This window comes from Delphinus delphis, chromosome 17 (genome assembly GCF_949987515.2).
Source record: "Delphinus delphis chromosome 17, mDelDel1.2, whole genome shotgun sequence".
Taxonomy (NCBI): Eukaryota; Metazoa; Chordata; class Mammalia; order Artiodactyla; family Delphinidae; genus Delphinus; species Delphinus delphis.
Window position 1 is genome coordinate 75,814,791 of NC_082699.1, and position 288,358 is coordinate 76,103,148.

The 288,358-nt window shown below is 45.8% G+C and overlaps 1 protein-coding gene, 2 non-coding genes and 1 pseudogene across 3 annotated transcripts; 2 read left to right on the forward strand and 2 right to left on the reverse strand.

The window, feature by feature from the left end:
* Positions 1–10,804: 10,804 nt before the first annotated feature.
* FAM135B (family with sequence similarity 135 member B) lies at positions 10,805–171,685 on the reverse strand. Its single transcript, XM_060035314.1, has 19 exons — positions 171,609–171,685; positions 134,575–134,654; positions 99,510–99,649; positions 91,895–91,965; positions 86,221–86,394; positions 82,844–82,970; positions 45,719–45,872; positions 43,599–43,648; positions 37,050–37,205; positions 36,027–36,100; positions 31,686–31,840; positions 23,639–25,637; positions 21,565–21,731; positions 17,834–17,925; positions 16,713–16,810; positions 15,284–15,435; positions 13,191–13,301; positions 11,477–11,590; positions 10,805–11,241 (listed from the first exon to the last, which is right to left on the reverse strand). Exons 1-19 carry the CDS (start codon positions 171,683–171,685, stop codon positions 11,036–11,038), a joined length of 4,197 nt encoding a protein of 1,398 aa, XP_059891297.1. The 3' UTR covers positions 10,805–11,035.
* Positions 108,295–108,392, reverse strand: LOC132413434 (U6 spliceosomal RNA; annotated as a pseudogene).
* LOC132413431 (U6 spliceosomal RNA) lies at positions 166,026–166,131 on the forward strand. Its single transcript, XR_009516729.1, has one exon. It is a non-coding gene; the product is annotated as a U6 spliceosomal RNA (small nuclear RNA).
* A 115,496-nt stretch (positions 171,686–287,181) lies between the features above and the next one.
* On the forward strand, positions 287,182–287,254 carry TRNAA-CGC (transfer RNA alanine (anticodon CGC)). Its single transcript has one exon. It is a non-coding gene; the product is annotated as a tRNA-Ala (tRNA).
* Positions 287,255–288,358: the final 1,104 nt, after the last annotated feature.

Below are 288,358 nucleotides of genomic sequence, written 5' to 3' on the forward strand. Positions count from 1 at the left end.
ACTTGTCAATAAATACTTGAGAAATGAAAGAATGAGTGGTCTCCCAATCTCCAAAGGGCTCCCTTTGCCCTACGGCCAGCCAGGGAGCTCCTTTTGAATGAAACTAGTAAATGCCATCTTTCAGAGGGGAATCTGAGCACCCCTTTCTGAGAAGGCAACTTGCAAGCTGATCACTGAATGATAAAGCCAGAGTCCGCTATAAGGAGAGTAGTCTATTCTCCCACGGATTTCCCTAGCACCATGGCAGCAGAGGGGCCACCACTGTCAGGGCTTGTGGATGGAACTGGGATAAATTCACTCATCAGGTTAATATTAGCTAAAAGTCCTAAAAAGTCATGCTGCCGTAATCCCAGCTTCTTGACGTCCACGCTCCTCTCTTGTTTCAAATTCCATCTTTCTTTTTCTTGCTCAGATTCCAAGCAACTTGTGGAAGCAGGAACGTCCAGGCTTCAGCGGACTCTCTGCTGTTTGCCAGGCACTGGGTGCCCTCTGCAGGCTGCATGAATCTGTCTCTGCCACCTGCTCTGATGTGCCCAGATGTGCAACCCAGGGAGGGCTCCCTCCACAGCTGTATTCTTGCAGCCAAGGGCTGCATTGCCTGTTTCCCCCATGAGCGAGATGGTAATAGGACACTTGAGAGTTTCCATGTGGCTGGACAGAGCCAGTGATGTCCCCCAGGGAGACAGCCTCCTCTAGCAGGAAGGGCTCCAGCCTAGGAATTTGTTAGTCAATATTCATTTAGCGCCTACTGTGAGTAGGTGCTTAATGAATACCATTCATTCATTCATCCACTCACTCATCAAATGTTTATTAAAGACCTACCACGTGCTAGGAAACTAGAATGCGAAAGTGGAAAGCAAGGCAAAAAACAAAAAATTCCTGTTTTCATGAAGCTGATATTCTAGTGAGAAAAGACACCAGATAAGATAAATAAGCAAAACAGGTAGTGGGTTAGTTGCTGATGTAAGTGCTGAGGAGAAAAATAGGCAGGAGGAGGGCTTTGAAGCTTCTGAGGAGTGGGGAGCGGGGAGAGCAGGGAGGTTTTACACCAGGTGTCCAGGGAGAGCCTCGTTAAGAGGGCGACTTTGCAGGGATGACCAAAAGGAAGGAACATAGCAGGAGGAGGCTCGCAGCACCGGAGGAAGGGCATCGGGAAGAGGAACAGCCAATGCAAAGGCCTCGGGGCAGTGATGGGCCGTATGTTTAAGGAACAGCAAAGAAGCCCATGTGTCTGGGCGGGAGACAGCAAGGAGGGAAACGGGAGAGAAGCAGATTAGGCAGAAGTGACAAGAGGCCAGATGAAGCAAGGTCTTAGAAGTTCTTATAAGGAGGAGAAGAAGAGCCTCCGAGACCAGTGCAAGCTGCAGTGTGAACTCAAGCACACTGTCTTGTGAGCCATAAGATAGGGATAATAATGCTGGCTCACGGGATTAAGAAAGTGCCTGGTCCGGTGTCTGACACTGCGGGGGGATCCAATGAACACCGCTGTCCATCAGCACCCATGCACATTCCTCATTTGCTCAGTGACTTAGGATCTCTGAGAAGCCCGAGGTGAATGGTGAAATCGTTTCAAATCATCCTGCCTCCGTTCATTCTGTGCCTGGGTGACCTTCTGCTTCCCCGTCAAGGTTACCGTCTCTCCCTGGGGTGCTGTTCCCAGACATCAGCCATCGTAAGAGTATCTTCATCTGCAGCTCCACTAACATTTTAGCAGAAAGTACAACCAAACCCGGAAGGAGAAATTGGGGATGGAATGCTTTTTTTTTTTCATTTATTGGAGACATAATTTTGGTCAAACACTTAAACTCTCTGCACCTTGGATTCCTCACCCATCAGATCGTCCTGTCTTATAGAGCTTGGCAAGGGTCCAATATGATAACGGGCTTGAGCACCATTTGTAATCCGTGATAACTGCCAGGTGTCTTTACCCGGTACTTCATACAACAATTTCCATTTTCAGAGACTCTTAAAATGTTTGCATAAAATTAGAGCTGGACTTAAGTCTTGACTTTGTCATGAGTTATCTTGGAAATATATGGTTAATTTCTTTAGCGTCTTAGAGTCTCAGTTTCTTTCCATCTAAGTTGGGGGTAATAATATTTCCTGCTTTTCCTATTTCACAGACTTGACTGGGACAATGAATGTTAAGGATCTTTCAAAAAAAAACCATAGAATATAAAACTGGGAAGAATGTGTTTAAACTGGCAGTTTAAGCTAACACTTTTTACTCCAATTTGTATAATGTAGAGTTCCCTGTGCTATACAGTAGGTTCTCATTAGTTACCTATTTTATACATAGTAGCGTGTATATGTCAATCCCAATTTCCCAGTTCATCCCACCCTCCCTTCCCCCCTGGTATCCATATGTCCGTTCTCTACATCTGTGTCTCTATGTCTGCTCTGCAAATAAGTTCATCTGTACCATTTTTCTAGCTTCCACATATAAGTGATATTATATGATATTTGTTTTTCTCTTTCTGAATTACTCCAGTTTAGATTCTAAAGATACAGTGATATCCTTACTGGTTTGGCTGACTTTCTCCACCCCTGTTCTGCCTGTCTATTACAGGTCACTGGCCGCTCTACAGAAGCTCTGTTCTTGGCTCAGAGGTTCACCCCTGGTCCAACGAGCTGTGGTCGGTGGAAATAGGATCAGGTGGTGTAGACATCACACCACACAGACTGCGGAACTGCCGGGGGCGCCTTTTCCCAGCAGGAGCTATACTTACAGGCAGTTTCCACCGGAAGTGGGCAGTGGGCATGGACTCATCGTGAAGGACCTTTCGGTATAGCAGAAAACAACGGGCTCTTTCTCCCACGGCGTGCTGCTTCTGATTCTCCAGACACAGTCAGCCCAGCCACCATCCAGACACCAAGAACTCACCCTTCCAGAGGCATTTTGAATGAGCGACTCTGATTGTTAAAACGTCCACGTAATCAAGGTATGCTGAACATAGCAATGAGGACTTGGGTGTCTCCTGTTCATTGAAACACAGCCCGTTCCTGACCTGAGCCTCCTAAGGTCCAGTCTGGACTTTCCTCACTGCCCTGTTCCACCACCTCAAGGTACCGTGGACCCTTCCTCTGGTGTGCATTCCAGAAACAACCATCATATGCCAGATGTCCTCTGACCAAATGTAGAAATAACCTCTTCAGCCTTAGGTGCATTTCTAAAGAGTGGCTACTGTACATGTCATAAACACAAAGTCCTGGCAAGAGAAAGTCAAAGGATTTTTTTTATTATTGTTGTTGTTTATCGTTGATACACATCACGAGCTACACAAAACGCCGACCAAAAAAGCAAATGTAGAAAAATAGTAGAATTATATCGGTTCTGATGACTTTGTTATTCCCATCATCATAATTTTACAGACAATTTCCAAGGGTGTGTGGGAGATTGTAATTATTGTACACAGACATTGTCACCAGAATAAATATGCATTAGGAATTCACAGTGGCATCAAGCTATACATTCAGGTTCTTTTTCAGAGAAAGGGACCATGTTGAAGACACTGCCTCTCTTTACCTTCTACAAGGTAGGAGGTCACATTTGAAAACTGAACTAAAACAGAATAGAACAAAATAAATTCCAGAGCCCTACATTGTGTGATTGATAGACAAAAGCCACAGGTTAGTTCTCCTGGTCGAGCCTGAATGTGATAATGTTTATGGACACCATTAGTGGACCATTTATTTGCTTGATCATTATTTTTATCTGTTAATTTGAAAATAAGTAGAAAGATTAAAACCACAGAGCATCCGAAGAGTCTGTATTGCAGACAGATAATATGCCAGTCAGGAGGCGGCATTTCTTGACACATTGAGCTGTAATATGTACCACGGAGCTTCTCCTTTTGCAAATTTCCTGACTTGACACTGACCTGGGGATGGCGTCAGTGTCACCAAGGAAGCTTTGAGGTCCTGCTTGAGTGGCACAGCTGAGATCACTGCAGCATCTCATCTGGGCTGGTTTCCTCCTTCCAGACCCTGATGGGATGCTGGAACCCCAATATCAGGAGTTTGACTTGTTCTAAGAGGCGCCAGGACAATAATATTCTCAATGTTTCCCATCTGCTCTCTTGCCTTATTTTATCTATATGGACATTCTTCTATTTATGTGGATGTCCACTCCCCGCCCGGCCCCCCAGATTATACATTTTTGTATGGCAGGGTCTCGTCTGACGAACTTCTGTAGCCGCCAGTGCTTAGCACAGAACTCGGCACAGAATAAATAGACACTGTTTAAAAAGAAATGCATTCAGGTGTAAGTTATAGGAAGATCATGAATGAAGGTAAAAATCACAGACTTTGATTTTGTTACACACAAGCAAGAGAGTATGTGGGACAGAGTGGGGTGCTCTCTTTTAAGAAAAAAAATTGTTTAAAAACAAGCAAAAGATATATGCATAGGTTATCGGATGTACCTGGCTTATTATTAAAATTCCTTGGAGCAAGAAGGATGAAGCAGGGTATTTCGCCATATGCAATAAGTTTAACCTTGGACTAAAAGACATTTCAGCCCAAGTGCTAAAAGTCTTTTCAGTTTGATGCAATAAAAAGATTCTGAATGACATTTACAGAACTAACACTTCCGAACACCTTAAATTGGATGTAATATTGTTCTCAGTTGGGTGTCAGGTTTCAGCCCTTCCTCTCAACTTAACAATGACTTACATTATACCCTGAGCAGGAAAATAGTTTTACTACATAGATCATCCAATCATGCACAGAACTGAGCTGGAAAACTCCAGTTTGGAGGCTCCTGGAATCACAAAAAAATGTTCTGATTTCTGGAAGGTTAAGCCTGAAGTTTCAAACACAGTGGATCTCCCTCAAACCGTTGTATATGAATGTAAAAATGTATTGAGTTATTATAACGAAAATTCCTTAGAGCTAACTTTTGCTATAAAATATTTCTGAGCTATTCCCCCAATTTTAAAATGCTTACTCGACACCGGTACTGGTCCAGACACTCTGCTTACCTCTTTCTAATCCAGACCCCCCCGCGCCAACTACCTTTCAAAGGAGACATTTTAAAGCCTGTTTTATAGATGAGGAAACTTGACCCCAGCCCCTGGCTTGAAGGCATGCCCCAGAGACACAGTAGTTCTTCCCATTACGGAACACTGCCATGATGACGTCTCCTCTCATGAAACTACTTTCCTCCTGCAAATTCAGAAGCTTAGAGGGTAAACGTGAGCGAACGTCAAACCCTTTCTTTACGGGAATCAGTTACCGTGTATTGGATGAGGCGCTAGAGAAGAAAACACAAGCTTCCAAAGAACCAGCCCTCTTTGGTACTTACTTACTGAACCCTAACTCTGTGCCAGGCCATGGGATGCACTGATAAATTAGACATGGTTCCTGCTCTAAGGAGTACATGTGTGGGGGACCCCCCCCCCAGAACACAGGAATGAGATAGGAGTGGGTTCATGGAACCACGAGACAACTGAGCTCTGAGGGCAAGACACGGAGCTCAGATTCATCCTGAAGCGGGAATCTACAATCCATGAACCACTGAGCAGGTTCACAACCGAGAGTACAAGGAATTGATTCCCAGATGAGTATGACCAGCCATTCCAACGTGGGAAGAGCAGAAAGAGACAGGAGGTGTAGATGGAAGGCATGGTCTGGGGCAGCTTTGGAAGGAAAGGCATTGTGGTCTAGGGAAAAGTGGTTTCGGGCTAGTAGGAGAAAGAAGAACTCGAGACATAGGGACTGAGAAACACAGATGATTAACCAAGAGCCAACAGGCCAGCCCACCCCAATCACCCCATTACGCTGATGGACAGTGCTTTACAAAACCACCTTTGTCACTGAATGATGGCTTCCTTTGCCGTCTCATTTATAGGTTTTGTAGGTGCCTTGTACAGGAATATGTTATGAGAGAAAGCTCATAAGATTACAGTTTAGGAGATGAAGACTTGAACCCTGGCGTCGATCTTAACAGACCTGTGACTTTCGCAATTTATTAACTTCTCTGGGTTGGAGGAATTGTAGCAGGAAGGATAAAATGGAGGCCCAGGGCTCAAATCTTGACTCCACTATTGCTAAGTTGTGTGACCTTCGTCAGGTTACTTGACTTCAACCAACATCATCTGTATATTGTGAGTTTTAGAGATTAAATGAAATCACACACGCACAAGACTTAGCAAACCAAAGTTGAGCATTGTATGTTATTTCCATTCCTTTGCTCCTTCACCTGTTAAAAATAAGATCAATGAGAGCCCAGGTTTGTGTTACCTCTAAAAATCTCTGAATCTGTGTTGAGTCATGAAGTTTGGGGTTTGAGGATTATGTCTTACAGCCATATAATCCTAACCACATCTATGAAATGAAGACACACACATTCTCCACTGTATAATTTAGTTGTGAAAAGATCAACTGTAGGGAAATAACCTGGTTTAGATATAAACAGAGCAGGACCATCCACAGTTTACATCTGTTCTAGAAGCCCAGTTCTGTATAGTAAGGACATTCCTTTGTGCTACAGAAGGCACTGGGGTCCTTTTCCCTAAAATTAAAACCGGTTTTTAGAATTTGACACACTGAATAGTAAGGTGCATTGTTACCATTCAACATGAAAAGCAGCACACTGGGAGGATTTCAGCTTTTCTTTTCTAGATTTTCCATAGAGCTGTCTATTGAGACATCTCTAGCATTATGTGTAATAGGAAAGAGGTACCATGGAAAATAAAGCTTTAAAAAACAAAGGCAAAAGAGGAAAGACTCAGGAAGGCACCTTGAAGGCTTAGAAAAATCTTCATGGGGGCAGCTCTTTATCTAAAAGAAGAAAGGATGCATGTCTGTGTGTCCTATTGCCTGTAACGTCACTACAGCACTCCCTTACTTTGTCATACGTAGATGAAGACCCACATGGTTGTTGTTGGTTGTGTAGGTTGGAAGAACATAGCTCAGGATGCTAAATGTCAGATAGAGTCCGAATGAAACAACCTATTGTTCCTCTTCCAATTCTGAGATTTCATGGTTTTAATTTAAAAACAGCTAAAAATAAAACACTAAGTTTTATGGTTGTCCCAGATCCTTTCAGTGTTTCGAAATATATGATGTATCTTAATATCTCAATATCTCTACAGTCTAGTACAATACCCAGCACAAAAGAGATTTTCATTAAAACATGGAAAGAAAAAGTGAATGAAAAAAATTGGAGAAAAAAAACTGATCCAGATGTTAGCACATGGTGCTTGGTTCTATAAATTAAAGAATGACATCATCCTTCCTAAGGATATTGGGATGGACACCTTGTAAGAATGGGGTAAGAAAGCACCATTCCTCTATGTGTTCACTGCCATGACCACTCTTCTTCTGATACAACCTGTGCAGCTGTACATGGCAGCCCTGGTTATTGCCAATGCTTAGAAGTAAACCCTGTGAAATCAAAGCAAACAGCATGGCAAAAAAAAAAAAAAAAAGACCAAAATTGTCAATTACATTTGGGGGCTTATAAATTCCTAAGAGCATGCTTTCAATTCAATAACCCTGAAGAGAGACGTGATGACAGGGGTGAACCTTGGTCTCCCACGGGACCCTCATTACCGAGTAGAAATTTTCCGACTAGTGTTAACAATGGAAGTTTCCTCCTGATAGGAGAAGAAAATCCCCGCATGGTGGCTGACTTCTCACACCTCTTTTCTGTCACTCTTGTAAATGCCCAAATTGATTCTCCATCTGCCTGTCCAGTGCACAAAAGGCTCCCAGCTCCCTCTCATCTTCAACCTTTCACACATTCTGTTCCCTCCCTGAGAGTCCCCACAACCCACCTTTTACCCAGCCAACTCTTCTTCAGCCTTGTGTCTGGGTTTAGATATCAAGTCTTCCACGAGGCCCTTCCGGACCACACACCACGCCACATCTGCAGCGTAGGTTGGATGTCCCTCCTCTGGGCCCCCATCAGATCCCTGCCACCTCCACGGTGCCCACCTGCTCTAACTTCCCGTTTGACTGGCTGTGTTCCTTGCTAAACTATGAACTACTGGATCTTACCAATGCATTTCCAGCACACAGTAAGCCCTCGATATGTATCTGTTGAATGAATGAATGAATTGATGAACGTGCATTTGGTGGCAACAGGCTGTGCAAGGTAAGCATCTCATTTTCCAGGTCTCCCTTTCAAAGACTCATTCCCAGATTTCTCTAGGGAGTGAAGACTGGACTTCTAGAATCACCTTCATCCTGCCTGTGCCTCAACAAAGCCCTCATTGTATCATGTTGTAATAACAAGACCAGATCTTCCTCGGGCTCTTTGAGAGCAGGGACTCTGCATCTTACCCTGTGCTCTCACCTGGCACGGATGCAAGTTGCTCAGTCAATACCCGTGGACTCCAGAAACTAACAGGAATCGAATTCTGTCCACCTTCTCCCCAGGTGCACAACACCCCAGCTGATTTCAACCTGCCGTGGAGGTATTTATTTTGCCCCAAGGTCCCTTTAGATTTACATCTGCTTCTCTGGGTGTATCTGGCGCATGAACTACAAATTCCAGCTCATCTCGATATTACGCATGTTTACTTCTAACTAGTTCTGAGAAACTTAACAAGTCATAGAAACAAAACAACAGAAAGTCTGCTGAGGATGAAGACCTATTACTATGTTGGCAGGCATTCTGTTATAATTTTATAGTCGATAATAGAATGTCCCTGTTTTACATTTCATGTATATATTTTTATGTGTATATATATATATATATACATTATATATCTATACTTCAATAGAAAGAGACATAAAAAAGCCTTTTCAAATGAGGCGTGACACGCAACACTGGACACCCTTATTTACAATATAGAGATGTACTTTCTACACAGTTACAATAGATGCTCAGAGGCCAGAGAGGGTTTACAAAGACAGCGGAGCACCCCTATAAAAAAGAGGTGCACCACGCAGCTGGACGTTTATTGCCATTAGTTCTATGTCCAGACAGCATATACTGAAGTTAAAAATGGCATCTGGTTATTGGAAAAGACGATGATCATTGATTCGCCCTGGCTCCGTAACCGCTGGCTGCACGGTCTTTCAAATGACCAGGGAATGACAAACTTTGCTGATGGGCATTGGGAACACAAAAATGAAACGCTCACCGGAGGGGCAGGGCTCCTCATTTGGCCAAAAAGGAGAAGCTGCTACAAACGTATGGTCCTGCACTGCGCTTGGGCACTTATCTGGACCAAGAAACACAACATCACAGGCTGCATTGCAGGAAGCACATTCCCTCTGGGTTATATAGCAGACTGGTCTGTTCATAAGTAACCAGAGTCTATGCTCATCGGGAACCTGGAAAAGTACCGAGTGGGAGAGTGGCCAGAGGACTTACTGATCCCATATGTGTTAAGACCAAGATACAATGAAAGTTTGAAGAAGACCCACAGAAACCCTACATCTGTTGTGTGGGAGTCTGTCTTTCAACTCCCTCCCCACCTTTGCCCTTCTTAAGGAATGCATAAGTCTGCTCTCCTGCAAAGCTGTCCACCTGGACTTGATCTCCATGGTCTACTTTGTTTTCCAAAGTCACATTGCTAATATGCAAGGAACTAAAATTCTCAGATGAGTCTAGAATCACTTGGCTTATTACCATGGCATTGGTGGTCATCACCAAGGTTCTGGTCCAGGGGCTGGGACCACGCATCTGGTCCTAGATGAGTTTCTACATTTTTAGAAGCAAATTTTGCAGCAGCAGGAGTTTTTGCCTCTGGAAGATGGGTCTCCCGTGTTAGTCACCCCTATGGTCCTGGGTCATGCATCCCTTCGGTACAACTGATTCTCTAGTCTTCCTTTAACTCATAGAGTGTACACAGTCTTTGGGACCATATTAAACACCCTGGTAATTTTCCAAACTTCCCCTTAAGTCACTTACAAGTAACAATTTAAGGTGAGTCCTCGACCTGGCTGTTGTTCTCATCTCTGATCTCACGTTTGTCCCTGTTGTCTCTTGGTTTGTATCAGTGGTGACCTTTCCTAGCCCTTTATTTTCCTAAGGCAAGAAGACATTTCTAGTGAAAGATAACCAGCACCCTTCTTAGAGCTCCCCTGAGGTTTTAAATCCAGCACTCCTCCAGTTAGATGTCTTTCCCCTTCCACGGAGAGGAGAAGCAGCTGGCCATATGAATGGTTTTGATTTTTTGCAAGTGCATCAAATGCTAACATAGCATTTCTTTGGAAGTGTATCAGCAGGAGCTTCACACATGTGCATTCATCTCAGTGCCCCCTTCTGCTAGGTTTAGTCTCAGTCAATCCTCCCTACCACAGACAGAGATTTCAGCAATCGCGAAAGTAATGTGCGGACCAAGGCTACGCACAGAAAAAATCTGGAGAAGTAGCTGGAGCAGCCAGTTCACCAGTTATTTTTTCTCTGCAACAAACTTGCATGTACCGGTAGCATCACCTGCCTCTCCCCATACCTCAAATCACCCCACCCACTGCTGTTATGAAATAAAATTGGAGTTTACAAAGCATTCCTTTGTCCCTTGTTGAGAAAACATGAGGAGAGAATGAGAATATGGGCGTCACATGGTCTTCAACAAGTGGCACATTTGAATCTATTAAGGACTGTATTTACACAGATATGTTCCACTTCTGCACAGAGGTTAACCTGAGTTCTGAAATGCTTGTGTGCATCAAAAATGATAAAGCTATGAACTAGTTACACACCGAACAAATCTAGTTAAGTTGGAGTGATCTCTCTGTGAGCCAGTGGTAGTTAAGAAGGTGGGCTCACCAACTCCAAGTATTGTTTCTTTATTTTCTCAGAATTTTCCTAGAAAGCATCTTGAACGAGACGCCAGATGGCTAGACAGGTTCGGGCAAAGTCTGTTGTCTTTTACACTATGGGTTCAGCTTTCCCAAATCTCCAAAGTGGAAGCACCTCGAATGTCTGGTCCTACCCCACCCTCCATCCCTCAGCGCCTTCCTCTCTGAGCTCCAGCCTGGAATGACAGAGGTCTGTAAAAGGATGTCTCAGCCAGGGCTCTTACGGATCTTCAACGTTTCTGGTGAGCTCCCCAAGGCCGTTCCCTCAAAGCCGCTACTTGAAGTAGTTGAGTCCTGCCACCAAGAAGAACTTCTCCAGGAAGAGCTCGGAGTCCAGTACAGCGATGTGAGCTGCTCGGCCAATCAGGGTGTTGGCAGTGCTGGGCAAGGCATGGAACACGTTGTGTCGAATCAAAGTGCAGTCCTTGGCGTCCACCAGAGGACGGAGAAGGTTGTTGATCATCTCCGCGAAGACGGGTCCTGCAAGGAGGGAAGACGGACAGCAGATGGGGGCAGAGCTCAGCAGCAGAATCTAGAGAAAAGGGCTGGGTGTGTGTCGGGCGGCTAGTCCCGAGCAGAACGGCTGATGCGCCCTAATGGGTACAGCACCTTCATGATTTCCTTCTGCTTTTAAAGCAGAAAGTCACTGAAACGCAGGAGGAGAAGGAGAATAGGAAAGGAAAGAGAGGGAAAAAGGAAAAGGAATGTGGCTCACCTGTGTGTCTGTCTTTGAGGGCCGTTTTACACATCTCGATCCTGGCTGAGTGAAATGGCACATAGCGGTCTTGGGGAGAAGCAACCAGCACAACATTTTTAAAATACTGCAGACCTGCAACAAGCCAGACGGTGCTTTAACCCAGGTAGTTTCACCTTAGCCTCTGCTTTGCATACATTTTACAAACTTGCCCCAGAGAGAGGAGAAGGGAGAAGACGCCAGACACACTGGTTGAGTCACTGCATAAGGACCTTCTGGGTTGGGAGGTTGAAAGAGGGAAGGTGGCGGCTTTGCCCTCATCAGTCACGGAAGCTAAGGAGACACGTAGCTCACTACTCTGAACAGTAAGAGATAAACAACACGGAAGTAACAGATGTGCCCTTCTGGCTGGGAATACTGGGGAGTCCATGAGGAAGTAAATCTAGTACTTTGCTCCTTGCCAACCCCACGGCTCCCTTCGTTCCGGCCTCGGTCATGTCACCTGCTTGAGGAAATCAACCTCTGACCTCATCTCCCTGCAGGGAGCTTCACCTCCCTGGAATCAGTCTCACACTGAGGCAGAGGGATCTTTTAAATTAAGCATCACAGCCTATTCTTTCAGTCCCCAGAGCCCCTCAGGGATCTCCAGGTGCTGCAGTGCTCTGCCCAGGTCCTCCACCGGCCTGCTCTCAGCTCAGGGACCCTGCGGGGGACGCCTGCACTGACGTGAGTCTTCTCATCCAAGATCACAGCCCAAGACCATAATACACTGGGGACTGGCTGGACTCAGTGACCGGCAGATACGTGGCAGGGGGTATAAAGACCAGCCCTTTGCCCTCCGTCAGGATACCTCTGTAGGGCCACCCCAGCTCCCAAGCTCCCAGAGGGTGGGGCCCGCTGAGATGTCTGGGGCGACCACGTTGTGGTCCAACTGCCCTGCTGCCCGAGCCTCCTTCCTCACTTCCCCATGGGGGATAACCCTCAACATAGCACACAGAGACACACGTGGGTAAGGAACTTGACCAAGGTTATCGTCAGCCCAGGGCTATGCCGGACTCACATTTGAGGAGACAGGGATATCATCAGAGTCAGTGTTTATAAATGAATGCAAGATTGTGGACCATAGGCAGACCCTGGGCCAGGCCGGCTTGCTCAGCAGGTCTGAGCGGGACGGTCGGGCAGCCTGTCTGCTCTCTCCGGGGACACGAGGCCACAGCTGTGCTCTGTTCACTCCCGGCAGGTAGGGTCTTCGACATCTACGTGTGCTTCCTTATTACGGGGTGCGGGTGAAGGTGTGATCTCAGGCCTGCGAGAGGGACCCCCATCTCCCCTTGCGCTGCCAACAGAAATGGACAGTGTCCACCTGCCCTTTTTGTAGGTGGATCTGCACCTGGCTGAAAGAGCTGGGAGTTGGCACATAGACCTTGGGGCCTGTGCAGTTAGGACATTAAAGGCTCGGTGGGCAGTGGCTCTGCTGTAGAGATGACACTGCACGCACTTGCCTCTCATCATGATACCATCCCCAGGCCATGGAGGGAGGCGGTCCAGGGGCAGCTGAGTTCTTGGGTAGCTGTTGGCCTCTCCATGAGTTGAGGAGACTGTGTAACAGTGCAGCTCATGGTGACATCCTTCCGTGAGTGAGTCAGCGTAGCCCTGACTCTAATTTGGGGCTCAGGAGTTGGCTCTCCGTCTCTCACTCATCGCGGCCTCGGGGTGCTGCGGGGGATCCACTCACCTGTTTTCTGGCTTAGCTGGTAAAGGAAACATTTGCGCAGATCAGCATTATCCCTGAAGGTCAGCTGCAAAAGGGACCCGGATTTCTTCAATTTCTGCATGAGCCACAAGCCTAGAAAGACAAAAACAAAGCCAAACCCACATCAAACGCATCAAACAAAAAGAAAGCAAGAAAGAATGGGGGAAAGATGACATTAAACTGATTTGTTAGCTAACTTAGGAATGAGAGCGTGCTAGGCAAGTTAACAAATCCTTGGGAAGTCAGAGGGACATCTGTGTTCTTATGTACTGGTAGCGGGGATAGAAGATCTTATGAGACAGGCTTCAGGAGTCATGAAACTATCCAAACCCTTTGACTTTTCAGTCCCCTTCTATGAATCGAGCCTAAGGAAACTGTCCTAAGTACCGAAAATATATAAGAGTGCTCCTTACAGATCCAGTTAGGATACCAAGAAGCTAAACTCAACCTATTTCGAAGTCTCTCCATTTGCTGCGGTTATGCTGACACTAACACGGGTGAGTATGAGCATTATGTCACAAGCACAAAGCAATGAATTGGATAAAAATGCAAGGAAGATGGCGGTGTGGGAAGACGCGGAGTTAGCGTCTCCCCACAACTAGGGCGCCTGTCGGCTGCTGGGGGGGGCCTCTGACCCCCAAGGAGACGGGAGGAACCCCAGTGTGAACCAGTAGGACGTGGGGGGACCTAGGTGGGGAGGAGAAGTGGAGGCCAGACAAGATCAGCGCCGCCGAGGCCGGGGAGATGAGGAGAGGCAGGCGGGAGGGACTCTCCGGGAAGAGCGGGAGAGCAGCAGAGGGCGGTCGCCTGGGCCCACTGGGGCCGGGGAGCCTGCTGAGCTCCCAGGCTGCTCCCCTGCCCTCCAACGCCCACCCCCCAAGCCACACTGGTCCTGGGAGGATAGGAGGGAGGCTGCGGAGATCAGGAGAGGCAGGTGGGAGGGGCCCTCCCTACCCACGACCCGAGAAGCAGGAGAGGAAAGGAGGGCGTTTGCCGCACCCACTCGAGCCCAGGAAGCCTGCTAGGCTCCCAGGTGAGGTCCCCTGTCCTCTGACACCAGGGTGGGGGGCACGCCTGGACCCCTTCTGTTCCTTGAGCCTAAGCCCCACCCCCCAAGGCCCCCCATCCACATTCACACCCACATGCACACCCCCATATGTGTATATATATATAATGTACATGTTTATAGACATATATAAACACATACACACACATACACACACATATAAAATATATATGTTTACAGATAGGCACATGTATATATATACACACATCATGCATGTATCCATACTTATACACAAACATATACGCATTAGCTTCATTTTACCAATAAGGAAACTAAGTAGCACAGAGATGAAACGTCTTGGTCAGAGTCTTCCTCGAGCGCCTGGGTTAGAGCTTAACCATAAGCTTGTCATGGAAGTGACATGATTCAAAGCCCATTGCTATAGACTGAAGGTTTGTTTCCCCAAAATCCATATGCTGAAACTAACCCCCTCCACGTGGTGGTATTTGAAGGTGTGGTCTTTGGAAGGTGATTAGGTCATGAGGGTTGGACCCTCATGAATGGGATTAGTGACCTTAGAAAAGAGGCCCCAGGGGCTCCCTTGGCCTTTCTACCATGTGAGCACACAGTGTGAAGACGGCCGTCTGTGAACCAGGAAGCGGGACCTCATCCGATACCAAATCTGCCAGTGCTTTGATCTTGGGCTTTCCGGCCTCCAGAAGCGTGAGAAATAAATGTCTGTTACTTGTAAACCCCCCCTTACCCAGTCTACGGCAACCTGTTACAGCAGCTTGCATGCACGGACACCCATGCTCTCTCTTCCCCACCACTATTTATCTTTATTCACAGAAAACTGAAGCAGAAGAGACCTTGCGGAACCTCTTGTCTCATCTCATTCAGCTCACAAACGAAATAACATCTTTCTGAGCCCAGGTCTCCTTCCACCATCTCACGTTTTGAAGAGGTTCCAAAGCCACAGGTTCCATCAAGAAGAGCATGTGTCTCTGGTTCCCCCTCCCCTGGGTCCTGAATGAACTCTGAGGAATGATGAGGCTGGAGAGAGTCTTACCTGTACTGACCAGGGTGCTGTTGTTGTACAGGGTCCCCAGGTGCGGCCCGGACAGCGACAGGAAGGTGTGGAGTTTGTTGAGGTAATACCGGAACCGGGGCCGCGTTAGGACCGATCGGATGATGATGTTGCCCAGAGAATGGCCGATGAAACTGTTGAGAGACAGAAGGGGTCCACGTGAGTGACAGCAGGAGGCTGGCTGCCTGGGAAGTGCTGCACCAGGAGCGCCAAGGGGTGAGCCACCCTCCACCTCCCATGGGATTTAGGGGAACCAGCAGGGAGAAGGGGGGCCGCTAACTCATCCCCATAGGGTTTCTAAACGCTGGCCACGTGAAGCCCGAGGTGGGGCCTTTGCGAATGGAAGCTCTGAGCCCAGTGTGGTCAGAAGAGAAGTGTGGGCATCTTGGTGTTATTAGAGCACCCTCCTCCCCCCAGTTCTGGTCTCTGTGCCTCCCTCAGTGCACCTGGGGGTTCTTTCTGAAATTCACATTGGAGCATTGAACCCTCCTGGTCATTCACAGGGTGAAACCCCAGCTCCTTAGCCTGGCTTACGAGGCCATTCATGTCCCGGCTTCTGCCTGCCTCTCCAAGTTTACTCATCCCTCGTTCACTCAGTACAGTTAGTGAGTTGCCTGCTCTCAGCCCACAGCACATGCTCTGCTCCAGCTGCACTGCTGCTCAAAGATCTCTGGATTCGACACATCATCACTTTCAAATTAAATGATTATCTATCAAAACCCTATCATATTATATATTATAGTAGCTCCCTAGCTCTTCTCGTGTGCGGCCTTTTATTTTTACCTAACTCTGTAGGCCTCTGAAACCTCATCTGTTGAATAAAGAAGTGGTATCTTAGAGGCCTAAATGGGGTCACGGACATTGAGGACTCACCACTATGTCCACATCTGCAAGTGCCTGAGAAACACAAGCTACTGACTATCACCTTAACCATCTCAATATTTACGCCAAGTTGCCTGTTACAGTGGAAGGACACACTTAGCACACTGATTCAAACCCTTTTACGGGGCAGGCGACGCATCCCCTCAGGGCTGGTCCCACTTAACAGATGGGGAAACCGAGGCTCAGAGATGTAGAAAGCTTGTAAAAGGTTATATGGTAGAATCGGGACACAGACTTGTGAGTGTTAGAAGAATGAGAATTTAAAACCTAGGATATTTGTTTAAGTCCAATTCTCTTTCTACTGAGCCACACGGTGTTTATTCTCCTGCACACCTGCTATGACAGATATGGGCGTGTCAAGCAGCCCTGGTCCCCACTTCTGTTCTGAAAGTAATCTACCCCCTTAAAGGTCCCAAGTTAACTTAGCCCAGACCGGTATACAGGCGGCGTCACGCTGAACTTGTACACAGCAAACACGTAAAAGTGGCACCCCTCCCCCCAGCATTAACTACCTGTGGTTTCCTTTTACCTAATTCGCGATATGGAGAGGTTGTACAGCTGGATGTGCTGAATGATTTCATCCAGTAACCGATCGGTCATGGTATCAAAATCTGCAAACGTGTCCATCTGGAAGGAGAGAGAGGGAACGGCTACTGGGGAGGGCGTGGGGCCAGGCCGGGCCCCGTGCACAAGCCCATCTTCCTCCACTAAACACCACCGTGCGTCCTGGGGGCATGCCCACGCCTGACATTGGGGTACAAATCAGTATTCGACAACCTGAGAAGGACTCCCCGATTGGGGCTCTCCAGGTCAGACCATGGGTTCCCTCTTTGTGAGGCGACAATGGTGCCAACGCTTCACAGAACGGTTGGGAAAAGTAAATGAAGAAAGACGCCAACTGCTCAGCGCGTCGCAGATGCTCAAAGCGATCCTCTTTCCTCCTGCTCACGTTTATACCCCACGCACCCAAGGGCATGCCTTGTATAGAGCAGGTGTCAAAGAAAAGGCAACAGGACGGACCACTAAGAGAGGAGGAATGAGACTGTACCTCCCAGCGTTTGCCTGTTGATTATTCTCTGTACGATTCCCATTGTCAGTGGTCATGGGACCCTTTAGTTATAAGTAGTGCTATGCCTCCAAAGAACACTTAGCTCATCCCTCTCCAGTCCCATGGAATGGGACTCAATGACGACATTCCACCCAGCCCCACCTCTTGGCCATGGCATCTCTCAGCTCTCATCTACCTTGACATCCCATTAAGGCTCCGGACCTGAAATGGCAAAGGCCCCATAGTCTACCTCTGACTATGAAAAGGTCATAATCCAGCTCCCTTGGTTACAAAGATGCCAGTGACAAACTCCTTCCCCAGTACAGACCCACGGATGCCCAATCATTTATGCTCTGAGCTGTCACTCAACCTATGACCTGTGAGGTCAAAAGGCCCAGTCACCTGACTCACATGTTCCCCCTTCTTACTATTTCCTCCTCCCAAAAGAAAACGAGCTCTCCAGACCTTCCAAGTGCCTGGGAGTGTTCCTTGGTAAAGTCCCCTCCCATCTGTGTGGCCATAAACCACCACGGTGACCTTAGGAGGCTCAGGTAAGACACGAATCAGGGATCCTTTCGGTTCTGATGCTTTTGTTGTCATACCTGATTCTTTTCAGACATTAGGAAGTCCAGTTTTCCTCCAGGGAGCCCCAGTTCTATGAAAGTCTTTACCAGACGGAGGTCTGCACTGTTCCCTAAAAACGACAGATAACCCCACCACGGACCCACAATTAATCAGATAACAGCTGACACGCAAGGGATTTATTTCTCACTCCTTTCCGGTCCCCCTCCCATTTCCCGCTTTCTCAATAAGTTGATAATAAAAACAACTAAACGTGTCCAATCCACTGGTCCCCGTGCTGCCCCCTCCTCCTGTCCGCACGGGGTCAGGGCCTTTCTGGTATTCCTCCCTCAGGGGGATTATTCCCTGATCTATAAATATGTGGCTTGTGAACGTTCTGTACACAGGAACGGTGGAAGGCACGCCGCCTCTCCCTTCTTTGACAGGCAATTCTGTTTACTCAGGACATTCTGCAAGTGGTGTCACTTAATGATGACACACGGACGTGGCACAATGTGATATCTACAAGTCCCCTCTCAAGTCGCTTCCTTAATGCAGGACTAGTTCTGCCATTTACAGGTTGTCAGCAAGGAAGTCCCTCAAACAGGGGCACAGTTATGTGCAAGAGAGTACGGATCACCCCTGGGAACCAGAGGCAGCAAGGGCAAGCTCCATCAGGGCAGAGGAAGAAGAGCTCAAGGACTTGAGGCTCTGCTGCCAGTAGCAAAGCCACAAAGAACACACAGACCGCATCCCTGAAGCGAAAATCACGTGGAAAATAGTTGATATAACAGCATAAGCTTCTTGTTCAAGTATGGTTAGGGGTAAATTTCATGCAGGCCATGGGGTTCAGTGGTAGCTTAATGAATGTTTTAATCTATTCCTCAAAGGGATCCCTACCGAGTTGAAAGTCCGAAGCTGCTTATGTGGCTATATAGGTGACCTACTTTACCATGTAACCGTCCTTTCAAAGCAGCTGGGAAACTAGGAGTGATATCGTTGACTACCAATTTTATACCCTTCTTTATGAAACCACCAAGGGATTCAAAAGAGGATGAAGACGCCATACAGAATATGGGAGAACTAAAGATGTTTGACAGACCCCTCCTAATTTTCAAGGATGACCCAATAGAAGGGTGACCCACGACGATGGCCCGTCAGAGCACGTGCTCATACACGCAGGGCTACAGTTACTCCCTTTCTTTTAGAAAATGTTTCTATTTTGTACTAAGTTAAATTTTGTTCATTCCTTTCATTTCTGACAGTAAAAGTCTGCTCTTTGGTCCTGTTCTTGTTTAAAGCTACCTAATGGCATTCTAGGTTGTGGCCTTAATAAATATGTATCAGGTGTTTCTGTTTAGCACAAGGAGTCTAAGGAAGGGATGACAGTGGGCCCCCCTCCTTCAGCTGCTGAGCAACAGAGAACTTTCTGCAACTTAAAACTTTCTCAAAAAATATGATTTGAGGGCTTCCCTGGTGGCGCAGTGGTTGAGAGTCCGCCTGCCGATGCAGGGGACACGGGTTCGTGCCCCGGTCCAGGAGGATCCCACATGCCGCGGAGTGGCTGGGCCCGTGAGCCATGGCCGCTGAGCCTGCGCGTCCGGAGCCTGTGCTCCGCAACGGGAGAGGCCACAATAGTGAGAGGCCCGCGTACCGCAAAAAAAAAAATATGATTTGATAACGTGTTCCACTGAGGACACTTACAAGAATATAAATCTTGGGCTTTGGTCACAATATGAAGAGTTGGGCAGATACCCATAACCATTACCAATTTCTTCAGTTCTCTGTTAACATCAATATAGCCTTGTAAGTGGAATGTAACCAATGGATCCTGTAAAACTCGGCAAAGTTTAAACATATGGACGTGGAACTAGAGAAATCACCTTCAGAAGCAACGTGTGCTCTGTTATTGGATGTCTCTTTGATGATTTTATGCCCAAGTGACAGTGCTGTGATTGGCGGCTCCGTTTTCTGACACAGCACAAAGACTGCAGAAGCTGGCCTATCTTTATAGCATCCCTCTTCTCCCACTTGCAGGATGGAGTCTGACCAGATTTCTTATTTTCACAAAGAGATTGAGAGGCTTATCTCATTTTAATTTAATATCAGATAAGTAAGAGATGCACACTGGTCATGCAAGGCCATAGGTCCTGTGTTAAAAATACACAGGATGAGTGAGGACGTTATTCTTTGTCTTTCTGGAGGTCCTTCTGATTGGAAGCCCCAGTTAAAAACAAGCATGTTTTCAACAGCTTAATACTTCTGCAAAGAGAAAGTGAGTGTCAAGCTCAAAAAAGTCTTCCGACATTGGCACACATCAAACTTTAGCAAACTTATTTTGTTTATATTAATTATTTTTAGTCTGGCTCTTTGTGTGTAGCGCGTGAGTCTAGTATTTAATTTGTGGTGTGATTTGAAGTTTATTTTTTTCCATAAATACACTCAAAAAGTATGCCCATTTCAGTACAAATTTTGAAATTATAGTACAAGGTACATGGGTAGAGTAAATAAGGGGAAGGCAAATGTGTGAACAGCTGAAATTTGTGAAGCACTGAAGTCAGTGCAGAGAGAGGAAAGCTCATCGGAAAGAAAACCCAGTGTTGAGAAAGACACAGTGGTGTGAAAGGGTCCCTGTCCGTGGAGATGGGAGTGAATTGGTGCAGCTGGAAGAGGGGAGAGCAGAAAGGGCAGGAGATGAGAATGACAAGGATCAGATATAAAGAATATTTTATGCTGGGAATTTTCGAAGCTTCTTAAAATAGGAGTTCATTTTATCTTATTTTCTGAGAGCTACAAAGAGCTTCCATCCCAGTGATGGAATGACCGGACCTAGTAAGATTTTAAGAAGACGACTCAGGGATGTGGAGGGAGGTTCGGGTTGGGGGAGAGATGAGCTTGTTGGTAAAAGGCAAAATGAAACCGTGGGCTCTGGAGCCTGACAGATGGGTTTTAATCCTGACTCAACCGCGTTAGCTGTGGGACCTTATACAAGTTACTCAGCTGCCCTCTTAATCAGTGTCCCCACTTATAAATGGGGGTGATAATAGCAGCTACTCTGCAGGGCTATTGTCAGGATCAACCACGTTAATAAATGTTAAGTATCTAGAGTGGTCCCTGGCCCCTGGTGAGTGATGTATAAATGCTGGCCATCATCAAAGTCATCACCACCATCACCATCATCATCATCATCATTATCATCATCTGGAATGATGATCTACCACTGGATTCTCTGCCACTTCACTAAATAGACCTGTTGACTTAGCGTCCCGGCATGCAATGCATATAGCCAGGTGTTGATGTGGACAATTAAATGCATTAGCCCCAAGAGTGAGGAAAATTAAGGATATTAACAAGAGCATGTCACAGAAGTGAAGCCCATCACCATTCCCTATTTGATCATCATAAGAAGAATGTGACCCCCGGTTTTGCTACTCATCACCACTGAAGCCCCAGAGGAGCCCTTTCACTCCTCTGACCCTTAGTTATACATTAGAATCCATAAAAGTGGAAGTGATTTATTCATTCCATTCATTCCTTCATCGCATTAATTCATTCATTTGTGTATTTCATTAACTCAACATATTTTTTTGCCAGAGAGATCTTTTCTTTGAGAGCAAAGCCATGCCATTTTCCTAGATCCAGCCTACTTACTAATGTTCCACAGTCGCCAATTGAACATTTGTTGAACAAGTCCCTAAACTAGATTAATTCATGAATATGGTAATTCGTCTATAGCACAAAACTTTGAGGAGGAAACCCTTGTAGAACTCACCATCCAGGCCATGGACACAGACTACCAGGTGAATCCCATCTTCCAAATTTTCTTCCTCTTCCTCTGGTGGGAAATATGGTATGTCAGAAGCTAGTACAGATGAGTCACTGTACAGAAATCCATCAATCTTCAGTTCTTTTTTAAATTTTTCTTTGGCCTGATAAAAACTGGAGAATACACTAATTAATCACGAGCCGAGCTGTGTGTTCCATGTTGAACAGGAGATGCATTGAGCTGGGATGCAGGAGTGATGGACAACTACAAGGAAGTATCGGCCAAGCAACCAAGGCTGAATGTGGGACCTCATGGGAGATGCTAGTGAAAGAAGGCTTGTTCTGAACAACGAGGCAGAAGAGTGACCCAGGAAAACCAAGGGCTGTATTGATCTGGGTTCTGCAGATGTGGTTCCTGCATTGAATAGAACCTCTGAGGTTCCCTCCAGCTCCAAGGATCCACAAAATCTTGAAGCGATCTTCCGGGAGTGAGAGTTTATTAACCTGCTTCCACGTACTTCTCCAGCGTCATCCACTAGCCTCCAAAAAGAACACATTTCTCATAAAGTCCCTGCATGAATTATGCCTCTTGTCTTTACTTCCATGCCTTTGTGCATTTGGGTCTATCTGTCTGAAATTCCCTTCCCACCTGGTTATCCTGTTCTTTGCCTGGTTACCTGACAAGGTGGTTAAGACTACGGACTCAGGAATCAGACTGCCAAAGCCAGAATCCCGGCTTAGACACTTACTAGCTGTGCACCAACTGCTTTATAACCTCTCTGCATTCACTTTCCTCATTTGTAAAAGGGGAATAACACCTGTATCGAATTCATAAAGTTGTCTTTGCCTTGTTGTATTAAGTGATATAATCTATTCAAAATGCTTAGAACAGTACTTGTAACAGATTAAATGTGAAAAAGGAGATGTGATCGATTACCAGCCATATCACCATCATTATCATCAACATGGTGTCTCATATTTTCTCCTTAGCTTAGGTATCATCTCTAAAAAGCTTCTCATGGCCACCATCTCTGTTCACACTCACTGCCCCACAGCCAAATGAGGTCCTTCTCTTTCTGGTTCAGCTGTGCACACATGAACCATCCCAGTTACTCAACTGCCCTCATTTGCTTCTGTCATCTCCCTGTCTCCTTATTAGACTGAGAGCACAGTTACAACCAGGACAGCACTGGCCAGGCACTGGCCAGTGCCTGCTATGCACTGGTTAAACTGACGACGTGGGCGTATAATAGGCACTTAATGGTCTTTATAAAACATGGGATCCAAAATTTACCTGCCTGAGCAATTTCTTTGGGGGATAACTTTAATGTGTAACTGTTTAGCATTTTTTGAACAAGTGAATGAGATGGGATGTTTTGATTAAGTGATTCCATACTATACTTAATCAAATACATAGTTTATAGGTGAGGGAGTAATAGGAATACAAACCCAAGACAAGGATAAAGGGATGGATTCTGGCATTTCAAAAGGAGCGATAAACTTAAGAACCACACAAAAGGGGCTTAGGAAGAAAATCTGAATTAGTCCTATTCCCAAAAGGTTCTCAAAGAAATGTGCCAAGACAGAGGTACAATGACACTCATAAGATAGTTGTTCATCATAAGAAAAACTGAAGAAAAAACATTTATGGTTTATCTCTAAAGGATCTTGTTAACAAAATCATGGTACATTTATACAATGGAATATTACACTAAAATGGTAATGCAAAAATAGATTTATAAATATATAAAGACGTTTCCAATATATTAAGTTGGAAAAAACTTAGAGTTTGTCAAGAATTGTCTTACTTTTGCAAATTAATAGTATATACGTAGAGGTGCACATAGGAAGATGTATAGATGAACTTACACAGGGGCTATATTTGAGATGGGCTTATTGATGATAGTTTTTACTTCTTTACACTACTCTACATTCCTGACGTGTATGATAAGAATGGAACACTTTATTTAAGCCAGAAAATAACTGATATCACAATTTTGAAATAGTATGCCTGAAATTGAGAAATATGTGGAAGAATCTAAAAGATGGTGCTGGTGTAGGTAAGCCACCAGCAAACCTACCTGAACATCCTTTCACTGACTTCCTCTTCCAACTTGCTGGAATGGTTCGGAACACCTCCAAAGGAACCCAAAGGTTGATGAGTGATGGGAAATGGGGTCTGTTTGGAAGAGAATCCAGCCCTGGCAGGGGTCTCCTTGGGCACAGACGAGAAAGGGAGACAGGTGGCAGTGCACGACATGGATAAGTTGACGACCTCGACGGCTTTCAGGCTGTCCAGAGAGAAGGTCTCTGTAGAGGTCACGTGGGACAGCATGACGGAGGGGCCTGCCCTCGGCTCCTGGTTTCCTGTAGCTTGGGAGTGAATGGAGTGAGTCCCAGTGGAGCACACAGCGCCTGCTTCACGTCCATCCTCCGGGAAGGTGTCAGGTCCTCTACTAAGTGCTGTATCATCAATGACGCCAGGTGAGCTGCTTCGCTCACCTGCTGAATCCAGGTTGATGATTTCGGCAGCTGACGTACAACTCACTTCAGGTACCTCACGGAGGGTGAAATGCTCAACGTCCAAGATGCTGCTGTTGGAAAGAGCTCTTTTCCCCACATTAGAGTCTTTAGGCATGCGCTCTGGGGTCTCCATGAGTTGTCTAGGAAAAGCTCTGTACCTAGGGGTTTCAAGTGCTGGGATGCGTGGTATTTTTAAACTCAGACCTTTGGTTTCAAGCCCTGGAGGGTTATCGGTCCTGCCATCAAGACAACAGGGTCCTTGAGGATCAAGCGGATCCTCTTTACCTTTGGGGATATCTATGTAACCAGGGCCCTGCTGGCCGTCAGCATCTGAAACTACCTCCACGAGGGAATGGTGAACCCCAGCATTACTCAGTTGAAGGCGGTGTCCGGAGGGATCCGTGCTCCTGGCGTGCACAGCTGAAGTCTCAGGAAGACCTCGCCCTTGCTGCAGGGAGTCCCCACCTTCAGCAGACTCCTCGGGGCTACTGATTTGGGGCGCAGAGACAGACTTGGTCAGTTTGGTGAGCGCCAGTTCCCTTTCCTCTTCCTCAAAAGGCAAAGAGCTAATGGAGGTGAGAGAGGCCTGGATCCCGCTCGGCAAACTTGTATTGCTCTCTGTGTGTCCGCCCTCTAAGGAGTTCCTGTGTAGGGCATGTCTTCGAACCAGCTGGTGCAAGACATCCCGGTCACTAGGTAACTCCTGGGCTCTACTCCGAGCCTCGGACCAGGCAACGGAGCTTGGTTCACTCTCGATGCCTGAATCAGAGATGATGGACGAGGATCTCTTGATGACCCCAGAGAGTACGGACACTCCCTCCCGCTCCTCTGAGTGAGGGTCCTCTGGGGAAGCCTTGACGTCCAAGGGATCCCTCAAAGAAGAGCTGAGTGGATCACAGGGCTCCGAGGGGATGAGCTTCAGACTTAGCACCATCTTGCTCCCCTGGTCTGCTCCCTTTCCAAGAGTACTTAACTCATGGAGTGTGGTTTTCTCTGAAGAGCTGGCATCGTGATGACCTCCACCTGCTACCCCTTTGCTTAGCTCAGTTCTGTCTAATTCATAGTTATCTCGAGAGCACCCGCTCTCGTGCTGGGTACTGGTGACCGCTATGGGGTCAGCTCTGCAGGGGTTCTTATTGCTAGAATTCACATCCATGTAGGTCAGTGCTGGGGCCTGGTCATCCTCTGGACCAGGACTCCTCCTGGGCAGGTCCTCATCTGTCGGCGGCTGCGTTCCAACATCAGACCTTTGGCCAGTCCGACGTTCATCTTCAGGCAAACCTGGTTTGTTCTGGAATTCACCAATTGTCAGATACACCTGAGATTCCGAGCACACGTCCGTATGACTCGGTGTGGTGACATTCTCATTTGGCCCTGGACACCTAATAACCTCTTCATTAGAGTCCATTTGGGGTGGTTTCATGGTGGGCAAGACAAGGTCTTCCCTCAAAGATGATTTTCTATTTACAATATGGTTCTCCTCTCTGTCGTTTAGATTCAGTATTGCGGGACTTGTTGCTGCAACATCAAAACCAGGGTACACACTCAAATTATGCCCTACAAAAAGAAAAAAAGAAAGAAAAATGTGTTATACTTTAAGAATCTACATTCATGGGGCTTCCCTGGTGGCGCAATGGTTGAGAATCCGCCTGCCAACACAGGGGACACGGGTTCGATCCCTGGTCCGGGAAGATCCCACATGCCGCGGAGCAACTAAGCCCGTGCGCCACAACTACTGAGTCTGCACGCCGCAACTACTGAAGCCCGCGTGCCTAGAGCCCCTGCTCTGCAACAAGAGAGGCCACCGCAATGAGAAGCCCGCACACCGCAACTAGAGAAAGCCTGCGCGCAGCAACGGAGACTCAACTCAGCCAAAAAGAAAGAAATAAAATAAATACATTTATTAAAAAAAAATCTACACTCACGAATTACCCAAATGCCTGACTGTATAATAAAGAGTTTGTCTGCACTTTGTTCCTGCTTCCTGGGAGATATCCTCTAAATTCTTGGAATTTCCCAAGCGATAGGAATGTCAGCTATGCATGGTGGATCCTGAGCTAGTGATAACGAGGTGACTCATGGTGAGTCCTCTGATAGTCTGCGTTGAGGAGGTGACTCAGGAGGGGGGCTGGCCATGCCAGAAAGACCAACCACGTGACTAGTTGACTGAGGATTTGAACGAGGTGACATCGGTACAACCTCTGGGGAGGAGAGATGGGCTGGGGATCGAGTTCCTTCACGCGGCCCACGATTCAATCAGTCATGCCTACATTATGAAACGCGGTATGAACTCTAGACATGGAGGATTGACTAAGCTTCCCCGGTAGGCAATGTACATTCACATACCAGGAACAGCCGTCCTGGGGGCATAAAAGTTTCACGTTTGGGACCCTTCCAGACCTCGCCCTATGATTGGCTGGTCTTTATTTGTATCCTTTCTAATAATATTGAAATCATAAGTATATCCCTTTCCTGAGTTCTATGAATTGTTCCAGCAAATTACCAAACCTGAGGGGGTCATGGGAATCCCTGGATTGGTAGCCAGTTGGTCAGAAGTCTGGGAGGCCTGAGAACCCCCGAGCTTGTGGCTGAGTTGTGAAGGAAGGACAGTCGTATCAGAGACTGTGCCCTTAACCTGTGAGGTTTGACCTAATACCGGATTATCAGTGTCAGAAATGCGTCACACTAATGCAAAAGCTGCCACCGATTATAATTCTTGATTTACCTTTTACTTAGTAAAAAACCATTTTGAATAATTACCACTTACAAATAGTAAAACATTTACCCATCTTGTGTACAGTATTTACAGAGTATAGAGAATCCTTTGGAGCCAGGAGCCCCTGGTCTCCAATCCTGACACTGACACTTGCCAGCTGTGAGACCTCGGACAGTTAGAAAAAAACAATAAGCCTTTTTCCTAGTTGAATACATTTTCTTTCTCGGGTGGGCAGGTTCATAGTAACCAGTGGGCCTCACAGCCATAGCTCAGAGCAGACTTCTGATATGAAATGGACACATGGGGAAGACAGATTTCTGCTTTCTGACGGGAAACACTGCCAAGCTTGAGCTCCGTAACCAGGGCAATTATCGTACATGGCACTCAGACCACAAGAGGCTCCCAGGTTCCCTTTGGTCTTTATAGCAGGGTGGAGGCGCGCCAAAGTGTGACCTTCTTTTTCTTACTTTTCTTGAGGGTAAACTATTATGTCTCTCATTCTCTCCCTTGGTCTCTTTTCTCTTCTATTACATTCCCCTCCTCCTTCTTTTATTTTCTTTCTCTCTCTCCCTCTCCCCCTCCCAATATGCATAATTGGAATAAGTGCCTGTAACACAGCTCTTTTGAGAAAGCTATATGATAGATTATTCAATTTTCATATACACCAAACACACAAAAAAGGGGACTGGCCTTTTATTTTCTTTAAACAGTTTAAATCTTCCATGCAATTTTAACGAAGTTAAATGAATATAATCATTATTAACATTACCATGGAGTAAACCATTGAGACACTTACTTAAAAACTATATGGAGCTTTTAGACATCATCATCTCATCCTCTGAGTGAAATTTAAGGTTGGGTCAAGGATTAGAACAAAGATTGTGAAGAATGAATCTCTTCCTTCCCTGGACATGTTCTTTGCATCTTGAGACACTGAGCAAATTTCCCTTCCTCTGGGGAACTGTCTCACACCCTACAGCAAGTCAGACATTCTCTGTTGCAAATTCCTAGTGTCTCCTCTACACACGTGTAGTGTAACACATCTACCACCAAACCATGATCCATGTGGGCATGGCTTGTTCCCCCTGGAGAGAAGAGTTTGTGTTTTATAAGTATCTATATCCCCAAGGCTAGCATCCTGGCTACTTCACAGCCAATGAATTGTGTTCATAGAATGAATTGAGAATAGCTCAGAAATGCAGCAGAACAATGACTATTACTCTCACCGACTGTGCTGGTGTGAAAAACACAATTTCAATATTATTTAGTCCTACAAATGGTAGATTGACATATCCTATGTGCAAAGCCCTATACTGGGCCAAGGTTTAGAGAGAGGGAAAGTGGGAATCAGTTATAATAGTGAACCACTCTTTGTCTTTATGGGATTTTCAAAATATTGGGAAACAAACATGGTACAGGACAACTGGGTCTCCTACCAAAACATGTGGGTTGTATGCTGGAAAATACGAATTGAGCTTCTTCATAAAAGGAGACAATGGGTCAACCTAAGTAGGGAGGATAGTGTGCGCAAAGGCCCAGGAGTCTGGGCGGCATAGTCTGCAGGTGTTGGTTGGATCCCACGTGGATGCAGCAAGAGTGAACAGAGGAAGTGGGGGAAGGGCATGAGGTTAGACAGGAAGAAAGAGCCCACAATATGGATGAACTTGAGTGCCTCGCAGGAGTAAGGAGTCTGGTCCTTATATTACAAGTAACAGGTGGATTAGTGGGTTCTTGAAACAAAAAGGAAAGATTTATCATAGACAGTTAAGACAGGACATAGGAAGCCCAGTGAGGAAGTAGACTGTCAAAACAGCTATTTTAATTTCACTACTACAACTACGGGAAAAATGAGAGTAGCAAAGGATTTGATTCACAGAGGATGGATTTAGACTCAGATACTAACGGTATTAGTTGACGTGCATTCGTAACTTCCTCTGTGCCAGTGGACGAAACTATCCACTGCTCCCAGTAGCCTATGGAGTAGAAACCACAACCCCTGTTGCCCAATTTCATATAGTTACTAGATGTTGGCAAAAGAAAATTCAAATCCAGGCAATCTGGCCAACTTAAGACCTTAGGAAAACAGCCGAATTGCCTTGGGACAGGAGAGCGAGGGGGTGGGTGAGAGAAGGGATTACAGATCATATAGACAGAATTTGCAAGTTCCTGGTACAGGTTAAGTATTCCAGCCACAGTCCTACAGCAGACCACGAAGAAACATTACAATTTTAGTATGAAAACGAAATTCTTTTCTTTCCCTTTTTCCACTACACTAAAAGAATGGAATACAAACCCAAAAACTTCATTGCAAATTATAAAAATTAAGGCCACCAAGCCCTTGAGGAATAAGAAAATAATTCTTTATTCGCTAATACTTTTGCTCCAGGATTAAAGCATCACCAAAGGAAAGTGTAAAACAGCAAGAACCTCAAGAATAGCTTTGGGAAACAGACTCACAGACATAGAAAACAAACTTAGGGTCACCAGAGGGGAGGAGGAGAGAGATAAATTAGGAGTTTGGGATTCAAATATGCACACTACTATATATAAAATAGATAACCAACAAGGACCTACTGTGTAGCGCTGGGAACTATACTCGATATCTTGTAAAAACCTATAATGGAAGAAAATGTAAAAAAAGACTATATATATTTACATAGATATGTGTATATATAACTGAATCACTTTGCTGTACACCTGGAACTAACACAACATTGTAAATCAACTACTTCAATAAAATTTTCAAAAATAAGAATATCTTTGGGGTTTGAGCATGGACATAGGTGACTCTGTAAAAGTAGTTTTGGGGATGGGGATGGATCAGGTGAGAGGTGTGTGAGGGAAGCCTTGGGGGAGTATCCAGGCCTCTGAGAGCAACTGCCTCGGGGTTCTTCCAGGGAGATGTGACCGTAAATGCTGGGGTCCTAGCCTCGGCCGAGTCCCATGTCCAAAGCACATAACAGAAGTTGTAAAGCAATGCCGGTCCTAAAATGCTCTGTAGATGTGGACGGTGCATGGCTTCCAGGGACCTGCGTGGGCAGATGGCCCTAGAAAGACCTCCCCTAACAATGTCTTGCCGCTGTGGAACACTAGGGCAGTGACGTGATGGGCAGTAAAGAGGGTGGTCAGGGAGCCCCAGAAAGGCTGAGATTGACTTTCCAGCTAAAGCTGCAGGAGGGATGGGGCTCAGCTGAAATGAGGTTGGTTTATAAAACATAAAGCTATGTGATGGTACATAGAGCACATGTGAGCTGGGGGACTGAGATGTATACCCACTAGAGCACCTATGAACATGCATGTAAAAGGAAGACTGGAAGGTGAGCTGAAGTCTAATAATGATAGTATTGGGGGTCTGAGAGTGGGTGCTTATTTTAAATATCTTCTCTAACTGTTCAAATTTTCTGTAGTTCAATCATATAACTACAATGAAGATCAACGTGTGTACATATGTACACACACACACACACACAGTCTCAATCCAATGTTCTGAGCTTTTTTTTTTTCTATATATATATGCCAAATTTTATTTATTTATTTGTTTATTTATTTTTTACCTTTATTGGAGTATAGGTCATTTACAACATTGTGTTAGTTTCAGGTGTACAGCACAGTGACTCAGTTATACATATACATATATCCACTGTTTTATTTTTTTGTTTAGATTCTTTTCCTATATAGGCCACTAGGGAGTATTGAGATCGTTGTGAGCAGCTGGTTGGCTGCCATCTCTGGAGCTCACAGCAGTCAAGCCGTCATACAGAGCGTAGACACTAGATGTCAGGGTACAACCGAAAACCGAATAACATCCTTGGTTTGCAACGTTGCAGCCCTTGGAAGTCACCTAGACTTTTTTAAACATCCTACAAATCTCAGATTGCGGAAACTCTGAAATTTAAGGGGCCCCTCCTTTAATGATGGGCACCCCAATAGAAGGGTTTAAAAAATATTTTGCCCAGAGATGACAAGCCGACACGGGCTTTGGCACTGCAGTGACTCGGCTTTGAATGCTGGCTTTTACAAGCTGGGTCATCTTGGATTAACATTTACCCTCTTTGTGCCTCAGTTTTTCTCTGTTAAATAGACTTCTGAGGTTGTTTATAGGGTTAAAGAGAGAAAGCTCATAAAACCTCCAGCATAGGGGCTGGTATAGTTTGGTCCTTTAAGGGATCATGGGTCTCTTTCAGCTCTGTCATTTGTACGAGCTTGTTGTGTTTCCATGAGCAGGGCTGTGCAGGGGACAGGGAACGGACATTCTCTCTGCAGTTTGCACTAGGCTCCTTCCAGTTGATGGGTCAGTTCATTAACAAACTCCGTGCAGCCCCAGCAAAACAGATTGCAATCTGCACACACAGACACACACACACACACACGTTACCTCTTCCCCCTGAAGTGAGCTGTTCATCCATTAATCCATATATTTATGTGCCCACTTTCTCAAATACTTTACCTGGCTCGTTCCATAAAGCAAGCACCGCATAGGAATGTCAATCGAATGCCATTTAGGTTCAACCAGAAATGAATTTATATTTGAATTGTACATTTGAGATAAGAAAAGATCTCCATCTGACTCTCAGGGGACTCTGGTGAGGGGGAGAATTTGGTTCCCATCTTACAGGTGAAAACACTGAAGCACTAAATACAATTCCACCCCAGGAGTCCAAAAGGGAGTCTTTGCTATAAGTGTCCTTGGCTTCCATTGCTTTGTCCATTCACGGCAACAAAGTCATTTCCAATAACAAGCTTAACCTTAGCTCTTGCTTCTCCTCTAGGAACTGACAAATACTTCATTGATTTGTTCCCATGGCTGCTGGGATGTAAACAGAGCAACTGATGGGAACCCAGTGGCAAGCCCTACCCTTGAGGTTTCCAAAGCAAAAGAGAAGACACACCTGTGGCAGGGCAGTCCACATATCTGTCCTCGAAGATAACGGGCAGAGTGTTCCAGTCGCCGTCAATGTCCAGACACTCTGCGGGGAGCGGGGGCATGGTGGCGAGGTACTCCGAATTCCGGACATCCAGAGACAGCTGGCTGTGGGTCTGGATCCTGGGGAACACAGACCCGATGAGCATTCAAGGAAGATTTAAAGGTTTTAAACTTACTGTTCCATCCCTCTTATCCCAAGACAGCATTCAGAAGATGTTCAGTAGACTCTAACAATTGTCGTCTGTCTGTCTCCCCTCCCTTTCTTCCCAGCTACCTACCCAGCCCCCAAAGCCCTAGTCTGCTTTGAATCAGAACTGCTCTGGGTGCTGACACGGATTGTGTGTTTAGGCAAAACCCCAGGGCATTTAGCGCATACCAATTAGTAGAATGTAATAAATACCATTCTAGTGGAATGGACGCTGAGTTTCTAAATGGCTAGGAATCGTAAATTCGTGTTTTGGAGGAAACACCTAAATCTATATATACTTTACTCCTATTTCTCTAACTACCTATAGCACTTAGGGTCTTAATCATATTTGGTGGCATCTGAATTCAGAACCATCTAAAATTGCCTTTTTACTGCTTGCTGTGTGGACAACAGGATCCTTGATTAGGGTATCAATTCCCCTAGTTCAGGAGCCATATTTCTGGTTTCCTGCCTATAGGATTTTAAAAGGCCCCTTGTTCCTCCTCCATGACCCAGATATCACTCCACGAGTAGCGATATGATTCCAGAATTTGAAATAAATAGTATTCCTAGTTCAAAGGCTGGGCTGGTGGAAAATGTTTACTCCCTTCTCTCAAGTCCCTGCAAAATGGCAAGAGTTTATTTTTCCCCCATGAAGGGAAAATTATTAACACCCCATCATTTTTCTCCATGCCAGCTCACTCACTCTTGCCCAAGCAAAGATGATGCTCTTATCGGGTTGGTGAGTTTGGGAGAAGAATTGAGCACGCATAGCTACTTTCTGTCTGTCTGTCTTTCTGTCTCTTTGTCCAACTGCAGACGTTTTTAGAGCAGCCTGACTCTGGAAGTCCCAAACTCACTCTCCAGCCCTTTAGATTATCTGCCCGCAGAGAACAGTGCTGTAGCTGTGGAACGTTGCACAGGCCAGAGCAACTTCTGTAATCCAGCATCCTCAGTAAGAAATATGATGAAGAAGGACATGTACGCACATATGCTATTTTATATACGTATATTTAACATAAATATTAAATGTGTATTTCATTTGCCTCTTATTTCTCAATGGGATTTTAACCTATGAAAGAAAAAGAGAAGCAATTTATTCTCTCCCTCAAAGCCATGAAGGCCGTTGCAAATTCATCATTCTTTGGACCTCTGTCTGAATATTTAAATGGAATTTTGTTGCAATCAGTTCTGCACTTCTCAGCTATCATCAATTTTTGGTCCAGTTTTCAGCTTATTAACAAAGTATATTGATTGAACACCAACGTGCATAGGATGGTGTGCACAGGGTAGGGAGTAAACCTAGAGGATTGAAACTTGATTCTGGACCTTAGGAACTTATAGAGTCATGAATAAGTTAGGTGGTTAATCAGGTAATTATAATACAACAGGATAGGTGCTGGAGAGTCAGAACTAAGTTATTTCAGGCAGGGAGTTCTCTCTTGCTGGAACGTAGCATACAGACATTGTGAATGTGACGACACACCTCAAACAATGCTTCTCACGTGTTAACAAATAACTAAAAATTCCAGGGCATGTCCGCTATGAGCTACCACCTCACACCTGTTAGGATGGCTGTTACTGGAACAGACAAGCGTTGGTGAGTACGTGGAGAGGCTGAAACCCTTGTGCCCTGTTGAGGGGAAGGCAAAATGGTGCAGCTGCCGTAGAAAACAGTATGGCAGTTCCTCAAAAACTTCTAAATAGAGATACCATATGAGCTGGCAATCCCACTTCTGAGTATTTATCCCAAATAATTGAGATCAGTATATTTAAGAGATATTAGCACGCCTATGCACATAACAGCACTATTCGTAACAGCCAAGGTATGAAAACACGCTCACTGCCCATGGACAGATGAATGGATAGAGAAAATGTGGGACAATGGAATATTATTCAGCCTCGAAAAAGGAGATTCTGCAATCTGTGACAACAGGGATGGATTTTGAGAATATTATGCTAATAATGCCAGTCACAGAGGGACAAACATTGCATGACTCCGCTATACATGAGGCGTCTACGCTAGTCAGATTCCTAGAATCAAAGAGGGGAGGGGTGGTTGCCACGGGTTGGGAGAGGGGAAAATGGAGAACTGCTCATCACGGGGCATAAGGTTCCAATGAAGTAAGATGAAGTGCTGGAGCCAGTTCATATTGGCTTGCGAGAGCCAGCTGCTTACATCTCTTCCTGAATCCACATTCAGTGCTAACACATCCCTGGCTTGAAATTGACTATGGTGGGAGCATGACACATGGCAATTGGCAAACACTACAGACTGGAGGTTTTTTTGTTTGTTTTTGCTTTCCTGAGAGCTAGTTGTGAAACATTTATGAGGACCCTGGCCATACCTCTTCTCATAATTTTCTAGGTCCTTACCTTGATGTGTTTTTCTTTACTGATCACTATCTGAAATGATATCATGTACTTCTTGCCTGTCTCTCCACTAGAATGAGTGACCCATGGGGAGAACATCTTTATTCTGTTCCCCAGTGTCTATGTGAAGAGCAAACATTTGTGCAAGTCATCAGGCATCACCTAACTCTTTCTGAGCATAGTCTGCAGCTGCCCCAGGTCGGGTCCTGTGCATGGATGTTCTCATGTGACCCTCACAACTATTATCCTACCCATTTTAAGGAAACAAGACTAGGTGAGCTTCAGGGAAAAAACAAACAAACAAACAAGCAGAAAATTAATTCTCTCAAGGATCTGCTGTGAGTAGAGGAGCAGGATTTTGAACCCAGGTCTCCCGGATACCATATCATCTGTACTTTGTACAAGTGGTTGTCATTCCAACAAAACTCTTCCAGGACGCTAGCTGCCTATGTGTCTGTCACCTCCTTGTGTGTTCACACTCCTTGGGAACGCAGCCAGGGCCTGGCGGTCTGAGGTTTACATATCGTTGTGGTGATTTGGAACCAGATGTCCTGCAGTAGTCTTGAATTGCAGTGCTTTGCTCAGTGGTCCTCAAAGTGATGCTTATATTTGCCAAATTAACTCTCCCAATTTTCATTTTAAAAAATACAGTTGGTTCTAGCAGGGGGCTGGACTGAATGAATGAATGCATGAGCGAGTGACTCTAGATATTTCTAGAAAAGCCATTTTAACATGAGATATGTTTTCTTTGGTGCCCCTCTCAATTTCAGAATCCATGAGGCAAACTTCAACATTGCTGTAACTTTCCAACTAGAATTAAGTGTGGGGAGAAAATAAGGTTATAAAGATGAAGGTGAAAAGATCGTCGCGTCTGTCCTAAGTGATGGATGGATTTCAAGTGTTTCTCCTGCTTTTACTGTAGCATCTCAAACACTATTCCATCCACATTTAGTTCGGAGGCAAACGTACTATTCAGAAACCCAAAGAAATGCTTGGACTTGTGTAGCCACGGCCAGACATCTTGGAGGAAGCACTGATTGTGCCCACAAGTGAAATCTACAATGAGAGACAATGACCTCATCTTATGTCAACCCTTTGACTTTTATGATTTTTTTTTTTTTCAGTATGCGGGCTTCTCACCGCTGGGGCCCCTCCCATTATGGAGCACAGGCTCCGGACGCACAGGCTCAGCGGCCATGGCTCACGGTCCCAGCCGCTCCGCGGCATGTGGGATCTTCCCGGACCGGGGCACGAACCCACGTCCCCTGCATCGGCAGGCGGACTCCCAACCACTGCGCCACCAGGGAAGCCCCTTTCTGAATATTTTTAAAATTTTTCTGGAGGAAGTCAAACTTAGATATTCATCTGTCCTCCTAATTAGGTAGTTCAGCCTTAATTCTTATGCTAAATGCATTTCATAGCTGCTGCAAAGTCTCAGGTGAATTTTGCAAAGAGGACTCAGCACAGATGTCTTCAGGGACCTAGGAAGTCTTGATTCTGTCTACAAAACCATAAGGATACTCAACAACAACAAAATACTTTGTCTACTGATCTTCTCTGACACCTGCCAGCTCCTGCCTCTGCAACTTGTCTGACTCTTTTGCCTTCAGAGAAAATGCACCTGAATGTGCAGAGGTGGGCAGACTTCTCTCCTTCATGATTGGAGATGAAGGGAAGAAATAACTTTGAACAAGAACGTCCTTGGCGCTCAGGGTTCACGATGTGGGCATGCAACTGGTTACTTACAGATTTTCCTGAAAGGTCAAGACTGCAAGTTTTTGGTGCTCCATATAAAAGAAGGCCTCAGAAAACCTTCGGACCTGAGGAATAAAATAGTATAAACAATGTAACTCACTGGGTGGGTTTGGCCTTCACTTTTTTTTTTAAATTAATTATTTATTTATTTTTGGCCACATCATGCAGCACGTGGGATCTTAGTTCCCGACCAGGGATCGAACCCGTGCTGCCTACAGTGGAAGCGCAGAGTCTTAACCACTGGACCACCAGGGAAGTCCCTAGCCTTGACTTTTTAAAAAGAAATTAAGGCTCAACGAGGGAAGTAACATATATTAATATCAGGGAGAGCTTAGCCCACAGCCCAGAGGTTCTGAAACACTAGTATTTCTACGCACCCCCAGCTGCCCTCTCTCTTTCTGGTTCTGAGCACAAACCTGATTTATGGACACAATTGAATGCATGTTTATGAATCTGCTCTTGGCTTGCGTCCTGTCGTTTGTACATTTAGGCCTTATTTCTTCTACTAGAATATGCGACCCTTGAACACAGAGGCCATAGATAAATGCAGATGAAATAGACCGTGCAAGGCTAGTCACGCAAGTGTGTCCGCTAAGCACTTTGCAGACTTAGCTATTTGGTCCTCTTGCTGGAAATGAGAAGACCAACGTCTTTTACTATGCGTTAGTACCCACCACTGTGCACTCAAGCTGGTGGCAAAAAATGCGCTGGGAACAATGGAGTAGATGTGAAGACACTTCTGTGAAACACTAGCAAAGCACTTCGTCATATCCCTGAGATGGGCTTTCTATCGCTTAGTAGCCAAGGAAGGTATTTTTTGAATAGTAGAGCAAAGATGGGAGAGCCGAAGGAAGTTCATAAAGTTTCACTGCTAGTTCAGGGTGGAGAAGGGCTAGTATTGGGTCTACAGAAGTCCATCCCGACTTTTATTCTGCCCAATGAGCCAACTGTTGTAAAGCTTCCTTGAGGATCACTGGTGCATGATTTGAGAACTGATACCATTTAACCCCTTACCCGCAAGGTGTGATGCTCCTGGGTGAGATAAGCGGTCACTTGGGAGTGTAATGTCACCGTGTCCAGGAATTGGGTCCACAGAGCCATCAGGTGGGAGGCCAGCTGGGCAAGATCCTTACTTATCTGCTCAGCTATCTTCTCTGGATTATTCAACATCTGGGGAGGCAAAAGGGTGGCAGTAAAGGACCTCTGCTCCATGAAGCTACTGCCTCCTGAAGTCTTCACTGGCTTCTCAGCTTTTAACGAATCCCTCTCCTTTCTCTGGACTCTCCTCTGCATCCTATTACGTTCTGAACTCATTACTCGACAATCATGATAGCTTCCACTTATTAATATTTACTAGTTGGCAGGTAGAACACTAGGTGTTTTTATATGCCCTTTCCTATTTAATCCCCACAATGAACCTTTGGTAAAGTTGCCGTAGCCATCATTTTATACAAAAATTAAATGAGAGAGGATGAAATAGCACACCCAAGGTCACACAAAGCTGAGATTCAACTGTAAGACCATCTCACCACAAAGCCCCGGCGCTACGCTGCCTTTACAGAGTAGGCGTCGTAAAACATCTCCCGAGAAACAATACAGTCTTTATAACCTCACGGCATCTGACTTGCTAGGTGATTTCCACATGGCCGTGCTCAACAGACCCGCCACCATCTTCCCCCCAACACTCCAAATTTCTTAAGAAGGATCCCAGGTTGTCTTAACGAAAGCTTGAAGGACCCAGCCTACAGAGGTCCGGAGCCCTTGCGGGGACTTTTGGCTAGCTTCAGTTTAGAACTACGAGAGCCGTCTGCCTGGGGGTAACTTTCATTGTGGAGAGGTGAGAAGACAGATCACATCTCTGAGGACAGCCAGAGAACCAGTGGTCCAAGCCTAACTGAATCTACGCTTCATCACCTACCCACCAAGAATTTAATGTGCATCTCCCATATCCCAGGCACACGTTTAGAATACATGGGAGCACAAAGATGAATTAGAGAGCGTCTCTGGGGACTTCCTTGGCGGTCCAGTGGTTAAGACTCGGCACTCCCAATGCAGGGGGCCCGGGTTCGATCCTTGGTCGGGGAACTAAGATTCTGCATGCCACAGGGTGTGGCAAATAAATAAAGTGAAGTTCAGTAAATGTATTCAAAAGAAAAGGAGTGTCTCTGCCTGCAGAGAGCCTCTTTCACCAGAGGAGGTAGGAACGTGGGTTAACCCTGAGGAGTAGAGCCAATATTTCATAACTTTAAATTTAGTATAATCTGTAAAAATATCAAATACTATGCTGTATATCTGAAACTAATATATTGTAAATCAACTGTATTTCAATAAAAATAGGTTTATACCATCCTTATCCTTAATATGCTTAAAAAGTCAACTTAAGAACACTGAAAAAAAGAAGAGTGGTGGGCATGTGTCTGTCTTAGAGGACGCAGCAGGACACACAACCATTGCTGTTTCAAACCCATCTCTGAGCTCCTTCTTTGCCATGTGCCTCAGTTTCTTCATCTGCAAAATGAGTGTGCAAAGCAAATAACCCTTTATTGGGTGTAACAATGTATGGGGAGACTAAGTTCAAAGCCGCGCTTGAAACGCTGAAAGTTCCCTTCACTCTTCTTTGACTAAAGGCTGATGCTAGTGTAAGGCATGCTGGGTGGAGCAAAGCATCTGAGAGTAAGAAAAACAGAGAAGGGCTTCCCTGGTGGCACAGTGGTTGAGAGTCCCCCTGCCGATGCAGGGGACACGGGTTCGTGCCCCGGTCCGGGGGGATCCCACATGCCGCAGAGCGGCTGGGCCCGTGAGCCATGGCCGCTGAGCCTGCGCATCTGGAGCCTGTGCTCCGCAACGGGAGAGGCCACAGCAGTGAGGCCTGCGTACCGCAAGAAAAAAAAAAAAGAAAAACAGAGAAGAAGGAATTTGACACTCTGTAGGGCTCTTTAATTGTTGGGTATTGCAGCTTTGTAATTAATGACTAGCTTCCGGGTACAAGGCATCATTCACCTGCAGCGTCTCTAAGCTGCTTCTTCCAAGAGGAAAGATCAGTCTTTGGCGACAGCACAAGCTACAAAACTCCAAAACGAGAGAATGGCCCTGTCTTCTGATAGAAGCACTGTTTCCATCACTGGCTCTGCTGGGAGACAGGGACCAAACATGGAACGTCCACTCTTGGTTCAGTCCCATAATGCATGGCCCAAAGTCTTAAGAGGCAGAGAAGGAAGGATTGGGTTGGGGAGAGTAGGGGATGTGACTGGCCACTGGAAAACCTCGAGGCTGGAGAGTAAGGCTTTTAGATGGTCTATTAGTGGCTTATCTTGACATTCTCCAACACGTTACCCTCACTGCCAAGCTCCTGCATCAGCACCGGACACCTTTCTGCCCCTGATGACGTTCCCAGCCTTCCCTCTGGCGCAGTGCCGCCCATGGCTCCGGCCACAGCAACCTGAACATACAGCTCTTTCCAAGCACCAGGGCCTTGATCGGGCTGCACGTTCTCCTTGGAAGGCCTCCTGCCTCTTCCAATCTCCTTTCTCCCTCTCTTCACCACTTCGGACTTGTCTGTTCTCCACCAGGTAACTGTTTCAGAAGCCCGTGCAGTCACTCTTGCTCCTGATGGTTCTTTCAGAACTTCTATTGTGTGCCACGTGTAGGCCTAGCCTCCCTTCTCCTTGCGGTCTACTTGACCTTGCACAGACTACTCTCATGGTACACTTGCCATATGGTGCTTCGGTACCCTCCTTTGCCTGCACCCCAAGCTTTAGCTTTCTCAGTATTCTCGGTACCTACGCCGTGGCCGATGGATGATGGAAACTCGGTAACTCTTTATTGAGTCAGCTGGTGACTTTGCATCAGTGAGAGGCACCCGTGCCTTAGGAACTGGACTTCCTTTACTGGCCTTCTCGCCCTGACACCCACGGCTCTCCCCACTGTCCACTCCAGCAATTCTGGCAAACACAGCATGAATTCTGAGCTCAGCCCCCAGAGAGGAAAGGAAAAGCCATTCATTAAATGTGTCTGCGGGAGCACTATTTTCTTCCCCGAGCTGATGACAGCAATGGTTCCAGGTAAGATTGAGGAAGCTTCTAATGAAGCCACAAGAGGACCTTCCTGCTCTCACAGAGGCCTGGGCCTGTTCAGGTACAGATGATGGGTGTGGAAGGGTCTCTCTGGCAAGAAAAAGAGAAGCCCTTCACGCCGACAAGGAGGCAGTCTGGACCCAGTGCCATTTCAGGTGAAGCTCCTGAAAAATATACAGCCCCCCCTGCCGTGCTTTTCATCTGGGTCTAGCCACGCTCCTTTGCTCATTGACTCACCACCTCCGCCCCTTGCTCTGTTTACTGAAGTCTGAGCTTGGAGTATGCTGAGCTCTGGGAAGCCAAAGATAAGTATGTCCAGTCCTGGAAGGGGCACATGGTCCAGTTACAGCTATTTATTTCGATAGTTAGACCTACAAAGTACTGTGAAAGAGATACGTCCTGAGTGCTGTGAAAGGGTCATGGAAGGCTTCCCGGAGGAGGTGATGCCTGCGTTGCATCTTCAAGGTAAGCAGGTGTCAGGTGGAGAAAAGTCTGCTTTATACGCCCTGAGCTAGCCGCGTTCTCTCACCATGGGCCTCACTCCTGGCTGCATGCTGAATCACTGGGAGACGGTAAAGCGTTTGGGCCCATCTCTGAGGGTAGGACTCAGACACCAGGATTTTTCCATTGCTGTCTGGTAGACACTCAACATGATTTGAACCTGTTTGCTGAGTTTCATTAGAACCTTTCCACCCGTTATGGAGAGCACAAGCCATCCCTTTTCTAATCAGGCTGCACAGCGGGGATCCCGATCGTGGGCTCCAATCACCTTTCCAGCCCAGACCCCCAAAACTGGCTTCAAAGGCTCCCTCTGCAGCCGTCCTGGGCCCCGAGCACCCACGGTGCTTCCGTCAGGTCGAGTCTCGCCCTGGCTTTGCATGGTTGTTCCCTCCCCGCCTCACTCCTAATGCCACCTAGAGCCTCCGGTGCTCACACAGGCCCCTCGTCTTACACTTCCTGGTCCAGCACTGATGCTATGGAGAGCTCGCGCCTCCTGCGTGAACAAATCTGTTTCACCCCAGGCTGTTAGTCCTGGGAAGCTCTCTGCCATCTCGGTTGTATTCCCAACAAATAGTAGAGTAGCTGGCACACCGTAGGTGCTTAAGAAATGTGTATAAGGTTCACACAGAGTAAAGGTGCAGGTGAACTACTCCATGAGTGTAGAGCTCTATGTTTTCAAATTGTCTTAAATCACCTGAAACAGTTTCCACTGTCCAATCCGTCCTTGAGATGGATGCTTTTGTGACCATGTGCTTGGTTGACCACTAGGTGGCGATGTCCTGCCTCTAAAAGTTCTGTGGGCTGTGAATGTGCCTTTTGGGGAGGCGGGGGGCAGGGAGGAAGCTTTGTTTCTTTCACTCCCAGCACCAGGCCAGCCCTTTAAAAAACCGCAGACCAGGCTGTGCTCCTCCCAGACTCCCCCTCTCCCTCCGTGTCACCCAGCTGCATCCCTGCAGCAGTCAGCTAATTTGGTTGCTTTGTACCGAATAAAGCCTGAGGCAACACCGTCACTCAAAACCAGGGGCCTTTTCCCTGCAGTCTGGGGGCCGGTACCAAAGGAAGCAGGCAACCCGCTGGGTTTTCATGAAATATATCTAAGAACTCATTGGTAGCCCGAGCTGTGGCCTGAACCACTGCAGGGACCAGATGCATCAGTATTGCAGTGGCTCGCAGATGGCCTTGGGTTCAGGCCCCCGGCCCATCCCTTAGTGGTTCAGGGACCATGATGCTCCTCTGTGTCTGCTTGTGGCCAAACGCATGGGGGCATATCCATGTCTCCCCCTGCACTCGCAGGCTGCAGTGGGGGAACCCCTGGTGCATTTGTACGTTTCAGGGCTACAGCATAATGATACGTGTACATACTGCGACATGACGGCCACGATAAGGTTACTTAATACACCCATCGCCTCACATAGTTACAATTTTCTTTTTCTTGTGATGAGAACTTTTAGGATCTACTCTCTTGGTAAATTTAAAATATATAATCCAGTATTGTTAAGTATAATCACCATGCTGTATCCCCAGAACTTACTTATAACTGGAGGCTTATACCTTTTGACCACCTTCACCCATTTCCCTCACCTCCCCCCATCGCCCCTGGCAACCACCAATATGGTCTCTGTTTCTGTGAGCTTTTTTTTTGTTTTTAGATTCCACATATAAGTGAGATCATACAGTATTTGTCTTTCTCTGAATGACTTAGTTCACTTAGCATCATGCCCTCAAGGTTCATCCATGTTGTCACAAATGGCAAGATTCCGTTCTTTTTGATGGCTGTATACTATTCCACTGCAGACAGACACACTGCATTTTCTTTACGCCTTTGGGTGGACACTCAGGTTTCTTCCATGTCTTGGCTATTGTATATAATGCTACAATGGACATGGGGGTGCAGATACCTCTTCAAGATAGAGATTTCATTTCCTTAAAATAAATACCCAGAACTGGGATTGCTAGATCGTATGGTAGTTCTGTTTTTTAGTTTTTTGAGGAACCTCCATACTGTCCTCCCCAGTAGCTGCACGGATTTTCATTCCCACCAACAGCGCACGAGGGTCCCCTTTTCTCCACACCCTCGCCAGCACTTACCCCTTGTCTTTTTGATGAGAGCTGTTCTAACAGGTGTGAGATGCTATCTCACTGTGGTTTTGATTCATCTGGGGAACTTGTAATGAAAATGCAAATCCCTGAGCTCTACTCCCATCTACTCTGTTTCAACCTGTTTAGATGGGACCCAGGCCAGGGTGCGTCTAAAGTCCAAATGTGTTTCTAAGAGGCCAGGGATGAGAAACAGTGGTTTAAAGGACAGAAACGCCAGGTTTGCAATGAGACAGTCTCGTGAGTCCTGCTCTGAGCATGGATCAGCTGTGTCACCGACCCTGAGCTACACACTCCTTTCCACCTCATCTGACTCTCGTTACAGGAGGATAGCCGTGCTCACCCAGACCGTCCAACGCAATGGGATGTGAAAGCGTTCCAGAGACTGTAAATAACAGAACAGCGTGCGTTTGCCAAGTGCTCACTAAGCACGTACTCTTAATACGTGATTGATGAACTTTGGGCAAATGCAAAGCACTGTTTTCAAAATCATCATCTTCATGGAAGCTGGCCTCCTGCCACGTGTGAGCCATCTGAGCACGGGTGCAAGGTTTCTGTCACCCTCCGTGAGAAGCACACAGCCCGTAGTCAGTAAACGTTTGTTAGATGCATGGTTAATAGACAAATAAAAAGTGTGAATGTCAGGGAAACCAAGACCTGTTAACCTGTTTGGTGTTTTTCAAAATATCTAGCACATGGCCAGGCACACGACAGGTGTCTAAGAGACACAATGATTTAGGGCAGTGGATGGAAGAGTATTTCTTCAGTTTAAGATCTAACGTGAGGTAACCAGTCGTGTCTTTTCATCTCCGATTTCTACACCAAGCAAGCAACTATGTTTGCCCCACATAACTACTGCCATTCAGAACTAAGGAGTCAGTTTCCTAATTACCTGTAGCTCTGAGCACAGCTGAGAGAGTGTTTCTTCAACAGCAAGTGACTCTAGGAAAGAAAAAAAAAACCCACACAATTAAATGGACACACACTGAAACGCAGAATTTGTTAACGGAATGAACGGAGCACAGATTTCAAGTCGGCATTGACGTCACAGAAAAAAATACAGCTTCTGTGGACTTTCCTTCTCTATTCTGTCTAAAGGGTCCTGTTTATAAAGAGGGTGATTTGGAGCCATGTGGCTTCACACCAGATAAAGGTCAACATTGTTCCATGGATGCATTTCTGAGAAACAGGAGAGCCCCACGTTCACTTTGCGTGGTCCAAGGCGATTCCACATTCTGTTGTGCTTTTGCGGGTATGTAGCACGTGCGGGCACGCGCACGTACACACACGTCTGTGTGACACATCTAGGACCTGGATCTGTAGGTCCTTCATACAGGTGGATGTTCAGAAGTCCAGGGAAACGGGGTAGCAGAGCTAAGACTACTGCTCAGCGCCACCAACTCGTCCCAGCCTTCCACACCAGCAACAGAGAAGCCCGCAGCCCCGCCGTCTTACAGCTTGAACGGGGTGGACTCTGGCCACTTGTGGTTTCCTGGTCGCAGCTTTGCCTGGGTTTGAACTTTCCCCTAGTTCCGTGAGGCTGTGGTCAGACCTTGCCTGTGGCCAACGCTCACAGATGAGCACATGCTGCCCGCCCAGCAGCTGTCCTCAGCTCTGTGAGCCCCACGAGGCATAATGCACCTTTATCACTGATCATGGCTGTGCGCTTGGGGCCTGGCACGGTATACCCATGCACACAGTAAACATTCAACAAAATATGGTGAGTGAGTGAATGAACAAATAAATTCAGTTCCTTTGGGTTAAAAAAAAAAAAAAAGTCGAAGGAAGAAGCCAACTGCTAAGACACTGTTTTCATTCTACCCCTGAGCTAAACTGGCTCTGAACTGTGTGGGTCTCCTGTGAGTGCATCTGACCTGAAAAATTTCAACTCCAAGATCACGTGCTTCAAAGAGGGCATTAGAGCTGACAAAGCCAGATGGTAAGACGGCACCAGAAATCCATGCAACAACAACAACGTTGCCCCTACTCCTTCATCCTGCGCGCTAGGCACTGTGTGTGAGGGATCTGGGGGTCTTCTGCCCTCCAAGACCCCCAGTCTAGCGGGGAAAAGAAACATGCAAATAAATGATTGCTGTGTGGTGTGTTCAGTGTAATAACGGATCATGCACAAGGCCATCAATACTGCCAGAGCATGATTTTCTCCGCAAGGAAGGTCTCAGGGTGCAGGGAGGGAAGTTGAGGTTCCTTCCCGGCAGGATTGTTATTACCCTTGAATACCAGGCTAAGGACCTGGCTTTTGTTCTAGGGGCAAAGGGCCTCATTAGAAGACTTTGAGGAAAACCACAACCCACCACCTGCTGTAAATGAGTGTGACCCGATATAAAGACTCTGCCCCGGGCATCACTGAAGAATCTCTGTGCTCCTGCCTTGTTGTGCCACACACTGTGACCCTGAGCAGTCATTTCACCTCTCTGAGCTTCAGTTCCACCGTCTGTCAATTAAGAGGGATGAGGCCCAATGACCATGATGTCTGATGATGGACAAGAAGCGATTCACCCCCAGAAAACCAAAACCAAATATGGTGACTACTGAGAGCTTGCTAATGTCATCCAGATGAAATATATATATATGTAGAAATACCTACATATATAAATGTAGGACTGTTTTATACTCTTGTAAGTTGCAATACAGTAACTACAGCCTAATGAAGAAAAAGGCTGTCAACAGGCATTTTCCCTTAGAAAGCAACTCCACATCATGTGCCCACAGCACCAGGTGGGTAGTAGGTGTTTAATAAATGCTTCGTGGATGAATGAATGAGTAAATGAATGTGACTCGAGGTGCTTGCGTCCTTCCTCCCTGCATTGGCACGTCCAAGATTTTCTCCGGCTAGAATGATGTCGAATACAAAAAAAAAAAAAAAAAAAATCTGAAACGGTGCTTGCTACTGTGACATTTACAAGAGCATGCTGACTTTTCTCGAGCCCCAGTCCAAAAGAGGAAGTTCGGTCAGCTGCTGGGGTGAGGTTTCCCCTGTGCCCAGCCCCTTACCCAGCTCCATGCGTGGCAGCTCAGGGATGTCCCTCATGATGGTCAGGAAGTAGGCACGGAGTCCCCGGTAGGCGTGTAAGAGCAGGAAGCACACGTCCCGGTGCCACTTGTAAGCATGCTGCATGCAGTTGTCAGAGGGCACGTAGAAGCTCCCCTGCAGGGGGAAACAGAAACGCAAGCTGATGGCTACCCACGTGGCCAGGTCCTGAGCAAAACGGGGAAGCGCTTCAAGATGCCAACAGAAGAGCTGGAAGAGCTTCCCTCTCCCTCTGCATGGGGAAACTGGTGAACCTGGCCAAGCCTCTATCTTACTGGGTTCAAATTAAAATAATAATAGTAATAATAATATTAGATGATGGTGATGATGAGGACACAGACCTCGCAGGTTTGGGGCAACTGAATGTCACCCACTTACAAGCCTCTTTCTCTTGCCACTGTAAGAAGAAGCCATGGGACAGACTGAGGTGGGCTCCTTTTCACAGGGAGATGAGGCATTTAGAAAGACCTTTGTATTGATGGATGAAGAGCACACGGTGCTGAGAAGGAGAAAAATGCTTTGCTGTAAAATAGGAAGCAGTTGTGAGTTGCAGTTCTCAGTGTTGGAAGTGTAAGAGACTGTGGATGTGCCCACGCAGTGTGAGAATGCTCTGTACATTCTACTGTGTTGGTAGCTGTAGGACGCATTACAGCAGCAGAATTCCACACGTGTCGTTTGTCTGATAAGGAAAAGATGCTTAAGTCTACAGTTTACTTGGAGGCCCAGACATGATGAAAAAGAAGGACCAGGACAGTTCTGACTTCCCTGCAACCCCACTAGAGAAGGATGGCTTGGGGTGAATTTCAGGAAGGATTTGTTTTAAGAACAGAAGAAGGAAATCTCACCAGGATGGGTTTGGGCAGAAAAAGGGAGGCACTGAGTAGTAAGCTTGAGAATTCCATGGACGTAGGAATCTACTGCTCACGTGGATGAGAGGAGCGCAAGCAAATGTCTGTTCATGACCCATCCAGGGCTTCCTAGCCTGTCCTGCTGGGAGAAGCGCCAGGGGCAGTGTTGGTGGAATTGCATCCTCTTGGTTTCTGTGAGTTGACTCGCATAGTTGCCGATGTGGCAGCCTCTTGCTTCCTTTGTTTCCTTTTTTCTTTGCTGCCATCTGAGAGGGTTGAGTTGGTCCCGTGGGGGCAGGACAGGTCTGATAAGGGTCAGGAGCCCCCTGAACTCCATCTGTAGCCCCAGTGGTTCCATGAAGGCAGACAGTGCTGGGTATAATTACATTCGCTCTCATCACCGCATCACGATAGTTGGGTCACGGCATGCAAGGTGGTACAAATTAGGAAACCCGGATGGAAGTCTCAGGTCTGCCGTCACCTCACTCTGAGACGGTCTTAGATTCGTTCCCTGGGAGAAAGACTGCAAGACAGAGATTGGCCTGCAGGAAGGTCATGGCGTGTGCTCTTGGGAGCAACGACCATGGGAGAGTAGGGTGGGGCAGAGGGAGGAGGTGCACTGCGCCGTCGTGCAGGCACAGGGACCTCAGTCGATCCCAGGGGGAGCTCTGCACCTGCAGCTGTCTGGCCTTGAGACAGGGGCCAGGTCTTTGTACCCATGCACTGACCGTCACTGGGCATGGGTTACCTCGGGGAAGAGGTGTGACCTTGGTCGGCAGCTCTCCCAGACAGGGCAATTCCCAGAGAGGGACTTGGCCATATGCAGTTGGCCACCATCACCCTTGGTAGAATGAGGAAGGAGTGATTCAGGCCTGAAGATAGAAACTGGGCACCACAGAACTCCCCAGAGAAAGTCTCAACAGTACCCTTCACTCCCCAGTGCCTCAAATTAAACCTGGCTTTACGTTATGAGGTCCTTTCTGATTTGAACGTAACAGAGACATTCAACAAGCTTTGTCATAAAAAGACTTTTCCGTTTCATAAGCAGAAAATTCAGTCAGGACATCTGTGGTTGCCAGACACTCAGGGTAACTTGCATATTCCCATTTCTCATCTTTCCTATTAAGATCAGAAGCCAGTACAGTTGTAGGAAGACCAGCAAAGCTTGTGCCTAGCAGGGTGTGTGTGTTGGACTCCCCAGGTCTATAGAGCAAGAAAGAATGCGCTATTCATGAAACATCTAGATATTCCCATCATACTGTATCTCAGTGGATACTTAACAATCACCTTATAAGGCAGATATTCTAATATGTGTTCAAAATAGAATACAGATATGGTAAAAATCTCAGTATTACCAAAGGAAATACAATATAAAGTTTCCTATTCCCTAGAGTCCAATAATTTTCTCGTACATCCTTCTACAAAGCTTTTACGTGCGTACGTACCTATGTGTATATATGTGTGCTTATATACATGTATGTCCTAAAAGCACAGAGAGATCCTCATGTTGAAAAATGCTCTTGATATTTCTTGGCTACTCATTTTTATCACTTATGCCTTGAAGTGACCAAAGAAGTGATAGCAACTCCAATGCCCGTTTCATAGATTGAAGACCGTGGCTCAGAGAATCTAGAGAGCTATACGAGTCACTGTGCTTTGCCCGCAGCAGAAAGGATTCTCAAGTTCAGGTGCTCAGTGAAGGCAGGCCTCTGTCATCTGCCATGTGTGCCTTTGAAAAGCATGGCTGGCAGAGGACAGCAGCTCCGCTAGGTCTGCTTACTTTGACATAGGCATTAATACAAGTCCTGCAGTGACTCCATTATCTGTGACTAAGCAGAAATGAAAGCAGACAGAGGATTAACAAAGGCATCAGATCTCGCAGCTCTGAGTCCACAGCCTGTTTACCTCAAACACCCCTGAACCCTCCAATTTCTGGTCCTGCTACCTGCTCCCAACTGCATTTTCTTATCACCAATGCCTCCTTTTGACGGTGCTCCGAGACCCATGGAAGAGGGCAAGGGATCTCCAAAGTATGTTATTTACTAAGTTTCACTTTTAAGACTAGACACCAATAGCATATGGATTTTTCGAGAGAGACATAAAGAAAATGTTGGAGAATCGTCATAAGGCTGATTTGATATGATTATTGAAATAATATGAAGTCAAAGTGTTAATCCAAAGAGAAATCCTAAAAACATATGGCTGGAGATTATCATAAACAAAGCCAGTGCCATTTTCCATAAACACTCAACAGCACGACTTTTAGAAAGTGAATGATTTGCCACAGAAAATCCCATTAGCCGGCCCTCCAGGCCTCCAGAGCCAGCACTGAGCAGCCAGTGCCCCCCCCCATTAGAATTGCATGAAGTGGATTGAAAAGCCCTGCCCAATCTCCCCAGCACAAAGAAAGAACACTTTAGCATCCCTCCTTTTCAACGGTCTGGAAAGGAAACCCTAAATAATACGACAGATGCATGCAGGGTAAGCAGAACATAGGCTGTGCGTAAACTCACAACGGAAGGCTCCTGACCAGGGCCCACCCCGCGGCATCATCTGTGCGACATCTGTAAGAAGGGGATGATAGTAATCCGGCTGTTAGGGTTGCTGTGAAGGCTTAAACAACACCACTCAGGTAAAACACAGACCTATGTGATGCCTCAGTGTAATGTCAGGGTGCGCTAAAAGGAAAATCTTTTTCAGTTAGGACCCACCGTTGATGGCCTCTGGAAATGGGTCTATGGATTATACAGCTCAAACCTCAATGGTCATCCACATAGAAACCTGCAAATGGATTTTCACCGAATGGAAGTCTTCTGGGAGCTGTGCAGGGATAAAGCTTGGTTAGAACACAGAGTCTGGAGTCAAATAGGGTCTATTCCTTGCTTGTGGACTATCACCGTGACTCAGTTGGTCCTCAACACCTGAAATGCCAGTTTCCTAACATGAAAAGTGGGGATAATAATAAAGTTAAAGTGTTTAGTATAGTGCCTGTACTATATTATATAGTGCCAAGTACTTATATTAAGTACTTGTTAAATGTTAGAAGTTTTGCTTTCTCATTCGTTTATTACCTAACAGAGGTACCTTGCCATCACATCAGACCTTTGCATACATGCCTCTCGAATGAGTCTGCATCTCTACATCTAATTACTGCCCTGGGCTCTAGAGCTCTATTCCAAACTGCTGATTGGATAGCTTGCCTGTTGTCACACACGCACCTTGAAAGGAGTTTATTACTGCCCCCCCTTACCTGGTCCTTCTCTTCCTTCTGGTCTTGGTTAATGGACCCACCTTGCCCGACATCCAAGAAAGCCAGCAAGTTCCTCTAGTCTCCAGACTTCCTTCTCACCCCAAGAACCAGTTATGAAGTCTTGAAAGTTCTAAAATGCTCTTGCCCCTGCCCTTGTCTGAGTCTTCTCTATTGCTCACTTTAATTATTAACACATCCTTCTCCTGGGTCTCACTGCCCAGGTCTTTCCCTTTCATCTGCAGCACCAGTGTGTTCCCACTGTCTACAAGATCAAATTCATATTCCTTAGCATGGCATTCAAGGCCTTGAGCCCCGATCACATCTCCTGGCTCAGCGGCTGCCTCTTGTTTCACTCCAGAGTCCACTAGCTGTTTTTCTTTCTTTTCAAGGCCTGTCCCCTTGCTGCCTAAAAGTCACCACCAAGAATCAGGTCAATGTCCTGTTCTTTGTGAACCTTCTTCAACTGCTCCCTCCTCTTGGGTCCCTTGCACATACCTCATTAGACCACCATTATTTCTGTAAATTTCTCTCTCTAACCCTCCCTGCACACTTTGAGGTTAGACAGTATGCTATTTGTCTTTGAACCTGACACACCTAGGACACAGAATGCAATGACTACATGGACAGTGAATGAATGAATGAATGGATTGTAGCATCCTCTAGAGGTCTTGGCAGCATCACGACAAAATGGGCTTGGTGAGCACAGCCCCCGATTGAAGGTCCAAACTACCTTCACGTCCCCCTGCTTAAGAACTGCGGAGCTTTCACGCAATTTTGGAATTTGGATTTGCTAGACCCGCACGATAATCATGCTATAGATATTTATGTCCTATAGAAATATACTCATTTATACTTTATATGAAATACGTATACAACCTGATTTTTACTAAGCATGCGGTAAACACCGATAACTTTTCATTTAATTCAGACACACCCATAAAGGCAAAACACATTTTTGTATAGAGATATCAGCCATCTTCTGCGTTACAGTTACGGGAGGATATGCACAGATGGAATTGGTTTGTACTATTCTGGATGTGGCTTTGAAAAGGGAATGGAAGCTCAATCAGACCTCAAAATCTAGAATGCTATTCATAGTAGCTACTGTTCATTGTATATGCCTGCTGTGTGCCTGGTACTATTTTTTTGGCCCCTGAATTCCTCTTCCTGGTGATGCGGTGAGCTTTTCATTATGATCTTTGTTTTTAACCAATAAGAAAATAATAATACAACAGCTTCAATAAACAGCTAACAACATTTATTATTTGACGCTGTTAAATACCAGGCGTTGTTGAAGTGTTTTATATGTACTAATTATTTAATTCTTCTGCCAACCTGATGAGCTAAGCACAATTATTTATCCCCATTTTATAGACTGGGAGACTGAACCCCAGAGTGTAAACAACTTGCTTGCAGGGCTCATGGCAGGCGGGAGGTGGAACAGCAATGCAGACACAGTCTGACACTGGAAACCACACAGTCCTAGTCTTTTTTTTTTTTTTTTTTTTTTTTTGCGGTACGCGGGCCTCTCACTGCTGTGGCCTCTCCCGTTGCGGAGCACAGGCTCCGGATGCGCAGGCTCAGCGGCCATGGCTCACGGTCCCAGCCGCTCCGCGGCATGTGGGATCTTCCCGGACCGGGGCACGAACCCGCGTCCCCTGCATCGGCAGGCGGACCCTCAACCACTGCGCCACGAGGGAAGCCCTGCTTCTCCACTCTTGATGTGTTTGCAACGTGGAGGGGCATATCCACTAGCATCATACTCCCAGCTCCGCTCTGCCCACTTATTGAGCAAAAGGTGAGTTTGGGATAAGAACCTAGGTTCTTCCCTGGAGTTTTCCTCTCTTAGTAGCAAGTCCTCCCTCAGAGGCATTTATCTCCATCACCTTCAGCCCTGGCGGAAGCCTGGTAGATGAGGTGTTCTTCAAGGGAGGCCTACATTTGTCTAGCACGGCTGTATCTGATTAAGTAAGTAGTCAATTCTAGAGTTCAATGTCCGGGAACCCCCTTGATCAAAGATGTAAGCCAAATCTCACATCTTAGTTTGAATTCTAGTTTGTCTTATTTTGTCTTATTTTCCAATTGGGTCAGCACTCAGTTGAGGGGAAGAGGGTATTGTGTATCAGTTCCCCTTCGCACCCAGGAGATTTGATCTCTTTGACGATGAAGTCACTAACGTTAACACTTCCCTGTGTCATACTACCTGGGGTACTCAGGAACAGAGGGAGCAAACAAGAAGAGTTGGCCAGTGCTGGGTTAGAACAGACCAGTGGATTTCAGTCACTATTTGGAGGAATCCTGGGGGTACCTTAAGCAGTAAGAAAGGGGCAGCGTGGGCGAGGACCCCACTTCATCAGAGCTTTTCTGGTCACAGCAGATTTATGATGGGTTCTGCAGAGCATTCATTTGAAAAAGAAGTCCTTAGTTAAAAAAAAATAAAGAAACTTTGAAAATCACTGGACTCATCTAATGCCCCTGCGTGCTCAGCGGCTCTATTGTAGTCCAGAAGACAAGCACAAATTGTGGAGCTGAAAATCAGACCTCAAAGTCCTTGTTGTTCATTGTTTTCCTTCCTGATTCCTAATCATTGTTTTCTTTCCTCTCTGTTTATAAGCCTGTTTTAAACGACAGTTTTTAAAAGGATACTTTTTGACTCGAATTGCTCCAAAATGACAGTGAGGTATTTTTTTTACTTCTACTTTGTGGGAAAAAGCAACAGAGTTCCATAAAGATTCAGTGGACTTGGAATTACAGGAATGACCTGGGCTCAAGGGGTTAAGTCCTGCTTTTGCTGTTCCTCAGCTTCAGCGCTTCTGACAGTGGCTTAATTGTCCTCCGGGCAAGAATGAGGATAAAGGGGAAATGTTCTTTGCCTTCCATAAAGTACAACGAACACACAGTCCATCAGTCTTATTATCAGTAAGAACTCCGTGTGAATCTTCCAGTGGTGTGCTTAAGTGATGGTATTTTCTTTAGTAATTTGTTCAATTCCTAGCTAACTAAGAGATTTTGACCTATTTAAAACTTTAAAAAGTATAACTCGTTAGTAATTAGATAAGTTGACATATTGAATCTGCATAATTCATAACCATCTTGTAAGTGACTTTGATGCTTGTGATGTAATCTGGGTGAATGCCTGTATTGCTGCCCTTGACCCATTTGACTTTAGAGAACTGTGTATTTATATTAGAAGTATTACGACTGGGAGCCCCACTGGGTGTCTTCAGCTCATCAGTGGGGTCAGTCCAATTCCGTTCATCTTCATGATCCTAATTACTCTATACCTGGTGCTTCCCGTGTACCTGTCATGGTGCTAAACACTTGCTCTCCAAACATTAACGCACCCTGCCCCCACCTGGAAGAACATATTCTCAAGTTAGAGGAAATGGGGACACAAATGCAGACGTGTAGTGCAGTGTGGTAGGCATCATACTAGAGGAAACCTCAGGATGCTATGAGCGTGTGGAAAGGCGTAGGTAGGGAAGGTTTCCTAGAACAGGTGGCGCTGCGGTGGAATCTTGAAAGACTAGGCACGTAGAGCAGGGATGAGGGAAGGCACTGAGACGGTCATAAACAAAGACAGAGAAGGAACAAATTAATAAAGTGCAGAAAAATAGAATCAGTAGCATGTGGCTAAGGTAAATGAATCCAGGCGAGAAAAGCAGGAGATGATGCTAGACAGACAACCTGGGCTCTGGGCATGGAGGGTCGGGCATATCGTGTTGATCAAAAATCAATTCCCAGGCACCCAGAGACACAGAGGAAATGGACAACGTGTGCCAGTGTGCCTGTCAGTGGGGGATGGGAAGACACGTGTCGAGCCCTCTTCCATGACTCTGGCTTCTCACTAGTCATTGCATCTGGCCCTCCAAACATGTAGGGAAGTTGAAATCATGATGTAAATTTGCAAACGTCGAATGGTCCAGAGACATTAAGTAAATGGCCTGTGGTCCCATAAGGACTAAAAGACAAGTCCAGGATCCCAAAACAGCACGGCCTTGGTCTGTTATCCCACGGGGTACTATTCTGAATGCCCCAGAATGAACATCTTCTCAACTGAAGACAAGACAGCAAGAATAGGGATAAGAAAAACAGCAGGAGTAGGGTGAAATGGCCATCAGATACACTGGATCAATTATGGAGCACGTGAAGGGTCAAGCGATTAATACTTCCATCCCCAAGAGGCCAGTTCCAAGATCATAAACTCAGACGTATCTGCAGAATAAGTGAGCTGTCAGTCTCAGTGCCTTGGGATGTGGCGACCGCTGTAAATGTTTCTACTTCGGATTCCGGATTCCGTAGGGGTTCACTATGGTCTCTTAAAAATGTAAAATTCTATGCTTTTGTGATTTTAATTATGAAAGGTATTAAATTCCTTTAGCTGCCACTGGGACAGGCCCAGAGTCAGCATGTATAATTACTCTCCTATTTCGAGTTCTGAAGTCTCTTGTGTGAATGTGGTCCTTATCTTTCCCCCTCGTACTTCTGGTGGGCTTTCTATATAGCTCATTCTGTAGGCAACCTGGAAAGCAGACCAGAGCAGAGCATCATTGAAAACAGATCCTATGTTCTGATAGCAAACATACAAACACCCATGTGGCTCCTAATAAATCTTCTTATCTGAGACACACAGAGCACCCGGAGTCATTTCTAAGTGAGGTGAGGGATGACTGTCTCAATGTCAGAGGGCGGGTACGGGCATGGGTGTGACCTGCATGAGGTGCGTCTGATCCCAGAGCCCACACTCCTGCACCACCAACAATTAATTCCGGCCTTCCCGGAGCGAACGTTGGCTCTCTCTTAGCCTCTGCAGAAAACAGGCTGTTCTGAGAAATTATTAAGGCACATGGGAGGCCACTGCACCAATATTGTCATATTAGAATGTTTAATTCTATGAGAAACCAGCTCAGAATACTTCCGGCTTTTATTGGAATGACCATAGCAATCGTAGAAACCAAAATGAGTATTTGCATAATAAGTCATAGTATTCCTAGAGCTTTTAAATCAACTCTGTAAAGTCTGTGTCATTATTGTCCTCCTTTTATAGACAAAGAGACAAAGTGGTGGATCTCTCGAAGTGTCAGGAATTGAGAGCTTTCTATAAAATATTATCCAAATGTATAGACCAATAATAATCGGAATGCATTTTAAGTAAAATTTGGATTGTGTCCATGACCACGTTGCAATCAAATACTGCTGTGCGTTAGCAGCTGCATTTTCCTCAGGGTTCAAGATCCAGCTGTTATATGTAAAAGGCCACTAGAGCGACAGCGTTAACACTGCCGCACCGCTGAACCGCGGTTAGACACTGGAGCTGTTTTTAACGCTGGTCTGAAGTTAAAGCGACAGCGTTAACACTGCCGCACCGCTGAACCGCGGTTAGACACTGGAGCTGTTCTTAATGCTGGTCTGAAGTTAAAGCGACAGCGTTAACACTGCCGCACCGCTGAACCGCGGTTAGACACTGGAGCTGTTTTTAACGCTGGTCTGAAGTTAAAGCGACAGCGTTAACACTGCCGCACCGCTGAACCGCGGTTAGACACTGGAGCTGTTTTTAATGCTGGTCTGAAGTTAAAGCGACAGCGTTAACACTGCCGCACCGCTGAACCGCGGTTAGACACTGGAGCTGTTTTTAATGCTGGTCTGAAGTTAAAGCGACAGCGTTAACACTGCCGCACCGCTGAACCGCGGTTAGACACTGGAGCTGTTTTTAATGCTGGTCTGAAGTTAAAGCGACAGCGTTAACACTGCCGCACCGCTGAACCGCGGTTAGACACTGGAGCTGTTTTTAATGCTGGTCTGAAGTTAAAGCGACAGCGTTAACACTGCCGCACCGCTGAACCGCGGTTAGACACTGGAGCTGTTTTTAATGCTGGTCTGAAGTTAACCGGCTGCTCATTATTTGCTAGTACGCTCCTGAATGCGGTGAGCACCTTCGATATGACATGTAGCCCAATCTGAATTTGTGATTGTCACCTCACCGATAAAATAAGAATAATAAGGGCAATTCCCTCCAAGAAGTATAATGAGGAGCAACTAAGACAGCAAGTGGAAGCAGGGTACTTAGAAGAGTATCTGGCAGAGAACGGACATCTGACAAAGAATGGGTATTTGTATTACAGGAACACAGAAGAGGGGAGTGCAAGCCACTTTACAGGTACGGGAGGAGAGATGACAGAGTTCTAACATGCAAAGAAAGGACAGGTCAGAGGGCCCAGCAGGTAGAGTGGTGTTGTTGGCCATCATATCTGCAACCACACTATACAGACACTCCCTCCCTTTTCTCTGAGCTAAAGAGATCGAGGCACAGAAACAGGGGGTAAGGGGGAACCAGAATCCCATTTCCCTGCAGTCTTCCAAATACAGGTGATTTTGACTTTCAGTATTACAGACAGAGCCTTCAGATGATATCAACAGGCCATTTGAAAATTGTGTCTACCAACGAGGACTCTACAGACAATAGATTCTTTAATTAAGGTGACTGGAGTCACTACATCCCTATGATGTAGACAATACTGCAACGTCCCACATTCGAAAATGCCTAATCTCTCCAATAAAACATTTACAGCTTGTGACACTTTGATTTTCTAGTATTTTACTTCCAGCTCTTCTTCATTAAAAGCATTTCCCCAAACTGTGCTCAACGTTCAGCAATTTCGTTAGCAGTTGGCAAACTGGATGCTTAATATTTAGTCTAATTGAGAACATTACACAACTCAAACTGAACAAGCAATTTAGTTGTCAGATGATCATAAAATCCCAAACACCTTTCTGATGAATGTCTTCATTTTTAAAGTCTAGTTTGAAGAAGGCTCTGACTTAACTAAATACTATCCATCAACTCAATCGGATGTATGGAATCGGATGCCTTGAAAAATTCCCGAACAGTCGCTAAGCGCGATATTTTAAAAACACGAGCGATCACGTGCTGAGTGAAAGCAGCGTGCCCTCCACTGTCAGGGTCAACCTGAATTAAAATGCTGGCTTTGCAGACTGTAACCTCTTCAGGGCTCTACTCCACATGGGTAATCGCTGAATCTATCTATTAAAAATAATTTTGGAATGAGATACCATCTATAATACAAGATTGATGACATGCTTTAGTTATATAATAAATCAAAAGCCTGGTTGATATTAAGTGTACCATACGGCCACTCCATAAATAGCAGATGCAATGAGTAAAATAATAATGATGGTTGTCATTATTATAATCCTATTATTTTTATGAATAAAATTTTAGTGTTAATAAAACATCATCTCATTTTTCCTCCTAATCAGATCACATTCGAGAGTTACAGGAGGCAGGCAGAGGGGGCAAGGGGAGAGATCAGTTAATTCTGGGCGTTATTTTCAGTTGGATGTCTTCCTCTTTGTTTCACTTGGTGGCTTTGATTCGTTAAGACTTGGCTCTGCTCTGGCAGAAACACCTTTTGGGAACAGGATTTGAGCTTGTTCAGGATCAAATACGGAGGAGGTTCATCCCCCTTGCACACTGCTGTTTGTGGATACAAGCAAGAGAAGGGTAGATGCAAGAGGTGAAAAGAAACAGGAGTACAAAGGAGGGAAGATTCGATGAGCTCAAGGAGGAGCAGAGAGGAAGGAACAAGCTCCACTGGGCTGGAAACCACATAGAGGTGGGCACCAAGCAGTCACCACACAGAACAGGAGGGCTTGATGGATGTGAACTTCTCATCAGCCCTGGAGACTTGTGGCCGGAAGTCTGCTCTCAACCCAGCTCACAATAACTCAACATGTGGGCCCCGTGGGTTTGTTATGAAAAGCTTCTCTAATCCAGAGGCCAAAGCCTGGCCCCTCTCCCCATGGTTTCTCCTTGTCCTGACTTTAATTGCCCGGATATCAGCCTGTTCTGACCCTGAAACCAGTCTCCCATCCCAACCTACCAGTATCTGTATGCCTTCACCTTACCAAACCCATGTCACAGATGCCCTGGGGATAGACCCTTGCTGATTCTCAAGAGAGATCATAGTAAATGCAAGTTTTTCTCTCCTTGGGGACTCTACTCTGTCATTTCCTTTACACAAATGTTACTTTTAGTAATACTTCTACACCGAGGCAAGAGAAGCTTCTTTCAAGAAGAGTTTTGGGTGGTTTTGACCCTAATTATGGTTGATATTATTACAAACAGCCACATTTTAGAATGGAGTAGAATATACATACATAAAATGTTTAGCATGGCGCCCACGTCAATCCTGTATACTCTTCTTCAAGAATCATTGATCGGGTGTTGTTTCTGGGCTAGGCACTAAGCAAAATGCTCTTAGGAAATGTAAAAAGATTACTGGTACAGGATTTCTGGGTTCAAGCCCCTCGTAGTTCAGTGTGTGAGGCAGCACACAGGGATAAATGGTTTTGCTGCAGCTTGGGAAGTGCTGTGATAAATTTATACACAAATGCTACTACAGAACACACACACACACACACTCACTCACTCACTCACTCACAAAGTGTCTGTATCATTCTTGGGCCAGTCAAGAAAAGCGCCATTAAGAAGTGACCCAATAATTTAAAAGACACAGATTTTTTTTTTTTTTTAAAAAAAGGAGGATGAAAATTCCAGGCACATATGTGAAGGCTCATGTAAAGGACAACCTTTTGCAGAAGTGAAAAAAGAAAATGAGTATGGTGGTAGCACAGCATACATGTGGGGACAAGGCTGAAGACGAGTTTAGATTTAGGGGTATAAAACAAGGCAGTATGAAGGTCCCTCTTGCTTGTCATGGTGATAAATGTAAGGTTCATCATCTCAAATTAGCCTAGGTGAGAATCAGCAGAGGGAGGAGCGTCAGAAGACCAAAGACAAATTGGGAAGCTGTGCATTTTCCAGGTAAAAGGGTATCTGCTTAGGCAGTAGAAGAGGGCTAAGGCAGGGGTTACAAACTCAAAAGCCACTTAGAGTTTGAAGGAATCAGTCACTGGCGTGGATATAAGAGACAAGGGATCAAAGATGATCCTGAGGTTGCCGGTGACTCACTCAAATAAGCAACACAGAAAAACTGTTCGGGTCCCAAGAGGATGATGTCAGCTGAATAGATACGCTGGTTAAGATTAAATCTCTAGTCCACCGGCTTGGGATGAAAACCCAGGGCCATCATTCACAGTCTACCTGGTCCTGGGTATGCCTCAGTTTCCTTGTCTGTAAAACGAGGGAAATAGAAATAGCTTCTTCCTAGGGTGCTAGCAAAGAGTGCATCCGCTGATGTGTGCAAAGGCTTAAGACGGGCTGGAAAAGAGTAAGGACTCAATGTAGTTTAGCTAAGATTAGTCTAGTAATTCACTGAAAATATGGAGTCTGATCTGAATCTTAGCCACAGAACCTTATATCTCTATGAATTCACTGCCATGATCACCAGGACAATTTACGTAGCAAACACAACACTGACCTCAGAGCCTTAAATCCAGCAACTAAAGTTTACTATATGGACAATCCCAGGTAAGTCACTTCCACTCTCAGGGCCTCATCTATGAAAGGGGTTCACACATCGTAGGGGTGTTATGGCTGTTAAAGGAACCAAGGTGAAAGGGCTTTGGGACAGAGAGCACACTGGAACTCAGGGATCACGACACCATTACTCGAGGCATCAATGTTAAGTCTCAAAGAGTGCAACTTAGGCATCTTGGGAAGTTTTCAGGGGCTCTCCACTCCACTCTCCGACCCTCCCCACTCCCACGAATGGCTCAGAGCCAACAGGCAAGGCTGGGCCAAGGTTACAGTGCTCCCTGAAGCCCCCAGCAGACACTCTGGCAGCCACAAGGAGGCAGCATTTTCGTTGGAAGTTCTCTTGGGAAAGAGAATGAGGTCAACATGGAACAGAACTCCCTACCAGAGAAAGCAGCCAATGAGGCAGGGAGAACGGCAAAAGCCAGCAAGGAATGAGAGTCAGTTCCAACAATTACTAGTGGAGCAGACTCTGCTGAAGCGAGAGGGTCAGTCAACACAGTACAGGCCTGCAGACCAGGAGCCGGTCTACCCCTGGATCGGTCTGAAGATGTAATTCATTCTGAGAGGGTTTCACTGACAGGTCTACTCCTGGAATGGGAGGTCCAGGGTGAGTACCAATAAAAATATAAAGGACTGTAATAGAACTTTCTACGAAATCATAAGCAAAGCTTCACAACTATTTACAACTATTGGGGGGTCACTTAAATAAAAGAGGGGTTATCTAATCAACTCAGGGGTAGGATTTTTCAGAATAACTTCTAATAACATTCATGCACGTGATATTTATTGAGTGCCACACGCTCACACAGATGCTGGGGGTTACAGGGTAAAGGAAGATGCGGTCTGTCCCCATAGGGCTTTCCATCTAGCAGGGAAGATTCAACTGTTTCCAGTGAGATGAGCATTGCACAAAGGGGAAAAGAGGGATCACTGAGGGTTCACACCAGTCTAGGTTCTCAGACAAACCTTCCTTGGGCAAGTAACGTTCATTCTGGATCCTGAAAGATGCGTGGGGGAAACTAAAAAAAAAAAAAAATCTGATGTACTGCCTTTCTCACTCCTTTGGGGGAAAAAAAAAATCAGTTCCCTGTTATGTTTGCAAACAGATTCCACTTGAAGAATAGCTGTCTCAATACTAACCATTTTCTAAAGGGGAGGAAACTGAGGCATGAGACCCCGTGACCAGTAGGCTGCAGAGCCTACACAGGCCCTCAGCTATAGAGACTGCAGCTTCTTTCCTTCCCAGCTCTGTGAACTTGGGCAAATAACACAACCTCTTGGTGTCTGAGTTTCCTGATGCATAGCATAGTTATAATAACAGTAGCCTCAGAGTTGTAAGGGTTACATGAGATGATCTATGTAAGTGTTGACTGTCAACATCGTCATCAAAATCATCAACGTTGCACAGCACTGGGCAAAGATGCCCACTTAAGTTGTGAGTCTGGAAAATGTATCCATGATCTACGTGCACGTAAAGGATAACTAAATCTAAACATGTGCCTTATGGCTAGAATTATCTGTATATCTCCAGAGACTCCTATCTAGACAACCAAATGAGAGATTTGAAAGAGCTTGTAGCTTCAGTGCTGGAAGAACCTATTTTGGAATTCCAATATCCTCCTCTATAAAAGGTGAAAAACAAACCTGACTCTGGACTTCCTCATGAGTTATTCATTGTTCACTCATCATTCGTTTACACGACAATAGTTAACAAGGCCCTGGATCCAGCAGAGTTCAAGAAAGACATGGTTCCTTCCTCAGAGCTTTTGTGGCGATGGGGAGACAATGGGAATAAAACATAGGAAGTAGATGGTTACTACGAAATAACCATCAGGTAAAGACATGAAACTCACGGGCTCCTTCTAGGCAGGATTTCAAGTTCAGGGAATTCTCGTTTCTGTGATAAAAATGATCTCTCTCTTCCAGATAATAGCAAGACTATTAATGGAAAACATACTTAACCTCCACCCCTTCATACGACGTATAACTGATAAACTCTAATGGGTGCAAATGTATTGTTGATGGAAACATGATAACTCAGATTACTTCCAAATATCTGAGCAATGAGACTGGGGAATAAGAAAAACTGAATCCATGTAAGTGTAGCTCTTGAGCTAAAATTCTTTTGTGCACATGAGCAAAAATAGCAATAACTCAACTTCTATTCCTTCTAATTGTAGCTCTACTAAAAATAATGAGAAAATTACAAACAGCAGAATGAAAATAGGAGAAGAGATCTAGCATTTATTCAATACTGGCCATGTGCCAATCACTTTAAATACGTTAACCATGAGAACAACCCATGGGTTGTTCTAGCATTATGTTCTGCTCAGAACCGCAATTTAGTCGAGTGCCATATACAAAAGAGAGCAATCGCTTCCGAATTGTATAGAAGTGGGTTAGAATTTTGGTTCAGGTAAGTGCTCTTAGGAAAAATGTTTGGCCTCTCAGATCCTTAGTTTCTTCATCTATAGAGTGGGTTTCATAATAAGAAATGTTCACGGATGTTAAAAAGCTCAGAAGAGATCCTGTTTGCAAAAACTGAACATTGTGTATATCACATAGTCCTTGCTCAATAAATATCCCTCTCTAGTTCTCCTGGGTACTGGATTTCTTGCCTCCTAAAGTGTGCTACAGCTGTTGAGTCTACACTACAGAAATCCTGTTCAATGACCTGCTTCCCCCAAAGACACACACACACACACACACACACACACACACACACACAAATAAAGTGTTTCCCATCAGACAAGCAACACAGCCGAGAAATTTCTTACCAGACACTGGCGATATGCCCTTCAAAAAATTAAACTGAACCAAACTAGAAAATAAAACCATTTATAAAATCCCAACAGCAAACATAAGTTGAAATGAGTTGAAAATACTGCAGGCGATGATAAATACCACGTGCTTCCTTACCAAGCTAACTCAGCGTGCGTGATTTGGGAAGATGCCATTAATAATCACACAGCTGAACACTAGTGATTTGGTCTCCATGGGAACAGAAGGTACTATCACACCACTGTTCTTTGATGAATCTTTTATTATTTCAATATTTGAAAAGTGATTTTTCAAGATGATAGAAACTATCAAACATATTCAATTATGCATAACAGTGGAGATAGAAAGTGTGGAGCTTTGGAATATTCCATTGGTCCTGTTCATTTTTCAGCAAGGAAGAAAAGGACCCTGATTAGGAGAACTGGTTGATCTTTTGGGGGAAAAGATCACAATATCCAATTTTCCTGTAATTTCTAGAAATGCTAAGCCTGGAACCTGCCCCTGGTGGCTTTCATCGTGGGGTGGACTTCCTGCCTTTAGTCATGTTCCAAAGCCCACCAGGTACCAGCAAATGCTCAGAGCCCTGTAGACTCGGGGAGAACACTCAGCGCTCATATAGTAAAGAGTATCAAATCTGTTTAAACGTTTGAGTTGGAGATTGAGAAAATATCAAAAGAACGGTTTAAGGCAATAAATGATGAAGACCGTACCACTCCCAATTAGCCAAAAACAAACTAAAAAAACCAGAGTTGTCCTTGAAGTTTCTCTCCCTCACCCAGACCGATTTATTCTCCCTCCAAAATGCCTCTCACTCTTAACACTACTCATTTCCTGGGATCACTACCTGGGGGCAGGTTCGTTCCTGGATTACTGCAAGGGCCACCCATACCACCGCCTGTTTCCCTGTTTCACTCCTTCCCTCTAGGAGCTATCGGGTGACAGAGACACAGGTATGCCTGTGTATGCAGGTGTTGTGATAAGCTGTTAACAGGAGCTAGTACACGGACAGCAACTTATGCAAGGTTGACCTTGTACCTTGCACTAAGTCACATGCTTGAATATATTAACACATTGACTTCTCATCCCCAAACTATGAATTTCCCACATTAATATATTTTACAGATGTGTTTAACTCAGGTATAGAGAGAGTAAGAGACTTGCCTAAAATTACACACACACACACACACACACACACACACACACACACACACACACACGTGCGCACACACTCTCACTCACTCACAGGGTCGAGAACAGAAAATTAGCAACCTAGATCCAGAGTCCAGGGTTCATGGAAGATATTGTAGACACCCAAGCAGGTATAGGATTTGAAATGCTTGGGTTTCCCAAAGATGACAGTATTATCACAAGAGCCCTCTGGCACCCGGTTGGGTCATCCTCTTAGCCTGGCATCTGGAGAAGACCTGCTGGTTCATTCATACCTGCATTCTTACGAATGTCGTTCAAATATCACTCCAACCAGCAACTGAAGCGCTATTCGGGGACACTGTGGAAAGGCCCTACTGTGTTCAGCTGCCAGTGAGAAACACACAGCCAGTTGTTGAGCCTGGAGACGCTGGAACACTGCCTGGGTTTGTATTCTAACCACTGCTCACTAGCTGCTTCCTTGAGCTTTCTCTGCTTTAGTTTCCTCAAAATGACTCTAAGAATAACCTGGTTCACAGGCTGTCATTATAATTCAATGAGTAAATAAAAATAAAGAACTTAGAAGCGTGTTTGGCACATCCGTTATGTTGATGGTGGTGATGGTGGTGATGGTGGTGGCGATGATGGGGATTAAAATAAGTTATGTGTTTACCCCACAAAAGACTTCTTCGGAAACTCATTTTCAAGCCTTTTATTCAAACACCTGGTGTAGATTTCAGTTCATGGTTTACAAGAAAATAGAACAGTAACAACAACAAGTACCTGCACATATATCATTGTTTAAAGTTTCCACTAAAGACTGGGGGGACGGGGATAACTGCTTCGGTCAACATTGAGTAACAGAGACCAAGTTTACCCTCCCATTTGAAATGACTAAAAATCCACATAAAATAGATGAAACAACAGTTTTCAGATAGCGGGCATCAGGCTGCCTAGACTAAAAGTGAGCCCTACAACTGTCCAGACATACCGCCTGCAGGGAGTTTCCATGGCATGATGCAGGCATGTGGAATGTAAGTAAATCCTGGTAGACTCTCTGAGTTGAGGAGATTGAGCTGAGAGCACAAGGAAGTCAAGGGGCCCAGAGCCACAGGACAAAATACTGGAGAGGAGAACAGAGCAAACAAGCCCCAGAGCTCCTCCATAGCTGAGAATAACTGGTGTAGCAACAGATCGACGTGGAAAACCTCACTAGTTACCAGACAGGCAGAGAGCTCAGAAGGGCATCGTCCTAGTAGTTGCGTAAAATTGCCCTAAAGACTTCAGACTTCTCTGGTCCTTCCTAACAAGCCTTAAAAGCAAGTCTTGGCGGGGGGAGGGGGTGGGTCAAACTGACTCCAAATAACTTAAGTACATCTCATAACAAAGTTCTAAATATGTAAAATATATATAGTATTTTATATATATATATATAAATCTATATCTATATAAAGATACAAATATCTCTATAAAGATATATCTCTATAAAGATATATAAATAGCACTGAACATGAAAAAGGTAAATTCACTATGCCTGACATTGAATTACCAGGCATGCAAAGAATCAAGAAAATACAACACACAATGAGGAGAAAAATCAAGCAATAGAAACAAATCCAAAATGGCACAGATGATTTAAAAAAAAAAGGAGCTTCCCTGGTGGTGCAGTGGTTGGGAGTCCGCCTGCCGATGTAGGGGACGCAGGTTCGTGCCCCGGTCCGGGTAGATCCCACATGCCGCGGAGCGGCTGGGCTCGTGAGCCATGGCCGCTGAGCCTGCACGTCCGGAGCCTGTGCTCTGCAGCGGGAGAGGCCACAACAGTGAGAGGCCCGCGTACCGCAAAAAAAAAAAAAAAAAGAATGAGCAAGAAGATATTTGGTGTCCCAAGAAGGGCATCCTGACCCAATCTGGGGTCAGAGGAGAGGGTGGGAATTGGAGGAAAAAATGCTACAATCAACAAAGCCTAATTAGAATATGCGAAGCACACATGTTAAAGCTTGGATAGCCTTCTTCATAGACGTGAAACCAATCCCCACCGAGCCAGGGATCCTACTGAGCTTTCTTCCGAGTTGAGCACCTCTACGTGTGCATTATCCCAAGCTCAGAGAGGGGATGAGCTCAAGGACTAGAGTGACAGCCTGGGTCTGTACCCAAGTGAGTCCAACTCCGAAGCCTGTACCTTTCGGGTCATTCCAGGAGACCTCGACTCAAGGATGCTTCAGAACCACCTGGGGAGACTTTTTAACTACTGCTCTCTAAACCTCACGCTAGCTGGGCTGAATTGGAATCTCTGGAAATAGGGCTCAGATATGCATCATGTTTAAAAAGAAAGCTTCCCGGGAGACTCTCATGTGCACTCCTGGTTAATAATTATCTCCAACTGCAGGGGCAACCCCAGGGAAAGGCTCTCTCTGCCTGAGACCTGGTGTCGTGTTCAAGATTGTTTACTGCCAATAAGCTACTAAGAAGTGCAAAGTGTTGGACATCTGCTGTCTACGCCTATGGTAACAAATATACTGAGGGCTAAGAAGCCACCGAGCTTGTTGACAGGCACACGTTGGCAGTGGGTAGAGCTGCCTCTGACAAGGTAGGTTTGACAGGCTGAGCTGAACGACAGACTCTCTTGAGCCAGTTTACTGGGGGTGAATGGCATATAGGTCAGCTTTTAGGTTGGCTATCTGAATTTCCCTTTCTTCCTTTTTAATACAAGTGTACCTTTAGTCCAGAATGAGACTTGGGAAAAGGAGGAAGGAGGGGAGAGGGTAGCTAGGCTTGCAAGTGCTGCCTGCAAGTGGTCAAGAGGACCTTGATCCCCCTCTGGCTCCCAGGATGCTCTCCAGCCACTTGCTTGTGGCATCTGCCCTTCCTGGGCCAGCTAACACCTTAGACCGAAGAGAGAAGCAGGGGCCTCACAGAAGAAGTGTGCACTGCCCTGCTAGTGCGCTGATTGGGTTCAAACCAGAACATAGCTACTTTGTGGGGACTGCTTCATCTTTCCTGCAAAAACCACATCTGCCTATGTATGCGCTCACCTGTGTGTGTGTGTGTGTGCGCACGCACATCACACTCACATGGACAACAGTGTCACCAAAAAGTCAATCAGCCAGCTGCTATGTGTTTCCATTATTGGAGGAAGGCATTTAAAGGAGTGTCACTGGGTTCACATCCCTAAGTGCTCTCTCCCAGCATTCCATCTGTTATGTCTTCCTTGTCGGTACCCTCGGCATGGGGCCTGCGAGAAACTGAGTCCAAAATTGTCACCACCAAGGATGCCTGGTCCTAGTACTGGAGACCTTTCATGGTCTGGCCCATCTTCCACTAAACCCTACCATGCATCCTAGATCTCAAGACCACACCACAGCCTCTAAACAGGTTTTGCATGTCAGACTTCCAGTCTTTGATAAATATAGATTCCTTCCTCCAGAGATCCACAGTTATAGTCAGGGTAGGTCAGACTGTGCTGCAGTAACAAACAACCCTGAACTCTCAGTGTGTAACACTACCGAAGCTGAGTTATCACTTATGCAAAAGTTACTGTGGGTAAGCAGTTTTTTGTGAGCAGGTGTCCCAAAAGCAGGGACTCAGGATCCAGGGTCCTTCCATCCTCCTATGCTCCCACCTTTAACAGGCATTCTCCAACATTTCCACAGAATGAATGGAAAGCATAGAGCACCACGCAAAATATTTTTAAGGTACATGCCTCATGTATTCCACTGGCTGGAATCCAGGCATATGTCCCCAAACTAACTGCAAGCAAGGCTTGGAAAGAGATCTTCAAACGTGTGCATTAAGGGGAAAGGAGACTGGTGAGAATACAGCCCAGCTCTACCACCACTGTCATCCTGATCACCAACCATCTGTTTCACTCTTCTTCCCACACCTGCAATACCTTCATACCAGCAAACAACCCGAATCTTATGGACCCACTACATCATATTCCAACTGTAGGGTTTCCTGAGTGACGGGAGGTGGTCATGACAATAGGTCTGAATTGGGCTCTTCTTGGTTCAACAACTAAACATCTAAAAGTATAAATTAACTGTCCTTCACGGTGCACAATAGGAGAGTGTAACTGCCATGGGCACTCCCACTAGGAATGAAGAAGAACAGGAGACAGACATAGGTCTACAGCAATCTTGAAATCCTGCTGGGCCAACAAAGGGTAGGTAGGCCCTCTGGTTGGGTGTGGGAAAGCCTTGATGACGCACATGTTCTGCTACTATTTGGAACTCCTTGGTCCATTCCCCTGGATCCATATAGTCAGTGCCCCCTGGCTATGCCTTCTGGGGCACTGAGGGGGCAGTGGAGGAAATGATCCCTTGGGGGGATACAGCATTCAAAGTCTATCTCTTGCTCTATAGTATCGGAGGCCCAAGGGTTAAGATTATCTCTGAATAAAGATCGTCTTGTAGACTAAGATGGTGGTTTCTTCAACAATATAATTTTCTTAAAAACCTAGGCTGTCCAAAATTCAACACCCATTTATGATACTCCAGAAAGTAGGCATAGAGGGAACTTACCTCAACATAATAAAGGCCATATATGACAAACCCACAGCCAACATCATCCTCAATGGTGAAAAACTGAAACCATTTCCACTAAGATCAGGAACAAGACAAGGTTGCCCACTCTCACCACTATTATTCAACACAGTTTTGGAAGTTTTTGCCACAGCAATCAGAGAAGAAAAAGAAATAAAAGGAATCCAAATCGGAAAAGAAGAAGTAAAGCTGTCACTGTTTGCAGATAACATGATACTATACATAGAGAATCCTAAGATGTTACCAGAAAACTACTAGAGCTAATCAATGAATTTGGTAAAGTAGCAGGATACAAAATCAATGCACAGAAATCTCTTGCATTCCTACACACTAATGATGAAAAATCTGAAAGTGAAATTAAGAAAACACTCCCATTTACCACTGCAACAAAAAGAATAAAATACCTAGGAATAAACCTACCTAAGGAGACAAAAGACCTGTATGCAGAAAATTATAAGACACTGATGAAAGAAATTAAAGATGATACAAGTAGATGGAGAGATATACCATGTTCTTGGATTGGAAGAATCAACAATGTGAAAATGACTATACTACCCAAAGTGATCTACAGATTCAATGCAATTCCTATCAAACTACCACTGGCATTTTTCACAGAACTAGAACAAAAAAATTCACAATTTGTTTGGAAACACAAAAGACCCCGAATAGCCAAAGCAATCTTGAGAAAGAAAAACGGAGCTGGAGGAATCAAGCTCCCTGACTTCAGACTATACTACAAAGCTACAGTAATCAAGACAGTATGGTACTGGCACAAAAACAGAAATATAGATCAATGGAACAGGATAGAAAGCCCAGAGATAAACCCACACACATATGGTCACCTTATCTTTGATAAAGGAAGCAAGAATATACAATGGAGAAAAGACAGCCTCTTCAATAAGTGGTGCTGGGAAAACTGGACAGCTACATGTAAAAGAATGGAATTAGAACACTCCCTAACACCACACACCAAAATAAACTCAAAATGGATTAAAGACCTAAATGTAAGGCCAGACTCTATCAGACTCTTAGAAGAAAACATAGGCAGAACACTCTATGACATAAATCACAGCAAGATCCTTTTTGACCCACCTCCTAGAGAAATGGAAATAAAAACAAAAATAAATAAATGGGACCTAACGAAACTTAAAAGCTTTTGCATAGCAAAGGAAACCATAAACAAGACGAAAAGACAACCCTCAGAAAGGGAGAAAATATTTGAAAATGCAGCAACTGACAAAGGATTAATCTCCAAAATTTACAAGCGGCTCATGTAGCTCAATATTAAAAAAACAAACAACCCAATCCAAAAATGGGCAGAAGACCTAAATAGACATTTCTCCAAAGAAGATATACAGATCGCCACCAAACACATGAAAGAATGCTCAACATCATTAATCATTAGGAAATGCAAATCAAAACTACAATGCGATATCATCTCACACTGGTCAGAATGGCCATCATTAAAAAATCTACAAACAATAAATGCTGGAGAGGGTGTGGAGAAAAGGGAACTCTCATACACTGTCGGTGGGAATATAAATTGATTCAGCCACTATGGAGAACAGTATGGAGGTTCCTTAAAAAGCTAAAAATAAAATTACCATACGACCCAGCAATCCCACTACTGGGCATATACCCTGAGAAAACCATAATTCAAAAAGAGTCATGTACCAAAATGTTCATTGCAGCTCTATTTACAATAGCCAGGACATGGAAGCAACCTAAGTGTCCACCAACAGATGAATGGATAAAGAAGATGTGGCACATATATACAGTGGAATATTACTGAGCCATAAAACGAAATGAAATTGAGTTATTTGTAGCGAGGTGGATGGACCTAGAGTGTGTCATACAGAGTGAAGTAAGTCAGAAAGAGAAAAACAAATGCCGTATGCTAACACATATATATGGAATCTAAAAAAAAAAATTAAAGGTCATGTAGAACCTAGAGACAAGATGGGAATAAAGACACAGACCTACTAGAGAATGGACTTGAGGACACGGAGAGGGGGACAGTAAGCTGTGACAAAGTGAGATAGTGGCATGGACATATACACACTACCAAATGTAAAACAGACAGCTAGTGGGAAGCAGCTGCATAGCACAGGGAGATCAGCTCGGTGTTTTGTGACCAGCTAGAAGGGTGGGATACGGAGGGTGGGAGGGAGGGAGACGCAAGAGGGAAGAGATTTGGGGATATATGTATATGTACAACTGATTCACTTTGTTATAAAGCAGAAACTAACACAGCACTGTAAAGTAATTATACTCCAATAAAAACGTTAAAAAAAAAACAAAAACCTAGGTTGTCAATGCATTTGTTTCTAGTCTCTTCTATGAGCTCTTAAATCTGCTTCATTTCTTTGATTTTGTCTTCAGGTTTCTCTAGAAACTGAATGGAAGCTGACTTAAAGCTTTCTGGGTCAGTATATAGGAGATTTGGGGCATTAATCTAATTTTTGCCCCAAGTCTCTGTCTTTTCTATTTTCCCAAAGTCTGATACAGGTCAGTGGCTCTCCAGTGTGGCTCTCCTCCAAACAGTGTCTTCTGTTTTGTGCCACTGACATCTTAAACACATGACCCCTGGGGTCACCACTGAAAGGAAAGAAAGGCCAGAGAATCAAGCAAGATGTTTTAAGAGTGGGGAAAGAGGCCTATATCGCTTCTCCTCCCATTTAAATGGCCAGAACCTAGTCCCAAAGCCTAAACCTAATTGCAAGGAAAACAGTCCTTAGGGACACCTAAAAGAATGAAGGGGGGGGTGCTTCCCTGGTGGTGCAGTGGTCGAGAGTCCGCCTGCCGATGCAGCGGATGCGGGTTCGTGCCCCGGTCCGGGAAGATCCCACGTGCTGCGGAGCAGCTGGGCCCGTGAGCCATGGCCGCTAAGCCTGCGCGTCCAGAGCCTGTGCTCCGCAACGGGAGAGGCCACAGCAGTGAGAGGCCCATGTACCGCAAAGAAAAAAAAAAAAAAAAAAAAGAATGAAGGGGGTTTGGGACCATCTCCACAGTCTCGTCCACACCCACCCGAACACCAAGGTTCCACGTGTCCTAATTTAGCGCATCTGCAGGGGGTGGTCTCTGCTGGGGTCACACGGCACTGTCATTGGGGCAAATCCCTTCTAGAATCTCCAGATTCTGGCTCCTATAGCAGTGACCCTTACACTAAGACACAGTGAAGAGAAATGGCCTTCTCTTTGACGTCAAGACTTCCACTGGGGGATATGCGCCCAGCTAGACGTCAAGAAAGAACCAAATGAATAACCACTATTCTGGGCAAAGTCAATTACAGGCCCTCGCCATCTATCAAGAACGGGCTGAGAGATTTGCGTCCAACAAATCCATTCACAGTGAAATGCTTTAGGTTCAGTCCTTGTTTCCACATTAACACAACACTAAACGTATCTTGGCAGAGTTAGAGTCAACCCCCGGCCAACTGTCTTTCTGGCTGTAACTGTGCCCCCCCTCTCTAACTTGGTCATCAGTATTTGCAGTGGTCAAAGCATCTGGGACACCACCTCCCGGATTCCCTCCTTTCCCTCCATGTATGCTTAGGACACGTGGTGGACCCTCCCACAGTGCAGATCAATGCCACAGTCGATCCTACACTCTAGCCTCAAATCACCCCCAAACACCCAGCTCCGGTGAAGAACCACTGTCTTCTCAGGAAGCCTCATTCTCCTACATCTAGTCACCCACAGTTGACTTTCCTTATGAAGCCATTTTTCTGAAATAACCAATCACCTTTCTAGAAAGACTGAATGTGGGATGGAGACTGGAGACCAGCAGAGCTGCATGGAGACGTGGGTGCTAGAGGTGGGCTGTCAGGCTGCTGTGATTACAGCAACACCGGCTTTGGTTCAAGGAGCCCAGCCTCCCTGCCAGACACTGTCTGGGTGTTTCAGATTCATTCCACGCTCGACCAGCAGTCACCCTGTGCGGTCAGCCCTGTTATCCTTCGAACAGGATAACAGGATCCCAACTACCCGAGCAGCCTCACTCGTACCCCTTGCCCTCTTGGTCACTGGGTCCCAGCCGCACTGGCCAGACCATCCTTTATCATGCCACTTTTTCTCACCTCTGGGCCTTTGCCACAGCAACACTTTTTTTTTTTTTTTTTTTTTTTTTTTTAGCCCCACTGTGCATCTTGTGGGATCTCAGCTCCCTGACTAGGGATTGAACCTGGGCCATGGCAGTGAAAGCGCCAAATCCTAACCACTGGCCCACCAGGGAACTCCCCTGCCATGGCAAGCCTTTAGCTCAAACATTCTTCCTCCTCCAGGGCCACTGTCAGCTCATTGGATGCCTCTGTGCTACCAGAAAGAAATTTCCCTCCTAGGTGGATGAATTAGGAGGGAAAAAGGTCCCTTGTCTGGGTGGGCACAACCCTATCGATGCACAGCTTGGCAAGTGGAAAGTGGGTGGGATTTCAGCCCCAACTCACCTGCTCCACCGGGCATCTATGTACAGTGTACAACTTACACAACTGTACACGGCAGCCCTATTTCCCCCCTCACTTCTCCTGGCTATGTCTCATCCTTCACATCCCAGCCTACATTCCCTTTGCTCAGGGAAGCTGCCCTGTCCCTCAGACCAGGTCAGATCCCCCCATGCAGCTTCTTTGCATTCATGACAATATTATTAAGAATTTATATGTTTTCTCTCCTTTCTTCCCTGACAACAGGAAACATATACCACTTGCTTCTATCTTAATTCCCAGACTTAAGCATGAAGTGCATGTTGGATATGCAATGAATGCTTATAAAATAAAGTACCAAACACAAAGTTTGCACATCCCGCCTCAGAGCAGGTGTCTGGAACTAAAGCTTATGCCCTTCCTCCCCTGCCACCCTCCTTCTCTTGGCAATATTACCCCACTGCTGGTTCTTGGGCAAGTGAGTGACAGAGAAGATTCTCTCAACTAGTAGCCTGGCAGGCTGGTGGTGTGTTAGACATCATGTAATGGGAACCTGCCCAAGGTCCCAACTCCCTCTTTCCTGACCAGGCAATGTACAAAGCCTCGATCTCTTTCAGCCCCTAATTTCCTTGAGGTAGACTCCGCATGACCTGTCACGACACCCACAAAGAGGGCAAAGGCAGGCACATGGCAAAGCCCTCTGGACACTGTCAGCTCACTCCTGGGTTCCTTAATTCCTTTTTGCTTAAAACTCCGGTTACTGATCAAGTCTATCATTTGTCTGCATCCTCAAGGGCATGACCTGGGTTTACCCTGGGAAAGGGGGGTAAAATGTGCTTGGAGTGATTTAACTGTGAGTGTTGAGATGAACGACTATGCCCTCACAGAATGCTTTCAAGTGGAACAAAGAGATTCATTAGACAATCATTACATTTAAGCAAAATAAGAGAAGTATGCCCAAAGTGCAAATGTAGGACAGACAGATTAGTGGCTTAGTCTGGGGTGGTCAAAGAAGGCTTCACAAAAAAGGCAATGACTGAATTGGGTTTTGAAGGCTAAATAGGAGTTCTTTGGGTGGGAAGACTGACGGGAGAGGGTCAGAGAAGGATATTCTGGGCAGAGAGGATCACATATATTCCCTTCTGTGTGTTAAACATTCATTTATTCAATGTAAAAGCCTAAATTAGGGTCGTCCGTTAGGACCCTTGACAGACAACTAGTACATCTACTTAATTTGCAATCTCTCCATCCTACTTCAGTTGCAGCTCTGACATCCGTTTATCTTTCCACTCTGCTCAACTCACCTCTGCGTTGCCCAGGCAACTATTCTACGCCTTCCTGGACCACTGCAACAGCCTCCAACCTTGCCTCTCTGGCCTCAGCCCTCTCCTTCAATCAGTCCTCTGTACAGCAGCAAGAAAGATAACCCATCCTTTTGTGTCAATCCCCTGCTTGTAATATTTTTGTGGCTAACCTATTCACAGGGTTCCTAATGATCAGATCACTGGTGACCTTCCTGGCCCCATGTCTGTTCACAATGACCTCCCTTAAGTCCCCAGATGTGCCACGCCCCTTCACTCCCTGCCCTTGGCCCTGCTGTAACCCTTCCTCACCCCTCCTCTCCCCTCAACCACTGACAATCCATTTATTAGACTCAGATTAGAGATCCTTCACTCTGAGAAGTGTTTCCTGACTACATCCGACTTCATTAGTGAAAAACTGCCTTTATCCCACATTGCCTACTTTCAGATATCTTGTCCCTCTCCAAAGAGTCTAGGCAGGATGGGGGATGCCAGGTAGCAAAGATGAGGTAGGTGCATCCCTTCCCAGACTGCCCTGCGACCTTCCTTTATGCTTCACTAGCAGACCCCTATCCAAAGACCAACCCCCTGCAGTGTGATGTCCTCCTCTCTCTCTAGGCTGTGCTTGTCTAATTCATCACGAGGTCAATGAAAATAGGTGCTCTATAGAAACATGTTAAATAAAGTAATAAATCAAAGCTTCAAGCTAAGGACATTCTCTCTAAAACAAGAAAGATGGGCCAAATGACTTCAAAGGTCCTACAGGTACTGATGTCTAGCCTTGGAAGATGGAGGGCTTGGGAAGCCACTAGTCCATGGCAAGAGATGGATCTAAACCCAGTCCTGCACGCTGTTACCTACTAGCTGAAAAATCGACTTAAATTTCCTCCTGCAGAGAAGCCTGCCCTCAATCACCCTGACAGTCTTGAGACCACCCCGTTACAGGTTCCAGCAGTGCTACAGCACTGTAGATGATTCTTTCTTAATGTGTATCTTCCATGAAATTACTTTTTCAATATTTTTTTTCTGGCAACATTGTAAATTCCAGGAAACTAGGGATGGGGCTAATTCGTTCACGATGACTTCACGCATCCTCCCGCTTGAGCGTTAGCTGTAAGCATTGTCTGAAAAAGCGCAGGAGGAAAGGTTTACACTCAGGCTCCTCAAAAACAATTATTATTATCTGCAGAAAGGAGCACACTTTAATATAATTATTGATTCAAGAGCTACCTGGATTAGATATGGTGCGGAGTGCGGCAGACACAGCCCCAACGCTTACAGGAGGATTGAAGGAGACGAGCAGGTGAGAAATGATTCCAAGTGGACAGAAAGCAGGGGTCAGACTCAGCATCCCTGGGCTCACGCCCCAGCCCTGCCAGGGACCGGCTATCTGACGCTGAGCAATTTGCTGAAGTTATTAGAGCTTCAGTTTCCTCAACTGTATCGTGTGAATCTATGCAGGGAGCTGAAAGGGAGCATAATGAAAACACCCAGAGCAGAGCCTAACACAAAGAAGTGTTCAATATATTTAGCTGATATAATTATGCCAGAAGGTAACTGTGATTTGCGGCGTCACCATCACACCATCCCTGGGAGAGAGGAGACGGCCAGGAGACAGGGATGCTCAAAGGGGGAACCACCTTTCTCATCTTGGATCCCAGGCAAAATTCACAAAGTGAGTGGGTTTCTTCCTCTCCATTAAGACAACAAGAAGAAACAGGCTCAGAGTGGTGAAATGACTTGTCCAAGCTCTCATAGCTCATCCATGGAAGAACCTGGCCTTAGCCCTACCAGGTCTTCTTCCTCCAAATCTGGTGATCTTGCCTGTACACCCTGCTGTGTCTGCATCTTGTATTCACTTGGTACGTGTTCACTGAGCGTCTGCCGCACTGGAACCTGAAGATGCAGTGGGGAAACGCAGGGCAGTCTGGGAAGGGAGGCACCTACCTCATCTTTGCTACCTGACATCCCCCATCCTGCCTAGACACTTTGGAGCGGGACAAGACACCTGAAAGCAGGCAATGTGGAATAAAGGCAATTTTTCACTAATGAAAAGGGTGGTGCATAAATAAGCAATACTATAGGCTTTTGCACGAAAAGCCCATTTCCACTGAGTTATAGCCTCTTTTAGAAACGACCTGTGCAATCGTCTTGGATCCATATGCAGATGGGTGCCACACACCACACAGAGAAAGCCCGTCATAGCCTGTGCACCACTTAGCAACCCGCTATCTATTCCACAGGATCTTAGTAAAGGAGAAAATCAGTTAAATGAGAAATTTAGAACCATTTAATTTTAATGGAGTGGCAGAACACAACAGTGTTTGCCATCGTACTTCCCAAAGTAACAGAAGGCATTAAATGTAGTTTTTGTGAGAACTATAACCCATGCTTTCCTTTAAGTAACTACTGTTTTCCTGGTAACTTCTGGTCCTTCCTCGGGTACTTATTAACCTTGGAGCACAGCGTTCACACACTTCAAACAGCTGTTCTCTGCACCCTCTGAAATCTCTTCGATTTCATTCACACACAAATATCTGCGTAGCACACTCCACGCGTAGGTATCACACCGGTGAAATGAGTTTTGACAAAGCACAGGGCCAGAGAGCTGAACTGCAGGTTTGCACTTGTCCACTTGGGGAAGTTACCTGAGTTCACCAGACTCTGCTTTCTTATGCCCATAATCAGGAAACCAAAACCAAGGAACAATCGTTGTTCTCGGGGCCAAATGATGACTTTTGTGGGCCCCAGGCACTTTCATCCACTAAAAAATAGATTTAAAATTACGCTTGTATGATTGCACTGATACGAAGATTAATATAATCCATATTGGATTATCTCCATCTTCTGGTTCTGATTTTAAATGAAATTAAAACATTTCTGTCGGCCCCTGAAAGTACTCTGGGCCCTCAGCACTGAGCCTACTGTGTCTGATGGCTAAGTCATCTGTGGTCACATCTTATATAAGATCAAGAATCTAATGAGATCTCAACTCACCTCATCTGTCCCTCCAACATTAACTGAGCACCTACGACGTGCCAACAACTCAGATGGGCACCAAGAGCAACAGAAATGACAACATCCCACCAGGCGGGTCAGGCAGCCAGTTTCCTTAGTGCTACGTCACAAATTCCTCGTACAGAGCCTGAGACATGGTAGGCGCTTGATAATTATCTGATTAGCCACCAAACCAATGGCAGTGTCTCTACCTACGGAGATGTCACCACCCAGAGTCAACCTAATGATGCGTTAACAGTAATAATGAATGTCTGTGTCTTATCCTCATGACTCCAGATCCTCAAGAAAGGAAGATGTCGACAATAACAAGCAAGCATATATTTAAAGCAAAGGGCAAAGAACCCAATAAAAATGGAGCAGAAGGAAAACGAGGAAGCGCATGCCTGGGAGAGGGGAGATTTCTGCTTGGAAGTCAGGTCCACGCCTCACTTTCCCTCCCACCTCCATGCTCACCAGACCCGTGCCTCCCATCAGTGAGGGCAGGGCCGTCACGCCACAAGGCTCAGCACAGAAGGACTTGCAAAGCCAGGTCCTGTGTGCGCATGCGCTGTGTGAGCATTATTCCCTTCAAGGAAGATGCCGTTCTTCAGTTCTCGGCAATCTGACTTAAAAGGAAGCTGGCATTTCCTCTCAATGACACATGTTCCTCTGTCTGGGGAACCACCTTCTAAGGGAAGCAGAGGATGGAGGGATTTCGCTTTGGTGGCCAAGGTGTTCATCTCAGGCACAGTCACCTGCTCTGGCAGCACGGTTTCTGTGATCTCCACAGGTGAGCACAGGACTCGGGAGGCTCAGAGCACCGGCGGGAAACACATCTGTTGGAGAGTTAAATGCCTAACCATCTGCATACAAGGGCTTTCGTTCCCTCGCATATTCTGATGTTCTCAGAGTCCACGATCTCAGACATTCGTTCACTGAACAAAGGCTTCCTGAGCACGTGCACTGAGCCAGGCACACGCAGGGGAACGAAGCAGAAAAGCACCTGCCCTCGCAGAGCGGACGAACCAAAGCCCCATTCTTTGGTTGACCATCAACCTAGTGGCTGATGACGGGTGGTGGGCTGGCATCGGGCTGACTGAGTTAAAACGCCAGCTTGGTCCCTGCCCAGCTGTGTGACTTTACAGATGTGGCTTAACCTCTCTCTGTCTCAGTTTCTTCAGCTGTCAATGAAAATAGGAAACTCTTTTGTGGACACTGACACAGTCCACGCGCAGCAGTGGCTTAACAGAGTCCCTCGGTGCAGAGCAGGTGTTCAAAAATGTGATTTCAAACGATCAGCATCAAACTTTTCACACGATCGTGGAATTCAAAACTTTTCATTTCTCCTTTGCCGCACACACTGGATCTCATGACCCATTGAGGGTAAGGACTGAGTTTTATTTGTTTCAGCCCCTGCAGCACAGAGTAGGAGCTAAGTAAAGGACTGGCAGACAGATAAACAGACAGACACACTGATGCTCCTGCCTGAAGAAGCAGAGCTCTGAGGATGAGGAGAGTTCTAAAGGCTGCATCTCTCCACCACGTGGCCATTCCTCCCCCGGGGAATTGGAACAACCCCACTTATTTCATTCAGTGAGAAGGACGTGGGTGTGCAGCTTCCCTGGACCGAGAAAGGGATTCTCCTAATTTTGAGTCACTGGATTCCTGTTCTTCAAGAAGAGTCTGTCAGACTCTGAGCATTGATTAAATGTGATGGTTAATTTCTCATGTCAGTTGGGCCCATCTATGGCACCCAGATAGGCGGTCCAGCGTTATTCTAGATGTCTCTGTGAAGGTATGTTTCAGAGGAGATTAACCTTTAAATCATCAGACTCTGAGTAAAGCAGATTACCCTCCACAATATGGGTGGGCCTCGTCCAATCAGTTGAAGACGTTAAAAGAAAACAACTGATGAACGCAAGACCTGCCCTCCCCACCCTAAAGAAGAAGGAAGTTGGCCATTTGGTCAGCAGAAGGCCTTTGGACTTAAACTGTAACTCTTCCCTGGGTCTCCAGCCAGTTGTCCTGACCTGCAGGTTTGGACTTGCTGGCCTCCACATTTGCATGAAACAATTCCTTACAATAAACCTGTCTGTCTCTCTGTCTCTGTCTCTCTCTCTTTATATATATTAATATATGCACAGGCATATTATCCTACTGATTCTGTTTCTCTGTAGAATCTGAATGAATACATCAAGCATACGTCGTGTCCCCAGTTGTACCAGGCAGGGTCAGGGATATCACAGTAAAAACAGCATAGCAAAGACTGAAGGAGGCCTCCAGCACGATCTCATCCAATCCTCTTTCTAGACATTGAGAAACTGGGGCCCAGAGAGGGCAAGTATCTGGCTCAGGGTCACACAGCAGGGTACAGCCAAGAACAGGAAACATCTAAGATCCTTCGTTCCATGTCCTATCCACAAGATAACGCTGAGGTTCTTGTAGCAATGTTTGATTTCATTACGTGGATAAATTCAAAGAAAAATAAGACCAGCAGAGGATTTTATTGTGCCAAGCTCTCCGCTCCAGGCTTTTATATGCTTATTTCATTTAATCTTCTCAGCAACCCTGCAAGGCAGGCATTAGTATCCTCTTTGACAGATAAGCCATGAGTCGGAGAGGGAAAATAATTCCCCCGGGGCAGAGCTGCTGGCTTTCGGGGGGAAGGGGACTGTAAGCTCTGGCTCCAACCCTGACTGTGAAGCTCTCCCTGCCTAAGATGCTGCAGGAAAGAGCAGGGCTGCAGGACCAGAGGGACCTGGGCTTATGGGAAAAGGGGCGTGACACGTCACAGCAAGCCTCACCTCCCCATGATTTTCCATGACAATGAGCTCATTTTGCTGTGAATCTCTAGTTTCTGCACATGTCTCTGCACAGAAGGGCTTATTTTGAAGGGAACACCTGTTCTCTGATTGCTCCAGCGGACGCCGCAATCTGCGCGGACTTCGATGTTATTTGCTGCTGCGCTGGGCTTCTTGGGGATCTGGGAGGCACAGCCCCCCAGGGAGGCGGGGGAGTGGATTTTATTCTTTGCTTGGCAGCCCTTGCCAGGTGGGAAGGCACAGGATGGGCACGAGGCTCTGAGCCTGCATAACTGGATGGGACCCAAATGGAAAAGGCACAGGGAAAGAATCAGGTCCTGAAAATACCCCACTGAGCTGCGAGCAAGTTCACCGCTGCGCATCCCCAAATAAGCTATTTTATCTGACTCTGGTAGAAGTCAGGTATATCTTCTTTGACACACATCCCCAAAAACAGCTCAGAAAAGAATGGGGAAAAAAATTCTACTGTACCGTGTGCCCGCTATGGGTCTATTTCTCTACTGTTTTTACACAGACTAAGGCCTAAAATCCCTTCTAAAATATAGGTATTATCCCATTTTAGAGTTGAGCAGCCTGAGTTTTTACAGGGCGAATAGTGGAGGCACAAAGCACTGAGCAGAGCAGGTATTCGAAACCAGAAGCTTCTCTCTGCCACATCACTGCCGTATCTCTTCAGATGTCACCGAATCAGGCTGAATTGGTCTACAATGTTCCCTACCCCACCCCATGCCAGGTCTAGGGTTTCTGCCAAGGGCAGTCCCGCTTGGTGCCCACATGTCCATGGAGGTGTCTCACTCTCCTGCTCTCCCGCTGCCGTCTGTCTGCTGCCAGGTAAGGCAAGGAACACCTTGCGGCTCAGCCCTCTCGCCACTCAGAGCTCTATATAAACACGACCGTGCACTTGGATCAATCGTTCGTCCAACACACATTTCCCGAGCACCCACTACGTGTGCCAGGCGCGGCGCTGGGCCCTGAAGGTGTGGAGCTAAAGGCAATGGCCTCTGTCCCCAACCACTCGGAGTCCAGTGGAGGAAAGACAGAGAGACTAGAGTTGACTGTGGTGAAAACATTTGGGAGAGGGAATTTCTTGCTAGGAAATCAGGGAGTGCTTCACGGAGGTGGTGGCAACTGAATGAGGCATGAGAGGCTGTGCAGACAGGAAGGAACAGAGAGTCCCTTCAGGGCAGACACCAGATCACCATCATCCCCATATGCTCCTGTGGCCCCAGCAAAGGCCCTTGTCTTGGGATGTAAGTGTCAAAAGATGCTTTGAACTGATCTATGACCCCTGATGTTCCAAACCATGTTCCCTGGAAAACGGAGTCTGAACTGGAGATTCTCACGTGGCTCTACTGGGGAGGTTCTTGGAGCCAGAGGCATGAGAAGTAGGACTGTACAGACGGAGAAGCTGGGCTGTGATCTGGTCCCAGCAAAGCCTTCAGTCAAGCTCCGGCAGGTCTGGAGCAGGGACTGACCTGCGGCAGGGGTCGGGGGTGACCTGGGGGGGCACACAGCAGTCCCTGATGAGGAAGGGTCTGCGCCTGGCCTTGGGGATACAGAGGGAGCAGGAAGTCCCTGGATTCCACCCCTCCCCATCCCATCCTGGAGCCCTGAAGCCGTCCATGCGCACAAGGTAATAAGGAAATGCCCACCCCTGCTGGCTGGGTCTCTGCTTTCCTCTCCCTTGCTACTGTCCCCAGGTCTTTTGCCGATGCTCAGGACACTGGTTCCTACGGCTCGGTGGTTGCCGGGGGTCCTGCATCGACAGGAGTCCACCTGCACAGCAGTTGTCTTTGGCTCTAAAGTCTGTGCCCTCCTGGGCACAGAGCCCAGTCCTGGGTTCAGGTCCCCTGTCCCTCAGGAGGGTCTTGGCAATTTTCTTCTAAGCTCCACTCTTGAGAACATGTGACACAGCCGCCAGGACAAGATGGAAACTTGACGGGGCAGCTTTTGCGGCCAGACTTCCTGGTTGGGCTCAGAGCTGGGAAAGGTGATGGCACAGGAGAGCCAGCTGAGTGTAGGACCGGATGTGCTGGAACGTCTGCGGACAGGGCTTGGCTGCACAGGGAGATGCAGCATCTCTTTTGAGGGCTGGTCGAGTGGGCAAATTTTCCCACTTACGACACGGGTTGTATGACGGTTAACTGTGTGTGTCAACCTGACTAGGACACAGGGTACCCAGATATTTGGTTAAAAATCGTTCTGGGTGTGTCTGTGAGGCTGTTTCTGGATGAGATGAACGTTTCAAAGAGCAGCATGAGTAAAGCAGATTGCCCTCCCCAGCGTGGGTGGGCAACATGCGCTCCATCAACGGTCTGAGCAGAACAAAAAGGCTGAGTGAGAGAGGGTTTCTCTCTCTTCCTGTCTTTGCACTGGGACACAGGTTTTCTCCTGCCTTAAAACTCAGACTCAGGGACTTCCCTGGTGGTCCAGTGGTTCAGAATCCGCCTTCCAAAACAGGGGACGCAGGTTCGATCTCTGGTCGGGGAAGTAAGCTCCCACATGCCACGGGGCAACTAAGCCCACGGGCCCCAACTAGAGAGCCCGTGTGCCGCAACGAGGATCCCGCATGCCGCAACTGAGACCCGATGCAGCCAAAATAAATAAATAAATAAATGTTTAAAAACAAAACAAACAAACAAAAAACCTCAGACTCAGATAGGAGTTTACACCATTGACTCTCCCACGTCTCTAGGACGCAGATGTCACATCGTGGGACCTTTCATCCTCCAAGATAGCATGAGACAATTTCTTATAATATAGAAGGGAGATGCATAAATGTCTCGTCTCTATCTATCACCTCTTATTGATTCTACTTCTCTGGTGAGCCCAGACAAATACAATCTGGTTATTTCTGAGCAGGCCCCTAATAATAGCAATCGTGTATTGGCTCAAAAGAAATATAGAGTAATGCTGTAGATGCCTAAAGCCCTGTGTGTCACAGAAGTGTAACAACAGGTGTTTCTTAGGAAGAAGGACCAAGGGGAAGGACAGGGTACGCATATTTACTGAGCACCTACTGAGTACCAACTACTGGTCCAAGCACTTTTTATCCATTACAGCAACGAATACACATATTATCCTGTGAGGTTATTAACTATTAGCAACCCCACTCTACAGGTGGGAAAACTGAGGCTCAGAGAAGTAAGCAGATGAAGGATCGAGCCAGGTTTTGAAATGAGCTTAATGTGAATGGGCTTTTGAGGTTCCACACGGTCCGGGGGAAGCCCTTCACAGCACATCCCATGACCTCCATGGAACCATATCCTTTGAGTTACCTATGGAAGAGGCGCCACGTGAAGACGCTCCTCCCTGCATCAACCCTGGGGCCTGGCACTGGGAACACGTTTGATGAATGCAGCAGACATCAGAGAAGGGATGGACGCATCGACGAGAGGAAGGGACGCAGGGAGCAAGGAGCCTCTACCAGAGACATTGGAAAGGAGCCGAGATCTCATAGAACAGACGCAGCCTGCAAAGTGAAGTCTGCAAGGCTTGGGGCCTCTGCCCCCAGGCAGACATTACCTCTGAGGAAGTCGGCTTGCAGTATCCAGCTCCAAAGACCAGGTTTTCCAGGGAAAGGCTAGACTGTTCTGGTCCTGTATCTGGGCCGCCTTTCCCAAGCCAGGAGCCTCTTCCTGGACGAGTAAAACTGAAAAGAAGGGAACAGAAAGAATTGCAAATTTATATAATTTTTTCTAAAAGGATGTGAAGAAAGTGATGGGGCCATTAATTCAGGCCCTTGATGCTGTTATCGGGAGCCCATGAGATAAGCCATTTCGAAGAAGTAGCTCACCCTCGAGGGATGCTTGGGTGGGACTTTCTGATGCTGCCGTGACAAGTGGGTGCAACTGGCACGTGAGCCTGGGGGCCAAGGATGACACACATCCCACTATGTGTACAGAGAAACGCCCCCTAAATGCCCACAACCTGCCTGCTGAGACTCACTGGGGCAGAAGTTACTTATCCACCTGGGCAGGTGGGATGGGCTTCTGGCCAGAGGCCAAGGGGAGTCTCCACCTGCCCTGGTCTGAGCCCCTCCCCTCTCCTTTCACTGGCATAACCCGAGCGCGATCCCTCAACCCCCATCCCCTCCCCGAACCTCTGTTCTTCTGTGGAAGAGCGTAAAACGATACCCACCTCCACGACCCCCGCGGGAGTCTCATAGGATCGTGGATGTCAAAGATTCTCACCGCATCGATGCTACTTAGAAACACTGTACCTGTTCCCAGACAAAAACACAGACCCTGCCCAGCTCTGCAAGTCATCACAAGATCAACCGGCAGAGTGTGCCTGCAATCGTCAACTTTAGGATCAGAGGAGATTAGAAAAGTCTGTGTGAGCTGAATTCATCTTATTTGGGTTTATGATCATTTCTCTCTCCCTCAACCTTTTCGAGTTTCACCAATGGATCTATCGGTAAAGTCTACTTCAACCTCTTTTCCCTTTCTTTCAGATCCCTTCTATTAAACACCCTAATGGTTAATTGTCATGTCATATTGTGAACATTTTTTTATGGGCATGTCTAATTCCCCCAGGAAGAGTAAAAGTCTCCAATGGCCAAGAGGGTCTTGATAATACAAGGCCCCAGATGGCATTATCTCCAGCCTAGGTGCTCAAGAAATATTTGTGGAAGGATTGAACTTACACCTTCCAGAGTAAAAGCTTGATGGGGAAATAAAGCTAACGTTATATTTGGGTTTAACTCATTTATTCAAATACTTATCGGGCTAATGCTATATGCCAGGCAGTGTGCGAGGTACACTGCCTCAGTGTGTGGGTGGCAAGATGGTTAAGGCATGGTCCTCAGTGTAAAGACATTTGGGTCTAGAGAGGGAGGCAGATGTAATATATACAATGCGGGTAAACTCAGGCCAGTGAGAACAGAAGGGAAGTTTACAAACCAAGCTGGGTGAAAGGGATGAACAGTTAGAGATGATACTTAAGCAGAGTGTGTATCGCCAAGTGGTTAAGAGGCAACCGGTAGAGCTGGGCTGCCAGGGTTGAAATCCCAGAAGCAGCATCTGTCAGCTCCGTGGGGAAAGTTTTAAACTTCCCAGTGCCTCTGTTTCCTCGTAAGTCAGAAGAATTGATACCAGCACCTTAACAGTGGGGTTGTTTGAGGATTCCATGAGCTTAGCCACATACGCCTTTAAATACCATGTCTGGCAAATAGTAATGATTCAATAAATGCTAGAAGTTATTGTCAATAATACTACAAAAATAATAAAATCTAATATAACCATTATATTTATATAGCTATTTTGAAAATACCACAAATACAATCAACTCTAATAAAATCATTTCTCCCATTTGTTTAGAACTGAGATTCGAAGCAAGTCTACAGTTTAGCTAGAAAATGGGTAAAAGGAACATTGCAGACGAAATGCAGAACATGCGTAAGAGCAGCAATGCTCGTGGCGCGTTCAGGGGACCGACTGTAAATCAGTCACTAGAATAACTCGCTAGTTGTCTTCGGTGTGGCCTTGAGTAGCTGACACTCTCACGTGAAATCAAACTGCACCCATCTGAGAGTTAAACACTGAGGGTTAAACAGACCTCAGTCTGTTTCAGGGAAGGTGAAGGATCTTTTGCGGTTAAATTTTCATTTCACACCTGCTTCTTCCCGGCTGGATTTAACAGTTGCTGCTGAAACTGCTTTTCTGGAAAAACTGGAGCTTGCCCTACTTGACAGGTATTTCCCATAACCTTAAAGTGTTCCCAGCCACTGTGAACGAACTCACAGAAATGCTTCCTGCAAAATCCAGAGAACAGAAGGCAGTTCTATTTTTACCCCCATCCCTGGAGAAGCCTAATCTCTCGTGGTGAATTTCTATCTGCACTGCTCTCCAGCAGGGTGGCTGCAGACAAACCTGTAACGCACTGTTTCTGTCAGGAGGTTAAACTTTCTATGCAGAGTGTCTAAAATTGCCCCATTAGCGAGCACAGCCCGGGACGGAGCTCAGCGAGCAGATAGGCACAGCGACTGGCAGAAGCACATCTGGTCACATAGCCCGGCCAAGGTCTCATTTCCTACTCTTTGACCCCAGCAGGGGATCGGGACCCCTACCCAACAGTGAGTGGGGACCGGAGTCTCCACCACATGCATTTCAATCCCCAGCACTGAAAAGGGACATTGGGAAAGTTCCCTTCCAGAAACTCCACGCTGCAAGATTGCATCCCCGAATATCCCTTTGCCCACGTGTGCAACCCGTGCCCCCATGCATGTGGGAGGTTTGAAGTGAGCTGATGTCCACATCTGGTGATTCCAGGTGCTTGGAGGAAGACACCCGGGCACAGTACAATGTGCTCATTGCTGTCGGCTCTGTCCCTCTGCTTAAGTCATTCAGAGAACCTCAGTGCTTCATGGCACCACGGAGATGCTCTGGGACAATTCACTGAAGGGCGAGCACAGGGCCACTCAGGTGGTCCTATCGTTGAACAAATAGTTACTGGAGGAAGGGGCAGAAAATCGTGTGCCTGGCACTGTCCTCGTGTGAGAGTCACTAAAACCTTAAATGGACAGGACCCACAAGCGTCCCTGGTTTAGGGATGAAGACTATGTGTCTCAGGGATGTTAGGTGACTTTTCAAATAAGACAGGGTTAGAAAAAAGCCAGTTCAGGTGAAGGCAGCAGCTCTCACCCATTCAGCACCAAGGTTCCCTGCCGGTGTCCTGCTGACTCCAGGGGCACCCACTCCAACATCCCTGCCCATCTCTCCCCTGCCCTGCAGTGAGGGCTCAGAGCCTAAACCTGCAGCCTGGGGGAAGCTCCTCTGGCCTGGGCTGATCTCTCCTGGCCAGCTCTCAGCATCTCAGCCACACGGGAGACTCAAGTGTAACAAGAAACCCAAAGCGCGCCCCTCCGCCTCCCCCTAACAGCAGGGCTCGCAACCTCATACCTGATCAGGGGCTGTTGCAGGGCCACCAGGGCAGCGTGGATGGTCACCGAGATCACCGACAGGTGGAAATAGTCGAACATGACGGGGACCTGGTGATGCAGGCCTCTCCGGGGGTGGAAGTGCAGGCCCAGAGCACGGCTGCTGATCACGGGGACCCCGGCCATGTCCCGCAGCCTGGAAGGCAAGCGAGTGACTCACGTGAGTGGTGGCAGGTGGTCCCTGCTGCCAGCCAGGTGGGTCCACAAGGCAACCTCGCCCACGCACAAGCACTGTGCCTGCCTCGGCTTATCCAATTCCTGCAAATACTCCGCTAGGCAGAAATTGTTTTCCCCGTGATGGGCAAATGAAGCAACCGAGGCTCAGAGAGGGAAGAGAACTCGTGGGACATCACGCAGCTACTGTGCGGCAGAGCTGGGGCTCACACTCTGCTATTACCGACACGGAGCTCACCTGTCAGTGATGGAAAGATGCCCAGACACTTTTCCAGGCTCAACGGGGAAGCCCTCCCAGACCCCCATTCCCTGCTTGCTCTTGTATTTCCCCCACAGATGCCCAGCACAGCACTTCCTTTGTACCTCTGCGTTTTCTACTAGACTCCTACCTCTTAAGGGCAAGAACTGTGACGACTTCATTTTTGTATCCCTAACACCAAGCTTAGAATCTGGCATATTGGAGAAGTCGGTCAAATATCTCCTTATTAAAAGGGATATGTGACTGAATGAACAAATGAATGACCCCCAAAGAATAATAAAGAGTCTGATCAACTTCATCAAGGACTCCCCTACCTTCTCTCTAGCGTTTTGTAACTGGTATGTGTCTGATTCCCAAGAGATAAGCCAGCTGGTAAGCAGAGCCTAACAGAGTCTTTGGTTGTAAAAATGGGGCTGATCTTCCTCTAAATGAAAGCCATCCAGGGCTCATCTCCTCCTCTGCACACCAGTCACTCAGGCTCTCTGGGCGTCTCTGAACCAGACCCCTTGGGAAACCTGGATGGAGCGTCTTCTGTGAGCAGAGCAGAGAGCTCAGAGGATGTCCAGATGAGAAACTTCTTCTTCCTCCACAGAGGAGGAAAAGAGACACAGAGAGAAAACAGTGAGGGGAGCAAACTCCCAAGACCCCACCCAATGGGCTTCGCTTTCTGGAAATCCTTGTCGCTTAGAGCTTGGGTGCAAATGAATGCCAGGTAGAAGAGTTAAGTAAATCAGCGGAGCCCAGCGTGACTCCGAAGTAGCCCACAAATGACGACCTCCTCTCTTACCAGGAAGAAGCCTGATGGCAGGGGGCACAGAGTGTCCTCTCCTGAGTCTCAGGAAGTCATTAACATTCATATTCACTATCATTCTGACAACTGTTTATTGCGGCCTTACTGTGAACTGAGCATGGCGTTTTTTCCCTTAATGCACATGACAATCATGTGAGGTATCCACTGACGTTATTCCGTTTATTGATGAGGAGGTAAAGCCAACGTGAGTTAACTGATTTGTTCAAAGTCACAAGGCCAAACCTAAAAGCTGGGCCCAGCTCTGTCTGACTCCACAGTCTGTTCTACACTACTGCACATAATTACTTTGAATCCATTCAGACACAGGCTGCTGCAAATCATAGGACTGTCCTTAGGGCTTGAACAACAGGGGGTGAAATACATGTCAGGGTAGCAAAGATGTCAAAAACGTTAACAAGAATTTAAGCCACTTTAATAGGAGTAAAGAATTCAGAGTGAGGGAGGTGATAGCTCTTTTGTGCCCTGAAAGGAATAGAGCTAATTAATGGAGATAAAATACCAAATGTAAACTAGAGAGCTAGTGGGAAGCAGCCGCATAGCACAGGGAGATCAGCTCGGTGCTTTGTGACCACCTAGAGGGGTGGGATAGGGAGGGTGGGAGGGAGATGCAGGAGGGAGGGGATATGGGGATATGTGTATATGTATAGCTGATTCACTCTGTCATACAGTAGAAACTAACACACTATTGTAAAGCAATTATACTCCAATAAAGATGTTTAAAAAAAAAACAAAACTCAGTTCTGGGGGAGGGGGAGGTCTCAATTTAGAAAAAAAAAACATAGAGGTAAACTGGATAGCACTGAGAGGAAAATGCCTGGGTTCTTATACAGGAACTAAAACCAGCAAAAAAATCAAACAAACAAAAAATGCAAAACACAGAGAAAGAGCCCTGGTGTTCAACTGAAGGGGAAGAGATGAATTAAAGAGATGACTTGTGTACCTGAACTGCGATCCAGACTGAGAATTTTTTTTTTTTTTTTCAGTACGCGGGCCTCTCACTGTTGTGGCCTCTCCCGTTGCAGAGCACAGGCTCCGGACATACAGGCTCAGCGGCCATGGCTCACGGGCCCAGCCGCTCCGTGGCATGTGGGATCTTCCCGGACCGGGGCACGAACCCGTGTCCCCTGCATCAGCAGGCAGACTCTCAAGCACTGCGCCACCAGGGATGCCCCCAGACTGAGAATTTTGATGCGTGGTTACAAGGACTGAACTTGAGGGCAACTGAAGGAAGGCACAGAAGGATGACTTGTCCCTTGAAGTAAAGAGGAATTTCCTGATAAGCAGAAGTGTCCAGGGACAGAATGGGATATAATGGGGAGACGTGAGCTCCTGTCTCTGCACAAGCACATGTTCATGGGTCTTTGCAGAGTAGCAGGTTCAAATGTGAGGTTACACTAGAGCACTGTTTCTCACCCTCAGTGATATTGACATTGGGGACTGAATAATGCTTTGCTGGGGAGCCGGGATGCAGTCCTGTGCATTGTGGGATGTTCAGCAGCGTCCCTGGACTCTACTCACTAGAAGCCAGGAGCACCCACCCACCCACCGTGTAACAATTTAAAGTGTCCCCAGAAATGGCCAAAATTCCCTGGGGGACAGGACTGTCCCACCCACATTGAGAACCACTGGACGAGATGGACATCAAGGGCCCTTCTGCCCCTGACATTAGATGCCATGCTTCTCTATTTTGATCCCGTTCAAGCCTAAATGGTTACAAAGAAGCTGACTGCCTGGGTCATGTTTCAAAGCCAAAAGTCTATCCCCAGGATGTGCTACAGATGTCTCGTCACCCTTAAACCCAACTTATGAAAATGAAAAAATATGGCATTTTCAATTCTTCCCCAGCCTCTGGCTTCCTGTTCCTGTTAGCTAAGCGCACACTCCATGAAAACGCTCTGCTCTGATTGTTGTTAAGTGCTTTGTACTATAGGGAGGAAGTGACACATGGAAACCGGCCCCACCTGCATCTAGGAAGCCACGAAGAGGAAGAAGACATTGATCTGTGCCCTTGGCCTGGCTTAGGTATCACCCCTCTTAATCTTCATAACAGACCCATGAAGTACAGAATCTATAATGATGCCCATTTTATAAATGAGGCTACTGAGATTTGGAAAAGGGCGGGGATGCACCCAGTGTCTCACAGTCAATGAGCACAGAGCCTGTTGCTGAAACTCCACACACTTTGTTTGGGCCAATCTCCTGTACACAGCCTCTCCATTAACTACTGTTTTGATGGTAAGAAGGTCACATCTATTGCGTCCACCATAACTTATCATTGAGGCTGCCTGGCGAGCTGGGTAGGGAATGACTTCCAGGCTGGGTTTGGGATCAATGGCAGGGTTCTGTGATCAAATGGAAATGTCTACCAGGGAGCTATGGATGAATACTTCTGAATGAAGGGGCACAGGAAGATAGGGAAGGGGGTGTTAATAAAATTAATAAAATGAGTGAATGACAGAAACCCTAAATAGTTGAGAGGGAATATGAGAGCAATAGAGACGAGGACTTCATTTCTGAGTTTATAGCTTAGAAAGAAGGTCAGCCTCTTATGGGGCTTCTGAGTTCAATATGGTGCTAGAACAATAAGTCCTGGAGATGGTGTGAGGGAGATAAGATTTCTCAAGCATCCATCATCCCACCACAAGGTAAGCAGAAGTGATGAGAGAAGCAGGTGTCCAGAGGGGCTTGGGGTCCAGATAAAGACCCCAAGAGTGAGGGATCTGTGATGTTGAGCCCAGACGCAGCGGCAGGACCTTGGACAGATCCTCCGGCCAGCCCAGAGATGAGGCGTGACCATCTACAGTACATACACATCAGATGTCTATTCTCAAAGCACAGACACAGTCAGGTTTCTGACATTTTAGTAGTGGTCCATCTGTGGTTCAGATCCCCTCTGATTCAATGCCCCGTGTTATGAAAACTCCCATAACAATCAGACACATCTCGGGGATGGGACAATCCTTGGGAAGGGAGCCAAAGCGCTAACAGTGCCTCTGAAATTTGAAGGGGTCGGGCAACCATTCCGCCAGCACTAGCCCCTTCTCCACTGGAGAAGGTGAAGCATTTGCTGAAGAGGCTGTAGAGATCAGAAGTGAGGATTAATTTCCCCGAAGTGGTCAGACTGTGCTGAGATTCTGCTAATAGAACAGATGGAAAAGAAGGACCTCCATTTTCACCTCAAGCTTAATGAGGGGAGTCTTCACGTGAGCATGCTCTGTGTCCCCTGGGGGAGCACAGGCCCTGGTGCCTGACTTATCCTGCAAAGGCCCTCAGGAGAGAAGCTGAGGGTGGCTGGATTGGCCAAAGAAGAGTCAGCAGCACTGGGGCGGGGGTCCCCACCAGTGTGAGATGAGGATGAAAGTGCTTGTGTCCATTATCCAAGAGCCAGATGTGCATTCCTCGGAGAAAAATCTGCCAAAAGAGCTTCCTGCAAGGAGCGAGTGACGCAACCATAGGAGGCATCATTATAACAAAGAACAGCAGAGGCTGGGGGAGAGGGAGACCGCCTAACGGGTATAGCTCCACGGAAGACACAAGAACACCCCAGGAGCGGAGAAAGCGGTGATCGAGCATCTACCCCGTTAAGAGCCCTGCTTGCAACTGAACCCATCACGTTTGACTCCCTGCCCCACCTGCAATCTCCTCCCTCCTCCTTGTGCCTGGCCCTGCAAGACCCACACACCCCAGGGGGAAGACAGGAGGCTGTATCAAGCTGCTCACCACACCCAGCTGCTGCAGCGGGAGTTTCCTACCCCGAGAACGCCTGGAGCAGGGGTGCAGTGGAGCGAAGGCGCAGTGTCAGTGAAAAGAAGTTATAAATTGGATGAGAGTTTGGAGTTTTGGTAATACATTCGACTGGACTTTTTCATACCTGAAAAAAGGACTATCTATTCATGACATGAAAAAACAGAATTATTGAATCCGATAAGCAGGAAGCTGATGGACTTTCAATGTACGTCAATGGATTTTCAATTTTCAGAAAGTTGAAGCGTCATAGCAGACATTCAGTGTAAAGATGAGGGTCCCGGCAGGATCTCCTTTGATTCAGAAGGGGGCCTTGAGATCCGCAGCCTCATATGGACATTAATCTAAAGAGCTAATTAATACTGCATTGCAAGTGTACGGAGGCGGGTTCGGATATAAGAAGGTGCCGGTCCATAGAGCAGGAAGTCAGGAGTTCTCTGTGCCTGCAGCCTCTGAGCTACTTGCCTAAAATACATGCAGCTCTAAATGACCACATAGATATTCCTTGCCCTCGTTTCTGTAGCTGATCAAGAAGCGGGTTTCTAAGGGATGTCCTGAGGTCATGGCCATCAGGATACCTCAGGGCTGGAAAAGCGTTGGGCAAAGGAAACTCTATTATCACGATTCAAGGGTCCCAAGGACACTCACTGTTGTTCACTGTCTGTAAAGTGCAAATCCACCTTGAGTTGGAAATCGACTTCACTTAGTGCCTCTTCCACCTAGAAGAGAAACAAAGTTTAAGGACCGGTCCAAATGAAACATGTAGCCGGCGGGTTTCCCAAAGTTTAGAAGAAGGAGCTCACAGCAAAATGAACGTCACTTATGTGTAAAGCAGAATTTCCATGCATGTTCTGTGGAATTCTAGTTGAATGCGGCACCTGTATTACATGGACAGTAGAAGGAAGGGATTTATGTCAAATGTGGGGAAAAGCCAATTTGCAGGAAAAAAATGTGAAGTGAGTTTTCTAGATTGCAGGACTTTTGAGCACCTTATTTCCAGAACAGATGTGATCTGGAATCCTCTGAAGCAGGAGTGAAGTGTTCTGTGGCCCCTGCTTTGGAAAGGTTGGAGCAGTGAATTTGCAGAGAGGAAACCCCACTTGGCTAGAGATGGGGAAATGTTGGAGGGGGTGTTACTGCCGGCACCTTCGAGGGGCTGACGCTATTCTCCAGGTTCATAGAGGAGGAAGCTGATGCTCAGAAAAGTCGTCAGTTCCCAAGGTGGCCCAGCTTTACACGAAAGCGTATCCTTCACTTTTGTCTTGAGATCCATTACATCTAACCATTTATGCTTTCAGACACTTTAGCATTTCATGTCCTATCCATGACTGTTTCCATTCTTAGCTTTTAAAAAAAAAATCAGTTTTCATTCATTAGCACGGGAATCTATTTGTTCTACCTGCCAGCTTCTCAGGTACATCTAAAAGATGGTAACCCACGGCTCTTCTTTTCCCAAACGTAACACCTCATCATCCCCAACTCCAGGAGAGTCACTTGCTAAGTACTGGGTCTAGCTGATGTCCCTAGTCAGGAAACCCAGATAAGTACTACACGCCTGTGACAGGGCGTAATCTCCTCCCCACAGCCACGCGGGATGGACCCCTTCTCCTCTGTGACCCACAAAACCCTGTTTTTCTTCCTATCTCAGCATTCAACACTTCCTATAAAATTGTCTCAGCTTTACGACTTTTGCGTTCTAAGCCCAAGAGACAAATATTAGCTGCAGACACCTTTTGCTTAGTCCTGATCGTATTTTTTACAATGTTTTGAACAAGTAGAAAACATTTAAAAATCAGGCAATTTCACATTTCCATTGCAGGTTTCCAGCTTCTGAAAAAACAATCCATGGATCTGGCCGTGCTGGGCTGGCATTCAGAAGCTCCACTTGGGTCGGGCTCAGGGGACTCTCTGACAAAATCCATCTGACTGTGGCTAAATCCCCCCGGGCCCTTTTCTTTTCCCAACATCCCCTGTAATCTGGTATCGTTATGGGAGAGACTAGTCTTAATCCATTCTGGATCCCCAGCTCCAGGGACAAGGTCCCGCCCACGGAAAGTATTTGTGTATCTTAAAGGATAAATAAAGCTCTTCTCCACCCCCCCGCCCTTGGTTTTTATTTCTTTGCAAGAATATCCTCATTCTGTAGGGATGGAAATCTCTTACCCAAAGGCCTCTTTGGAAACGTGCTCCTGGTGAAGCATAGCTCAGGCAGAGACATATGGATGGAATTTATCTTTAGCTCCCCAGGGTTTTAAAATTTGTTTAAAAAAATTTTTTTAAGCATTTAAAAGTTAACATTTTGCTCAATCCAAGCGCTATGAATAACTTCCTCTCCTAGCTTTGTTTTGCATAATCACTTACCCGGCTTCATACACACAACCCAAGCAACACAGCCTCTTGTCACCAGTTCCTGGGAAATAAGACTGGCAGAGCAAGTCCTCCTAACCACCTCCAAGCATGCATTTGCCTACTTAACAAAAATTCGCTGTAAGCTCCAGTTTTAAACTTGCTGCAATTTCTTTGGAACAAGGAGAGAAATCCAGGCCCAAGATCAGCTGTGGCTGGATGGAGCCTGGCTATGACTTCACTGATGTCTCAGTAAATCTTTAATTGCAACATGCCCCAGAATGCAGTCACTGGTTTCTCTAGCCACTCATTTTTCTTCATTGGCTGTTGGCTACCTGCCCCTTCCTCCAAACACACACATTCACACGTGCACGCACACACACGCACACACTCACGCACGCACGCCCTTCCATCGCCCTACCTTATTTTCGTTAAAAGGATTGCTTCCTTTCAAGGGCGATTTTTAAAAATTGGAGTATAGTTGACTTACTGTGTTGTGTTAATTTCTGCTGTACAGCAAAGTGATTCAGTTATACATATATATACATTCTTTTTTCATCTTTTTTTCCATCATGGTTTATCACGGGTTATCGAATAGAGTTCCCTGTGCTCTTTATCCATCCTCTATATAATAGCTTACATCAGCTAACCTCAGCCTCCCAGGTAGATGACTTTTTTAGCATCGGGCAACAGTTTCACATAGTAGTGGAAATAAGAACAGCAGCTAGGATTACAGAGGAGTTACCGTGTAGCAGATACTACACAGGACAGCTACCACTGTCATATACTATCTTATTTAATGTGGATAAAACTGTGAATTAAGACATATTGGCCTCACTTATAAATGAAAAAATTGAGACTTGCTGTAGGAAAGACACTTCCAAGGCTTAATCTGGGCTCCAAAGCCCAGATTCAGTCAAGGGTTCCTCACTTCTTCCGCCTTTTCCCAGGGTCTCATCTGTGTTGTGGGTTGTACAATCTCACGCTAGCTGATTTCAACTCTGCTCATAACAGTAGTAACCCTTGTATCTTCTCCTCCTTTATGAACTTCTCTCCTGAGCTGCATCATAGCTGGGGAGATAAGAAAGCAGTTTTGGAAGTCAAGCTACATGGGTACAAAGCTTGGCTCTCCATTTATTAAGTATCTGTGTGACCTTGGGCCAATCGACCTCTCTAGGTTTGTTTGTTTTTCATCTGTAAAATGGGGGTGAAATGATTACACTTACCCCTTAGATCACTGCTATTGTGCGACTATGTAAGAAAATGCACATAAAGGGCTTAACACAGTGTGTGAACAAAGCCCATTCTCAACAAATATTAGTTATTATAGTTATTTCCAACTTACTATGGGCCTGACCACCTAAAGGACCCCTTCGTCCAATAACTCCACCCCCAGGCCTGCATACTGGTCACAAACACAGGCTTTGCGGTCAGACTGCCTGGGCTAGGTCTGGGCTGGGCTTAAGAATCTGCGTTTTAAAAAAGTACTGCCAGGGGACTAGGACATGGTGCATCTAGGAATCATACTTTGAGAAATGCTTTTCTTTTTGGAGCCCATAAAAATGCAACCATCCCACTCCTTGGCACATATCCGGAGAAAACTCTTATTCGAAAAGATACGTGCACCCCAATGTTCATAGCAGCACTATTCACAATAGCCAAGACATGGAAGCAACCTAAATGTCCATCGACAGGTGAATGGCTAAAGAAGATGTGGTACATCTATACAATGGAATATTACTCTGCCATAAAAAAGAATGAAATATTGCCATTTGCAGCAACATGGGTGCACCTAGGGATCATCATACTAAGTGAAGTAAGTCAGACAGAGAAAGACAAATACCATAAGATATCACTTACATGTGGAATCTAAAATATGACTCAAGGGAATTTATTTATAAAACAGAAACAGACTCACAGACATAGAAAACAAACTTACGGTTACCAAAAGGGAAGGGGGTGGAGGAGGGATAAACTGAGAGCTTGGGATTAGCAGATGCAAACTACTATATATAAAATAGATAAACAACAAGGTCCTACTGTATAGTCCAGGGAACTATATTCAATCTCCTGTAATAAATCATAATGGGAAGGAGTATGAAAAAGAATATATATATATATATAACTGAATCACTTTGCTGTACACTAGAAATTAACACAACATTGTAAATCAATTATACTTCAATTAAAAAATGCAACCTTGGGCTTCCCTGGTGGCGCAGTGGTTGAGAGTCTGCCTGCCGATGCAGGGGACGCGGGTTCGTGCCCCGGTCCGGGAGGATCCCACATGCCGCAGAGCGGCTAGGCCCGTGAGCCACGGCCACTGAGCCTGCGCGTCCGGAGCCTGTGCTCCGCAATGGGAGAGGCCACAGCAGTGAGAGGCCCGCGTACCGCAAAAAAAAAAAAAAAAAAAATGCAACCTTGTCCACAAAGATTATTTTCTGTAACATGTTCCTCTTCCTCTTCAGGACATTAAGCATCTCGCTGCTAATAACTGTATCTTCTCTGCCTTGTCTGCTGGGAAGCTCAGCACTGAACGTATGGGCCAACGTCTGCAAAGGTCCAGAACTATGCGTGTGCATTCTGGTCTGTTACATTTAACTCAGGCTTTAGCTCCCTGTTGTGTTTTTCCTGTACTTTGGCTCACTCTATTGCTATTTTTACCCTTTTACTATTCTGTGTATTTTGTCAGCCTTCCCAAATCTTCTGGGGGGGTGTTACACAACGTGTATATAAATAATATACCTATCCTACTCCACACTCCCTGCTTCTTTGCAACTTTTATGAAAACATTTGTGCCTTCAGCTGTGATTAGTTCTGTCCATGGTCATCTCGTACATTTACTTGGGCACTAACTGTGTGGGCTGAATCTTCTCCGTGTCTGCACTTCCCATAGCCCAGGAAACGGTACGCTCGACGTGTTGGCATCATATATGCCTGCCACTCACATTGATGGCTACGTACATGCAAGACCGTGAGCTCTGGCCAGCTGGCGATACGGCGTTTTGGCTGCCATAAACAGGTATTCACTGGAGCTGATGCATGCATTCCAGAGATACGCCTTTTATGAACTTACCCAATTAACTTTAATTGATTTGGATGTAATGATTAATGATAACGTTGTTTGCTGCCATGTGGATTACCCCCAAAACAATAATAAGTTATTAGCTTGTAGAGATACGTGATTTTCTATGCAGAAGAAAACAATATGTACCGTATGAACAAAGTCTTGTACAAAATATGTACAAGACTACAACCCAGGCTGGCAAACACACTGCCTGTTCAACCTCTGAACTATGGCTTGTCGCAAAGTCGCGTGAGGCTAAACTTGAGTGCTGGGAAACATTAACCTTGAAAAGCTTTAAGCTGTTAGGGGCAGGAGGAAGAGTCTGATGGAATTAAGACGGAATAACGACCAAGAGACCTGAGTAATGTCCAAACCCAGCCTCCAGTCACAACCATTCTCCCCAGGAAGGTCTTTGAGATCAACGTGCCAAAGGACAACGGCCCGTGAGAAATCAAGTGACTTCCTCTTAGTAGAATTCGGGGAAGCTGAGCTTGTGCAGGAAGCCCAACTGGGAGTCCCTTAACCCTCAAAACCAGCTCCAGTATCTTCTCCTAAACTACCTGTGTCCACCAGAGTCCGGGAAAGAAGCAGATGATGCGCTCAGTTCATTAAAAAGAGTTGACTTGTGAAGGTGTGGGGGGAACTCAGGGAAAGCAAGCAATGCTGATGGCTGGGTACCTCGGGGTCAGTCCCTGCGGGACTCCGCAGCACGTCCTCATTCCCGCCTCACAGCCTTTGTCCTAGCTGTGCCCTCCTCCCGGGATGCCTGGCCCCTCCTCAGCGTGTGGTCTCAGCTCAGTGCTGGCTGTGCAGGGAGCCCTCCCTTCTGCCACTTCCCCTCCAGGAAGCAGTCGCCATCTCGTGTGAAGCTTGTGTTGAAGCTGAGCTCTTGGAAATCTGAGTATCCATCAGGAGGCAGCATCAGGTCTCGCACAGCGAGCCTGCCATGAGTTCTCTTCCACTCTGGGCCCAGCTGTGGTTTCACAGGACCTCCAACAGGGGTGAAAATTCCTGCTCTTCTTACCTTTGTGAGTGTACCTCATGGATGAGTGAGCTGAGCGAGAAGCAGTGGGAAGGCTCAGCGATAGAATATACAGGAGGTATACAGGAGGTATTTATTTGATTGGTGATGTACTGATCTCATGTTAAAACGTAAGCTCTCAGACACCAGGGGTATCTTCTTGTTCATGATTTTCATCTCTAGCCCACAGCAGGTGCTCAACAGATCTTTGATGAATGGATGGATTCATAAATGAAGAATCAGTGACAGCTTTTCACATGTAGCCAAACAGGGGAACTCGTCACTACCTCAAGCATAAAAGATGTGGACAAAAAGCCATGGGAGGGACTTCCCTGGTGGTCCAGTGGTTAAGACTCCGTGCTCCCAATGCAGGGGGCCTGGGTTCGATCCCTGGTCAGGGAACTAGATCTCGCATGCCGCAACTAAAAGATCCTGCATGCCGCAACTAAAGATCCCGTGCGTGGCAACAAAGATCCCGGATGCTGCAGCTAAGACCTGGCTCAGCCAATAAATATATTTTTTTTAAAAGTCAACTGAATACAAAACTTTAAAAAAAACAAAAAGCCATAGGACATGAGAGGAGTATTAGATGGCCAGGAGAAGTCGTTATGCGTGCTATAACGCCTGTAGGGGATGCCTGTAGGGGACACGTGTCTGACTAGGCTCTCCTAAAGTAGGAGTATACTTCCACATCTTTAAAGATGCTCTAGCAGGGAATGACCAGCTGGCATGCGGTAACGGGTATTCGAGGTGGGGCTGGGGGAGTGAGAAAAACGGTTTAGACTTCAGATATTCTTTTGAAACATCTGATTTTTTTTAAAGGTACAAGTGATTTTTTTATTTTTTGAATACTTTTGGAGGATAGTTGATTTACAATGTTGTGTTAGTTTCAGGTGTACAGCAAAGTGAATCAGTTATACATATACATTTAGCCACTCTTTTTTAGATTCTTTTCCCATATAGGTCATTACAGAGTATTGACTAGAGTTCCCTGTGCTATACAGTAGGTCCTTATTAGTTATCTAACTAATATATAGTAATGTGTATATGTCAATCCCAACATGCCAATCTGTCCCTCCCTTTCCCCCCAGTAACCATAAATTTTGAAACATTTGATGTTAATATCAGGTTACTATCAGATGTTAATCTCATAAATAGGAAATGTTCAATCAACTTGCTCCAAGGCCTCTGGGCCTTGACTCATGCTGTTTCCCCCTGTACGGGATGCCCTTCTTCTTTCTTAGTCTGAGGGACTCTCAGTCCCAGCATCTCAAAGCCAGCTCCTTTGTTAAGCCGTTGATGTCCTCCCACAGAGCTCATCTCCAACCTTGGTGCCCCCTGTTCTTCTGCACATGCAGCCGGCACAGTGCATTTCAGCTACCAGGGCCTGTCTGTATATCTGTTTCTCTGATGGAGCACCCAGCGTCTGAGGGATCGGCCCTGCTGCCTTCTTCAGCTTTGCCCATCATCCGAGGGCCCGCCCCAAGCGCTGCACAAAGCAGATGCTCAGCAAACACCTGCCGATTGACCTGTTGACGGAGGCCCAGAAAGACGAGCAAATGGGCGAAGGAGGAATGAGTAAGACAGTCAGCAAGTCAGTCAATGGGACCCGCTTGGAACATGAAACAAGCAAGTATACAAACGAAAGCATGAGTACAAAAAGGAATAAATCAGGAGGTGCAGGAATGCTCTGAAATCCCCAGTCCCAATCTGTCAGATTTCAGAGCAAATGTACAACGTCTCCTTCACGTCCCATTCTCCTAGCACTGGATACAAAAGGCACAGGAGGGAAAAGCCATTCGTGGCTGGTGGAAGATTCCGGGACTTACCCTTTCACCATCTAAGAGCAAATGAGCTCGGAAGATCACGGCATCGTTGATGGGCACCTCTTCGTTCCTGTATAAGATCTGAAAGACTCGGCTGTGCACAGTGCTCTCGTGGACACAGGCTGAGTGCAGGCTGCCGCTGTCTGCAAAACAAGAACCGGTAGCAGCTCATGACTCCCATCCTGCCCTGGATCTGCGGCCTCCTTGGGGGTCAGGCCAGCTCAAGGAAAACAATGGCCCCAAACTGCATTCCAATTCCCAAAGACCAAAAGCCACAGATGAATGTGATTCCATCACACAAGATCTAAGGTCACTGAATCGGGACGGCATCTCAGCAAGAACCTTCTTCAGTCCTTTATAAGTCATAGGATCTTGGCTAAATCACCTGTCGTGCAGTGGGCAGTGTTCCTTGGCTGGAAATTAGTACCTGCTGAATTCTTTACCTGCTCACATAACCCCTCCTTCATAAAGCCTTCCATAATCCCCCTCTCCTGGAAATACTGAGGAGAAAAGCAGAGAGAGAGAAACAGAAATTGGTCTTCTACAAGGATATCCTAGCGTCCACAGAATCCTCCCTCCTGAAAGTGTTGTTCGCACAGCACATAGGATATGAAGGATGCTCTGTCTTGAGTTTTTGATAAATGTGCTAATTCTAATTACATGAGATATCCAGTTTTTTAAGGAACTTGCTCAATCCCATGTCTTCCAGTGCATTCTAAATGTACCTTAATCCCTAAACATTGTCTCAAAGTGAAGTTGAATTTCAAGAAGATAAACCTACTCAAGGAGGTTAAGAGATCTTCCTGCATCCACTGACCAGGGTTACTATGAAGAGAAAATGGGTGAATTCTTCCAAATCACTTAACACACAAACTGCAGAGTTGGAAAAATATAGAAATCTTCTAAAATAAATAATGGTACTATTTATATAATATAAAGCAAAGACAACTCATTCATAATAATGGCCAAGTGGTACTTCACAGCTTCCAAAGTGCTTTGCAAATGTGTTTCTTTCCTTAATCCTCACAGGAAATTGCAAGGGTAAGTTTTCACCACAGATGAAGAGACCAAGCCTCAAAGAAGGGGAGGGAGGTGTCACGACAGTCGCTATACGAGGAGGCGTTGTGTGGATTCATCCTCACATCCGCCTACTTAACAACTGAGAAAAGACGTCTTGGGTGAATGAATAAAATGCACCCATTTCCTAGCAAACGACAGGTATGCTATGAAGCTCCACTGAGACACGGAAATCGTGTGATTGCAAAGGGAAGCAAGAAATTTTTTTAAAAAGCCCAACCAGCAAAGGAAAACGGCTTGAGTGCCTTGTGCAGTGTCCCCAGCTGGCTGGAACAGTCCCTTGGAAACAGGGACAAAGGGTTACTGTCACCTCCCCATGCACAGTGACGCTTGACACCTGCATTGTAGCTTCAGAGTAGGGAAAAAGAAATGCAAAATCCCAGGTCTTTCCAAGGTCGTGCAGACGTTCACGCTCCAATTTGCACTTCATCGTGAAGGAAATAAAATTTCTGGCCTGACACAGCCCTACTGAGACCTGTTGGATTCAAACTGATGTGGCTTTTCAACAGAAGGGATCCTTGCGCGCAAATGTCCTTCTGTTTTTATTTGCTGCGCCAGCCCTTTTTCTATCACTGTCAAGGCCTGGTTGATCTATAAGCCAGACCGACAACGTGGCAGAGGATGGATGGGGTAAATACTCTTGAAGGTCAGAGCAACACTGAGCCATCTAGGACCTGCAGGGACAGCCAGAAAAACAGTTCAATCACTTGCCTTCTTGGGCAAGTGACATCATTCCTCGTAACAGCAGCCTTTCCACGTGAAAAACGGGCATCTCCACACACTGACCTTCTGGGATCAGCGTAGACAGAAGAGGATAAAATAAATCAAGATCTGAAGAGCAAGCATGTCCTAGGCATGCAAAATGCAGTAGGATGACTTTTTCATTGTGTTTCGAGAAAGGTCATAGCACTCTCTGTTGAATACATTTCTACCGGCTACATATCTACGGGAGACTGAGCTCCTCTGGTTTTGAGCAGATTGACGAACTAGATCACAGGACTCAGCAGTATTTACAGAAGATCGCGGCATCCCAAGGGGCCTCATTAGGCCCAGGATACAGAGGGCGCTCGTTCACACCTTGTTTTCCTCACCCTCTTATGCACCAGGTTCTGGACACCTAGAACCTGCTCTCTCTACTCTGAAAGACCTTGCTCATACCTTGGGAGGCTGCCACTTCCTAGCAGTGGGGTAAAAAGCCACTTTCTCTTTAGACTGTTTTGTTGTTGTTGTTGTTGAAATCACAAACTCATCTGTTTGGTTTTTTTTTATCCTTTTGTAATGTTACATTGGTAAAAAGAACATGTCTTGGTATATCCCAAGTGTTATTTCAAACATTCTGACACTTTTTTTTATTAATATTATTGGAGTATGGTTGATTGACAGTGTTGTGTTAGCTTCAGGTGTATAGCAAAGTGATTCAGTCACATATATACATACATTCCTTCTTTTTCAGATTCTTTTCCCATATAGGTTATTACAGAACCTTGAGTTCCTTGTGCTGTACTGCAGGTTCCCACTGGCTATCCACTCTCTATATAGTAGTGTGTGTAAATTAATCCCAAGCTCCTAATTTATCCCCCGCTTTGTTTCCCCTTTGGTAAAGCCATAAGTTTTTGAAATCTGTGAGTCTGTTTCTGTTTTGTAAATAAGTTCATTTATATCATTTTTAATTAGATTCCACATATGAGTGATATTATATATTTGTGTTTCCCTGTCTGACTTACTTCACTATTTACAATAGCCAAGTCACAGAAACAACCTAAATGTCCACTGACAGAGGAATGGATAAAGAAGATGTGGGTGTGTGTGTGTGTGTGTGTGTGTGTGTGTGTGTGTAATGAAATATTACTCAGCCATTAAAAAAGAATGAAATGATGCCATTTGCAGCAACATGGATAAGCCTCGAGATTATCTTTAGACTGTTTTCACTTATTGTTTGGAGACCAGACCAGTGGTCCAATGAGAAGGTATAGATTAGTCTTCCTAAGTATCTGTCTTCTTTTGTATGCATCAGGGTTGATACCATGGATGAGTATCTGAAAGGAGAGTTAGAACTTTGAGGGAAAACAAGTCTGATGGAAAGAAGGTGGGAGGGGCAAGAGAAGGGGATAGAAGGAAGAGGAGGGCAGTAGAAAAAAGGGAGCAGAGCAGATGCGAGAGACACCTCTTCAGTGGCTCCCATTGTCCAAACAGTTCAATCTGGAACTTCAAACCAGAAAGCAAGAGTAAAAAATGTTTAGGTTCTGCTGCTTCTTTCCCCCCAGATGACCGATACCAATACTTTGCATATCTTATGTGCCTCTAAGTGCTTACAACTCAAGTTACCCTCCCTCTGCTGAGAGCCCCCTCCAGCCCCAGAGGGCTCTGTGAGCGCAGATTACAAAGCACAGGTGTGCTTATCTGACAGGGACCCTCTACCCCAGAGTCCAAGCCGGGGAGCTCTCATGGGCATTGACTTGTAGACTGAATCTCACTCCCACTCTGGGAACATGGTCATGGCTCTGCCAGTACACAGGAGCTCCCCCAGAGAATCAGGTTTGCACTAAGCACTCAAAACCCTGGGGGACCCCTTCCAGCCCTCCAGGCCTGAGGACGGCTGGGTGAGGTCTGGGCTATTTGAAAACGAAGATTCTAAGAAGCTATCACGGCATTTCTTCGAACCCAGGCCACATGGATATGGGAGAACCTTCCAAAACATTAGAGTTCATGGAAGTTGAAAAAGCCAGGTCAGATGATGAGCAACTCAAGGTCAGAACCTTGGAGTTTATACAGTTTAGAACAGGATCTCCTTCAGCAAAGCAAAAATAGGTGTCCTAGACTTGCCCCACTGCTTTCTGGCTATGCGGCCTCGGGCAGGACAGTAAACAGGAGCTTAAGTGAAGCAAGAGTCAAGTCCAGCTTATTTACGTGATCAACGTCAGGCTCAGATGAGATGAGAACTAAAGAGGTGTGTGTCTAACTGTGAAATTCTCACAACCCAAGCAGAGTTGCTGGTGAGATAAGGAGGATGATGACTCTTTACACTAGACGACTGTCTGGCTATTTCCAGGAACAGTAAGGACAGAAAGTCACCTTGAGGCCAAGGTTTATTATTGTTTCTAACTGTTCCAAAGAGTAGGCAGAAGAAAAAAGCCACCTGAAGTAGACGTTCACTGTTTTTCCAGAGAAGGGGCAGAATGACCTTCAGTATCACATAAGCTTTGTCGGATTGGTAAGGCCGCTGCACACTCACTGCCAGGGCAGAGAGCTGTGGCGTGACCTTCTGTGATTCCATCAAGGCGGCTACCTTTCCTGGAGACCCTATCACAGGAGTACAAGTGGAACGGTCTGCTTCGAGAGAGGAGGAAATTCTGGGAGCAAAGAGACCAGGATCTTGATGACCTTTTCTGGAGTTTGGAAGTTGGGGAGGTCTGTTACACTGGGACAGACTTTTCCTGATGTAGGAGGTATTAACATACTGTGTGGATCAGGCATGGAAAGCTTGTTCCTGGAAGTAGAAGGACTTTGAAGAAAGCTGGGGCCTGAAATGATGACTCTGGACGTTGCCCACGGGCAACGGGTTTGTAAGCAGAAGGCTGATTTTGTTACATGGTGACCTGAACAGCTCTGTGGACTCATCTATCCTGGCACAAAGGCTGTGCTTTGTAGAGTAATGGCATTGGGGTTCCGAGGCCTGTGCCCACGAGGTCCGTAGGGATGCTTGTGGAAGCAAGGTCACCATTGAGAGGACGAGCCTTCTCGGAACTCTAGAGAGTCACCTTCAACGGAGCAGCGGCATGGCCACGAGAAGCCCAGAGCAAGGGACCAAGCAACCCAGTCTTCTCCTAGCCTGGCATTCAGAAAAGGACCCTGGTCCACTGTGGAATCTCAGAGCTTCTTGGACAATACGAGACGGGGGAGGCACGCTGGCACGTCTGCCAACAGGGCATTTAGAGACACAAGCCCGTCTGTGGAATAGCCAAAGAGTTGTGAACATACTGGTACCTTCAGTACTTGAAGCGTATCAGACGGACGATACATCAAAAAAGGGCTGCATTTTAGTTGTCATTTTTATTTTGCCATTTGAAAGAAAGCAAATGTTTTTCTTACTTTCTACTTGACCCTCTGTACATGGAATATTAAATATTTCGTTTCAGTGTCCATAGAGGTGAGTGTAAGCCTTAACCATATCTCCAGATTAATATGTTTCTATGGGTTTTGCTATAAAACATATTAATTCATTAAATTCTTATGAATCACCTGCTATGCATCAAGTCATAGGTTAAAACAAAACAAAACAGATTCAGTCATCAACAATCACAGGGTTCCTTCACAGAGAACAGACCTGTGGTTGCTAAGGGGGAGGGGGAGTGGGGAAGGGATGGAGTGGGGGTTTGCGACTGGCAGACGCAAACTACTGTATATAGAATGGATAACCAGCAAGATGGATAAACAACAAGATGGATAAACAACAAGGTCCTACTGTATGGCACAGGGAACTATACTCAATATCCTGTGATAAACCGTAATGGAAAAGAATACGAAAAAGAATGTATGTGTGTATGTATATATAGATAGACACACACACACACATAAACTGAATCACTTTGCTGTACAGCAGAAATTAACACAACGTTGTAAATCAACTCTACTTCAATAAAACAAAGTAAACGAAAATGAAACAAAACAAAACAAAAACAATCATAGGGTTCCTTGCGGGGTGTTCCTGTCTGGAACATCTATCCATGGAGTAGGGATGAGAAGTCCCTTAATTGTTCACCTCCACAGACTTCTCCTTGTCTGAACGAATTTCTCAGCTTTCCAGATACACTGCATTATTTAAAACATCTTATATAGGCTACTTTAGCAGTTTTAATGGAGGGAGCAAATTCTGTACAACAAACTGGGTTTGGGCACAGATGTTGTTACTTATAACTCTATGGTTTGAAAAAGTCACTTCTGCGCTTCCCTGGTGGCGCAGTGGTTGAGAGTCCGCCTGCCGACTGCAGGGGACATGGGTTTGTGCCCTGGTCCGGGAGGATGCCGCGGAGCGGCTGGGCCCGTGAGCCATGGCCGCTGAGCCTGCGCGTCCGGAGCCTCTGCTCCAGCAACAGGAGAGGCCACAGCGGTGAGAGGCCTGCGTACCGCAAAAAAAAAAAAAAAAAGAAAAAGAAAAAGTCACTTCTCTGTAAAGATACAACAGACTCGAAACCGTCTGGTTCATTTCACGTTGCTCTACAAAAGTTAGCCCGTGACTGGTTCGTCTGAGTTCCAGGCACTTTATGTTCCTCATCTCACTTGACCTTGGGTATGACAGTCTTCACTTCCCTCATGAGGGAACGCAGGATCATTGGGTTAAGTTACATCCTCAGCAGCAAATGTATCAACGGTAGATGGTGACTCCAAACCATGTGCTTCTTTTCATTCTTTCATCTCTGAGTTTGTTTACTCATTTATTATTTAACTAAACGACCCCGTAGACAATGTTAGACATAATACCAGTCACTGGTGACGGTACAGCAACAAGAAGGGCTAGCCTGCAGTGTTTAACGCAAGACTTCCCAACTTCTTTCTCTCCTCACCGCACTCACGATACTCCATCACTTCTGTTTCACAGAAAAAGAACTGAAGTCCTAGCATGACGGAACAGCAGGCCTTGTGTATTATACTCACTCAAATACGCACTGAATCAATCAATTAATTAGTTATGAATGAAGGCAGGGATACAAAGGGATGATTTTTGGAAGGTTCCCTATGTTGGGGGGAAGCTCCAGTTCCCAGGACGTCTGACTCCTATCTTGGTCTGCAAGAAAACTCGAGTTACAAAGCGGAGACCGTGGCCTGGCAGAAAATCATGCTTGCAGAAGGAGGGCAACTAAACCAAAGAACACAGGAAAGAAAAAAGTACCCTTTAAATTCCTGAAAATGAACAAGGGCTGCTGATGTAATTTAGCCGTGAGCATCCTCCCATCAACACTGAGTGGCCTTAATTACTTAATTATAAACCCTTTTCACCTACCTATGAGAATGAGCCCAGTCAGGCTAGCACTTGATAACACTTTATTAGCCAATAATGTGCACTGCTATGTAATTTCAAAAGTAAAAGGCCAGAGGGCCGCCTCTAACACACTCCAGTCGCCCAAGACTTCCCCTGCTGGGCTTCCTTCCGGTCGGTCCTAACCCCTGTGCAGTCTCAGGTATTTCCATTTGTATTCTAATTATAGAGTCCAGTCCATGGCCTTGCCCCTCACGCTTTTGTAACGACAAGAAATGGATTGGAGTTCAAAGACATGGATTTCCTCAGGGCTCTGCCATTTGTACACCGCGCACCTGTGAACAAGGAACTTACCTGGTCTGAACCTGGGTTTCCGCCCCTGTGACCTGGGGATGGGAGTTCAAGGGTTGGGAGGGTTGAATGAGATGACCTAGGAGTGTACCGGGCACAGAGTCTAACGTTTAACAGGTGGTCTCGGAGCAATGGTGGTCTCGGAGAAATGGCAGTGAATATACTGCTGGATGGAGAGAAGCGTGCAGCTGATGTGACGATGAAACGTTATCCACGGTGGAATTCTAGCAGCTGCTAGCAGAACTCTCGAGGGAAGCGGAAAGGGAATCCTCAATTGTTTCTTGATCCTGGGAAGGCAGCAGGCTTGGCACAGGGCAGTGGGCACTGCCTGGAAAGACAGTGTTTCAGGAATCTCCCTGTTTATAGCTGGGAGTCTTTCAGTGAGATGTTAACTCTCCCAGCCTTAGTTCGTTCACAGACGAAAATGGCAATAATGATTTGACTCACCAGGGTGGCAAGAAGAAGATTCCTTATTTTTTTGTTTGTTTGTTTTTCTTTTTTACACTGTATATCTTAATTTTATTTTTTTTAACATCTTTATTGGAGTATAATTGCTTTACAGTGGTGTGTTAGTTTCTGCTCTATAACAAAGTGAATCAGCTATACATATACATACATCCTCATATCTCTTCCCTCTTGCGTCTCCCTCCCTCCCACCCTCCCTATCCCACCCCTCTAGGTGGTCACAAAGCACCGAGCTGATCTCCCTGTGCTATGCGGCTGCTTCCCACTAGCTAGCTATTTTACATTTGGTAGTGTATATATGTCCATGCCACTCTCTCACTTCGTCCCAGCTTCCCCTTCCCGCTCCCCACCTGCCTGCTGATGGCAAGTAGCTATGTTCATGGTTTCCCTCTCCTCCCTGCTCCCCCTGGGATGGCTCCTCCTGCTCTTCCCACCTCTGTGTTGGAGACCTCCATCTACGTCTTGCTGTTTCCAAGGCTTTATACGCCGCTCACAAGCTGAGAACCCTCAAATGCCTGACTCCAGCTGCACCTTTGTCCTGAGTGGACCTGATCCCTCGCCCACTCGACATTACTCCTTGGATGTCAAATCCACACCATAAACTTACATACCCAATACAGAACCTCCGGTTGTGTCCCTCCCCCAATTTCTCTCTTTTTTTTTTTAATCAAGTACTTCTTGTTATTTGATTATTGGTAAATAATGGAAGAAAAAATGGTCCTCATTTTTATATCATTTTTTTTTTACATTATCATTCTTACAGCACTCTTTCTTTTTTGGCTAATTTTGTTGTTCAGTCTCCTGTTGCTTTTAGGTATTATAAATTTTTTTTTAAACATCCTTATTGGGGTATAATTGCTCTACAATGGTGTGTTAGTTTCTGCTTTACAACATAGTTTCTGCTTTATAACAAAGTGAATAAAAAACATGGAACGCTTCCCGAATTTGCGTGTCATCCTGGCACAAGGGCCATGCTAATGTCACTCCAATTTTAGCATATGTGCTGCGGAAGCGAGCACCCTCCCCCAGTCTCTCAACCACACAGAGTAAAATACTTCCTGGTCATCTCTGATTGCTCTTTCTCCCTTACCCTCTCACCCAATCCATAAATCCTGTGGTTTAACATTCAAAATGCAGTTCTGATGAATCCCTTCTGGGTCACTTCATAATCTTCTCTCAATAGAGAATATGGACAACTTTATTTCTCCTTCTACTATGACTACTCTTTAGTCTATTCATATAAAATATCAAGCAGACTTCATCACCGCCCTCCCCCCACTGCATTTAGAATAAAATCTACATTACCTACTATGGTTGAACTGGCCCTAAATGACCAGTTTGGAAGCTGTAGTCCAGGTGACGGTTTAGCACAGAGCCAGGTCTTTTCCTGAAGTCTAGGTCAGGCAAATATTTATCAAATGCATGACTGACCAAGGCTCCAAGGGGTCCGATCACTGAGAATCTGGCAACAATGTCTAATAAACATTTGTGGAAGTGAACTGAATCTGGGCTCAGGCAGCCTGCCGCTCAGGGCTCTGTTTGCTGCTATGTCCTCAAGATGACCCAGAATCCACACCTATCCTGTTCCCTTACACACAGCCAGTGCTAAGTATGCCTGAAATATACAGCCTGGGGTTTTCTGAGAGGGGCATAACCAAGGCTCCACCTTCTAATTCTGAAACCCATTCTGTTCAAAAGTCATCAGACCCAGCAAATGGGAGGCAAAGAGCCCTGTTTATGTGATTCAGACTTTCCCGAGCCATCTGCCTCGGCCATGTGCTTCCCAAGGAGAACTAAGTATAGCACAATTGCAGCTAATCAAATCTTTGTAAGAGCTGCAGCATCCCCGCCCAGTCGTGGGCCTGGCATGTTCCAAGGAGCACAGAGCCCTCCTCCAGCCCAAGGTGACCTTGGCCTTAATGGCAGACCACAGAATGTAGGGGGCAGTTGTGACTTGCTAGGAAAATATCAGGGAGTGCCGAGAGTAGGTAAGAACAGGTGGTCACTCTGTCTTTCTCTTCCACGGAGACGGAAGTCCCCTCCAGTAGATCAGTCCCATGGCTATGGCCAAGACTGACCAGTCCAGAGAGAGAGCTGCGCCCCAGGCCCCAACTCTCTCCAAGAGCTGAACCCACCACTGTCCCCTCCCCAAGCCGTGAATGAGTGGAGCTCCCCCCAGTCAAGGCCATTCTCACCTGGACTCTCCTCCAATGCCTCACCTTCCTCTATTACACCCCTGTCTGTTAGGACACATACCCCAAATGGTTAGCACAGGTACCCACCAATCAGAATGCGTGCCGGGCACAGTGACGGGCAGTGTCCTGGAGGCCATCTGCTGTGCCGGCACAAATCCTTTATTTATGGACTACAGGGAATGCGAGGGTTTGGGCAAGGGACCAGGCTAACTGGCCAGTGGCATCTGAGGGCAGTGGCTACCCTGACAACTGCCCCTACCAGATGCATGGGCTGAACATCGCCCCTCGTTCAAATGAACATGGTTTCTCCAAAGCACGTGCAGGGCAGCCCAGCCTCTCTGCTGAGATCTGTCCCTGCAGCTAGAGGGGTTATTTTTTTTGCCCCTCAGAAGTCCCATGCTTTCATCTCACTCCTTCTCCCTCTAAACTCAGTGTCAGCCCAGAGGAACCTGAGCGCCTGTCCTCCAGGACATGGGTGGCCTTGCAGCCGCTACTTCCCCCTTCCCTGCATCAGCATCTCGTCCTTCTGCTGTGCATCTGTGCGTGGACCTGGCAACTACCCCAGGGCAGCTCTCCTCTCTCCAACACAAACCGTCTCCATCGCTAGATACCCCCAGGCTCTCAGAGCTGGTCTGCATGCCTTAGAGCCCTGGACTCTGATGGGTCATCCTGACTCAGACCTGGCAGTGGCTGAACCTAGTAACTGACCTTCAACTTCCCACACAGCAAATGCAGGACACAAGGGTGTCTACCCCATGCCCTGACCCAACTGAGCTACTCCTTGATCTGAACTTCTTAGCTCCAGCCTACAACTGGACCAGTCTCAGCACAGCTGGAGTGTCTGGCAACCACCCACTCACGTGGTGCTGACACTGCAGGGAGTAGGACCCTGAGGAATTGAGCTAGGATCTGCTCCCTCCCCATCCTCCTGGCCAACTTCACTCTCCCCTTCAGCAGCTTTCTCTGACAGTCGCAGCCTAGAGGGAATGTGGATCCCACACGTTCACTCAGCATTCGGAAGATGCTCCATTTCTGACTGTACCCCCTCAACACACGTACACCCCATTCATCAAAAATATTGAGAATTCCAGAGTCCGCGATGGATCTGGGGACATGAGACAGTCGCTGTTCTTGAAGAAGGCCGTTATCATTCTTTTCCCATGAATAAATGTCATGATTTCCCCCAACAGTTTCACCTTTCGAATCGTGCACTTATAACCCATCACAGGTGATCAATGGGTGTTTGGTCAATTACAGAGATACGGCAAGATGGCGTGAGGAATGTCAGAGAACTTTCTAGACCACAGGGACTGGGGGGGGAGGGGCACTGCTAAGAGGTCTGGGTTAGTGTCTCGATTTTTCCCTATTACAAGGACGTGATGTTCCTTTCATCACTTTGCTTTCTGTAAAATGCAGCTATAATCTCTAATTATGGTATTGTCATGAGTACTAAACTAGATCACAGGAAGCAATGTCTATGGTTCGCTAAAATGAACACTACTTTTCAATGTTCTAATTACTTTCTTAATTATTTGGGGGGGAGGGAGTTACTGGCCAATAGTGACTTCTACCATGTCAAATACAAGTTCATTTCTGATCAGAAATAAAAGCTAATAAAACTAATACAAATTATGTTATTGATAATTTTCAGAGGTCCTAGCATAGTGCTTGCTCAAAGTCAGTAATCTATGAATATTCTTTGAATATTCTTTTTCCTATGAGCTTTTTCCCACTAAGCTTTCTTCTTCTCATTCATCATAGACCCTGCTTGTTTTGCCCCTTCTTCAGACACCCTCTCAATGGCCCAGGCAGATCATTGCTCCCTCTTCTGACCCCAGAGCAGTCTGCAGCAGCTGACTTAGAGCACCTGTCGTGTGCAATTGCAGTTCTGTATGACTCTCCTCTGAGCCTGCAGAACACATCACTCACCACTGCATTCTTAGCTTCTAGCAAGGAGCCTGGCGTCAAAGAACACAATTAATATTTTTTTTAATGAATTGATAGCCTCATCCTCATCTCAAAAACCTGTGTCTCCTTGCAAATGTCACCCCTTCATGGAGATTTTCCCATTCATTGTAGTTACAAGTAGCCCAGGCTCTGAATCAGCTCTGCATTCAAGTTCAGACTCTCCATTCACGTGTAATTTGTTTCTACATTTTTCCATTTAGTCTTCTTAAAAAAAATGATTGACGTATAGTAGATAGTATATACTCCATTACAGGTTATTACAAGATAATGGGTATAATTCCTTTGTTTTATACAGCATAGTTTTGTTACTTATCTATTTATATAAAATAGCTTGTTAATCCCATACCCCTATCTTGCCCCTTCCCCTTCCCTCTCGCCTCTGGTAACTACCAGTTTATTTTCTATACCTGTGAATCTGTTTCTGTTTTGCTGTATACATTTGTTTGTATTATTTTTTTTTAGAGTCCACATATAAGTGATATAGTACAGTATTTGCCTCTAATTTCACTAAGCATAGTATTTTCTAGGTTCATGGACATTGCTGCAAATGGCAGAATTTCATTTTTTATGGCAGAATAATATTCCATTTTATATATATATATATATATATATATATATATATATATATGTATCTCACATTTTCTTCATCCATTCGTCTGTCCATGGACACTTGGGTTGTTGCCATATCTTGGCTATTGTAAATAGTGTTGCTATGAACATTAGGGTGCGTGCATCTTTTCAAATTAGTGTTTTTGATTTTTCCACTTGCAAATTACTTATACTTTTTGAGCCTAATGTCCTTCATGTGTAAACTAACCATAAAAACCTCTTCTTCTAAAGCGCTATCGTGAAAGTTAGATAAGACAGTGATTGGTGTCATTATTTTTATTAACAGTGCGCTTTATCCATGTTCACACCTTTGTTGTGTGTATTCCACCTTCTACTTTATTCAGCTCGGAATCACCTTATCCTCACCCACATGCCCACCCCCTCCCCCATCGTTCTACAAGCTACTTGAAAGCACAGACAATAGGATGGTCATTGGAGTGTCTTTCCTGTGACCTAGGTGAGTGCTTTGAATAAACCAGGTGCTCAATGAGACTCTGGCAAAGTAATAGGTAGAGCATTAGCCTGGTTATCTCCAAAGGTAGACTGAGTCCTCACTGAGGAAGACAAATTGTCCTTTTTCATCTGAGCCACTATTCTAAGTCTGAGAATCCACACATCCATGTGGGGACTACTAGCTAAAAGGAAATCACATAGTTCTGTAAACCCATTTCACAGATAGGAACTGGGAGGCTCAAGAAGATGGAGACTCCAGCCTAAGGGCAGAACAAGCAGTGGAACCCAGAATCCAGCCTCCAAGCCCAGGGCTCTTCCTCCTGCCCCTCAACAGCCTCCCTTGGTGCTCACTGGGGCACGGAAGGACTGTTTGCAAGGCTGTTTCAATGCCTTTGTGTCGGAGCAAATTCTATAAACAGCATCTGAAAGTTGCAGCAGCACCTGCCTGGGTGTCAACCAAGGCTTGGCCAGTGGCCTCCAAGATCAATGCACACCTGGGCCTGTGTCCTCAGAATCAATTATTGCAGATTTAGATTCAATTACCAGATGGCCTCTGCTCTCAGGCTAATTCTTCTGCACGTCTCCACTTTGGCGCAGAGGTGATCGTGCAAAACTGCTGATGTGCACCACAGCCGCCATCACCCACCTGGCATGAGCTGGGGGCAGGAGATGGGGGCAGCTCTCCTTTCCGACATCCCGGCAGAGTCGGCCTCCCCCACTGCATGCTGGGCTGCCACGGTATCACATGCCTCGTGATCACACCTCATCTCCTCATTTTTTTTTTTTTTTTTTGTGGTACGCGGGCCTCTCACTGCTGTGGCCTCTCCCGTTGCTGAGCACAGGCTCCGGACGCACAGGCTCAGCAGCCATGGCTCACGGGCCCAGCCGCTCCACGGCATGTGGGACCTTCCCGGACCAGTGCACAAACCCGCGTCTCCTGCATCAGCAGGCGGACTCTCAACCACTGCGCCACCAGGGAAGCCCCTCCTCATTATTTAATGTCTGTTTGAGTTTCCTGGGGTTCAGTCATGTAGTTCATCTCAGCAGCCATATGACTGGGGCTGAGAAAAAGTAAACTTTTAATGACTGTAATGATTTTCCCTTCTTTATTTTACGTAGTTAACTTCTCCTAAACTAGATCCTTCCCAACGGCTTTTTTTTTTAACATATTTATTGGAGTATAATTGCTTTACAATGGTGTGTTAGTTTCTGCTTTATAACAAAGTGAATCAGCTATACATATACACATATCCCCATATCCCCTCCCTCTTGCGTCTCCCTCCCACCCTCCCTATCCCACCCCTCTAGGTGGTCACAAAGCACCGAGCTGATCTCCCTGTGCTATACGGCTACTTCCCACTACCTATCTATTTTACATTTGGTAGTGTATAGATGTCCATGCCACTCCCTCACTTCATCCCAGCTTCCACTTCTGCTTCCCCTCCCCGCTCCCCATGTCCTCAAGTCCATTCTCTACATCTGCATCTTTATTCCTGTCCTGCCCCTAGGTTCTTCAGAACCTTTTTTTTTTAGATTCCATATATATCCAATGGCTTTTAAGTGAAGTCAATTTTCTCTCCTTAGAACTAAAATACATACAAAAGCCAAAACTCTCAGCCCTCCCGGCTATCACTCTCTCTCTCTCCCTCCTTGCCCGAGCAGTGACGCTTACCCAAAGAATGCCTCTACTGGCTGTCTCCATTTCTTCATCATTTTACTCACACTTCAGTGCCCCCCAAATCTAGTTTCTGGACGCTTATCACCACCCAAAGAGCTCCTATCAAGGTGATGAATGCGCTAGCTGTCACTAAGATGTCCAGGAAAGTTTTAATGCACGTTGTACCTGAATTCTCAGAAACTTTCTGCAATGTCGGTCAATGCTTCCTCCTTGAACTATCCCCTTCCCGTGGCCTCTGTGAAATCAAGTTCCACTAGTTTCCTCTTGACTCTAGGGTAGCTTTCGTCTGCGTCCTTATCAAAGTCACCTCCCTGTTGCCCTCAGTGTCACTCCCCACCTCCCTTACAGCGGTTTGTTTTACTTAAGTTACTGCTGGAGTCATACTGACTGTATTCTCTTCCAACCAGAATGTAAGCCCTATGAGAGCACTAAATTGGTCTGTTTTATGCATTCTCCAAGTCTTGTACATAAAACGGAATGCAGTACATAGCCAGTCAATGAATCCATGCGTCTAACCCAGACTTCTCCTCTACGTTCAAGACCTTGAAGTCCAGTCGCCTACTTGAAATCTTCTGTTTGGATTTTCAAAGGCAGCACACACTTAGCATGTTTCAAACCACCACTAGAGGGGGAAAAAAAAGCTAAGGTGCTGGTTTCTCTTCCAACATTCCTTATCTGACTAAATGGCTCTATGAGCCACCTTGTCGTGTAAACCAGAAATCTGAGAGTCTCCGTCTCCCTCCGCCTTCTGAGTGTGATCCCTCATCTCTCCATCTCAACCACCAACCAACCTGCCCGTGCTCACATGGCTTCTCACCTGGACGGCTCAATGGCCTTCGTTCTGCTCAACCTTGCTTCTGGTCTGTCTCTCTACAATATTTCCAAGGAAGCACAGTTTCAGTACACAAATAGAATCAAGTTGCTACCCTGCTCAAAATCTTTCAGTATCTTTCCATTCCTTTTAGGATACAGGAGACACTTTTTTGCCCTAATACAGTCCTCAAAGCCAATTTGCCCCTGTTTATCCTCATCTCGTTCCAGGCTCCCTTGTTCACTCTTCTGCAGCCACAGTGGCCTGTTGTCCCCCTTTTGTCACTGCATCACCTTTGCCCATGCCGCTCCTTCTGCCTGGAGTGGCCCTTCCTTTCCCTGTGGATCACGCCAACTTCTGCTCACCCATCTCTTTCCCCAGAGAATGTTCTCTCATCGCCCTAAACCTTGTCAAATCCATGATTACAAGCCCTCAGAACACAAGGCATCTCTCTGAGTACTCTGATATTAGTTGGTGTAAAAATGACCTTGACTGTTTGAATAATCTCCTACGTTAGACCAAGTCTTCTGTGAAAGACAGGCTCCTTTGGCTCAAACAGAACTATCTGCTTGATAGATATTTGTTGAATGTGAAATTTTAAAATATATTTTTAGGTTTGAAAAAATGGATAAAGACTCTAACCTACTGACTTTTTAATATCTTTAAAAAAATCGTTTCCTTCTCATTTGATCATTACAAAAAATCATCAAACGAGTTATCCACTTGAAACAAAACTAGCACTGTAACTGTGGCAATGATTCAAAAACACCCAACTCCTTGACTCCACTGACTTATAAACTCCCTCAGATGGTTTCCTCCTTTGAAGATGGAAACTGAGATACTTTCCTCCAAGGACTGCTAGGAGAATTGATACAATAGTATTTACAAAATACATAGCACAGTGCCTGGCGTATCAGTTGCAATATCAATAGAAACGTATTAGTGCCATTGCTACCGGTCCATGAAAATATGGGTCATCCACGGGTACATATTTCAGAAGGCTGAGGCAAAGTGCACTGACTTCAATGAAGATAAACAAGAACGTTCATTTTCAGGAGTCATGACTTTTATCGCGCTTTAAACTTTAACAATATTGACCCAAACTGCTCTAAACCAAGGCAATCAATACTGGAGAGCGTGTGCTCAGCTGAAGCTTTCAAACAGAATTTAGATGAAAGGGAAAGCATCTTTCAGTGAGGTCTGGAAGTGATGTGAAATTCTTGTCATCCACCTACTCATTCTTTCATCCATCCATCAGTCCATGGACTCCGCACCTCAGCACTGAGTGACAAAGCTGCGATAGCAGGGGTGTGAGTCATGGCAGTAAGCAAGTTTCTGTCCTCCTAGGACTTACACTGTGGTAAGGGGGGGAAAGAAATGCTCGAGCAATCATTCAGTTATAGTGTCACACATGCTACAGAAAGAGAAACGGAAGGGATATGGCACACTCAATTTGGGGTGCGGGAAGCGCATGACCTAAAGGTGAGAAGAGGCATCTTATGGGCTATGAAAACTGAAGTTTGACAGTGGCCACAACAGACCCTACAAACCAATGTGAAGGGCTAGACTCAAAAGCAAGGCTCACAAAGGGAGTGGATGAGAACCACGACTCTAAATTCCTCAGTTAGATTAGAGGAGTGACATGGCATCAGGTAGAGAGGGAAGAAAGAAGTTTAGAGAGAACAAACACACAGATGTTTGGAGAAAGCCGTTGCTATGAAGTCAGTCTCTATTTACACCACCTGCAATGGAGGAGAGAAAAGAGGTGTCACCTCCTCTCTTCCAAGCACGGAGGGCCTACCCAAACAGCTTAATACAGATCCCTCCAGTTCGGGGACCGGAGGACCAGTGCATGTTTGACTCCTCAGAAAGTTAAGGCCACTCCATGCAGCAGGAGAGAGGTTAATGCATTGGGATAAGCTTAGACATTCAGAATTCGTTGAGGCAAAGGAGACGTTATTTATGGACCAGACACGAGATCTGTAGGGAGAGCTGACCTGGTGCCGTTTTAAGGCCAGCTCAGGGGAACCACGTGAGTGACAAGAAGATCCCGGCAGGGGAAGTCTATGTGAGTGAAAGACATCCAATCACAAGATGGAGATCCAGGGCAGGCTGAGCCAGCAGGGAGGCGTGTGGAGTTGCTGATACGGGACCCCTGAGGTTACACCCCATTAGCAGCATGGAACACCAGCTCACATGAAAATGATGGTGAAGCCAAACAGACCCAGATACAAATCCCAACCCCACCATGTTCCTCCCTAAGCCTCAGTTTCCCCAGCTATAACTGGGAATACTGTTGACTATAACCATAGATTGTTGGGAAGAATACATCCCCATTTGTAGGACTGACAGGAAAGCTCAACTTCAGCTGAGAAGCAAAAGCGTTGAAACATCAGACTCCAAAGGTTAGCATGACTTTGTCTAAAACAAAGATAAAGGACAAGCTACAGACTAGGAGAAGATATTTTCTACACGATACATCAAGGCATCGTGAGCGAAGCTGTGTTTGGCAGGAGGTAGGAGACAAAATGACATCAATAAGGAGCAAATTATCCAAAAACAGCAGCAAAGGTTGTAAATGGGAAACTCAGAAAAGGGAAAATAAGAATAGCTCATAAACACATGAAAGGAAAGTGATTAGGGAAAGGCAGACAAAACAAGATACTAGATTTGTGCAGGGAAATATCCTCATGAGCTGCTGGTGGAAGTTTGAACTGGAACTTTGAAACGCCTTCTGGCACTTTTCTTTCATTTAAGTCTGCACGCCCGATGGATGCTTCAGCAACAGGGCTTTCTGTCGTCTAGCGCAGGTCCTCACACATTCGCACAAGGAGGCGTGCACAGCGATGTTGTCTGAGTTGTCATTGTGTACAAATGCCCCCCGAACAGTGGCGTGCCAGCACAAGTCTAAAAACTGTCTTCCAAACGGAACTGATTTGCTGATTTCCTGGTGCAAACAGTCCTCCACCCCCTCCATGGCCAGTTTCAAGCTACCCACATGAAGTCACCAAACCGGAGAAGAGATGCACACAATCAACTCTCAGGCGCAGGTGTGAGATGACCACAGCGCACCTCGGTCTCCATCTGCATATGTGAACAGACTTTGTCAAAGCACGAAAAAAACAAAATCTACCCATTATCTCTTGGTGAGTAGAACATGAAATGAAATGCAGAGAACGTAGACACGCAAGTTAGCCGTGGTTTCTTTGGGGATGGGTGGGGTCTCGCATTTGGATAGTGGGCAAAAATATTTGTAGCCCGATTTGTAATGTGCTCAAGGAGAATTTAGTCATAGATCACTTATGTGATCCAATTCATAAAATACTGAAATTGTTAAAATGACAGAATGGTGTTACTTATGCAGCAAATTAATGAGATGGCCAATTAATGTTGATTCCTTTATTATTCTCTCTTCTACCATTAGCTCCCGTGAACCCTGTGGGAAACAAATTAAGTTTGTTCATTCATCCATTAAATGCACTGTTACTGGGTGCCCACTTGTGCCAAGTGCTGCAGGGGAATATGGACGCGACCAAGACTTACATCAAATTCCCCAACCTGGGGGGGGTCATAATCTTATTGGTGGAGAAACCTGTGTCTGGCAGGTCCTTACGGAATGAAATCAGTGATTCTTAAAGTAAGAATGAGACATCAGACTGTCTACTCTAGTCTTCAAAGACATTTACTTTAAATTAAGAGGAATTAAGGAAATTCTTATTAAACATCTGTATTCATGAGACAGCTGTTCCAAGGGCCAGAAAGTTCAAACTGTCTTCAACAAGAAAGAAAACTTCTCAATCCAGTAGTAGCGCTAGCTTCAAGTATGGCTTGATTCCTTGGCCAAGGGATGAAACTCAAAACCCTGAATGCCTCTCTGCTTTCTCTTTCTCCACATCCCTTTGACTGTTCAGTGGACATCCCAAGGCTCTTCATACAATGGGACCACGGGCACATCAGTCTCAGAATTGTCATCCTAGCACCCCAATAACCAGGAGGCTAGAGAGAGAAGACAGGTCCCTCCTTGGAGGTCCTTGTCCAGGACCCAGGCATATATTGATTGCTTGAGCCCATCAAAGCCAGGCCTAGAGCTGGGCATCAATAGGCCACACCGCTGAGAAGATGGAAGAGGGACACTTCCCAAGGAAACTTAGGTCACTGTCGATAGAAAAAGGGAGTATAGAATCCAAAAAGTCAACTGCTTCAAGACTCCCACTTACCATGCTAGAAGCTTCATGCTGTTTGAGCCATTTGGTTGAACAACAAAAAACAGGCCTCTTCTTCCCCAGGGGAAATTAAAACTCAGGAATTTTAAATGAATTTCTGACTCTTCAAACTGCAAATGGAGGGCCTTTTTCATAATGGAGCAAAAACAATCATGTATCGTGAAAATGTTCATTAGATTTCAAGTTCTTGAATTAAAATAGCAGCTTTTCCATTGACTAGCGACCTCGGTCAATTCATTTAATGACTCTGGGTCTGTAAGGTTTCCACTTAATCTTTCTTTTTTTTTTTTAATTTATTTTTTGCATGTTGCCTAGTGGTACATTCTTTTTTTTTTTAACATCTTTATTGGAGTATAATTGCTTTACAATGTTGCGTTAGTTTCTGCTGTATAACAAAGTGAATCAGCTATATGTACACATATATCCCCATATCCCCTCCCTCTTGCATCTCCCTCCCACCCTCCCTATCCCACCCCTCTAGAGTGAAGTAAGTCGGAAAGAGAAAAACAAATACTGTTATGCTAACACGTATATATGGAATCTAAAAAAAAAAAATGGTTATGAAGAACCTAGAGGCAAGACAGGAATAAAGATGCAGACGTAGAGAATGGACTTGAGGACACAGGGAGGGGGAAGGGTAAGCTGAGATGAAGTGAGAGAGTGGCATAGACATATATACACTAAATAGCTAGCTAGTGGGAAGCAGCCACACAGCACAGGGAGATCAGCTCGGTGCTCTGTGTCACTTAACCTTTAAAGTTCCTTTTGGCCCTAAAACTCTGATGTATTTTGCACTTAAGTCTATTTTCTCTGGTTCCTATTTCAATGCCTTCAAGGCAATGATCTTTGGAGTCTTTTCTCAATGAAAGTGAACTAACCAGAAAGATTTAGATCACAATAGTTCCTCACAACTCCTGATGCAACTCTAAAATCCCAGGACGGCTGGTTCATCCCTTTGGTTAGAAGCCCTTTGCCCAGACTCCTCAAATGCACAAGCCCAAGTAAGACTGACACCCAAAAACAGTAAAGGCTCCCAGGGGATGGGTTTCTCAGACTGTGCTCCAAGGTAAGAAAAGTCTAGTCTAGTAGGAAGGGCACTGGTCTAGGAACCTGGCATGCAGGTTCCCACGCTGGCTTTGACACTGAACCTTCAGGGCTACAATTTTATAGAGGCAATGTCTCCTTATCTATAGCACATGAGTGCTGTCCCTGATGGATACCCGGCATTGGGTACTGGGCCACACGCTGAGAATAGAAAGGAGTCCTAACAGCACGATCCCCACCTTCACTGAGTTCTAGGCTGCAGGGACCAAGAGAGGAGTCAAGTGGTTTTCACAGGAATACATGCACACCATGATGACTGCCACAACGCAAAGGCACCAGCACTCAGCCAGTTCAGGGGAGGCTTCCTGGGGGAAACGGACTTCAAGAAAAGTCCTTGGAAACAACCTAAGTGCCCGTCATCGGATGAATGGATAAAGAAGATGTGGCACATATATGCAATGGAATATTACTCAGCCATAAAAAGAAACGAAATGGAGCTATTTGTAATGAGGTGGATAGACCTAGAGTCTGTCATACAGAGTGAAGTAAGTCAGAAAGAAAAAGACAAATACCGTATGCTAACACATATATATGGAATTTAAGGAAAAAAAAATGTCATGAAGAGCCTAGGGGTAAGGCAGGAATAAAGACGCAGACCTCCTAGAGAACGGACTTGAGTATATGGGGAGGGGGAGGGGTGAGCTGTGACGGGGCGGGAGAGAGTCATGGACATATACACACTAACAAACGTAAGGTAGATAGCTAGTGGGAAGCAGCCACATGGCACAGGGATATTGGCTTGGTGCTTTGTGACAGCCTGGAGGGGTGGGATAGGGAGGGTGGGAGGGAGGGAGACGCAAGAGGGAAGAGATATGGGAACATATGTATATGTATAACTGATTCACTTTGTTATAAAGTAGAAACTAACACACCATTGTAAAGCAATTATACCCCAATAAAGATGTGGAAAAAAAAAAAAGAAAAGTCCTAAAGGAGAAGTAGGAGCAAGGAAGCAAAGGGGAGGACAGACAAAGGGAGACGCATAAAGTGTCCTACCTCTGGGTGCCTGCACACTAGTGGGAACGCTGGTGCACATGCAACATGAATCCACGGTAACAAGCAGTAAGAATTACAAAGAACATTCAGATAAAATATGGGAAGATTCTGAGAAGCAAGGTCACTCTTACGTGGAAGATAAAAAGCTTGTGTAAATAGGAAAAGGAATGTGATGATCTGGTAATATAGTAGGACATAAGCAAGGAAAAACAGAGGGGGTGGGCTAAGCACGTCTGGTAGGTATCACAGAACAGGCAAGGGCAACTACTTCCTGAGGGAAACGGGAAATAGCCCAGGCTGAGCCAGGGCGTGTGTCAGGGGAAAACTTGAAAGGTTTTATTTCAAAGACCTTGAAGATAAAGCTTAGAAATGTCCAGCTACTGGATGCTTCCTACTCTGTATCAAAAAACCTGTCTCTAATTATCATACTAAGCGAGGTTAGAAAGCGAAAGGCAAACACCATATGATACCACTTATATGTGGAATCTAAAATGTGACACAGATGAACTTACCTACTCAACAGAAACAGACTCACAGACATAGAGGACAGACTTGTGGTTGTCAAGGGGGTGGGGGAGGGATGGAGTGGGAGTCTGCGGTTAGCAAATGCAAACTAGTATATACAGAATGGATAAACAACAAGGTCCTACTGTATGGTACAGGGAACTATATTCAGAATCCTGTGATAAACCACAATGGAAAAGAATATGAAAAAGAATATGTATGTGTATACGTATATATATACTGAATCACCATGCTGTACAGCAGAAATGAACATAACATTGTAAATCAACTATACTTCAATTAAGAAAAAAAAAATACTCTCTCTAAACATTTGGTACTGTGGACTGAGACTCCCTCTTTCAAATACAGTCCCATCCTTGTTTCTTCTCTCAGTTCTCTGGCTTCCCTCCTCAGGCACCTTCAGGAGCTTCTGTTCATCTGCTCAGCCCAGGTGTTCATGGGGCCCCAGCCATCCTTGGCTGCCTTCTCTTCAAAACCCACAGAACCTCCACGTGTAAACGTATCCCCAGAGCTGACATGAATCTCTGGGTCATTGCTGGTGACTCTGCATGAATGAACCTCAGCTTAAATCTTCCCTGGAAGCAGCCCTGAGTTTCCTGTGTGGAAGAAATGGAGGCACTGGGCACTTGTTTCAGTTTCAAAGACGTGGAACCAGGGGTTGAACCCAGATAGACGGTAGATGCCGTTTTTGTGCTGTTCGATGGGTCTTCCATGTGTAAACACTCATTGAAACAATGGCATGAACATGTGGTTCACTGCCTCTTCTAAAAAAGGTTGAAAATATTTAAATAGTAAAATTGGGATGACGTGCAGTATCCTAAAAGCACATCCACGGGACACCGGCGGGGCAGCCCCTGAAGGTCTGATTTTGCTACTACGGTGTCCACGGGAGGGATGAGGGCTGCAGTGTGAAGCGAGTGAGGCTGGGGAGGAGGCCGAGCCCAGGAGAGAAGACTGAGCCTGAGCAGAGTGATGGCAGTGGGCTTGGAGAGGACCCGGAAGACCCGAGAAGGAGGAGAAAGTCCCGACTGATAGGACTTGAAATCTGACGCAGTGTGGAGGGGGTGCTGGTGGAGGGGCTCAAGGAGTAATTCTGGCCCAGCTTGCAGGACCCGGTGGGGAGCAGGGCCATGTGTCAACACTGCTGATTTATTCCTCCAGCTGGCGCTCAGCACAGGTCCTGTCCTTAGCACTGCGGGGGGAGTAGGGACCTGCCAGACCCTGGAGCCCGACTCACTGGGCTTGAATCCTCACTCCGAGACTCACTACCTGGGAGGCCTTGAGCCAGTCCATGAGCTCTGCATGCCTGAATTTCCTCTTCTGTACAATGGGACCTATTCCTGTAACTTATCACTTAGGGAAGGTGTGATGATAAAGTAAATCCAAACACATAAATACGTAACATATTTGAAATATTCTATTTCGTGGCACATAGAAAACAGTGACGGTTTACTGAAAGTAGCGTTATTATCAAATTTTAGAGGAGACACAGACAACAAATCCATATGGAATAAAACTAGCTGAAGTGGTGCGAAGAAAAATAAAGCAGAATCAGAAATTGAGTTATAACAAGAAATTTATTTTTTTTAAATAACTGGGCAAGAAGCCTCTCTGAGGAGGTGACATGTGAGCAGAGACCTGACCTGGATTCACTGAGAAAGCAAGCTAGGTGAAGATTGCAGAGGAACGACCAACTTCACAGTGGAAGGACCCCCTAAGTTCAGAAGCTCTGAGTTGGGAATGAGCTTGGTGATTCAAGGAAGAGTAAGAGTGATGGGGAAGAAGGGAGAAGATGAGTTTAAGGGGAAAGTCAAGGATCAGACCATACAGGGGCCAATCAGGACCTGCTAAGGACTCTGTACTTTGTTCGAAGGTCTCCATGAAGCAATATGATGCAGTAGTTAAGAGCCAGACCGCCTGAATGGGACCTTACCCCAGCCTCTTCCCAGATGTGCACATCAGCACCTTTATCTGTAAAGTGGGGATAATAATAGCACCTACCCTATGGAGTTGTGAGAAGTGAGAAAATTTAATATATGCAAAGAATATAGAACGGTGCCTGGTGTATATTAAGCATTCTGTGTCATCACCATCATCATTAGAAGACTTTCAGTAGCGGTCCAACATAATCCAAATCATCTGTAAAAGGTACTACCCTGGCTTTTGTGTGAAGGTGATGCAGGTCAGCCTTTGGCAGTGGTGAACTAAAATGAGTTGAGTCCTGAGAGTGATGGAGAATGATCATTGCATTGGATATGGACTGAAAACCTCTCAGGCTGATGTGCAGCAACATGGATGGACCTAGAGACGATCATGCTAAGTGGAGTAAGTCAGACAGAGAAAGACAAATACCATATGATATCGCTTATATGTGGAATCTAAAATACGACACGAGTGAACTTATCTACGAAATAGATTCACAGACATGGAGAACAGACTAGTGGTTGCCAAGGGGGAGGTGAGGTGGGGAAGGGATGGACTTGGAGTGTGGGATTAGCAGATGCAAACTATTATATACAGGATGGATAAACAACAAGGTCCTACTGCACAGCACAGGGAACTATAGTCAATATCCCGGCATAAACCATAATGGAAAAGAATCTGAAAAAGAATGTATATATATGTATAACTGAATCACTTTGCAGAACAGCAGGAATTAACAACAGTGTAAATCAACTACACTGCAGTAAAATAAATTTTTTTAAAAAATTCTCAGGCTGGATGGCTCTGTGCATCTATATTACCTAAGGTTTCCCTGAGAATATGTGCGTGCTGGGTCATGCCAAGTAAAGTCTTTAAAAAAATCACTGTCTTGGGCTTCCCTGGTGGCGCAGTGGTTGAGAGTCCGCCTGCCAATGCAGGGGACACGGGTTCGTGCCCCGGTCCGGGAAGATCCCACATGCCGTGGAGCGGCTGGGCCCGTGAGCCATGGCCGCTGAGCCTGCGCGTCCGGAGCCTGTGCTCCGCAACGGGAGAGGCCACAACAGTGAGAGGCCCGCGTACCGCAAAAAAAAAAAAAAAAAATCACTGTCTACTTAAAGTGGATGTATTATTACAAAAAAAAAATTAATGGAATAAAAAGAAACAAAACTCTCATGCTTTTCTTTCAAGAACATTCTGAGTAAAAGCCATGCTCTTCAGAGAGTATGTGTTCCTCATAGCCTCTCCTTGGGATCTTCAGAATTAGCTACCAAGACAAAGTGGGAAATCCTGTTTCTGAAACTGTCCAAATACGCTACGGATATGTAAAGGTAAGATAGGAATTTTCTGTTAATTTTCCAGCATGAGCAGTTTTCACATAAATCCATCCTCTTATCTTGGGCTGTCCTTAGAAAGAAAGGGTTATTTGATAGATGCATGGAAAGCCAATCTGTGAGAAAGCCTGCTCCAGTAACGACACTCTCCAGGACAACCCTACTCTGCTTTAAAATGGCTCGTGTTCAAATCACTGGGCAGCTGTCGGGGAATTTTGCTCTGAGTGAAGCCTCAAGTAATATTTTCCTCATTTTTTACTGGGCGCACGTAAATAGCACCATGAATCGAAGACACTCTATAAAAAGGCAAGAGCGAGACCTGATAGCGGTTTTGAAATGGCTCTGGCGCCCAGTGTGGGGAGTACAGAATCTCCGTTAGCAGGACTTTTACCCTGAAATATGTTCCTCCTCCCTCCCAGAACCTCCCCAGAACCAGAGGTTCTGATACACCTGCCTCTTCCTCTGTGTGCTCCCTTGAATTAAAAAAAAATCCACATGTAAATGGGGACGCAGACTCCCTCATTTTCCATGTGGGAATACTGGACAAGATAGACTTTATCATTCCTCACAGTGAAAAAAGAGCTTATGCCCAAGACAGGGTAAATACCCAGCAATCAGCTTCAGCCAGCTCAGAGGAAAATATTTCTTTTCATTTCATGACTGCACTGTTTTCCAGAGGCACTGGATAAAAACGCACCTGTCAGCAGATCAGGAATAAAGACCCTCTGCCACATAGGACCGTCCTCAGGGACCTGTCTTTTACATGACGGTGTTAAGACTTCAGAATCTCTTCCTGTAAGTCACTGAGGGGAGAAGACCAAATCATCCAATTATCCATCGTTAACACCAGCTTATTAGCTGCAATTACAGAATTCCAAGGTTCTGCTCTTGTGCGTCCCCATGTGAATCTCCTCTTTGGTATTTTATCCAGGTATATCTCGTCTCGCTCTTAGAGTCTGACTTAGGAGGCATGGGAGGAGGGATCAAGAAACTGGCTGCTTGCTAGTCCCTAGGGTGTCCTGGGAGGGGAGGTCCTTGCACCACATTGGGAGAAACTCTGCTGTGGTTTGAGGGGGTCCTGAACATCTCCCTGCCACATCCTGGACACCTTCCGTGTCGTTACTCCAAATTCCACACAGCATGGGCCATTCTTAGATTCTCTGTGACCACTTGGCCAGATCAGGAAGAAGTTAGCCTGCCTATTTGGGATACTTTGCTTTTTTCTAAATAAGCATCAGCTTTTTTTCTTAACAACTGTTTGACTGTTGAGAAGTCGAAGCAGCATCCTTTCCCACTGAAATGCTTCCCCCCAAAACAACCTGTTCGCTGAGCCTTCAGAAGCTTGCTCTTCTTTTAATGGTATGGGATTGAGTCTCCCTCCTCCTTTCATTCTGGCCCGAGCTCTGCCCTCTGGTCTCGTATTCACTAAGGCAGTAAACAAGCCTGTGAAGCCAGCTGTGCCCCAGGCGCTCTGGCGGCACCAGGGAGACAGAACTGAAGAAATCAACACGACCAGCACTTTGGTGTGTAAATGGAAGCATCAACTTCCACACTGAGGATTAATTTATATCCCTAAGTATATAATAATGATAACGATAATAATAATAACTATGATAATGTCTCTTCATTTTAAAAAAAACTAGAATGACGCTGCCTATATGTACACTCTCATACAATGCTCTTTTCATTGGCCACTGTCTCGTACCATGCGAAAACCTCTGCTTGAAACCTCCAGCGATGGGAAGTTCACTGCTTCTGAAGACAACATCTGTAGCTGGGCATCTGGGGGCTCAAGAGCTCCAGAAACAGTGCCTGACACACGGGAGGCACCCGAGAAACATATTCCTGAATGAGCAAAACCCATCAGGACTAACATTTCAGTTCATGTAAATTTCACCCAAGTCTGCTGACTCTGGCTTTTGTAATAAAACTTAAAAATAGCCGGGATTTATTGAGGGTTTAGGATGTCAGGCTCCCCTCTGCGTGCTTATGTGCATTAATATTTTAAATTCTTACAACCCTATTATTATTATTATTATTACTATTATTGTTGTTATTGTTATCACTATTCCCATGTTACAGAGAAGGAAAATGAGGCACAGCGAGGTTAGAAACAAGCCCAAGGTCACCCAGAATGACTGGGACTCAGCCACCTGGTTCTGGAGCCTGTGTGTAGTGCTCTAGAGATAAAGATTGTTCTCTCCCATCCGCAAGGGAAGCGGCTCTGATGTGCGTGTATCTTCTCTGGCCTATGCTTCAGGGAGCCTGTGCTCTCCCTCGCCTTTTTCTCTAGGTGTGTTTCCCTGAAATGCGGTTCCCCAGGTGCAGCTTTGCCGTGCAGGTGCGCGCTGGTGGTGCTGCTGTCTGAGTGGAGAGCAGGCAGGGGGCCCAGGAGCCTTGCTCAGCGTGGAGGGAAGCACCAGGGCAGGTGTGCCGATGGCAGGGCAGCTGAGGCTGTGAAGACCCGATGGCGGGACTCTGCTCACTTTCCGAGCACAGAGAGATTTGCACTGACGACCTGGACCTACAGTCGGGACACCCGGAGGTCAGGTGTGCTCACAGAAGACAGACTCAGGAAGACAGCAGTCGGGCCTTCCAGGGAAGGCTGTCCTGAGCCCTGGGCCCCCAGGGCCTCCGTCCTCCTGAGCCCTTGTCACTCACCCCGTGGTTCCCCACCCCAGTCCTTGAGCTCCAGGAGAGCAGGGTCAGACATCAAGCTCTGTGTCAACTGTGCCTCGTACACAGCTGGCTTTAGCATCTGGGATTTGCTGCTGTGTACGTATCCCCACAGAAAATGCATTAAATGCGGGACAGATTAGGGGACCATCCCTGAAAAATGTGGCAGGAGGGTGATCAAGGAGGTCACGCTTTGATGCGTAGGTGTACATGCAGGCTCCCAATGCGACAGGAAGTCCATTCCCTACCCACATACAGTACATCAACTGATCCCCAAAACAGCCCTTCAGGGTCATTTCTATAGGGGACTAAACCCAAAGGCTACTGGCTCAGGGTCACAAGGAACCCAGGTGAACGCAGGTCTGGTTAACTTCACACCACACCTCCTATGTGATAATGAACGAACTGCAGTACCTCTTCTAGTGGTTTCTGGACACAGATGATAAACAGCACATCCAGAGAAGAGGACCTGTGTGCAGGTGATTTAGCACAGGTGTGCCCAGTGAGACCACCTGGGACGTGGGGACACAGGGCAGGAAAAGGAAGGAAGACAGGCAAGGGTGCATTTCAGCAAAGGTCCCCAAGAAGGCAGCGCCAGCCTGATCCTGCAGGGGACTCTGCAGGCTGAGCTACATCTCAGTCTGTCCCATCATGAGACGGGAGACGGGCTTCTGTATCCCTGCACTAATACTCACTGGTTCATGGCAGGGGTTGGGTGGGGAGGGGATGGGGGACGGTGGGCTTCAAACTCCCAGGCACGTTCAGATCTTGGGCAGAGTGCTTCTGGGAGCCTGGGGTGGTCCTCCAAGCAAAGTCCCAGGTGCAGGTACTGAGAGCAAAGGGGCAGGAGAAGCCCACAAATGGGGGAGGGGCACGTGCTGTGTGTGTACAGGTAGTGAAGAGGACGTGCTCAGACAGGGAATGAGTAATTCTGCCAGGGGCAAGGGATCGCCCTTGGAGAACCGGCATAAATCCTTTCTGCCAGCCTAGTGGGACTAGCAGGGTGAAAGGGTGAGGAAAGGAGGGACAGGCATGGAAAGCAAAAGCAGAGGCAGAGAGGCGTGAACCGTGGTACAAGAGACTGGAGAAAGCTTCCCAAAGAAGAACCTTGGAGGTCAAGCAGACTTTAAGACTTGATCTCAAGGACAAAGGATAGGCAACAATTCTGACTTGGACCCCCAGGGAGCTGGGTCACCGCACCAGCTGGCAGAGCAGATTCCCAGCTTGCACTGGGAGTCCAAGGTGAGGGGCCCTGGCTTCGGCGTTTCTCAGTTGACTGCTGCGAGGACCAGAGGGGAGAGCATCCTTCAAGCCTGGGCTCACCCAGGCACATCCTTCCTGACAGCCCTGAGCATCACTCTCCTCCAGCCCCAGGTGGGCACTCAGAGCCTGGGAGCTGGAGTGTTTTACCTGCTTAATATTCTCCATGAAAACAAGCATATTTGATATGTAGGGGTACGTTAATGGACCTTGAAAAGAAGTTAGTTTGATTCATTTGAAGAATAAATGTCCCTCCCCACCCCTTAACACGGTGAAACTCACAAAAGCTTCTGCTAATGGAAAGGGAAATTACCTCTCAAAACACGACTAAAACTAATCATGGCCGTTTTTACACGTTCACAATTTCCTGCTCATCCTTTCTCCTGCTTTGATGAGCGGCGACTAGCAGATGCCTGTGCCGAACCGCCTAGCACAGCCTCAACCGGCTTAGGCAGCATCCCTCCCCCTCCCCCTATTTTCCCTTCCGTGATCATCCCTCTAAGGGAAAATAATATATTTTTAACATCTCCAGGTCGGAAGGACTGCACAATCTGTTAAATAGCGTCATTTTGGTGGAAGGAAATCGCCAAGGCTACGTATCCGTAACATTCATTCACAGATGCAGACATGCCTGTAACCCTGAACTCAGAAGAGAGAACAAAGCTGTGAGACCCATAAAATGTAAACCTTTGAAGCAAACAGAATCACATTTTTTAAAAAATTTCTTACTTCTGGTTTCTCTTCCTGGAATCCCTTAACCCTTATATTTTCATTGACCATCATTCATCTCTGTACCTCTTGGCACCCAGGACTTCGGCTTATAGGAGGAACCTGAAAAGGTTTGGAACAGCCCAGGGATAGCCTGGTGTCAGTGAACCATTAGGGGATCACCTACAATTCATACTTTTCTATTTTAGGTGATGACCAAGACCCAGTGGCCTTCAGAGTCGTACTGACCACTGGCCCGAATCACCCACCCTTCCACATCTACAGAGAAGTAGCTCCCTTTATGCCTGGCACCAAGTGCCAGGAGCAGATGTGATGCACTGTTCCAGTTGGGGTACAGTCACCTGTTCACACGCATGTCCCTTCTGTCATGTGGTCATCTTTCTAGAATGCCCAGGGGAGGACTGCTTACCTGGTACAAGTTCAGAGCCTGTCCTAGTCTATTTTACAAGATATGTCGCTACCTCAGACCAGAAGGAACTATCCATTTACCACAGAAACCTGTCCCAAGTCACCTTTTTTAAAAGTACAGAAGAAAAGAAAACACCGTAGTATACAGGTTATGGCTACATTTCACATGGGGAGTTACTATTTTTTCTTATTCACAGAATCACATCATAAACACCTACCTTGGAAAACCCAGTGACAAAGTATTTCCCATCTAGAGAAGCAGAATCCAAATCACCTACGTAGTTGAAACACATTTCCATATCATATGGCTACCAGAGAACAGATATATCCAAAAAGAGAGAAAGACTGTCTAATTCTGCCCCTTAATTTGTGCAGCAACGTCTTGTGCTTGAACAGCACTGGATTTATGTCTTCCTAGTGCTTTCATTTCATCTGGCTGTGCCTCTGAGACGAAATCAATCTGCTCCACATGGCATATCGTGGCCTCCAAACCCGCCGCCAAGGTTTCTCTTCTCATTTTGTCTCCGTCCTTATCACCTGCCACGCCAGGTCTCTCATCATCCCAGGAACACCCTTGCTCAGGTCCCAGGGATATCGGGGCCTGGTACCTCTGCCGAGAACATCCTTCCCTTCCTTTGCCTGCACGGCCAACTTCTGCTCACCCTTCCAGCTCTCATTGTCTCAGATGAGCTGTGTCAGCTTCCACCTCTACTGTATTTGTTAGTGTGACACTTCTGTCTCCCCAGGAAGACTGTGGGTGCCTCCAGAGCAGGAAGGAATCTTCTCATCCCCAGGGATGTGTTCCATGAGACCAGCCTGGGGCAGATGCTACTAAGTAAACAACTATTGAACGCATAATAGCATCACTTACTCTTGCTAGTGCTTATTGTGGGCTTACTGTGTGCCAGGACCATTCTAGTCATTTCCTTGCATAACTCATTCAAACCTTAACATAAACCTATGAGGTAGGGATCTCCTACCAGCCCCACTTTATAGGTGAGGAACCCAAAAAACCAAATTGGCTAAAATAACTTTCCTAAATCCACATGGCTAAGAGTCGGAAGCAGGATTTGAACCCAGAAATTTCTGAGTGTGTGTCCTGCACCACTCCTGAATTCTGCCTCTTTAGACAGAGAAACCTTTTCCTATTTCTGTTTTAGAGATAAATGCAACCAAAAAAACAAATTAAATGACTTGTCCCCATAAGATCACTCAACTGATAAGTGTCAATGACATCAAGTGTTTTGACTCCTTCTGGTGATTTCTCAATATATCAGTACTCGACTAAACATACATATATTTTTTCTCTTTTACTGAGAACTACATGCAGGTAACAGGAAATATGTCTGGGTGACTGGATGTAAATATGACTGCTGAAACGTTCTCCCTTTGCTGTACGTACAGAAGTTGCTCCACGAAGGGCTGGAGAATATTCCACTCCTGCCTTGAAGCTGGACTGGCCTTGCAATTGGCCTTGACCAATGGAATGTGGAGGACAGACCCTGTGCCATTTCCCAGCCTAGCCCTTAAGAGACCTGGAATCTTCCACTTTCTTTCCCTTGGTGACCTGAGCTACCACAGAAGAAGTTGGACACCCAACTGGAGACAGCCGGACCATTCCCTTAGGCAGTTCAGCCACCTCAGTTGAGAGATCAGATGTGTGTGAAGACACGTCTGATGTTATGATCGTGGGTAATCTGTCCTCCACTGAGATCCCAGCTGAAAGCAGTGCACAAAAGACCTGGCTGAGCCCAGCCAACTCAAAACATCAAGAATAAACTGTTGTTTTGAACCACTAAGCTTCAGAGTGCTTTGTAATGAGGCAATGTCTAACTGAAAACACTAAAATTGGAAAATTCACCTTGAGGAAGAAATCGCCAACACTATCTATTCCTCACCCACGGAGCCATCCCTATTGTAATTATTGCTGACCTCCATATGGGCCTTCTGTTCTAAATATCATACTCATGTAAACTCAAGGGCCTACCAAGTGGACCACAATTATCCCCATGTCAAACTAGACCAAAGAAGAAAATAGCCTTTTTTTCCCCAAACTGCATTTTTCTTTCTTTCGTCTCTGTGCAGCACCAGCAGGAGTCCTCCCTCCCCCAAGCTGCTTGCTGGGCTCTGCCAGCTGTTGGACGCCCAGCAGTCCTCTGATCCTCACAGCTGGGTCTCTCAGCTCCAAGAGACAGCTCAGCCAGAGACAGGGACTGAGCTCTTGAGCTTCACAGTCACGAGAAGAAGCAGAGCCCTTTGTCGGGGACCTGGGGATGGCATCCATCAAGTCAGCTAGGCATTAGTCCCACCTGACTTCCAGGCCCAGCCTTGTCCCTGAGACCAGAACCCAGCTTCAAACCCCTGATCAGGTGACCACTCACATGTCAGACTGATTGGACACTTACTTTGTGCCAGTTCCTAATCTGGGACATTTACCTTAATAATCTCTGTAAAATATAAAACGCCCTTTTCATTTATAATCTCCAAGACGCACAACCATATAAAATCTATGGGATGCAGCAAAAGCAGTTCTTAGAGGAAAGTTCATAGCAATACAAGCCTTCTTTAAGAAACAAGAAGAATCTCAAATAAATAACCTAACCCTCCACCTGAAAGAATTAGAAAAAGAAGAACAAACAAAACCTAAAGTCAGCAGAAGGAAGGAGATAATAAAGATCAGAGAGGAAATAAATAGAGATTCAAAAAACAGCAGAAAAAGCATCGGTAAAACCAAGAATTGGTTCTTTGAGAGGGTAAACAAAATTGACAAACCGCTGGCCAGGCTCACCAAGAAGAAAAGAGAAGGACCCAAATAAACAAAATTAGAGCTATAATGTCTAAGACAAAGCCCTACAGAGGATGGATATTTACCCTCATGTTTCAGGTGAGGAAATGAAGCTCAAGTTGTTAACGCCTGGGATCACATGACTAGTTCCTGCAAGATTTGGGTTCAAATCTTCTACTTTCTCATTCACCTCCATGAACCTTCTTCTGGCAGAAGCTGGGTTGGGGAAGGGGCACGACACAGGTGGTAGCACAGTGGGGAACTACAGGCGTCCTGAATGCACATAGGAGAGGGAGTGACCACCAGTCTTAGATGCCTGATTTATTTCCTGGAGAGAGGAGGAGAGTGAAGGGTGGAAGAGAAGGACCTCCCTGGAAATGTGGAGCCTTGACTACTACTTAATGCTTAACTCTTTCCAGAGTAAGGGGAGGAGCCGGTCATCTCCAGTATCTTTCTTTTTCTGTATCACAGGCTTGAGTCAAACTGTTGCCCATAAACCATCAGCCTCCCCTGATTGTCCCTTGCATGGTCCAAGTAGCCTACTCTGCCCCGAATCTCCCACTCCTCCTCCCAGGTGGAGCTAAACAGGTCACCACATCTACACTCCCACTTTGTGGTTATTCAACTGCATGCAGTTTTACTCACCATAATATCACTGTCAACAATGGGGTGGTCTAATTGCCAGGGCAACTCCAGATGAATTTTTGGAAGTGTAGCTATGACTGGAACTCTTACTCTGCTGGATATGATTTCTATAATATTCTTGGCTACCTTGTACAGTGAAAGTTAAGCAGGTTTCACCTAGTTCTGTCTTTTTATCTCCATACTTCTGCTTCCATCCCGAAGTGTTTCTTCTTCTTCTTCAGGTCTGGCTGATCTATACATTCTCCCAAATTTACTAATGAAAATATTTCTGTTAGAATATAATCTTGACGCCTAGCCTTACTTTTTATGTAATAAGTTCTATATTTCGGACTCAACACTATTACACTGAAACTGCTGGGAGCTCTGGATACCTACTAATACTCCAGCTTCTCCAAGGTTAGAACCTGGATTGTTCTTGGCAATCCTTCTTCCCTAGGAGTGTTGCATTGACTCCTTGCTGTGCACAGAAAGTGCTACCACACCTGCCTGCTGACTCAGTCCCCTATACCTAGATGATTATCGAATTCTCTTCAACAACAGGTTTCTTCTTACCTATCTGCTGGATGCCATTTCCCTTCCTCTTCCTCCCTGACTTGACTTTCGCCAACCTCCACAGTCAGGTTTATCCTCAGATGCCAGCTGCTCCTGGGCGAGTGCTTGTTTGTTTTTTTTTTTTCCTTCAGCCAGGTCCCCCTTGCAATAACGTACACACATGGCCAAAGCAACAGTGGGTCTCCATTTCCAAAACCCACTCATTCAGCATTCAACAATGACTTACTGAGTACATTTATGTATCCAGCACTCTGCTAAGCCCTGGCTTACAGTGATAAATGAAGGCTTACCAGCGGGGAACAAGTGCCCCACTGCCATCCTCCTGCTTACCTGTCTGCCCAAGGATGGAGGCACTCAGTCTGTGGGGGATCCTTGAGGACACCTTCAAGGTCACTCGGATCTGATAATACCTAAGAAAAGAACAGAGGACAGGCTGCTGAATATCAGATTTCTTACGGTTGGCTGCTGTTAAAAATACCTAGACTTAATCCTAAAGATTGTAGGGAACCAGGAAAGTTTCTGAACGACATGCATGATCATCTAGCATCAAAGAGAGATTTATTTTGTTAGCATAGTGGGAAAGGGATGGGATAGGCCAAGCTGAAGACACCTGAGATCGTAGGAAACACATAAGAGGTTGGTAGTGATGGAAATAGGAAAAAGGAAAAGATAGGTCATATAGCACAGGTACATTAGGGGTGTGATTTTTCTTCACTCGAAAAAGTCCATTTTACAGAAAAATAGGAAGTTTAATGCATGGTGAACACAAATTGAATTGCTATCATGTTGCAACACAGACAAACATTTCCTTTAGAAACACTGGCAGCTGAACTGCTAATCCTGGGGATATTGACAAACATTTTTACCAGTGTATTTCTGTGCCTTTGTTTCTATTACGTCACCCGCATTGCCAGATTCGGTCGTTTCAGAATGTCGTGCAGGTTCTCACACTGTCAGCAAACTCTCTCAACTGTCTTCTTTTGCCACATGTGCAGAAGCACTTTTTGAAGTTCTGTGCTTTGCAATCAATGATCCTTTTGTTTGCAAGCACTTGGGAACATTTCTGGCCTCATAATTGTTCTCCCCTTCCACTGATTTCAAAACCATTGTGTAACAGAACGTGAATAAAACCAAGTGAAATAGAAGTAAAATAGACCATGAACACATCAGTCTCTCACGGCTCATTGAACTCACAGCTGGGAGCTATTTTGCTATGGACTCTGTTGCACTGTGAATACACTTGGAGAATGTTTCTGTTGACATGTCTATATGTATATAGTGATCCAAGGAGATGCAGAGCAAAGAGCACTGGCACTGCACTTATGTAGCTTGGGTGACATCATTTGAGAGCTGTGTGACTTTGAGTACATCACACAACTTCTCTGAACTTGTTCTTGTATCTGTAGAATGAGGATTTAAAAAAAGAAAAGAAAAGAAAAAAAGGGACTTGTCATGACTTCTGCTTCCAGGAAAAATGGAGTAGACATACTTTTTTTCTATCCCCACTAAGTACAGCTAAAAACTCTAGACAGTATACAGAAAACAAACAAAAGAAGATTCTTAAAGGTGAAAAAGAAAGCAAACAGTCTAGGGACCTCGAGGTCCAAGGAAAGACATGATGGTGAGTTTTCTGCATTTTCTCTTTTGCCTCGTATACCACATATACCCCTCCCTGTAGCTCACCTTTAATCCCCTCTGTAACACATTTTACAGAACAGAAGTTTTTAATCTTGACGAAGTTGAATTTATCCATTTTTTTAATGGATCACACTTTTAAGTGTCCAGTTTTAAAAAACTCTCTGCTTAGCTCTGGATCCCAAAGCTTGCCTCTAGTTTTTTTCCCTAAAAGTTTTATATTTTGCATTTACGTCTGTGATTGACTTGGAGTGAATTTTTATATGAGGACTGAGATTTAAGTTGAATTTTTGTTTTGTTTTCTTTTGGCCTGTGGATGTCGAGTTGCTTCAGGACCGTTTATTGGAAAGGCTTTATAGAATTGCTTTTGAAACTTTGTCAAAGATCTCTTGGGGATATCTGTGCCTTTGTGACTGCTATGTCAGGGTAGAGATCCAGGCTCCCCAGAGGGTGTCCACGTAAACCAGGCTAGGTGGAGTTCTCGTCACCACCCACTAGTAGTGAAAATCTAGCTCCCTACTGGAGACCTGCTCTTGCCAGGTGGGGGGAAGGTGTGGCTTGTTACAGCTTGGCAGTGGTGGACATCTAGGCTCGCACTTGGCCTTTGCTGGTGTGGGTGGAGGTGAAGCCACTGTTTTTCCTGTGTTGCTTGGCTAGGGTAGAACTACTATTGTCAAAATGTTTCTGTCTTGCTAGGCTGCTTCTTTCCTGGTCCTTTCCCTACAGAAAGCAGGCTTTTCGGTTGGAGCTTATTTTTGATATTTAAAATGGCCTCTGAGTGCAGAGGTAAAGTCCTGTCTAATGTGTTCCGAAAAGCAAGAAGGCTGTGATGTGCCTCACACAGAAAACAGTGTGTTAGACAGGCTTTGTTCTGGTATGAGTTACACTGCTGTCAGTCATGAGTTCAATGTCAATGAACCAGAGCCAGATGAATATATATATCTCTCTATCTATCTATCTATCTATATATATATATATATGCCTTTAAACAGAAACACACCTAAAACAGGCTTATGTATTGATCAATGGATGAAAATGTGACCGGAGGTTCCCAGGAACATAACATATTTGTGCCCTTGTGACTGCTGTGTGGAGGGTAGAGATCCAGGCTCCCCATAGGGTCTCCACATAAGGGAACAATTCACATAAGCTGAACGTTTACTACCATCATGAAATTTATAGGGGAAACACAATAACAAATAACCACGGACACCGTCATCCGTGAGAGGGAGGCTGAGGCAGAGTAGAAGGTCCCTGCACTGCCTATCGGAGACAGCTGCCACTTAGCAGTAGCTAACTACCACTGTGCAGAAATGTTAGCTATGCAATGCTAGATCTTTCCGTGTTTCAAGGGAAGACAGAAATTTGGATTTTCAATAAAACATCTTTAAATTTTTAAACGTTGGTTCATAAATCAATGATAATGACAAGAGTAACAGCAAAAACAATTAGCAGCAGCAACTATGGCCACGGCGTTGACAATAAGGCACCGTGTTGACAAGATAAAACACATTTTCAGGCTAAGTCTCCATGGGCCAATAACTGGCCAACTCTAATTTATATAAATACAAGATGTCGCTTTTAGTGTTTCCATAATAAAAGACCAGCGCATTTCAATAATCTCATCATCAAAGGAAGAGGCGCAAATTGCACCACCAGCAGTTGTAATATTCTAATGGCTTCCTCTCCGAACATAAAATAGGTCATTCATTGCCAGAGGCTATGCATCACTTTCCTATCAGACTGTGCTGGAAGCAGTTGCAGGTGCAGGTATGCTCAAGATTTATTAAGCATCTCTGAGCTAGGATCTGATCTAGGAACTTCCATGTATGCAATCTTGTTTGACCCTCCATAAAGCCTTTGTAAAAGAAAGCATCATCTCAAGTGTCAACCAAAGAAGACGTTGAGTCATTGGAGGTATCTAACTACTTAGCTAAAGTAGTTAAGCTAGCAAAGGGCAATGAGGTTCAACATCCAGAAATAATACTAATTCGATTTTGCCTGTTACATCTCATAGGAACCACATTTCATTGCATAATTATAACACTTTTATAACCAACTCCAAGCACTGTCTGAATTCTTCCTCTTTAAAAGCACTGGTGCTACTGAACCTTATTTCAAAGAACTAGTCATCTTGCACTTCAGATGCTTTACAGGCATATGTTGAAAGAAATAAGTTTCAATTAGGTTGGTCCATTTGGCTTCTGGCTTGATTACACAGAATGTTTAAACCCCTTTAGCAATTCTCTTTTGTCTGACATGAAGGTGCTGCCAGGTCATAAATTCATAAACCATGTCATATATGATATACATGATACTGTTTGATCCCTTCAGAAAATCTGTGATGCACTTAACCATGACTTCCATCTTTAAATTAGAAAACTAACCCTAGAGATGAAGGAATTTGTCCGAGTTCACATATTTGGTAAAGAATGTTAGCGCATCTCCTAGAATAACCTTATTGCTTCAAATAGATATACTTTAACCATCTTAAAGCCACCTTTTTCCAGCTGTGGTGACTCAAGGAAGACACCATGAAGAAGGGAGCAGTTGGCTCAAATCCTTGGAGAACGAACAAGTGGTAGGAGAATATGGGGGATGAGTACCAGTCAGAAGGAACTGAGAAGTTAAGACCAGGAAGTGGAAAACTTCAGACAACGTGCTGGTATGCTTGAAGAGCCTAGATTTCCACAGAACCCCTTTTGGGAAGTGATAATAAAATAGTCAACCTCTATTGGCTTCCATCCACTGAACTATGCCCTTTACCTAATGCGGCAGCAGAATAATGTCCCTTCCAAAGATATCCACATCCTAATCTTCAGAACCTGTGGAACAAGAATTAAGGTTGCAGATGGAATTACAGTTGCTAATCAACAAAAAAAAGTATTTTAAGTACAATGAGAGCTGTACTTTTCTACACTGTTGGTAGAAATGAAAAATCACGACAGCCTTTCCGGAAAGCAATTTGGCAAGAATCTCAAATGTTTATTTTCCTTGACCCAATAGTTCTATCCTAGGAATCTAACTTTAAAGTGTGTGTGTGTGATTTTATAATAATGAAAAATCAGAAAAACAAAGAAAGATTAAATAAATGTTGTACACTCATATGATGGCAAAGCCTGCTGCTTCAACCTTCATAAGCTCACCTCAATTTCCCCATCACCTTTTTATCCCCAGAAGCCCAACCCCACTCATTCTGATCACTAATGTATTTCCCCCTGTTTTCTCAAAAACACAGTGAGAACAAGAATGATACTTTTCACTTCTGTGTCCCTTAGAGCTCTTACTAAGAGCACTGCACTAAGGAGAGAAAAGCATCTCATAAACATTAGTTCTCAGTTGACTATAGAGAAATCCATCACCACCAGCTGCTGAAGGAGAAGCCACACCCTATTCATCTTTGTATTTCCAGCAACTAACATGGTGCTGACACACAGCTGACATTCATTTAGTGCCAGAGGAATGTATGAATGAATGAAAATTCCAATGAGAGGAATTCCCTCAAACCACGGGTATATACAATCCAATCCCAACATCTAAAACTGTGTGACTCAGAATCCACAAGCAATTCTTTTAATACTAATAAAACTAGAAATCCTATTCTATAATGGGAATACGGAGATCTATGGCATTTTGTCATAACCACTTTTATATCAGACATATTATGAATCCACCACTCTGGGACCCAGGGACATTTGACGTGACCTAAAATACAAATCACTGTGTTTGTGGAAAGGTCAACAGAGTCTGGAGTCAAAACGCCTAGGATCCAGAGCCCAGCAGGCAAATGGAGACAATAACTTTCCTTCTCTGAGCCCCTTTCCTCATGGGTGATGACACCTGTAATGACCTCACAGACCTGTCATGAGGTATGTACAGGGCAGTGCATGGAAAGCCCTGGGTATGATTCTCAACCCCCATATTCCATTAAAGATAAAATACTGGTGTATGATGTGTGTGAAATAGACATCCTCCCCCAAACACCATCCCTATCTATCCTCCAACCTCACAGCTGGGGTGAAACTGGGGTAAGGTGAGGGTCTGGGTGGGACAAGCTTCAGAGATGCCTGGGGCACATACTGCATGATAATACAAAGTGGCGGACACAAGATGTAGTGCTCTACTATGATATGGCTTTGCCCATGTGGCTGGAAAACATCATCTTTCTTTGAGTCTTCAGGGGCAATATAGCATAGTGGTTAAGAATGTGAGTTCTTAAACTCCGCCTGTTAATGGCTGTGTAACCCAACCTGAAAGTGGAAGACCCACTGATTTGGGGGTGAAACTCTCTGGCCCAGCAGGGAAACAAAGGAAGTGTTGCCACTAAGAGAGGCTTCATGTTCCAAAAAATTAACAACAGTAAAAAAAAAAAGACCCAGGAAATGACCAATATATTTTCACTACACACTCATAGACTGATTCATCTGTTCTCACGGTATCCACCCACCACGACAGGACTACGATCCATTTGCTGGAATTTACTGGCTTCGGTAGCAAATAATGAGATACTTTTTCAAGAAAAGTCCACTTTAATATTTTAGCAAAATTTGTCTGGATACTTCAACAGCATCAAAACAACGATTATAACAATTGAGTCAGATTCCACTGACGTTGACTCTGAGCACGCTCCTCGTTCCTGTATCCCCAGCTCCCTGCTGATCCAGAAGGGTCTGTGTGGTCATCATATTGTGAACTGTCTGCTACGCATCCATAATTCCCTCCTTCCTTACAAAAAATAAATAAATAAATAACAGGCTTTGTCAGGGAAAGCAGTGTGCACTCAAGAACACTCTCCCAGGGGCTTCCCTGGTGGCGCGGCGGTTGAGAGTCCGCCTGCCGATGCAGGGGACGCGGGTTCATGCCCCGGTCCAGGAGGATCCCACATGCCGCGGAGCGGCTGGGCCCGTGAGCCATGGCCGCTGAGCCTGCGCGTCCGGAGCCTGTGCTCCGCAACGGGAGAGGCCACAACAGTGAGAGGCCCGCGTACCGCAAAAAAAAATACTCTCCCTCTGGAGTCCCTTGCAGCCAGGAGAGATCTTAAGATCCTCTCCTGGTTATGGCGAGAAAAGCATACATTGTCAGATGGAGCAAAGCAGAAAGCTTTGGAAGAAGCAGCCTCAGGTGTATGACCTTCGGGTTGTGTGTCCCTTCTCTGACTTGGCACAGACAGAAAACAGGAGTGGATGTTAAAGCAGCCACCTTTCAGCTGTGGGGACGAAAGCCGTGTGGAAAGGATGGTTGATCAGAAACATAGAAGTCTGCATCCCTGGTGTCATCAGGGGCACAGTGATGCTGTCTGCGTCTGGATTTCTCGTGACACCCTGTGGTATTTAAGTCAGGGTTGGTCACACGTCTGAAGCCAAACACAATCTTTCCTGATGGAATCTGATTCCAGACCGTCCTGGGGCCATATTTTCTATGGGGAAAAACTCAGAAGACGTGACAGAGGCAATCTGACTTCTCTCCCTGACTTTCTCTTGGCAGTGGAGAGCTTAGCTTTACCACGCATTAAGCCATTAAAATCTAAGATTCCAGGTTGGACTTTTTAGTAGAAACAAAGCGACAGTTTTGGTCCACCAGAGTTTAAAGCTACTTCCTGGAGGAAGAGGGATCTCTTTGTGTAGCTGAACCTAACTCACTGTCATTCTCCAACAGGGTGTGTGGACAACACAGCAGACACACACACACACACACACACACACACACACACACACCCCACTAACGGCAAAACTGAGTTGTGGTTATTTAATAAACGTGTTCAATCAAACTGGTTTTTTTTAAAATATAATAGTGTTTATTTATTTTTACTTGTTGACAGTTTGCTTTATTTATTTATTTTTGGCTGTGTTGGCTCTTCGTTTCCGGGCGAGGGCTTTCTCTAGTTGTGGCAAGCGGGGGCCACTCTTCATCGCGGTGCGCGGGCCTCTCACTATCGCGGCCTCTCTTGTTGCGGAGCACAGGCTCCAGACGCGCAGGCTCAGTAATTGTGGCTCACGGGCCCAGTTGCTCCGCGGCATGTGGGGTCTTCCCAGACCAGGGCTCGAACCCGTGTCCCCTGCATCGGCAGGCGGACTCTCAACCACTGCGCCACCAGGGAAGCCCGCAAACTGTTTTTAAATCAAATGTCTACAGAAACCCATTTACAGAGTTATTGCATGTTGAAGCGGCACATCCCCTACCAGGCGGTGGTGTGTCAATACTGCAAAACTTCAGGTTCTTTGCCTTCAAGTTGGTAGCTTGAAATTGGCCATGATGGGTATATATGCATCAGGGAAATTGACCAGTGTTTCGACTCTTTTTTTCCTTTGGAGCCAGTTTTAAACATTCATCAGCACACCACTGCTGCCCCCTCCTCTTGGTACCATCACCACTCCATTCTTTTAAAGAAAGGGAATCTGAAACCTGAACAGAGTAAAGAAGCGGGCACTTTGGAAAAATTCCAAGAAAGTCACCGTTGGGTGGGACTCAAACTGCCGAGGCTTCTGGAAAAATCTATCTTACTGCTCAGAGACACCTCAGTGAATAAAGCTATACCAGTTAGGTTCCTGGGATAATTCTCCTACGAGCTGGAAGAAGAATGACCTTCACAAGATGGGTGCCCTTTGAATACAGACTTGCAAGTCAGAACGAAATATCTATAATTCCTCCCTTATTTTCACCTCTTCTTATTCACATTAAAAACCAAAACCAAACTACAGCCGCGATAACGATGTTTTTGTGTGACTGAAGACAATTTAAACTCTCTGAACTTCAGTTTTCTCATTTGCAAAGGGGCTGTCAGTTCCCTTTCCCTTCCAGAGTTGATATCGAAAGAAATAAAAGCCACGGTGCAGAGCAACAGTGGACTGCAGGAAATCACGGGTATTATTTTTGCTATTGTTATTTTTACATATCACCCCAAATAGGCTCACAAACAAATGCTCCTGTTCATAAAAGCAGGCCACTTTAGGAACTCGAAGCCGCAACACAAGTAGCCTAGTTGGAAATGCTATCTATCAAAAACGAGGTTGCAGAGCCGCTGGAACACTGAAACAAACGTGCTTCCCCATCCTGGCATCTCCCGCTGCCGTTTTCATTCACACTGGCCGCTGGACCTGTTGTTCCTACCTAACGAGTCAACCCACATGGGGGTTCTAATGTGCATGAGTGGCCATGTGTCAGTGTTGCCAGCGCCAGTCTCTATGTCACCCACAAAAGCACCATCTGCAGGTAAAATGAAGGTTCCCTCTCGAGAGCCAATGTGGGACAGGATGTCATCAGAGATGCCCGGCACCAGTGCATACTCGACGGGTATAGGTTCTCTTTTTGACGGCAGGCAGCATTTTATTTTCTTCACATTTGTGTCGCGTGGATTAAATGACGTTGGGTGGAAGCAGGCTTTCAAGCTTCTCACACAGCTTTAAATGACATGGGTGATTTAAAACCGCAGACCAGAAAATGTGCTGTGCAATACCACACTGGGCCGAGGGTATCTGCAGAGAGAATTTTTCTAATGGGCAAGACCTGATCCAGCAACGAGGTCCAAGATGTCAGAGGCTGGGGGCAGGGTTGGGGAGCAAACACAACTCACAGGTCTTTTGTGTACAGGGACCAGAGGCACGGAATGAAAACACGTGGTGGAACCTCAGAGCTCTGGCTTGTACCTCACACAGACCAGGTGTTAAATACCGACTCACCTCTTACGAGGTGCGTGATCTTGAGCAATTCATTTGACCTCTCTGGGCTTTGGTTTCCTCATCTTAAAAATCAATGGTCGTGAGGAACAAAGGGGACCCTACAGGGAGAGCGCCTGGCACAGTGCATGAGACGTGGGAAGCACCAATTCCTTTTCAAACTATAATTGTAATTATTAAAATAGTGGCTTATCTAGATGTTGCCATTGGGAAGTAGACTCAGCAAATCGGAAGGTGATCGCCAAGCCCACCAAGCTAGTTTGCAGAGTCCGCACTAGAACACAAGACTGCTCACTTTGGTGCATTTTCCAACCCATCGTACCGATATATTTGGACATAATTGAATTCTAGGATATATGTTGGTATTAAGTGATAATATCTTGTATACATAGAGGAGCAAATTATCTTATCGTTGCTTTAGATACTCCATAAATATTAACAGTAACAACCACAATATCACAGCGAGAATAAAGGAAGCCACCCGTTCTTACAAGCCAAGCTGAGTCAGGCACCGTACCAGGCGTTTTCCATACAATGTCACGTTCTACCTGGACAGTACTCATAAATGATCATTATCTCCTCCACTATTCCTTTGAGGAAACTGAAGCTCAAAAAAATGAAACTATATGCTCATAGACTTACAGCTTATAACTAGTACTAGGATGCAAGCTCACAGCTATATAACTCCAAAAATTTTATATATATATATATATATATATATACATATATATATATATATATATATATTCTTCCAGTTAAGGTCAACTCATATATACACTGGTCACCAGCAAATGTAAGTCGGGTCCAATGATGACTCATAATAGCGTGAAGAGCCCAAACAAGAAGTCATGCCAGTGATGATAATGGAAAAATGCGTTGCAAGTTTTCTGTACACTTTATTCATATTCTTCCTACTCACTTATGGTCAATTGACCAAAGCCAGGTACAAGGCGTCAAGATAGGGGCTGAGGACCCAGAGATGGATGATAGAACAGCCCCTGTCCTCGAGGAGCTTACAGTCTAGCAGAGATGAAAGCCGACGTCGCAAACAATAATTCTCTTCATAAGGAGGCTCTCAGTTTTCGAGAGGATGAGGTAAAGGGCAAGGTTAGCTCAGATTGGGAGATGTCGCTTTCAGTAGGATGCAGGGGTCTATCCAAGGCAGAAGTGAATTAAAACTGGTCCTTAAAAGGAGCACAGCACACAGGAGAGACCTCACACGTCAAGAAACAGAAGTGGGAGCTAAGAGTCAAGGCCAGTGAAGACAGCACAGTGGCTAGAGCCCAAGGCAGTATCTTGAATGCCACCCATCTTCAGCAGGTCCTCCTTATAATGCTGGTCTCCGGGTAACAAGGCTGGACCCATGTTCCGCAGAATCACAGTGTGCTTCTTTGGTATTAGAGCGCAGGCTTTGACCCAGAGCATGATTGAGATCCGGGCAGACCGGGGTGCTCTATAATGGAATTGTGTTCACGTTGCATATGGCCGCACGTGAGTTCACCTGACCTCTTTAGGTTTTGACCCATTTCACAAGTGTAGGTTAGTACTGATGAAGCTTAGCGCCATCTCGGCTCACCCTTGAAGAATGGGTAGGTCTTGGCCATGCTGGGAAGATGCAATGAAATTTTAAGGTGGAAGAGCGGCTTGGAGACCTGCAGAGGGGTGGTTCCTGGAGAGCGCGTATGGGAATAGTGGGGAGCTAAGTCTGGCTAGAATGCAGGATAGGGAATGAGGAACTACAAACAGATATTTCCGAAATAATTTACTCTAATATCTGCTACTATATAAACAGATGGCCCAAGATAGCCCTCCTCCAACACCCAGAGTGTGTAAGTGGCGTGGTTAAAGGTACCGACTGTGAAATCAAACAGAGCTTGGTTTAAGTCCCACATTCATCACCTCCCAGCTGTGTGACCTTAGGAAAGTTATTTAACATTCCTGAGCTACCATTTCCTCTCTTGTAATGTGTAGATAAACAATTAGACCCAACTCATAGTGTCACCTGAGGGTGACATAAAAAAAGTTTAGCACAGCACAAAAGAAGTCTTTAATAATTACCAGCTGAATTAATGTAATTATTACCATTATTATTTTAATAAAGACAGTTTTGTGGAAGGCATTGTGCTACACTGGGAATGAACAATCTTTGGAGTCCAACCTGGGTGTGAATCCTGGCGCTGCCACCTGCCAAGGCTGTGACATTAGGAAAATTATTTCACCTCTCTGAGCCTCAGTTTCTTCATTGGTCAAAGATGCATAGCGACACCCCTCTGGTAGGTCTGTTGTAAGAATAAATGTGATAATGTATGAAAGGTGCCTGCACACCGTGTGTACTCAGAAAATACAAGATGCTTCAAACATCGTTTTGGACGATGTCACCTGCTACCCTGCTTCCGTTCTGAAAAAACACAAGTAATCTGGTGTGAGTCATATTTCATGCATGGGCTATGACGAAGGGTAAGTGGGTACTAAACTTGCATTAAAAACAGCTTGACAGATGATGGATGTATAGACAGAGATAGACAAATAAACACACTTGCCAACTGTTCTCGGAGAAAGAATCCCTGACCAGTTTCCAGCCCTTTCCATCAGAACGTGTCTCTTTTGAAAAGACACCATTGGGCTTCCCTGGTGGCACAGTGGTTAAGAATCCACCTGACAATGCAGGGGACAAGGGTTCGAGCCCTGGTCCCGGAAGATCCCACATGCTGCGGATCAACTAAGCCCATGCACCACAACTACTGAGCCTGCACTCTAGAGCCCGCAAGCCACAACTACTGAACCCGCGTGCCACAACTACTGAAGCCCATGCGCCTAGAGCCTGTGCTCCGAAACAAGAGAAGCCACCGCAATGAGAAGCCCACGCACCGCAACGAAGAATAGCCCCTGCTCGCCGCAGCTGGAGAAAGCCCGCGCGCGGCAACGAACACCCAACGCAACTAAAAATAAAAAATAAAATTTTTTTAAAAAAAGAAAATACATCATCACCACCTTGGTTAATTGTCTTCCCTCAGCTGCTCTGCCTCTTAATTGCCTTTTGATATAAAAACTCACAGGAGCTTGAAGGCATTCTGGAGATTTCAAGGGATTTCCCTGTCTGCGTAGAGATGTCCATTTCCTCATCCATCAAATCCTTACTTCTGCAAAACTGTTCAGACGGAACCACAATAAAGAAGTCCCTTAGCTCCATTTGGCTAAGAGATGTGCTCTGTAATTACAATGGGGGAGGCGTTTGAAACCAAAAGATCATTCTGTGAGGCCAACTGTCACTGGAGAACTCCCCGCCAGCTGGCAGTGAGGAGTGGGGCAGAAAGCAAGGACTCAGGGTCGGAAAGACTTGGAAAAGCGGGAGGTTTGCCTCTAGGGTTGGCTGTGAGGCTCAGAAGAGGCAGTGGGTGTGAAGAAGACAGTGCCACGCCCAGCCAAGGCTCTGCACTCTGGCCATAGTTGTGACTGTTAATACAAACATGATTAGCAGGTCTGGACAAGCCCTGGGCTCAGTGTAAGGAAGAAGACCTGGGTCAGGAAGGTTAACAGACAGATGACACTATCTAAATGTTAAGTGAATTGAACAAATAGACAAAAGGGAAAAGAATGTCAGATGTTTAAGAGCAGAATTCAGAGGCGGCTTAATAAAGCTGTGACGAACTGAACCCAGGAAGGCTAGCTTGAACCGGAGATGCCCCTCACCCTGGTGGGTAAATAGACTGCTCTTTGATGGGCTGTGTTTGCTCAATCTCTCCCTAAGCAAACTCTCCAACCTCTCTCTCTCTCTCTCTCTCTCTCTCTCTCTGTCTCTCTCTGTCTCTCCCTCCCTACCACCAATCACCCTCAACCCCGCCACTTCTCTGACTATAAAGCCAAGGCATCTGCTCTTATTTCCGCAGCCAGCACCAGCTGCTCAATTTTACTATCAGTTGCCTTTTCTTACGTTTTTCCCTTAATCTATAATCAAGGTTCCTTGAGTTCAAAGCTCCGGCTGCTGGTGTATGCAGTTCAGGGCAATGTCAACCGTCTTGGGATAGCAATCCACCACTTCCAGTGTCCCCCTTGCCCTTGAAGACTGGGCAAGGCAAACACCCAACCAACATCTGCAAGGGCAGGGCCTACAGGGAAGAAGCAGGGAAGCTCCAGGCATCTCTGAATCTGCAGATGACACAGGAGAGAACCTACTGCACGGTCGCAATCCTCAACACTGTCCTGCTGGAAGGTGCTGCCCTGTCCAAAGGCAACGAGCACAACTTCTAGCTACCAAGCACTGACCCTGCCGTGTGCCACTGCTCAGTCCAAGAGGACACCTTCCCTCTAGGCGTCAGTGAACCACCTAGCTGCGGTCAGCTTCATTTTATTAATAAAGGAAACAGGTTCACAGAGGCTAAGTGGCGTTCCCAAGGCTCCGCTGCTCATGACGAGCTGAGCAGGGATTGAGAACCGCTCCGCCCATCCTCAAAGCCCATGTTCTCTCCCCACCCCACTTTTTCTTAGCAAGACTTGTATCCTGGAAGTTTCAGGCAATCAATCATCTCCAGAGTGAGCTGTCAGCCCTTCTCAATAAATCTGTCATTTTTTCTCCTGTGTCCTTGGCATGTCACGCACAGTGGGTGCTAAGTAATGTTTGCTGACTTCACACAGAGTCACTAAAACATAAAGAGCTGAGAAATGAATGACATAAATCATAAACACGCTGTGTATATATATATATATATATATATATTGCATGCCTCGTTGGTATGCATTTTGCCATTTGACTCAGGCGTACAGGGTACTAATTAAGGATCTTTGCGTGATTTTCATCTAAAATGTGCAAACCCCAAATAGTTTACTTTATGATTTAAGTTCTCAAGAAATAAAATGGTCCTACTATCTTCAGGATGACAGAAAACAGTTTCACTTCCTTTTAAAAGCAGGTCTAAAAGTATTCGTTATCTGAGATTACAGATGAGGAAAGAGGTTCAGACAGGTTGACTGACTTCCCCAAGGCCACACAGCAAAGAAGCAGCAGAGCTGGGATTTAAAATCAAGGTTTGTCAGGGACTTCCCTGGTGGCGCAGTGGTTAAGAATCCGCCTGCCAGTGCAGGCGACACGGGTTCAAGCCCTGGTCCGGGAAGATCCCACATGCCGCGGAGCAGCTAAGCCCGTGTGCCACAACTACTGAGCCTGCACTCCAGAGCCTGCGTGCAGCAACTACTGAGCCCGCGTGCCACAACTACTGAAGCCCACGCGCCTAGAGCCCGTGCAAGAGAAGCCACCGCAATGAGAAGCCCGTGCACAGCACCAAAGAGTAGCCCACGCTCGCCGCAGCAACAAAGACCCAACACAGCCAAAAATAAATAAATAAATTTTAAAATAAAGAAAGAAAGAAAATCAAGGTTTGTCAGATTCTTTGAACCACATAACCCCACACTACAGAAAGGTCTTCCAATGTTGAGCATAGCACAGTCAATCCTTAATCACCTCACACTGATGACAAATGAGTGAAAACTTGAAAAAAAGACTTTACACTTGAGTGACCTGCTGTGTTCCCAAAGCCCTGGATTTTGTTCGCTTGGTTCCACTTCTTTTATAGCAGGCTGAGTTGAAGTTGGGGTAAAGAAAAACAACAGAACTGCAGCGAGCCCCATGAGAACTCTGAGATGGACACCAGCACGCAGAGCCCCCTGGTAGGCTGGGATGGGATATTCCTTGGTGAAAGGATAGTCCCATGTCATGTGGTCAAAAGGTCCTAGAGCCCTTGCTGCCAGCGAGTCACATGTGACCTTAGGCAAGTCACCTAATGTCTCCAGGTCTTTCTGTCCAGGTGTTCAGTGAGGAGACTGACCTGAAGTCTGAAAGCCAAAACTAAATTCCTGCTCCAATCTGCTGGAGAATCCTTTTGCAGTGCTCTACACAACCCTGCAATTTCCAGCTGGGGCTGTGAGCCATGTTTCTGCTTATTGGTAAGAAAAAGAGCAAAGGACAGGTGCAACTAACGACAGTCATCTTGGTCTTCTGATTGATGAGATCCTCAGCGGGAGGGATCTAAGCTTGGATTTGCACTTGGGCTGCCTGGCTCTAGGTCCAAGGCTGGGGTGCCACATCCCGGCAGCCCAGATGACCCCCTACTTTAGTCCAAGAGTGACCCCTTTGGTCTGCAAGAATAAGGGACATTCGTATTTCTGCAGAGCCTGGGTGGGAAGATCCATGAGGACACCTGCTTCTCTGTGAGCCAAACTTGATGGCCCAGAATTCTCTCTGCTTCCAGCATTAGAATGATGCCGACACTCTCAGGGCTGCAAGAAAAATATGTTAACATCTGCTGCAATCTGTTTCTTTAACCTGCCTCTCAAGGAATCAGGGATATTTGAACTCAGTTTTAAAGGAAAGAAGGAGTTCAGAAAGAAACCAGCAGATGACAAAAAGAAGGGTGATCTACCTCTCGTCCCAGCTAAAGAGACCAGCAAAGGTATGGAGAGTAAATGAGCCTGGCCACTTCAGATTATGTTGTCACATGTGCTGCAGAGGAGGGCTGAGGGGGTGTGCTGCAGTAGCAAGGGTTGATGGAGACGTGTCAGAGAGCACTTACAGGCGCCGGGCGCCGGGATGGATGCTGTCACATAAATTACACCATTCAACCCTGGCAGTCATACTGCTGAGGTACCCAATTTACAGGAGATGAACCTGAAAGTCAAGGTAAAACCAGCCCACCTGGTGACATGGTAGAACTGGGATTTGGACCCAGATCTGGTTGCAGAGAGCACGCTCATCCTCTCTACCACTCTGTCCCGCCTGAGTTCAGGCAACAGCTGGACTGTGATGCCATTAACCCTGACATGTGAAGACCTGGGGTGAAGGTGTGTGTGGTCTTCTATTACGGGGGCAGGGAGGAGACAAAAGTGAACACTGAGTACAGTCCACCCATGCAGGAGTTAGGAGCCCACTGAACTCCAAGCCAATTTAACTGGACTCCTAATACAGCAGAGGAGAAATGAGAAGCCTTAAAAGTCGTTGAGCTACACCCAAAGCAACAGGGCTGGTAGTGCTCTCTGGATATCTGTGTGATGTTTCTTTAGGAAGATGGTGGAAGGGAGATGACCTCGAATAAAACAGGGTGAGTGGTGACACTCTTACCTCCCAATCCTCCGTAAGAGATAACTCTACAGTTGGGATTTGGAAAGAAATTATATATATATATATATATTTTAAAATAATACATATATTGTGTGTGTGTGTGTGTATATATATATATATATATATATATATATATATATATATATTAGAATGACAGTCCTTCAACAAACCTTAAAAACACTTTGAGAAAAAAATAACATTGCAGAATGTTACTGAATCACAGGATATCTCAAAGGGCTCAGTGACCCATGGAAAGATAAGGGAACATCCCATAGTCAGGGACCTTCTGGAATTAGCCTCCAAACCAGTTCGTGGAAGAAAGACAATTCCAACCCCTGCCTGGGACAGCTAAACCTGAGACCAGATTCCTCTGCACAGGATCTGCCTTTTCTCAAGTTCTGACTCCTTATTCTGCATCAGATGTCTCTTCTTCTCTCCTATCATCTTTTTTTAAAATTTATCTTATTGAAGTATAGTTGATCTACCATGTTGTGTTAATTTCTGCTATACATCAAAGTGATTCAGTTATCCGTCCATATACATATTTTTTCATATTCTTTTCCACTATGGTTTATCCCAGGATATTGAATATAGTTCCTTGTGTTCTACAGTAGGACCTTGTTGTTTAGCCATCCTACAGATAATAGTTTGCGTCTGCTCATCCCAAACTCCCAACCCATCCCTCCCCCACCCCTCCCCTCTGGCAACCACAAGTCTGCTCTCTATCCTGACATCATCGGCCTCTGCTTCTGGTATAAAATGTGCTGTTGTGAATGCCTCCTACTCTTCCGCACATCAACACCTTTGCAGGTGTCACTCCCCTTCCTTGCGATGACAGCCTGAAACACCTCCAACTGTCCTCATTTGTCAGGACTCAACTCAAAGGTTCCCCATCCCTGGCCCCCGACACCTGCAGAGTAAGGTACCGTCCATCACCCATCCCCTGTTCTCTATGTGCCCGGGGCTCCAGAGGGTCGGCTGGTGACACTGCATCTCCAATGCTTGCTCTCCAGGTGGACCTTCCCTGGTGAGGCCATGCCCTGTGAGGGGCAAGGATATCCTGCTCCTTCCTGTTCAGGCCAAAACCCCAGCACAACACCTGGCACCCAGCAGTCCCTCAAAGAACCGATGAGGAAAGGATGAATACTTGGATTGCTCCTGCTTAAGCCAGGCCCCAGACCGTGAGCTCCTTGCTAGAACATGTGCCGTATTGATTTCTACGGCCTACTTCTCTGACTTCTTCACCTGGGGGGATGAGTGAGTGACTCAGTTCTGAACCCGCCGAGCTCTGGATCCTGGCCTCCAGCTCATTCTGGCGATATTCCTCTGGCAATACTTTTGCATTTTCTTGTCCCTCAGCCTTTGACTGTAGAGCCCCTCAGAAAATATTCATCCATTCAACTGCGCGTAAACAGTTGGAAAAAAAAATGTGTTCACTGTGTACAATATAATCTTATTCTTCTTTAAAATGCTTGCATCAGTGTGTGTGCATGTATGTGTACATATATCTGTATACAAACATAGATATATGCAGATAATACATAGAAGATGAGATCGCTCTGGAGATGGGTGGTGGTGACGGGCACACAACAACGTGAATGTACGGACAGCCACAGAACCGTATACTTCAAAAATGGTTAAAAGGTACATTTTTGTAATGTGTGCTTACCACGATTTTTTTAAATGGGAGAAAACGGTGTCTGATAAATTGAATGAGTGAATGAAGATTTGGCCACTTCAATAACCTCCTGAAGATGTCTGCCCTCAGACATAATTGGGCCCACGTCCCCTGCCATCGCCCCCTTCCTGCCCCTAAAGCATAAACGTAAATGTCTTAGTCCGTCATTCAAGCCCTCCCTCAGCAGGGAGGGCGTTAACCTCCCCAAGGGAGAAAAGGGGAAGGTGCTAATTCTGCACCGTTTCATTATGTTTTATAGCAAACCTTTAACAAATCCCTACCGTGCACTAGATGCTGTTTAACATGCAGGGGCTGCAAAGTTATTTAAGACGTTCTTGGTGTTCTCAAGCCAGCAGATGTGAAAAGCACTTTGCCTGTCACTTAACTCTGTCATTGATTACCACTGGGAAGGCCTGCAATGTGCCGAGCACGGTGCTAAGACCTCCACGTGTCTTCACCTATCTGATTCTACAAGAACACCACGAGATGCCTCTTCTTACGATACACAGAATACAGACTGAGCTCAGAGAGATGACACCAGCTCTCTCTCCAGCTGGGGAGAGGCAGAGCCAGGATGCAATTCCAGACCCACAGTGTGCGGGTCCAGACGTGAGTGACAGACGAGGAAACGGAGAGCCAGAGGCTTGAAGTGTCTCCTCTGCAGCCACCGAGGGATGAAGGACCCGTCCCCGGAGCTCCTCCTCTCCCGGGCAGCAGGTCCGTTCAACCCTGCTTTGACCTCTGAGTGAGCGCCGCCAGCCGCAAGGTCCCAAAAGGCACCGCCTCCTTCCAGATCTGAGAGGAAGATGCTTTAAACTGTGTTTGTGCCAAAGAGTCCTCCAGGCGACTCTAAAGGGCCGCTGGTGATCACACTGTTCTTAGAACTCAGCCACGCAAACCCCTGGGAGAGGAGAAGACGTCTGAGAGCGCAGCTGAGCAGAAGACCAGGACACTCAGCAGACACTTCACTTTCAGCACATTGAGGTGGATAATTAAAGAACGACTCAGGGGAAGGACATGAGAAACGACAGAAGCAGGGTCCCTCCCCCAAAGTCCAGAGTCCCTGGTTCTGCATGACAGCGTTCAGGCATGTCTGCTAATCCATTTGTTTAAACAAGTGCGCACATGTGCCCACAGACATGCACACACGCAACCATGCATGCCCACAGCGATGCATGCCACAGACGTGTGTGTGCCCATGCATGCCCACTACTGTAAGCACACATGACCACAGGCATGTGCACCTGGAAACATGCATGACTAAAACCATACATGCTCACAAACATGGGTGCACACACCACAAATTCTCGCAAACATGCAGGCAAGAGATTCAGAAGCAACTGCAATGACGTCTTTATGTTCAGAGACCAGTAACCTTTTCTTCCTTAAGTTCCACGCTACAATGACCTGCACTGATTCTTGTAAGGTGTGCCTGCATTTTTTTTCTCCCTTAAAAGTTTGCACCATGAAGAATAGTTGAAGAAGGTACTCACTGTTGGGGAGTATCCTGAGCACTGAGATTCATCAGTGAAAGGAACAGATAAAGATCTCTGCATCTGTACAGCTTACATTTCAGCGGGAGGATCAAATAAATAAAAACACGGCAAACGAGTTACATCCATGGTACGTTGAAAGATGATGAGGGAAAAGAGGGTCCCATTGGCAGAAGCTGCAGACTTCAAGTGTGATGAGAGAAGGTGACAAGAACAAAGACTTAATGGAGGTGAGAGGTTGTGCTTTGCGGACGTACTAGGGAAGAACGTTCCAGATGGAGGAAGATGCCCCAAAGGCCCCAGGCTGGGGGGGGAGGATGTTGGAGGAACAGGCAGGTGGCCAGAGTGTCAGGAAGGGCCTCATAGGCCATCATGAGGACTTGGGCTGCTGCCCTGAGGGAAATGGGGCGTTAAGTCACTAGTTTTAGGCAGAGAAGTGACACTCCCTGGCTTAGGTCTTTTTTTTTTTTCGTAAGCAGATGATCACCATCTTTATTTATTTTTTAACATCTTTATTGGAGTATAATTGCTTTACAATGGCATGTTAGTTTCTGCTTTATAACAAAGTGAATTAGCTATACATATACACATATCCCCACATCTCCTCCCTCTTGCGTCTCCCTCCCACCCTCCCTATCCCATCCCTCTAGGTGGTCACAAAGCACCGAGCTGGTCTCCCTGTGCTATGCTAACACATATATATGGAATCTTAGAAAGAAAAAAATGGTTCTGAAGAACCTAGGGGTAGGACAGGAATAAAGACACAGACATAGAGAATGGACTTGAGGACACGGGGAGGGGGAAGGGTAGGCTGGGACGAAGTGAGAGAGTGGCATGGCTTCGGTCTTTAAAGGACCCTCGGGCTGCTGTGTGAACCACAGAGGGAAGAGTGGGAACAGGGAGGAAGCGGAGACTAGGCAGAGGCAGTGAAAGGCATCTGCACAGAGATGACAGAGGCTTGGGTTGGGTCTGGGGTATCTCATGAAGGAAAGTCAAAAGCATTGCCTGAGGCATAAGTAGTGTCAAGAATGACTCTGAGGTTCGATTGTGTGTGGCTGCCTCCCTTCTCAAAGGGAGGTGCCCAATGGGATACAATGGAAGATCCTCAATGGCGCAACGAGGCCGTGCAGAATCTGGTACTTTTAAAAAATATATAATTCATATATATATTCATATATAAAACTACAATTCATATATATATTCATATATAAAAGTATAATTTTTAAAAATATAATTTAAAATCAAACACAGAGAGAATATGGTTTAAGCACTGATACATGAATACCTGCTTTAGAAGAACAACAGAGGTGGTACATAGTAACAAAAACTTATGCACAGCCCTTTAGCTTCTTCTGTTGATGAAACAGTGTTGCCGCTACACAATCTGATACTGCAGTGGAATAAATTCTCTGTTCATTCAAGACTTTATCAAGGACAGAGATGATTAATAATTAATATACACATATATTTATTTTGGGGAAAGTCTGAGCAAAAGCAGTAACACCTAAGAGACTCTGGTTCGAGTTCACCTTCCAGCAGCCGCAGTGGCCTTACTTCATTCCCTGGACTAAGCTGTCCCTTCCTGGGGCCTCATGCCTGCCCTTTGTTCAGACTCTTTCCTCCCACTCAAACTTAGCTATTTTTTAACTAACTTTCAAGTCTCCTTTTAAACGTTCCTTCCTCCAAGACATCTCTCCTGAGCCCTCATTCTAAATGAGGCATCTCCTGTCATATTTCCTATGGCCACCTGCACTTTACATCATAGCACGTATTTCATGCCGAACTGGCTACTTAGAAAAGGGAGTTTAGATGTAATGACTGTCTCGCCCACTGGACCAGTGCTCTGTGAGAGCAGGGACTGTTTTGCTCAGGTCATAACCATGAACATGGCATCCAGAACTGTGTCGACTACACAGTCGGCCCTCAATAAATACTGTTTTATTGTTCAATACATAGATGGGGAGTGTCCAAATATCTCAACCCAAATCGTCTATTTCTCAATAAGCTTTCATTGAGCTCCACTCTGTGCCAGCCCTGAGAGGCAAGCCTGGGAACCAGGAATGGATGGAACCCGGATGTCAGGCCCCTGGAGGTAATGGAGAGGTGGTCAGCGCTAGCGGTAGGACAAAGGAAAGCCTGGAGGAGCCTCCTGACCAGGATAAGCCATAAGAAAGTCTCCTGAGATAGGTGATATCTTAGAAGAGACAAAAAACCCGAGCAGGAGTGAGCAGGGAGAGCACTGCAGACAAAAAGGATGTTCCTAGCAGTCGTAGGGGCAAATGCAAAGCTTGGAGGCAACAGAACATACAAAACCCTGGCTAATCCCTAATGCACAGGGTGGCTGGGAGGCAAGTTAGCAGCCAGAATCACAAGAGGATTCTTGGTCGAACAATGTGGTGGTCCCTGTATACTGACGCAAACCCCTTTGGAGAACTTGGCGATATTAACCCAGCTTCCTGTCCAGCTCTATCTCAAGCCCCTCCCTGCCCCAAACTACCCAATGATCGACTAAAACATCTGACACCTCAAAAGGATCAGGGACCCCAATCCTTGACTCTCAGTCTTTCCCGAATTCTCCAAGGGCAAACCAGATTCTGCCACAGAAGACTTCCCATATTGCTTGGCACAACTTCTACGGCCTCAGTTTCCCCATTTTAGAAGGTGGGTGCGGATTGGACTTGCCTCAGTTTCTGTGCAGATTAAGTAAGATCATGCAAAGTGCTCAGCAGAGGGCCTGGCATGGAGCAGGAGCTCGCAAATGCTCATCACAGTCACACTGCCCAATAATGTGTGTCTGTTTCTACCGCAAGGAGTTGGCAGCTCAATGGAAAGGTCTCGTGTTCATCACTTCTGGGTCCCTAGTATCTAGCACCATGACTGGCGCATAGGTGTTGACGAGTGAATACATAAATGAGCAAAAGAAAGAATAAATGAAGGGTGGTGATGACAGGTCTGCAGTAGGAAGACATCTTCTCCAAGAGGAGCTGGCTGCTCGTGGGGGAGATGGAAGTTTTCAGAGCAGGACCCTGCTAATGCCATGTCCTTGTCCTCCCAGGTGCTTTCTAGACAAAAGAGTGGAAGTAGACCTCAGCTCTTCAAAACACAAAGCATCACTTCCTGTGGCATCAACGAACCACAAGCCCACGATTCGCTGTCAAAGTCAGAGGACAAAAGGGGTGACAATGCTTACAGGAAGTCTTGAATCCTTTGAACTATCACACTGAGGCTTAAAAGTCCTACAGGTCATCTCTGCTGGTGCATCGTGCATGGAAACCCAGGCTTCAGAAAGATCCCAGGAAAGAAGAGCCAACACGGAACGGTGCCCAGTTAGCGCTGCGCCCGCAGAAAGGGACAACCTGCTGCTTCCCCAGCGAACAGCCGTCTTGCGGTCTCCTGAGATTTTTAAATTGCTTTTTAGATAATCCGGGTAGCAGCCCTCAACCCACCATCTGCTCTGCTTACATGTCTCCAGGGGTTGGCTAGTTGGGACCTGACGCAGACACACCAGTCCTGGGAGAATCAGAGACTCGTAAGAATTGGCATGACCTTAGAGACCCTCCAATCTATGTCGTAACATACAGCCCGGCTCTGCCTGAGCCCGGCAGTGTCAACTCAAATGAGGCCCATCACCTGTGTGACTCTCCGTTCTTTCACCTACATGACAGTGACAGAATCCTAGCCCCGACTTCATGGGATTGTTTGAAGACCTGAATGAGGTAATAAATACAAAGCCTAGAAGAGTTCCAGGTTCAGTGTTTAATAAACGTTAGCCAGTACAGTGGTTACTACCTTTACTGTTGTTTTTCCAAAGGTTTTCAAGTAGATGCAGTGATGCCCCCATGATATGACGCGCAGCCTCGGAGGTTGCACCCCGTGAAACGTCAACCAAACCAGTTCCACTTTTTCCTTTTATATATCAGGCTTTCCTTTAAGATTCACTCTGAGGAAAGGAAGTCAAAGGTTTTTAAAAACGTTCGAAGATTTCTGATCGAATACATCGTCACCTTGTTCTCACCAAATACATAGCTTCCCAAGACTCTCAACCATCTTGACCCCACTTCAGGGGGAGGGGCACCCATGATGCTCAAAGCAGCCCTGCCCTTTGAAGACCTTTCCATTAGAAAACGGTTCCTGACATCAAGTACTTAAATTATTTCTTCCTTTCACTCCCAGGGTCTTAGTTCTGACCTTTGAAGAAACTAATGGTGCATCTAATTCCTTTTCCTGGGAGGCCATTAGTGATCTCTAAATGGTGAACACACAATTCTGAATCCTTTCTAATTCGTTCAATTACTCCTTGTTGGGTAGAGACGGGGCTTCATTTGCAGGCTTAGGGTACTCAGGTTTGTCAACACGCTTCCAGATGTCCTGGATCTGATACATGGAGTGGAATTCAAAGTCCCTGAGGTCTGACCAGAGCAGAGAGGAGACAGCAACACCCAGCTTCCCTCTGGCACCAGGACTGGACAATGCAAGTCAAGATGAGTGAGCTGGGCAGGTCCTTCTCAAGGTCTGGACTAACGAAACTTGTGAAATTACTGCAAACAGAATGAGTGGTGCATCTCTGAGTTTTCTTATTTCTTGAGTCCCCAGGAAGACCTTTGGAGGTAGGGGTCCGGATGTGGGTTTTGGAAGGGAAGCAGAGTGGCTTCAGAGAAAGAACATGGGATTGGAAGTGAGACAGACTTGGAATGGAACCATTAGCAGCCTACACGGCTTCAGTGATTTTATTTTAGTGTTTGTCAAAGGCTGTTTGCCCATGTGTAAAATGGGAAATACAATATCTGCTTCTCCAGGATAATTAGATGACATGATGGAGATAAAAGGCCTAGTTCAGTCCCTAGGATACCTCAAGGACTAAGCTTAGGTTGATTCATTTTTTGTTTCTTTTTCTGTTCGTTTGTTTAATTCCCCAGTATTTACATAGGTTGGGCCACCTTTTACCTATTTGATATATGCATGATGAGAGGAAGAATGAATGGGGGAATGAACGGACGGTTATGTTGATAGACAAATGGACAAATTCTCAAGAGAGGTAGTTTTGTGGCCCCTTCTTCAGGCTGAGATAAGCAACGTGGAGCCAGCAATGCAGAGCACGTACAAGACTGTATCAGCTTCGCAGTGGGCCAGAGGCAGGCTTAAATCCCGTACTGACACTCACCAGCAGTAGGGCTCCCTCAGGCAAACTGTGTAGTAACCATAATGATGATGATGATCAATAATAATTAGATAGCTCAAAATCATCGAGAACAATACACACACATGTAATTTTTCGTTCCCAAAAACCATAGGAGGCAGATACTATCATTATCTGTTTTTCAGATGTGGAGAGAAGAAGTCATTTGTCCAGGACCATATTGCTCTGAGGGCTTGGGACCGGGAACCACACTCAGACACTCTGACACCAGAGCCCACATCCCAGCCACTGAGCAAAGCCCTCTGAATGTCCCTGTGGCCTCATCTAAGAAGTTTACTCATTCACATGATATCTCAAAGACATAAACGAGAAATCCCACAGGAAGTTCTTATTACAAACAGATGGTAATAAATGTTACCTGTTTCCTTCACCTACATCAACATTCATATTTCTGTATTATTCAGAAGAAGGCTTCCAGACAAAACAGGACACAAAGCAATGCACCATACCCCGCACTAATCAACTCCAACTTCGGACAATTTTGCAAGTCTACCCTTTTGATGAATGGATGACAGCATGGGAGAAAGAGCAATCTCAAAGGGATGCTATTTAGAACACGAGCATCACACAGCCCACTCCACGTGTGTGCACACCTGCACACACACACATACTTGTGCATGCACGTGTGCACACATCTGTGACATGATGAGTAAAGAATATTGTTGCAAGGAAAATCCCAAGAGACGACTATGGCAGGCTGCCACTAGAGACTAAGATTCCATGGAACACACTTCGGGATTTTTTTTTTTTTTGATTGTGAGAAAAAAGGTCTTGATTAGGAATCAGGAAATCTGAGATCCTCAGCAGATTCTTCCACTGCCCAGCTGCCTAACTACTGCAAGGCAAAGTACCCTTTCTCTGCACCCAGTATCCTTATTTATATAGTAAGTAAACTTGAAAGAGTTGATGGGAGAGCATTCCATGAAATGGGAACAGCCAGTGCAAAGGTTCCATGCCCGACATTATCAAGAAACTACAAAGAGACTATCATGAGGGCTTCCCTGGTGGTGCAGTGGTGCCAATGCAGGGGACACGGGTTCGAGTCCTGGTCCCGGAAGATCCCACATGCCGCAGAACAACTAAGCCCATGCGCCACAACTACTGAGCCTGTGCTCTACAGCCCGCGAGCCACAACTACTGAGTCCACGTGCCGCAACTACTGAAGCCCGCGCACCTAGAGCCGGTGCTCCGCAACAAGAGAAGCCACCGCAATGAGAAGCCCGCGCACCGCAACAAAGAGTAGCCCCCGCTCGCCACAACTAGAGAAAGCCCACATGCAGCAACGAAGACCCAATGCAGCCAAAACTAAATAAATAATTACTTAATTAAAAAAAAATGAGACAGACTCTTATGGCAGGAGGTGAGCCAATGAGGGAAAGAGTTAAGTCATTCTGGCTTTACTCATAGTAAATTGGAGAACAGAGAGTTAGAACAGAGGAGCATCACAGTCTGACTTACGCTTTGCAAGGACCATCTGGCTTCTGTGTTGTAAGGGGGCTAGAGATGAGCAAGGGTAGCATCAGGGGGATCAGATGGGGAAGATTATTGTGCAAATCCAGATGGGACAGACGTGACGATGGCTAAAACCAACATATTAGCAATAGAGGTGAGAAATGTCATATTCTGCATAAATTTGGAAGATAGAGTCAATACTATTTCTGGATGAAGTGGACAAGAGGTATGAGAGAGAAGGAAGTCAGGAATTGCTCTAAGATGTTGGCTTCAACACCTAGAAGGATGGAGTTGACTGAGATGGGGCTGTTTGATGGAAGAGGTTTGGGAGGGCAGGAGATCAGGTTTTTGGTTCGGATAGGTCAAGTTTAAGACGCCTTTTAGACAGCAAGATGACAATGGATGGAGAACACCTACAGGACAAATCTGAAGTATGGAAGAGAGCAGAAATTGGTGACATAAACTGGGAAGCCAGTGGCTCACAGGTAGTATTTAAATCCATGGGACCGGGTGACCCAGGAAGTGAGTGTAGGAAAGCACTGCCAAATTGATGGGTTAAATACTGAAAGGAATGTATTTTAATAATAGACAATAAGTATCAAGGGCCATGCACAGTCTTCTATCTGCCATTTATTCTTCGTATTCAGTTAAGTACAGCTCAGCCTATAAATCCTGGGCCCCTCCTGGACCCAAGGTATCCATTCATCTTCTCTCCTTCCCTCTCCCTCCTCTGTCTCTGAACACTTGAGTGTAAAGATTTATCTCAGCTGGGGCAGACAGAGGCCGGAAGAAATCCCATTTGGGCATCTATGCCTAATCCTTATTTGCTCCCTCTGCTGTGTCAATACCCTGCCCTGTGAGAGTATTAGGAGCTCTCCCAGCTACAAAGGACATTGGCTCCATTTCATTACTGTTTCTTATGGGTCTGGAGCTCACTAAGTCATCTGAAGAGAGAAATCAGTGGTGGGATGTGAGCTTTATACAAACCTCAGAAACTACCAACCGATAGGATTTGGAGTGTGATGAGAAACGTCTTTGTCACACGGCTCAGTAAACGTCTCCTTCATCAGGGCCCGGTTCAGATAAGTAACCTCAACCAACGACTAGGAATTCAAATGTGTGAGTGCCAACTACCTGTCAGGCAGTGCCTGCGTTCTCCACGCTTAAGCCAAAGGGTGTTCTAACCCAAACCTGATCCTCCCCTGCTTCAAACATTTCATACTCACCCCTCCTGTAACATCCTTAGAGGAGAAAGTTCAAACGCCTTAGTCTGCATTTCCACCCAATTGTGCTTACATCGTGATTTTTCTCTTGGAGTCTGGTCGCGCCAACAGAATAAAAAAACAGTGTTGATAATACCGGCTTTGGAGGCAAAGAGCCATGAATTCAAACCTTGACTCTGCCCTGGGATAGCCAGGCGTCCTGGAGCTTCCGTTTACCCATCTGTAAAATGAACGTAATGATACCTAGCTCATAGAGCTATCAATAGCATCAAGTGAGTTGACAGAGTAAAGGTCCTGGCACACAGTCTGAGCTCACAAAGTGTCACAAGTTACTGAATGATTTCACGCGGGCTCAGTTATGCCCATGAGCAGACAAATCCCAGCCCTGATTCCTACCTGGTCTCTGGACTCAGATACCCCACTGCCTCCGGACCTCTAGACTCACGTCACCTCTGGCTGCCTGGTCCTACCCCTCCTCGACTTTATGTACCAATTCACCCAAGGGCGCAACTGACTATCACTATGACTTCTCTCCCCCGTAACATGACATTAAAGCACCAATTCTTCCCATTCCACTGCTTCAAGATTTTTCAACTATTCTCCGTCTGAGCTGTCCTCACCACTGTCATTATTTTTCCCCACCCCACCTGCCATCCTCTTTGCTTCCAAAGCATCATTTTTACAACACAAATCATCAAGAAATTCCCTTACTTATATGGTTTCTTCACCCTCCTTGATCAACAGAGTGCAATTCCGCCTCTCCCACTCCATCAAAAACACCACCTCTAGGGAGCCCTCTTCAGCAGTGTGGCATTTCCCAGGGATGCCATGACCTTTATCATCCCCAGGCCTTTGCACATGCTGTCCTCACTGACTGAGATTCCCCTCCAGCCTTCGCCTGACCAGTAGAACCCCCATCTTCTGCGTAACCTGTCGTGATGCCTCCCGAGAGAGGAGATGGTATCCCTGTCCTCCCTCAGCACCTTAGGACCTTGTCCGTGCTTTTTTGTTCCATTTCTGACATCACTTTATTAACTCACATCTCCTTCTCCCATAGCACGTTGGAAACAACTTGAGTTCACGGCTCTTTCTCAATGTTCTGCCCAGAATTCCTAGGACAGAGCCAACAGGAGCAAGCGCTCAAAGTCTCCAGAATGGGTAAATTAATGAGGAAATAAATAAAAGAACAAGAGGCGACCTTGGGTCTGTTTTACAAGGGGCAATTTGTGCAAGAGCTGCGTGGGAGGGATGCTACATACTCCTTCTTGAGAAAGATGACGGTAGAGAAAGCGTTAATGGGTAGAAAAAGGGGGGCGGGCAAGAGATCTTCTCCGAGGATTCTATTTACGGAAGGATCTTTTGTCAAAGAAGTGTGAATAGATTTGGTTAAGCAAATGCCTCTGGGGTCTGTCAGTCTTTGGCTGGAAGGATTCAATTCCCAGTACATCATCCCCTGATTATTCAAGGAAAACATCCAGATAGATGCCAGGCGGCCAGGAAAGGAAGTCTGAGCAGAAGGGAAAGTCGTGCTCTGTAGTTGTGCTGTTTGCAGAAGTGCAAGCGGTTAAAGAAGCTGGAGGTAGGGGCAGTCATCGCAACATCGGAACACCCTCGTCTGCCCAAGCCAAACAAGACATGCCTCATGAAGTAGAAAGCAAATGCAAGGACTCTGGGGTGCAGGCATCCCTGCAAGAAACCCTCCACCTGGCCACCTGCACAATGTGCAAAACTGAGCCAGACTTGGAACCCATGTCAGGCTCTGCTTCCTCTATGATTTAGGGATAATACTACATCCCTTGTAGAATTGTGGGGTTACGTGAAGCTATTTGTAATAATAGAGAATTTTATAATTTTCTACTCCAAATAAATTCTGGTTGATTCTAGTGGGTTGAAACATAAAAGTTTCATGCAATGACACTAAAGAGATTTTTTCAGAGACAGCATAGAATTTCACCCTTTCTGGGAGCACAGCATGCCGATGAAAGCAAAGTTCTGCCTACTTTTAGGAGGAGCAGCAAAGAACCAACTTTCCAGGCATGTCTTTTCTTTTCCCAAACAGTAACTGCAGTGACCTGAGTGCCAATTCCTGGGATCTGTGAGGCCATGGAGACCCAGACATCAGTGACGTGGGAGATTTTTAGATTCCCACGGTTCACAAATGTTCCTCTACTCAAAAGGTGGAGATTCCCTGCCTGATGCCCTGAAGATTCTTAATCAGTGTTTAATTCCTCTGAGCTTTGTAAAATGCTTTCTGCGGAAGTCTAAGACGAGATGGAACAGAGATTTGAGATTAAACGAGGACTGTTAGGGTGACGATCATTTCCTCCCTCACTCTGTTGGATGATTATATATATATATATATATATAGAGAGAGAGAGAGAGAGAGAGAGAGAGGGAGAGGGTTCTGATTACAAAAGTGATATGTATATTGTGAAAAATAAGGAAAAGTACAAGGATGAAAATGTCACCATAATTCTTTCACTAGGCAAAACTATATGTGTGTGCTATTGAAAGTTTATTTTTTTAATTTTTATTGGCGTATAGTTGCTTTACAATGCTGTGTTAGTTTCTATTGTACAGCAAAGTGAATCAGCTATACATATACATATATTCCCTCTTTTGTGGATTTCCTTCCCATTTAGGTCACCACAGAGCACTGAGTAGAGTTCCCTGTGCTATACTGTAGGTTTTCATTAGTTACCTATTTTATACCTAGCATCAATAGTGTATATATGTCAATCCCAATCTCCCAGTTCATACGTTTGTTCTCTACGTCTGTGTCTCTATTTCTGCTTTGTAAATAAGATCGACTATATCAATGTTCTCAGATTCCACATATATGCATTAATATATGATATTTGTTTTTCTCTTTCTGACTTCACTCTGTATGACGGCTATTGAAAGTTTAAAATGAGAAAACGATGAAATGCATTTAAAATTGCTTTTGAGCGACATTTGACAACAGTTGGGAATGAAACCAGAGCAGTTAAGGACTTCACTCTCTTATATCTTCTACTCTGACCCGAGATCCACTCAAAGACCCTTCTAGAAAAGAAACATCCTATAGTTCAGTATAACTCTATTGACTATAGTATCTCACGAGTTTCCCTAAAGCTATTATTTCTTTAGATATGTACTGTGTATTGGAAAGCTAGTAAGAGAGTAGATCTTAAATGATCTCACACAAACACACACACACACACACAATGGTAACTATCTGAGCTGAGGGATGTCTGAACTAACCGTATTGTAATCCTTTCACGATATATACATACATGAAATCATCACACATACACCTTAAACTTACACAATATTATACGTCAATTACATCTCAATAAAGGCAGAAGAAAAGAACTGTGGCATTTTCACTTTATAGATTCCAAAAATGAGATAAAGAAGAGAAAGCAGAATTTCCCCCATTGAGGCCAATACAAATCCGCATGGAGTCCATTAGGTTTCCGACTGGCAAGGAGACCTCTTCCTGGGAGATTAGTAGCGATGAATTTAAATAACTGCTTAAAATATAAAAAGGATCACCCAGTCCAGAGTCCGACCAGGCCAGTGGTCTGCTCCAGCCCTGGCACTGACCAGCTGAGGACCGTCTGGTGCAGAGTTTGCACTGTAATCAATGGGACAGAAAGGCCAGAGAGGGCTTAGCCCACTTTGGCAGCACTGCCAGGCCTGGCTCTCTAACTAGCTGCTTTACAAATATCACCTCATGACTTCCAATAGAGATCCTGCAAAACAAGTAAGGAAACCGAGAAAGTAACTCGCCCACGGGTACCCTGCTAGTTGCAGAAGACGTGCAGATAGATCCAAGGTCTCTGTGTCTTAGACCAGATCTGGGTCTCTGCTCTGCCCTCTACACCACGTCCATGACCACGTGCCCTGTCGTTCTCCTTGAGAGGCCTGAGCGAGGACCTGTGAGCACAAAACTAGAAAGGACCACACTATCCATTGGCTTTCTGTTCCGCCTTTATTCCTCCCCCAGGTTATTAGGCCCTGTGGGTGGTTCTGAGCTCACCAGAGACATTTTAATCTCGGCAGGCCAGCTCTCAGCCCCCTGGAAGGAGCTTTTCTTTACAGATCTGCTGAGCATGTCCCCAGCCAGGGGTTAAGAGGATAAAAGGCTTAAAGCAGCAGGCTTATGAAGTCACAGATTCAAAGGGAAAAAAACAGGAAAAAAAAAATGGGACAGGGTAATTGTTAACAGGAATGTGGATTTGCTAGAAAAATAATCCAGGAGGTCCATCTACATAAGCCCTTGGGCAACTGACGTCTGTTCACCCTCCACAGGAATAATTATTTAAAATGTTGTTTTAGTGCTCGCTTCGGCCGCACACATACTAAAACTGGAACTATACAGAGAAGACAGCAGGGCCCCTGCACAAGGATGACGCGCAAATTCGCGAAGCGTTCCGTATGTCTGAGGTCTGATGATACACACACACACACACACACACACACACACACACACACACACACACACACACACACACACACACACACACACACACACCCCACCCCACACCTTGAGTACTGATGTTTCCCAGAGCGGCCTATATGCCTGAATATGTAGCCAAGGAGTAAAACCTAGCAAAGTAAAGATATTTGAATGGAGACTTCTAAAGATGGTGAGCGTTAAATTGCTTCAAAGAACGACATTGAGACAAATATCTGAGGGACAGAAATCCCTTTATTACTGTCAGTATATCACTGGTTCTTAAATAGCAGTTTTACTAAACAAGCCCCATTTATCATAATTATATCCTTGTTTATCCTCAGTATTACTTAAACAGATATTTAAAATAAAAAACTTATCGCGGGGAGATAAAATGCCATTTTATGGGGAAAGAGAGATCAAATTTTTATGAAAATAATCATCATGGAATTTCACAGAAAGACTCTTAAAGATCATCGAGCCTATCTACCCTCCTTGTGCTAGATGGAACACTTGGCTGTAAGTGATAAAAATCCCAAATCAGACCATGTATAATCCCCACTCCCTTCCAAAAGGGTAGGAATGAATGAGAAGGATCCCAACATATTTTAATAAGAGAAGTAAAGGAAAGGATTGTTTCTGACAGAACCAGACAAATCAATGAATTGCTCTCTGGCAAGCAAAGGTAATCGTATTTCTGAGTCTATTAAGGCACATCAGGGCTGGTTAGCTAATTTCCCAGGGAGCTTAGCTGTTGCTGGGCATCAGGCCACAGTGGGGATGTCAAGGCATAAACACAAGATGGGATTTTCTTTCAGGAATCACTTAACTTGGGAGCCAACCGTTTTCACTCCGGTAGAGACAAGGCAGGTGAGTTTGTTCTGGGGGGATTTCAATCCTAACATTTCTACGAGCATTGGACCTTCCACGTAAGATCTGATCATACTGATTACAGTTCTTTTTTGCGCAACTACTCTGTGGGCAGTAAAAGCATCTAAAACCTCTGAGTAGGGAAAATCTTCTAAATGACCTTGTAGAGAAGGGGTGGAGGAAAGGAGGAGGTGAATCTGCACAGCAAACAATGAAAACCTTCACTCAGGAAGAAAATCGCTTTGATTCAGAGCCTTGTTTGAATTAAGACTGAAAATGAAATCTGAATTCATTTTCAAGGACAAATGTTAGCTCCCTTTCAGCTAACACTGTTAGAAATGAAGGTTCATGCTCTCATAAGCAGGTATGAATTATTAATATATTAATGACTTACACGTATCCAGGCAATGGGTTTTATAATTAATTGTTCACTTAAGCATCTCCTTATTAGAAAATTATTGTAAATGAAATAATAGCTTCCCTTTTGCTTTCTGGCTCCCAGAACCCATGCTAGAAGGCTAGGGTGGCATCTCCACAGGTTCCTGAGCAGAAGGCATGTGCAAAGGCATGTGTTAAGATCCAGTCTCCTATTGGGGAAGAGGAGACGTCACAACCATATAATGAAAGAAGGGACTGTTTTATCTTTATGACTATCATTTAATGAAGAGCCACGTGACCCCACACCTAAGCTGCTCTTGATCTGTCAGGGTGCACCAGGCTCTATGCTGGGCACTGGCCATATGAAGTCACGTAAGAGGGAGTCCTTAGCCTGAAGGAGCTTGGATCCAGCTGAGAAGAAGTTAAAGCCACACATGACATCACTATCATTCCCTTTTTCAGCCCAGCCCTCCGCCCATGGCAATCTAAGAAAGTGTGTGGCAGTTGACATGAATATCTCTATAATCACACGTCCAGTAAAAGATAGGCTGTAACCCTCTTACCCCATCCACTTTTCCATTCCTACTCTTCACTGCACTTTGGTCTTTCAGGCTGGCTCTGCTTCCTGGCACCGCTGAGCCCTTCCTGTCCCGCCCTTCCAGGTCCTCTGCTAGGCCAACGCCCGCCCAGCTTTCAAATGATAGCTTATCTCCTACCAAGACATCTTCTCTGACTCTGCCCACAGACTGGCTTCCTGCTTCTGTTTCACAGCACAGCACCCGAATCTGTCTTTGTTATAGACCGTATCACACACCAAGGTCATTTTCTATGTATGTATCCATCTCCCTCATTAGCTGGTAAACACCTTGAAGGCAGAATATCTTTCATCTTCATCCTTATGGAGCCTAAGCCAATAACGTACGCTTACTAGTGTTTGCGGTCATGCGTGTGTGAGTGGAGGACAGAATAAAACACGTGAGGTGCGCTTTAGAAACAGGGAGAAGGGGGATTCATAAAAACTGGGCTGACTACAGTAGGTGAATGTCAATCAATATACAGAAGTGGTTTGGAGAGGAGGTGATATTGGAGCGGGAACTTGCAGAGGGTAGAATTTTCAAGGCAGATATTGGGGGGGAGGGTCAAGAATGGTCTGAGTACAGACAGTAAAGATAGAAGAAGTTTAAGTTCAAACCGTTCAGTCTCTGAGCACTGGGCTGAGGAGTGAGAAAACAAGATGGTCTCAACAACCCTTTGGGGTAATAACTCTGCTAATAGTGTTAAGGACGGATTGGAAGCCAGGATTTACTAGTAGAAGTGACAATTTAGATAGCATCTACTAGATACCAGGTTCCACGCTAGCTGCTCTGCATATATTAATTAATGCAACTAGTGCCATAACCATTCAGATTACCCCACGAGATAGACTTTGTCATCACCATTTTAGAGTGATAACTGGTTTTAAAGGGACATGTTCTCAGAGCTTATAAGTGGCAGAGTTTAGCTTCAAAGTCAGGTCTGACCCCAAAGCCAGGCTCCCAAGTGCCTCCCTGCCCCTGGCTTTTTATCAGGATGAGTCTCACTGCCAAGTACAGGGGTGGCAATTCATGATGCTTTTGACTGGTTTCAGATATGCTTTTCCTTTGAGAATTCACCTCAGTCAACACAGACCTTGCATAAATGCAAGTTGACTGTTCAAAGCAAACATCACCAAAGAGCAGTATGCATTCTGGGACTAGAAAAACTATTGACAAATATAAATGTGCTATAAGCAAGTAACTCCCTGCTCAGGGCAAATCCTCGCTCAATATTCTCAGTTCTGTATCCACGCGGTTCCAACACAACATCTCACAACGAATCACGAAGGGGTGTCTATCTGGGCAGATGGGGTAAATGAGTTAGCACATTTGTAACACAGGCCCACAGGCACTACTCGTCAACTGGAGAAGCCAGGTGGAACTTGGATGACCACAGCCAAACGCAATCCAAAGAAGGGCGCTCTCCTCCCTTTGCAAGCCCCAGCTCTGATTTCTACCATCCCAAGGACAGTATGGAGCACACGTTTAATCATACATCCTCACACCCCCCCAAAAGGACCAGCTTCCCCAAATCCCACCTTCCTTCTCTTTAATGACATCAGGAGATCATCCACTTTCTTTCACCCAGGCCCCCACCTTGCCTACTAGGTCTGGACTGCAGCTATCACATCCCCACGGAGTGCTTGCTAGGAAAGCAATTACATTTCACCATCCTCATGGCCCCTGTAGGATTCAGAGTGGAAAATTCCTTGGCCCTTGAGCATCAGGGACCACGGCCGTCAGATACTCCCCTGGCAGATGCAGAATCCTGGCTGGCATCATGCCCAGCCTGTCCACAGCTCCCTGTAGGTAGAATCCAGGGGGCTGGGGACCATTCACGTCAAGGTCTTATTGCAGATGGGACCTTAGAGATCCTAGCACTCCCTCCACCCCGGAGAGGTCTAATCGCCTTCATCCAAAAGATGCCCTAGCCTGTTCGTGGAGGTAGCTGAAATGAAACCCACCCTCAAGCAAGTTTGATCATACCGTTATGCCCTCATCCACATCGACGTGTGTGCCTAGAGTTCCACACTCCTTGACACCATGAAATAGTAGCAAGAGCTAGAAGAAAGTTGTGAGAGTTCCCCTTGCTCTGCTAGAGGGACCAGTGGTCTCCAACGGTTGATTTGCATGTTTACCAGTAAAAACATTTTTGGGCATGCAACCCCAATATATGTATATTTATTTATAAATCATATACATGTACAGTTCTACTTGTATATAGTATGCATTATAAACACAAGAAAAGGTATTTTAAAAGATGAGATAAGAAATGTGATAATTCATGTTTTAAAAATAGTTATTTTATGTATTGATGGAACACATAACTTTTGTAATATATACATACACAGTAATAAAATTATACACATAACATATATAATATATTATATATATACGCTGGTAATTTATACAGTAATATACAACAATTAAAATTATATATAATATATTATGCATGTTAAAACACATACACACACACACATATATATATATATACACACACAGAACAGTGATTCAATAGTCTGGTTTTAATTCAGACTAATTCAACATTAGACTTTAGCAGTGAATGCAGTTAAACGAGATGCTTCCCCAAACCACACAGACCTGGAAAGGAGAGAAGAGCACCGCAGGCTTAGCGAGTAATTCACGATTTCCATATTCACCTTCAACCTCCCCTTCCGCCTGCACAGGGCTCTCTTTGTGCTCTGGGTGTGCCATTTTGAAATGTCTTGTTAACGATGACGATTTCATACGAGCTTTAGTCAATATCTGATGGTCAATATACAGTGCAGAAGAGGTACACTATTAATAATTATGGTTACAAATCCATATGTAAGTTCACGTATCTCAAACTACTTAGTGTTGGGCTCGGATGAACTGGTGATTCCATCTCAGTGTGGGACTTAGTGAGATCGTGCACGTAAAATGCCAAATTCAGAGTACATCGTGAAAAAGTAGGAGCAGCTATATTTTAATTGTGTATTTAAAAAAGACATTTTTTTTAATGTGGGGCTTCCCTGGTGGCGCAGTGGTTGAGGGTCCGCCTGCCGATGCAGGGGACACGGGTTCATGCCCCGGTCCGGGGGGATCCCACATGCCGCGGAGCAGCTGGGACCGTGGGCCATGGCCGCTGAGCCTGCGCGTCCGAAGCCTGTGCTTCGCAACGGGAGAGGCCACAACAGTGAGAGGCCCGCGTACCGCAAAAATAAATTAATTAATTAATAAGACATTGTAAATTCTCAGTTTTTGAGAGATCTGGGTACAGGTTTTATGATATGTGGTTTGGGGAGATGGCCCCTAGAAATATTGATCCTACAGACACCTTTTTTATCAGAGCTACCCAGGCAAGCTTCACTTCCAATAAATTCACTTTCCTTTAACACTGACTGACAGATTTCATGGAAAGAGCAAGTAGGAAGACGTGCAGGAGGATGAGAGAAATTAGCATTTTTCTGGTCTTTGTCAATTTATGGCTGATTTTCAAATGCACTAAAAGTTTGGATTTTCCACTTGGCAGGAAAAATAATACAAATTCTTTCCTCATGAACCCAAAATTTCCTATGACCCGTCCTCACCACCAAGATCTGCCAGAGGAAAAACAAAACAAATGTGTAAATAAATACAAATAGCGAAAGCATACTCACCCTCTCTGAAAGAGATCCACGTTATAAAATGTATGTAGCTCTACAGAAAACTCCACCGTTCCTTGTACCTCAGACATGATCTTTTCGGTTCATTACCTAAAAAACAAGAGGGAAATGAACAGCTTGAGATCACATCAGCCAAACACAGAGAGCCTGGGCTTCTGCAACTGGAACTCAAACAGCACTGACGTAGAGGGACAAGGGTATCTGGCCAACGGGACCATGACGTGTCCATTGGACACCATCACCCAGGGGTTCCTATTATAGGACAGACACAGAGAGATGAAGTAACTGACAGGATGTCACACAGCTCACACCTCCAAGAACTGGGACTCAGACCCAGATACACTAATTCTAAAGCTGGGCTAGTTCCCTGCCCTTCCTTACCTGTCAGCACCTGGAGGCACGAGCATCCCAGCTACGAGCACATGCTTCATGGCCAACAGAGCAAGAATCCCCACTCCTCCACTCTCTACTGTGTGACCTTGAGCAAGTCAACGGAACCTATCCCATCCTCAGTTTCCTCATCTGTAACAGGAGGACTGGTAATGGCATATAACTCTGATAGACAATGGGGAGATTAAATAAATCTGCCACATAGAGCACTTTGCACAGTTCCCAACATGTAGCAAAAAGTTCATAAATGTAAGAGACAATTAATAATGATTAATAATAATGAATGAAGATGGTTCTATCATTGTTAGTATAAACGTAGTCTCTAAAGATGTAAGCTGCCTGGAGTGCAAGGACAAATGTGTTTTCTACCGAGCAGGGGAAGCAGAGGCAGTGGGCGCTATCGCCAAGCAGATGCTGAACCCAGCGTGACAGGTTGTTGATTTGCCAAGCCAGGACACCCTGGGCCAATAATAAGAAGGTTGGATAGGAAAGATGAAAGGGTACAAAATTAAAATATTCCCAGTCTAGGATGAGAAACAAATTGACAGGGAGACTCAAGGCAGGATGGATTTTCTGAGGATATGAAATCACCTAGATATCAGAGATTTGGAGAAGGAAAAGCAACTGACTTTTACTGAGCATTTAGTGTATTCCTGGTGCTGCATTTTTTTTGCGGTACGCGGGCCTCTCACTGTTGTGGCCTCTCCCGTTGCGCAGCACAGGCTCCGGACGCGCAGGCGCAGCAGCTCATGGCTCACGGGACCAGCCGCTCCGCGGCATGTGGGATCTTCACGGACCGGGGCACGAACCCGTGTCCCCTGCATCGGCAGGCGGACTCTCAACCACTGCGCCACCAGGGAAGCCCAGTGCTGCATATTTTATGTGAGTCGTCTGATTCTGTCCAAGAAGAATGTTGTGATAAAAGTTCTTGCCCCATAGGGCAGACAAGGAAAAGGATCAGAAAGTCTCTAACCTGGAGCCCCTTTGTGACTCCAGAATATTCTAGTGGTGTGTGCTTTGGGTAAGCAGCCTCAGTTTACTACCATGTGTAATGGGACAGTACAAGCTACCTAGGAGGAGGAAAGGAGATAATTACTCGCAATTCCTTGCAATTGAGCAGGTTCTGGGGGAACTAGAAGGTTCTAAATAGGTAGCAGCTGGCATGATCTTGGGGCGGGGAGAGAATAAGAGGGGGGCAGGGGGAGTAAGAGGACATGTGGTCTCTCCTAGCTGGCAAGCAGTGATTGGTACCTAAGTCTCCTTTCAAAGCCCCTCTTCTTTCTGCCCCCAAGACGCCTTGAGGACCAGACCACCATGGCTGGGGTTCAGAGCACAACTTCACTGCAGCTAATGGGGCCACGCTCGGCCAGCTCCCAAGAATAAGAAGAGCACAAGGGATTAACGAGGCCTTAGCTGCATCTCAGCCCTGGCAAGGGTGCTATCCGGGGCAACATTTCTAAAGACGCAGGACCCCGCACACCACGTTACACACCACGTTAAAGTGCTTCAGATCCTAGGGCCCAACCGCCATAAATTCTGCAGGATGGAATCTCAAGCCGATGAGCCTGGAAAAGCCAGACTCAGAAAAAGTACCGAAAACCTGTTTCCCTGATGCGTGACCCGTCGAGGCGCTCCCCGGTCCCGCCGAATGCATCGGAGCCGGTCAAGGTCAGGACCCGCCACTCAATTTCAATTTCAAGGCATTTCTAGTAAAAGGCCAGTGGAGGGGCCAGCAAACAGAGCCACTCTGGGCTTCATTTCGTTTTCACGTTCAACGGCAACCACTGCATCTCCCCTCTTTCTCACCACCCCACTCAGTCTCAATCCTTAAAACACTGCAGAGCTGGCAAAGACATCTGACACCCTTGCTTGCGGTTGTCTGTCCCGGTAATGCCTGAACCTCCCATGATCTCTGCTCCTGGGGGGAGCTTATGGAGGATCAAAGGGAGCACAGGAACAGGACACCCCTACACCCACAGGCGAAGCACTGTTCGGGGATTTCCATTCATCACTTCACACGCCCCTCAAACCTCTCTGAGGCAGGCAGTATTGACCCTGATTCACACAGGGGAGCATCATGCCACACGAGGCAAGAACACTGACCCGGGAGCCCATCGCTTTGGTTTTCTGGTGCCAGTCCTTACTTGCAGAAGGGCTGAGACAGTGGTTTTTTTTTGGGGGGGGGGGTTGAGGGTGGAATTAATGTTTAGAAGAAAAAAATACGTAATACATAGAGAATACCGTACAGAATATTTCCTCCTGGGAAGATGCACCCTACCCTCCTACTGTTCAGGGACTAACAGGATGCAATCCTGGAACGTGGAGATGCGAACACAGCTTCTCGGTGGGGAAGCTGCCTTTTCCTTTTTAATACCATGTGATTCATTACAGCCAAACGCCAACTCAATGAGGACGATGAGCTCACATTTAAAATGTCAGTTCTAAAAGTCCACATTGATTTTGCTGGTAACTGTACTAGGTCCACTTTGCAGGAGGTGCAGGAATCTGCAGGAATCCAGAACCACGGGTTTTAGAGCACAGGGAACTCTGCTCAATGTTGTGTGGCAGCCTGGATGGCAGGGGAGTCTGGGGGAGAATGGATACACGTATATGCATGGCTGAGTCGCTCTGCTGTGCGCCTGAAACTATCACAACATTGTTAACCGGCTATACGCCAATATAAAATTAAAAGTTTTAAAAGAATCACTGGCTTCGGTCCCAACGCTCTCCTTGATCTTTCTGAGGACTACAGAGCGCACAGCGACAGGGCTGATTTACAGGTGTGGTCCCCAGGCCGGCAGCACCAGCTTCACTTGGTTATGAAAGCAAATTCCTGGGTCCCACCAGGACCGGCTAAATCAGAAGCTGCAGGAGGGAGGCTCAGGAATCTGTGCTTTCACAAGTCCTCCAGGGAATTCTGACGCAAACACTCGTGGCAGAATGGCACCAAGGATAGGCGCCGGTGCAGAGACGGGAGGCGTGGACTTAGGCAGACCCGAGTGGACTCGGCTCCTCGCGAGCTGCGTGCCTTCGGGCCCATCGCTTTGTTCATCTCTCTGTCCCTCTGTTTCCTCCTGTCCAGTTGGGAATAATAAGAGTACCCGCCCCGTAAAGTTGTTTTCACGGTCAGTAGAGATCACGTGTTAGAGCATACAGACAATACACACATGACATATGCACTGAACGACACACGGCTCACACTCAACACGTCCGACACACATACATATCACACTCACACACCTGGTACAGACCCAGACACACACACACACACACACACACACACAAAACACATGACATACCCACACACAGTACCCAACAAACACACAAGATGCCCACAGCACATACACAACACACCCCGCCCACAAAACACACAACCCCACACACACCCCAGGCATCTCTGCACTAACTGCTTACTACAGAAGAGCCCCCCATGTTCTAGTGGCTTCAATGCTTCTGTTCCATGTGATGTGATCCTGATGTGCTCAACGTCAAACTAGCATTTCCTGAGGTTGTGCCTGGGTTCAAGGTCACCCATGCCAACCTCCCTCTGCTCAGAAAAGTGAGTAGTTTCTCCCCACCTGGAGCGGGTCTTCCCAGCCTCAGCCTGGACCATTCCCACCTCCGGGCACAAAGCTTTCCTCCCCGCTCCACGTCAGAGCTGAGCTTGAATCCACCCCCTTTAGTTCTTGTACCACAGGATCTCCCAAGGCCCCATCTCTCCACAGGCACCGCAGGCGGAATGTCAGGCATTACAGCGGCTCTGAGGCCTGAAGATGACCATGTACGTAAAAAGCTTCAGTCATCTCCCGGCGAATCGTCAACCACTCATCAGCGGAAGCAGTTAGTATTTTTATTTCTGCCTTCAACACTGTTGGCAGAAATTCAAAAGGCCCCTATGCCATCCAGCCCCAAAGCACTATCCCTCTCTCCTTTATGTTAGAGGCTCTGGGGTCCCTGGAGGCCTGGCCTCCGTGTCAACTAAGGTAGAAAAACGGTTTGTACTTTTTACTGCAATGTTTCTCAAATGTTTCATTAGTTACTTACATTTTCAAAAATGTTTCGGAACATTCACAGTAGCCTCTGAGGAAATTTGTTAGAAATATTAAGGCTATTTTGGAGAAATACCACCGCGCCAATACCTCATTAGATACAGCTTGGAAACAAATCCCTTTACAAACACGTCTTCCTTTAAAATGTAATCTTTCTTTTAAGACATCAATCTTCAAAGTGTGTGGCCTTTGAAAGATTAAATGAAAAACGGCGTGTTGATCTTAATAGACATCAGCATTGACTTTATGAAAAGGGCATGCAAAGTTACTGTGCTCAAAAGATTACAAGTCTTAGAATTACAACATGGCAAGTGGGGAAGCTTCAGGAAAGGGCCGCCTGATACTGCAGGGCAGGAAGTGAGGACAGAGTAAGGATGCCAGAGCACAACCCAGAGAGCTCCTGGGGGAGCCACAGGGACCTGGAACACCCTATCAGACGGAGCTGCTTCCTCGGCTCTGAGAGAAGCAGCAGAAATGGTCCTCTGAACACGCGTAATGGCATTCACGGATACCCTCCCCTCCGGGGCACTTTTCTTCAGACAGCCATTCTAAAGAGGTAGATAACTCCAGTTTTCTGCCTGGTCACTGCGATGAGAGTCAGCTCCGTGTTCAAAGAAAACAATCTCATTAGGAATGAAAACTAGCATCTCTTCATTGGAAAGGAAAGCTTCTGCCATGCTGTAAGAACACCCCATCTGCATTAGATCCCATCTCTGGGCCTCACCTCTGAATGGGACGTAGGACCAGCCACACAGCATCTCTGAGCCTCAGTGTTCACATCTGGAACGTGGGCCAACAGCCCCCTTTCAAGGCAGGATTGCTTAGGATCAAACGCGGAGAATCTCCTGGAGGTGTTCGTTCCTTCAACACACCAGGATGAGGATGAAGCACGCAGACCTGCTCGAAGCACCAGGGACACAGAGACAACTGGGCCATCAGAGGACACAGACCAGAAAGGAGAGAGCCAGGTCATGGCTGTGGTCCACAAGGATAGGCACCATGACACAAAGGTGAACAGAGAAGGCAAGAACGCCCAGTGGTGAAGGCCATGACCCAGCAGGGCAGCCTGCAGGAGGCTGGCCAGTCTGAGAGATGGAGACCTCAGCCCCTCAGAGTATAGTATAGGACCTCAAGCAAGACCTTAGGCTCGCTGTGCCTCAGTTTCCCCAACTGGAAATTGCTTTGGAGCCGGCAGACGATATATGTTTAATAAGTACCAACCATTAAGACAAGGAAGAAAACCTAAAAACAGTTTGGTGGCCATGGAAGGAAAGAAATAATGCCTTTCCCCGTAGGAGTTACTGGACCCCTGGCAGGCTATGGGCTTCCCCAGGGTCTCCCAGCTGGCAGGGGCAGAGCGAAGGCCAGACTCTCACTCATCACAGCAAACTCAGCCCCGGCCACTTGGCCCCCTGACGTTAAAAGGTATTTTCTTTCCTTCAGTGTAGAAATCAAAATGTGCTGTATACGTTTATTATTCTTCATGTCTGAAGACAACGCCAAAAGAAGCATCCCACGCAGCACTGAGTCCTTACTTCCCTTGGGGTGCTGTGCCCCTCTTAAGCAGCACCTGAAAACGCAGGCATGAAGTCACGTAAGGTTTCACAACCTCATAAAAGGGTAACAGACGTGTAAACTCAGGTAGAGCCTCAAAGTACCAAAGGCAAGGAAGCACCACTGCTGCCGGCAGCTTCCAGCACGGAGCCTCCCCTCCCTGCCAGTGCTGGTGACACTCACCCAGAAGTTAAGCATGTGACCAGAGTGGGTGGCAATTCATCTCTCCTCCCACCTCCTGAAATGCACGTACACAAACGGGCACCTAAGTGTGTGTGCGCGCGCACGCACACACACACGTGCACACACAAAAGGCAGGTGGTGACTTGAGCTCTCGGGGAGACAGCAAGAATCACGCAAGGGGCAGCAGCTCTGACCCTGACAAACGTGGGTCACGTGCTGACCATTTTAGGGACTAGCTGGGTCACGTTAAACCAGGTTTTCCCTCCCAGCTAAAAGTAGCGTCTATTTTGCAGTGTTTTTTTTTTTCAGATTGACACTAATGGATATTGTTCCAGTAACATTCTGGGTGCTCAATAAGCAGTGGATAATGTTCACATTAGAATAGCTAATAATAATCATAGGAGGTTACACATAGCAAAGACAAGCGTAAACACCCAAAGAAGTTCACCCTGGAAGGGGGGTGGGCCAGCAGGAGAAGCTGGGCTGAGCTGGGCAGACAGCACACTGAGGCACCAGGGGAAGACCTGGGTGGTGTCCAGGGCCAGCTCTCAGGACCCAGGGCTTGGGGGTGTTCAGGACATGGCCAAGGTTCCTGGGTTCAGGGTCAAGCTCCCGACTCTCTGGGTCCTGAGGAAGACAGAAGCTGGGGAGGTGGTGGTAACAGCATCTTCCATACACTGAGGTGGGAGAGGCTTCAATGCAACGACAGAGAACTCAAGCCGGAGATAATGGACAGTCCCGCCTTGAATGGCACTGATTCCCTGCGCCAGAAAGAGCACCTTCAGGTGCAGAGTTCTCCCAGAAGCTGAAGAGGGGATTCCTGCTTTGGGAGCGAGCCTGGAGTAGAGTCCTCAGTGCTCCCTACCTGTGACCACTAAGGCTGTACATGCATTACGAGGTTTCAAGAGCACCTTGTGTGCAGGACGGCCGTCCACCCAACTCAAGCTGTGTCGTACGAAGATGTCAGCTGGTTTTGCATCGGCGGTCTCTTCGTTGAACACGTTGAAACCATCAGCTTTGCCCAGGTATTACGACCTCGTACGTCAAAGTGCAGAGACCCGGCAAGCCCCGCTGTGGCTCCTCATCTGCAGCTGAGCGGTGTGAGGCCCGGAGTGGGAAGAGCGCCGGCCACTCCTGCAGAGGGGTGCGCTCAGAACCCCTGTCTCCCGATTTCCAGTCCAGTGGTCTTACGTTCCTGGTGGTCAAAGCTGTCACATCCGTGATCTCATCTGCTCAGGGAAGGTGCCCCAAGAGGGAAAAGGAGCAGGGGGTGGCCTCCCTGATCCCTGCATGGTCGTGGGGGAGGAAGTGGGTGAGACTGAGATTCAGCAGCAGCTCAGAAGTCTAGACCTCACGGGAAACTCAGGGATCACTTGGTTCAGCCCCTCATACTGACACCGAGGAAACAAAGTCTGAGTGGCTTTGGCGCTGTCTCGGGGTCACAGAGCCATCTGAGAGGAAAGCCAGGAAGGACCTCGGGTATCCGGGTCCTTAGAGTGTGATGCTCTGTCAGGCTTAACACAGACAGACCCACCCCTGCTATAGGAGCAGCTGACAGCGATGCATGTTTAACCTCAGTGCAGCCCAAACTCTTAGCAGAAACACCAGGCCCTTCAAACTCTGGGACCTTCCTGCCCCGCCAGTCTGTCTTCTCTCTGTCACCCACGCCCACCAGAATCTCTGCAGGCCGCCTCATCAAAGCGCTCCACCGCCTCTGAATGCGTCTTACCTTTGTGTGATCCGTTATCTCCACCAGGTGGCTCACCTATGTCCTCCTTACCTGACCAGCTCCCCACGCTTAAATGTCCAACACAGCTCCCCCAGGAAGTCGCTCCCGAACGGCCATGCCACCACCTTCCCAACACAAGCCCCCAGAATGTCGCATACATGCCACAACAGCCCTGACCAGCCTATGTTCTGGAAGCACATCCATCTTCCAGGTTACACTGCGAGCTGCTTAAAGGAAGGGCAGCCACCGCGTTTAGCGAAAAACATGGTAGTGAAGAGCACGCAATAACAGCTGTGGGACAAATGAGAGGAGGAATGGAATAACACACAAATACAAGAGAAGTTCACATATAAATGGATAAGCAGATGAATGAATGAGTTGATTACTCTTCTTTCCGATCAAATATAGAGCTTCCCTGAGCACTTGGCACCAGGCCCCTATTTAGGACTTTAAGGGTGAAATGATTCCATGGCTCTTAGTTTTAAGGCAAGCTTGAGTCCCTTTTGTCCTTGGGGCAGGATAAGCAAAGCAGCACAACCCATCTTGTTGGAGAAGAATCCAGAGAGGACCCAGCATCCAAGAGGGATACAGTACCCAGTGGCGGCTCCACTGCAGTGGACACTCTATTTATCCTTCCAGAAGCCACAGTGTAAACAGGAGAGGAGGTGAAAGGAAGCCGCGAGGCTCCCACCCAACGAGTCGAGGCTGGCATTTCAGAGGCGCTATCTGTTTGTGCCCCAGCCGTGGAGCTCTGGGACCCGGTTTTGCTGGCGTCTGTCATTAGCTTCCCAAGCACGGCTATGACTCAGCCTGCGTCTGTGTTCCCACGAGGACCACCCACAAGATCTAGACGCACCCACTGTCAACCTTCTCACACACGAAAGGCCACCCTCCTCCCAGCCACCCTTTCAGCCAAGGTAGAGAGGGAGGGACTTGAAAACGACGTGAAATGGTGTTTTCTGGAGCCTCCTGGGAGCTGCGAGGAAGGGGAGAAGCAGCCTGCCTGGGCTCCACTTTACGCAGAGCTGACGCTGCAAGCTCCTCTGCCTCCAGGGCCGGGGTACCTGCAGGGGTTGCTGCAGCGCACCAGGTAAGGCTTCTGTGGGGGCTTCAGCTGTTGGCTCACAGACTCACACAGCTGCAGGGCCCTTGGGGCTTAGGAAGCCCAACTACCCATTATACAGAAGAGAAAACTGAGTCCCCAGAGTACACAGAGAGGCAGCTAGGTGCAGAGGAGGTAGCAAAGGCTGGGGCCAAACTTTCACAGCCACAAACCCTGTCCTTTATTAGCTCCTAGTTTGGTGCAGGTACCTTTTTCTCTGATCCTCGGTGTTACCATCTGTGAATAGGGCTCGTTATACCTTCCCAGCAGGGTTAGTGTGAGAAACCAAAGCATTTACATGTGAAGTATATAAAGTACATATCACGATATCCAGCACTCAGAAAACACCCAGAGTACCTGCCGCTGTCATTGACATTATTTTTAAAGTGACCACAGACACTCAGTGAACAGTAACTGAGAGAAACAATAAGCCTTTCACTCACAGTTAGAAATATTCTCCCTTAAAATGAAAGGAGGGGGTTCGTTTCATAATTAACCTTTCCTTGAAAACTGCCCTGCAGGCATGGTCCAGCAAGAAGGCATCCCGGGACGATGGAGAGGAATCCAAGAGGAGATCTGATGGATGGAGAGGATGGGAAGAGGGGGATGGAGGCATTAGTCTGGCCTGGATGCATCCACCGTCAAAGGGGCAGGGGGAGGAGTCACAGGACTGGCAAAGTTCATTCATTTGCATGACCACCAAGAGTGACCCCATTCCTCCCAACCATGAAAACGTCCTTATCTGTGCTGTCATCTACTGATCTAGGTGCCAGTGAGGCCAAACGTCTTCTCCAGCTCTAGTATAAACAACGCCTTCGGCTCGGACCCAGGAGCCCTGAAACCCCGAGGTACCCAGAGTCCATTCTGTTACTTGGACTTTCCACTCAGAGTCGCTAGAGCCAGACATGCTTTGCGCCGGATCCCAAATCCAACGCCTATTTCTCTGTAACCTCAAGGCCAGTGGCTTAATGTGGTTGGACCTCAGTCCTCAACAGCTGTAAAAAACACATGTGTCTCGGAGGAGAAGAGTAGATATGATGAGACATCAATGCAACTGGACCCAGAGCGAGCATTCATATTAGCTGACGTTTAGGTTGATGGGACCCCGAGTACTTTCTAATTTTCCCATTTATTCATATTAATCATTTATACAAATGAGAAAGGGGTGTATCAGAGCAAAGAGGTAATGGAAGGCACAGAGGTTAAACTTCTGGAACCCATGATACTGAAGACCTCCCCGTTTATTTCATTTAATCTTTAAAATTCAATGCGAAAGGTCATGAAAATAACACTTTTGGGGAGGGGAGGGTGAGAGGTAATTAAGGAAGGCAACCTCAGTGACCTAATCTCTGTATGATTCTTTTTGAAATACTGATTTTTAACTTCGTGAAAGGTAATAGCTACGTTTGTTGGTTTGTTCCTTCCTTCTGTCAAAACCCCCTCCAACACCTTCTAGAAATGCTGTTCCAATCGAGCTGGCTCCTTGCGTTTAGCAAAGAAGACCGTGACCGTCCTCTTTGCCTGGATGTCCACTCTCCTTGGTGTCCATTCTCCCGGCTCTGCCTTTGTCACCCCCAATCTCATCACAGCCCCCTGGAGGTCCACCTCCTCTATCCGTCACACCTTTCCAAGCTCTGTGGCTCACGCTGTCCTCCCCTGTTTTGGAAAGTCTGTAATCACTGTTGTTAAACCAACATGTCCTGTCTGGTCAGGATGCCCCAGGCACTGTACTAGGAGCTAGGGACACAGAAATGAGCCATATGGACACGATCTCAGCCTCACAGAGCCCAAGGGCCAGCTCTCGGCGTGAGTGTCTGTATCAGTAACAGTCACCCTCGCGTGGCCGAGTTCAGCTTGACGCCTGGCACCAACCGGGCTGGGCCTATACACCCACCTGTGCCCCGGCCGAGAGCCGTCTGCAGCTAACACTGTTTCTTCCTCTCCCATCCAGGAGGCCGGTTTGCCCAGTGATTACCCGGCCCTCACTGCTTCATTGATGTAGTTAGTCATACCGACCAGATGCCCCGTGGACCTACCGAGCGCCGGGCCTCCAGCGTGGAGCCCAGGGAACCCATCCAGGGAGCAAAAGGTACAGTCACGGCCGCTAGCCAGCAGTTCAGAGTCTCACGAGGGACCCAGGCAGGCAAAGCCTCTACTGGGACGGGGCGCGCGCTGCAGCGGGGCTGTGGTGGCCTGTTCCTGGGTGCGGCAGGAGGGACGGGGTGCTCTGCCGGATAAAGGGGCGCACGCGTGTGTATAAGTGTGTGCGTGTGTGTGTGCAGCTCAGGGCGGGGGGAAGTACGGGAGTATGAAGGGAACCTCAGGGAAGGCCTCAGAAGCCCTGCCATTTGCCCCCCAAGATACACGTATGTATTCTACGCTGAAGCTGGCCGCTGGTCCCCTCCCTCCACCACTGCTTCCCTCGACTCGCAGCTGGAGGACACCAGCCTCCACGCTGGTGTCCCTGCTTCTCTGACGGTCGGGCCCCTCCCTGCGGGGTCCCTTCTCTACTCAGCAGCACAGGAACGACGGTCGTGACGGGGGAGGTAACCTCAGCCACGTCACCCTCCGATGGCCTTGCACCTCCTTGGTGAAAACCACACGGCCTCAAGATGCCCCGCATACGGGCCCCTCACTGTTCCTTCACGTAGCCCTGCAGGTTACGTGAAGCCTCGGCCTGGGTCTCCCAGTGGTCTCAAAGGCGCTCTCTGAAGACTTCCCAGCACCGGTCCTCCGTTTTCCGCCTGGTCTCAGCACAACTGTCATTTCCTCAACAAGCCTTCATTTCCCCCTCCTCACGGCTCCTTTCTAGTACCACCCTCTTCGAGGATATCTGGAGAATCAACTACCCTATGGAATTCTTTACTTGCTTAATTTCTAGATCACCCTCTCAAATGTCACCTCCAGGGGCTCAAACCCTCCTCCATTCCTGGGCTGCTGTATCCCAGCGGGCAGCAAAGGGCTTGACCCAGAGACAGCACTCCGTACACACCTGCTGATGAACTAAAAGTTACAATTCAGCCAAGTCCTGAAGAAAGTACAGGATTTAGGAGTGGAGGGTTGAGACGGGGCATATTTAAAGCTAAGAGGATCACGGATGGGCGGGGCAAGGAAGCAAAACTTTTGGAACAACTGTGATTGATGCCGGACACTTCATCACTTTCTACCATTTAATCTTCAACCCCAAACCTAACAGATCAGTAAAAAATGCCCATGTTTCTGTGGGGGGAACTGATGCTGCAGAAGCCGACTGTAGCTACCTAAGACCACTCGGCTAATAAACGTCACGATGGTTGTACACGGCATGGACTGGGCTCTGAGTCCCTGGCCAGCGAGGAGGGGGTGATAAGCAGCTTGGGAAATGGGAATCAGGGTTGTGCTGGGGACACCGGGCACGCAGGGAGTAAGGCTGGAAGGTAAGACCCTGAAGGAAAAACAAACAAGGCAAGAACTGGCAGTGTCAAGGATTTGGGTAGCTGCGTCCAAGTGTGAGACAGAACAAACTTGAAACAGCAACCTGCACACTGGCTTGGATATTAATCTTTATAAAATGACAATGACAACCTGTTTTTTGGGGCATGAATTAATCATGAGCTTATGCTTTTTGATTTTTAAAAACAATCTTCCCTTTATAAATGTCTCAGCCACACCTGCTCAGACCCCCTTTGTGGTCACGATGAGATCCCTGGTTCATTCAATCATGCAAATACTGACACTAACTCAAGGCTTAGTGTCAGCAACGGTAGACGTGAATGCGTAAGTCAGGAGTTCAAGAAAGGGAGGAGATGAGACAACGGATAATTATTGTACGCTACAGTCCATGCTATAAGGGGACTGTACAGGAGGCCTGTCCCAGGACGATGGGGGTGGTCCATCACTACCTCACCTGTATAAGAGGCGGAGGGGAATGGAGATTACAGAAGAGGACGCACACCTGTGAAGGCTGAGCACTGTGAAATGCAGTCGCTAAGGTGACCATCTCCCACTTAACCTGACATACTTAACCACACACAAAGTGTTACCTGACATTCAAGAATGAAGAAGGACAAACAGTAAACAGTTCACACAAACATTATGCTTGATTAGACAAGATGAGCATGACAGAGGCGGCCAGGCAGGCAGTGAAGGGGTGGCACCAGAACCAGACTCTCTAAGTCCTGCCCCCAAAGGGCCACAACCAGCTGGGGCCCAGGCCTCACAGGGTCTGAGCCTCTGTTCCTCCGTGCAGCCTCCCACAGTCCCCGATTCCCAGTGCGGCTCAGACCCTGGGATGCAGAGGCCTCCTCTGGTGCTGTGGGTTGGTGACAGGGGAGTCTGTCCAGGAGCAGAGATTTGGGGAGAGAGACAGACAGAGAGGAAGAGGAGAAAATGTAGTCTGGGATATGTCTGCCTCTCCACCCCGCCACCCTCTCCCTTCTCCTTTTACCTGTTCTCCCCGCAGCCCAGCAGCGGGAGGGCAGAGATGAGGTGGGTGAAGCTGCCAACATGGAGCCCCTCGAAGTCTCCCCTGGGACTCTGACCGGGTCACACCCGCCAGCTGCTGCCTGGGAGGCTGCCCCTGCTTCTTGGAGCTCCCGCCACATGCCAGGCCCAGGTGGGAGCTCTGAAACCACGACCCCACTTAACCTAAACACCCTCCTGTGAGGATGTGCTGTTATTACCCTATTCCACAGAGGGGTAACTGAGGATCCGGGGAGGGGTGACCTACCCAGTGTCAGAGAGTGAGCAACGGAGCTGTGAACCACTGTCACTCAAGCCCCCCTTATCTTTCCCCAAAACTCCTAAAATACCCCCCAGGTGGTCACCTGCCTCCTCCATTCTCTACCCAGAAGCCAGAAGGTCTATTGAGATGGAAATAGACTCATACAATTCCTACGTTATAAACCCCCATTGGCTTCCCTTCACCCTTTAAGTAAAATCAAGTCCCCCCAAAGACGTACAAATGGCCAACAAGCACATGTGCAAGGCTCAACGTCACCAATCACTGGGGAAATACAAATCAAAATCACAATGAGATCACATCCACAATGAGCTCCCATAATAAACAAAGAAATAAGTAAATAACTGAAAATAAGCACTGGCAGTAATCTGGGGAAATTGGAGCCCATGTCCCTTGCTGGCGGAAATATAAAGTGAGACAGTCACTGGGGAACACAGCTTGGGAGTTCCTTCCAGAGATAACACAGAACTACCACCTGATCCAGCAATTCCACTCCTGGGTACATTCCCCCCAAAATCGAACACAGGTGTTCAAGCAAAAATCTGAACACGAGCGTTCATAGCAGAATTACGCACGATAATCGGAAGATGGAAACGAACGAAATTTCCATCAGTGCATAAATGGGTAAACAAACGCAAATGCGTTCTACAGTGGAATATCATCCAGAGTCACAAGGAGGACGCAGCGCTGCCGCGCACAGCAGCGCGGGCCGGCCAGGAGACACTGTGCGGGGTGACAGAGGCCAGGCACAACAGCCCCCATGGCATACAATATCTCAGCCACTGTGTGTGTGCGTGTGCGTGTGTGTGTGGAGCGCTGCAATATTCCAGCGTGCAGAGAGATGAAAAAGAGAGGCAAGAAGCGGGGGGGGGGAGGGGGGTGACCGTGTCTAGATCTGCTTTTTCCTTTCCGTCTCCTTCCACAGCGCTTACAGTGGGTGGGAGCACAGCTAAGGACCAGGGATGTCGAGTAAGTCACGTGGAAACTCTGCCCTTCAGAAATTCACACTTTGAGGAGGAAGACAGAGAAGCAACTGTGTGGATCACTATGACACTGCAGATGCTACCCAGGGAAACAGAGGTTTCCGGACACAGGGAAGAAGGATCACCCTCAGAGCAACTTTCCAAGCATCTGGACCCTCCATCAGGGGTCTGGAAGGATGAGAAGGGGGCTTGGGAGTCTCGGGGGCAGCGGAAGACCACTCCAGAACCACAGAACCAAAAGCTCCCATGCCACCACCCCTCGCCCATCCCCTGCACTCCTGCAACCCCCCTTTCTCTCCCAAGCCAAGCTCCTTCTTTCTGGTCTTGGATCCACAGGTATTTGTGAAATGCTGGTTGGCCAGGTGCCTTCCAGTGAGTATCTCACTGCCTGTATGTCATCACTCCCATTTTACAGATGAAAACCTAGAGGTCAGGACTACCCAAAACGGGGCTCTACCTCAACCCACCCCCGGCACCAGCTTCTTCCCCACCCCATCAATGTCATTCAACCTGCCAGCCTCACAGAGACCCCACTGATTTCCAGAACATTCAAGCCAGTTCATAGCTCTCACCTCCTTATCTCTGCACCGACTACTCCTCTGCTTGACCTAACCTCACCAACCCTTCGACCTCCCAGTTGTCCCTCAAGAAGAATTTACATCCCAGCTGCCCTTTGAAATCAAGCAGGCTAGCCACTCGCCCTCGGTCCCTGCCCTGCTTCAGTCAGATCCCCTCTTACTCATTACCGCTGTCCTATAATGACTCCAACAGCTAATATTTACCGACTGCTCCCCGGGTGTCAGGCCCCATTCTAAGAGTTTTTATGTAATTAATTTAATCCTCCCAACAAACCCATTGGTAAATACTATTACGATCATTCCCATTTTACAGAGGAGACACAGATAGGTTAAGCAACTTGCCTGAGGGTCACACAGCTAAATGAAAAGCACAACCTGGATTACAGTCAAGGCAGTGTACCTGTGGTCCCGGCTTCTTGCTCAGGGCCTCTAGCAGTAACTGCACAGGAAGGAAGGATGCTCACCTGTCTGACCCAGCACCTAGCCCAGGAGGCAGTGCGGGGTGTGGGGTGAACAGACCTGGATATTCATTGGTTCATAGCGGGCTGGATCGCACATGGAAACCACCTTGCACAGTCACACATTCAAATGCAGTTCGGAACGGTAAGCCTCTCATTTGAATAAATATTTGCCCTTCTTGTCTTTGCAACGGTCTTTGCAAACTGCTCTTTCATCTTCTGGCCCCCAGCCCAGGAACCCCTCTCACTCATTCTAGCTTCTACACCCGACTTGCATGTACCTCCAGGCCTGCTTCAGGGAACTCTCTAGGCCAGAAGACTAAGTAGCACTTTGCTATGTGTGAAGACACAGTTAACTGGAGTAATGCATGAAGCCCACCGTGGGAGGGGAGCAGGGAGGACAAGGCATTTGAAAGCAGGGGGGGAATAAATCCTGTATTTGTTGCAAGCACCTCATCTTTCTGGAACTCAGGGTCACTGTGAACACTCCCCATCAGCCTGTCCACCTCTCCCCTCCCCCTCAAAGTCACAGAGCCAAGTTACTCTGATGTCCACTGGCATGGGATTTTTCTGAGCCAAACAGGAAAAGAACAGTGTTTTAGAATTAGACCTGAGTTTGAATCCTTGCACTTTTTAGGTCACTTTGTGACCTCAGGAAAATAGCCTAACATCTTGCAAGCTTCTAGCTTTTTATCTGTAAAATGGGTCTGCGGGGAATTAGATCAGCACAAGACAGTCCTGGCACAAGCAAGGGACAGTGTGCTAAGCATTGCTTTCTCTTCCCTGTGTCAACCTCTCTACCCCTCTTTTCTCCTCTCCAGACCTCTGGAAAGGATTTCAAAACTACCTCCCAGACTATGCTCTGAAAATATTCTTTAACAGGTGTTTCTTCCCTAAAGAATCTCTTGGTTGAATAAATTTGGGAATCACCGGATCACGCAAGGTTCATCCTTGACCCTGAAGGACTTCTCACAATTTTTTACATGCTGATACTCGGTGTAAGTCTTGAAGGTGGAGGGACTATGACGCTGATTTGTCCAAAAAAAAAAAAAAAAAAAAAAAACATTTCAAGAGTGTGCTGCGTGCCATGAACACTGTTATCTATGAACAATGAATTTACTTCCTGAAACTTAGCTTACAAGCTGGAGGAGTAGCTTCACTAGCAGAAAATCCCCTTTTGCCTGAAAGGATAATTATGATTTCAGTGCGGGGACCTCTGCATGGGAGTGGAGCCTCAGTGGGCAGTGCCAGACTGGAACCTTCAGGCCATTTACTTTCCAGCCCCTACTGAGCACACGCCTGGCATCTCCCCTCCCTCAACCCATCCTTTGTTCCTTTGCATTATCTCTTTGTGTGCCTCTGGAGCCTCTGATGCCCTGGGGAGCGGGTCAGAGTGCGAGACAAAATAAGTATCCACATGACAGCTGAAAGGATGGATGGATGGAGGGAAGGAGGGAGGGAGGGATGGATGGGCGGATGGATGGATGGACGGACGGATGGAGAGACAGATAGAATGATACAGGAGTCAAGGTGCTAATCAAGGATTCACGCCACCCACACTGGAAGCTAGATCCTCCATGAGCACACACATGCCTATGACTCAGTCTCTTCATTTATGACATGGTTTGTCGGGCCAGATCAGGCCAGGCAGGTGCCCTGCATGAGTCAATGGAGACCGCGGGTCATGTGACGGACCAGAGAACAGCACCCCTGAGCCCCAGTGATGGTGGCCTTTGAGCAAAGTAGGCCTGGAGCTGCCCGATCTATTTTCCAACAGAAGACAGACATCTTATTTATTAGGTGAAATCTCCTGATATCAACTGTTGGAAATGAATTTAGTCATTTTCAAAACCACCTGCTGTCCAAACAAAGCCCATATGTGGAGCGTGTCTGTCCCAGGGGACACCAGCTCACGAGATGTGGACCAGATAGTCATGAGCTGGTCTTCATTCAACGGCTGCCATGGGTCAGGCTTCTACGCGCTTTACCACATCAACCCACTCAATCTCCCATCAGCTCTGGGAGTGGCTACAATCATTATCCCCACTTGACAGATGAGGGGATAGAGGCTCAAGGAGACTAAGTAACTTGCCCATCATCAGAGAAGAGAGTCGGAGCTGGGTGACCTTGGATGCCCTCCTTCTGTGAACGGCACACACCCATGGTGCCCCTGTCATGTCCCTTGTGCTTGGCACTGGCTCTCACTCAACCCCACAGGAGCCCTGAGAGGGTCAGGCTTCCAACTTTACCCAGCTCACTGAGGTTCAGTGAGGGCCCAGGGCCAATGACTGGTGGAGACAGAGCCCAACTCAGGGCTGTGCAACTGAAAACAGCAGGGCTGGAGTCAGGCTGCTGGCTGTGCACACCCGAGGAAGCTGGTACTTCACGCAATCTCCTGAGAGATGGGGGAGGAGGGCGCACACAGCCATTTAAGGCGAATCGTGGAATAGCCTGGGTACAATGAGGTCACTGTGTCCCTTCTCAAGACCTCCATTTTCCTCTATTTCTCTGCCCTTTCCACCCCACTCTTTCTAGATCACCCCCACTGGCCCAGCAGGACATTCCTGATGTAGTTAGTTAATGCCTTCGCCTTTCTCTGTGCGCCCGTGTCTGGGAGGGAAACATGCCCTGAATCCCAAGTGTTATTTATCTAATAAGACTGCAGTTACCTTAATTATGTTTCAATGTCTCCACTTGTCCTAGAAATCTGCCTTCACAGCCCCACCATTATCTCTGCTCTCTAGCCCCCGTCATGGTCTCTGAGGAATTCCCTGCAGAACTGCCAGACCCAAAATAGAAGGAGCCTGGCAGGGAGACGGCACACCTGCTGGGTTGGCGTGGAAGGTCTTCTCCTAGTCTGCACTGCAGATGTGCTCCACTCTGGGCCAGACAGAGCCTGGGAAGCCAGAGGAACTCTAGGGGAGGCGGGGAAACTGAGGGTCAGACGCACCTGAGTTTGCACGCAGGCTCTGCCACTCACCACCTGGGTGGCCTTAGTGCCGCCGACCTGACCTCGCCGAGATTCGGTCCTAGTGGATTGCAGAGTTTGGATCTGGGCAGGTATGAGGGTGAAGCTCACCTTCCCTGGTCTCAGGTGGGTCTCCTTGGGCACAGGTCTCATTTGCTCAGCAAACATTTACTGAGCGCACATTACGTGCCAAACAGTATGCCTGGCGCTGGACATTTGAGCATGAAAGCAAATTATGGGCCCCTGTGCTCTGTGGGGAGAACGCAGGAAAATCCTGACTCACAAAGACCTTGATTTTTTTTTTTTTTTTTTTTTTTTTGTGGTACGCGGGCCTCTCACTGTTGTGGCCTCTCCCGTTGCGGAGCACAGGCTCCGGACGCGCGGGCTCAGCGGCCATGGCTCACGGGCCCAGCCACTCCGCGGCACGTGGGATCTTCCCGGACCGGGGCACGAACCCGTGTCCCCTGCATCGGTAGGTGGACTCTCAACCACTGCGCCACCAGGGAAGCCCGCAACTTTGTACATAACAATTATTGTGGTGGGGAAATTGACGTCCCTGGCAGAAGTGCAGACTGGAACACAGATTTTTCCACACAAGCTTCCACTCTGTCTGCGTCGCCACACACGGGAAAACCTCACCCAGAGCTGCAGGTGCACTGACTCAGCTCGCCCTGTTTCCCCAACCAGAGAGCATCAAGGAGCCCATGCAGAACAGAGCCCATCTTGTTGCCCTCTCCCTGGACCTACCCCCAGCCAGCACCTACTGCTGCTCCAAAGGATGTGCACGCCCCTTGCATTTATCCATAGGATGGCTCATTCAGTCACATAACTGGAGGACCCACAGAAACAAACTAAACATGTATCAAAAGAGGTTTCCTTGACTGTCCTGCCCCAGATCCCGGCTAACTTGTGCTGGAGCTGGGGTGTGCAGTCCACTAGTTTGGAGAGCAGAGCGGTTGATCACCTGACAGAGAATCAGCCCCGATGCTGAGCTGCTCAAGAATCAGTGAACTATTTCAGTAGATTCAGATCCCACAGGCATCTGTGATCCCGTATGGGGCCCCGGTCCTGTGACAGTCTGGAGCCAGACGGCCAGCGTGGAAAGCCCCATGACAGGGATGAATCTCGAAAACGTTAAAGCCGGACACAAAAGGTCATGTACTGCATGACTCCACTCATAAGAACTGTTCAGAACCGGTATATCCATAGAAACAGCAGTGCGAGGTTTCCAGGGAATGGGGAGAAAGGTGCTGGTGAGTGACGCTGAATGCGTATGGGGTGTCCTGTTCAGGTGATGGCAGTGTTTTGGAACTAGATAAAGGGGATGGTTGCACAACGCTGTGAATATGCTAAGTGTCGCTGAATTGTACACTTCAAGTTTATGCAACGTTTGTGTTATGGGAATTTTACCTCCATTTAAAAAATACCATTTCCAATATCACACACGCCTGCATTCTGCTACTCGCCTATCCCATAGCTCAGTAAAAACTACTTCATTCTGAACAAAATTAAGTCAAGATTTCCTGACGTCAGCTCTGATGTCAAGGCCGCCTGCCCCTTCTGGGTCCCTCTTCTAGGTTTAGATTCCACAGATTTGTCTCCTTCTCCCACAGGACAGAGCGAGAGCGTCCAGAGTTTGACATCAGAGCTCGTGTCCCCAGAACGTCTTCCCCTGAAGATGGCACCTGCTGGGATCTTTCATCCCCAGACAGGAAAGAGACGTTGCCACCCCTGCTCATCACGGCCCCAAGATGCCTCCTGGACCAGGCAGGGTGGCCGCCTCCCTCCCCTGGACACTGCATCTATTCTCAGAGCTTAAGGAATTGCCCGCCAGCCTCTGGTGCCTCTGCCCACCCGCGGCCTGATGATAGGGCTCTCCTGGGACTCAGACTGCTCTCCTCTCCGTCCGCTCCAGACTACGCAGACTCAGAGCGAGGTTCTGCGCCTCTGCCCTGCGAGGACCGTATGATGCTGGGTCGGCTACTTCACACCTTCTGTAAAAGGGGGAAGGGCCACCACCCAGCACCCACCAGGGCCGCAAGTAGTCACGACACAGACATCCCAGAGCGTGGGCTCCTTGGGTCCACACAGATGAAAGGACCCAAGGGAGAGGAGAGGCACTGATTGGATTATCAAGGGTATGAGGTGCATCTGTAGCCAAAAGATGCTGCTAAAAATAGTAGTTCTCCCATGGGTGATTTCCCATGAAATCTGCTCAGCTTACATGTTGAAACCTGGCTAGCTTGCTTCCCCGCCCTTGCAGGCCTCAGGTAACTAGGAACAGACACTCTCAGTGCATCGACAAGTGAGCCCTAAGTTTTATTAGAAACGAACCAAGTTCGGAGACCCCAGAGGGAGGGGTCCAGCTCATCAACCCGCAGACCCAACCTCAGGGTGTGGAGTGAAGGCTTGATGTGGGGATAATGCAGACATCAGAGGGTCCTGCAGGTGAGGTAGGAGGGGGGTGGTGTGGGGAGCAAAGAAGGAGTGGAGGACATTCCCCCAAAGTGCGGGATCTTTCAGTCATTTGAAGGCAAAATGTTACCGTAAGTGTGTGCTGAAAAGCTTTTTGAAGCAGCCATGCAAAGTGTGCTACTGAGACGTCAGCACTCAGACGCCAAGAGAAAATAGTAAAAATGCTTTGTACTCAGTCCGCAGCCCTACCCGGCCCAGCCTCCAGCCTCTACTTCCCTTCATACAACATCTGGTAAATTCCTTGGCAGACTCTTGCTCCAACATAGACTAGGAGAACAGTATGCACTTTCTTACGAGAACTTGAACCCAGGTCCTCCAAGACTACGGGACAGTTCATTCCACCACACTACCTTGCCGCGGGTATTTGGTCTCCACCTCCTCATTAATAAAAGAATAACAGGGGCAATAATAATATTTTTTAAAGACACACCGAGTTAGAACTCATTGCTCAGCATCATCTTTACGAACCCATGTGTCCTTATTTTCCATGGAATGTCCCAGTTAACACCTACTGTCCCAGCAGAATTATTAACAGGTTCTCACTCACGCTCAGAAGCGGCCGGATATGAAGAAGACATCATCGTGTCCGTAGCGACTCTCGAAGACGTGCCCCGTGAGTGCCACCCATTTACACAGGAAGCAATGGAGGCTCAGAAAGATGAATTATTTCAGCTAAGTGTCAGAACAGGATTCAGTCTAGTTTGTCCAAAATAGAGGCTGAGTTCTAATCTCTCCCCAGTCATTTCCTCTCAACATGAGTGGCTTGCAGAGAGTATCCCGATAACCCCAGGCAGGGGAGAGGCATTTCTTAGAACCCATCAAGGGAGTTTAGGCTAACCAAGTGGGTGGAGCTCAAAGGTTCTTGCACCCCTCCTGTCAGCAGACCAAGCCTCTTCTATTTCAGAGTGGGCGGGGAGGGCCTCTGTAGGAGTTCCTTGGGGAAAAAAAGTCTATTATTTAAAAAACTAAACAAAATTTCAACTTTGTATCACCAGGACCTGGAACAATGCTGGGCACACCGGGTCCCCAGTAAACACTTATTGAATGAATGAATGAATGAATGAACTATAATCAATATCTAATATCTTCCCAGGCTGATGGCTACTTTGAACATGACTTGCACAGACTTCCTGGTGAGCAATTATATTCATGGTAAAATTCACGGCCAAAACATTCAAGTCAGAATCATCCTACCCCATCTGCAGAGGGCATCACATGGAAATACAACAAGAAGTCCTAATTACGGAAGGAATCCTTGAGCTCATCTGACCTTGTAGGTAAAAAGTGTACCCTCGGCAAGGTTATAAAGCAAAACCATGAGTATACATCATTACCCACTGAAACTACCTAGCAAACCACATTCGTTTATATTTTCTCCTGAAAATCGGCCTTTAGTTAGCATGCATCCTCTCTGACTCCCCAGTGCCTGGATGTACCTCACTATACTTATCCAGGGCATAGATAATCCCTCATTGCCTTACTGGTCTTCCCCATCAGGCCAGAAGCCCCAAGAACTTGGTGTTATTCATATCTATTTCCCAGGGGCCCTGCAGAGTACTTAGCACTGTGTAAAGATTCAATAACTATCAGATGGGTGGATGGACGTTTGGGGCGAAAGAGTCCCCCCTGTGCCGGCTCCCTCTGGAATGTGGGCTTCGGGTGTTCTGGAACGATAGCAATACTTGGCTGGGATTCTGCCTGAGGTCAAAAGGAAGCCTGACTAATGGTGAAGCCAGAGATACCCCAGCTCAGATGGGCCTCAAGGAGAACACGGATGTCCCAGACTGGGAGATGTAAGGCAAATCATGCCGCCACTTACCCAGGGCCCTGTCTAGAATGACGTGCTGCCGAATACCAGTTCTGGAATGGCTAGGGGGTGGGACTCAGTCCCAGGGATCAGAGAGCAGGTGGTAGACTTGAAGCCTGGCCATTTCCATAAGGCTGATGTGTCTCCCTGGTTTATCCCAGCCTCATCTGCCACCCACCACCTTGGGATGGAAGTGGGAGGGAGGGAAGATGAGAGGAAGAGGGTTGGGAGAGATGAGCCGGGAAAAGTAGGTCAGACGCCTACTGCTCCAGCAGAACCCAAATGTGGAAAGGATGCTTCCAACCTGAGGAATCCTCTCTGATTCCTTAGCGCACCGCTGCTCAGCCCTTGTTTAAACCCATCCGAGACCAGCAACGTTCTACCTTCCAAGGTCGTCATGGCCGTTTTCTCCTTGGGCTACCCACAGCCTCACTCCATACTTAGGGGCAGTGATTCCTTCCCCTAATTTTAGACACCTCCATATCCTATATTTTAAGATGCCCTGGACGTGGGTCCACTTTCCAAGAAGCTGGAATGTTTGCGAAATGCTGTCTTAGATGAAGAACTGAAACACTGGCAGACTATGTGCAGTTTATTGTCAAAAGTCTGGTGACTGCGGAAACTAAACCACCAACCATCCCGAGACCTCTGACGGGATTTCACGGTGCTGTCTGCTGAGCAAGCGAGTTGGCAATTTAGGAAACTCACAAAATGTTTGAGGTTCAAAGGAAGATCCCTTAGGGAACATCTAAGTGAGCATATTTTTTTTTTACAAAAGTTGAGCCTGGACAGTCTTTTACATGAAATATTCACTGGTGTTATATCAAAAGAGGTTTCCGTGCTCAACCAAGCTTAGGAGAAACTGGGTTGAGCAGATGTCAAGGCTGCAGGACTTCTCAGAGCCTTTGATAGGATAGTTTCCTCTATGACACTCCAAGCAAATCTAGTACAGAGTATCTCTCTAGCTTCCCTGAGTATGATATTCTTATTTTTGTGGGTTATCGTCTGGACTGATAGGCTATGGTCCACTCTCTGAGAAAAGCTAATAGGATCAAATTCCTCCTATTAAAGATAAGGAAATTCTCATTTACCAGCTCTGCACCCTTGAGCACATCACTGAAAATTTTTTTAACACTTTATTGGAGTATAATTGCTTTACAATGATGTGTTAGTTTCTGCTGTATCACAAAGTGAATCAGTTATACATATACATATATCCCCATATCTCCTCCCTCTTGTGTCTCCCTCCCACCCTCCCTATCCCACCCCTCTAGGTGGTCACAAAGCCCCGAGCTGGTCTCCCTGTGCTATGCGGCTGCTTCCCACTAGCTATCTATTTTACATTTGGTCATATATATATGTCCATGCCACTCTCTCACTTCGTCCCAGCTTGCCCTTCCCCCTCCCCGTGTCCTCAAGTCCACTCTCTACATCTGCGTCTTTATTCCTGTCCTGCCCCTAGGTTTGTCAGAAACCTTTTTTTTTTTTTTTTTTACCTTCCATATATATGTGTTAGCGTACGGTATCTGTTTTACTTTCTGACTTACTTCACTCTGTATGACAGACTCTAGGTCCATCTACCTCACTACAAATAACTCAATTTCATTGCTTTTTATGGCTGAGTTATATTCCATTGTATATATGTGCCACATCTTCTTTATCCATTCATCTGTCGATGGACACTTAGGTTGCTGCCATGTCCTGGCTATTGTAAATAGAGCTGCAATGAACACTGTGGTACATGACTCTTTTTGAATTATGGTTTTCTCAGGGTATATGCCCAGTAGTGGGATTGCTGGGTCATATGGTAATTCTATTTTTAGTTTTTTAAGGAACCTCCATACTGTTCTCCATAGTGGCTGTATCACTTTACATTCCCACCAACAGTGCAAGAGGGTTCTCTTTTCTCCACACCCTCTCCAGCATTTATTGTTTGTAGATTTTTTGATGATGGCCATTCTGACTGGTGTGAGGTGACACCTCATTGTAGTTTTGATTTGCATTTCTCTAATGATTAGTGATGTTGAGCCTTCTTTCATGTGTTTGTTGGCAATCTGTATACCTTCTTTGGAGAAATGTCTATTTAGGTCTTCTGCCCATTTTTGGATTGGGTTGTTTGTTTTTTTGATATTGAGTTGCGAATCCAAGTCGGAAAAGAAGTAAAGCTGTCATGGTTTGCAGATGACATTATACTTTACACAGAGAATTCTAAAGATGCTACCAGAAAACTACTAGAGCTAATCAACGAATATGGTAAAGTAGCAGGACACAAAACTAATGCACAGAAATCTCTTGCATTCCTGTACACTAATGAAATATCTGAAAGAGAAATTAAAGAAACACTCCCATTTACCACTGCAACAAAAAGAATAAAATACCTAGGAATAAACCTACCTAAGGAGACAAAAGACCTGTATGTAGAAAACTATAAGACACTGATGAAAGAAATTAAACATGATACAAACAGATGGAGAGATATACCATGTTCTTGGATTGGCAGAATCAACACTGTGAAGATGACTCTACTGCCCAAAGCAAACTACAGATTCAATGCAATCCCTATCAAACTACCACTGGCATTTTTCACAGAACTAGAACAAAAAAATTCACAATCTGTATGGAAACACAAAAGACCCAGAATAGCCAAAGCAATCTTGAGAAAGAAAAACAGAGCTGGAGGAATCAGACTCCTGGACTTCAGACTATACTACAAAGACACAGTAATCAAGGCAGTATGGTACTGGCACAAAAACAGAAATACAGATCAATGGAACAGGACAGAAAACCCAGAGATAAACCCACGCACATATGGTCACCTTATTTTTGATAAAGGAAGCAAGAGTATACAATGAAGAAAAGACAACCTCTTCAATAAGTGGTGCTGGGAAAACTGGACAGGTACATGTAAAAGGTTGAAATTAGAACACTCCCTAACATAGTACACAAAAATAAACTCAAAATGGATTAAAGACCTAAATGTAAGGCCAGACACTATCAAACTCTTAGAGGAAAACATAGGCAGAACACTCTATGACATAAATCACAGCAAGATCCTTTTTGACCCACCTCCTAGAGAAATGGAAATAAAAATAAACAAATGGGACCTAATGAAATTTAAAAGCTTTTGCATAGCAAAGGAAACCATAAGCAAGGCGAAAAGACAACCCTCAGAAAGGGAGAAAATATTTGCAAATAGAGCAACTGACCAAGGATTAACCTCCATCACTGAAACTGAGTCTTGGTTGCCTCTTTTGAATTCCCACCTACAGCTACAGACAGAAGTGGAATAACTATGAAATCATGAGCAAGCACACGGGAGGCACATGGCTCTCATGTCACCTTCTTCCCTGAGTGATAGCCACACACTTGAAAGGAACCCATCTGTTTACCAGCCCAGGCTCTGAGCCAAATGTTGGTCCCAGAGCTGTTTTCACATCTATTTTCCCAGCCTTTAGCAAAAAGAAAGAAAAATGGCCTTTTAACCCCAGCTGACAAAGCACTAGGACCTGGGAAGTCTAAGGATGAGAGCCTTTCTAGCTAATGCAGTATTTTCCTACAGAGGTAATGACCAAGTGCATTTCCTTTCTCAGGAGCTGGCTGATAAATATGGCTGATGGGGGCTTCCCTGGTGACGCAGTGGTTGAGAGTCCGCCTGCCAATGCAGGGGACACGGGTTCGTGCCCTGGTCCGGGAAGATCCCACATGCCGCGGAGCGGCTGGGCCCGTGAGCCATGGCCGCTGAGCCTGCACGTCCGGAGCCTGTGCTCCGCAACGGGAGAGGCCACAAGGGTGAGAGGCCTGCGTACCGCAAAAAAAAAAAAAAAAAAAAAAAAAAAAATATGGCTGGTGGACAAGAAGTATCGCCTCTGGGTATACTTGTTTTAGGGGAAAGCTTTGAGAGTAAACTCACCCCATCACTTTTGAGCACCGTCTGGCTTAAGAGGATCTTCACAGAAAGTATCAGCTTTCTGGAAACTTGGGCTCCGTTCCCCTGGGTGAGCCCTGATTTTCACAGATATCTATACTGTTCACATCCCAGTCAAGTGGCTTATAAATAGTTACTGAGTGCTTACTGTGTGTGTGTCCCTGGTGTGTGTGTGTGTGTGTGTGTGTGTGTGTCTGTGTGTGTGCATGTGTGTGTCTGTGTGTGCTAGAGAGAGAGAGAGCATTGGTGCAGAAGCTCTCGAAACAATAGGGCTCTTGTGAAGAGAAAAGGAGAAGAAAGAGCAGTCCAGAGGTAACTCCTAATTCCCTGGGGTCTTAGAAGACTCTGCAGACTCAGAATTACCGGGAACATTTCCTCTAGGACGGAATCAACCCTTCCTGTGGGTGTGACACATACAGGATATTTCTGGTATCGTTCCAGGTCCCATAAAGTCAGGACACTAACAGATAAGGGATTTCTTATTTTGCTTGGGAAATAGAATGTGCATTCAAGAAGTAAACAGGGTGGGAATGTCAACTGCTGCAGCCACTACAGAAACAATGTGGAGGTCCCTGAAAAATTAAATCCGGAAGTAACATATTATCTAGCAATTCCAATTCCGAGTATTCCTATGAAAAGGAGTCTGCTGCTATGAAAAATAAAGCTTCCTCATATCGTTACATAGAGATGATTGATTTAATCCTTATAACAACCAAAAAACAAAAACAAAATAGGACTTTTAATCCTGTTCTACAGATGACAAAATTGAATGTCAGAGGGCAGAAGTAGCTTCCCAATATGCCAACAGAGCTGGGCTAGACCTTGACCTTGGGTTCAGGGAACAGTGACCTTGAAAGCTTGGCCCCTTCAAAACATCCTACACACTCCTCTGGGTCTCTTTCTGCCCATTCTCCTCCCCAAAGACACACAACCCTCAACACCCATCTAGCCATTCATTCAAAAAGAAAAACAATTTTTCCTGAGCTTTCGATTGGCACAGGGCAGAGGTCCTCAACTGGGGGCAGTTTTGCTGTCAATATCTGGAAGGATTTTTGGTTTTCACAACTGGAGAGAGCCACTGGCATGTAGTGAGTAGAGGCCAGAGATGCAGCTAAACACAATACAATAATGTTGAGGTTGAGAAATCTTGGACAGAGTGTAAACAGTGAAAATTGTATGCCAAGAAAATTCTGCATGTTTTGGTGTGCTTTTCATGTATGAAATTAACCAATCTTCAAAACAGCATTATGAGATTAGTAACAACACTATTCTATGTAAGAGGAGGAAATGGAAAGCCAAGGGTCCACTGCAATTGCTCTGGATTAGAGAACCAGGAGTTAGACCAAAAAGTCCAGCTTCAGGCGCCCACACTCTAAATTGCCCTGCATGGTTGAAGAAGACACTGTCTGTATTTTATTCTGATGGTGGGAGAGGGAAAGTTCTGCAGCAGACACAGCAGAACCAAGGCCAGGATATCTGGGGTGCCACGCAGTGCTGCCACGGTGCACACGGCAGACCTAGAGAAAGCAGACGCCAGTGAGGCTGATGTTATCAGGATGGGCTCCATGCCCAGGAAGGGTTGAAAGGCTTCTGAGCTGATTTCCTCAGAGGCATAAGAGGATCACGTCCCCGGGACTACTGTACATGTTAAATGCAAATAGAGTTTGTGTGGCAGGCAGCCTCTAAGGTGGCCCCAGTGACCCATCTCCTGGTACCTATGTCCTTGTGTAAAATCCTCTCCCAAGTCTACAAAGAACCTGGCTCCACTCTGCCTGCCCTCTCCTGTTCTGTGGGATAAAGCCGGCCGCAGTGCTGTAAGTGCCCCACAGAGAGGGCCAGTGTAAAGGGACTTGGGATGCTCTCAGCCAACAGCCTGTGGGACCCAAATCCTGCCAATTACCCTCTGAGTGAATCTGGAAGGGAACCATCCTTAGAAGAACTGCAGCCCCAGGCAACACCTTCATGGCATCCTGGTGAGAGACCTGGGCTAGACCACCCAGCTAAGCCACACCCACAGGCTTGACCCACAGGCACTGGGAGATAACAAACGTTTGTTGTTTTAAGCTGCTAACCTTTGAGCTCTTTTATTTCACAGCGAAGATAACTACTACAGTGTGTATATCAGATGCTTCCTATGCGCTACTTCAGACCCTCCTGGCCTCATCCAGCTCTGAGCCCAACCATCTCAGGGTTGACCAGTTCTATCTGGACTCCAATCGCCTTCATGTATGTGGAATCTGATCTCATCTTGCCTGATTCTTACACCACACCTCTCTCCTCCCACCTACTTTACCCCCACGCACGTCCAGTCTGAAAGTGCAGGGGAGTTAATTTGCTGTGGAACAAGCCTTGACCACGAGCAGACAGGAACAATGGATAAATAATTTCCTCTTTCCTGTCACCCAGGATGGGCATCAGAGATACAATTCGTGCTGCTTCTCAAACGCTGCTCTATAGCACCTCTGGGAGTATGCATCCGGCAAGGGTAGATGTGGCACCTGGGTATCACCTGCATTGGCTTTCTCTCCTTCCTTGCTTTGTTTCCCTCTTGCAACTTAGAATCACACTCCCTAATTCTGTGTGCAGACAAGCCTTTGTCTCTAGTTCTGCTTTCCAGACCAGCTAGGCTACGACAGACAATGTCTAACACAGCAGGGAGGTCCGGTCAATGGGACCTATTGAGCCTTCTCCATGGATGGTTGACCCCAACTGTGTCCCTTTTACTTTGAAAGTGTTACAAGTCCATATCTTTTTATTTTGTTCTCACAGCCTCTCGTCTTCCCGGAGCACAAAGCAAAATGGAAGACACAAAGCTCTTGGGCAATGGACAGGTTTTGAATCACATTGATGAAGAGTTTCTCTCCTGTGTGTGTATCTTCTTCCCCCACCACCACCCTTGTCTTTCCTGCCTTGTTGATACTTCCCAGCTTAGGTTTCCTCCATCTCACCATCTGTTCATACTTCCAAGTCTCTGTTCATCTGTTCCCTCTTGCCTCCCTCCCATCTTCTGGTTAATTCCTAAGTATTCTTTTTTTTTTTTTTTTTTGGCCGTGCTGCACAGCTCACGGGATGTTAGTCCCCTGACCAGGGATTGAACTTGGGCCACGGAAGTGAAAGCACAGAGTCCTAACCACTGGACTACCCAGGAACTCCCAAGTCCTAAGTATTCTTTTTTTAAAAAAAATTTTTTTTAATTTATTTATTTATTTTTGGCTGCGTTGGGTCTTCGTTGCTGTGCGCGGTCTTTCTCTAGTTGCGGTGAGCGGGGGCTACTCTTCATTGCGGTTCGCGGGCTTCTCATTGCGGTGGCATCTCTCGTGTGAAGCACGGGCTCTTGGCGTGCGAGCTTCAGTAGTTGTGGCACGTGAGCTCAGTAGTTGTGGCTCGTGAGCTCTAGAGCGCAGGTTCAGTAGTTGTGGCGCACGGGCTTAGTTGCTCCGCGGCATGTGGGATCTTCGTGGACCAGGGCTTGGACCTGTGTGCCCTGCATTGACAGGTGGATTCTTAACCACTCCGCCACCAGGAGAGTCCTTAAGGTCCTTTTGATAGGACGCCAATCAGTGCCTGGGAAACTCTGAGAACTTGCTGTGTCCCTGACTCGACCCAGGGACGAGGAGGTACAGGTGCGCTCTGCACAGAGGTTCCTCCAAGTCATCGGGAGATTCATTCTCTCTTTAGAATAGGGTCACCCAGCCAAGTTGGAGGGTAGGGAACAGCATGGGGCCTCTTAAAGGGAATGCACCATCTTTGCTTTCTCTTCAGCTCTCTCTCAAGTTGCCCTGTTCCAACCAAATTGTAAGTAGTTCTAGATTGGAGAGGGCGAAGAATAGATCACAGTATAATGTTCTAAAGCTATTATTCAGGCTCAGGCGGATTCAGGCGGATTCTCAAATGCTGTGCCACCAGGGAAGTCCCCTAAGTTCTTTTTTTTTTTTTTTTTTTTTTTTTGTGGTACACAGGCCTCTCACCGTTGTGGCCTCTCCCACTGCGGAGCACAGGCTCCGGACGCACAGGCTCAGCAGCCATGGCTCACGGGCCCAGCCGCTCCGCGGCAGGTGGGATCCTCCCAGACCGGGGCACGAACCCGTGTCCCCTGCATCGTCAGGCGGACTCCCAACCACTGCGCCACCAGGGAAGCCCTCCCCTAAGTAGTTTTTATGACACACCTGAAGGGGCATCCTATCCTGTAATCTAGGACATCTTTCTTCCAGATCTTGGAAGCACCTCAAGCATTTGTCTGCTTTAAATTATTCATTTTTCTCAAAAAACACCACAGCCTCAACTGGGGGAACAAGGATGAAGTCTTTTCTCGTCTAGCGTTCTAGTGTGTCACTACTCTGATAAATGATAAATAGAATAAAGAAAGAATGGCAAAGACAATTTTCTCTTGAACACTGTGCTGACAATTTCAACATAAATCTGCAAGCTGCTCACTTCTGTGTTGGAAGAGAGGGGCTGGCAGAAAAGCGCAATTCTTTCAACCACTTCTATACTTAGCTCACAGTTTGACAGGCCATTGGTGCTGTTCAGCAAAGCCCATGACCTGGCCCTCCTCATGCATTTGTGAGCTTGTGAGATGACTCAGTAAAACACACAGAGGAAATCTGGAGAGGAGGTGACAAGCGTTTTTCACCTCCCTCTTCACCTGGGCTAAGCCAACAACCCTCACCTCCCGACACCCCACCTCCCATGCTGGCTTTAGTTCCAAGAGCTGGAACATTAAGAATCCAAAGTTCTACAACCTGAGAAATGTGTCTACAGATGGGGACTTTAAAACACTGAGGAACTGCTGTGATCATTTAATAATTCAGTCTACTTAAAATTCCTTGTGCCAGTGTGCGCACACACACACACAGGCGCACATGTATACAGACACACACACGCGTACGTACCTGAGTGTCCCCGTGCACACCCACCACACACACACACACACACACACACAGACCCCACAAAATGGGAAGCTCATTAACACCTGAGATAGTTCATTCAGTTTTCACCTAAGAAATGAAAACAGAGGATTTTGGGGTCTTTGTAAGGGTAAGTGACCTGTGACAAGTCACCTACCCACTAATCCTTGGTTTCTTCTTCTATAAAATCAAAACCATAATGGGCCTGCATGGCCTCACACAATGGGTGGTAGTGATAATTACAGGAAATAATATGAATGGGATAAAACTCTGAAATATAAACAGCTGTTCTCTTCCATGCAGACTGCTGTCCCTGAACTATCTTCCATTCGGGGCCACTGAGCATCCTGCATTCCCCACCCCCAGAAGAGAGATGGCATATTCGAATTGCAGACATAGAAAGAGAAAAGTCGGTCCTTGATTTTAAGTTTCAAAGCAGACTTTTGAATGTAATGGGAAAGACTGCAATTTGAGAGCAAATATTTTGGAGTTTCAAGAGTCTAGGGATTTCAGCCTGAATAATAGCTTTAGAACATTATACTGTGATCTATTCTTCGCCCTCTCCAAACTAGAAACTACTTACAATTTGGTTGGAACAGGGCAACTTGAGAGAGAGCTGAAGAGAAAGCAAAGATGGTGCATTCCCTTTAAGAGGCCCCATGCTGTTCCCTACCCTCCAACTTGGCTGGGTGACCCTATTCTAAAGAGAGAATGAATCTCCCGATGACTTGGAGGAACCTCTGTGCAGAGCGCACCTGTACCTCCTCGTCCCTGGGTCGAGTCAGGGACACAGCAAGTTCTCAGAGTTTCCCAGGCACTGATTGGCGTCCTATCAAAAGGACCTTAAGGACTCTCCTGGTGGCGGAGTGGTTAAGAATCCACCTGCCAATGCAGGGCACACGGGTCCAAGCCCTGGTCCACGAAGATCCCACATGCCGCGGAGCAACTAAGCCCGTGCGCCACAACTACTGAACCTGCGCTCTAGAGCTCACGAGCCACAACTACTGAGCTCACGTGCCACAACTACTGAAGCTCGCACGCCAAGAGCCCGTGCTTCACACGAGAGATGCCACCGCAATGAGAAGCCCGCGAACCGCAATGAAGAGTAGCCCCCGCTCACCGCAACTAGAGAAAGACCGCGCACAGCAACGAAGACCCAACGCAGCCAAAAATAAATTAATTAATTTTAAAAAATAATTTAAAAATTTAAAATTAAAAGAAAAAAGGACCTTAAAGACTTCATGGAGACAGACGTGGAAGGAAGCCCTGGGGTAAGGGCTGAGAGGTTAATGACTAAGTATCTTATGGGAAGATATAAAACTCAAAAGATGCTGGTGAGGGCAGGTAATAACCAAGGACTAAATATCCGATCTCCCAACCTCAATCACCACCTCCAATACTGTGGCTTTCTGCAAGCCCAAGAACTTGGCTTCGACCTCACAGAAGAGTGAGGAGAGATTCCGGATTCTATGGTCGTTATTTATGACCTGGAGATTAGAATAGAAATGAGGTTCAACTGCAGAAAAAGAGCTACATTTCTTGTAAACCTGAGTTGGCGAGAGCTATGTCACCATGAGTTAAGGGCCTCACACAGTATCTTATCCAGAGCAGGTGTGCAGCAAGTAGCAGTTTCCTTCCCATGGTGTTGAACTGACCCTGACCTTCCTGTGATGCTCTACAGTTTAGCTATCTGTGGTGACAATGACAAAGGATTTAATCACAGAATCTTTGCCCAGTGGGGAAATGGCCAGGCCAGCTCTCTCAATATAGAGTTTGGAACTGAAACCATGGGAGGTTAAAAAGACACCCCAGGACACAGCAAGGTAGCAGCAGAAATGGGGCTGGGACAGGTCTCTAATTCATGCCAGAGCCCCTTTCATTGCCCAAGAAGCTTCCCAAAGTGCAAAGCTGAAGATGCCTTTGCGGGAGATCATCAGTGATTTAAGTGGCTGAAGATAGAAGGTCAAGAGGCAGTTAATTAGTACAAAGAGTCAATTAAGAGGACATTGTCTCAAGGGGCATCCTTTATTCTCTAGAGTCGAAGAATGAAAGACAGTGATACAGTAACTTACTCTAATCCCTCAGCTCCCCTTAGGCCCATCCCCTGAAAAATGGCTTTAACTACTTACTCCTTTATCAAACATCTCCACTGGCTTCTCGATGTCCGGAGACTAAAGTCCACGTCTTGGCATAGGACTCAAGGCCCTCTCTGATCTCACTTAAAGGTACTTTCTTAGCCTCAACTCTCACTCCAGCCTTCCAGGCAACCTCCTCTTCCTTCCCTTGACATTTTCTGAGCCATACATCACATTGCATTTTATGAATATTACTTCTCAGGTAGCTTTTCAAAGTATACTTATTACGCACTGACATCATGTAATCTTTGCAATGCTCAGTTAGCCACAGTTTACTCCACTGATTTGTCTCTTACTTCAAAACATGTCCCACACAAATGCATCCCAAAGCCATGCTGAGCCAAACACGTGGTCATCATTACCTTTTCCTAAATCTCAAAATTACACACTCCAAGTATTACCGTTAATAACAAGATCTGTCATTGAGTGAGTGATCCATCACTGCCAGCAGTCTTCCCAAATATTTCAGACACATGGACTATTGGATCCTTACAATGACCTTGGAGGTGGGGGAGATGAATCCAATATAAAGCTTGAAAAGGACTCACAGAAGGCAAGTAACTTGACCAAAGCACGAATAGAGTAAATGAAAAGGGGAACTGGATCCCAACGCACATACTTTTAGGCACCATATTTCAGCCACAAGCACTTACTTGGAAGCATCCAGGGTAACTGGAGGATCCAACATCACTCTGAACAGGCTCCACATAAATGAGATGTGGTTGTGGAGGGAGCTGAGACAGAGCCCACTCTTGTGTTCATAAACCTGTGGAGAGGGAAGGCGGTTGTATCCCTTGCAGGTGTGCTCCCTGCAGGGGCCATATTAGAATGCCCGTGGTTCAGAAGGACTCCACTCATTGGCTTAACTGAGCATTCCATTTGGAATGGCTCTCATGCAAGGGAGACAGAAGGGTCAACTAAGCCTTATTCACCCTCTTTAGAGGGTCAGAACACAGGATTAGCATCCGCCTGCCTTGGCTTTCCCATTCTGGCTTCACGCCTTAGAGCGGACCCTTTGACAGACACTGTCCTTGGTGCTGAAGCCACACAAAGGAAGAAGGCTTAGTTCGTGGCATCAAAGAGTTTACAGGAACTGGAGAATTTCGGTACAGTTTGGTAAGCACAGCACACAAGGAATATACGCCTCAAATTATACATCTAAACACTGTGCCAAAAGGCGAGTAATCAAATGGAAAGGTGTTTAACTTCATTTACAATCTTACAAACACAAATTAAAATTATAATATTAGTTCACACTGACCAGATGGCCAAAACGAAAAAGGCAGACAATGCCAACTGTAAGAGAACGTGAAATAAACGAAATTTTTATGTACAGCTGGAGTAAGTGTAAACTGATATGACCACTTTGGAAAACTATGTAGCAATATTTACTAAAACTAAATGTGCACATACCCTGCAACATAGCCACGTAATTCTAGTGACATACTAAACAGAGACGCACACACACTAAGAGGCATGCGTAAGAATGTTATCATTCTTGTAATACTCCAATACTGGAAATTACCCTATAACATAGCTACGTAATTCTAGTGATATACTAAACAGAGATGCACACACACTAAGAGGCATACGTAAGAATGTTCTTATCATTCTTGTAATACTCCAATACTGGAAATTACCCTATAACATAGCTACGTAATTCTAGTGACATACTAAACAGAGACGCACACACACTAAGAGGCATGCGTAAGAATGTTCTTATCATTCTTGTAATACTCCAATACTGGAAATTACCCTATAACATAGCTACGTAATTCTAGTGACATACTAAACAGAGACGCACACACACTAAAAGGCATGCGTAAGAATGTTATCATTCTTGTAATACTCCAATACTGGAAATTACCCTATAACATAGCTATGTAATTCTAGTGATATACTAAACAGAGATGCACACACACTAAGAGGCATGCGTAAGAATGTTCTTATCATTCTTGTAATACTCCAATACTGGAAATTACCCTATAACATAGCTACGTAATCCTAGTGATATACTAAACAGAGACGCACACACACTAAGAGGCATGCGTAAGAATGTTCTTATCATTCTTGTAATACTCCAATACTGGAAATTACCCTATAACATAGCTATGTAATTCTAGTGAGATACTAAACAGAGACGCACACACACTAAGAGGCATGCGTAAGAATGTTCTTATCATTCTTGTAATACTCCAATACTGGAAATTACACAAATCTTAGTAGAATGGGTAAATTAACTGAAGTTGTTTTTTTTGTTGTTTTTTGTTTTTTTATGCGGTACGCAGAACTCTCACTGCTGCGGCCTCTCCCGTTGCGGAGCACAGGCTCCGGACGCGCAGGCTCAGCAGCCATGGCTCACGGGCCTAACCGCTCTGCGGCATGTGGGATCTTCCCGGACCGGGGCACGAAAGCGTGTCCCCTTCATCGGCAGGCGGACTCTCAACCACTGCGCCACCAGGGAAGCCCTGAAGTATGTTTATACTTTGGACACTAAATGGTAAACACTACTATAGGCAGCAGTATGGATGAACTGCATAATCAGGTTTGAACAAAAGAAACCAAATGCAAAAGAATACATACTGTCTGATCCTATTCCTATAAAGCTCAAAAACAATCAAAACTAATAACCCTATAACTGATTCATTTTGTTGTAAAGCAGAAACTAACACACCATTGTAAAGCAGTTATACTCCAATAAAAAAAAAAACTAATAACCTACGGTGTCGGAAGTCAGGATAGTATCTACCCTTTTGCCAGCAGTAACGAAAAAAGCACAAGGGGGATTTGGGGGAGTGTATATGATGTTCTGTTTCTCGATATTGGTGCTGGTTAAACTGGATTTTTGAGTTTGGGAAAATCCATTGAGATTATACAAACATATATTATTTCCATCATTATTTTTAACTTTTCTTCCATGGCACTAATATGTTGCAATATGCCTTTTAACTTGATTTTTTCAAAAGTCCTATGTTTTATCCTGAAACAAAAACACAGATCAAAGACAGAAGTTAAATTTTCTGAGCCTTGACCTGGACGACAAGATTATAACATCTACCTTCACAAAGAAGATGTGAGAACTACATTGGGAAACTTCCACTGCAACAATCCACTGGCACAATAAACGCCTGCAGTGAGTAACTGAGCCTCGGCAATGCTATTACTTTAATGTATTCCACGGCATAGAAGACAATGTAGCAGTCTCTACTAAAACTGGACTTTTACATATTCTGTGACACAGCAATGTCAATCTAGCTACAGAATGTAGAGTGTTTAAGGAGGCTTTATATCATCCCCTGATAACTTCCCATATTTCAATTTACATTACCTTGATGCACCTTTCATAACCCCTCTCCTCATCCCAAAATCACCCTATGTGTTTCTGCACCTGGTGTTGACCCCGATTGTTCTATTTGCTTAGAATTCCCGTCTCATCGACCTGTCCAGAGCACTCCTGGGCCCATGGATGCCACATGCAACCTCCTCAAAGTTTTCTCTCTCTTTGTAACTCTCACACTTTGTCCATCTCTTGATTACTAATAATGGCATCACCATCATAATGAATCGCCATTGTTCATCCACAATGCAACAAGCTCTGGGATAAATGCTGTGCATATATTAGTTGATAATCCAATTTATCCCTGAAATAATACTGATACATTGTTGAATGTAAATAAATAAATTATGAAGCAAATTAACAAGAACCGAGGAAATTGGGCACGATTATCCCATTTTTTTAAATGAGGAAACAAGAGGCTCCAGCTGACTAAGTAATACGTCTGTCTTACACAATTGGGCAGTAGAGGGCCTGAGATTCACAAACCGGGCTGGTGGACTACAGTGCTAAACGTTCCATCCCAAACTACCTCAGCTTGTCATTGACTAAGGAAATGATGGCCTTGCAGCATGGGAGGTCCAGACATAAGGCTGGCTCTTGCTGTAAACAACTGTGATTTGTCCATTTACAATCAAAGGAACTGAGGCAGAGATCTATTTCAGTGTCTAGGCCATTGCATCATATTTTATGCTACCGAAGAATCATAAAATTGCAGTCACACATAGGCAGAGGGTCATCTGTAAATGGCAAAGAATCCACCGATATTATCTCACCTGATCTAAGAGAACAGAATCTTCTCAATTTGAAGATGTGTTAACTGGGGCCTGAGAGGCTAAACAGTGGTGGAACCTGGGCTTAGAACCATCAATCTTAATAACTTTATGCCAGGCCCTTTCCACCATAAACCTACCTCCTTAAAGATTCAGATGTTAGGGAGTCTTAGTAGGGATCCCTGCTGATGCCATAACAAAGAGCTAATGAGGTTACACTTTCCTTTCAAACTGTCAATATTTTTAGATTTATTTTTGTTCCTGCTGTTACGGATGCAGACTTCTACTCATCCTTCAAAACCTAATTCAAATATGTCTTTCTGGGCTTCCCTGGTGGCCCAGTGGTTGGGAGTCCGCCTGCCGATGCAGAGAACGCTGGTTCGTGCCCCGGTCCAGGAGGGTCCCGCATGCCGCGGAGCGGCTGGGCCCGTGAGCCATGGCCGCTGGGCCTGCGCGTCCGGAGCCTGTGCTCCGCAACGGGAGAGGCCACAACAGTGAGAGGCCCGCGTACCGCAAAAAAAAAAAAAAGAAAGAAAAAACACATACACCCTGTCCTTCCAGTACTTATGTTGTTAAGGTGGGACTCTGGTGCACTGCTCTCGAATGCAATTTCCAACTGTCGTAAATGCTATGAATGAAAAGCACACGGAGCTTTAAAACAGGGAGCATCAGGGCTAGTCTTGGAGGTCAGGGAAGACTTCCTCAGGCAAAGTTCATTAACCTGGTACCATTTGTACCTTCTGTGTTTTCACTCTCTTCACTGCACAGTAATTCATTTTCTATCTGTTTCCACTACAGTCTATGAGTAACACAAGGACAGGACTATGCCTTATTCACGCCTTGGTTTCATGTCCTAGAAAACTTGGGTGGCCTCTTTATGGGTAGTCAATAGATCTCTCCTGAATTGACTTGTACTATCATCATCATTATTCCTGCTCTCCTTGTGGCTGCCACCGTTATTCGAGAAAAATGTAGCAAGCATCTGAGCGCGCACAAGCCCTGTCTGATGAACTCTGTATTAACTGCACCTTTTTTGGCAGCTAAAGGAGGAAAACAGCAATTTGTTGATGAGAAAAAAAAAAGAGAAGACTCACCAACTCCAACTACTTTTCTGAAATGTCCATGTGCTTTCAGCTCCTCCTCTCTAGTTCCTTTCTAGAACTTGCCTCAGGGCCGCTTTCTGTTGATGACTGTTGGCAAATCCCATATCATGATTGTGGTTTTTTGCAGAAAGCCTGGTAAAAACCCCCGCTTACAAGGAGGACAGCAGACACAGAGGTGGCATCCAGCCCAGAGAGATCAAAGCAGCTGTCCTGACATGCGACAAAATCTGCTCTGCAGTGCTTTAACTATTAGAGCTGGATTTTTTTTTAACATCTGAAAGGCCCCTTTCAGAAATCCTCCCCAACCACCATAAAGGACAATGGCGCCAACTGAGACCTGGGAAGATACAGTTCCAGGACGTGAGCAAGCAAAGGGGAAAACCGTGTCTTAGGCCCCAGCTCTGTGGGGTTTAGATGCAAGAGTCCTCCCACTGTGCCCAGTTATTTTAATTTTTTCCCTTGTACTTTGTGACTTACTCTGTGCATTTTTTTTTTAATTGTGGTAAAAGACACTTAACGTGAGATCTATCATCTTAACAAATTTTAAGTGCACAATACAGTATTATGAACTACAGCAGATCTCTGGAACTTATTGATGGAGTATAACTGAAGCGTCATACCCACTGCATCCAAAGTATGAAATTCCAGCTACGGGAGCACTTTCTAGAGAGGAAAGTTTACAGAGATGGCAAGTTCAGTGCACATTTTTACTACCGCATTTAACCCCTTCAATATCTCTGCAGCCCACCTTGCCCGCCCCATGCACCTTACTGGGCTCCTGTGGTCTCCCATTCCATCTGTACTGATATCACTACTTACTGATCACCTATGGGCCACACACACTCAGACACTCGACACACACCACTTCCCATGCTCGGATGAACACCGCAAAGACATCTGTCTGTGTCTTGGATACCCACTGACGCATAACAAAATAACCCTGGAACTCACTGACTTAAAGCAAAAACACTTTTCTTGGCTCCCAATTCTGTGGATCGGAAATTTGATCAGATCTCAGCTGTATGAGCCCACAGTCAGCCTGGGAGTTCTCAGTTGTGGCTGGAGCATGCAAAATAGAGCCTGGCCCCTCTGTCCTGCGGGGCAGTCAGAGTTCAAGTTGGTGCTGGTCTCCAAGAGGAAACATTCTGGAAGGGGAGGGTGGAAGCTGCAGATCTCTTAAGACCCAGGCTTGGAAAACAAAGGGCAGCACTTCAACCACACCCTATTTGTCAAGCCAGGTGGGAGGACTGGCCCAGATATAAAGGGAGGAGAAAGAGGTTCTGCCTCTCCATGACGGAGGGGTGAGGTCACCTCGCAAAGGGTTACAGGCATCTTTGGGAATAAAATCTACCAGAGTATAATGGTTACGGCCATGTTCTTTGGAGTCAGACATTTCAGCTCTGCCATCGGCTGTGTGTCCCTGAACACATTATTCCACCTCTCCCAGCCTCAGGTTCTTCACCTCTAAAATGGGGATGAGAGCAGCCGTCTCACAAGATTTCCTAAGGGAGTAGATAAAATAATATATAAAATGAGCTTAACACTATGCCCCACACAGAGCAAGGCTCTATAAACAGTTACTAACATTAAAGGAAACATATAATGTATTATCCAACAAAATAAGATAAAATAAGGGACTTCCCTGGAGGTCCAGTGGTTAAGACTCTGTGCTTCCACTGCAGGGTTCGATCCCTGGTTGGAGAACTAAGGTCCCGCATACCATGCAGTGCGGCCAAAAAAATTAATAATAATAAATAATTTATTATCCAGTTCAGGATGCTTTTGAGAGTGACAGGGGGAGGGGGCTGCTTTATGGAGTCGCATGGAGACAACCAGTGTCCACCAGGACATATATTCACCTCCAGCTATTATTATCATTCACCTTTGAAAAGCGGGGAAGTCAAACTCAAACTGAAACTCAAAGAGATGGATAAGCTTGCCCAAATTCATCCGCTCGTTTGCACACTCCCTCACACACTCATGGAACTCCTCTTCTGTGCCACGCACTGAACAAGAGAAAACACATCCCTGTCACAACAGAACTTTGTCTTCTAGTGACCGAGAGACTGAATTACCAAACAAGTAAATAATTGGTTTCCAGTAAGATGGCATTTAAGGAAATGAGTCAGGGTGAAGAAAGAGAAAATGCATTCATGGGCATGGCTCCACCTGAAAGAAACAGATCATCCTGATTCAATGGCTTCGCTTAAACCAGCGTTGGCCCACGGGCCTGTCCTGGTGTCTGTTCTTGTGAAAGAGTTTTATCGAAGCACAGTCATACCCATGTGTTTACATATTCTTACGGCTGCTTTCAGGCTGCGATTGCGGTATGGAATATTTGTAACAGGTCACAGGCTTACAAATCATAACAGATTTCCTACCTCTGACTTAAACAATACAGACACGGAACAAATGTATTTACACCCCCCACCCCCCTCCCCCCAAACACACACACCATAACTTAAGATTCAGAGGAGGATGACGTCGTGCCCTGGGTCCCTGCTGTCGTGAGGTTCTCAGACTCCTCCCATCTTTTCATTCTGTGGCTTTCAGGTTACAGTTTTATCCAAGACCGGAGCCCTTTACGTTTGCAAGGTGGCTGCAGTTATTCCACCTATTGACACAACATATGAAGGAGGAGAGACGGCTCCTGAGACTGCCTCTCTTGGGAAGGAAAAACCAATCCTTCCCAGAGGTCTCCACGATGCCCCACGCCTTGCTGTCTAGGACTGAGTCACACGTCCTTCCCTGAACCGGCCACTGGGGAGGGAAGGGGACTAACAAAATGGACTAACGCCAAGCAGGAGCATCTCTGGCTCTGGAGGTAGGATTCTTCTCTCCTAAATCATGTTTCAGAGAGGTACACACCTAAAAGAACTGGGCGCAACAGAGGGCAGAATTAGACACCAACAGCATCTGATATGAAGAGCAATTGCCTTGGGCAAAAGGGTCAAAAGTTCCTTTAGAAAGTGTTCAGAGAAGGATTCATAGGACATGACATCTGAACACAGACGTGAATGATAACAAAGGAACGGATCTTAAAAAGATTACGTGAAAGAGCTTTTCAGGTACAGGGAATTGCTGGTAAGGAGCGGGGCTGGTATTCAAAGCCCCTCGCTCTGGATCCAAAGCCTGTGTGGTCCCCACCACCCCAAGCTGCCTGCTGAAACTACCCCTGTTCTTCAGCAACTGTCTCTCATATCATGTCTTCCTTGAAGTCTTTGGTCACATCCTCTAGAACAGACGTGCTCCCTGACTCATTCAACCCGTACCGCCCAACCATTCTTGGAACTTTTCTCATTCTCCTTGGTATACAGGTAGGTGTAGATTAGCTTTGCCTTCTCTTCTCCTATTAGGATGTAAAGTCCTTAAGGTGACCATCTGATTCAGACCCGCAGCTACCATGATAATATCTAAGCGCGTGAGCACATGGTACAGTCTTGATGAAGGCACACTGAACTACACACGGCAGGAGAGATCTGTGGTGTTCACTTGAGTTATCTGCTTCACCTCGTTGGGGGTGAAGGAGCCCCACGAGACCTTGATTTTCTTGCAACACGGAAGGAAAGACAAAGGACTGGAATCCATTCAAGCATCAGTTCGTGGAAGACTTTTATGGGGAAAATACAAAATCAGAACAGTGAGGCAGGAGGCAGGAGAGTAGTGAGTAGTATCTCGACAGCGAAGGGTGGACGACACATGTGGAGGGCCTTGAAGATCATGATAAAATTAGGTCTGATTTTTCCGGCAATACAAAGGCACTGAAGGGCAAACAAAATTGACTGATGATCTATTGTATTTCAGAGCAGTGTAAGCTATTTTATACACATTTCAACCTCATCAAAGAGACTGTTTAATGGCTGAGGGCTGCATGGTGAGAAGATGACAGACGCCCAAGTCTATGAGCTCTCTTCTCAGCCACACGGTTGACCGACGCTTTAAGAATTCACTTCAGTAAGAGGAGAGAGAATAGGTTTGCTGAAGAGGGGGAGATATAACTAGTCGGGGTACCTGTTAGGAGCTGTTGCAATAATCCACAACAGAGAAGACGAAGCCTGGCTTTGGGCACTGTTAGCAGAAATCAATCATGCTTGGAAACTCAGTGGGTGAAGAGAAGGGAACAGCTGCACACAACAAATGCACCCACTTTGGGGAGGTGGGCTATGAGAAAACAGCAATCTTTCCTGTTCCGTGTCCCAGTGACTAACTCAAAGCATCAGCAAAACTGCCCTTGGGATTCTTCGCTCTAACTCTGGGTCCGCGTTCTAAGCTTAGACAAGCTTTAGTCACAAGGACGAAATATTATTAGTTTAGCTGTTCTCTAGCTCCAGCTTTCTCTATGAATCATGTGTGCATGAATCATAATTGCCACTCTTCATATTTTAGAAGCAAATGTATAATTTTTCTTACCCAAGGAAAAAACTCAATTGCTGTGTAAATATCAATCTAACGTTGTTTCTGCAGCCCTTGGATTTTCTCAATTCTGACCCTTCATTTTCTTTGGAAGGGAGGATAATCAGGAAAGTGGAAAAAAAAAAAAAAAGAAAAAGAAAAGGAAAAAGTGACATCTATTGAGTATCTGCCCTGCCCATGATTCTGCTCTAGGCTTTCCAAAGTCAAGGTAGATGTAAGTGTTTCCATTTTGTCGATGAAGAACCTAGAGTTTATAAAGCAATGCATTGGCCCAGCACCTAGTAAGAAGCAGAAGAAGCAGAAGAGTAGGATCCAATTACAGGAGGCAGACGCCAAACCCCACACTTCAGTGCTCTTGCCCACCTCACCTGGTCATAGCATCGGAAAGGTGCCCGTGTGACTCCATGATACGGTTTCTTTGGAAAATGACATTCAAAGCTCCCCCCGATATGGCTATGACATTTCTTGTCTACTGTCATCTTAGGACACTGCCTTAGCAGTTGGGAAGTTAATCATCTCTGAACCTGTTAACTGTAGGTGAACTGGAGATACCAACCAAGCCTGGTTCTCAGAGTTAATGTGAAATATGCTTGGTTAGTAGGTGGGGGTTAGGCCACTATTGCATTATTACCAAGCAGGGGATCCAGTCAGACTGGAAACCTCTCAGCTCCAGGATAAGCCCTGAGCAGCCCCATCACCCCTGCCACGGATCACAGGCTCCTCCCAGTACGGTCCCTGCTCTCCCTCCAGGCTCCAGGTTCGGCGTCCCACTGATGCCTCCCCACCGCTTGGGAAGCTTCGGGTGTCATCTTCATCTCACAGTGCTGCTTTACAGTAGTATCACTACTTATTCAAATACAGCTGTGCCGGTATTAAATTATTTGCTAAAATGCACTACTAACATTATTATAGTAAATATTAATTAGCTAATGTAGTAACAATATCTATAAATAGCTTAGGCATAAGAGTTCTGAAAAGTTTTTGTGTATTTTCAATGACATCATCTCACCCCGTCTCAACTTGCTCTGAGAATTAGGTCCAAGACAAACGTTTCTAAATAAATCCACACACGTGAATCAAAGCGCATATTCGAAGGTCAGAAACTGCCTCTACTTCTCAACATTATTTTTCTAAACCACAGTTTTAGTCACGCGGCCCCTTTGTTTAAAAATTGTAGGGGAGACTTCATATCTGATTCCCCAATGGAATTGAAGTGAGCTACCCCAGTGTCTAGCTGAAGGCTGGGGTCTGGATTCAGCAGATATTGCAAAACTACCTTGTCAGCACTGCCGTGTTGACCAGGGCTGTTTCAGCTTTATAACACCTGCAACTCCTGGCCTTCGGACTACACCGTATGTGATGATCTGCACACCCTAATGGACCGGGAGGGCTGGTGTACCCCACTTTGTAATAACAGAGTCACTAAAGCGGTGGGGCTGGTCTCCTTCCCCTCTGCAATCTGATACACAGGGAGTATTTAATCTATGCTTATCTTAGACATGACAATTGGGCATTGGAGAGGGCAATCATCGAACACAGCCACGTCCTTGGTGATAAAATGATGGGAGATCCTATATTCACAAGAAGAGTTCACTGGGCATAACACAGTAGGACCCATGTATCTGACTTGGTGAAAAGATCACACTTAGATGGGCATTTCTTCCATTTCTCTGCAAAACGCTCCTGCACTGTTTTTTTATGTTATGTGTGTTGTTAGTGTGATGGCAATGCAATGTGGAGAAGTGTCTTCCTCTACAGAAATATTTGTCGAAAGGTATTTATTTGAGTTGGACATCAGAGGTCAAAGTACCCGCTGGTTTTGCCAGTGACCACCATGTCCTGAGTACAGCTTTCTTCGAAATGCACATGGCCATCTGGCCTGTATGCCCATCACATCAAGCAGCTTTTCGTGAAATCAAAGAGTGAGGTACTGGGGGTTAATCTTGGTCTCATAAACAATTCTATGAACACAATGGAGGTTGGAAAAGCAAAGGAGCACCCCTGGGCTTACCTCTGGGCAAGGTTGTCTGTAACATAAACATGTCAGGCTAATGTGGGCATGATGGAAAGGGCGCTCTGGTATGAGCAGGTTGGAAAATCACAATGGTCTCCACATGCAAACTTGGTAACCATGTGTCCACCTTGAACAGAAAGTACTTACACAGTATGTCCACACAGGTGGGCATATTGGATTCAGACTGATTTGGCCATCAGACCTGATTAGAATGTGACTTTTTAAATTTAATTTTTATTTTATATTGGAGTATAGTTGATTTACAACGATGTGTTAGTTTCAGGTGTACAGCAAAGTGATTCAGTTATGCATATACATATATCTATTCTTTTTCAGATTCTTTTCCTATATAGGTTATTGCAGACTGTTTGAATAGAGTTCCCTGTGCTATATAGTAGGTCCTTGTCAATTATTTATAGAATGTGACTTTTTAAACAGTGTGAGAATGGTAGGAACCTGTCTTGGCATTAAACAAGCTGGTGACATTATTTAAGGGCTATGCAACCCTGGGAAAATCTTTAACCTTTCTACGTCTTAGTCTCTTGTTCTATAAAATGAAGGTAAGAACCTACTTCATATAGTTGGTGAGAATAACATTTAGTAATGTGTTTCCTAAGGTGTCTGCCCATATGCTCAAGGGCATGGATACCTCCTTCCCTTTGCCTCTGGGACCGCTGAGTACTGAAGATTAACCTTGGCATACGGGATGACACATAAGGCAGAATAAGGTCCAACTGCCTTAGCTTGTTTTGCAAGCAAGTTCCAACTTCTACCAATAGCCTCTCATCTCCTTTTAACTGGTTGGAAAGTTTTTAATCTCACAAAGATATTAGTCTTAGGAAAGTTTATATTTGGGGGGAACCAAGTATTTGAAAAGACCAGCTACAGGAGCCTGGGAACTTAGTACAATCATTCATTCATTCATTCATTATTCAGAATATTAGTAAACACATACTAGTTTCCAGGCATAGTTCTAGAACTGACCTAAACAAGTTACCAGCTTTCTTAGACTCGCTGTTAAATATTCACCATAGATTATCATCACTTTGTGTGAGATAATTAGTTTACATTGTATAACTGACCATTGAAACTATTGCATCTGTGTCTTTTTTTTTTTTTTTTTTTTTTGGCCACACTGTGTGGCTTGAAGGATCTCAGTTCCCTGACCAGGGATTGAACCCAGGCTGTGGCAGTGAAAGCCTGGAATCCTAACCACTAGTCTACCAGGGAACTCCCGCATCTGGGTCTTTTTAAACCTTATAAAATGCACCCTATCCTCATAGCCTCCCCCAAAGTTCTCATTTATTGATCTAGGTATCAAGAAGTTGCCTCGACCTGTATTGTGTTGCGGGGGGCAGGGGCGTGGAGAGGGAGAATAATGTAATTTTGAATCCTGATTAAGAGGTATGAAGGCAATAAATAAAACAGCAGAAAGTGTGCCAAGGGTAAAGAGTGGGTGGACTGTTTGTTTCCTTTTATGAGTCTATGATATGGGATTTACATCTTACCTTGGGCAGTTAGGAATCCTGAAAGACACTGAAATAGCATCAGCTGTCCTAAACGATGGCCCATCCTCACTTCATACCTACTTTATATGGAACTGTGGCTCGTAATATGCATTGAGATTTTGGTTTCAAATCTTCTGCCCACTCCCCAGGAAAAGGCCAGCCCTCTGAGCATGGAGGTCAGGGCTTCACTCCCTTGGGCGTATGCCTAGCCTGACAGGCAAGCAGTAGCCCCTGCGACTTGACGAAACGTAGCAATGACTCAAACCAAGCTTCCTGGGGGCTGCATTTTACTCATTAGCATCTTACATCTTTTAATGGGATCATTTTCTTCCCCTATATTTGCCACGGAGACTTTGTGTGTGGGCGGGAGAGGTCACTGTGCAAACAGGTTAACAGTGACAGATGTGACTTCTGCTTGATAATTGGTACCTGAGAAAACAAGTGGGCCATCACATGAGCTTGCCTCAGGACATCTCTCACCAGGCCATTAGCCTTTAGAAAACACAGATCTCAATTAACTTTCATGGAAATTAGATTATTTCCTGCCTATCTGAAGGTCTTCATTTATCCATGGTGAGCTTTACCAGGCAAATGTTCCAGTGCTTGTATCCATGGAAATCTTTGTTGAGGGCAGACGCAAAGATGGTATTCATCCAGATTACAAAGTACCGTCACACGAGTGATCAATCAGCATCCCATAATGGCCCTGTGTGATCTGTATACGGGAAATCTACAGCACACAGAACAATGAAAGAAGTCTGAGGGTTAAGTAACTATGGGGCCATCAAGGGTGAACCAAGGCCTGCCTGATCCCAAGCTCATCCCACTACTCTGTCACCTCAGTACACCAGGCTCACGTTCAATCCTAAAGGAAATGTTTCACACAAACCCACACAACCCTAGAGGAGGACTTCATCTTGGGAGAAGGAGCATTTTGGGGCTTCTCTTTGAGTGGAGGTCATCAAGAGATCCTCCAGATTCTGTGGATGGGGTAACTTGTCTTGGTTCAAGCTCTCTATGTGCCAGGGACTCCCCTAGATGCTTCACCACTGCTCGCTAATTTAATCCTAACTCCTTTCCAGGTAGCATTATTGTGCTCTACCTACACCGCCTCCCAAGGAATGGCATGGGCCACAAAGTATACCAATCATAGGGAAGGCAGGACAACTCCTGAAACTATGTGTGTACTTATTATGTGCTGTGTGCCAGACATTTTTCTATGATCTGTGGAAATATAATGATGATCATGGACTTGCTCCTGACTTCAAGGAGCTTAGAGTCTAGTGGGGTGGGAAGAGGGTGACAGGCTCTACTCAAGTCAAATAAAATAACTGATAGTTGTTAAAAAGTTCACTAAGTGCTAAGCATCGTGGTAGGAAATTAATGACGTAGTAGCATCAATTTAACTAACGACTCTACGAGGTTGGCTGTAGAGTTAGTTCACTTTTCAGATACAGCAGTTGAGATTCAAAGAAGTTAAGTCACTTGGATAAATTCACCTAAGATTTAGGTGTCAGACCTTCAATTTAACTTTCAGACTCTCAAGCCCTAAAGTCTATGCCTAAAATTGAACGATAATAAAATAAGTGCAATGGAGATACCAATAGTTTTCTGATGAAACACACACACACACACACGTTGACTTGGAAACTAAAAATGAGATAGTAAAGGGCTTCAGAGAGGAGGTAACAATTGTAAAAAGCCTTGATGTGTAAGGAGATTATGCACAGATGTGCAAGAGTTAGCAACATAATTACAGGTAGCGGTGAGAACATGAATAGTAGCAAGGAGGCATGAAAGCATGGGCACTAAGAATAAACTAAGCTAGATCATCAATGGCTTTGTGCGTGAATGTGCAGGAGGTTTGGATTTATCCTGTGTGCCATGGTGAGCCATGTAGCTGGAAGAACGATACATTTTTTTAAAATTTAGAAGAATGGTTATCTGCCATCAATATGAAGGAAGGATTAAAAGAAGGCACGGGGAAGGAAGGAGATCAGGTAAGTCCTTTAGAAACAGAAGCAAAAAATGGTGCAAAGCTGAAACCATGTTGTACTTGAGGGGAAAAGAAGGAGAAATGAATTGTCAGGATACTCAACAGGTAAGTATTAGCAAGAGTTGATAAGATTGACTCAAGTTGGAGAAGGAAGGAGATGAAATCAAAAGGGCAATACTCCACAAATAAGATTGGGTAGATAAGGACATGCACATAAGAAACTTCAATAAACAGAAATTATCGTTATTAACTCCCATGAGGATCCTTATTACAATGTAACGGCTGTATCTAGTTGCCAGTACTCAGCAGAGACCCTGGAATGGCAGGTTTGAATTTAGCCTCTCCGTGGCTCTACTGGGGTTATTTACCTTTCGTCACACAGCTCCAAGCCCACCTCTTTATGCTCTTTGATTCTGGAGCTGGGACTCTGCAAACCACACTACGACACTCACTAGCAGGCGGACTTCCTGTTAACTGCTGCTCATGGAAGGTACCAGAGAGAGAATAAGAATGCATCAAAAAGGACTTCTTTCATCCTTTCAGTCCCCGTCTATGCAGTCCTAGCAACAGGGCACAGCTCTACTTCCGACATCAGTTCCGCCTGACACTCCTAGCCTCAACTTTTCAAAGCTGTCACCAACAAAAATGGATTATGTTTCCCTGTCAGTCAAAATATCACCTGCAGACAGCCCTCCCCAGGTGACCACGCAATAGCTTTGCAAAGGCCCCTCTTAGAGGTCTGAGCACTGGCTGCATGAAGCTTCCCCTAAAGATCTGAGTTATTAAATTCTGGGGACTCCAATTATTCCTTTGAGTTCCTCAGCCTTAGCAATCACTGCTTCTTCTTACAGCAGTACTGATCACTGAGTCATTAATAATCATTAATAATCATAATTATTCATCATTAATTGTGAAGTCGTCTCAATGTCCCCTTCTTGCTCTGTCAGCCTTCCCATACTTATATAATCAATTCCTTATATTAAATATCCTCTGTTTGAAATAGCTACTCTTTTTTTTTTTTTTTTTTTTTGCGGTACGCGGGCCTCTCACTGTTGCAGCGTCTCCCGTTGCGGAGCACAGGCTCTGGACCCGCAGGCTCAGCGGCCATAGCTCATGGGCCCAGCTGCTCCGCGGCATGCAGGATCCTCCCGGACCGGGGCACGAACCCGCGTCCCCTGCATCGGCAGGCGGACTCTCAACCACTGCGCCACCAGGGAAGCCCTGAAATAGCTACTCTTGATTCTGTTTTTCTGATTGGGCTTTGAGGACTACTTTGCTTGGTACCAGAAGTGCTACAAGGAAGCACATCCTCGAAGACAGGATTCAAAGACTGGTTTATTTATGTCTTTAGATCTGAATGTTGTACTGAATTCCTTATCAATGAAAACTGGAATACTGAATCCATGGCAAGAAGTGGTACAACAATGAATTCATTTGTTGCCTGTGCCTTCTTTGGAGAAAGTTCCTATTCCATCAAGCTGCTAAACCGGGTTACAATGTTAACGGTAACTACAAGGCCACTGAGTGGGATGGACACTTCTCACTGCACTGCACAAACAACAGGAAGAAAATAACAAGATGCAGGCTTCAAATTGTCGTATCAGCTCAACTCTGATCAGAGAACAAGAATGCTTCTGCGGTAGCCTTAAAAGAAGCTCTTATTACTTGTAGCCACAGAGCAGATACCACTAAAACTCAGAACTACATTTTATTTATACAGCTTGCACAATTGCAAGGAATGTTGAAGTCACACACTCACCAAATCTCTCATGTGAACCTTAGACCATTTAATTGGGAAGAAGTGGGACACGGACACTTTGAATGGGGGCATTTGGTTGGATTCAGACTCGACTGGGAGTCTTCAGCTATTATCCATCACCATTATTACTATGCAAAGAACTTAACACATTGCACTGAGCACAGCCTGACACACTATTGGCTTATTTTTTTTTTATTCTCTGCCCCCGCTAGCAAGTATACCCTATGAGAGCAAGAATTTTGTTTGCTGCTTTATTCAATATCTACACCAATACCTTCGCATAGTGTAGCATGACTAGAATCCAACAGTTTTTAGTCTTAGTCTAGGGTTTCTCACTTTTAAATAATCGGGTTTAATGTGAAGAAGAAGATGGAAATTGTAACTGTTGACAGTTGAACATCTCTTTATAGGTCACACTGTGTGTGTGTGTGTGTTTCTGTGTTTAATATTTCATTTGTTCGACACAGATTTACTGAGCACCTACCATGAGCCAGACACATACAACATCCCTCACGTAGATGCTATTTATCATCCCTTTTCAACGGGTTTTAAAATAGCAATGATTGTATGTAGCTGGGACTCAGGTGCTATCTTTTGGACCTAGAATTGATATATCTTTCTATTATATTATCTCCACCTCATCTCCACCACCAAACATAAAGGAAAAAAGAAAACAAAGCTAAAGAACTAAAATTAAAAAGGATGTGTGTGTGTGTGTGTGTGTGTGTGTGTGTGTGTGGAGAGAGAGAAAGAGAGAGACAAAAACAATCAAAATGATTCTGGAGGGTAGCCAGAACTTTATGCCAGGCACTCCACAGAAAGCAAAATGTAAAAAGTAATAGATCTTCAATTCACCAAGTCCCTGGAGTAATGAATTCCAAGCAAACCATATTGTGTCAAAGAGCTTGCTGTGCAAGCGAGTTCCCACTCCCAGAGGGAAGGGCAGATGCACTGTAGCTGGGTCTATAATTTGATGAGAAAACAACAGCAATGGAGTTTGGGAAATGGATCGATTTTCATGCATTGCCACTGACAGATCACAAAGAACTAGGCAATGGTTCTCAGGAGAACATGCCTGCATCTCATGGTTTACCTTGACGATGGTTTGCCTTTAATTAAGTTAGCGGATTATAGCCAGAGGGCAGCTTCTCCTGATGATGAGTCAGGACTCTTTCTAAGGCTTGCATTAAGTGGACGGTAACAACCCCACGAGGTCCTATGTCTATACAGAACCGCGTGTTTGTGGTGTGGTATGAGGTGGAGAAATAAAGTCCAGGATCTGCCAGAATTCGGGAAAGTAAAAGCCTCGTTTCTCATCACGTGAGTGAAGGAGACCATGTTAACCCCAAACAATAAACAAGGAAACTACTGTTCCAGAATACGTGATGAGACACAATTTGAAAACTAGTTTATCTGACGCAAATAACTTTTATTTATTTATTTATTTATTTATTTATTTATCTTACCAGGTCATACTGGTTCCAAAGAAGTTCTCCAAAAAGGAGCCAGGAAATACCAATTGAATTCACTGAGTCAGTACTACATGGGATGCACTTAAATGTCTAGGCCTTTCACTCTTAAGGAATAAAAACAGGAAATAAAAAGCAACAAAAAACAAACAGGACTTTCCTGGTGGCACAGTGGTTAAGAATCCACCTGCCAATGCAGGGGACACGGGTTCAAGCCCTGGTCCAGGAAAATCCCATATGCCGCGGAGCAACTAAGCCCTTGCGCCACAACTACTGAGCCTGCGCTCTAGAGCCCGCGAGTCACAACTACTGAGCCCGCGTGCCACAACTACTGAAGCCTGTGCACCTAGAGCCCGTGCTCCGCAACAAGAGAAGCCACCGAAATGAGAAGCCCACCCCCTGCTATGAAGAGTAGCCCCAGCTCGCTGCAACTAGAGAAAGGCCGCACACAGCAACGAAGACCCAATGCAGCCAAAAATAAATAAATTTAAAATAAATAAATGTTTTAAAAAAAACAGAGACATTGTGTGATCTTCTAAAAATCTCACATCAAACCTGGAAGGCAGAACTCACATAAATAAAGCTGTTAATTGGTCAATCCAAGACATCTTCATTTTCACAGCTCTCACTCATTGTATCAATTCATTCAGCAAGTATTAACTGAACACTGACTACGGGCCAGGATTGCTCTAGGCTCTAAAAATAGAACAGTGGACACAAATGACACACGGAGCGTGGAACCCTCTTGTTGGCAAGAGACAGTGACAATAACCAAAATAACAACAAAGAAATATAATGTCAGGTGATATCCATGTTCTATGAAGACAACGAAAGGCAAGGGTAGGGTGCTGGGGAACTGTTCTGAAGGTCAATACTCGACAGAACACGTTCTTACTAAAGTGACTGTGTGAGCAGCTTTTGTCAGGAAAGAACTCTCTGCAGGAGACCCCTTTGGTCTTGTCACTAACCTTAAACCAGGCACCCCCATGCTCTACTCATCTCCAGCCCAAGCACCCCTTTCAAATCTTTTGATCGCACAATACCTTGCCTAACCTGTTGGTTCTTTCCATAGATCGAAACGTAGAGACGAAGAATAAGTAACAGATGACCAGATCTCTTCCCTGGCTTCCCCTTCAGTAACCTCGTGGAACAAACTGTGTGAACAAGATAGCATCTAAGGAAAGATCACAAAAAATCGACAGGCCTGCACACATTGGGGGACGGCGACAACTCTGACCCCTTATCTCAATAACTAACTGAGAGCACTTCCCTTTTTCCCTTTCGTGGCCAAACAAAACCTTCATCTGAGTCCACCATCCACCGTCACCCCAGATTGCCAGCATTCTAATTAAAAGCAACTTTCCTTTGTACCAACGCCTGCCTCTCTCTCGGGTATTGATTTTCGAGCAAGGAGCAAGCAACCAGACCTGAGTTCAGTAACGGCAGCAGCCTCTGAGTCTCCTTCCCAAGGTTTCCTGTACCTGCCGAGGGTGAAAGAGCCTTGCCTGCTGAGTCTTCTCCTGAGATCCGATTTATTGAGCTAAATCTGAACCAATCCCAGGAAGAAATAGGGAAGTGGAGAAGACATATAACAGAGGACAAAAGCTGGGGAGGGAGGCCAGAGAAGGCAAAAACTACTTGGGTTGGGTGTATGGATGGTTCAGGGAAGGGAACTAGGAATCAGAGAGAAAGTTCCTGGGAGACAGTCACTGTTTGCGTGGAGATGGCTGAGATGAACAGAGAGAAAATGATTGTTTTAAAGGGGATTCCCTATCCTTCAAGAGGGAACCCCCTTCCACACACCCATCTTTGTTTTCTTTGGGGAGGTTTTCTCATATTTCAATTTCTTCCATTTTGTTGTTGGTATTGCCCATTGTCATTTCTTTTCAACAATCATCTAATACATTTACTGTAAATAAATTGAGGTCACAGGAGGCCCCAGTTTACCCACAGGACAGAGTTATTACCTGTGTATTGGATATGTGCCGAGCATTACGGATATATGATGAACAAGAGTTTACAGTCTCCTGGGTAAGAAAGGCATTCAACTACTCTTCACACAAAAGATTAATTCACTCAACGGTATTAAGTGGAGTAAAAGACAAGCGCAGGCCACAGAGACGACCACGCTAGGGAAACTGACCTGATCTGAAGGGCCATAAAGGGACTGGGGCTGACCTGGAGGAAGGCTGAGATATGAATTGCATTTAAACAGAAGAAAGTAATGCTATTTGAAAAAGGAATGATCATTTTGTAGGCATAAACATCATAAATACAATGGGAATTCTATCATAATACAATCCACAATTTCTTTTTTTTTTTTTTTTTTTTTGCAGTACACAGGCCTCTCACTGTTGCGGAGCACAGGCTCCGGACGCGCAGGCTCAGCGGCCGTGGCTCACGGGCCCAGCCGCTCCGCGGCATGTGGGATCTTCCCGGACCGGGGCACGAACCTGCGTCCCCTGCATCGGCAGGCGGACTCGCAACCACTGCGCCACCAGGGAAGCCCCACAATATCTTATTTCATCCACACCAATCTACCTTTGAAAGTAGAGATGACCATAGTCTACAGATTAAAAAGGAGGAAGAAAAGCTCAGGAAGGTTCAATGTGACTGCAGCTGAGAGACAGAAAGGTGGCACTGGCCTTCATCTTCTAAATAGAAATCCTTCGGGCCCTCTTCTCCATCATAGTGAAGAGGACTGTATTAGTTATCAACATGGAATAACAAATCACCTCAAGATTGAGCATCTTCAAAACAACAAATACTCAGTATCTGAGTTTCTGCAGACCCGGAATTGAGGAATGGGTTAGCTAGTCAGGATCTCTCATGAAGTTGTGGTCAAGGTGTCATTTATGGCTGTGGTCATCTCAAGGCTCACCTGGTGCTAGGGAATCCATGTCCACGATGGTTCCCTCACATAACTGGCAAGTCAGTGCTGGCTACTGGTAGGAGGCCTTAGTTTTCCCCCACTTGCCTCTATACAGGAAAATTCAAGTGTCCTTATGATACGGCGGTTGGGTTTTCCCAGAGCGAATGACCCAAGAGAGGAAGCTACAATGTCTTTTATGACCCACCCTTAGAAGTTAAGCTCTATAATTTCTGCCATATCCTAGTGGTTCCACAGGTCAGTGTGGGAGAAGGCTGCATACGTACATGAGTAGGATATCAGGAGGTGGGATCATTGGGGCCATCATGGAGGCTATCCACCACAAGGGCTTAAGTCAGAACTTAAAAATGAGACACAGAAAGATGCAAGTCCGCAACACAGGAAGCCAAGGAACTCCCAGGCCTGATTTCGTTATCTCCATACCCTCACCCTCCATGGCCACCATGGGCACACAGCCCTCCTTCCCCCACATTTAGAATCCTACACGTGAAAAAGCCATGTTACGAACAGATGATTATTCTGGGATAGTGCTGAGAGGTTAGTGACAAATACGCCCTCTACAGAATACCTATCGTTTACAGATGCATATTTCTTGTAGGCCCCCTAGTTAACTCTTGCCTTCTACTGCTCCCCCTTCTCCCACTTAGATCAAAGTGAAAAAAATTAAAATAAAAATAAAACTAGCAAAACGATGCCCTTCCCTTATCCTCCGTTCTTGTTGTCCCCAGGACCTCTCAGCTCCACAAACCAAAGGAGCTTCTCCCTGCAGTTTGGGATTGACTCAGTTAGCAGAATGGTGGAGATCGGTTCACAGCGGACCTCCTTAGGCTAAAGAGCAGGGTCCGTGGTCAAGGTTACTCCTGGGGATGAGCAGGGTCCTTGTGCCGCTCTCAGAAGCAGTGGAGTGTTGGATCAGAGAGCAGGCTCTGGAGCCAGCCTGCCTGGGTGCAGCTGACAGCACTCGGCACACGTCAGCCCTGTGACATTTGCCAATTGACTTAAAATCTATGGGCCACAGTTTTAGTATCTGTACGGTGGTGTAACAGCAGTACTGTCTCCACCAGGTGAGGTGCAAACTAAATTCACTAATCTGCATAAGTGTATGAGGATCTCCACCGTTCTCTTGGCAACCTTACACTCTCCTCATTTCACTAAAGGAGAATCTGATTCCCAGGGAGGGTAAGTGGTTTCTTCCAGGGTAATGCAAATGGCAGAGTGACGCCCAGGACACATGAGTCCCAACTTCAAGACCTGGGGTGGATGCTGAGTTAGTCCAGACAGGTGGTGGGAGAGGAGAACAGCTCTGCTCGGGCAGGAGAAAGGAAAAGTAATGGCAGGATAGTTCCTTTTAAGTCCACTGCTTTTAAAATGGAAAGAATGATGTTGAGAATCCCTTTGCGACAAGCAGCCTGATTGTTTAGGCCATTGAGTTGGTCAAGCTTCCCTTCAAAGGCCAATTCTCCTGGCCAAGAAACGGGCTGAGCTAGAGGGAAAGTGGATTACTGGAACACAGCCATGTTTCACTGTCCCATTTTCTCCTTCAGCCATCAAATGGAAAATAACTGCCCTCCATGCCTCCCTTGAATGATGGCTTTTGAAGGATTTACGGTGTTAGTTCCCCTGGCAGGAGTTACAAAATGGTGGTCAAATTCCAGCATCTTCCCCTGGAATGGACCAGAGAGTTTATCTATCTGAACCACCTCATTGTACAGAGGAAGAGACCGAGGTCAAACGTATTATAAAATGGTCTTGATATGATCAAGCAAATAGTGCAGAACCAGGACAAGTGCTAAGGTCTGACTCTGCACACTTTCTTCCTCTCTCACTCAACACTTAACAATAAAAAGAAAAGGATCCTTGTACCCACAGATTAAGTTCACTGGAGAAGGCTCACTCTGATGCTATTGTGCCCTCATGAACAAAGAGCATCGCTGACCCTGGAATCAGCGGCGTGAGGACAACTCATTACCGTGGACCTACTATGTGCCAGGGACGCTGCTACAGGTGCCATACACAGCCTGTGCTCCCCACAAGACTGCAATCTTCACAAAAACAAGAACTCCACCCACCCTTTCTGGCCTTTGTGTTATTAGCCCTCACCCAGGGCTTGACATGTAGTAGACATTCAATAAAGAGGTTGAGTCAATGAATAATCTCACTTAAATCTAAGAAACCAGTTGAGTACTGAGTTCAAAATGAGAAAACTGGGTCTCAGCTTCATTGAATGCTTTGCCCAAACCATTCAGGGTATAAATGTGGGAACTAAGTGTAACTGTGGGAACTAGGTGTAATTGTGTGACCTTCGGAAAGAGGAAGTCCTTCGGAGGTCTATTGTAATGTAGAAGTAAGATTGCTTCGGATCCAACAAAAACAGAGCTGTTGGTACATAGGTCCTTTTGAAGTGCTTTGGGGGTTAAACATGTCCCCCGATCAGTTATGTTGGCTCTGCCTGTTTGCTCAGCAAATCTGTTGACCATGGACGGGAGAACCATGGGACTGTGGTCGGCACGACTGTCAGATTTCAGTCCCTGAAGTCCAAAGTAACCAGGGTCTCATATTCCATAAACTCCAAGTGGTTGGTCTGACAGACTCTCTTCATCGGTTTCAGCCAATTATGTGGAATTGAGTGTAATATAGTTGAAATAATAATAAATAATAGTGATATAATAACAATTACGAGCTGCCAGCCACTGTTCTAGGGGCTTTACATGTATCACTTCATTTCATCCTCACAACAAACCTAAGAGGTAGGTGGTTATTATTATCCCCATTTTACAGATGAGGCAACTAAAGAAGGGAGAAATAGTTGAGCACCCCAGACCAACTACGTCTAAATGCTGACTCTGCTTCTTCTTGTCTGACATTGTTGTCCTGGTGAATGGATGGGCAGGTGGGTGGATGGGTGGACGGACGGATAGATGGATGGGTGAGTGAAAGAATGGAAAGACACAGGAAGCAGCCAAGGGAGGATCACTGCTACGGACACAGTCTCTGAGTATCCAACTGAATCCATAATTCGCAGTGTGGATGACAGCTGTGTGGGCTGAGTCATGCTGGATCGTTGGGGAGGCCAAGAACGGTAGTTACGTACGCAGGCTCTCAAGTCAGATAGCGCCCATCCATATGGCAGCTCCACAACTTACAAACTGTTTGCCCTCGCGCGTGATTTCCCTGAGCCTCGATTTCTATCTCTGTAAGATGGGGAAACACATCATCTGCTCAAAAAACTGTACGAGGATCAAATACTATACTGGCACATAGTAGGGGCTCAGTAAATGTATGTCGAAAGGATGCATAAATGAGTCAATGGCATCCCACATATGAAAGAAAGCCAGGATCCAGTGGGTCTCCTGTGTTGCGGTTTGAGCTACCAAATCTACACAATACCCCAAACGCAACAAAACCGTGGGAGCCTCCAGATTTGTATTTTAAACCCTCATGCGCATCACTGGGCATGGAACTGAAATGCTCTCCCTTCGCTTACCTTTAGTTCATGGGAATGAACTAACTGCTAATTGTGACCCACAAAGCCAGGTAATCTTCCTAATCCTTTGTATCTTTGAACTGCAGATTTCCACTTTGCCAAAAACAAGTGCATTTCTCAAGACAGTGAAGGGAGTCGGGGGAAAAGCATTTCACTGAGAGACTGCAAGGTTAAAGACAAGGTGTTAGCCTTTCTGGGTTTGCTACTTCTATTTAACCCACGCACTTGACCTAGGGAGGTGGCATCTCCTAGCACTTAAACGGGCGGCCTCCATCCCCACGGTCATGGACTTGTGAGTAGTGGGTTTATCTGGGTCTCCTAGGAGGAGCTCCACCAACTCCTGGGTAATAACTATGCACCAGCTGGAAAAACAAGATCATTTTAAAGCCTTTCTAGCCTTCATCTTCTCTAGAATATACACCAAAAAGTGGTTCCCCATATTCCCTTGAAGCTCTTTAAAAGCACATATTTCCCTATCAAAGAGAGGATGAAAAGGATGTTCATGTTGTAAGAGTGATGCTGTACATATAGATCAGTACTTAGCAAGATGAAGGGGAAGCTGGGTGGTGTAGACATAAGCCACACTCCCTTCCTTGAATCACCGCCCCCCCCCCCCATTTCTCTCATCTCTGACATGGAAAGATGAAACAAATGAAGGCCCAGGAAACTCATTCCAGGAAGCTTTGGGGAGAATAAAACTGGGACACCAAGAAGATGTCAAAGGAAAAATAAAAGGAACAAAAAGGAAGCTTTTGTAGAATTTAAAGTACAGTGTAATAAAAAGAATGGCCATAATGTCTCTGGAAAGGAGAGGGGATTGAAGCCACGTGTCCGTGTTGGACCTTGGAAAGGGACTGGGAGCCAGACGAAAGGGAAAAGGGTGGAGGGTGTATGTATGCCCGGATGTAAGGAGGGAGGCATGGGCTCGAAGATGTGGGGAAGGGTGAAAAGATGGAGGTTCTGCTCACTGTACTGGTGATGGCCACACTGGGACCGTCCTCACCATGTAGTCTAGCCAGAGTTTCTCAATGGCATTAAGTTTCAGATCCTGAGCCCTTTCTGAGGAGCTGTGGTCTATATCGTGTCCCCCAAACATGCACTGAATGTTTGTGTCCCCTCAAAATTCATGTGTTGAAGCCTAATCCACAGTGTGATGTGTTTGTTTGTTTGTTTATTTATTTATTTAGGCTGTGCCAGGTCTTGGTCGCCGCATGCGGGATCTTCGTTGCAGCATGTTTTCAGTTGTGGCATGTGAGATCTTTTCAGCTGCGGCATGCGGGCTTCTTAGTTGAGGCATGCAGACTCTTAGTTTCAGCGTGCGTGTGGGATCTAGTTTCCCGAGCAGGGATGGAATCCAGGCCCCCCTGCATTGGGAGCATGGATTCTTACCCACTGGACCATGAGGGAAGTCTCCCACGGTATGTATTTGGAGGTGGGGTTTGGGGGAGGTAATTAGGCTTGGCTGAGGTCATGGGGGTGGGGCCCCCACAATGGGATTAGTGTCCTGACAAGGGAATGAGGAGCCCAGAGCTCTCTTTCCACCAGGTGAGGTACAATGAGAAGTCAGCTATCTGCAACTCAGAAGAGGAATCTCACCAGAACTCGACAGCACTGGCACCATGATCTTGGACTTCCAGCCTCCAGAAGAGTGAGAAATAAGTTTCTGTTGCTGACAAGCCACCTTGTTTATGGTATTTATTTTTAGATAACCCCCAAAATTCACACACTGAAGCCCTAACCTCTAGTATTTCAGAATGTGAATTTATTTGGAGAGGGGGCCTTCAAAGAGGTGATTAAGTTAAATGGGGCCATTAGGGTGGGCCCTAATCCAATCTGACTGATATCCTTATAAGAACAGATTTGCAAGAAGAGATACCAGAAGCAAGCACACAGTGGAAAGACCTCTGAGGACACAGGGAGAAGACAGCCATCTGCAAGCTAAGGAGAAAGGCAGAAGATACCAACCTTGCTGACACCTTGATCTTGGAATTTCATCCTCCAGAACTGTAAGAAAACAAATGTCTGTGGTTTAAGCCACCTGGTCTGTGGTATTTTGTCATGGCAGGACTAGCAAAGTAATGAACGAGGCTCAACAAATCAACATGGAAGAACGGCAATGAACAGCTCTGGTGTTACCAGAGGCCCAGGCGATTCTTGTTTATGTGAAGTCGATGGCATTGTGGGGGCCACTGGAGGGTTCTAAGCAAGGATTCATATTTCCTTTTATAACAATCTTCACCAACTGTTACGCTTTATTTACAATAATCATCAATTTTATATATAAATTATACACTCTTGGGACTTCCCTGGTGGTGCAGTGGATAAGACTCCACGTTCCCAATGCAGGGAGCCCAGGTTCGATCCCTGCTCAGGGAACTAGATCCCACATGCATGCCTCAACTAAGAGTTGGCATGCCACAACTAAGGAGCATATGAGCCGCAACTAAGGAACCTGTCTGCTGCAACCGAGACCCAGCACAACCAAATAAATAAATAAATAAATTATACACTCTTATGAGCATAAAATGGCTCACTTATTATAGGTTTCCTCACTGAACTATAAGCTCCATGAAAGTAGAGACCATGCCTTTTCCTGTTTACCTTTGAAGCCTTAGCTTCCAAATGGCATAACGGCAGCCTGTCACATGGTAGGAACTCAATATGTATTGAACGACTAAATGAACAGACTCAGAAATGAATGCACTCTGACAGGAGTCTGAATGACAGATTAAAAGATGGGGATCTGAGAATCTTACACAATATAATCCAAATGAAAGGATTATGGCCCAAAATATAATGGTCAAGGTCACTGCGGGAAGGGGGGAACAGGAAAAGACTCTGGAAAGGATTTCCTGGAAATGGGAGTAAGTAGACAGTAGACGTGTCCAGAGGATTTCATGCCCACAGCCTGTCTGTATAAATAAAGTTTTATTGGCACACAGTCACAGCCATTCATGTATATATCATCTAAGGCTGCTTTCTCACTACGAGAGCAGCACTGACTACTTGCGACAGCATCCTATGGCCTGAGTACCCCAAAGGCTGACCATCTATCTAGCCATTTACAGAAATTGTTTGCTGACCCCTGATAGAGGGGCTCGTTTAATTCTCTGCCGTTTTACAAGTTATACTGAGTTCAGAGAAAGTAGCAAATGGTGACTTTTCTGCCAGCGTATGACTAATTGAAGCAAAGGAAAAACGAAATGAGGGGTTTCTGACTTGCAAACTTGCCAGCATGTACTGGTGGCCACACAGTGCACGGGTGTGGGAATTTCTTACAGACAGAAGCCCAGGAAAATACAACGAAGTCTTGGCTTCTGAATCCACAAAGCACCCCCAACACACAATCTGCCTGGAGCAAAAGGAAGTGAGGAAACTCATGACCACAGTGGCTGTGAAATTCTGTGATGGAGAATAATAGGGACTCAGCAGAAATGGTAACTGATGGAACAATCCAAGAAAGACATTACAGGACTCCAGCTATGTTGCCACTAACGTCAGCAGGCTCCGAAAGCTCCAGTTCTCAAGCATTAAGGGAATTTGTTGATATTGTTCCAGAACCACTTCTCACAATAGCCAAAACGCTACGAGAGGAAAAAGCCAGAAAAACAAGGCAGAAACAGCAGTGGGGATCTGGCAGGAGGCAGGTAGAGGGCTTCAGTGTCAGCGAGAGTCGTAAGCCTCCAGGATGGCAGGGCCTTGAAATCACAGAGTTGAAAAGGCACTGCAAAAAGTCCTCCAATTTCTTGCCCAGGCTGCAGCCAGAGAGGGCCGCTTTCAGTTTATCAACAATGATGAAGTTCTTAACAATCTCCTTAAGGACCAGCGTGATCATGGAAGGCACAGGCTGTGCAGATACAATACTCAGATTAGGAAGGCTGTGATGCACGGTCAGTCTCACCCTCGCCAGTCCTTTTCAAGGAGAACCGCACCCTGAACCTCAGCTGTGCGCAGACTCAGATACAAATCCCAGCTAAGTAGGGCGCAGATGCCCCGCAGAGGGGTCCCCAGCCTCCTACGGTCAAAGCATTTATATTCTGAGCGCTCAGGTTTCCCCGTCTCCTCTTCCAACACAGAGCAAAGAGAACTGGAGAGGTAACGACCAGGCTCCCTTGAAAGTCTATGCATCATTTCTGCACTGTTACTGGACCTGGGAGCTGGATCCAGATGACCTTGGTTTGAATCCCAGGTAAACTGAGGTGGTTATTTCGTATGTCTGTGCTCTGTTCCTTCAGCGGTAAAACGAATGAATGTAATAAGGGAGTCTTCCTCCTGAGTTTGTTTTGCAGATTAACTGATTTAACAGTTGCAAAAACACTTTGAATGTGGCTGGGCTCCTAGGAGGCACCCTGTAAGTATTAATTATCATTCTTTGATTTATCTGAAGTTGAAGCACTCAGGTAAGTGGGGCTCTGTGCCGAGCACATTCCATTCATTATCACACTTATTCCTCCCAGCCACACTATGAGACAAAGGCATCACCGAGATTTCACAGATCAGGGACACGATTTGTTCGGAGGCCCACAGCCAGTTAGCAGTGGACCCAGAAATGGAAGATTCCGTGGCCTGTCTGGTTTGAAGCCCATGAGAAGGACAACTCAGTGCCATGCTGCTATGCTCAAGACACCCACAGTCCTGGGAGCCTTCCTTCTTAGTCCAAAACACAAGCCTAGAGGGTGAAACACACCCACCCCTGGAAGTGGAGGGGAGGAAAGGACATGGTTAAAGCACGTGAGCCGATTCCCACGACCAGGGTGTTAACCCCAGCAGACAGCTGCTACTGGCCGTGTAAGCCAGGAGCTATTCATTCCCAGTCTTCTCCACTCGTGCCTGCCTCTGCCTGTAAAGGCTCGGGAAAAGAAGACAGATACTTCCCTCTCCAGATTTAACCTCTAGTTCAAACAGCCATGCCACCTTGCTTTGGCTAATGAAATAAAAGAGGAAATATTCTACGAGGCTTCTGGAAAGATTTTTTTTGTCTTTGTTATAAAGGAACTGACAAGGGAGGTGAATGGTTGGGGCTGACCTTCCCATTCCCTCCTCCCTGAACACAGATGTAACGTCTGGAGCCTTGGTCATCATATTGTGACATGAAGCACGAAGACCTTAGCTAAGGATGGCAAAGAAGAACTTTATCTGGAAAACAGAGAGTTGATCCCTTTTTTTAAGTATGAAGGAAGGGAAAAAAAAGTGAAGAACTCATCAGCCCCAGGTAATGCTACCATTAAGTAGCAGTTGAAGTCACCACCTTTGGTCAAGTCTACTATTACCTGGAGCTGACAGTAGTCTGGGTGACACTGCAAAGGCAGGTCAGATCTGCAGGATACTAAGTACTCCTCACCGTAAAGCAGGGAGTGTCCAGGTGCAGGGGACACATCCTCTGGGATATCAATTCTCATTTGTAAAAAGGAAATAAAGTCAAATATCAGGAGAGATCCCTTTCGATTTGGAGATTTTGACTTTTTGCAACGAGGAACTAAATGAAAAGGATTTGAACAGCAGTGTGACGTGATAAAGGCAGAGAATACATATGGAAATTACCAGACAAGTCAGTTAAAGCTGGCTTCAGAACTGACTGGTGACTCTCTCTTGCTTTTTGAACTCCTGTTAAGGTATGCAAGTGAAACGTTAACCAACACCCTATTTCTACACATACCTCACTCAATCCTCAAGCGAACCCTACGAAATGAGTAAAGGTTACTCTACTCAACAAAAGATAAAGTTCAGTCCTCAAAAGTCTAAGTCACTCCAGGACCTCACAGCCAACTGTGATGGTGTTGGGGTCCACGCCCAGGCCTGACCCCTTCTGTAAGTGATGGTTACAATGACCTTGTTCCCCGAACCTTCTCAAAACCAGCAGCTCAACAACAATGATCTTCTCTCCATCACATTCAACCACCAGGGTGGGAGAGAGTCGCTAATAACCGCCCACCTAGAGCAGCGTGACTCACGTGGCTGTCATCTTGCTCCAGTGACACAGACCATCATGGAGCTGCTGGCCCTCTCTCAGAAACCTGAGTCACCTTCGCGGCCAGCTGAGCTCATTTTCCAAGGTTGGCTTGATAGATGCAAACAGTAACAGTAATAATGAAGTATATCCATCCAGTGTAAATACTACCAGAAACAAAGGGAAAATATATAAATATATGTGGTGCTTCAATTATCTTTTGTCCCGTGCGCTGATTCCCACTTTCTCGTGCACCAGAGGCCACTCGGGGACAACACATTCGTTCCATTCCTCTTGGCATTTATTCCTGGATTCGTCGCTTTGCGGAAGGAAGGCTTTCCTGTTTGGTAGAGCAAGTTACATCCAACTTCTTTCAAGGATTCAAGAGGGTGGGGATTAAGGCCCCAGTGCTCTGCAAGAAATTAACTCATCTCCAAGGGAGTCAGTTTTACTGTTAAACACATATTTGCAATGAGAGTCAGGGAAGAACTACAGAGCTGTGCGTTCTGAAGCCTCCTCCTGAGGGCCTGTAGGTCTAGAAGGCTGCCCCGGACACAGGGGAGAAGTGGGCAGTGTGAAATCCAGGGCAACTGAGTGAGTCTCTGGACCCCATCCCCTGATGCAATCCGAGTACCTCTTCTCTCCCACTGTCTATATAGGAATTTTTAACTCAACTTCCTTTGAAAAAACAGGGCATTGGTGCCATTTCATGAGTAAGTGGGTGCATTTCCCTAGAAAATGCTAAGGAGTTAGCCATCCAGCCAGGAGCAGCATGTGACGTAAAGAAGCTAGGTGGGTCAAAATGCAGAAAGAGGAGGGGGAATCCTGAGCACATCTGGATGTGGGCCTAGATTGGGCAAAGTCACTACCCAGCCAGCCTGCCTGAGAATTTCACCTACAGCCTCTCCAGTGGTTCTGGGTGGTCGGGATCTAAAGTTTGTTCTACTTATCCAAAAATTAACTACTGGTAGACCATTTACATCACATTGTTAAAATAACTGAGAGAACAAGAAATAACAATAATTGTGTGTGACCCAGCCCACAAGTACCTACTTCCATGTTAAAAACAAAGTTGAAGGGCTTCCCTGGTGGCGCAGTGGTTGAGAGTCCGCCTGCCGATGCAGGGGACGTGGGTTCGTGCCCCGGTCCGGGAGGATCCCACATGCCGCAGAGCGGCTGGGCCCATGAGCCATGGCCGCTGAGCCTGCGCGTCCGGAGCTTGTGCTCCACAACGGGAGAGGCCGGGACAGTGGGAGGCCCGCGTACCGCAAAAAAAAAAAAAAAAAAAAAAAAAAAAAAAAAAAAAAAACAAAGTTGAAGATTGCAAAGTCCTAAGAAGAAGGATCTGTCCCTGAATTTTTGGTCAAAAGAACACATATTTAGGATGTCCTTTATCAGGTTCTGTTGCTAAACAGATTGGAGGAAGGAGAAATAGAAAAGAGGGTGTCACTAGCTTCAAATTCCTTAAAATCTAATGGGGGTAAAAAGGCCGATTATCAAATAATCAGAATTCAAGGCAGAACCCACACGGTCTGGGTGGTGAGAGAGGAGAGACAGATCCAGCCAGGAGTTAGAAAAGGGAGAGACAGTTGAATCAGTGAATTCAAAGAGGATGAGAGAGGATTACAGCAGGAAAGGCGGGGCTGGGCTTCTCAGATAGAGCAAAGATCCATTATAACAAGTTATGAAGCCAAAATGAAGTGAGAAAAGCACAGAATCCCAGTTCCACCACCTCCTGAAGGCATAGTCTGCGCCTCAGCTCCTCCGTGTAAAGTGGTGGTGAGGATGCAGCAGCGTAGCTCACCCTGCATGATTCCCAGGGCATCACGGGGGCTCTAAAATACTGAGGTCCTTTAACCTAGCAGGAGTTCTGGGAGCCTCAGGAGAAAGAGGAAGCAGCTGGTGTGGGCTTCTCTTTCAGGGAGGGAGTTAATAAAGAGAAGGAGACGTAGGATGGGTATCCGAGATGTAGCAGAACAGAGGGAAATTTCAGGAGAAGGGGACGTGAGCTTGACTCCTAAGCAATTCTAAGGAGAAGGGTCCCTTGGAGAGAGATCTTAAGATGTGAAGAAAGGCCCACTGGTTGAGAAACTCTTTGAGGAGAGATTACAACAACAGTAACGACAGCAATAATCAACACGTCTCGGGCAAGGAAAAATAGCAAGTTTTATGCGACACCCTCAAATTGTCTGACCTCATTTAATTTGCTCTAACATTATATCGCGTAAGTACTTACCACCTATTTTCACAGACAAGGAGACGAAGACTCAGACAGCTTACATAGCTGGATTCACTCATTCCTTCATCAGCTAGTATTTGACTAGATAATGAAATGAAGACGTAAGATGGACACCATCCTTGACGTCAAGAATGCGGCAGGCAGCATGGAGGACAGTACAGGTGACTAACACATCACCAAGCAAAGGTCAGCCAAGTGGATACGGGAGGAGTTCCTGATGCTCAGGGGGGTTCCCTTTCCCTCCTGAGATGGGAATGGACAGCTCCTCAGTCTGCTGGTTTAGCCCCTAGGGTGGGGCTCATCAAACAGCCCCACTCTCAGATTCAAACTTCCAGAGAAGGACTTCTCAACAGCCTGCCCCCATGGGGCACACAGTGCGCCCCGTAGAGCGAGTCCCACTTGCACCTCTGAGCCCACCTCTGAGACCCACAGGCAGGGACCCTGTCCAGCGTCTTCTAAACACGTGAAGAGTCAGCCTTAGAATTCAGGCTGAGGGCAATGCTCTGAGAAAGGAGGGAAGGTAGACAGGAGGTTTGCTGAAGCTACACTGCAATTCTGAGCTGGAAAAAAACAGAATGGAACCATTTCAGGAGAGTCTGCCATCACCCCAGCAGAGATCTTTGGGGCTGGATGGCAGTGGGCCTGGTGCCCAGAACGCTAGAAAAAACAAGCCGGAGCACATTCTCATGGAAAATGCATCCAAACATTTCGTCCCACTGCATTAAGTTCCTAGGCTGCAACACACGCCGTTCTAGGCCTGGGATACAGCAGTTAAAATGACAAGACACAGTCTCTTTTTTAGTGGGGACTTAGAATTTACCCCGCCACAGTATGACACTTTAGTGACTGCAGAAAAATACGTTCGGAAGTTGGGGAAAACTTGGCTGGACTCATTGTTTAAAGAACAATTAATAAGGAAACAGTACCGAGCTGGAATAACAGGCTTCGGGGAAATTTTGCAGTTAAGAAAATTAGAGGCTGCAGTTTCAGGGGCCAAACTGTCAAGTTGAATGCAGGGAAACACAAACTGAGCCAGGCCCTCACAGCAGCCAAGTAAATATGGGGGCAGCATGTGGGGTGTCCTGAAGTGGGGAAAGGAAGGTAGGAGCACTGATGAAAGTTGTCTATATAAGGTGTTTTACACCCAAATGCCATCTGTCAATCACCCTTTGTGAGCCTTTCCTAGTAAATGGTTATGAAGCTCTGGCTCTGTGCCTGGAACTACACTAGGATCTTTCTGACACATCTCATGTAATCTTCACCTTCCTCTGAAGGGTTAATCATATCCCCAATTTACAGATGCAGTAATTGGGGTTACACAGGGTTAAGGACTTTGCCTTAAGATCACATGGTAAGTAGGAGGCGGGGTTACAAGAGGAACTCAAGGCTGTCCATTTCCAGACACTACCTTGTTCTTTTCACTGAGACCTTGTTCTCTCCCTCCGTTGAGCTGCATCTCTGAACTCCTCTTCCAGGCTCGTGGGTCTGTTCTAACCACCATCAAATACAATCTCCACTCTTTGGGGCTCATCTGGACGTTGTCACTGGAGCACTGTGCCTCTTCCCAGCTAACTCTTCACTTAATGAAGCCACCTACAGCCAGTGGAAGGAAGCCCAGCTGTGCAAACAGCCAAGCCTCTGTCCTCTCACCTGCGTCTGGCCTTGCACCTAGCCTGCAGCTCAGCCCTCGCTCACCTGGCCAGGGGAAAGCAAAGCTCCTCCAAGTCAAGGAGAAGAGGGACTGCTCCCTGCTCTTAGCACCTCTTTTCTAGCACAGAGACTATGACAGGTCAAAGCAAGCAAGAGAGCCGCAGTGTGACCCACTTAAAGAGACTGGGTCAGAATCTCGGTCAGGAGTGAGAATTAGGTCAGTGCTAGTCTGAGAGTGAAGTACACCCGAAGATAAGATTGGAAAGGCCTGTGAAGAAGCCAGAGGAGGAACTGACACATAGCAAAGGGCAGTGTGATCAGGTGGGCAGGGGAGTCTAGAGTTTGTATAAGATTCTCAGCTTGGAGGTTGCCATCAGAATGCCCACTGGGTGAGGCTTTATACTAGAAGCTGTTCACTTATGTTTCCTCGAGAAATAATGGATGAACAACTGAGTTAAAAAACTAAAATAAGAAGGCAGTTGTGCCTTTTACAGGATGAGAGGTAACGGCAAATTAATACATCTATGCCAGTGCAACTAGACTGGGTTATAAGAAACCTTTCTGTCTTTAGAGCTACTAGTTAACTATAATCTAATGCTGGGATGTTTTGGTAATTTATTCTAGCTCAGGAGATTTCTTTCTTTTTTTTTTTTTTTGGTACATGGGCCTCTCACTGTTGTGGCCTCTCCTGTTGCGGAGCACAGGCTCCGGACACGCAGGCTCAGCGGCCATGGCTCACGGGCCCAGCCACTCCGCGGCATGTGGGATCTTCCCGGACCGGGGCACGAACCCGTGTCCCCTGCATCGGCAGGCGGACTCTCAACCACTGCATCTCCAGAGAAGCCCGACAACGTCATTTTTGCATCAATCCCTGTTGATAAGTTTCTTCTTCCTTAGTAAGGACGGTGTGACAAATTTATATAAGCCTTGCTTTGATGATTCAGGATCAGGCAGTTGTGTCATCAGTGAAACACTGCCTATTACAGTAAATATGTATTAAGGAGGTGTGATAAAGTGGGAAGAACGGAAGCCAATCCCAGGACTAAAGACGGTGAAAAAGTATTCTTCCTGGTTCTTTTCCAAAAATCTATCTCCTCACTCAAAAGGCAAACTCCAAGTAAGTCCTTGGTCACGAAAGTTCTACGTAATCCTTGTCTTCCCCTAGTTTTGACTGAAGATTCTATCTGGCTTATGCCATAAACCTGCAGGAGTACTCGAAAAACATAGTCTGATTCACTACCTGCTACCTTATATTAGTGGCTAATAAATTTAACCCTGGTGTTCACCTAAGGGTGAACAGAACTAAAATCGTTAAAATTGCAAAACATATTTAGAGTATCCCTGAGGCACTACTGCTGAAATATTTAACCCAAATTTATTCAAGCCCCCAGAACTGTGCTATCCAATATTATAGCACCAGACATGTGCTCTGATACTTAAAGTTCAATTAATTAAATACAAGTAAAAACTCATTTCCTTAGTTGTACTAACCACATTTCAAGTGTTCAATAAATACCTGTGGTCAATGGTTACCACACTGAACAACATATATAGAACATCTTCATCACACAAAGTTCAACTGAACAGTATTGCCTGAGACCTAACTTTTAGTGTTTCTGAAATACAAGGGAGAGAGAACCAAGGTAAATGATGTTACTAGAAAACAGACAACTCCAGCATGTGGGAATTTTTATAACACAACTGGCCTCTCCTCTCAGTCAATGAATGAGTAGAAGGTTGGGAAGAGAAATTTGAAGGACTCTGCTAGATCACATCAGGTAGCTATGCAAAGTTCAGACTCTAACTACGTGGTATAACTTGCTAGTAGCAGTGAGACATGTCACTCTCTCTGACTGAGACTAAATTCTTTAACTGGTGTGTGTGTGTGTGTGTGTGTGTGTGTGTGTGTGTGTGTGTGTGTGTGTATGTGTGTGTGTGTGTGTGTGTGTGTGTGTGTGTGTGTGTGTGTGTGTGTGTGTGTTTTCTGTTTTCAACAGCCAGGCTACTTAAGAGTCTATTCTTCAACCAAACCACCAGAGAGGCTATTTCTAGCACACATCTGTTGTCTTCTGAGAGCTCAAGTTTTACTCTCTTAACCTTAAACCACTTTTCTTATTTCAAATTTAGACCTTGATCCAGCAACTAAATATCAAGTATTGCCATTCATCTCTGCCTACCAATCAGTTTGTTCACTTTCCATGAAACAACCCTCTCTGTATTATAATGGTATTTGTTTGCAGATCGGAAGGCTTTATTACATTTTCTTGCATTGTTTAAAATAAATAAATGGAAAATGGAGAAAATAAATATGCTAATATTAGCTGCAATGCAATTAATACAAAGATGGGGAGAATATAAATTAGACTAAACCTCTTCAGTCTGGCTCGAATGCCTATTGAAAGTAAGCTGTTTGGTTATATGTTTAATTCTAAAGAAACATTTAAAGAATTAAAAGTCTATAAAGTATTGGTAAGGCACTTCCATGGTGGCACAGTGGTTAAGAATCCACCTGCCAGTGCAGGGGACACAGGTTTGAGCCCTGGTCCGGGAGGATCCCACATGCCGCGGAGCAACTAAGCCCGTGCACCACAACTACTGAGCCTGCGCTCTAGAGCCCGCGAGCCACAGCTACTGAAGTCCATGCGCCTAGAGCCCGTGCTCCGCAACAAAATAAGCCACGGCAATGAGAAGCCCGCGCACCGCAACAAAGAGTAGCCCCCGCTCGCTGCAACTAGAGAAAGCCCACACGCAGCAACGAAGACCCAATGCAGCCAAAAATAAATATATAAAAGATAAATAAATTTATAAAATGAAATAAATAAAACATTGGTAAGATATTGCTGACGATTATATAGCCAAAAGGTGAAGTGTTATAATGAAAGAAATAGATTTTAAAACGTCATGAGAGTCCATATCAATAAAATATTCCATTGATCCCTGACAGAATTTCATAGTCTTATAAATCACCTCATAGAGATACAGCTTTCTTCAGACCCTTAATCAAGAGAATTAAAATACCAGACTTGTTCTTCCTTCTGTCAACTTAAAAAAATAATCCATATAAAGTAGAAATCAATATTGTATTGATTGGATTGGATTGTATTAAAACAAGAAATCAGTAGAGAAAATCAATGAAACCAAAAGCTGATTCTTTGAAAAGATTATTAAAATCAATAAGCCAATAGCCAGGCTAACTAAGAAAAAAAAAAAGATAAAGGACACAAATTACTAATAAGAGAAAGAAAGAGGGGACATCACTACAGAATCCATGGACGTAAAAAGAATAATAAGAGAATACTATAAACAACTCCTTGGGCTTCCCTGGTGGCGCAGTGATTGAGAGCCCGCCTGCCGATGCAGGGGACACAGGTTCGTGCCCCGGTCCGGGAAGGTCCCACATGCCACGTAGCAGTTGGGCCCGTGAGCCATGGCCGCTGAGCCTGCGCATCCAGAGCCTGTGCTCCACAACGGGAGAGGCCCCAACAGTGAGAGGCCCGCGTACCGAAAAAAAAAAAAAAACAACAACAACTCCTTGCCTACAAATTTGATAACCTAGATGAAATGGACCAATTCCTTGAAAGACACAGTCTGCCAAAATGCACACAAGACGAAACAGACGATCTAGATATGCCTATATCTATTAAAGAAATTGAATCAATAATTAATAACATTTCAATACAGAAAACACCAGGCCCAGGTGGGTTCACTGGTGAATTCTAACAAACATTTAAGGAAGAAATTATACCAATTCCCTACAATATCTTTCAGAAGATAAAAACAGATGGAATACTTCCTAATTTATTCTTTGAAACCCACATTAGTTTAAAACCAAAACCAGACAAACACTTTACAAGAAAACTACAGACCAATAATTTTCATGAATATAGATGCAAAAATCCTCAAAACAAAATATTAACAAATTTAATCCAACAGTGTATAAAAAGAATTATACACCACAACCAACTGGGATTTAACCCAGGTATACAAGGCTGGTTCAACATTAAAAAATCAATTAAAGTAACCCATCACATCACCAGGCTAAAGAAGAAAATCACATGAAAATATCTTTAGATGCAGAAAAAGCGTTTGACAAAATTCAACACCCATTCATGATAAAAACAAAAAACTCGGGCTTCCCTAGTGGCGCAGTGGTTGAGAGTCCACCTGCCGATGCAGGGGACGCGGGTTCATGCCCCGGTCCGGGAAGATCCCACATGCCGCGGAGCGGCTGGGCGCGTGAACCATGGCCGCTGAGCCTGCACGTCCGGAGCCTGTGCTCCGCAGCAGGAGAGGCCACGGCAGTGAGAGGCCCGCGTACCGCAAAAAAAAAAAAAAAAAAAAAAACTCAGTAAACTAAGAACAGAGGGGAATTTCCACAACTTGGTAAAAAAATATCTACAAAAGAAACTATAGCTAACCTCTCACTTCATGGTGAAAAACCCAAAGCTTCCCCACTAAGATCAGGATTGAGGCAAGAATGACCCCTCTTCACCAATGCTTTTCACATTTTACTGAAAGTCCCACTAATGCAAAAAGACAAGGAAAGGATATAAACGGTATATGGATTTGGAAGGAAGAAATAAAACTGTCTCTGTCTGCAGATGACATGATCATTTATGTAGAAAATGTAAAAGAATGAACAAAATGACCCCTAGAACTTACACATGATTATAGGAAGGTTGCATGATATAGGTTAATATACAAAAAGCAATTGTTTTCCTATGTATCAGCAACAAACAAGTGGAATTTGAAATGTAAAACACAATATAATTTATGTTAGCACCCCAAATATGATATACTTAGATAAAAATCTAACAAAATATGTACAAGGGGTATATAAGGAAAACTACAAAACTCTGATGAAAGAACTCAAAGAACTAAATCAATGGAAAAATATTCCATGTTCAAATAGGAAGGCTCAGGACTTCCCTGGGGGCGCAGTGGTTGAGAGTCCGCCTGCCGATGCAGGGGACACGGGTTCGTGCCCCGGTCCGGGAGGATCCCACATGCTGCGGAGCGGCTGGGCCCGCGAGCCATGGCCGCTGGGCCTGCGCGTCCGGAGCCTGTGCTCCATAACGGGAGAGGCCACAGCAGTGAGAGGCCCGCGTACCGCAAAAAGAAAAAAAAAAACAAAAAACAAAAAACAAAAACAAATAGGAAGGCTCAAAACTGTCAAAATGTCAGTTCTTCCCAAAATGATATGTAGATGCAACAAAATCTTAATCAAAATCTCAGCAAGTTATTTTGTGGATATTGACAAGTTGATCCTAAAGTTTATACACAGAGTCAAAAGATCCAGACTAGCCCACATGATACTATAGAAGAACAAAGCTGTAGGACTGAGATTACCCAAATTCAACACTTACTAAAAAGCTACAGTAATCAAGACAGTGTGCCTTGGCAAAAGAAGAAACAAATGGACCAAAGGAGCAGAATAGAGAGCCCAGAATAGACTCAACTTTTGACAAAGGAGCAGAGGCAACGCTATGGAGAAAAGGTAGTCTTTTCAACAAATGGTACTGGGACCACTGGACATCCTCATGCAAAAAAAAAAAAGAGCGAGAGAGAGAGAGAATCTAGACACAGGTCTGGGGAGAGGAGGAAATGAGGAGACATAAAACAAAGGGTACAAGCTTTCAGTTATAAGAAGAAGAAGTGCTAAGGCTCTAATCTACAGCATGGTGACTATAGTTAATAATAAATTATCGTATGTATGCTTGAAAGTTGCTGAGAGTAGATCTTAAGCATTCTCACCACAATAAAAGAAATACATGTATATCAAATCATCATGCTGCATACTTTATATATGTACAATTATATTTGTCAATTATTCCTTAATAAACTTGGAAAAAAAATTAACTCAAAATGGATCACAGACCTAAATGTAAAACAGGAAACTATAAAGCTTCTAGACCTTAACATTGGAGGAAATCTATATGACCTTGGGTTTTGTGATAACCTTTTAGATACAACCCCAAAGGCATGATCCATGGAAGAAAGAACTGATAAATGGGACTTCATTAAAATTAAAAATTTATGCTCTGTGAATGCCAATGTCAAGAGAATGAAAAGACAAGCCACAGACTAGGAGAAAATATTTGCAAAAGACGTATCTGATAAAGGACTGGTATCCAAAATATATAAAGAACTCCTAAAACTCAATAATAAGTAAGCAAGCAACCCAATTAAAAAAGGGCCAAAGATCTTAACAGATACTTCACCACAGAAAGTATACAGAGGGCAAATAAGCATATGAAACGACACCACATACAAATTAAAACAGCAGTGAGCTACCAATACACCCCTATTAAACAAGAGAACACTGACAACATCAAATGCTGGTGAAGATGTGAAGCAACAGGAACTCTCATTCACTGCGGGTGGGAATGCAAAACAGTACAGCCAGAAAACAGCTATAAGCACCTTTCTTGAACAATTGGGGAATTATGAATGTGGAATATACGTTGAATGGTATTATGGCAACTTTCTTCAGTGCGATGATGTCATTCAAGTCGCACTGGAGAATATATTTTCCTAAGTAAGCATGCTGAGGATTTGAGTTGTATTGTCTTGAAATCTGCAGCTTATTTTCAAATGACCTAGAAAAATATGCATATATTCATAGGCAGATAAAGCAAACATTCCAGCAGGTTAACAATTGCCAAATCTAGGTGTAGAAAATGTGGTTTTCATCATGCCTTTCTTCAATTTTTCTGGATGATTGAAAACGTTCATAATAAAATTTTTGTGACACAGCATCCCCATGGAATTTACAGAACCTGACGTGTCAAAACTCTAAGGCAGTTTGTATTTGAAAGCCCTTTTTGCTTTTTTCTCTACCTAGTAATGGAAGACTTCCATTCTTTTAACACTGTTTTATTTACATGTGTCAAGAAGATCAAATGAGAGAAATAACTGTATTGTACCTTGTGACTCACCAGCTTTTCACTTTTTATGACTCATCCATGGACAGAAGAAAGCTTGCACATTTTACTAACGTGAAATTTTCAACAAACTTCTCCCAGTCCCAAAGGAATAGATTTCATTAGATCCTGCTTCAATGGCCTCCTTTTTTCTCTTCCTCCTTCCACTCTTTCTTTTCCTTTGTGTTGAAATTTACATGCACTATTTAAGTTTGCCCTTAAATACCAGATTTCATTTCTCCTGCATCGATCACAACTTGCTTTTGATTCAGCCAGCTCTAACAAGAAAGCTTCGTCTTAAACTCCAAAACTTAAAATGAATATATACATATATAAGAAAATCATTTTAATTGAAAATTAGAATTGTTTCTCCACGTCAAGAAGAGCCAAGGAAAACAGAAAGTAACCAAGTTCCTGGAATTAAGGAATTCCATGACAAAAGGTTAAAAAGGAACTGGCATGATTAGACACAGGAAAGGGAAGACAGGACATTTTTAGAGTAACTCGTAACCGGGCACTTCTCGGAACAGACCCAAGTAGCATAAGTGGCAGCTAATTTAATACAAAACCTGGGTGCTAACTGGGTACCTTGAGAAGGGAAGGTGTATCTGTCTGGCACACAAGACCCTGCACATCTTAGGAACTGGGTGGGAGGATTGGCAAGTAGGAAGAGAAGTGTCAGGGAAAGAAGAAAACGTTGAGCCCATGCATTAGAAACGGACAATGGACTCATCTTGAAACCGAGACATGGCTACAGAGCCCTCTAGAACTTCAAGTATCAGAGATTCCTCAGTTAATCATGTAACTTCATATGTCTTGAGGCAAGTTATCATGGCAGGAAAAAGCTGGGATTGGAATGGGCAGATATAATCTCTCTAAATCTTTCCGCTAATGCTACCTAATATCATTGGGGGAGGAAGGGGTAGGAATTTCATCCACTGGCTTTTTAACAGGCTCGGGTGACAGTCTGTAACCTAGAGCTCCAAGCATACCCTACAAGTGGCAGCATTCATTGGAAAAACATAACAGCTGCCATGCAAGTGGCACAACCCCCGACGTGTATTCATTGACACCTTTAGTTATTAATTCAACCCCTAGGATGTGATGGGGTGCACAGGAGGGGCTGTAGTCCCAGAGGTTAGCAAAAGCAGACAGGTCCTCTTCCACATGGAGCATGAAAGCTAAGGAAATAACCACAGAAATAAATGGAACATTACGGCAAGTGCTATGAGTGATATAATACTTGAGCTGAAATCTGAAAGAAAGACATGGGAAGAGGCCAGTATATCTCAGGCAGAGGCCAGTATATCTCCCTACAACAGAAGAACACATGCAGCTTTCATGGAATGCTTTCTAAAAGTCCCAGAATACACATCACAAGCAGATAACAGAGGCCATATATACACATGAGCACGCATATCGTAATCTAGGTACATTTTATATTATTTCATTCACTAATTTCAGGTCTCAGTATATCTAGAGGTCAGAGCTCACTGTGCATGTGGGTAAGCATACCTCTCTACTTCAAAGGGTCTTCTTGATAATATATTTTTTTAATTTCTTGTATTATTTAATTATATCAACTATTTTTTAACTTGTAATGTGACTGGAAAAGCATCTATTTGATTTTCATTCGTATTTTAACTATCAGCGTTGTCTTAAATCTGTAATTTCCTTGTAGGGATGTTTTAAAATCACTCGTGCATTTTGTGAGGGGGGTTTAATTAAAACTAAACATGATAACCCACAAATGTACCTATCTGGACCCCGTAAATGAGATTGTCACAATCAACGAATTTGAAAGGACAAGTAAGGACCCTCCCCAACCTGCCTTGTTAGGAGTCACCTCTTCCCTCAGGACACTTGTCCTCCTGCAGGTGACCACCTGACATGTGGACAGGCGAGGCCACTGATATCGTGCAGAATATTCACCATCAGAAGCCTGATTTCTTACTTTATAATTACAAAACGATTATAAATAACATTCTTAGCATTTTCTCTCTGGGGAGAAAAAGAGCTGAGGTCCAGAGCAGGAGGAAATGGGGATGTTTGGCCTTAAAAAGAAAGTCCATTCTTTCCAGGAAAGGATGTGCACAAACGGAGTGACACTGAGCACAGGGGAATTCAGTAGGGAAAGTGACCACCTTGTTTATGTTTTATTCTGTGTTCCTAGTGAGGAGAAGAGGTAGGTCTTCCCCCAGAGGTGAGGAAAAATGGTGGCTAACTCAAGGAGGGTGGTAATTTGGAAGATTTTGAATGGCACAAATTCCAGCAGGAAAAGGGAAGGGAGAAGCAGATTAAGAAAGTATTGAAGAATTCCCCCGGCAATGTTAGGAACCCAGCTTAGTTTTAGAGATGATGATTTCAAGTGGCGTGTGAGTGTGTGAGATTTCTTCCAGCACCCTGGACAGCTCCCAAGCAGTCTGAGGAACCTGCACGCTTAGAAAGATTCAGGCCCAGGTCCTCCTGGGTATAGGTGTCATGGTTTGTTTTGTCTCTGCCAACTGGTTTGTTAAAGCAGATGTACTAACTCACGCCACCCGGTATCTTCCTTAAAGACAAAGGAATGGAGCACATTTTATCCAGAGAGCCTTAAATCCTGTGAGTACATTATAGAGCACGCGGCCATCAGGAATTCTAATCAGAGGCATAGCTGTTAATCTGAATTATTACATTTTGGAAAAATAAGAATAAACTGAAAGTAACTAAATTCTTCTCAGCTAGAAATGTTTTCACCTTTTGTTCCACATAAGACTGTGATCATGTGAGCAGCTTTTCTCATGCTTCCTTACAGCTTTGTATTAATCATGAGACACAGAAGCCTCCGTAGGAGAATCTGAAACTAAGCGTTAAGAATAAGAAGTACTTGGGCGTCCCTGGTGGTGCAGTGGTTGGGAGTCCGCCTGCCGATGCAAGGGACACGGGTTCGTGCCCCGGTCCGGGAAGATCCCACATGCCGCGGAGTGGCTGGGCCCGTGAGCCATGGCCGCTGATCCTGCGCGTCTGAAGCCTGTGCTCCGCAATGGGAGAGGCCACAACAGTGAGAGGCCCGCGTACCGCAAAAAAAAAAAAAAAAAAAAGTACTGGACTTCCCTGGCGGTCCAGTGGTTAAGACTCTGCGCTTCCACTGCAGGGGGCACAGGTTCGATCCCTGATCAGGGAAGTTCCGCTTGCTGCACGGTATGGCCAAAAAAAAAAAAGTATTAAAAGTACTGACTTATCCAGCCTGACCCAACCTATAGCCACACCCTCATTGCCACAGAACAATCTGTGAAAAATTCTAAACTCTTTTCACGTCATTCTTTGCTCACAAATCTTTTAAGGATCCACGGTGCCCACAGAATAAGGCATAGCATCCTTGGTGATGCTTACACCGCCCTCTAGGATAAAGTCCCTGCAAATTCCCCAGGCTCTTTCCTGCTCCTTCCCACCACAGATCCTATACTCCACATGGAACTGTGTACCTGGGAGAGTTCTAAACCCTTATAACCATTTCCTTTCTAACTGCTAAGAGGCAGTCATTCTTGAAATGGGAATACTACTCTAAGATGGCAAAGTCATTGCTCCAACCAGATTCAGCCTAAAGCCTTTTAAAGCAATTTCCTAAAGACTGTCTCTGGATACTGAAGGCAGTGATTCGCTGCCAGTGGGAATGATGCCCTGGTAATTCACTAGCACACAAGCAGGAGATCAGCCATCATCGGAGCGATTAAGAAACAATAGTGAAAACAAACAAGAACTGAATTATTGTTGACCAATCGATAGCATTTTGGGATTATACCTTTTTTACGTACCAATGTGAAAAAGAGAGAGAGAGAGAGGGAGAGATTGAGGACTTTTCTATTCAACTGTAATTTTATTCTTTTAATTCAGTCTGAGCATTGTGTAAATGTGCATAAAATTATAATCAGAATGAGCTCCCTCAAAACACAAGCTAGCCCTGGGGATCGCAAGGCTGCAAAGAGTGCCTTGGGATGGATATGTTATGCACGTTACAGAAAGATCAGTATTTCCTGTTTTATTTGACTTTATCAATTTATCTTGGCCAAAACTTTAAATAGATTCTGAGGACTGCAAAACCATTTTAAAGAGTCAGCCAGGGGGTTTCCCTGGTGGCACAGTGGTTAAGAATCCACCTGCCAATGCAGGGGCCACGGGTTCGACCCCTGGTCCGGGAAGATCCCACATGCCACGGAGCAACTAAGCCCGTGCGCCACAACTACTGAGCCTGCGCTCTAGAGCCCGTGAGCCACAACTACTGAGCCCATGTGCCGCAACTACTGAAGCCCGTGCGCCTAGATCCCACGCTTCGCAACAAGAGAAGCCACCGCAGTGAGAAGCCCACGCACCGCAAGGAAGAGTAGCCCCTGCTCACTGCAACTACGCACAGCAACGAAGACCCAACGCAGCCATAAATTAATTAATTAATTAATTTTAAAAAATGAGTCAGCCAGACAACAGAAAACAAATATAGCCCTGGTTCCTTCTTTCCAGCGCAGAGAGAGTTGAAAATTTCCCTGTGGAATACGCCGAGGATGGTGTTGCCAGGGCCGTTTGTGGAGGACGGTACAGATGGCTGAACAAAGAGTGAGGACTTTGAAGGCAGACAGACTCCAAGTAACATTTCAGTTCTCTCATTCATTAACTGTGTGAACTTGGGCCAGTTATTCCTTCTCTGAGCCTCAATTTCTCTCCTATAGAATGAGAATAATAATACTGCCTCCTACATGGCCATAGGGACAAATGAGAAAAGGGCATGTGGTGAGTATAGAGACCGGCACCTAATGGGGACTCCATCACAGCGCCCTCTGCTAACGGAAGTTTCATTTCTATGTTAGTCCTGCCCTAAGCGATGCAAGATCATTGATGGCCTGGCTGAAGCTCTGAAGATGTCATCCTGAGCACCCCTGGCTTCAGTTAGGTCTTTATTCAGATGACCTCATGCCAGAGTCTCCCTGCCCACTTGACCTAAAAGTGCTCTCCTCTGCCACCCCCACCATCTTTTATTTTGCTGCATTACTTCCTATTACATCTATTTATTTATTGATTTGATTTTTGTATTGTCTGACCCCCTCCACTAGATCTGAGGCTTGGGAGACTCAGGATTTGGTCTGGTTTGTTTGCTCTCTCTCCATCCCATAGTATCCATCCCATAGTAACTGATAAGAAATGTCTGTCAACAATAAATGAGTAAAATAATTACATACTCTCTTTGGGACAAGACCTGGTACCATCCTGTGCTGTTACCAAACTGTGTAACATTTGCTCTTTTTTGCTTCCAGATTAACAGAAAACAGAATACCTTTTGAAAGCCATAACTTATGCTTCCTAAGGATAACAGGCAGCCAGAAATAACTGGGTAACTCAGTCCAATATCTGCTCTGTCAGACTCCAAACTTTCTGCAAGATGCTCTGCTGTCTGTTGTAAGCTCTCCTTTCTCTCCTTTCTCTCTGAAGCTGGTTTCTACACCGTCCCTAATTCTCTCTCCTTCCCTCTTCTTTATTCTTTCTACAGGAAAGAATCCAAAATGCTCTAACTGGTGAGTCACATCAAATCTCATGAATTCAACTACAGTCTTCACACCAATAACACTTGTATTTCTATCTCCAACCCAGATCTCTCCCAACGTCCACAGACTCCATGGATATCTCATAACGAGACACCATACTGCAGCTCTAAAAACTTGTCTTGGTCCTTCATTTTTCTATGTTTGCAAGTAGCATCACTACTCATCCTGTCACCCAAACAAGAATCCCAGAGTCATCCAAGATTCCACATGCTTCCTGAACACCCAAAGCCAACCCGTCACCAAGATCTGTCGATCTGAAACCCACAAGGGTTCTAGAATTCGCCTGCTCTCTTCTCCACGGTCCCAGCCTTAGCTCAGATCCCACCATTTCTTACCTGGAAAACAAAATACAGAAAACACAAAAGGATGATGAGGAAATGAAGCAACAGGAACTCTCATTCATTGCTGGTGGGAATGCAAAATGGTACAGTCACTTTGGAAGACTATTTGGTAGTATTTTATGAAACTAAGCATACTCTCACCGTACAATCCAGCAATCCTGCTCCTTGGTATTTACTCAATGAGCTGAAAACTTATGCCACACAAAAACCTAGACACTGATGTTTATATTTATAGCATCTTTATTCATAACTACCAAAACCTGTAATCAACCAAGATGTCCTTCAGTTGGTGAATAAATTCAGGAAGTATGGTATATCCAGACAATGAAATAGTATTCAGCACTAAAAGAAAAAGCTATCGAGTCATCAAAAGACATGGAGGAACCTTAAAGGTATATTATTAAGTGAAAGAAGCCAAGCTGAGAAGGCCACATGTTGTGTGATTTCAACTACACGACATTCTGGAAAAGTCAAAATTATGGAGACAGTAAAAAAGGTCAGTGGTTGCCAGGGGTTAGTGGGAGAGAGAGATAGACAGGACGTGGAGAATTTTTAGAGCAGTGGAACTGTTCTGTATGACTGTAAAATGGTATTGTGTCATGTCATTATAAATTTGATACATGTCATTATAAATGTGTCCAAACCCACAGAACGCACAACACCAAGAGCGAACCCTGATGTAAAATATGGACTTTCGGTGTTAATGATGTATCAGTGTAGGTTTATCAGTTGTAGCCGATGTACCACTGTAGTACAGGATGTTGATACTAGGGGAGGTCGTGCATGTGTGGGGCAGGGAATATATGGGAACCCTATATGCTCCACTCAATTTTTCTGTGAACTTAAAACTGCTCTAAAAATACAGTCTATTAAAAATAAACAACAGGGCTTCCCTGGTGGCGCAGTGGTTGGGAGTCCGCCTGCCGATGCAGGGGACACGGGTTCGTGCCCCGGTCCGGGAAGATCCCACATGCCGCGGAGCGGCTGGGCCCGTGAGCCATGGCCGCTGAGCCTGGGCGTCCGGAGCCTGTGCTCCGCAACAGGAGAGGCCACAGCAGTGAGAGACCCATGTACCGCAAAAAAATTAAAAAAATTAAAAATAAACAACAAACAAACAGCCTCCCATCTAGTTATGTGGGCCCATCGTGGCCCCATCTCATCAATCCACCACAGCCTAGAAGTTATTTCTCAATAGAAAATCTGATCAAGGTATCCACTACCAAAAAACCCTTCCAGGCTTTTCAATAGCTCACAAATTAAAGGGCTCTGGGCAAAGTGTTAGAAAATGTCTTTCCCTTCCTGCGTTAAGAATCTGACCACCAGATAAACTTTCTAAGTCTGTTTCCCTGGAAACAGATAATGATGGCGTGTGTGCGAACTGTACTGCTAAACAATATTGCTTACTGTAAACTGACTTCTGCTGGGGAGACGGTCTCTGGACTGGGGGAACTATAGGTATCGGATGGAGGTGCCTTGTTTTGGACTTCCCTGAACTTAGAGACTCCAGTGCTGAGCATGTGTTTTCAGGGGTCCTACGCCTATGGAGTTTCTACAAGAGAGAAATGGTTCCTGAAAGGCATGAGGCTCTTAAGCCAGGGTGGAACCTCCACCACGCAACGTGGGTTGCTCCTCTTTGCACACAGGTTGGCTACTGCAAGTATTCCTGCTGAAGAGGAACACCTGCGGTTTCTGACGAGGCAGGTACCAAGTGTGGTGTATGGCTGTCCCATGCATCTGAATGTCTAGTTGAGACCAAGAAGACACCCTGGTTGCTCCTTGCCTCTCTTTCAAGCATCACATCCTACTCCCCTTCTACCCTCCTTTAATAGAAGAAACTATTTACATTTGCCAGTAAGTATCGTGTGATCTCTCTCCTCCAAGCCATCTCGCATGTCCTACTTCTTCTTTGTCATCTACCACGCTCTTCTTTCAGTTCCTGCCCACAGTCACCTCCTCTGGGAAAGCTTACCCACCGTGTCCCACAGTGGGTAAGTGCTCCATCCTGTGTCCCCCACATCACTCCTAACCTTCCTCACTCTATCTTATTACCATCTGTTTGCCTACCTGTTTCCACCGTGAGCCCTCCTTGAAGGTCGTGGTTGCAAGACCTGCCACTTGATTGCTGCCAAAGCCATCTCTGTAAACACAGCTGATCGCATCACTCCCAGTGCCAGGTATTTCTGGTTTCTTATCCAAAAACCATCTTCCCTTTCTCTCTAAATGGAACCTTGACTTTATCTGGCTCAGCCGCATAGCAAAATAGGCATCTCTCCAGACACCCTTTTGGTCAGTGGTGGTCACAAGAGGTAGTTCAGACCAAGAAGATGTTAGTGAAAGCCTGTTGGATGGGATTATGAGAAAGCCACCTTTTCTTTAACAAAAAGAGATAAACTTGGTTGACATAAGTCTTTCACTCTTCACCCTTCCTGCTTCCTATACATCTGAAATACGCACACCATGCCTGATGGTAGAGGAAAGATTTCACGCCATGAATCTGAAAAAGAGAGGCACACGCTAAAGATGGCAGAGCAGGAAGCCTGGGCGGAGCACCAAGCTGTGTTCTTGATGACTTTGTGCAACCAATGGTAGAAGCCAGAGCTGTCACTACAAGAGAAAAATAAAATGCCATTTGGATAACCTACTGTCGTTAGGTTTCTATTATTACAGCTAAGCCCAGGCTTAGTTGACATGCAACGACATGTAATTCATCCTCCAACAGGATAAAAAAAACATCTCAGCCCATTTGCCATGACACCTCTTTCCATCCCAGAGCCTGCAGACCTTATCACTCTCACCTCCCACGACCTCCTCACCACCACATGCTCTCTGAGTCCCAATCATTCTAACTGGTCCATTAGCAAGTCCCCTGAAAACCCCATCTTTCTACAGGTCCTTGTGTTTTCACAAGTTCTTCTGAGTTAGAATGGCTGTTCCCCACCAGCTTCACCCAGAGATGCATAACTGGTCTACCAAGCCTGGGGTACACATCACCTCCTCTATAAAGTCTTCCTTGATTCCATAGTTCCTCCGTTCCCTGCACTTCCAGAGAGCACCCCATGGCTGATTTTTGCTACAGCAATTAGTGAATTACTTTCAAATTATTAGTGTAACCATCTGCCTCCTCCTCCAAAACATGACACCCGGAGAGCAGTGATCTCACCTTATCAGCCATTCAACACATGTCTAAGGGCGCCTCTCAATCCATGGCCTCCACCTACTGAAGCTGTGACCTTCAGCTTCTCTAAGTTATTTATTAAAATAATGTAGAAAGATAAATAAAGTAAAGATAGCCCTAGGGTCATCATATAACCCAACTCCAAAGGATTCTGTATTCCAACAAGTGTCCCACCCTCGGGTGTGTGCAGAATAAAAGGCTAATGGCATCCCTGGATTTGAGCACTTTACAGATTAAAAGCAATAATGTATGAAAAGTGCTGATAAATAAGTTCAATAAATATTAGCTATTGGGGGGGGCTTCCCTGGTGGCTCAGTGGTTAAGAACCCACCTCTGGGGACACGGGTTCTATCCCTGGTCCGGGAAGATCCCACATGCTGCAGAGCAGCTAAGCCTGTGCACCACGACTACTGAGCCTGCGCTCTAGAGCCCGTGAGCCACAATGACTGAAGCCCACACGCCTAGAGCCCGTGCTCCACAACAAGAGAAGCCACCGCAATGAGAAGCCCACGCACCGCAATGAAGAGTAGCCCCCGCTAGCCACAACTAGAGAAAGCCCGTGCACAGCAACAAAGACCCAATGCAACAAAAATAAAAATTCAAAGAAAGTATTAGCTGTTGGGATGATAATGATTGTATCTTTGTATCCTCAGCCCTGGACTTGGCCCAAGGTAAGTGCTCAGTAATATTTCCTGGTTGTAGAAATAAAATGAAATCCAGGTTTATTCTCGGTTCTAAATTATAAAGCACTCTGAAATCCCAGGCTAAAATAATACAAAAATCATAATGGTATCCCTTGGTATCTAATATTTCCCACCAAAATATGTCCTGATGTTTATCCTCTGGAGCTTACCCCATCAGGCAGACTCAGTGCCTGCCTGAGACATCTGTTTCCAAGCACAGTGAGACTGTGGGGCAGGAACTTTCTGAGGAGGTTCTGGGTGGAATCAACTGTGCTGGAAGGACTGGGATAATAATAAACAAGTCTAAACAACGTGGCTGTTGTTGGAACTGGATGTCCTTGGGCCTCTGGGAGTTTGGCTCTAGATCTACCATTCTTGAGAATTTAATCTTCCTGTGCAACTTCCATGGGGCTCTCCAGACAAGTGAGGGCTGGAGAGAAGTGAATGGCCGTTCACAATCAGCGCCGAGCTCAGGGGAGCCTGGCTGGGTGAGAAGCTCTCAGCCTGTGCTGGTGGCTCAGAGGAACCTAAGAGCTTCAGTAATTCTGATCCAACTTGTTCCAAAACATTTGCACCTTGACATAATGAGATCACTCTATTTCTGTGGGTTATTGCACTAGGTTGTACAAGAAAATCCTAATCGAATGATTACATGATATAAGCATTTAGTATATACCTATGGGATGAAAGCATTGAGGAGAGAGATGGAGTATGAAATAGATTCAGTCTTCACATTGCGCACAGTCAAATGGGAAAGAAAATCATGTATGTAAATGCCTCTACTAAAAGAAAATAAAAATAAAGCATGTATGAAAGAAATAAGGGGAAACAACAAGAGAGGGTCCGAAAAGGAACAAATTTAAAGGAAACTTGAAATTATCCGAGCAGAAGAAAGCCCAACAGAAATAACACTGGGAATTATCTCTTCATCCCTTCTTATTTTAAAAATAGGGAAACTGCAGCCACTATGGAGAACAGTATGGAAGTTCCTTACAAAGCTAAAAATAGTTACCATATGATCCAGCAATCCCACTCCTGGGCACATATCCAGAAATGATGAGAACTCGAAAAGATCCATGCACCCCAATGTTCATAGCAGCACTATTTACAATAGCCAAGAAATAAAGCAACCTAAATGTCCATGGATAGATGAACGAAGAAGATGTGGTATATACATACAATGGAATATTACTTACTCCATAAAAAAGAATGAAATATTGCCATTTGCAGCAACATGGATGGACGTAGAGAGTATCATCCTGAGTGACAGAGAAAGACAAATATCCTATGATATCACTTATATGTGGAATGCAAAAAAATGATACAAATGCACTTATTTACAAAACAGAAATAGACTCACAGACATAGAAAACAAACTTATGGTTACCAAAGGGGAAGTGGGGGGAGGGAACAAATTAGGAGTTTGGGATTAACAGATACACACTACTGTATATCTGTATATCTTATACTGTATATAAAGTAGATAAACAACAAGGACCTACTATATAGCACAGGGAACTCTACTCAATATCTTGTAATAACCCATAATGGAAAAGAACCTGATAAAGAATATATATATATAACGGAATCACTTTGCTGTACACCTGAAACTAATACAACATTGTAAATCAGCTATACTTCAATAAAAAACTGTTTGTTTGAGTAACATAAAATTTCCCCAATAAAAAATGGGAAAATTGAGTCTAAGAGAAGCAAGTCACTTTGTTCTTGTTCACAATGCTCTGTGAGTACTCTACCTGCGTTTCTATTCTGTAACTCAGCCTCAGGAAAGAACTTGGAGTCAGAGTCCCCGAAGTTGGAATCTGGGTTCTGAGCCTGATCATCTGTGTAATTTTGGGCAAGCTACCCCATCTCTCTGAGCTTCAGAAACTTCATTTGTGAAAACGGCCTAGAAAGAATCCTTTTAGATCATAAAACTGTGGTGAAGATTCCACGAGAAAATCCATGTCCAGGGACTGGTTCAGGGAAAGCGTTCACATACTTGTTGAAGGCACACGTGCATGAATAAGTGAATGAATGAGTGTTTAAGTGAACGGTCTGGAAGAAGGAGGAAAAAAAAAGAAGAGAAACTACTGCCTGGTGTGTCTGGCGTCTCCCTACTCTACCCACTGGAAAAATGTAAGTCCCAGGAGAGAAAGACCAAGTGTGTCCTGCTCTCAGCAGGAGCCCAGCATGATGTTTGGCACATAATATGTACTTGATTATGTACTTCTTTTACTAATAAAATAGCTCTTCTTTCTCAATTCTTTTGCTCTGTGTCAGGCATTTTTCTAAGTCTTATGCCTGTAGTGGGTATATCATTTAATAGTCCAGGCCACCTACAAGAAAAGTGGCCTTACTACCCCTATTTGACGGATGAAAAAACAGATTCTGTCCCAAGAAAGAGACAGAGAAGGACTTAATGTTTGAAGTGCAGACAGTAACGTTTATTGAGTCTTGCAATATGCCAGATACCATTCTAAACACTTTACTTTTATTTGTTCTTTAATCCTCACAAAAACCTGAAAGAAGAACTTTTTTTTTTTTTTTTGGCCATGCTGCTCAGCATGTGGGACCTTAGTTTCTGGACCAGGGATCGAACCCAAGCCCCCTGCAGTGGAAGCGCGGAGTAAACCTCTGGACCACCAGGGAAGCCCAGATGTACTACTTTTTAATCCCGATTTTCTAAATGCATAAATCGAACTGCAGAGAGGATGAGTAATACGCCCATGGGCACACAGCTCACCAGTAGCAGAGTTAGGCTTTGAACAGAGCATCACTGTCATACTCAGCAGCCTTGTAGGGTTTGATGCTATGGTCAAAATAAGTCAGGCTGATGCGGGAGGCCAGAGAAGATCATGGATTCAACATTCAGAGGAGTGGGGCAAGGCTTTTCAAAAGAGATGATGACTGAGGTGAATCTGAATCAAGGAAGAAGCCGGGGGGGGGGGGGGGGGGGGGGGGGGGGGGGTGTGTGTGTGTGTGTGTGTGTGTGTGTGTGTGTGTGTGTGTGTGTGTGTGTGTGTGTGTGTGTGTGTGTGTGTGTGTGTGTGTGTGTGTGTGTGTGTGTGTGTGTGTGTGTGTGCGCGCAGCGCGCACGTGCGCGCGCGCATTTGGAAGGGGCAGCAACACATTGTGCTAAAATTATAAATGCATCAACCAGCCCCCTCTTTGGGGACACCTTCTCCATCTCTCTGGCAACCACAATCAGGACCCCAAGATTTCCTGCAAAGGAAACCTCAAGTACAATGCACACTTCATTCCCACCATGAGTCACGTTATATGCCGCTGGGAGCCGACTCAGCCTCAGTTTTAACTTGAAATGAGAAGCACCTTAAAGCAACATATTGATTTTAAGTTTAGATGTATACAATACGTTATATTAGCATCCCAGAAGTTTTGACACGTACATTAATCACTGAATTTTGAATGAAAATATCCAGGGGGCATGCGATTAAACCACACAAGCAAAGAAGAAAAGACAGATCCGCTATTTCAGTAAGTGTTTTTTCTTTCATTTTGGTTGGAGATAGACAATAAAGTACAAAGTAGAAAGGCAAACACTTAAAATTTGGACTGCTTACCTGAACAACTAGGGAAGACACAGACTGCCCTGGATTTCTTGTTTTCTTTCTTTCTTTCTTTTTTTTTTAAGCCCCCTCATTCCATAAAGTGTCCTTCAAAGTAAACACGCTGCAGTCTTTCACACTTAATCCAGAATCAAAAGATGTTGGAAGCAGACCTGATATTAAGGGTCATCAAATAAACCCTCTCCTCACTCCCTTCATATTCCAAGTCAAACAGAAGCTCAATCCCATTTCCCAAGTTTCAACTGCTCAGTGGTTAAAAGCCAAATATTTTGACTGAACAGAGTTTTTGACTTTATTTTTAGTCTTATATTTTGTTTGGTTTTTATCATCTCTAGCTGAATTTTAAATGCCCTCCACAAGGAACACCTACAGGGTAGCTGAGAAGGAATAAGCTTTGGGATCAGACCAATTTGAGGGTCAAGTTCAGTCTTCCTCTCTTGCTGTCTGTGGGACTGTGAGTAAATTACTTCCCCTCTCTGTGCCTGGATCTCCTCAGCTTTAAAGACCACTAGTGACACCTCCTGCACGAAGGTTAAATAAAAGTATCACCAGGGAAAGTACTTACTGCAGTCACCAGCACATAGTAGGTACTTAGGAAGTGTTTCCTTTCCCTCTCATCTGTACTACACATAATTCAATCCCTGCCTGTCACTTCAAAAGGACTGATGATCATTTTTTGTTTACAATAAATGCATGCTTTTGGAAAGAAGGAGGAAAAGAGAAAAGCAAGGAAGTGTCATTCTGACACTCAGAAGCAATTACATTAACATTCATTTTATTCTCCCAAATGGCTCACACCAGTCAGCACGTTAAAATACAGCGCTTGATGAACTCTACCTTGGGCACAAGATTCCAAAGATAATCTTATCTTTAAACATTTCCTCTAAGCAAACTAAAAAAGGCCATTTATTCTTCAGTGCATTTTATATTCTGATTTAAAGTCAATAAGGTTTCACAAAAACCACCGTTCAGTCGTCCCCTCTTTCCCTGTAGTAATACCTCAGTTATGATGGTGTATGCTCAGAAACTAATTTTTGAGATAACTTATACCAAATCCTTTAAATACCAAATACTGTTATATTTAATTTTAGCAATTTTGATGTAACTCATTTTAGAAATTATACTCCCATGCCTTCTTTCAGCAGAGTTTACAGACTGCAATTTAGCTCTTCCTTGATGACTCACTGTAACACTTCTGAACATAAGTTATTGCTTAGTGCTATTATGCCCTGATGCTCTCAAAGACCCCTGAAGGCTGAACAACTCCAAGTTCCTTCACTCAGGATCCAAAGGCTCTGCCTAATGGATATCCCTTGGTCCACCCCACAGAGAGGTTCCATTCAAAGGAGAGTCTCAGTCAGGTTCTTCAGTTTTCATAGTAGAACATCAAATCTCACCATCCTCTTAGTTGACATTAAAGTACACAGATGAGTCTTTAACCAGAAGAAACTAATCACCTAGTATGTGGCAAGTATTACAATAGATTGTGTTGAATTTGCTTACTTTTTATTTTTTCATTTAATTTTCATTACAATTTTCTTATGGGTTGCCTATGATCACTGTTTCAGAGTTAAAGAAACTAAGATCAATACAGGTAAAGTAACATACTATATCCTAGAGAGAAGTTGAGATTATGACAGGGTTATCAGAAAAGTGTTGCTGAAATTGTATACCATAGACCCCATGTGGAGTTAGGAAGGGAGTTACAGAAAAAGAGGGCTAACTGATGGACCTAGAGATGATCATACTAAGGGAAGTAAGTCAGAAAAAGGAAGACAAATACCACATGATATCACTTATATGAGGAATCTAAAATATGACACAAATGAACTTATCTACAAAACAGACTCGCAGACATAGAGAACAGACTTGTGGTGGCCAAGGGGGGGGGGGCAGGGTAGGGATACAGTGGGAGGTTGGGATTAGCAGATGCAAACTACGACACATAAGATGGATAAACAACAAGGTCCTACTGTAGAGCACAGGGAAATATATGCACTATCCTGTGATAAACTGTAATGGAAAAGAATATGAAAAAGAATATGTATATCTGAATCACTCTGCTGTACACCAGAAACTAACACAACATTGTGAATCAACTATACTCCAATTTAAAAAACAGGGCAAATGGATTAAAAAAGGAGAGATCATTGGCCAGAGATTTCTGTGAAGTCAAAGAATGGCATTAATAGGAAAATCTAGCAAGCAAGCTAAGAGAGGAAGCTGGGTTCGATGGATTATTTGGTGCATGTATAGCAAGTGTGATGCGTGAATGAAGGTATGGCTGAGTAGAGAAGAGGAAAAGCTGTCCCAGCTGAGAAGGTGAAAGCCAAGGTGCTGCGGGGGTCATTTAGCTGGGCTTGGAAGGCATCCAAGATAATGGCAGGACTTGGGGTGCGGAGGAAAACAAGACCCAGGTACCAGAATGACCAGTGCCTGGAGAGCAGTGTGTGGGCAAAAGACCAGTACATGACTGGTCAGGCCGGTAGGTACCAGTGTAGCTGGCACCCCACTGCCATTTTCCGACAGCGATGCTTTTGAGAGATGAGCAGAAGGTGTGGCTAAATGCGGAAGTGGAGCCACAGCAGGGCTCCTTGGGTCCCAAGCATTACAAGGTTTGGGGAGATCCTTCTATAGTATGTTTTCATGACTCCCTTATGGGAACAGACATTCTCAGAGGATCAAAGGGTTGTATGGCTGAATGTCATAGCCCCCAAGAAGCAGCTTTGGAGAAATCTGTTTGTCTTAAAGGAAGACTTGGAGGGGGCGCTAATCAAAATAAGTGGAAACATCCATTAGAACGTAGTGGGTGCTACTGGAGCTTCATACTGCTCCCCTCTCCCAGGCTGGCGTGCCCATCACTGAGTCGCTGTGTTGCCTGATAACAACCCGTCATTTCTCTGTCCTAAGAATTTTCCTCAGCTGACAGGAGCTGCTTTGCCCAGAAATACTTGCGTGGATATACCTCTCGGAGTTGGAGCCACAGATATGGCCTTGCTTCAAGGTGGAAAACACGTGTTCCCTAGAGCTCCCTGTGTGATCAGGCTGAGATTAGATGAGGCTGCACCCACACCTGTACCTATGCCTGTCTTCTTCCCTGTCTATTTCTGCTCTCCTCACTCCCTCTGAGGTTTCAACTGAAAGCACCCTCTCAGTCAGTCACCTGTACAAGAGCCATCTCAGGATGTAAGAGGTAGGTCTACATCGCAGAGCCTGAGACAGGAAGCAGGTAGGACCACTCCACGGGGCCAATGAACTGTCCAGGGTCACTTGACTAATAAATATCAGAACTAGGATAACCATCCAAGCTGGTTTGTCTGGGACTGAGGGGGTTCCCAGGAGGCAAGACGCTTCGTTTTCAAACTGGAACAGTCCCAGGAAAAGAAGAGAAGTTGCTCACTCTAGTCAGAACTGGGATTCAAACCCAAGTCTGGGGAATTACCTGGTGGTCCAGTGGTTAGGACTCCACGCGTTCACTGCTGAGGGCCCGGGTTCAATCCTAATCAGGGAACTAAAATCCCACAAGCCACACTGCGTGGCCAAAAAAACAAAAACAAAACAACAAAAACAAACCCAAGTCTGTCACATTCTAAACGGCGTCTTTCTCTAGACAGTCCTCTTTCATTTACATGAGTGTGGCCTCATGTATAACCTGGGCACCCGCTAGCTCAGGCACCACCAGAAAATACATCACCACATGGTGCCCACAAAGGGATGTTTGTAGGCTCTGAGGCAGCCCCATCCCTCTCTTAGAAATTGTATTCTTAGTTGGGGTCCATGGGAGGGCTTCAGGTCATCTATAACCCCTCTCATAGGGTTGTTCTTTCTTTTCTTTTTTTTTTTCTTTTTTTTTCTTCTTGAAAATGACTGTAGATTTCATCAGGTGCTCAACGTGCTCCTCGACATCATTAAGGTTAAGAGCCATTGTCCCAGAACACATGGCTTTTATTTCCGGATTAAGTTGAACAGTGGGGTGCTGTACTTCTGTCTCATACTCACGGGTCTGAAGCAGAGCTGTTTCCCAGTTCAATGGCCACACACCCACCTCCGCGTTCACCAGAGCATAGTGGCTAGAAGACATCTACCTCAATCCTCAGGCTGTTCTCATCCTAGTCCTGGGAGGAAAGTTTCTTTTTTTATTTAAACTGAAACTTGAAAGATATTTGTCAGGGCTGGCTGAGGAGACAGGAAGGGGAGGTTGTCTCAGGGAGCGGGTAGAGCAGGGACAAAGAAGCATGCTTCAGCATGGCCCTCAACAGGACACCAACCTGCTGACCAGGAGCTCTAAATGGTACTTAAACAGGACTGTGGTTATTTGTTTTCACTGAAAAAGTGTTATTCTATTATTGAAGGTTCCTGGCATTAATTCTTCTGTATGTGCTTTGATAAATATTGGGTGCGTGCTCATTGAGTGCCAGGAAATGTTCTACGTCCTTGTGCAGCTATAAACATGACAAAGTCCCTGCACCATGGAGCTTACCATCTTGGAAAGGAGAGAATTAATTTTTTTTTAAAAAAAGTAAAGCAATACATCCGTAATAATATTCAAACAGGTATATAGTGATGAATGCTATGGAGAAAAAGAAAGCAAGCTCTGAGGCTGGAAAGCAGACGGGGCTATTTGACTAGGGTAGCCCAGGGAGACCTCCACAAAGAAAAGACTTGGATGTGGGGAGGGAGGGAGCCATGGAAATATCAAGGGGTGACTTTCCCAGCCAGCAGTGTGAAAACAAAGCAAAAAGCCCTTAAGGAAAGAGGAAGCTATAGAGTGTGTGTTTTTGTATTGTTTGTTGTATTTTTTGAATGGGTTGAATGGGCAGAGCTATCGACCTTGTGAGTCTAAAAGAATATTTTTATTTCCTCATTCTATATATTCCCCTGGGGGTGATCACATCTACTCCCATGCTCTGAATTAGCATCTATGTGCTGATGATTTTCTAAGTTCAGATTCAGTCAAGAATTCCTTTCCGAGCTTGACTGATGTCTCTAATTGCCTAAAATGTACATGGATTTCCTCAGAGACCTAAAAATCTACTTATTCAAAATAAAAGTCATCATTTCCCCCTCAAAATCTGTTCTTTTCCTTGTGTCCCCAGGCCAATAAACGGCAACAAGGCCAATCCATCAGACCAGGTCAGAAAACTAAGAGTCAACCTTGATATTTCTGCACTTTTAGGTACTGTATTTTGAGTCATCCACACTTCCCAATGCTCAATTGCCTTAATGTCTCAAGTTTGTTCTCCTTTCTTCATCCCTGTTACCTTAACTTTGTTTGGGACTATCACTACCTCCATACAGCCTGGGTTTCCTGCAGTGGCCTCCTATCATGTCTCCATGCTTTTTGGCTTGCTCCCCTCCCATGCATCCTCTCTAGTGCAGCCAGAATCCAAAATGCCTATCTGTAGCTGTCATTTCCCACTTTAATATCCTCCCACTGCTGAACAAAGCCGGAGGCATCACATTTGCTGATTTCAAATTATATTACAAAGCTATAGTAATTAAAGCAGCATGGTACTGGCATAAAAACAGATACATAGAATAATGGAATAGAAATAAACTCACACATATATAGTCAACTAATCTTTGACAAGGGTGTCAAGAATACACAATGAGAAAAGGATAGTCTCTTCAATAAATGGTGTCGGGAAAACTGGATACCCATATGCAAATAAGTAAAACTGAACCCTTATATTACACCATGCACAAAAATAACTCAAAATGGAACAATGACTTAAACATAAGATCTGAAACCAAAAACCTCCTGCAAGAATACACACACAGTGGGAAAAGCTCTTTGACATTAGTCTTAGCAATGACTTTTTAGATATGACACCAAAAGCACAGGCAACAAAAGCAAAGATTAAATAAATGGGACTACATGCACAGCAAAGGAAACAATCAACAAGAGTAAAAAGGCAACACACGAAATAGAAGAAAATATTTGGAAGCCATACATCTTATAGGGGGTTAATATCCAAAATATATAAGGAACTCATACAATTCAATAGCAAAAAAATAAAATTAAAATAAATGTTGGCAAGGATGTGGAGCAAAGGGAACTCTGGTGCACTGTTAGTGGGAAGGTAAATCAGTACAGTCATTATGGAAAACATCATGAAAATTTCTAAAACAAATTTAAAGTAGAACTACCATATGACTCAGCAATCCCATTTCTGGGTATAGGTCCAAAAGAATTGAAATCAGGATCTCAAAGAGATACCTGCAATCCCACGTTCACTGCAGCATTATTCACAATAGCCAAGATACAGAAATAACCTACATGCCCAGCTATGGATGAATGACTAAAGAAAGTGTGGTATATACATCCAATGGACTATTACTCAGTCTTAAAAAAAAAAAAGTAAGAAAATCCTGTCATTTGTGACAATATGAAAGGACGTGGAGAATATAATGCTAAGCAATATAGGCCAGACACAGAAATTCCAATATTGTATGATCTCACTTAAATGTGAAATCAAAGAGAGTCAAACTCATAGAAGCAGAGAGCTGGGGGAGGGGAAAACAGGGACACAAGGGGTCAAGGGGTACAAAGTTTCAGTTCTGCAAGATGAGAAAGTTCTGGAGAGCTCATGCGTAGAATGGTGACTATAGGTAACAGTACTGTATTGCATACTTGAAATTTGCTAAGAGGGTAGATCCTAAGTGTTCTCATCATGTCTGATTTTAGTTTTACCAAGATCGCTCTAGCTGTCCTGCGTCAAGAAGCAGAGATGAGGCAGGGATGTCCATTCAGAGCCTAGCGTGCTAGTTCAGGTAGATGAAGGTGCTGAAACCAGAGTGAGTGTAGTCAAGCTGGAAAGAAACCCCTGAGTGTCACCCATGACCCCTCCCTCCTCTTAACCTACATCCACAGTCAAAAGTCCCTAGAGTGTTCCACTGATATTTTTCTGATAAAGGATGCAGTTTGTTCATTTATCTGACACTTCTCCATCTCTCCCACCTTAGGATTCCTTCTGTCACTATTTCCTGTCCATCACTTCTCTTCATCTCAACTCTCCTCCTTGAATTCAAGACTCTTATCTGAAAAGTCTCCTAAGAGGCCATCGTATTTAGTGCTTGATCCACCTTCTCAAATCCAACCTCTATTCTGAAGCGAGGGACAGTGTTCTGCGCAACTCTAAACCTTTCCATGGTTCCCAAGACCTTCAGGTTAGAGGACAAGCTACTTAGTCCGCCTCAAAAGACTCTCAAAGATGTGGCCCCTATTCATCTCCCCAGCCTCGAGAGACGCCACTTCACTCTTTGTGTTCCAGCCCTGCGCATTCACGTCCCTTCTCTGTGACCTCCGGAGTCCAGGCTTTTGCATGTTACTTCCTCCTGCTGAGTCCCCTTCCCTCCACTTGGAAATTCCTGCAGATTTCTTTCAGGCCCTCTCTCTTTTCTGTGAAGCCGTCCTTGACAGCCCCTCCTAGGAAACGTATCAAAAGTCTCTTCTCTTTGCTCTGCAGAACCCTGCCTTGCCTGATTCACTCTTCTGTTTCCATGCCTGATCCCTCTACTACAGGGCGCAGGTCTTTGCCTTGTTCACAGTTGAATCCCCTGCCCTGGTGTGATGAGTGACACATGGCAGGCTATGGATTCAGATTTCCAGTCCTGGGCACAGACAGTGTTTCTCCATCCACACCAGAGGTGGACGGCTACGGGAAAGAGCCCTGGTCCACAGAGCTAATTTCCTCTGTGATGCTAAAACCTCCCTCAGGAATTGCTCCTGAGATCAGTGTGCAGCCGTCTAGAAATGATTCATGTTTGAACAGAAACATTTGGCGTTGCTGAGCACCCGGAGTCTGGGAAGCTCAGTGACTATTAGAGATATCCGTGAATCCCCTGCAGCTCTTGCAGGTAAGACAGGGTTTCTTCCATACAGTTTCTTGTATTTTGAATGAAAGAGATCTTCCAGGATGGACAGAGCAGCTGAACATCTTGCCTGAGGTCAGATAAGAAGTGGGGTGAGACAAGGAGAGATAGCAGGGTGTATTCAACACCTGCCTAAGTCCCAGGGTCATCTTGGGGACTCTAGCCTTCTAGACTGGGGACAATTCTAAAAGAGGAGAAATATGGCGGGGAGGATATGGGTATACAGTGCATTGAAATGTAACGTCTAGACAAGTGATGAGTTTTGACCAAAAGGACAACCTGTAAGGCCACAGAGGTAACACTGGCAAGGAGAAAAGTTAATTAGGAGATGGAAGCACTGAAAACAGAGGGAGATGGGGCCACTGAAATCACCCAGACAGTTTATTGATGAAGAAACTGAGACCCAGAAAGGTGAGGAGGCCAGGTCAACAGTCCTGTGAGCGGTTAGGTTCAGAGTTGGAGTGAGGACTCAGCCCCGGAATCTAAACCTTGAGCGTATTCTACTTTTTCCCGGTATCTCACGTGGAAAGAGGGCTCTCGGAAACTACCACTATCTTCTTATTAGTAATTTCTCTCTCTCTCTCTCTTCCTCCCTCCTTCCCTCCCCCTCCCTCCCTTCCTCAAAAAGGTAAGTGAAATAGAGGGATAAAGAGAGACAATGCATTTTGGGACATTTCCCAAAAAAGTTGCAAACTTCTATTATGGGCAATTATATCTGTCATTTGGAAATTACAGATATAATGTACTATGTGTTGGGCATGACACTTTTCCTAACATATGTCTTCCCAACTCATCTTGAAAGGTAGCTGTCATTATAATGGTACACAAAGAAGGCAAACGGCTGAGGGGGCAAAATGATGCACTCAAGGGCACACGGAGTTCATAAGTGCAGGGCCAGCATTACCAGCTCATCTTGTCTGATGCTGTGTAATTAGACGTAGACATTTTGCTCATTTTCCAGGACAAAGAAAAAATTGTAAGAAATAATGTACTGGGTAGGGTAATTTACAGTTTATGAATTGCTTTTACTGCACGGTTTTCCATTCACTCCAAGCACTTGGCATCTCTGTGAGATGGGGATCACCATCCGCATTTAACAAATGAGAAAACTGTGGCACAGGAAGACCAAGGGTCCTAGTCCTAGGTCCTCTTAGAACCAGGATTTCTCCAGTCTACGTGCTTTTCCAGTACACTGGAGCTGAAATCAAGGGAAAAAATGGAAGGGAGAGAAATACATTTTCAGTTTAAAATACTCCATCAGATGTTTCCAGCAAATGTTATATGAAGGCTATTCAACACCAGATTACCATTATTCTAAAGCACCCACTTGAAAACAAATGAGCGTTTTTAAGGCAAAATATGTGTTTTTGTTCTCCTTCTCTCTGCTTCAGCGGGTTGACCCTAAATAACGCACAACCACCCAGCGAGCATCCTTCAGGCTTCCTGCACAGGCTGAGATGGGGGAAGGCAGCTCGGCCAGCCTTTGTGCGGGCCTCTTCCGGTGCCGGTGGTTACGCTGCAGGTAAGGCTTGGGCACACATTCGACAACCACCCATCACGGCAATCACTATGCCAGGTGCAGGGGCCACAATCGTGGTAGAATAAAACCAAGTTCCTGTCCTCAGGAAGCATGAAATCTAGAGAGGGGGCAGCACGTATGCGAGCGAAGACAACATGACCCAGCACAAACTGTCCCGGAGCAGGTCCAAAGTGCAGTGGGAGTACAGGGGAGAACCCAGGAAGGCTTCCCGTAGGAAGGGGCATTTGAATTGGGTCAGGAAGGGAAAAAGGAAGTGAGAAATGAAATGGTCATTCTAGGCAGAGGCCAGCATGAGCAATATCAGGGGTAGAAAAGAGCAGGGAATAGTATAAGACAGTCCAGCCATTCCATCAAGCTATAAGCCTTCGGTCAAACTGGGCAAAAATTGGGTAAACATTTGGAATTACAGAGCACAGCTGGATGAAGGTGAATTTTGCCCCAAGGAGTTCACAATGTGTCCGATGTATCCATTTAACCAACATTTAAATGAGTCCCCTCTATGTGCAAATCCCTTTTTATGCCTTAAAACACTTAGTCCAGCTCCATGGTGAGCAGACCTCAGTGTTCCCAAACTAGATAACTACCACATTTGATGTCAAAGTCCTTGACCTTCAACATCTGTAAGCAAGGATGACATGCTGTGTTTCCTCCGATAAAGCCCTCTTTATATTCCCCTGAGTGTATCTTGGACCGGACTACAGCATATCAGCTATGAGTCACTGACCAATATTTCTACTCCCTTTTCATAGCTGATGCCCGTTGAATGACTTGCTGATCTGAGGAAGGGGTTTTCCTTAGAAAATGATGATAATTCCTTTTATTTGCACTAGACATTAGGTTTTGAAAAGTCCCTTCCCATCCACCCTCCCCATCATGCCCTGGCAAACTGGAAGGACTGTTAGCATCCCATTCTACAGATGAGAGAAGGGAGTCTCAGAGAGGTGGGGGAACTCAAGGTCACACAGCAGGTGTATGAAGGAATCAGAGCTCACATCCATGTTTGACTCCCAAACCATGCCCTCCTTTCTCTACCCCTTACCATCTGCCTGGAATACAATAATATCATCCTCATTATGACATAAATCCCAAATGAAATGCTGGTCAAATCACATCCCCTCAGGCAACACAACCACAGCATAAATTAAAAACTCAATTAAAGAACATGGCCTCTTAACTAGGACTGATCACTGTCCCCTGAGGCCAGAGTATAAAGAGAGGGCCTATAAAAGTCAATGGCTGCCCATCTCAGATATTACCCAGAGACCCACTTACCCACATGCAAGAGACTTTAGACTCAAATTATTCACCTAACTTTATCTCCCTCCTGTACCTGGCCCCTGCCGAGCCCTGGCCCCTGCCGAGCTGGGTTTGGAATCATGCCCAAACCTTTGCCCCTCTCTCTGGCCTGTAGACGAGGTTAACAGTCCATCACTCTGTGGGAAGAGCACTGGTGCTTCTCAGCTCTGACACATCCCTTAACATCAGGAACCTCAGAACCTGATGGAAAAACAACGCCTCCCTAGTTCAAAAAGAGAACTGAAGCTGAATTCTCTGGCTGTTTGAAAGTGGGATAGTTTGCCAATGGCTGGCATCCCCTTTGGCCAAGGGGACAAAGAGTGTTGTTATAATCCATGGAAGTTTTGTTTTGCTGACAATAGTTGGGGGGTGGCTAGAAGTGAGTTAAGGAAATAAAGAGGGGGGATTTTTGGCTCTTAGTTTATAATTTTATGTCTATTCTCACTCCACCCCTTAGAGCCAAAGGCAAGAGTGTGATAAACTTGAGGGATACCCCTGGGTCCAAAAATGGTGATAGTTACTACTCCCCTTGTCTAAATACACCTTCCAGCTGCTGGGTTTAAAGCTGACTTTACAAAGCAAGACATGTTGTGTGCTCTGGTCCCTTTCCATGTCAAATGTCCCCCACCCTTGTCCCCAGCCAAGCCACAGGGTCAGCCTGGGCCACAGAGAATCGCTACCACTGCCCCATTTCACCCCAACATGATCTTCTCCCCAGCCTGTGCTGGGTCAAGGACTCCGAGAACCTGCCTGCAGAAGGGTCTGGATGTGCCCTCTCAGCTTCCATCTGGGACTTCTGCAGGGACCCAGAATTAACCCAGCGTCTCCCCACCAATCACACCGGATTTCCCTTCTTGTCCTCTCAAGACGTGCCCAGATGTGCCTTGAGACTAGAGGACAGAGAGATTGGGGGAGACATAAGGAGATAAACCACATTTCGCGGCAGAATCCCTGTTAAGTAATAGAAAGCCATCCAACTAGCAACCACGCTTCCAGAAACGTCACTGCCACAGAGGAGAGAGTTTTGCAGCTGCCGACCCCGGAGTGCTCTCACCTACCTGTCTCCCACTGCAGAGCTCCCCTCTCTCTCCTCCTGGGCCACTGCTCCTGGGTCCCTCACTCTGCTCTTTTTTGCCTTCTCCAGCCGCCAACACTTGCAGCGGCAGCAGGCGGACCGCGGAGTCCGGGCACCTGCGAGCTGGGTCTCGGGTCCCCGCAGCAAGGCTGCCTGGAGGAGGAGCGAGAGGATGCTGCCCGCGCCGCCGCCGCCGCGGTGGTGCTGATGAGGTTGCTATGGTTATGGAACTCCGCAGCTGCCCCCTCTCGGCGCAACAGCTGCCCGGCCGCGGCCTCCTCTGGGCAGCCCCAGTGAAGCGGGCCGGGTGGCAAGGCTGTCAACACGGTGAAAGGGACTCACCGCCACCCCTGAAAAAGGGAAAAGACCGAGGGCCTGCGCCCGCGCCTCTCAGCTCGCGCCCGCTGGCTCTGCTCACCTCCGCGCCCTTGCTCCTCTCCTTCCCTCGCCGGGACGCGGCCAGACCCCGGCGCACGGCGCGCAGCGCGCCCTCGCGGCCTGGAGAGCCCTTCCTGCCGCCGCCGGCTGGCCCGGCTCCCCGCAGCCCTGCGCAGCGCCCTGAGGCTGCGCGTCCGGCTGGGAGGCGCGGCGCCCGCTTCCCCAGCCTCAGCCCTCCCCGCGGCGACTCGGCGACGGGAGCCCGGGGGCCGGGCAGCCTGCCCGGGAGCCAAACCCCGCCCGCTCGCTCGGCCGGCCTGCGGGGGCGCAAGCAGCCCGACCCGACGCCCACCGGCCCTCGCCAGCCAGTCCTGGCCGCGAGCATGCTCAGTCTCCGCAGCGGAGGTGCCCTTCCGAATTGGACGATGGGGATGCAGGAGAAATAAAAAGGTCCTCTCCAGACCTTACCCCCAGGGAGGGGGGACAGATGACCGGGGATGAGGGGGGTCGGTGGCGGTAAACTTTAAAGAGGGACCCAGAGGCAACACAGTAGATGCCTGAGAAAGGGTTAAGGCCCTACGCAATCAGTATCTTCAGTATGGTTGGCAGTGGCTGTCAACGAACGGACTAACGCATCATTTGCTAGGCACCTACTTCCTGCTGGACACTGAGGGTTCAGAGATGTCTAAGATTCTATCCTGGGCTTCCCTGGTGGCGCAGTGGTTGAGAGTCCGCCTGCCGATGCAGGGGACACGGGTTCGTGCCCCGGTCCGGGAAGATCTCACATGCCGCGGAGCGGCTGGGCCCGTGAGCCATGGCCGCTGAGCCTGCGCGTCCGGAGCCTGTGCTCCGCAACGGGAGAGGCCACAGCAGTGATAGGCCCTCGTACCGCAAAAAAAAAAAAAAAAAAAAAAAAAGATTCGGTCCATGGACGAGGGGAGAAGATTGTGGCGGGTTAAACCGACCACCATCTACTGAGCATCCTTCACCAGGCACTGCACATGGAGAGGTCTCTAATTCTCCCCACCACTATGTTAGGGAGGGCCCCTGGCACTCACGATGAGGTTGAGAGCCTCAGAGACAAAAGCCAAAATTGAGACTCCGCTACACTGGGCTGCACTAACTCACGGTCCAAGAGGAGATGTGGATTGTAAGCCAGCAATTACAACCGGGTGACTAGCATCTAACTAGTCAGGGAGGGTGGGAGGGGAGGCAATCAGGGAAAGGAATCTGAAAGAAGGGACAAGAAGAGGCAAAGGGAGGGGAGGAGAAGGGGGTAGAATGTTCCTTGCAGAATGAGAAGACCAAGTATGCAAAGGCCTGGAGGCAAGACAGCCAGGACTGGGTTTTGATCCCCACTAGGGATCCAGTAGAGCTGAAACTGAGTGTGCCAGGACAGGGGAAGCAAGTAATGAGCTTGCAAGAGCAGGAGCTGCACATCGAGGGCCTTGGAACCCAAGGGAGGGGGTTGGAATTTGACCCTAAGGACAAGAGGGAGCCACTGCAGGAAATTAAGCCCGGGAAAGGCTGGGTCATCGTTTGGGGACGTTCTCTGTTGTTAAAGGGTATGTGGCGGGGTGAGGTGGGTATTGAGGCTACAAGGAGTATCACGAGTTGCCTGTTGCTGCAGCCTGGCCAGGGCAGAGGAAGGATGCATTCTTCTGCCATTTGTCCTCCCCGCAGCACCCAGCCAAGCCCCGGACAATGCATGTTCTCAACGCCTGCTGAATGGCAAATATGTGAATGTTTAGTTCTCCATAGAGAAAAGGGGTACCTGTCTTTCACAATTTTCGTTCTTAAAATGTGGTTAAAATCACATGACATCCTTTGGCTACGAACATTCCATTTTTATGCAGTCTTATTTGTGAAAGGCAGTGCAAGTCCCCACTATTTCCTCTGAGTCCCCAGCAGTGAAGACGTCCCAGTAGCACAGGGTTTTCTTGTACTGGGATGTGTTTCCATTGCCCTGATAGAAGATCCCCAGAATATACTGTGAAGTGAAAGAGCAAAGTGCAGAATAGTGTTCATAATAACTCTTGTGAAAAAGAGAGGAGACCCAAGGGTATATTTGTATTTGCTTATATTGGCATAAAATATACTGGAAGCCTATGTAAGAAACTTGTAGAAGTGGATATTAGCTATGGGGGTGGGGTTGGGTGGAGAACTGGGGGACAAAGGCTGAGTGGCAGTGAGACTTTCAATGCACTTTTAAAAAACTTTTTGAATCAAAAATAAATTACATACACCTGTATGTGTGTATATATATATATACTATATATAAAACATATATATAATATATATGCACATGAGCTATGTAATGTATTACCATCTGTGACTAGAATCTTCATGAACCTTGAGATAACCTTTCATGTAAGATACAAGTCCCAAATGAATGTTCCCCAAGACCTACTCTTCCCACCCACCCCCACTTCCGTATGTGGCAAAATAGCATTATGACTTATTACTGTGACATCTTTCTCCTCAATCCCTGCTCTGCTCATGGATTGGAGATAAGGAGAGATGAGGAAGCACAGACATAGAAACTGAGGCCTCCAGGAGGCCAGGAGTAGAGAGCTGTGTGGACAGGACCCATGTGTCAGGACCCAGGGGTCTCCCTCTAGACAACAATCACTGGTCCCTGGTGGCCAACATGGCACCCCAAAATCAGGCAGCTGGAGTGATGCTCTCTGGGCCCAGAGGTTCCCTCACCCAACGCCCTCCTATGGACAGGCATTGGGTGCCCCACTCCGAACTGGTGCATTCTCAGCCCCACTGGGTGAAGCGCTGAACAGCCAGGGGACTGCAGGAGATCTGCAAGGAAAGCCCTGACCACTGTCTAGGGTGGACTTAGGTGGAACCGACTGAAAAGCAGAAATAATCCTCCACTGTTATCCCCCCATCCATCAAATCACACAGACCTAACATCATCCTGGGCTCCTGGGCTCCCTGCCCTCCTTCTCTCTACCCCCATCATCCCACACACATCTACTTAAATACTAATGTCGGTCAATTCCACCAGGTACACAGCTCTCCAAGTTGTCAACAGCAGGGGCTCCCCAGGAGATTTTTTTTTAAGTCCTTCAGCAAGAGGCTGTGAGTGATGGTGTCTAGAGAAATGGGTGTAATCTTAGCTTTATGTTTTGAGGTGATCCGCTCCAGATAGGACAGGAGGACATTGGTTCTGGGACAGAGGCAGAGCCTGATCCAGCCCCAGCTGGAACGTGACACCCTACGTGGAAGAGCTGAGAGATACAGCTAAGCGTGGGGTGCTCCTGGCTGAGTTTGGCTCTAGGGGAAGGAGGTCGCCCTTCCTCACAGGGCCACAGGGGCTCGAGCCCCTTCAGAATGAGCAAAGAATCACAGCCGAGTGGACTGGCACTTTCTCACTGTGTTGCAGAAAGCAGGTTTTCAGTGGTGACATCCTGTGGCATGAAGAAGCAACTGTCTTTCCATGTGCCTGTTGGCCATCTCTGCGTCTGCCTTGGAAAAGGAAGATCTTCTGTCTGTTCAGACCTTCTGTGCATTTTTAATCCATCTTTTTATTATTATTATTGAGTTGTATGAGCTGTTTATATATCCTGAATATTAACCCCTTATCGGTCATATCATTTGCAAATATTTTCTCCCATTCAGTAGGTTGTCTTCATTTGGACAACAGTTTCCTTTGAGAAATGCAAATAAAGACCACCTAGAGGGGTGGGATAGGGAGGGTGGGAGGGAGGGAGATGCAAGAGGGAAGAGATATCGGAACAAATGTATATGTATAACTGATTCACTTTGTTATAAAGCAGAAACTAACACACCATTGTAAAGCAATTATACTCCAATAAAGATGTTAACAAAAAAAAAAAAACTACAATAAGGTATCACCTCACACTGGTCAGAATGGCCATCATCAAAAAATCTACAAACAATAAATGCTGGAGAGGGTGTGGAGAAAAGGGAACCCTTGTGCACTGTTGGTGGGAATGTAGATTGGTGTAGCCACTATAGAAAACAATATGGAGGTTCCTCCAAAAACTAAAAATAGAACTACCATATGATCCAGCAGTTCCACTCCTGGGTATATAGCCAGAAAAAAACGAAAACACTAATTTGAAAAGATCCATGCACCGCAATGTTCACAGCAGCATTATTTATAATAGCCAAGACATGGAAACAACCTGCGTCCATCAACAGATGAATGGATAAATTAGATGTGGTATACACACACACACACACACACACACACACACAAAATGACTACTACTCAGCCATAACAAAGAATGATATTGTGCTATTTTCAACACCATGGATGGACCTAGAGAGTATTATGCTAAGTGAAATCAGGCAGATAGAGAAAGACAAATACTGTATGTTATCACTTGTATGTGGAATCTAAAAAAATAAAACAAATGAATGTATGTAACAAAACAGAAACAGACTCACAGATACAGAGAACAAGCTAGTGGTTACCAGTGGGGAGAGGGAAGGGGGAGGGGCAAGATAGGAGTATGGGATTAAGAGAAACAAACTATTATGTATAAAATAGATAAGCAACAAGGATGTATTGTACAGCACAGGGAAATATAGCTATTATCTAGTAATAACTTTAAATGGAGTATAACCTGTAAAAATATTGGATCGCTATGTGGTACACTTAAAACTAATATTATATATCAACTATAATTTAAAAAAAAAACAGAAGAAGCAATGGTCATGAGATGCTTATCGGACTCCATGCACTCCACAGGATGGGGAGGAAGTTGGGGAGCTGGAATAGCCTTCCCTTTTGACTGTACCAACCCCATTGTTTTACGACAGTTTGGGGCAGGGAGCGGGGGGACATTTGCTAATAGAAGAACAGATTGGGGCAGCTTGCCTGGCCTTGAAATCTGGCTTTGCTACTCTCTTTAATGTGTGTCCTTTAAGATGTAACTTGACCTAATTGTATCTCCAGTTCCTTTCTGTAAAACAGGAATAATAAACGTATCTCATATGGGTTTTTTTGGCGAGGATTAAGTGGATTCAAATTTAGATGGCTTTAAATGGATTAAAGCTTAGACCTCATGCAGAGTCAGGGCTATGTACCTGTGAGCTAATTTTTTTTTAATTTATTTATTTATCTATTTATTTTTGGCTGTGTTGGGTCTTCCTTGCTGCGCGCGGACTTTCTCTAGTTGCGGCGAGCAGAGGCTACTCCTTGTTGCAGTGCATCGGCTTCTTGTTGCAGTGGTTTCTCTTGTTGCGGAGCAGGGGCTCTAGGCACACGCGCTCAGTAGTTGTGGCACACAGGCTCAGTAGTTGTGGTGCACAGGCTTAGTTGCTCCCATGGGATCTTCCCAGACCAGGGATCGAACCCATTTCCCCTGTATTAGCAGGTGGATTCTTAACTACTGCGCCACCAGGGAAGTCCCTGCTATTATTATTTTTTAAATGTTGGAGTGAGTTGGGGAAATAGGAAAGGTGCTTGGGATGCCGTGTTTATCAGGCATACTCTCTTTTCTATCCACCACCTGTGCCCAGATCATCCTGTTTCTTATCTAAACTACCACAGTAATTTCTTTTTTTTTTTTTTTTTTTTTTTTTTTTTTGCAGTACGCAGGCCTCTCATCGCTGCGGCCTCTCCCATTGCGGAGCACAGGCTCCGGACGCGCAGGCTCAGCGGCCATGGCTCACGGGCCCAGCCACTCCGCGGCATGTGGAATCCTCCCAGACCGGGGCACAAACCCGCGTCCCCTGCATCAGCAGGCGGGTTCCCAACCACTGCGCCACCAGGGAAGCCCCAGAGTAATTTCTTAATTACCAGAGTAATTTCTTAACTGATCTCCCCAATTCCAGTTCCGTCCCCCTTACCCCATCTGCTGTACATGGCATATCGATCTTCTAAAAATGTAACTTGAGACTATAAACCCTGCCTCTTAAGATCCTTCAGGAGTGGTTCTAGACTCTCAGAATGAGTTTCAAGCTCCATGGCCTGGCATTCAGGCCAGCCAAGGTCTGATTCCTGTTCATCATGAATCCTGGCTCCATTTGGCCCAAGCAATACCAATCACTGTACTTCCCAGAAAGTTCCAGGATGTCAAGTACATCCATGAATGTGTGCTCATCCTTCAAACCTGTGTCTACATATTGCTGCCATATGAAGCCTGCTAAGATCTAACTTAGAGTTCATCACCTCCTCCTCTGAGCTGCCTCTGAACCCCACACATACTTGGAAAAGGCACTCAAAGCTTTGTGGTATACTTATTTACATCACAATGCATTACCCACACTAGACTGAGGAGTCTTTGAAGAAAGTTCTCCTTTTTTCCCCTGAATAGCAAAAACAATCTTGAGAAAGAGGAGCAAAACTGGAGGAATCATGCTCCCTGATATCAGACTGTACTACAAAGCAACAGTAATCAAAACAATATGGTGCTGCCACACACACACCAAAAAAAACAGGCATATAGATAAAAAGAACAGAATAGAGAGCCCAGAAATGAACTCAAACCTATATGGACAATTAATCTATGACAAAGGAGACGTCTTTGAAGAAAGTTCTTAAGAAAGGGTCTATGCCTATCTTTCTCTACCCAACCCATAGCACAACATCTGGAACATAGAGATGTTTGATACATCTTTAAAATTTATTTGAATAGATTTGAGGTTGACTTTCTTCTCATGTATTTGTCTTATCTTGTCCTACCAACCAAAAATCGAAAGTTTCCTTTAAACATCTTTGCACTTATGATAGGTGCTCAATTACTATGTTCAGTTTGACTCACAGGGAAGTAATGTTCACCTAAGAGCCAGATCGGTTGGCACTGGGGTGGGAGGGTCCTCAGGAGAAGGCCAACCTTGTTATGCCTTGGGATGGGTCTTCAAGGGAACGACTTCTCAGCAGCACAGCAGTTCAACCCACAGAGCTTCACGTTTTTATCTTATCTCATTCTCCTCTCATTGCATTATCGGAGCACATGTAACTGTGATTGCAGCAAACCCATACGCAGTTGTGTTCTTACTAGGCACCAGGCACTATTCTAAACTCATTTTATCTTCACAACAACCCCATGATAATCCTCTTAGGAGGAAACGGAGGCAAAGTTGCAGAACTTCACTGAAATCACACAACTAAAGGGGGCTAAGCCTGGGTTTGAACGGTCAATTCCAGTTCCTTGTGACTAGGCAACATTGCCTATATGCTCTGCTATGACCACGGTTTACATTATCTCTGTCATTTATATTTGGAAATTATATAGAGATCCTGCATCATCATCTAATGCAGGGTTCTCAACTTGGCATTATTGATATTTGGGGCCAGGTGATTGTCATGAGGGCTGCCCTGTGCATTATAGGATGTTCAACACCTTCCCTGACCCCTGCCCATTAGATGCCAGTAGCACCCTGCCCCCTACCAACACCCTCAATTTTGACAAACCAAATGATTTCCAGACATTGACAAAAGTCCCTGGGCTGGGGGGAGGATGGAGACAAAATTATCCTATATTGAGAACCACTGATCCAAAAATAGACTTAGGGTAAATTTTATAACAAATGATAATGAATGTAAACCCAATCTCAAATAAAATTGCTGATAGTTTTTTAAAATAGGCCATTATTTGTTAGGTATGATCACATCAGCTTTGTTTTTACTCAAAGATTGGGCTGGCGGAAGCTTTCTTCTGGTCAAGGTGCTTGCTTGACCTTTTCTTCTTGTTCTCTCATATTTCCATTACAAGTACCTCTATCTTTAACCCACGTGCATGTATTTCAAAGGGGTCTTTTCAAGTTACCTGAGCAGTTTGTGAGGACCAGTTTAGTTAAAACACTTCTATGATCACAATTCAATTAACTAAGCACCAGTAGGCAGTAGCGTTTCCCATTACACTGAATGGAAGGGACCACTGTCAAGCACCACTGGCCATGTGGTCCTCGGAACCCCCCTTCAGAACAGTGCAAGGCACGTGCCCAGCAGCACGTGCACTGAGGGCAGCCTCATCCAGCCTCATATTTAACATTAATGAAACAATCATTTTTTAAAGACAGAGCTCAATGTAAATGAACACTTCGATACCTTCTGGCTGTACATTCTAAAAAATGGGTCATCTCGCACCTGCCCCCTCCCAACCTGGAGATCGCAGTTTTTTAAAGAACCAATTAGGGACCCATTAGAATCAAAGAGATCCAGTGTGACCCCAACTTCCGCCACTTCCCACCTGTGTGACTTGGTGCACAACAGGAGATAATCTGCCTGATCATCAGTTCCCTCATCTGCAGGTTTACATGTATCTATAATATGTATAGGAAAAGGCTCCAACCTCTGGCCAGTTATGGTAGCCGTTCGAATTCATTCTGATTCTTTGCAGCTACCAAGCTGCATTTGTCAGCCCTCCTCGTAGCTGATGGGGACCTCACGACGGAGTCCTCACCAAGTCAGGTGAACAGAAGTGATATGACTTCCTGTGGGAGGAAAGAGAGTGGGCATGAGTTACACACACACACACACACACACACACATAACCTTTCTTCTAGCTGTGCAACTGAAAACAAAAAACAAAGAAATGAATAAGCCCAAACAAGAAAATGGCCAATTTCAAAATGGAGACAGATCAAAGGTTGCCTCTGAAGCTGCTGATGGTGGTGGCCTGACCTGCATCAGACTGTGATGGGGCAAAAATTAACTTATGTACATCACTGAGATTTCAAAGTTAATCTGCTTAGGTAGCATTGAGTAGCCAACGTTGGCTAACACGAGTAGAGAAACACGATTTCCAAACCACTAGATAATCACCCGAAAAACCACACCAACCGTTCACATGGCCACACCAGGAGATGAGTGCTATTACTAGGCACAGGTAGCTGTCAACTGGAAAAAAACCACAACCTAAGGGTTGAAAATTATGTTTTACTTGGATTTTCTGAGGATGGAAGACAGCCTCTCAGGTCGCTCTGAGGGACCACTCCGAAGAGGTAAGAGAGGAGGCAGAATATATAAAAACCAGGTAGTGGAGTTCCCTGGTGGCCAGTGGTTAGGACTCCGCGCTTTCACTGTCGAGGCCCGGGTTCAATCCCTGGTGGTGGAATTAAGATCCCGCAAGCCACGCGGTGTGGCCAAAACAAAACCAAACCAGGTAGTGGGCACATTAGAAAATTACTGTTTATTAAAGAAGACCAAGTATCTCGAGTGAATGAATTTAGCGCTTTTCTAGAAATGGGAAGATGCAAGAGTCAGGGCTCACTGAAATCATTCTTTAACCACCTAGGGCCAGTATCCTGTTCTTTCCAACCCTGAGTCCCCTCGGGGTGCACCGCAGCGGCTGAGGGCTTGTCTGTCTCCATCCTGAGATCCCTCAGGGCTCATCGTTAGGGTGATGGTTTGATGGCGGAAGCATCCTTGGTTGGCTGATAAGGCAAGCAACATTCTTCCATCCACAGAGCTAGCAGGACCTCTCTGAGCTAGAAAGCGGCAGAGCCAGGGTTTGACCCTGATCAACTGGTTCGAGGGCCTACACACAGGGCTTCTACTCTGTTGGTTCGAAACCTGGGGAGCTTCCCGGGGTGAAATCTGAAATTGGCTCCCGGAAGCTAAGGAGAGACCAGAGAAAAGGCCACTCCAGATGGAGGCGGCAGGTTTAATAAGCAGGGGATTTACCTCGGAGGTCTGTCTTGAGAAGCCACGAGACAAGTAAATCTCCCAACACGCCAGCCCGGATTTCCAAAGTTTATAGAGAGGCCTTAATGGGGTTCAGTCACCCAGAGGGTCCCAACTACTGTTGCGTTCTCAAGGCTGAGTCCTTGGAAAGGGCTCCCACTGTAGGAAAAGTGGGTGGAGCTTACATTCCAAGGACAGGGAGGGAGTGAGGAGCCTCCGATTGCCTCGGTCAGCTCTGGGATCAGCTGGCAATCCTGTCTTCTCCATGACCTCCTGCAGCAAACTCTGGGACATCTCAAGAAAGGTCTGTGCGATGAGTGACTGGTGGAATGCCAGGCACGGGATTGATGTTTACTTATCACACTTTAATGATGTTCATTACTATACTGCTGTGGAAAGCTAGATTCACTACCAAAAAAAAGTTAGTTGGTAACAAATCAGTAGTATCTTTTAGAAATCAGCAACTTTGAAAGAATGGAGGGGGAGACTACTGAGTTGATAGTGAGGATGATGACATAGACAAATAAACACTCCTACTAAATTGTAAGGACACCACTTTTCAACTCAATATGTAACCGAGCAGAACCCCCCTCCCCCATATCCTCTGCTTTAGCTCCTCTCTAAAGTACCTAGATAATAGTATCTCATGCATATTTCCTGAGTTTTTCAGATGCTAAAACCACCACCAAATGGAAGAAATTAACTACTTGATGATCTTGAGCGTGTAGCCCCCAGACCTTCTGGCGCCTAAGGATTGATCACCACCAACCAATCAGAGAATTGTGCGCCAGCAGATCACAAATCCTCCCCGTCACTTGCAATAAAACTTTCTCTGTTCCCAGCTCTGACATTTCGGTTTGGCCTCATTGTGCATCGGGCACACGGACTTGCCTTCCGTAACAAATAAAGGATATTTGTGTTTATATATATATATATATATATATATATATATATATAAAATTTTAAGTTGGTGAATCATTAAATGACTACAGTAGTACTCTGGGGACAAATTCTTCCTTTTAGAAAGGACACAGCCTTGGGAGGTGGCCAGGACCTTCTCACTTCTCATAATCGAAGTGTCTGGGACGTCAGTATCATTCCTGTCTGCAGAAACTCCAGGCCCTGTTCCAAGGCGTTCCCTTGATGAGTTATAAAGGGGAAGAACTTAACGTGAGCCTGTCTCTATGAAGTCGGATATGAACGCTGCCCCTTGTGGGATGGTCCTGGGGATTGAAGGACCCCAGCATGGATCTGACACCTAAGGGCCCCCAGTACATCTTAGGCCCATTGCTCCCTGACTCCTTTGCACTCTTGTGTTGCCTTGCTTGCTAGGACTTGCAGCTCACCTTCATTCTCAGATGCCCTGTAGGGGATGGAAAAGACTCAGTGACCAGGTGATAACCTCCTAAGAATAATATAGCCAGGGAGCCATAAGCCTTGCTTCTAGTACTAGAATCTGCTAGTAACCAGCTCAGTGACCTTGGGAAAGTTACTTTGACACTTTGAGCCTCAGTTTCCTCATCTTTATAATGGACAGGATGTACAAGAAGAGCACTAAGGTCCCTCCTAATTTGACGGCTGTGGGTCTCCAGACCTGCGCTCCATTCCCTCTATGCCTCTAATGGCTCGTGTGACAAAGTACCAGTTCAACATGAAGATCATCTCAATACTTTATTTGATATCAGTGTTTTCTCCCTTAACTGAATGTATTTCCTATTGTCTTAAGGTTTTTTCATTATGAAATAGATGAAACAAAGTAATATGTTTATACATATACATTATACACACATAGAGAGGGAGCAGACTCATACGTGTTTGTTAAAAATAATTTTTTAAAGACCAGGTGCAATCAGTTCAGTTTAAGGAGAAGACCATGTCCACACCTCTGATTTGTCATGTGTGTCCTTTTTTTTTAAGATCTTTATTGGAGTATAATTGCTTTACAATGGTGTGTTAGTGTCTGCTGTATCACAAAGTGCATCAGCTATATGTACACATATATCCCCATATCTCCTCCCTCTTGCGTCTCCCTCCCACCCTCCTATCCCACCCCTCTAGGTGGTCACAAAGCACCGAACTGATCTCCCTGTGTTATGCGGCTGCTTCCCACTAGCTATCTATTTTACGTTTGGTAGTGTATATATGTCCATGCCACTCTCTCACTTTGTCCCAGCTTACCCTTCCCCCTCCGCATCTCCTCAAGTCCATTCTCTATGTCTGCATCTTTATTCCTGTCGTGCCCCTAGGTTCATCAGAACCAACTGTTTTTTTTTTTTAGATTCCATATATATGTTAGCATACGGTATTTGTTTTTCTCTTTCTGACTTACTTCACTCTGTATGACAGACTCTAGGTCCATCCACCTCACTACAAATAACTCAGTTTCATTTCTTTTTATGGCTGAGTAATATTCCATTGTATATATGTGCCACATCTTCTTTATCCATTCATCTGTCCATGGACACATAGGTTGCTTCCATGTCCTGGCTATTGTAAATAGAGTTGTAATGAACATTGTGGTACATGACTCTTTTTGAATTATGGTTTTCTCAGGGTGTGTGCCCAGTAGTGGGATTGCTGGGTTGTATGGTAGCTCTATTTTTAGTTTTATAAGGAACTTCCATACTGTTCTCCATAGTGGCTGTATCACTTTACATTCCCACCAACAGGGCAAGAGGGTTCTCTTTTCTCCACACCCTCTCCAGCATTTATTGTTTGTAGAATTTTTGATGATGGCCATTCTGACTGGTGTGAGGTGATACCTCATTGTGGTTTTGATTTGCATTTCTCTAATGATTAGTGATGTTGAGCATCCGTTCATGTGTTTGTTGGAAATCTGTATATCTTCTTTGGGGAAATGTCTGTTTAGGTCTTCTGCCCATTTTTGGATTGGGTTTTGTTTTTTTGATATTGAGCTGCATGAGCTGATATTGAGGTTTAATCTTGGAAATTAAACCTTTCTCAGTTGCTTCATTTGCAAGTATTTTCTCCCATTCTGAGGGTTGTCTTTTCATCTTGTTCATGTTTTCCTTTGCTGTGCAAAAGCTTTTAACTTTCATTAGGTCTCATTTGTTTATTTTTGTTTCTATTTCCATTTCTCTATGAGGTGGGTCAAAAAGGATCTTGCTGTGATTTATGTCAAAGAGTGTTCTTCCTATGTTTTCCTCTAAGAGTTTTATAGTGTCTGGCCTTACATTTAGGTCTTTAATCCATTTTGAGTTTATTTTTGTGTATGGTGTTAGGGAGTGTTTTAATTTCATTCTTTTACATGCAGCTGTCCAGTTTTCCCAGCACCACTTATTAAAGAGGCTCTCTTTTCTCCATTGTATATTCTTGCCTCCTTTATCAAAAATAAGGTGACCATAGGTGCATGAGTTTATCTCTGGGTTTTCTGTCCTGTTCCATTGATCTGTATTTCTGTTTTTGTGCCAGTACCATACTGTCTTGATTTCTGTAACTTTGTAGTATAGTCTGAAGTCCAGGAGCCTGATCTCTCCAGCTCCATTTTTCTTTCTGAAGATTGCTTTGGCGGGCTTCCCTGGTGGTGCAGTGGTTGCGAGTCCGCCTGCCGATGCAGGGGACGTGGGTTCATGCCCCGGTCCGGGAAGATCCCACATGCCGCAGAGCGGCTGGGCCCGTGAGCCATGGCCGCAGAGCCTGCGCATCCAAAGCCTGTGCTCCGCAATGGGAGAAGCCACAACAGTGAGAGGCTTGCATACCGAAAAAAAAAAAGTTCTTTTTACTCGTGTATACTAAACTTTTACGATAATGAACAGTTATTAAAAGTTTATCAACTATTCTTTTCTATGTCTATTAAGATAAGGTGATGTTTCTCTTCACTTCTGTGAATAGAGTAGATTACATTAGCGTGTTCTATAATGTTGATGTGAATTTGCATTCCTGGAATAAACCCCAGTTGCTCATAATGTACCATCTTTTTGTATATACACTCCTCTTCAGGCTGGCAATATTTTATTTAGAATTGTTTCATTATGCTCATTAATGAGATTTGGATATAATTTTCCTTTCCTTTACTCTATCAAACCTTGTTTGGTGGTGGAATCAAGGTGACTCCACCCTCTTAAAGTAAGTTCTATGGTAGCCTCTGTTTTTCACTTCTTTGAAAAAATTTATGTAATATTAGCAATAATCAGTTTCTTGAACATTTAACTCAACTGTAAAATCATTGTGGGTCTAACGTTCTCTTTGTGGGAAGAGCTGCAATTAGTTATTCAGTTACTAGATGGACAATAGAGTTACTAGGGAGATCCCCAGGGATGGAGGAGGAATGTTTGTTCGGGATTGAGCCTGTTTATAGACTGAGAGGAAAAAACCATCATGGGGTAGATTGAAGATAACAATCTGCAATTGTTAGGAAGGGATGGAAGTAGAGGGAGAGCCATGAGAGACTGGAGTAGGTAATTCCAATCTAACTGGGGGCTTGGGCAGGCCAGTGGAGCCAGCTCTACTCTTAAGAGACAGGATGGAAATAAAAGACAGTGGGATACATCTGAAGGTGATAAAAGCCTGAAGCAGAAGGAATACTTGTCTGGTGGGCTTTATTTTCTTTGGGAAGTAGAGAGTAGGCTTTCCTGCCTAGAGAGGAAGAGTTGGAATTAGGGCTTGAGGAAAATAGATACATGGATCAGTGGAGGAGAAGAAGAGGTGAGCAGGGACAGGTGTTGGCTTCATGTGATGTGAGAAGAGGGCAAGTCACTGGGCTGGAGCTTGAACTCCTGGGTCTATAGCAGGAACAAAGGGAGCTCAGGGGCTATGAATTAGGGCAATTATATGAAGTTGGTTGAAGAGATGGGTCATGATAGACTGAAAGAAAACAAGAGAACTGGGAAGTGGATGTCTGTGAAGTTAAAAAAGACAAAAGAAGAGTAGTAGAAGAATGGGAGAGAAAGAGGAAGCAGAAAGACACATGCTGTGATCAGAAAGGACAACAGGTCAGAGGACTTCCCTGGTGGTCCAGTGGTTACGACTCTGCACTCGCATTGCAGGGGGCCCAGGTTCGATCCCTGGTCGGGGAACTAAGATCCCGCATGCCACGTGGACCAAAAGGACAGGTCAGAATTTATGCTGGTCAAGTTGGCCTTTCCAGGTTTGGGGTTGGGTTAAGGATCAACCCAAAGACAATCCTAATGAGCCGATGGGAGGGAAATGGAAGGGGATTTCCAGGTAAGAGACAACGGAGCCAGGGCTGAAAGACAACTGCAGTGACAGTCTTCCTTCATTCTGCCCTTACCATTTGCTTCGGAGTGTTAAGGAATTTACATAACATCATGTAATTTAATCCTCCCACAGCTAATGAGGGGAGCCCTGATACTATCTCCAATTTGCAGACGAAAAGCTGATGCTCAATTAGGACATTCCTCAGATGGCGTTTGAATGAAGGTCTTTCTAATCCAAAAAGCTTTACGTTTAAGGGATATCCAACACTGTTAAAGAGACCAAGAATTGGGATGAGTTATTCCTGGGAAATAAAATCTCACAGTAATAGCAGGACTTTTGGTGGAGAGAGCTTTTGAGTCAACAAACGCCGGAGTGAAGAGAGGTGAAGGGTGGGAAAATCAGGAACCCTGGGTCCTACGCCTTCTCATCCATCAAAAGTGGGGGTTCCTGGGGCTTTGCAATGTTTATGGACACCGTGCAAGGCATAGTGGCATTTGTGGTCTGTGAAGACAATCTTGATTTGCACAGTTACACAGGTACTATATAAGAGTCTCCCCTTCCCTTCCCTATTCTTCCTTTTTCCTCCAAAACAAACAAGGCTCCTGCTCTGACCCTTGGTGCCACCTACTTCCCAAAACTGGCAAGAGAACCGAGTGAGGCATCTCACACTTAGCATCTTTCTTGATCCCTGGTGCCACCCTGAGAGTTAGATGTTATCATCCCCGTTTTAAAAACAACAAAATTTAAGCACAGATTGAAATTTGGCTCGGTACAAACGTCCCTTGCAATTGCAGAGCTTCTTGAAAAAACAGATCATTTACTGTATGATTTTGTATCCATGTTCTTCTCTTGATTTTGTTCTTGCCAAGATCTCCTGGAGGAGACAAGTCCTGTGATCCCCACAGGCAGAGAAGGAGTGCTTCTCCATCCAAGTCTCATAACCCATGAAAGCTGCTGCCGGG

Coding starts and splice junctions, on each gene's coding strand:
- FAM135B (XM_060035314.1), bottom strand. CDS start 171,685: ATGTCTGAGGTACAAGGAACGGTGGAGTTTTCTGTAGAGCTACATACA. Junction 91,966..99,509: donor TGCTCTTAGATGGTGAAAGG/GTAAGTCCCGGA, acceptor TTTCTCTTCTAG/GTGGAAGAGGCACTAAGTGA. Junction 45,873..82,843: donor GCAAGCCGACTTCCTCAGAG/GTAATGTCTGCC, acceptor TTCCCCCTGCAG/GGGAGCTTCTACGTGCCCTC.